The 288358-nt window shown below is 33.4% G+C and overlaps 13 protein-coding genes and 1 long non-coding RNA gene across 35 annotated transcripts in view; 5 read left to right on the top strand and 9 right to left on the bottom strand.

The window, feature by feature from the left end:
- LOC105319984 (low-density lipoprotein receptor-related protein 12) overlaps positions 1 to 838 on the top strand; it is a 2027-nt gene extending 1189 nt beyond the window's left edge. Inside the window, exons 4-5 of the mRNA XM_011417731.4 lie at positions 1 to 135; positions 465 to 838. The exon at positions 1 to 135 is cut by the window's left edge and continues 92 nt beyond it. Coding sequence (XP_011416033.2) covers positions 1 to 135; positions 465 to 566 — 237 coding nt within the window. The 3' untranslated portion in view covers positions 567 to 838. The remainder of the gene's footprint in view (positions 136 to 464) is intronic.
- Positions 839 to 3405: 2567 nt separating this feature from the next.
- Positions 3406 to 8539, bottom strand: LOC105319983 (uncharacterized). Its single transcript, XR_010711815.1, has 3 exons — positions 8179 to 8539; positions 7878 to 7932; positions 3406 to 5117 (listed from the first exon to the last, which is right to left on the bottom strand). It is a non-coding gene; the product is annotated as an uncharacterized lncRNA (long non-coding RNA).
- Positions 8540 to 16729: 8190 nt separating this feature from the next.
- On the top strand, positions 16730 to 32424 carry LOC105340610 (excitatory amino acid transporter). The gene is made up of 11 exons (XM_011446750.4): positions 16730 to 17020; positions 17965 to 18039; positions 18710 to 18832; positions 22974 to 23061; positions 23178 to 23220; positions 24621 to 24732; positions 24815 to 24941; positions 25566 to 25799; positions 26048 to 26242; positions 30849 to 30983; positions 31359 to 32424. The coding sequence occupies exons 1-11, from the start codon at positions 16876 to 16878 to the stop codon at positions 31540 to 31542; spliced, it is 1461 nt and encodes a 486-aa protein (XP_011445052.2). The 5' UTR covers positions 16730 to 16875; the 3' UTR covers positions 31543 to 32424.
- Positions 32425 to 41080: 8656 nt separating this feature from the next.
- On the bottom strand, positions 41081 to 58383 carry LOC105325382 (G-protein coupled receptor dmsr-1). 4 transcript variants are annotated; one of them, XM_066078547.1, is made up of 4 exons: positions 58270 to 58383; positions 49552 to 49614; positions 43773 to 43818; positions 41081 to 42410 (listed from the first exon to the last, which is right to left on the bottom strand). In XM_066078547.1, exons 2-4 carry the CDS (start codon positions 49597 to 49599, stop codon positions 41260 to 41262), a joined length of 1245 nt encoding a protein of 414 aa, XP_065934619.1. In that variant the 5' UTR covers positions 49600 to 49614; positions 58270 to 58383; the 3' UTR covers positions 41081 to 41259. The 4 variants fall into 4 exon arrangements, with proteins under 4 accessions (XP_065934619.1, XP_034338204.1, XP_065934618.1 ...); XM_034482313.2 differs by lacking the exon at positions 43773 to 43818 and having other exon boundaries at positions 58270 to 58379; XM_066078546.1 differs by lacking the exon at positions 58270 to 58383 and having other exon boundaries at positions 49552 to 50094.
- A 31432-nt stretch (positions 58384 to 89815) lies between these two features.
- LOC105342863 (agrin) lies at positions 89816 to 157212 on the bottom strand. 16 transcript variants are annotated; one of them, XM_034482305.2, is made up of 35 exons: positions 156723 to 157212; positions 143492 to 143527; positions 122864 to 123079; positions 117577 to 117792; positions 115817 to 115861; positions 113833 to 114045; positions 112027 to 112148; positions 109329 to 109434; positions 108862 to 108965; positions 108396 to 108510; positions 107912 to 108103; positions 107043 to 107267; positions 106121 to 106262; positions 105482 to 105597; positions 105229 to 105363; positions 104836 to 104928; positions 104152 to 104319; positions 103890 to 104039; positions 102910 to 103179; positions 102501 to 102626; positions 99621 to 99743; positions 98963 to 99112; positions 98433 to 98637; positions 98015 to 98227; positions 97473 to 97720; positions 96974 to 97108; positions 95946 to 96068; positions 95683 to 95800; positions 94527 to 94644; positions 94035 to 94148; positions 93483 to 93669; positions 93109 to 93190; positions 92523 to 92762; positions 91145 to 91248; positions 89816 to 90993 (listed from the first exon to the last, which is right to left on the bottom strand). In XM_034482305.2, exons 1-35 carry the CDS (start codon positions 157198 to 157200, stop codon positions 90830 to 90832), a joined length of 5592 nt encoding a protein of 1863 aa, XP_034338196.1. In that variant the 5' UTR covers positions 157201 to 157212; the 3' UTR covers positions 89816 to 90829. The 16 variants fall into 16 exon arrangements, with proteins under 16 accessions (XP_034338196.1, XP_034338197.1, XP_065934608.1 ...); XM_034482306.2 differs by having other exon boundaries at positions 107924 to 108103; XM_066078536.1 differs by having other exon boundaries at positions 115823 to 115861.
- Positions 157213 to 163538: 6326 nt separating this feature from the next.
- LOC105342864 (glutamic acid-rich protein) lies at positions 163539 to 243006 on the bottom strand. Of its 3 annotated transcripts, none has more exons than XM_066078544.1 (18): positions 243001 to 243006; positions 176467 to 176532; positions 175616 to 175689; positions 173324 to 173524; positions 172749 to 173030; positions 172518 to 172632; positions 171685 to 172177; positions 171074 to 171210; positions 170110 to 170175; positions 169247 to 169354; positions 168937 to 169051; positions 167906 to 167981; positions 167255 to 167365; positions 166846 to 166929; positions 166664 to 166742; positions 166207 to 166374; positions 165659 to 165733; positions 163539 to 164607 (listed from the first exon to the last, which is right to left on the bottom strand). In XM_066078544.1, exons 2-18 carry the CDS (start codon positions 176510 to 176512, stop codon positions 163721 to 163723), a joined length of 3117 nt encoding a protein of 1038 aa, XP_065934616.1. In that variant the 5' UTR covers positions 176513 to 176532; positions 243001 to 243006; the 3' UTR covers positions 163539 to 163720. The 3 variants fall into 3 exon arrangements, with proteins under 3 accessions (XP_065934616.1, XP_011448236.3, XP_011448235.3); XM_011449934.4 differs by lacking the exon at positions 243001 to 243006 and adding an exon at positions 176798 to 176892 and having other exon boundaries at positions 176467 to 176531; XM_011449933.4 differs by lacking the exon at positions 243001 to 243006 and adding an exon at positions 176798 to 176890 and having other exon boundaries at positions 173339 to 173524; positions 176467 to 176531.
- On the top strand, positions 176870 to 180520 carry LOC105342866 (7SK snRNA methylphosphate capping enzyme). Its single transcript, XM_011449935.4, has 4 exons — positions 176870 to 178509; positions 178750 to 178968; positions 179282 to 179408; positions 179868 to 180520. Exons 1-4 carry the CDS (start codon positions 177208 to 177210, stop codon positions 180170 to 180172), a joined length of 1953 nt encoding a protein of 650 aa, XP_011448237.2. The 5' UTR covers positions 176870 to 177207; the 3' UTR covers positions 180173 to 180520.
- LOC105342867 (C-type lectin mannose-binding isoform-like) lies at positions 183097 to 189445 on the bottom strand. The gene is made up of 5 exons (XM_034482304.2): positions 189288 to 189445; positions 188654 to 188929; positions 188364 to 188543; positions 187705 to 188025; positions 183097 to 183190 (listed from the first exon to the last, which is right to left on the bottom strand). The coding sequence occupies exons 1-5, from the start codon at positions 189331 to 189333 to the stop codon at positions 183159 to 183161; spliced, it is 855 nt and encodes a 284-aa protein (XP_034338195.1). The 5' UTR covers positions 189334 to 189445; the 3' UTR covers positions 183097 to 183158.
- LOC105342869 (uncharacterized) lies at positions 189806 to 194844 on the bottom strand. Its single transcript, XM_011449939.4, has 5 exons — positions 194690 to 194844; positions 191827 to 192108; positions 191574 to 191753; positions 191024 to 191449; positions 189806 to 189936 (listed from the first exon to the last, which is right to left on the bottom strand). Exons 1-5 carry the CDS (start codon positions 194733 to 194735, stop codon positions 189878 to 189880), a joined length of 993 nt encoding a protein of 330 aa, XP_011448241.2. The 5' UTR covers positions 194736 to 194844; the 3' UTR covers positions 189806 to 189877.
- LOC105342870 (ATP-dependent translocase ABCB1) lies at positions 198533 to 212338 on the top strand. Of its 2 annotated transcripts, none has more exons than XM_011449940.4 (28): positions 198533 to 198853; positions 199918 to 199951; positions 200258 to 200384; positions 200838 to 201013; positions 201587 to 201720; positions 202039 to 202210; positions 202481 to 202605; positions 202882 to 202998; positions 203393 to 203477; positions 203641 to 203754; positions 204066 to 204176; positions 204469 to 204594; positions 204874 to 205077; positions 205162 to 205332; positions 205548 to 205740; positions 206061 to 206197; positions 206392 to 206559; positions 206725 to 206817; positions 207132 to 207293; positions 207539 to 207671; positions 208401 to 208471; positions 208698 to 208798; positions 209024 to 209164; positions 209559 to 209715; positions 210404 to 210601; positions 211108 to 211311; positions 211528 to 211674; positions 211764 to 212338. In XM_011449940.4, exons 1-28 carry the CDS (start codon positions 198768 to 198770, stop codon positions 211962 to 211964), a joined length of 3888 nt encoding a protein of 1295 aa, XP_011448242.2. In that variant the 5' UTR covers positions 198533 to 198767; the 3' UTR covers positions 211965 to 212338. The 2 variants fall into 2 exon arrangements, with proteins under 2 accessions (XP_011448242.2, XP_011448243.2); XM_011449941.4 differs by lacking the exon at positions 198533 to 198853 and adding an exon at positions 199796 to 199827.
- LOC105342871 (uncharacterized) lies at positions 215998 to 219597 on the bottom strand. The gene is made up of 6 exons (XM_011449942.4): positions 219375 to 219597; positions 218579 to 218674; positions 218258 to 218333; positions 217385 to 217531; positions 216777 to 216865; positions 215998 to 216654 (listed from the first exon to the last, which is right to left on the bottom strand). The coding sequence occupies exons 1-6, from the start codon at positions 219519 to 219521 to the stop codon at positions 216571 to 216573; spliced, it is 639 nt and encodes a 212-aa protein (XP_011448244.2). The 5' UTR covers positions 219522 to 219597; the 3' UTR covers positions 215998 to 216570.
- LOC105342872 (uncharacterized) lies at positions 224663 to 230394 on the bottom strand. The gene is made up of 6 exons (XM_020073190.3): positions 230190 to 230394; positions 229408 to 229503; positions 229095 to 229170; positions 228177 to 228323; positions 227766 to 227854; positions 224663 to 227649 (listed from the first exon to the last, which is right to left on the bottom strand). Exons 1-6 carry the CDS (start codon positions 230385 to 230387, stop codon positions 227575 to 227577), a joined length of 681 nt encoding a protein of 226 aa, XP_019928749.2. The 5' UTR covers positions 230388 to 230394; the 3' UTR covers positions 224663 to 227574.
- LOC109619375 (uncharacterized) lies at positions 237118 to 278017 on the top strand. Its single transcript, XM_066078545.1, has 4 exons — positions 237118 to 237260; positions 275178 to 275393; positions 275699 to 275953; positions 276211 to 278017. The coding sequence occupies exons 1-4, from the start codon at positions 237140 to 237142 to the stop codon at positions 276426 to 276428; spliced, it is 810 nt and encodes a 269-aa protein (XP_065934617.1). The 5' UTR covers positions 237118 to 237139; the 3' UTR covers positions 276429 to 278017.
- LOC117693112 (uncharacterized) lies at positions 247136 to 261485 on the bottom strand. Its single transcript, XM_066078542.1, has 3 exons — positions 260427 to 261485; positions 258932 to 259090; positions 247136 to 250504 (listed from the first exon to the last, which is right to left on the bottom strand). The coding sequence occupies exons 1-3, from the start codon at positions 260505 to 260507 to the stop codon at positions 247460 to 247462; spliced, it is 3285 nt and encodes a 1094-aa protein (XP_065934614.1). The 5' UTR covers positions 260508 to 261485; the 3' UTR covers positions 247136 to 247459.
- Positions 278018 to 288358: the final 10341 nt, after the last annotated feature.

The following is a 288358-nucleotide window of genomic DNA, read 5'->3' as shown; positions in this document are numbered from 1 at the left end:
ACACGCCCCTGTCTGCTGACAGCCGAGGCCATGGCTGGTATCGCTGTGGGCGGGGCCCTCCTTCTCATCATTATCATCGCTGTCATCGTCTTCTGTGTGTGCCGCCATAAAAGGAAGACGAACTTTAGTGAGAAGGTTGTTGCTCGCTATTAATTCTTGATTTTTTTTTAGTTCGACCAATGTTCCAGTCGAGTTAAATATCAAAGAGAATTCACAAATCCAATAGGTTTTATAGTTTAAAAACTGTCTCCTAAATGATTGTAAGATCTCGCTTTCTTTGCTGTGGTATTTGTCGGGTTGTAAATTAAAATGAGGCTTAAAACAAAATATACATGTGCTGGGTTTTTTGTTTGTTTACTTAATCTTTTATAAGTCAATTTGTAATTTTGCTAATTCTGATGTTAAAAAAAAATAGATGATAAATGTGAATCCAAATTTTTAAAACCGTGCTCCATTGTATTTAGGCTCATGCCCATGACAACCGAAGAAACGGCTACGAACCAACAGTAGTTCAAGGGGAGTCGATCAAAATTAACGGGAACAATGTGAGGGGCGTGGTCTATTAGCCATGACCCCACGCCCAACGGGGGACAGACTCTTTATATAGTGAAATTAATCGCACTGTGATAAACGTGTATCGTCATTTTTTTGTTGGATTCACCATGTGTTTCTTAATATGTACGCGTTTTTTTTGTATATTTATACTTTAATGTCAAATTGTCATTCATTCATGTAATTATGTTTTTATTTTGTACTATACGTTTTTGTATTTCCTTCTTAGGTAAACAAACTTTGTATTATTTACATTTTACTTAATAAACTTGGTAACAATGCTCGAGATCTATTGTTGAAAGTTATTTTAATATTGAAAACTAATTCACGTTTTTTTATTTAATTTAAATGGTGATCCTGATATGATTCATTGTCTCAAACGTAAATCGGAGTTCAGTTTGCAAACCAGAAACAAAACCAACTTTGAATTATCTTGAAATAAACATAGCAATATGAATTGTTTACATTTCAAGTTTATTGATACAAAAAAAATACACACACAAACATTCACGCTTAACTTTACTCTCATACATGAGTTTAAAAAGTGGGGTTTTTTTCATAATCAATCCAATTTTTAATGAAATGCATCGATGAAAAATACCGGTATATAAGTGAAACAGTCAAGTACACCTGTATTGTAAGACTTCACGAAATTCAATCATTATTCTCCATTTTATGACTATCTAAGAAACCCATAAAAATATATTCCGGATTTCGGAGTTATCGAACCTTGTTGACATTAACTTTTTCCAACTCCCTGAGAACTGATATTGGGCTACACATATATTATAACTTAAGGAGCAGTAAATGTATATAAACTTATCCATATTACACCCTGTATCAGCCTGCTAAGAAAACAGTATCAGTCAGAGGGCCAAAAGCATGAGGCCTGATATTGGTCGAGTTTCGTCGAGGAATTTTTATCTACGAATCAAATGCAGAACTTTGTTTTTCGTTTGTGAACAAATTACAACAACAAGAAAAAATGCTGTACAATTTAAATACCAACTGAAAATGTGTCTACATCCACAGAAAACTAAGTCTAAGTGAAGCTTAAAGGCCCTCTCATAAGAGCTCTCACAGAATTTTAAAATCGATACGATGAAATATGCATGACAAATAGTCGAAAGGAATGGAATGTCATATTTAACGGTACTGTGAATTCAAATAACGATAATGTGGATTCACCTCCAAGTAAATATAAAGTAGTGAATCCAGGCTCGCTGACACGATGACATCAGATATTATGCTTCATTAATTAGAAACATTTTTTTATGAACAACAAAAAGTTAAAAGCAATTTACATCAAAATTAATACGTTTAAATATATTCATTTATAATTGATTTTATGATTCAATTAGAAAATAGTTTCAGATGCATATTTTTTTAAATATTAACCTCTTATCATATGCCCAACCCCACCCATCCCCAGCGAATCAACAACATATTTTATGTGAATTTTAGGAATTAGTCTTAAACAGTGTTAAACAAATGATAAAAATTCTATTTCAACACAGAGTTATCTTTCTTTGCTAGAGAACATCATGTCATATTTTTAAAAAAAAAAAAATTTCATTGTCTATGTAAATATTTTTATATGATAACTTAAAAAAAATTCTTTTGTACGATACTTGTCTATCTTTCGTGTCCTTAACCATTAAAGAATGTCAATAGTAAACAAATCTGTCTCGACCAGTCAATCCTTGATAGATAACGTAAGATCAATATTCTAATTATGACCAAAGAGTATTAACAGTTACATGTAATGCGTATATTGAGGTGTAAGTCATTAGCAATTTCCACATGCCACCGACCGCAAAATTTTTCTTAACATACTTTTTCGTCAAATATTGTGAAATTTTAAAATTCTAAAACGGTGAAAGTATTTTGATTATTTGATTCTTTTATCCACATTAATATAGACAGGTGTCTCATACCACCTTGATATATGTTTTTTTGAAATGTTGTTCTCTGACAAATACTACTGGTGCACATTTAATCACAGGTGCTGTTTGAACATGGAAGGGAAAAGAAAATTTTTGTTAAGCACACAAAGAACTTCCAAAATCGATTTGCAAAAGTTAATTTTGTTTGTATGTTTTTAAAGAAATTGTTAAAAGTTGACTACTTTTATTAAATTAGACTTAGTATCAATTTCAAAAGGCCATGCGAAAATATATGTAACAACTTAAAAACCATAAAACATTTATATCTCTGCATATAACTCATAATAAGCAATCAAGCAATTTTTCAAGGAAAAGGTACGACAAAACTATAAAAAAGTTGCTGTACCATTCATTGATTGGAATGCGGATCTAAAAATGGGAAACCTACATATAAATAAATAAATAAAAAAATCTACTACACACATGTAAATAAAGAAAACGTAGATGACTACAAACCGCGATGCAACAATCCTTTACAAATTACGTTTTGGTAGATCTGTGTGTGTCAAAATGTTTGTACACCTGATATACATGTCCACTGTCAGTCACATTAATTTAATAAATTTTGTTTGAAGGCTGATGAAAGATATTTCGGAGATTTGTTTTCAAATTTTAGATTTAAATATATATCACATATTCGTCCTTCATAGTTGCCAAAATAGCATTCTATAACTTATTGCGTTGTAAATATTTCATACCGATGCAAAAACATATAATGCCATATATTTTTCCGTTCCGGATTTACAGACACAAAATGCTTAAGCAATTATAACAAACAATTGGAACAGTCAGAGCCCGAACACACCTCAAACGTATTTCCTACATGTAACATCTCTGGAAAAAATGAAATTTTCTTTAAAAAATTAAATCAATCTCCATCAATTTAAAATATGAGATAAACAAACTGTTTCTTTAAAAAGTATTTTAATTTTGTCTTCTTTATAACATCAAAATATTTATTCTTCATACAACTCTTTCATTCAAACCTTCTTTTTGAGACTAGTGTTTATGAAATATACTTCCATACATCTTGAGCGTGTTCGAATCTTTTTATCATAAAGGCAATTAGGGTTAGGATGGAACCAAAAAATGCGGAACCCAGCATCATACAACATTTTCAACACCACTAGTTCATTTTCTTTGTCTCCTTGACCATGAAATTCCAAATACAACTGTGCAACATCTTCAAGCTGGCGTGTTTCAATCATGTTTGGTAAACTTGGCCACTCCGCACCTTCAACATCGATTTTGAGAATAGCAATTGGAGAAGATGTGTGGTTATGCATTTCTCGAAGTTCCTGCAGTGGTGCGACATAGCCAGCTCTGAACTTTTCATGTTTATTTCCTATTCCTATTCTATAGAACCAAACGTTTGGTCCGTGCTGGTGGGTCGGGAAGACAGTTGTTGGGTCAAATGAAAACACATCGCAATGGTATGTTTCTGAAACTTCGTCATCAAAGGTTAAGTCACCTGACACACCAAACGAGTATACTATACATGGTTGAGTGTATTTTACCATATGATCATGACATACATCCCATCCACCATCTACAATCTGTCCCATTCTAAATATATTCTGACAGAATATTTGGGTTGTTTGAAGATACTTGAAGTACAAATCTGAACTTTTTGTGCTCTTTATTCCTTTAATTTCTTCAACTGATGGCAAATTCACTACTTCCAAATTCTTTGTCTTATCTTTAAAACTTTCTTGCACAAAATATACCGCGTAACACTTATTAAATTTCGGAGTGGCACATTGGAAAATTCGGTCAAACCACACTATTCTGAATCCATATCTGTGTAGCTTCTTTAAGCGAAGTAAGATCTGGGCGTAGTCCTCGATACTCATCTGACCTGGGTTAAAGTGTAACTCCAACAGTAGTTGTCGTACTTGACTTGTGGATTTCTCATTTACAATATGATCGATAAGTGGTAAGTTTGATATGCCATTAATACTTAATGTAAGTATATCAATAACGTCATTTATAGGTATATTTGTTTCATTTTTCCACGACTTTAACGATGTTTTCAACCACAGTGGGGTCTTGTATATGTCACAACCGTATCTTAATTTTAAATCTTCAGAAAACATGTTTTCAGGAAAAATATTGTTAGACAAAAATGTTGTACATGGTTTGCGCGGAACATAAGTCGGGTCGGCGCAAATGTACCATCCCTTTCGCTGTATTTCACCTACACGGTCCATGGAGGCGCACTGAGTTTGAAGTGATGTAACGTAACGATGATAAATACAGGTAATGGCGTCAAGAGAAAGTGACTTCATTTCACTTTCCGGAGGAATTATTATTGGCATGTCCTCTTCCCCGACATATTTTCTGGGCAAAGTTAAAACACAATTTTTATCTAATCCAGGCGTGAACGGTCGCAAATATTTCTTGTATCTGTTAGCAACCTTTATATCAAAAGTATGTTGCTTCTTTGGAAGAATGCGTGGAGGAATAACATTTGAAAAAACCTTTGAATCAAAAGTATGCTGTTTCTTTGGAAGGATGCCTGGAGGAATAACATTTGAACCATTGTTGGTTGTAAAGACAAGGTATGCTAAAATCGTTAAAAAAGCGAGAACGAGAATCTTTGATGATTTTGTTGGAAAACTGAAATTGAAAATAAAGGAATGTTATAAATTGATATAAACCTGATTAATTTTATATCCATTTATCAGCGTACATGTATTTATCTACACGTTAGACACATCAAAAACACCTTATGATTTATAGCATTTGACCTATGTGCTGACCAGCATAAAAAGGACTCAGTAATTTGTGTGATATTAAATTGTGAATGACTGTGAATAGCTTTTATTTGTTCGGTTGGGGGTGTTTTCGTTTGTTTGTTTGTTTGTTTGTTTGTGTGATTGTTTGTTTTACGAGATTTTTCAATCTGCTCATTTAAATTCTCAAAATGTATTTATTTTCAGATCGGTAATTTTTATAGTTTCGTGACTGACGCATGTAAATTTTTCGTTTAAATATTTAAGTATATATACATGTAGGAGATAGAGATATAGTATTTTCGGTTAAAGTAATTTAAAGAAGGAACGTGATCACAATTCCTGTGGTGAGCCTGTTTGCACAAGTTTAAGACAATTGAACTGAAAATAGCACTCACAATTGGCCACTGTGTTGCAGATAATTAGGATGAAATAAGATGGTTTACGATGGCGTACATGAAGAATGTGAAGACTCATCGCCAAAGTAGACAACAGGGAAAAGTGACCTTTGTGTCCTTTGTTAAAATCTGGCAAAATGAGTGACTCGGGATTTTTTTCAATATATTTATTTTAAAATTTAAAAAAAAAACGAGTTTTCAAAGATTATTTTAGTTATTTTAATGTATAAAATTAATAAACATGCCCTCTATCTCCTCAGATTACAAAGAAAACTATCCCAGTTAATGGAGTTAATAGATGAGTCAGACTACGATGGAAGATCAAGCTTCTTACTGCGTGTTTGCAATACCCTTTGTGTGATGAATGCGGTTGACAAGTAAGAATACTAACATTAAAATGCATTCATCCGACATTGCAAATATGAGCCATCTTAAAAGAATAAAAAGAAATGTTGGACTACTAAGTCAACGCAACATTTAATTTGAAATCGCTTTTTTCTGAACTTCAATTTTAATTGTAAACGACAAAATATTTTTTGGTTTACATCAAATGAATAATTTCATGGTCAGATTTTGTCGAAAATTATTTCCATCAACTTACAATTATGTAACGTGTTCCAATATTTGCAAAAATGGAAACTTAACATCAAACTAGTCCTAATATTGATCTGAGGAGGCAAAAACTATAAATATTAGTTATATAATTATTACTATAATTAATTATTATTATTATCATTTACTTTGGACCGCTATCTCAAGAGAATTTAAACGTAATGCGTTTGTGTCTAATAGTAAAGCTAGGGGCAAAGAAGGTTTGGTCCAAAATCATTTGTTACACAACATAAGCGCTTAAATTGAGTGGCGAAAGTTCTTTTTCCGACTATCGTATCCGACTGAAATTAATTTCAATTAACTTTATAAGTATCTGCCTTTACAGTACTGTTTATTTATGGAGCTTTGGACAAACGCACAATTTAACGAAACATATTTTTGTATTTTATATTAAAAATTTACACTTTATAAAATTTCTTCGTTTGTTTTATTAATATTTTCAATATACGATAATATGTAACTTCATCTGATAATAATTCAAAAGTAAATTCAATAAAGATTGGAAATTGGGCGTAGGCTTTACACATTTATATTACACCCTCTCCTGCAAAACCCACTATTTATCTATATCTTATATATTTTCTCCCTTTTTCTTAACCTTTCCAGCGTAAGTCATACAAACACTTACAATTCTTCATTTAAAATTATAACCAGTTAATAAAAAAAAAATCTGTTTTCGTATGAGCATATGCATTTCTTTTACTATCAAATCTTGCATTTTATTAAAGTGTTTAGTATAGTGGCATATTTCTGTCTTGAAAAATTTAGATTTTAGATCTGGATAGGTATAAATACAAAAATTACAACATGACAACTGTCGAATTTGTATTTACACCCACCCAGCAAATTCAAAATTTACAACAAGACAGAAATATGACATCATACTAAACACTACATACAGGATAAGTTAAGTCGTGCAAGGAAAATATGTCAGCAGGCACGATAGGTGCAAAAAAATAAAACATTGTTGGTCTTTCTGTATTTATTTTGTTGTAAACCAAACGATATACTGATTCTATTCTTAACCTAACGATGAACTGATTTAAATGCGGCTTCACTCCGAACTGTTGTAAAAATCGTTTATAGGGTTTTTTTTAAAGTAAACAAAAACCTATCGATTTTTTGGAAAAGGTTATTCTTAACTGTGTTAATTCTTCAAAAAGAGCATTAACAAAAGAAACGCCGACAGAGGTTGTCAAGCTGATTTTGAGTCACGAAACTATCTTTAAACAACTCCCATGTTCTGTAGTATCACGACATTTAAATGCGATTCGTTATATGATGTGCTGATTTATAGATGGAAATAACATGCTTGGATGACAAATCATAATGAAATGGAAAACAAGAAGAGCTTATCAAATTGTGCTGCGTTTTCAGGAAGGATTTATTCGGAAATGTTTACATATAAATATCCCCAAACTCATTAGATTTGTCGTCTGTAGGGTTTTTTTTCACCTAAAGAAAGAAGAGAAATAGCGATCATCGAACCAACAATTGACCAAATTGTTATAACCAAAGTAAATAATCTGATATATAGTAGTTCAATGATTGTATTATGCATGTTTTGAAATGATTTGGCATTTCAAAAGCGTCCGATTGTTTAGAGCATTTTTTAGATTATACGAAAAACTTACCTTTTTGAGACGGACATGATATCCGCTAGAAATGAGGTCAGAGAGGAAGGTAAAACTGAAATTTAAGAATTCTTTTTTTTTTAAAATCATGGCTTACTCATCAAATTGTGTATGAATACAGCACGAACTTGTTCGTTAATTAATCGAAGGAATATAATAATAAAGTATTTCCAATGCTTTTGTGTTTTATTAAGTATTTTTATACGTCATCCTAGTAACCGGCACTGCTTAGATTGAATACAATACAAATTTAAACCGAAAGTTGAATAAAAGATGTAAAATGAACATGCAATCGCCTTACTAGCAAGGATGAAATGAAATCCTCCTTTAGGTGGTTAATGTGCTTAAATACATGTAGCAATCCCGCGTAATTTGACACAGCGCTGTAGATGCGTTGTAGATGACCACCGACAGGAAATAGATAATTCGTGCAGAATTCTCTCGGAAGCACTCGGGAATTTTCAATGTTTAAAAAAAAATTCCGTTCATCGAAAGAAAAAAATCTATTTAACCACAGCTTTTTTCTAATTTCTAAAGAATTTAAATCAATTTCCAAGCACAACTGTTTTTAATTACCTACAACTGGTTGAAGTTAACGTGATCGACCGAGTTGTCTTTTCATATAGTGCAGTGGTCATTATAACAAAGGTGGCACGATATTTCAAAACAAGTTCAATCGTGTATGCTTAAATACATGTGTATCACTTATTGCAAGTAACAGCCATCTGCTCCATTTATATTATACATTGAACACTGAGCCGGATGCTAGTGCCACGGGGGCATTGATACATTTTCGTAGAAATCTATATATATAAAATGAAACATTTCTCATACATATCTCACCTACCAATTGAGATATTTATCTTTATAAATTAATATCCCAAAGGGAAAATATGATCCCCATAACAGAAATAATTTTCCTACAGAAAAATATTAAAAATCGTATAAAAATTTTTAAAAACCCTGTGGGATATATATTTACTATTATAGGAGAAAAGCATTACCTGCAATAATTTGATTCTGACAGGTAGTTTTCCTATAGGAAATTTAGATCTCCTATGGGATTTTAAAATCTTTTTAGGGTTTTTTTCAAATCCTATCGGAATTTAAATTCCTATAAGAAGTTCCTCTAATTCGGTACGAAATTCCAAATATCCAATAGGAAAACCGTTTTGTTTTTTTATGGAAGAATTATTTTCCAGTAGGAATTTATTTTTTAAAGGTAAAAATCTCACCTGTCAGATAGCATATCATTAAAATAAGAAATTAACAAGAGGCCCATGGGCCACATCGCTCAACAGCAGTTCCTTGTAACATTTCGTAGCATATGCTATTTCTATTCTAAACTTTGAACCCCTTTCTGGGATCCAAGTATTGGTCCGAGGTTTATGGTTGGCTTTAACAATTTAGAATTTACACTATATTTGAGAATCCCTGCATAGTAATCTCACAAACTTTAGCATTATAGTTCTCGAGAAAACTTTTTTAAAACATTTTCCATATATGCTTCTATGTTAAACTTTAAACCCCTCTTGGAGCTCCAGTATTAGTCCAGTACCAAAGCTTTATGGAATCTACATTATTTAAGGATGCTTGCATAGTTATCTCACAAGTTGAAGTATTGTAGTTCTCTAGAAAAAGATAAACATTTCCCCTCTACATTTCATTGTTAACTTTGAACACCTCTTGGGGCTCCAGTATTAGATCGAGGGTCACGGCTTTTATGATTTAGAATCTACACTATTTAAGGATACTTACGTACTTATCTGACAGATTGAAGCATTGTAGTTCTCGAGAAGAGGATTTTAAACATTTTATACTTCTTCATAAAAATTTTAACCCATCTTGGGTCCCCAAGTATTAGTCCAGGGGTCACTATTTTAGAACTATCGAATCTACATAATCCAAGGTTGTATGCATAGTAATCTCACAAATTGTAGCATTGTAGTTCTCGAGAAGAAGATTTTTTTAACATGTAACCTACATGTATACATTTCTATATTAAACTTTGACCTCTAATGGGGCCCCAGCATTAGTCCGGGGGTCACGATTTTACCAATTAAGAATCTAAATAAGCCAGGGATGCATGCATAGTAATTCCACAAGCTGTAACATTGTAGTTCTCGAGAAGAACAATTTTAAACGTTTCCTATATATTTTTTTAAAATGTTTAATTTTGAACCCCTCTTGGTGCCTCAGTATTTGTCCGGGAGTCACGATTTTTACAAACTAGAATCAACATTAGTTTAGGATGTATGCATACTAATACATAGTTGTATCCCAAACTGTTGCATTATAGTTCTTGAGAAAAAGATTTGTAAACATTTTCCTATGTGTTAATTTTTGAACCCCTCCTGGGGCTACACTTTTTGTCCGGGGGTCACAATTTTAACAATTTAGAATCTTCACTATATATACAATCTTTTATATAAATATTGGCATTTCTGGTGCAGTTGTTCTTGAAAAGAAGATTTTTAAATAATGTTTCATATGCATTTCTATGTTAAACTTTGAACCCTGCCTGGGACCCCAGTTTTGGTCCGAGAGTCACGATTTTTACAATTTAGAATCTTCACTTTATATACATGTCCAAGCTTTTGTGTAAATTTTGGCATTTCTGGTGCAGTGGTTCTTGAGAAGATTTTTAAAGACACACGCCCTATACTCACTGTTTCGCATTTATCTCCCTTTTAAAAAGGGTTGTGCCCTTTATTTTAACAATTTGTCATCTTCTTTCCATAAGGATGCTTTGCACCAAATTGGTTAAATTTGGCCTAGTGGTTTTAGAAAAGAAATCGAAAATGTGTAAAGTTTACAGACGGACGGACAACGGGTGATCAGAAAAGCTCACTTGAACCTTCGGTTCAGGGGAGCTAGAAACCCTAGCATAGCATAAAATTGTAAAAGATATGAAATGACTATACGTGCAACTTAGACGAGTGCAAAAATGCCACCTTGACACTGGCAAAATTATCTGGCGCATTGCTTTTATTCCTGATATATATTTATTGTATGTTAATGAGTGTAACTTACTTAAAGCCGTCTTTATACACTGTAGTCTGTTTTATTTTATTTTATTTTTGTCACCTATTGTTGACATGTTAAAACAACGTGATAGAAATACACATAGAATTGATACATGAAAAAAGTCCAATACTTCCCTATGGAACGCCTCAACTGCCTCATGTAGGTAATCTTCATAATATGATGATACTTCAATATTACATGATGGTACTTTAACATTACGCGCTGATACTTCAACATTACATGATGGAACTTTAACATTATATGCTGATACTTCAACATTACGTGCTGATACTTTAACATTACGTGATGGTACTTTAACATTACGTGCTGATACTTCAACATTACGTGATAGTACTTTAACATTACGTGATGGTACTTTAACATTACGTGCTGATATTTCAACATTACATGATGGTACTTTAACATTACATGCTGATACTTCAACATTACATGATGGTACTTTAACATTACATGATGGTATTTTAACATTACGTGCTGATACTTTAACATTACATGCTGATACTTTAACATAACATGATGGTACTTTAACAATACGTGCTGATAGTTCAACATTACATGCTGATACTTCATTATATGTTGTTATAGTAGACGCAGTTCATAATCTGTTCTATTACCCTCAGCGTTAGCAACGCACTTAGCAACGGGTAACATTACGAATTGTTACATGCGCGAAAATCATGCGCGTACGGTTCGCATTAGAATTCACATTATTCCTATCTAAAAGCAGTGATGTTTTCTTTAAAATTAAGACATTCAGTATAACAAAATACATAGTATATATATATATATATATATATATATATATATATATATATATATATATATATATATATATATATATATATATATATATATATATATTTATTTATTTATTTATTTTTCTTTGCAAGAAAACACGTTTTCACACTACACGGATAATCTATTTCCTTTAGATTAATAAGATATTACAATATGTAGAATCTTGAAAAAATGTATGAAATATGTCTGAAATATGTGTGTATGTGGATTTATGTGTAAAAAAAAAAAGCTGGAACTGAAGATGTACACAATACACTACAGCTCATGAGAGAGGATCTCTACTGAATAAAAATATTGTCGAAACATACGATTTGTTTTGGTGCAATATATTTAGGCAAACGACAACCACACATGCAACTTATAAGATCATGCAAAGGATAAAGCATTGCATAGCTGTTGAATCTGATTTTAGCAGTAACTGTACTGTTGAACAAATCAGTGCTTTCATTGCCCACTTTTTCACGTGGATCTCCAGGGAGAACCCATTAATCCCCATAAGTCCAAACTACATGTAACATGAATGACAGCAGTATTTGTTTAGGTGCTTTTTATAAAAAAAAAAAAATAGCTGTTCGCTCTGACTAAGCGCCAAAAGATTGGGTTTTGAATGCACATTTTTAGACCAAAATTCCCTGAAGGACTTCTGGTACCCCCTGATTTTTATGCACTGAGCCCTAATGAATTCACAATGCAGCCATTCTTTAAAATTTAAAATGACCCATTTAAGACAACACTTAATCAAATAGTAGCATTTGTTGAGTATCTCGATCTAAAATAGTTTAAGTGGACCTTAGTTCAATCTGATCAATCTCTGAAACAGAATGTTAAAGTACCATCATGTAATGTTAAAGTATCAGCATATAATGTTGAAGTATCATCATATTATGAAGATTATCTACATAAGGCAATTGAGGCGTTCCTTACTTCCCCCAAAAAGTATGGTTCCCCGAACTCCTATTACAACTTTTAGAGTAGCTACGTCATATCTTGGGATATGATTGGGGCTGTCCTATAAATTTGCAATAAGGTTTTTAAAATTTAGATTTCATCCAGAGTCAAATATTAATATTAATTTTATATAATTTAAATATTTAATATAAAAAAAAACCTTGCATTTATTTTTGCTTAAAATAAAAAAAAACCTCTCATTTACACTTTTCTTAATTGTCGAACGATCTATCAAAATCAAAATATAAATTTGTAAACTGGTAAAAAATGTTTTTAAAAATCACATTACACCTTGCATAATTGACAAACGATCAAAAGTCATATTTTCTACCTGAGGATCAATAACTTATATTCAAGTTAAAAATAATAACAATAAATGATTAGTATGTTTTGCGACCGTTGGGGCGATCAAATAATGAATTATGATAAATCAATAAAAGTAGCAACGTAACGTAAATAAATTTGAATGCAAAATAAAATAAAACACCCCTTTTTCAGTAAATTTTCATTATTCATGATTTATAAGATTTTTTATTTATTTACAAGTAGAATTTATCTCAGATACAATGTTGTTGAATAATAAAGATTTTAACATATTGTTCATTGCAGTTTATTTCCTCTTTGTTTGCAGCAGACATTTTTCTTAAACTTACATATAAAAAAATGACTTTTTATAGAGTTGCCCCCCCCCCCTCCTCCTCCATCGTTTAAATTTTTTTTTTCTTAATTTACTTATAAGAAAATTGGCGATCATACAAGGAAAATAGATCGTAATTTTGAACAAGCTTGAATCTACACCTACCTGAGAATGCTTTCACACAAATTAAAGGTTTTCTGCCTAATCGTTTTTAGGAATTTGATTTTAAAAGGGGCCTAGACCCGATTTCAGATCAAAGTTTTATTTTCTATTTTTATGTAATAAATAGTTCAATTGTGCAATGTTAATAATTGACCAAAATTTGAAGGTTAGAAGTCAAGTTACAAGCGAGATACAGGTGTAAGAATTTATTGTTATGTAAACAAAGCTCGAGTCTTATAGTTGTTTACAAATAGTGTTCATAAGTTCATAAATAATATTATCAGCAAAAGAAAGCAACATGTCATTAAAACTTACACCAACACAACACATAGTTATGTTAATATTTAAAACAGTGACAATATTCAATGATTGTTTACGAAACGAAAAATTCAATCCCCGTATTTTGCTTGTAACTCGATATTTGACTTTCAAATTTTGATGTAGCATTAAGAATACCGATATAAATCATTCGTGAAATATAAATAAAAAATAAAATGTGATGATTTTTAGCTCAAATCGGGTCTATGTCTCTTAAGATATTTTGCTACATACTCCTATCTAAAAATTCTACCTCCCAAAGTGGCCCCACCCCACTCCTGGAGATCATGATTTGAACAATTTGAATCAATACTACCGGAGGATGCTTTTACATAATAGTACAGATTTTCTGTTTGATTGACTTTTGAGAAGAAGATATTCGTAAAGTTCATACAATTTTCAATAATTCTAAATCACATATGCGTAAAAATATTTACCGAAAGTAAAATTTGTCCACTAAAAGTAAAGCTTGTTTATGCCTTGCTATTTTGGAAATCAAGCGTAATGCTGTCGTATTATATTATATTACGTTAGCAGACCTGACCAATGATATTTATTTACATGTGCATGCCGATAATTCCTTTAAAAGGAATTCTTGTTTTATTTTATTTAGTGAGTGTGCGTAAATGCTCGATTTACCTTTTCATGCCATGGTCTTAAACATAACTTTCTTGAGCATCATGGTTTTTGTGGAGTTAAGGACTCTTGGTTGAGGGTTCGACTGTAGGGCGTGGTTTTATCAGCTGTTTATTTTTTAGGAAGTGGCTTATATAGGTAGATAACTAACCATGCATAACTTATTAATTTACTTTTAAGTTACTTATAGCACAGTCATGTAGTTTTTAAATATTACAAAAGTTCTTAGATCCTTCATTTTTTGAACTTCATAAACAATATTTTTAATAACATACCTTCTTCGATTAATAAACAATTTTACTCAAATTGTACAATGTTAACATCTACTGGCGAGTCACATTCTGTCATTTGTTCAATCAAAGAATTCTGGCAGAATTATAACATGGACCTTAAAGGAAACATCAAATCTTTAAGAAAATCATGTTAAATCACTTAGTAGACCATAGCGGCGTGCCATACTTATAAGAATATTTAATCTCTCAAATAAATTTCTTCTCTTCTGACAGGCACGTAGCATCAGGGGGGGGGCCGGGGGGGGCCTGGTCCCCCCACTTTTTCTCAAAGCAACACATTTTTTAAAATTCACATATAAAAAAATGAATTATAATGGAGTTGCCCCCCCCTTTTTTTTTGGAAGTAAGTAAAGAATTGATATGAAGATACGGAAATGAGGAGTCAAATTAAAGTTAAGTCCCCCCCCCCTCCACGGATTAAGAATTTCATGATTTGGAGGGGAAAAAATTTTGGTAGGGAAGAAATTTTTTTTTGGAAGTATAGTTTAGTTTATATAAACATCGGGTTACTTGATAAAATCATACTTATGTTTGATGCTTTTGGTGTGCAATACTATGCTTTTTTTTAAATGCATATGGGTGTCTGTTTCGTAAACACTTAATATATTGTGGCATTTTCAAGGAAAATTCTTTACAAACTAGTATACATTGTAGTCTGTTTCACTATTGATGCTACTAGGTCAGGTGCGGATCCAAAATTTTTAATCATTTTGAAAGCAATTTGTTCCGAGGATGTTACAAATCACAGATGTAATTTTGTCTTTGGGACCTTATTGAGATTGTCTTGTACATGAGATTACAAGTCCAGAAAATGTACGAGTAGGTATTAGGAAGATGGACAAACGATGTTCGTTCGTAAGTACATCATTACTTTTAGTAGCAGGATTGAGTGGAAGTTGCCTTGGAGTTGATTGAGGGCAAAACTGCGGGAGTTATCTTTCCTTCGTCTCCTTAGCCACATAAAAAATATGGGTGTATTCGTTTGGTCGATTGGAGAGCTGCAAGAGTCATCCTAATTTGCTCGTTCTCCGGTAGATCTCCATGCATTGTCTGCTTTCCAAATAGCAGGTAGACAATGAAGATCTGCTGGAGATATTCAGGTCCAACTGATAGCAAACAAATACACCCAGTCATTTTCATCATTGACTGCAATTAACTAAAATGAAATAATTATACTCTATCCCATGATATCCCCGCAGCATATTTTCTTAAATTATTCGGTTTTCATAATATACAATTATCGTTAAATCGATATAATTTATTTACAAGAATGAACAAAATCCAATGATTTTCATTTGATACGCCTACTATTCTGTCATGTTGAAAAAGGTTTTAAATAGAAAAATCTACGAAGATTTTGCATTTAAATTGACATGAATGACTGTGCTCTGATAATAACGTTCAAAATTTAAGGGAGATGATAATGTGTCAAGTTAATTTTCCTATTATAAATTTCTGTAAGAAATCGGTTTTGTTTCTCATGGTAAAAGAGATGATATGTCAATAAAGGCCGATTGTTTTCCCTATGTGGACTGTATTTGTATTTCTATGACAGTTATGCGTATTTTCGCCTAAAATCGTCCAAAACTGACATCTGAAACAGAATACATTCGGCATACTATTATAATGCATAAACTTCTGTATCCATATCTTTCCTTCTTTAATTTTTCTTCATGAGACTGAAATATTACTCGTTAGTAAATTTGGCGCAAAGTAAAACGTGTGCGGATCAAAATTAAAAAAAAGATTTAGGAGGTTCCGAGTCTATTTTTTTTCCTTTCTATTGTGGGAATTTAATAAATTTGCATTTTTTAGGGGGGGGGGGGGGGGGTCTGGACCCCCTCCTTTGACCCCACTGTTGATCCGCGCATGGACGATATAACTTTTTAAAAACGGCTCCACTGCAAAACTTCTGTTTACCAATACAGGAGAAAAATTCAATCCCTTCTCTTCGATTACTTATCTAAACCAAAGCGGTCTGACCTTCAAAGTTCCGAACCCCTGTCCCCTACAAATCGTGTTTACTTGGATGATAGCATTTGATTGATGGATAGTGCATATCTTAAACTATACATGTTTTGGTTGTGAAGGATATATAGCTATACATGTATAAGCTCATTTTATAATCTCTAATTTACGGAGGTCAAAGCGCAGTAAAATGACAGAAAAGAGCTCGACTTGCTACGATTTTTTGTCGCGGAATAGCCTAATTATCAGTGTGTTGATTGGTGTAGGGGTGGGGTTTGCTTTCGGCTTTGGACTGAGGGTGGTGGAACCATCAAGTGACGCCTTGACATGGATTGGTAAGTTGTCGTCGTTATCATCAACATCATCCTTGTCGCCACCATCATAAACTAAATACAGGTAACATGACATGTGGCTAGAGGTCTGTAGCTCCCGGTCTTAAAAGATTCGGATGGATGACCTAATGAGAGCTACAGTTCTAAACGTTAATAAAAAGTTGCAATTTATGAAGCACAAAAATTTGCTCTAGTTTTGGACTGATTAATTATATTTCCGAACAAGTTCTGTACAATTTAAATTTTAAATTCCAAACAAATTCCTCTGACATTTTTCTACTGATATCATCACTTTACTTTAATGTTTTAAACACAACACCAGCACTGTAAAGTGAAGTAATGTAGTTTTATTTGTTTGCATGTAAACATTACGACTCTCGATTCTCCGATGTCGGTTAGTATATGAGGCAAGTAGAGCAAGGACGTCAGTAATAAATTGTCTGAAGCACTTTATGGTACATGTACTAATTATCTTCACAGAATTTGTGTGGAAATAAAGTTTTTTGTGCGCCGTAAATTGAAACGTTTTCAATGTAAGGCAGTTTAGCGCCCTGGTCGTCCCTGCAGCTACATGATACATGTGATAGGTACAGTGACATTTCCATCCAAGTACATTTTTTATTAGAAAAGGGGGGGGGGGATTGAAGGTTATATATGATTTAAACGTGACAGCAAGATGTTGAATTCACAGGCATCTACCACCTTTTTTTAAGCCAAACAAATAATACTTATTCTGCAATCTTTAAAATCCTAATCCGTTGGTGCGGGATTGGGGGGGGGTAGCAAAGTATCTTAAACTTCTATTTTGATGTTAATTTTATTTTCTCGAAAGCATTTTGCATTCTCCAAAAAAAGATGCTTCGTTCCTGAATTTACCATACTTTTCCTTTACAGTTTCCTTACATTTTAAACATGTTTATATAGAATATATTAGTATATTTTTTTAGGACTACCTGGCGAGATCTACATGCGGATGCTGAAAATGACAATCCTTCCCCTTGTCGTCTCTACCATCATAACAGGTAAACTAGAAGTGTAACTATATATGTATAAAAGCATGCCCTTCTAAGGAGAATTCTTTGCAATCAGATATTTATAATCTTATGTTGAAAGCGGGCTCGTACTCAAGAAACTTGAAAAGTTCCACATATATGAATGTAATACATGTACCATGATATGATGTACAGTAACTTGAAAAAGTACACCTAAAAGATTACTACTCTTGAAGTTGAAGAACCAGATAGTTTAGGTGTATTCTATTGTCAAAAATTCTATTCATGAAGGAATTGTGCCGTCTAGATAAAAGTTTATTTTTATGCAATATAGTTTACGTCTCCATTGCACTACAATTTGTAAATATGTGTACACATGCGTAAATAAAGAATTTTTCCGGGGGAGGGGGTCTGAGGGATATTTAAGTTTTTGGGGGGTCCGAGGCATTTTGATCATATGAATTTAAGAAATTTGATTTTTCCTATGGAAAAATTACACCCCCCCCCCCCCCCCCCGATCCGCGCACTGTTCATTTATGTAGGTTTTCTATTAATCACCATATATTATACAATGGGATATTTCTCATGGATCCGAAATCGGACTCTTGTCAGTGATATATCATAGCTTGATGTAAGTATTAAATGTATTACATGTCAATCATTAATATCCCCTTACAACTTTGTTTATTGCGTTAATTAGGCACAGCTTCCATGGATCCTAAATCGAATGGACGCATCAGCGGCCTGTCGCTTGGTTATATCATAATTACTAACTCCATCGGTGCCATCATAGCAGTCGTTGTCTTCTTAATTATTCAGCCGGGTACGTACTGTGTATGTATGTGTCAATGATAAATGATAAAAATCCTTAAAATCGTTATAAATCACGCACAATCTTGTACTTCAGCAATTTGGCAAATGAAAATGTATTAATATTAAACATTAATTTCTTACCAATATTACTAACAATATATGTATACAAGGCGCAAGTGTCTCGACTTTTATGAAAAACAGGGGGTGTACAATAATCTACAGATAAGTTTGTGTGATAGTGTGGTTTCTAAAATGCGTTAAAATTATTCGTTAAAAATGTTCAAGTACATTTTTTTCATTTACAATAACTTTTTTATATTAGATTTAACGAATAACACATTTAAGTAACATGAAGTGGCATTTTTAGTAACATAAAAAAATATAAATGCGTCACAAAAAGACGTTATAATTTAAAAAATAAGTCTTCGTTATTCAAGTTTCATTGACAATTGTTAAATTCGTTGCGTTTCTGTAAGTGAAAGTTGCTTTACTGTGAGTTAACAGTTTTTAACGATGTATAGCCTAGAGGATGAAAGTTATATCGAATATCAAGGAAAACAGAATTATTATATCATTTTATTTCAATGAAATTATGCTTTGCCGGAATGAGAAAACGTCTTCTCACCAACATTATAGAATTACCATTCTCTTGAGAGAAAAATAGACAGTATCTACGAAAGCCGAGAAGGATCATTCGAGATTCGAGATTCGAAATACGAGATTCGAAATACGAGATTCGAGATTCGAAATTCGAGATTCAATATCTAAATTAACCAATCAAATCAAGGATCTAAAAATATGTATCCTAGCGACATCAAACTGTTCTAAATAAAAATCATACGTACATGCTCTTATATACAAATAAATGCTATGTTCACTTCTCCCTACCTTACTAAATAATTATTTGTATTTACTTTTACACAGAATATCTAAGTAGACTAGTAATAATGCAGTGTGCTTCGCGGATTTAAGTGATTTTGTTTGCCCTGGTGCATTTCCACCTGATGCGTTTGAACCCTAAGGTATTTCACCACCAGTAATAGTTTAAAACCCAGGTTTATTCACCCCTTTTGTGTAAAAATGCGGTTATGGTAGAGAACTTCATAAGCGTAGCTAATTTTTTCTGTAGGGGGTCCTAGGCCAATTTAAAAAAATTTTACTATGTAAATTTAATAAGCTCCAATTTTCCCGAGGAGGGGGTCCAGATCCCCTGACCCCCTCCTTTCTAGATCCCCACATGAAGATTAGTACATGTATCTAAATAATCTAAATATAAATAATCTGTCCTGTTTCACTAATAAATATAAGCATTACTTATCGTTTTATGTATGCATACAGTGATACACTAGTACTATGATTATAAACAAATCATTGAGATATTATCACATCATACGGAATTATTAATAAATACAATTTTTTCCCTTTTCCTCAGTAAACAACTTATTATGAGTCTTACTTTTGGAATTGTTTTCAATATAGAAGGATACCTACTCTCTACAATTAAAGGTAGGGATGATAGGGTGCCAATTTGTTCACATTGCCGATTTCTTGTGCAGAGAACAGTAAAACCTTTTATTTGATTGTGCATGAATATTTCAAAATTAATTGTTGTACATATATTTTGTTATAATTCATTCATTGATATATCAACAAGAAAGAATAAAAGCATATGTTTCACAGCCAAGTTAAGTTTCTCTGTAGTTTCCTACCCCCCCCCCCCCCCCCCCCCACCGCACCAAAATTGACAATAATTACATATAAGTCATACAAATGTTTACTTTTTTTGTAAGTAAATCTCTAAAGATGTACATAAGCACTGCAAACAAAGATGTGTGTATTTAATATACACTGTACTACTACATTACACTTAGCCAGATAAAAGGTAACCAGGATGAAGCTACAATGGGTGAGTGGTGCAAATTTACCAATTTGTCGCCATACACACAGAACACCAAATAAAGAAACTGTGAGTGGTGTGTGGAATGCATAAAAGATGGCGGCAAATTATCTCAAATAATCATTGCAAAAACCCACAAATAGGCTGTTATTTGTTACATATCCTGCAAAAACATTGATAAAAAATGTTATCGTCCCATAACATAGCCGATTAAGTTAATGTGTACATATGGTCAACGTACATGTAATTCTAATATACAAGAAGGCGGACGTATGAAGCGGGGATCCAGCAAATTAAATTTCAAAAATGATCGGTTGAATTACATTAAATGCTTTGAAAATTGTTTTAAACTATCGCACGGGTCAAAATGCGTGATAGAAGCTATGTACAGTGTAATTGGAAACTTTCATTTTATATCAATATGTACATGTAGTATTACCTATTTTAACAAATGAGAGTATAGCACAACTGCCACAAGCAATAGATGTCCTTTACCGGCACCACCTCCCTCCCCATAAAAATGAAACAATTGTCGTTTTATTTGCTAAAATGTGTGTAGCCTGGTTCCGGCCTACCCATAATGCTCCTACTGTGCGGAGCATTATGGGTAGGCCGGAACCAGGCTAAAATGTGTGTGGTTCAAGATTTTTCTAAAGGACATACCCGATTAGAATTGAAAAGGAGTCGGACGTTTAAAACTAATTTTGTCAAATTTTTTAGATTCATTTGGTTATATCTTGGTCCATTTGGGTAAATATATGCACCAGCGCAGCTCTAATTTATATATAATCAGGCAATAAATTCAAAATATTTTCAAAAATTAATAGCTTTAAATCCAGTGGATGAAAGAAAAGGAAAGCAAGTCGAACTCGATGAGTGCTAATACCTGTGTTGAATGAATGGTACAGTAGGATATGCGCAAAAAAGTCCCGTCTACTCTTTCCTACCCTATAATTATTGGAATATTAAATCCGATTATAAGAGTCAAATTAAAAATCAAGTACGGATATGTACCTGTTTATCAAAAGTAAAACTACTCATAATTTATCTACAGTGCATCGTTATGGAGCTACACAGAAAGTTTTAAATTAATTTGCCGAGCCAAATAAAAAAAATCTGGAAAACGAAGAGAAAACAAAGTGGGGACAGAATAACTGACAAATTAATTAGGACTATATAGCCCCCTCCCCCCCCCCCCCCCCCCCCTCTTGAAATGTATATACTGAAAACAGATTATTGGCGTACAACATCCGCACACAATTTAAAGAAAATTTCAAGTTTTTTTTATCATTTTCGCTAGCTAATATGTAAGACATCACAAATACCCCAAACCCCCTCACGGAAAAGGAAATGCTAGGTGATGAGAGAGAGAGAGAGAGAGAGAGAGAGAGAGAGAGAGAGAGAGAGAGAGTCGTTGTGTTGTAAATCACAGGTGCGCTAACACCGTTAAAATTAAAGCTTGCTACATGTAGTTGGTCTGCCCTACCCTAGCTACCTCCTCTCTCTTTTCTCGTTTTAGAGGCTTAATTATTGTCTATATATGCTTGTAACAAATCAAATCAATTTCAAATATTAAATTACAACTGAATTGGACACTACAAAACTCTCTGTCTGTCTGTCTGTCTCTCTCTCTCATATCGACAAATGCATTGTCATACCCTACAATACACTATTCTTATCTGGATTTTTGTCTTTGAGGTTGTAAATCATTATATCTTTTATGGTTTAAAACTTTATCATAACCTATATTTGACATGTCGATTATTTCATTGAGTTTCGTTTCATAGCTAAAACATTTAGATTAAACAGATCTTTCTTCGCGAGCCGATTTTTACACAGTTGGGGCGAATACACTTCGGGTTAAAATTATTCGGGGGGAAATACATACAGGGCAAACAAAACCACTTAGATTCGCAAAGCCAACAGTGTTATTTCTAATTTAATTGTTTATACTGTGTGGGGTTAATTCATCAATGTTAATTTAACCATTTTATAACCACTATATAAGAGCTATTAAGACATTTATTTGTAGGAAAGAGCATGTACGAATGATCTTTATTTAGAACAGTTTGATGTTGCTAGGATACAGGTTTCAGATCCATGATTTGATTGGTTAATTTAGATATTGAATCTCGAATTTCGAATCTCGAATCTCGTATTTCAAATCTCGTATTTCGAATATCGAATCTCGAATGATCCTTCTCGGCTTTCGTAAGTATCGGCATATTTTTCGACTACTTTGCTCTTCACATAGGAAAAGATATCGAGATTTCTAGTTCTGACAATGTTGACACCATTCACACGGACATAAAAACAAGCGACATGTTTGCAGACATGATCAGGTAAAGGATTTATTCACTAATCACAGGTACACACATAAAGGAATTCCATTTTTATCGAGACCGTTGTCATTTTTTAAATATTTATTTTTTATTATATCATTTATTTTTCCTTCTAGAAATCTTTTCCCTGATAACTTGATTACAGCATGTTTTCAAAAGGTAAGGACAAAAAAAACATACGAGGGTTGTCCCAAAATAGCGTAGACAAGTGGCGTTATTCAGTTAATCGAAGACAAAGGAAGATGAAATTTGTTCCACAAAGGGTTCAAGAAATTTGCATTCAAATAATAGATTAAAATCAAATATTGATTAAATTAGTAAAATGAAGCATATTAGATCAGAAATTGGACATGCGATGCAATGTCAAAAACAAAAATTTAAAATCAACATAATGAAATGAAAATTGCGAGGAAAAGTACCTTTCGAATGAAAAAATTCAAAAAATTCAGAAAAAACATACATTGATATTTGATAATAATTCTATTAGTTACTTAGAAAATATTTTGGCTATAACAAAACTTTTAAATATTTTATAGCGCGTTTTGTGACAAGTTGAAAAGTTTACTCGTAATAAAATGACGATGTCAGCGTTTAAGGCGGCGCAGCAGTAACTGATAAAATTTTGTAAAGACCATGAAATAAATCCTAAGCGGCTTTGGAAGTAAACGAAATTAACAAAATCGATTAATAGTGCGTTTTGTGAATAAGTAGTTAAACAACATTGAAAATATTTGAACAAGTATGATGACAATATGTGGAAAAAAGAAACACCGAACGATATCAATGGACGTCAAAATGTTTAACGACACATTTCGGTAAGACGGACGTTAGACAACAAGTAATACAGGGCAAGTTTGGAGCCGACAGATCGTTTGTACTAAAAAAAACCACAAAAAACTAGAAACCATGTTGAATTTGCACTCAGGTTACTTGTTCAAAGATTATATATATATATATATATATATATATATATATATATATATATATATATATATATATATATATATATATATATATATATGTATAAGTCTTTTTAAGGAAATAAAACGTAAATGTTATCGTAAACGATGTGGAGGGTTTGGCAAAAACGTAAAACTGATAATTTTCGACGTCGCACATTGCGCCGCCTGACAAAACTTGTTGTTACTACTTGTAATTATTCATTTTCTCGAGAAATAAATAAAGTACAGATTTGAATTTTTCTGTATTGTTTGTCAAAGAGTCATTGAAGAAAACATAGAAGTCTAATGAAATTGCAGTGAACAGATTATAAATTATGTGTCCTGTCTACGCTATTTTGGGACAACCCTTGTAATTTAAATTCATGCTCCGAATTTAACCTGAATTTAATTTTCATTATCTTTCCTGGTATGAAAATCAGAATGTTTTGTTTTAAATCTTTTTTGGGCAGTATTTATACAATGCTATAAAATAATGTCACAATGACTTGTCTTTGCAAAATTCCACAATGACTTTTCTTCGCAACAAGCTTCTATAAACTTTAAAGATAACTGCACCTGCAAACAGGCAGTTTGATACAGATACGTTCCTATTTTCAGACTCAGACAACTTACTCTCACTCTGCTCACATAGTACTGAAGAACGGGACTAACAGTACAGTCACGGTCACCGACAAATCTGTGTCCTCCACAGCCGGCCTCAACATTTTGGGTGAGTCCTCAGAGATACATGTAAATTAACTAGAAATTCTCCTAGCCGTTCATATGCTTAAATCGATGTTAATTTTCTTTAGGACTTATTATTGCCTGTACTCTGTTTGGTATATCTGCAAGCAAAATCGGGACACGTGCCAAACCTTTTACAGACTTTTTCGAGACGATATCAATTATTGTCATCCATCTTTTAAATTGGATTATTTGGTAAGTTATCAATATATTTAATTTCTGATTTTTGAAGGAGCAATAAATGATGTAGGGTTTAGCTTTGTTGAGGAACAATAAACATACTTGAATGATTAAAGTCCACTGACTCATCTATTGTTCTTTGCATTATTCCACCTACAAGCTTACAGTGAGACTTTTACAAGTGTTTTTGTTCAGCAGATAAAATTTTTCGTCGCAAAAGATTTTCCCAAAGGAATGGTTTTGAAACCCAAATAATTTGGAGCGAGATCTGAAACATTTTAATGGTTATCATAGGGAAAATCAGAAAATATTAATTGAGTTAATATGACCTCTAGAGTCTCATGTTATAACTTTATCTAATCTACAAGCATTACAAACATTTATAATAATAGCTCGAATGCAAAGGAAATGTCATCTGAATTCCCTGTGTGACTAAAAATATCAAATTTTGATTGGGTAAATTTTCTCATACAGGAACTAGGTACTATGACGTGAAAATTTGCCTTAAGTTTGTCTTTAGTTATTACCCTCTAGTGATACATCTTTTTAGTTTGCATTTAAGATTCTTGTGAAATTCTATACAATATAAAAACTGTAAAAGTACATGTTAGTCCAGTTCTCTCTTTCTATCCTTTAAAGGTTGACGCCCGTTGGAGTCGCCAGTCTGATTGCGGCCGCCATTTTGAAGGCGTCCGACATTGCCTCAGTGTTTAGCAGCCTTGGAATGTTCGTACTGGCGCATTCTGTCGGGATCGTCTTCCATCAGCTGGTCCTCATCCCTATAACATATTTCATTGCAACCAGGAAGAACCCTCTGTTCTTCCTTGCTGTCTGTCTCCGACCCTGGCTGACGGTATTTGGGCCCCCAAGCACGTGAGCGCCATCTTACTACAAAATGTGATTAGCCATGTCCAAATAATATATGGCACATGCATTTAAAGTTCACATTTTTAGCTGTTTTATCATATGCAAAGTTCTACACATATAAATCATAAATCTTTTTTCAAAAAATGAATTCGAAACATATTAAGTTGTTTATAACTAAGTCCAGCAATATGTTTTGATATTCTTCATAATAAGAGACCTCAAACCAACTTTAGTTATTTTCTCTTGCATGGTAGAGCCATTGGCATACCGGAAATGCTGAGGATTCTGGACGTAAAGCTACACGTGGACTCACGGATTTCTAATTTTCTGGTGCCAGTTGGAGCCACCCTTGAACGAATGGGAAGCTGTTTATTCATCTGTTTATCGGCCCTCTTTATGGTACAATTAGAGGGCATGCCACTAGGTGTCTCCAATACACTGCTGATAGGGTAGGCAGCTGGAAAGTGCATATCTCAACGAGGAAAATAATTATATGATAATTTGACTTACCAATCGATTATAACCAAGATGTTGTAATCAAAGATGAATATGAAGTTTAATTAATAATTAAGTACCAGTATAAATGTATATGGATCCTATCCCCATGGTTTCCCCTCAATAACCCAAAATATTAACAAAATCTGTTTTAGGTTTATTAGATGGATAGTTCTGACAGTTTATTGTCAACAGCTACTGTCTATAGCTATTTACATGTTCTTCTTTTTAACTGTACACCATCATATACCATGCAGTTTTTAGCTCACCTGAGCTGAAAGCTCAAGTGAGCTATTCTGATCACATTTTGTCTGTCGTCCGTCTGTCCGTCTGTCTGTCTGCCCGTTTTCAACATTTTCAACATCTTCTCAAGAACTACTGGGCCAATTTCAACCAAACTTGGCACAAATAATCCTTAGGTAAAGGGGATTCAAAGTTGTGAAAATTAAGGGTCACACTCGTTTTCAAGGGGAGATAATTAGAAATTAATGAAACATTTCGAGAAATTTTCAAAAATCTTCTTCTCAAGAACCAGAAAGCCAGGAAAGCTGAAACTTGTGTGGAAGCATTCTCTGGTAGTGTAGATTCAAAGTTGTGAAATTCATGACCCCCGGGGGTAGGGTGGGGCCACAATGGGGGGTCAAAGTTTTACATAGGAATATATAGAGTAAATCTTTAAAAATCTTCTTCTCAGAAACTAATCAGCCAGGAAAGTTGAAATGTGTGTGGCAGCATCCTCAGGTAGTTTAGATTCAAAGTTGTGAAATTCATGATCCCTAGGGGTAGGGTGGGGCCACATTGGGGGGTCAAAGTTTTACATAGGAATATATTGAGTAAATTTTTAAAAATCGTCTTCTCAGAAATTAATCAGCCAGGAAAGCTGAAACTTGTGTGGAAGCATCCTCAGGTAGTGTAGATTCAAAGTTGTGAAAATCATGACCCCTAGGGGTAGGGCGGGGCCACAATGGGGGGTCAAAGTTTTACATAGGAATATATTGAGTAAATCTTTAAAAATCGTCTTCTCAGAAATTAATCAGCCAGGAAAGCTGAAACTTGTGTGGAAGCATCCTCAGGTAGTGTAGATTCAAAGTTGTGAAAATCATGACCCCCAGGGGTAGGGCGGGGCCACAATGGAGGTCGAAGTTTTACATAGGAATATATTGAGTAAATCTTTAAAAATCGTCTTCTCAGAAATTAATCAGCCAGGAAAGCTGAAACTTGTGTGGAAGCATCCTCAGGTAGTGTAGATTCAAAGTTGTGAAAATCATGACCCCCAGGGGTAGGATGGGGCCACAATGGAGGTCGAAGTTTTACATAGGAATATATAGAGTAAATTTTTTAAAATCTTCTTCTCAGAAACTTATCAGCCAGGAAAGCTGAAACTTGTGTGGAAGCATTCTCAGGTAGTGTAAATTCAAAGTTGTGAAATTCATGACCCCTGGATTTAGGGTGGGGCCACAATGGGGGGGGGTCGAAGTTTTACATAGGAATATATAGAGTAAATCTTTAAAAATCGTCTCCTGAGAAACTAATCTGCCAGGAAAGCTGAAACCTGCGTGGAAGCATCCTCAGGTAGTGTAGATTTAAAGTTGTGAAAACCATGACCCTTGGGGGTAGGGTGGGGCCACAATGGGGGTCGAAGTTTTACATAGGAATATATAGAGTAAATCTTTAAAAATCTTCTTCTCAGAAACTAATCAGCAAGGAAAGCTGAAGAAACTTGTGTGGAAGTATTATCAGGTAGTGTAGATTCAAAGTTGTGAAATTCATGACCCCCAGGGGTTGGGTGGGGCCACAATGGGGTGGTCGAAGTTTTACATAGGAATATATAGAGTAAATCTTTAAAAATCGTCTTCTCAGAAACTAATCAGCCAAGAAAGCTGACACTTGTGTAGAAGCATTCTCAGGTAGTGTAGATTTAAAGTTGTGAAAATCATGACCCCCCAGGGGTAGGGTGGAGCCACAATGGGGGGTCGAAGTTAAACATAGGAATTTATATATAGAGTAAATCTTTAAAATCTTCTCAGAAACTAATCAGCCAGGAAAGCTGAAACTTATGTGGAAGCATCCTCAGGTAGTGCTGATTCAAAGTTGTGAAAATCATGATCCCTGGGGGTAGGGTGGGGCACAATGGAGGGTCGAAGTTTTACATAGGAATATATAGAGTAAATCTTTAAAATTCTTCTTCTCAGAAACTAATCAGCCAGGAAAGCTGAAACTTGTTTGGAAGCATCCTCAGGCAATGTAGATTCAAAGTAGTGAAAATCATGATCCCTGGGGGTAGGGTGAGGCCACATTGGGGGGGGTGTTAAAGTTTTACATTGGAATATATAGTAAATCTTTAAAAATCGTCTTCTCAGAAACTAATCAGCCAGGAAAGCTGAAACTTGTGTGGAAGCATCCTCAGGTAGTGCAAATTCAAAGTTGTGAAAATCATGACCCCCAGGGGTAGGGTGGGGCCACAATGGGGGGGGGGGTCGAAGTTTTACATAGGAATATATAGAGTAAATCTTTGAACATCTTCTTCTCAGAAACTAATCAGCCAGGAAAGCTGGAACTCGTGTGGAAGCATCCTCAGGCAGTGTAGATTCAAAGTTGTGAAAATCATGATCCCGGGGGGTAGGGTGCGGCACAATGGGGGGTCGAAGTTTTACATAGGAATTTATAGAGTAAATATTTAAACATCTTCTCAGAAACTAATCTGCCAGGAAAGCTGAAACTTGTGTGGAAGTATCCTCAGGTAGTGTAGATTCAAAGTTGTGAAAACATGATCCCTGGGGGTAGGGTGAGGCCACATAGGGGGGGGGGGGTGTTAAAGTTTTACATAGGAATATATAGAGTAAATCTTTTGAAATCTTCTTCTCAGAAACTAATCAGCCAGATGTTTCTTTATAATTGTTAAGACTTTGGCTCCAGGGCAATTCTTCGGCCTCACAAGAAGGTTCAGAGTTTGATGTAGCTTAATATCCCATATATAAACAATTGTAAAGGATCTTTTTGAGGACTGCAATACTCAACATGTGATATGACTATAAAATCATCCTGTTAGAAAAGGGACTAATGATTATAAACATAAGAATATCCAGCGGGAAAAATGGATTTTATTTATACAGGATCTACATGTATTATTGCACATTGTCCAGATTGTTTGTATTATGACTCCATTAAGCTGATTTTATCATACCTATTGTTCCTCAGGTGAGCGATGTGGCCCATGGGCCTCTTGTTAAGATTACTGTCAACTGGTTTTGTCAATACCTCTTTACCAGTTATACTGCCCAGCTTTTGAAGTTTGTTGTCAACTTTTGTCAACTATCACTATCATCTTTTTGTTGATGTATGTTGCTGTCAGTTCTCTGTCACTGTCAATTGTTTGTAGTTGTAGGTTGCTATCAGCTGTCAGCTCTCTAACATTGTCAATATTTTTTCGTTGAATATTGCTGTCAACTATTGGTTTTCTGTCACTTTCAGTTGTTTGTTGTTTTAGGTTCTGTCATCTGTTGTTTCTCTATCATTATCAACTGTATGTTGTTGTAGGTTGCTGTAATCTGTTGATTCCCTATCATTATCAACTGTTTGTTGCTGTAGGTTGCTGTCCTCTGTTGGTTACCTATATGTATCATTATCAATTGTTTGTTGCAAAAGGTTGCTGTCATCTGTTGGCTCCATATCATTATCAACTGTTTGTTGCTGTAAGTTGCTGTCTTCTGTTGGTTCCCTATCAATATCAACTGTTTGTTGCTGTAGGTTGTTGTCATCGTTTGGTTCCCTATCATTAACAACTGTTTGTTGCTGTAGGTTGCTGTCATCGGTTTGTTTCCTATCATCATCAACTGTTTGTTGCTGTAGGTTGCTGTCATCTGTTGGTTCCCTGTCAGTGTCAACTGTTTGTTGCTGTAGGTTGCTGTCATCTGTTCGTTCTCTATCATTATCAGTTGTTCGTTGGTGTAGGTTGCTGTCATCGGTTTGTTCCCTATCATTAACAACTGTTTGTTGCTGTAGGTTGCTGTCATCTGTTGGTTCCCTATCATTATCAACTGTTTGTTGCTGTAAGTTGCTGTCTTCTGTTGGTTCCCTATCAATACCAACTGTTTGCGCTGTAGGTTGCTGTCATTGTTTGGTTCCCTATCATTAACAACTGTTTGTTGCTGTAGGTTGCTGTCATCGGTTGGTTTCCTATCATCATCAACTGTTTGTTACTGTAGGTTGCTGTCATCTGTTGGTTCCCTGTCAGTGTCAACTGTTTGTTGCTGTAGGTTGCTGTCATCTGTTCGTTCTCTATCATTATCAGTTGTTCGTTGGTGTAGGTTGCTGTCATCGGTTTGTTCCCTATCATTAACAACTGTTTGTTGCTGTAGGTTGCTGTCATCTGTTGGTTCCCTATCATTATCAACTGTTTGTTGCTGTAGGTTGCTGTCCTCTGTTGGTTCCCTGTCAGTGTCAACTGTTTGTGCTGTAGGTTGCTGTCATCAGTTGGTTCTCTATCATTAAAAACTGTTTGTGCTGTAGGTTGCTGTCATCTGTTGGTTCCCTATAATTATCAACTGTTTGTTGCTGTAGGTTGCTGTCAGCTGTCGGCTCTCTAGCGGTTCCGTCTGTACCTAGCGCCAGCATCGTTTCCATACTTGTTGTTTTATCGTCTTTGGACGTTCAGGTTCACAACATCGGTTTACTTATGGCTTTGGAATGGTACAAGTGAGTCATGATAATTTTTACCTTTTCTATTAATTTTTACTTCATACATACATTTATGTAAAATATAAGATACTCTAGATAATTGGAGACTGTAGAGGCCTTGACAAAGTTACATGAGTGTTTTTTTAAGAGAGAGAGAGAGAGAGAGAGAGAGAGAGAGAGAGAGAGAGAGAGAGAAAAAATAAGCATAAAGAGAGGGGAATAGTGAGCGCATCAAGAAAAAAATTGTTTTCTATCAGTTCCACTGAGTATCAAGTTTCTCATGATCACTATTTTGATTGAAAAAATTGTGAGTTTTATAAAAAGAGGTTTAAGGAAAGCATTGTAACTCGGACAATCAACTGTTCCCAAATACACTTTTAGAATCTTTTGCAGTGATCGTATCCGGACAACAAGTAATACTATGACAATCATCGTTGGAGCGGTGGTTATTGACAAACTCTGTAAGGCAACACTGAGTGACTCCCAGGAGTCAGCCCTCGAAACAAAAACAATTGACACCGAGGCTAGCATTCAAGTCGTGAACGAGAACGGAGTTACTGAAAGCGAAAAACTTTAGATACGACCTTAAGAGAGAAGAATCAACACATGATAGTTTTGATTTTCTGTGTTTTGTAGATAGAAGTTATATTGTAATTAGGAAAGCCCAGAACAAGCAACTGATATTATTAGATTGCAAAGGATTATACATCTACCCAATCGCAGCTTCTCGGGCCTTTCCAGCAGGCTCGGAAAAACACCTCGAATGTATTAACATTACCGGGTGTTAGAATTTTATACAAAATGGAGTCGCTTCCCATTAAATAAGTATCGGCTAGACAGCCTTATAAGTCGCTTCTGTGTTATATTTTAGGGTATATCATTTACTTTATTGAAGTCTTGCTTACATCTCAACAGATCGTAAAATGTGTTGTATTTATATTAAGTTTTATAAAAAGGGGGGTTGTCATGGACGCCTAGATAATACATTCTAGGTGTTTTTCCGAGCCTGCCGGAAAGGCCCGAGAAGTTGCGATTGTACATCTACCTTGATTAAAAGAGTAATTCTAGTATATTTGATGACAGGAAGTTAACTGTACCTGGCGGAAGATGTTTTGTTATGGGTTTGGCCATTCAGTCGCTGGCTGAGCTGTTGATTGTACGTTGTCGCATTAAGTACAAGTCATTCACTTCCATGACGGAAACGGTGAAGAAAAACCTGCAGAGACTTACTATTATGATCAAGTGTATTTCTAGTTTGACGAGTTTTATTCCTTCAAAGTAATGATCAGCAACTTTTTTGAAATTGCAAGCTACTTGATTAAATAGGAGTTACATGTTGTTTTTCAAGCTTATTTTCATTTTGTTTTTTCTTTTCGCAAGTGTTTTGGAATACCATGTTTGTTTATATGTTTACTCAACGCTGTAATCACCCTGAAGAGAAAACAAAATGTCGTTGTCATTTTCGTTGTTATTGTCAATTCATTCCAATGAAATAATAACCTTTCGGTGATGTCAGTTGCAGTCTCGAAATGTCTCACCAAGTTCGTTATGTCACGACACAAAGCTGAGGGATTTGAAATCATTGGTTCCACATGATATTAACTTATGTCTCTTTTATATAGTTTTATCTCTACATTTGCTCAGAATTTTTTCAAGGGGTTTAAAGAAGTTTCATCTTCTGAAAACGGATTGTTTCATATTTGTACATGAATAACAAGTGGTTTGCAAGCAAAATTCACACATTCCTTAATATTTTTCGGATTTATCCTAAGCTACATGCAGTTATTACTAGCTCTCTTGAAAGCTTTCAGAGACAGACAGAACGGAATTTATAATACATGTATATGAATTAAGGACGTTGTTTACTCAGGGTTTGAGTTCTCAAATTCGAATTGTAATAAAGTTCAATGTCATGAGTAAAATTTGTTCTAAACAGTAAAAGTATTCATGAAATTAATTATTATTGACAAACCATTCGATTTTTTTACTATATTAAGGAATTAAGCTCAATCAAAGTTGGACTTTTAGCCAAACGGAGGAAATTCGGACATAAACTTTTCAGATTTGGTTTTTCACTGACAAATTCTTGGTAGTACTGTAATATTCAAAGTTAAGATTTAATTTTGTTAGTCAACATAATTTTGCATATTTTCTGTTAATTTTATCTCACTTTTTTCTTTTAGATATTCAAATGACACACATTACAAAAATATTGAAAATTCAAAATATCTAGTGCCAAAACGTGTTATCCTTAATTGACAAATATATAATGATGTTATACATCACCATATTTTACCAAAATACTGTTACTACCATTTTATCTCAAAATTTCAAAATCTCAAACGGAAATTCGGACTCGAACTCTTATTAATAGTTATCCCTTGAGGTCATAGAATTTATGACTGTTAAATTGTTGAAAGAATGGGGTGGGGCGAGGAAGGTATTTAATTTGACATAAAATTTCTTCTCAGAAAACGTAATTATGGTCTGTGATAATTCATGGGATATAGTTATAGGTCAGTTTGGATAATTTTCAAGATCAAACCATACTGTTGCCTCTATTATGTTGTGAATGTGTGGAGAGAGAGAGAGAGAGAGAGAGAGAGAGAGAGAGAGAGAGAGAGAGAGAGAGAGAGAGAGTTACTGTAGTAGCTGCTTCAGATAGAAATAGTTGTTAGGTGAGCAATATGGCTTTTATGCCTCTTGTATGTACCAAATGGTAATTGCTCGGCAAAAACAATAATTTTGCCATATTCGGTTTGATTAGATTAAGAACTTAACTAAATTTTAATGGTGTTGGCAATACAATGTGTACATGTATAGTCAGTCTATTGTCCTTCCACAAATTCATTTAAAAATTAAATTTGTTGTTATGACTATTTTAAAATAGTCATAACAACAAATTTAATTTTTAAATGAATTTGTGGAAGGACACTATCTATCATAGTGATATTCATAGAAACTTTCTTTAAACGTTATACAGTAAAGTGGAAAAAATAGGGGGGAAACTTGATATATCTAATAAAGAATTCTTGTGTTAATTATATGACATTTATAAATTAAAAATTGTGTTAAAAAATTCATAATATGCCAGCTATTGAATGATCGTTATTTGAAGTCTTCAAAACAAATTGAGATTTTTATCTGCCGGAAACAAATCATCTATTAATCATTTCGAATGAATTTTTAAATCGTTTTGGTTGAAAAGGGTAACGGGCGTCATTATACCCATTTTGCATGGTATGAATTCAAGCATCGAACTAAAGCAACCAAAATGCTGTGGATTGTTAACTAACTTGGTGGGAGACCAAGTAGGACTGGGGAAAAAAAAGATATCAAAAGATATCAAAACGCAACAAATGGCATGCTACATGCATTTACATCAACTTCCTTGCATTTGACCGAATCAGCACGCATTTAGAGAATGTTTGATGCAATTCATCAATAATTCTCTGCAATTATATTCGTGTCACCAGTACAAATAAAGAGTGTACACAGTGCGTCTCTTTTCACCTGGCTGTTCGACAGGTCGTGGGTCATCCGACAACACCCAGAGATCTCGTGTCATTTTCCCTAGGGCCCAATATCGACAATTCGCCTAATAACCGTATAATTGCACTTAACTAATTAACAATTTAAAAATGAGCAAAAAGCTATAATTGGACAAATATCCAATGACATTGGAAGTGTCAATAAAATGTTAGGGGTTTTTTTGCCAAGAATTGCATAAAGATTATTCATTTGAATTGCTTTGCTAGCCCTGTATGGAAACAAAAAATTCAGAAATAATCATACAGATTGACCTTACCACAAACAATGATATTGATAGGCATTTTATTATCTGACACGATCGATAAATAGTACTGAAATCATATGTGCTGTGCTGGTATAATTTTTTCTGCAGTTGGGGGATGGGGGTGTCAAAAAAATCCCAAAATATGAAGAGAAACAATAGAATTTTGTTTTACTAATACTCTATTGCAGAACGTGGACTGTGCTTTACATGAATAATTCAGTCATTGAAACACAGAACTGTGTGTTTATAATTAAGCTGAATTATTGTCAGAGAGTGAAGTTAATTATAGAAAATTAGTACTTAAAGCAAAGAGGGTCATAGAGATCAGTTGTAATCATATTGAGGAAAGTTGTGCATCTTAGTAGTTACTGTACATATTACACTCTATTTTGAAAACAGGACTACGGATTATAGTTACATGTATTAGGTTCTCGATTTCACCAATAGTCCGTCCAATGTTACCGTTTCCATTACATTTTGCTGATTTTATTCATAAACACACTTACATGTACTTGTCAGCGAAAAACTATTGAAATCAATATATGGCAAAAATTGTAAGATTTTTTCTATCGTACATTATCTCTCTATCATAGCTCTATATAAGGAATAAGGAATCATTCTTTGAGTATTATGAGGTGATAATTTTGGTCGGGGCGTGATCAAATCCAATAAAGCCCGAAGGGCTTTATGATAGATTTATATCATTTTAAACCATCGTACGATTAAATGTTTGAATATGAATAAGCAAACCCTGCTGGCGCCTCAATTTGGCTTTATGAGTTATATAGTACAAAATCGATACGTAGTGTTATCACAGGCATAGACACTGGAAAATGTACTGGAAAATGTAAATATATATAGAAATTGACAGGACTTAAATCTACACAATCCAGTTTTAACCAGTTTATCGATCGAAACCTTCGGCAACCTAAGAAAAATCCCGGACTGCACAAAATATAAATCATGATGATGCCAGACTTCCCATCTAAGACTTCATGTAGTTGGCTATCATCTAACTTCCTGATGTACATTAGCAATAAATTGTAAATTTTACCTTTTTTTACGATCAATTAATTTATTTGTTAAAAGAGAGCTGTAAATATAAACAACAAAAAAACATATTGACGCAGGCGTCAAATGGGCTGCAAAAAATATAATTGTTGTTGCATGGCTGTTTATACATTAAAAACACACCTCAAAGAAGAAAATAACGAGTTGGTTGCACTAATTTTGATGGTTAATTTTAATATATTTTCATCAACACGTTTTGTAGTTTAACATTTTATTATCATCATTAAGAATCGAGTTCGTTACTGTAAGACTTAGTATTTCTAACGGTAATTGTATGACTATTGCCATATTATGAAGTAATGGGGAACACATTGATTTGTACATTATTCAAATACAAAGTTCAACTCGTCATTATTCTCTTGGAGTTTGTGTATTTCAAATCATTTTTATTTTTTGTTGCATTGTATTGAATTAAAACTTAATGCATTAGTTTATATGATTTCAAGGGACCAGATAATAAAATGGAAGTGGATTATTTTAAAGGTACATGTAAGATCATGCTCATCCGGTAGAAACTGCACAATTCTAAAAGGTAAAAAAGCAGGACAATTTTTCTCCTAAATGGAATTATAAATCTTATCTACACTTCATTTTATGAAGATAAGCATAGTTATTTAATTGCATGAGGATCTCAAAAGAAAAAAAAATAAATCACGTCAGCTCTAATTTTTAAGTCATTCAAGTTTTTCAGGTCCTTCATATTTTTGCGTAAATGATGTGTATGGGTGTCATTTCAATATATTTTTCTACAACATTTCACATGGAAATATAATAAATACACGCACAAAGTCATTTTATTTGATGTAGAACATAGAAATTCAAATATATCATTTATATAAAATTTCATGTCATTCAGGTGTTTCAGGTCTTTAGTATGTCCCGTATACCGATCCCGATACATTGTTTTAAAAAGAATGAAAAACTCCGAAATTTTCCGAATAGATTATAGTCTCGATAAAACGCGCCTAACACGACAGTCTATGGCCTACTTTACATTTACGAGTAAAACAAAAAAAATGTAATAATTTTTTTTAAAGGCATAAAACATATTTCTACTTGCAAATTTACTTTTAATTCAGGAAAATAAGCATGAAATTAATTCTATTTAAAAAAAAACTACCCCGCAGAAACGCAGTTACAATATCTAAATGTATATCAAATAACGGACCGCCTTCTGGCGGCCCGTAATAAAATGCTTTCTTTGATGGTTCATACGGGTTATGAAGGTAGCGTTCATTACTGATAATATTTACATGACGTACAAAACCCGCTAACGAGGGTTATGTAGAGCATAGTTCGCATGAAGAGCGGGGCTCTTGAGATCAACGTTTTGCGAATCTAAAGGATTTCATTAAAGGAGACAACTTTCTTTTCGTGTTTAATCATAGGTCAAATCCCGTTTACAGATCTCATTAAAAAACTCGGCTTTGGACATAAAAAAAATTTCAAGAAAACATTTGATTTAAAATATATTATATTGTTTTTTGCTATTCCTATTTTTGAAACCTTCATTCGATCGTTTAACGATATAGCGCACAAGTGGTGCACCAATGATGACTCGAGTTAATTCGTCCCCTGGTCATTCGCTCCAAGTCATATCGTTTTTTTTAACACTAGCCGAGCGAACTTAAGTCGAATGAAGTATACCAATGATTTAAATCAGATATAAGATAATGAAAACGCAGTTCTGCAAATATGCATGAATAAAAACATTCCCCTATACCCTATGAAAAAAATATCCCGACATTTTACCGTCATGTACTTGTATTGTCTTATATATATTTCTTTATATGAATATTGACATAATGTAAAATAAACTACTATTTAGGCAATGTATGATGGCATTAAAAAAATTAGACAATTTAATCTACCAGTTACATGTCAGTTAGAACTCTTTGATAAAATGGTTGTACCTGTATTGCTATATGGTTGCAAAGTATGGGTTTTTGAAAAACTTGATAGTATTAAACGTGTTCACTTAAAGTTTTTAAAGCACATTTTATGTTTAAAAAGTAGTACTCCAAACTATATGGTTTACGTAGAAACAGGTCGTTTTCCTTTATCTGTAATTGTATTTACTAGAATGGTATCATGCTGGTGTAAATTAATTTCTAGTACTAATACAAGCATTACAAATATATTATACCGGTACGAGTTAACTCAGACTGAAAATACAACCAGTACTAACCCATATTTTTAACTCATGTGGTTTATCAAATGTTTGGCATAGTCAGTTTTTAAATAATATTAACCAAAAATGGGTTTCAACGGCAGTCAAACAGAGATTACAAGATCAATTTATTCAAAATTGGCATGTTGATATAAATAATTCACCAAAAGGAGTTGCATATAGAAATTTTAAAATAAATTTTGGATATGAAAAATATTTAGATATTTTACCCCTGAAATTCAGAAAAATTCCTTTAAAATGTGTACTTCAAATCACCATCTACTAGTTAAACTGGGAAGATGGGAAGGTATCGCATTAAATGAAAGAATTTGTCCTCTCTGTAACACAAAAGTATAGCCGATGAATTTCATTATACATTTTAGAATGTGATGCAATATCACAAGTTCGGAACAAGTTTATAGATAAAACATTTTCAGCTAGACCAAATGTGCTAAAATTTTCGTACCTTATGACAAAATGTAATATGAAATTTTTGAGAAAATTGTGTATGTTTATAACAAAGATATACGAGGTAGTCTGTCCTTCATGAGTTTCAACTTATACATGTACATGTATAACGTTTCTCAACTATATAAACCTTATAAATATACATGTATGTTTTTGTACTTTTGTATTTCTGACCCAATTTATATGTATATTTTAATGTTATATTTGTCCTCATGTACCATATGTTTGAAATGGTTTTGAGTGAATAAATGAACTGAACTGCCTTTTCAATCATCCCGCCGTAAAATAGATCTATAATTATATTTTTTTTTATATTCACTTTGACACAACTGATATTTCTGTAATCATCAGTTAGACCAATTTATCTGCACCGAAACTACAAATGTACTATTATATAAAATATGACCGTCTTTTGTGGAACTGATTTTATTAAATCAACTCCTCTGTTCGCTCATAGGCGCAAATTTTTCTTCTATTGTCGGCAATCAGTTTCCAACGCTTGCAGAAAATACTTGCAGAGGAAAATTAATGAGCTCACTTTATCAATCATTCATTGTAAAAGGCTTGATTTTTCTTTGTATTTCCAAGTTGTTAAAACAATGATGTAACATTTCGACGAGTATTTTTCCCAGTTTCACATTGTCAAAAGATTAAGATTAAAAAAAAAACGTTTAGAAGGAGTATTCACAATGCTGAACAAATAACAGTAAACGTACTCAATCGAAAAATCGAAAAAAAAAACCATTCCTCATGACATAAGATTATAAAAAAACAACTCAAGACGTCATCAGCGAAGTATATTCTCCTTCCAAGGGCACAAGAAAATGTTATTCATTGTGGGTACATGCATGTGCGGATCTTGACGGGGGTGGGGGGGGGGGGGGGTCGGGTCAAGGGGTCCGCAACCCCCTTCCCCTAGTTGAAAGTTCCAGTTTCTGAAATTTACGTATATCGTTAAATTTCAGAAAATATTTCTCAACTCCCCCCATCCAATATTTAATATAAATACCGGGTATTAATCGGCACATAGATGCATAATATGCGCACTTGATGAAAATATGACAGCCATGGAACTGACATTGGATTGGATAAACTTAAATTAACAAAACATTACGTACTGTACATGCTTTTTTTTCTATATATTTACATTCCACACATTTTTTGCTTGTAAAGTGTGTTGAAAGATACGGCAGTTATAACACTGTAATGCACACAGGGTACTCAAAGGTTAAAATGACGAGTTTTATTATGACGTCACAAACGTTGAACGCTGTTAATTACAATGTCACAAGCGAAAATCAAAGTTCATGCTTTCGTCTGTTACTGTGGCTCTTCCATAAATATGAACTTACCCTTAGGATAAGATAGGAATTTTAAGGTATAAATCACATTTTCAGACAAGGCATGAAGTTAAAATAATGTAAATATAAGCATTAAATCATGATTTTTTTAAGTATACAGTCTCATAACTGCAGCGATGCTTGCATACAAATTTTCATATCGCGCTAACGCGCGTTACTCAATTTGTATGCACACACTGCTGCAGTTATGAGACTGTATACTTCAAAAAATCATGATTCAATGCTATAGTATGTAGTAGTACATGTATTTGGGTATCTATCTTCGATTTTAACATATTTGATTTATTTCAATATATAGACTCATGTATGTCAAATAAGGACTATCTTTTTAAATATACTAGTAACATGCAATCCAATTAGTACTTTTAGATCATCAATGATCATTAATTAAAAGTACAAAAAGGGGGTGGGAGGATTTAACGGCCTTGCAATAACAAAATAATCCTGTATTAAGACGTAAATGTTCAAGCCGATTAAAATGTGAGAGAATTTATAAATGCGTGATATAATTTTTTATGACATAGGAGATATCGTCAGTAAATAGCGGGAAATCAACATTAACCAGTACATGTAGCGTATACGAGCTGAAAGAGAGACAGGAAATATATCTGCTTGCTTACAGTTTCACTGATTTACTGAAGAAACAAACAGCTGGATGAGACGTGGCTGTCGTAAGCTAACATTATTCATACACAATAACACCTTCATGCACTGCGCGAACATGACGTTTCACATACTATGATCACAGGGGCATTTGATGTAAGATTTTCAAAGATTAGTGCGAAGGTTTCTCGACTTGTTGCAATACTGCTGTTGTCAGAGGCAAAATCCCATCGTGAGCCCTGGACCGGTAAATGTCCGAGTAAAAATAAACTAACGACTTCGAGAAAATAATGACGTATATCTCCGCTATTTTAAGACCCATCAACTTGAAATTCGGCATGAGTGTATCTCAGACATTACTTTTCCGAAAAATACATGTATATTGCGAGTGTTTTAAAAATTAACTGATTTATTAGGCTTTTGAAGCGAGCTGGTGGTTTTTTATTTGGGTCAGAGTTCGACCCCTTTCTTTATTTATGGATACATTGAAACTAATGTTAAAACGGGCTTGGCCCCTGTGACTATGATACGACATTGTAAGCATTGTGCGAAATACCCGATGATGTAGCGCGAGTTCCATTGTTGTATTAACCTTTCATCCTCTGACACAGTACGAGCCAGATACAATGGACCCCGACTAATACAGTCCGATCAACATAGTTTTTATTTATTTCATCAGTAAAAAAATCAAAAGAGATCACTCATCTACAATTCCTTTAAATATAAGTAAACAAATGAATTAATCAAACGGTACAACGTATAACGAAGATGAGTTTATGATTTCAATGATTTCTTTGGCAATAACAACATTTTGAGTCTGATGGTTCATTTTTTCAGGGAATGGTCGATCACAGAGGTATTCTTTGTAAACGAAGACAAAGAATAAGTAAAACTGAACTTATTGGTGTATTTAAAGCCACGCCTTCTATTACAGTACATCTCCAAAAATCTAGACCGGAATTGATTGCTCATGCTACAGTACAAGACAAAATTAATGGCGTTGTTTACTAGGGCAAGGAAATCCATGAAATCTCCTAAAGGCACATAGACGGACTTGTAAAACTCGGGAACAATGGCACTCATGAAAATCACAATACCTTGCGGGAATTCCGTCACTAAAAATAGAATAATCACAACAAGTAACATTTTGGTCGTCTTTGAGTGCTTGGTGCCTCGTTTTGCTGGGGGTTGTCCTGCAGACAGCCTGGTCCTTCGATGTCTACCCTTGATTCCAAGACTGTATAACAAAGACCCTCCGAACACAATCATAAGAGCACAAGGAATGAACTTAGCTATAATTGCGTATGACAGTACGTTGGCGAGCACGATCGGCTCTGTCTCATTGGTCGCTAATTTTAGATCATTGAGGACATAAATGGTCATGTTGGTATCCAACGTCTGTTGTACAACCTTATTTGTCATGTAATTTGGAATTAAACAAAGTGTAGATAAAATATACACTAATATAGTAGTGCACTTCACCTGACGCATGCTTCTCTTACGAGCTAGGGGTCCTTTCGCAGTGTTCCGAAGCTGTGTAAACCGGAAAACGGCCAGAGAAACACCCAGCCATATTGAAATCGTGTGAGTAGTAGCGGCTAAATTGACAAGGACAAGCATGTAGGTTGTCCATCCTCGAGAAAACTTTTCCTCTGATATTTCATCAAAATTGTGAATACAGTAGAAATGGAGAGAAAATGGAATGTAGGGAATCATGGTCAGGATGTCGGAGACCGCTAGCCACGTCAGAAGGCAGTTAGTGGGATTCCACATATCCTTCCGCGTCAGGATTGAAATGTTAAAGAGATTGGTGAAAATCCCAAAAATACAAGTAAACAAGCTGGCATAGCCATGGATCTTAGTGAACCAATGTCCGAATACCATCAGTCCATTGGTCTGTTCTATTGCCATGTCAGTGGCGATACTAATATTTGATTCGTTGACGTGTAATAATTCCGAATATGGATCCAAATCTCCTGTAATTATAAAAGAAATATTTAGTATTTTCAAAATAAAACCATATCCGCTTGGCAATTCCAAAGTAACGTGTAAAATTCTAAAACACGACAGTCACTGCATAATGATTTCTTAAAGTTATCTTGAAATATTATTACGCTACAAAAATACTGAAATTCAATGTTCTTGTGAATGAATATTTATTCAACCTTGTAATTTTATGCATTTCACTTTATAAACAATACCTCTGCCAAGTAACATCCTTTGATCTTATCTATGAATCAGATTTGAACTGCACTGCAATTCGTAAATCACGAATATTTACTAGTTAGTTCATGAAAGTTAGTTATCACGTTTGAACAGTATAATATGTCCTAATTATTCAATTCACTGAATTTCGTCTCATCCGTGATCTTGGCAGGTGATGGATTAGAGAACAGAAGTACTTCTAGGTGTACCCGACCGACAACCCACGTGTTAATTATTCACGTGCTCGCGGTTGTATCGGGATTAAATCGTTGGAAATCGATTAATTATAGGAATGTGGGATGAAAAATTTATAGAACTGCAATGTACTCTTTGCAAAGGTTGCAGAAACGTAATGGGATTTTAAAAAGATTCCTGGTATAGATAAAATCATAAGTACATTTTTTAAGCCCAAGATTTGTCTTTTAATCTTCGTTATGTGATACTTGATTGTCCTTCCTTGTGTTCTATAAAAATAAAATTTGATGTTTTAATCAAAAGTGTTAAATCAAAGAAAGGAATTCGTAGTTCTTTAACAATGCTTTCCTCTACAAAGCATTTGACCAGAACCTCCCCCCCCCCCCCTTTCCCTTAACAAAAAACCAACCTTAAAGTAGATCCGAGTACAGTAAAACTAGGCTATAGCGAAATTTTAGGGACCAAAGAATTTACTTCGTTATATCCGTAATTCATTATAATATCCGTAATTCGTTATATCCGTATAACGAATTCGTAATAATAACTATTATAGCGAATTCACTATATACATGTTTTCTTTCACCAGACTATAACTTTCGCTGATTGAGGCTTAAAATAAGAATTACATTACTTTGATACCTTTGATAATCGGATTGTGAGTCGAAAAAATTTATATGAAAAAAAAATTCATTCGAACAATTATGCTAAATGGTAGTGCAAACTTTTTTAACTGTAAAGAAATTCGTTATAAAATTGTAAAAATGTTGTTATTATTTACCTCTACTGGACTCAAAATCAGTTCGCTATATCCGTAAATTCGTTATAACCGTAAAATTTTGCAAAGATTTGTTAAGAATTTGACCGGGGACTCAAAACACTTCGCTATATCCGAGAATTCGCTATATTCGTGTTCGTATACTAAACGAGTTTTACTGTACCTAATGAAAGCAACCATGATCTTGTTCTTGTGTCTGCATTCTGTGCCTATTAATTATATAACAGGTATTCGTTAAGTGGTATTCCCTTGATATCAACACTGAGAAGTACTTGTACACGTGTAAGCTTGCTGCCAGTATTTTACACTGCTCAGAATCACCCTGACTATCAGTGGAGCAAGGAATTCTTTCTCTCTCTCGGCCACTGTGGGGGTGTGACACTTAAATTAGGGCTCTTTATAACGGCTTTATGAAATGGTGAACTTTCCAAATGTGATGTTTATGGTTTTAACAATATTATTTGAGAAGGTCGGTCTCCTTTTTCATATCTAAGAGAATGATAACCCAGATTGCTGCCCGCCAACAAGAAAATCAACATAGAGGCTGTGGTTTGTTGCTGTTTGGACGGTTATGTTATAATATCATATCATCGCTGGTGTCCTTTACTTGATGTTTGTGCTTTGTTGGAATGTTTACACCGATAATGGCCTCTCAGAATCACGGATTAAATGTTATCCTCACGAATACTTGTCTGTTTTATTTGGTGCATTGTAGGCTTTTCTATCTATAAGAGATGTTTGAGGACCTTCCAGAAATTGCTCTTCTGTTCTTACATGAACATGTAGAATAACGAAGCAAAAATAGCTCCTGCAAATCAAAAGTTGCAACCATGCATCATGGAAAAATTAAAAAACCAGCATAGCAGTATTGCAGATTCTACTAAAATATATTCATTTATTTTAGAATCATTGATCTTTTAATTCTATTTTTTCTGACCAACATCTTTATCTTTAATTTTATTTGTTACAATGGTTCGAATTATTTACAATTTTTTTTAAAATTTTATTTTGATTTCTTAATGCAAATTCTGTTCTCTCTCCGTCATTAACAATTAACAATGTAGTTCTGTATATTGAAAAATAATTCAAAGCTTAAAGCATTGTTTAGCGTTGGGATCAATCCATTTATATTTGAAAGAATATATTAGGGATAGTTTGGCGCCGTAATTATTCATTGGTCTTTAAGCATTCAATATCAAAGGGTGTATTTGTACAAGATATACGGCGTCGCCATTTGTCAACAGCACATCGAAAGCATTTCAGATGATCAGAAAACCTGCACATATATGTATCTAGTTGTATTCTTTCATCCATTCAGGACAAAGACGTTCCAATAAACAAGCGCTTAAACATGCTTATTATTTATTCATTAATCTTACGTGTAACTCATAAAAATGGCATTTATTTGTTTTGAGAGAGAACTTTTCTGGATGCATATATACTAGTTTGTAGTGAAAAAAAATATATGGGCTGCGGAAAGGGCAAAATATACCGAAAAAAATGTAATTATGAAACGAATTTTAATGACTAGAGAAACGTAAAAAAAAATCTCAAGAGTGCCACCCGACGACTATTTGCGCCAAAGCGTTCGTTTGGATTTTATGTCTAACACTGTGCCGGATAATTATGCCAGTGCCAAGGTGGCATTGTTGCACCCGTTTTGGCTGCATATATCACAAATTCAAATATGCCATATGATAGACCATTGCTTAAAGAGTTAACAACCACCTTTGTTATCATTGTATCTCACCTGTCAGGTGTAATATTTACCTTCCAAAAATAAATTCCTATAGGAAAATAATATTTCCCATAGGAAAAAAAAATTCCTATAGGTAACTTAAAATTTCCTATCGGAGTACAAGAACTTCCTATAGGAATTACAATTCCGATCATAGGATTTGATAAAATCTGCTAGGAAAACTGAATATCCTATAGGAAATCTACATTGTCTGAATCAAATTCCTACAGGAAATACCATTCTCCTATAGGAAATATTATTCCTATAGGAATTTTAAAAAATCCTATAGGATTGTCAATATTTCCTGTAGGAGAATCAATTCTCCAATGGGAATTATCATTTTCCTATGGGATATTAATTCTTAAAGGTAAATATATCACCTGTCAGGTGAAACACACTAAAAACAAAAGTGGTTATATACTCTCTAGACAATGGTCTATCATTTGGTTTATACGGATTTTTCCGAAACTGCATCTTAAGCGGGTGCAAAAATGCCACCTTGGCACTGGCATAATTATCCGGCACAGGTTTGTCTGTTCATTCCGCGCCTAGGTATGTTGATTTCTGTTTGTGCTGTATTATGCGAAACCGCACGACCATTTTGATATACCAGTATTGTACTTCTCATTTATTTGACAATGAACTATGTTTGTAGTAAATTTCCGATCATTTAAAATTCTAGTGTTATTCGCTGTGTTTTGCTTTTATACATTTTCGTTTTGCAATAACTGCTGTTTATTATGTGGTTAATCTTATTTAATAAGTTTTAATTGGCATTAAAATTTAAAAAAAAAAAGGTATTTTATTTTTCCGGTATTTTTTGCCATTTCCACCGCCCATAAGTGTATGCAGGTTCATGTACATGTACATGTCTTGGTATGCATAACAATAATTCTCTGTTTTAGAAGGCTGTGTGGTAAACAAATTTCTCATGAGGTCTGCCTCAAAGAAAATTGGTACATGTAGATACATGTAAGGCGTGCAAAATGCCTATGTACGGACGGATAAGATTACGAAACATTAAAATATCAATAAATCTAATAACTTTTTTTAAATCATCCGAAACAATGAATATTTCATAAAAACATTGATGTGTAACCTTTAAATATGTTCAATACTTGTGTGTTGATTTAAATTCTGGTATGTGTATCAAAACCACCAATTAGTGTCATTTTTTTTAAAGACTTCACTGCCTTTTCTTTTATAGAGTGGGTCTGTGCTCAATATTTTTGTCATAGTCTAAATGAGGATTATTGGTCAACAAACCGATTTCAATGAACAAAAACGTGGAGAGATGACCTGCTTTACTTTAAAAATCTCATTTTGTATCCCAACAATTGAACGTTTTAGAAAAATAAGAAGTGAAATCAATGCCGTGGGTTGATTACTAAAATAACTGTTAAATATGCTATGCTTTAGGTACGAAACACACAGTCTGGCCCGTATCTTACCACAGCTGCGACGATATCAGTTGTAAAAACTAATTTAATTAATCTCAAAGGCTACCACATCAGATTTAATTAGATAGAATCAGATATCACACCAAAAAGTGTACAGTGTTCTAGTATTTCGCGCGTTTATTAATGAAGATAACATCCATAATCATGCTTTTACCTTAAAAAAATTACTTTCCTGGGCGGAGTCATTTATTAATCATAGGGAGTGGAGATATTCTTGCTATTTTGTCTACATCCTCGATCCTTTACAGTATAGAGTTTCGAATATATAATTTGAAAAATGTTGAAAATCTCCAAAGGACTTAATGGTCTTGATCATTTTAGTCTATACAAATAACCTTTTAAGATTTAAGAAAAGTTCTGCATAAAGATAAAAAAAAATCAAATTTAAATTCTAAATACATGCATACGAAATTAGTTTTTTAACTTAATGATAGTTATAGCTAAACAAATGTTGAAAATAAAATTTCTGATGGCTAATTAGTTGACTACCTAGCCTCCTTCATAAACTGGCTTAACATTAAAATTGTTGTGTTTTCATCATATGGTTTGTGATGCGAAAGTATAAGGCTAACCTTAAACCTTAAGTTGTTCACAAAACAATGTACTACAATGTAATCAATCAAGAAATGCTATTCTTTGAGAGAGAAAAAAATGATGGCAAAAGATGAGACAATGTCTTAAATTGGTGATCTTATTACAAAATTGTCCTTGCTGGGAAATAATACTCCTATCAAATGTTGATGACAAATGGAAAATGGCTGGGATTGGTAAAGGAATCTAATTCTAAACAGTTACTGGTGATTACAAGTCAAGACAAGCAGGGCTTATCTTATATAGTAGGAGTTGATTTCCAAGACAATACAAAACAATATTCAATTAGTCTAGTATGCTCGAGGATTGAAGTCAACAGATGGGTATTGACAGAGAATGTTTACAATATTTGCGGTGATGGTCGGAAAGATACACGGAACAAAAAACTTCTGACAAGATTTACTTTAGTATAATTACTAAAAACCAAATCATCTAACTAGATATTATATTGATATTAATTTTGTAACCAGATTCCTACCAATTAATAATAAATTTTTTTATTTAAGAAAAAAATGCAACACAGAAAAAATTCAATTTAGGATTTTGTCGGCTGCAAACAAATCGGATTATATCAAGAATAATCAGCTTCAATCATTCACACAGGACAATTTGAAAACAAGAAAGTGAATCTCTGGAGAAACTAAAATGGATGGCAACAGGCAGGCTTGGGGCGAATTACAGTGTAAAGTAATGCATTACTTTAGCATTTCTTTAAGAATTTGGGTATTGAAATACTTGTACCACTTGTATAATTTGTTTCAAACTCTTTAAAGCAAGTCTTCAAAATGTTATTAAATTGTGCTGTTATAGCTTGTAATTTTGATAAATTAAAAATGATTTTTTTAATGTTACAACTAAGATACTTATATCTCAAAAATTCTTCCTTTTTTTCTTTAAAAGAATTTTTCATCAAATAAAAATATTTTTTAAAAATGCATTACATTGCCATTACTTGTAATGTTAAATCTGTGGCATTAAACATTACAAGCACCACTTTGAAAACATGTAATGCATTGCAATGCATTTCCATTACATTTAGCATAACCTCAAGCCTGGCCGCAGGAAACGTTGACCCATGCAAGGTAAATGAATTCCTCCACGATATTGGCTACTATGGAATTTGCATTTGTTAAACTAACCAGAAAACAGCATTTCTTGTAAAAGCGGTATAATGTTTAACGTGAAAATTTACGGAACCACTAAATTTGACTCGGCAGCCTTTACGCAGCGATGCGCCGCGGAACTTGAGTGAATTAGTTGCGAGCAATTTGAGAGATGAGGTTAAAATAAGATGGCATTCGAGGAACGGTATATGGTACCAACTATATTGCATATTGATATTAGAATTGAAATGAGATACAACGATTATACTGAGATGCATTTAACTAAATGTGATGCAAGTATGAACATGAAAATGAGTAGTCTGAAGTAAAACGACATACATGTACATATGTTCGTGTACGCGGTGTAACATTCGGATTACTTGTTAGTTTGCACGAAACAAATATCCGCTGTGATTATTCAATTACATTTTCCGTAATCTAATTCCGCTACATCAATAATCGACCGTGATATATTTGCTCCTGGAAAATTGAAAACAAAATGCCAAACATCCCTTGCATCGTAAAACCTAATAAATGGGGATAAATTACCCAGCGTGATCCTATACACCTTTTGATACATGGGGCCGTCTGTCATCATGGCCTGATCACTTTGCCTGGTAGGTGGTGTAAATTTGTTAAAAGCCTGGTTCCCCGTATTGTTTATTATACAAGAGAAGTTAGGAAGAATGTATTTGAAGTGTTGACTGCTTTGGCGTACCATTTGATTTTATAGTCTAATGCCCTCGATTATTCTTGTTTGTTTTCTCCTAGATTTATCCTCTTTTATATAATACTGCACATGCATCGAACAAAATTAATGAAGGATTCCATTTGTTTCACGTGCTTTGATACTGTAATTTGTGTATCTTCGTAGCAAACAACCATCTCTTAAGTTTCGATACTACATTGAAATCCATAAAAAATTTAATTTTTTTTTAAAACCTGCAAAACATTTCTGACATATATGTACAGTTTGTGAAATTCTCTTTAGAATTTAACAACAACAACAAAACCTCCTTCAAAATTAGACTTTTGTTAAATTCGCATTACCTTTTGAATAGATATCCATCTTTTCCTTATTCCAGCACAGTTAAACATGGATGGTAAAGTCTCCTAAAATGTAGAATACATGGAGATACAATTCCAGAGATTTTACAACTAACGCTGAATAATTCAGTTTGAAAAGGAAGCCGTCCCGCGGGACCAATCTCCGGGATATGACTTAGGGATGTCGCACACTCTTGCTAATTAGCCTGAATGTTCTTCAATTTTTCCATTGTACTAGTTTTACCGTGTTCCTCGACTACTCACGCCGACATTCTGTTTCTGACAGAATCCCGACATCCTTTATATAACATCCGATAATCCCGGCTAGCGTTCGATGCTTTATGATGCCAATGTAATCGAAACTGTAGCATAGTGTCAAAGAAATCGTTTTAGTCATTCACAACTACCCAGGAGATGATCCGCACCAATCATTATAAATGTTACCGATTTATATTTCAAAAATAGTCATTTCTATTACCGTTGAAGGTTTCGGAGATGGGAAATCACGCCATCCGATTTAGCACAATCAACCATAGCTGATGCTTTAAATGGTGTTCAATCAATGGGTTTTAAAATTTGCCCACGCAGTTTACCTTTCCAATATTTTACTGCATATTAGCCAAATATCGATATTTTTTTCAAGTATCGATTCTCCAAGAAAGCAAGTTGTAGATAATGTCGTTTATGTGAGTGAATAAGACGCTGTTTTGGTGGGTAATTGGTCGTGCTAACTGAACGAACCACTTTAGGTCGCACTGAGTAGGAGAATTCCAAGAATTACTACCGCTCAGATACAAGGGAAAAGCGATTTTCTGTATAATCAAATTATCACAACGACCTAAAAGTAATATTAAATCAAGGTTGAAAGTATTGACAGTCGTAAAGAAAATCGGGAGGGGATGAGAGGAGAGGGGTCGAACGTATTTGGTGACAATGGCGGTTTTTGTTTGTTTGTTTGTTTTTTTGTTTGTGTTTTTTTTTTTGTTTTGTTTTTTTTTTTTTTGGGGGGGGTATTTTTTTTTGGCTTGAAATTATATTACATCAATAATATTCAACATTTGACTATAACCCACTCTCACCCTAGCGACGAGAAAAAACCATGGTGAATAAATAATATTTAATTCAACGACAAATAAAAAAAAAACCTGCAAAATAAATTCAATTTTTTTTATTTCTTCTATTAGTTTTGTCTTTTGATCTTAGAATAAAACGCTTTTAGGTAAAGGAACCGTCCTTATTAATTTTAAACTATTGACCGTCAGTCCACTTCACCCAAGGCTTGTTTCACCCTTCAGAAAATGTCAAACGCATACACATCTAGTCCTCTCCGGAAATAGAAAGGATGACCGGAAATCCTACGTTGACCAAGTTGATCTTTAGTCGTCGTTTTTGCCGACAAACATGTTTGTTTACGTTAAGCAAAGCCGTGTTTACATAAAACTGCTTATGTAAGGTATCCTAGGATCGCCCGCGAATTTGTCAACAAAGCAAACGAAATGAAAATATTTTATCATCAAAATGAAATATATTGTCAGGATATTTATGGAAGCTTGGCTTTGCAAATTAATGAACAGAATTAACTCTTGGAATACTGTAAAAAGTCTGCATATAGCTAAGATGTATAAACATGCAAAATATACATGTGATTTATGAATGAAAACTACTTGTGCTTGTTTTAAATCCTAATCTACAAGCAAATTAGAAGCCTCTTTAAGTCTTTTTGGACTTTGTATGAACTGCGTATGCTTGTCAATATGCAAGTGTCTAAATTTAGCAATGTTCATTAACGTTTCAAATATACCAGTTAGGGAAAGAAAGTTGCTGCGAAAGCAAATCAAGCTTTTCATAAAGCTTGCGGCAGAGAGCGGTGGTTCTAATGATCAGCATCGATATATATTAGTACATCGTTAATTTGTGAGGTTTGATCGTAGGTTTCAACTGTCATTACCAGTCTGCCACATAAGTGTCAACTTTATTGTACATTCGAATGAGTTACCAAGGATATATACACAGTTGCAGATAGACGAGCGCCTTGTTGTTACACAATATAGTGTTTGTTAGAGATGTATGCGGTACATTAGCACTTTTGGGCCACTTAAGCAAGAAAAAGACTAAAATTATGTAAAATGCTATCTGTACTTGAAACTGTGTAATATCAACAATTCATAGTTTCACTCATTGTTCGCCTTTTATTAAATCTTTATCGATCTATTCTATCTAGGTTCTGTGTTTGTCTCTTAATTCATACCACATACAAGAACGTTAAGTGGCCGTATTTGTCACAGAACATGAAATGATGCATTGTTGTTGAAACATTTTAACAAACAAACACGGACTTTTTTACGTGTAGATAGCCTGTAGTATTTTTTCTTAAAAATCTGGTGGGTTTTTTATTTTTCATATTTAACTAAATTGCAAATCAAAAATAACAAAATAAAATCATTTAAAAATAGATGGAAGTGGGCGAACGCTATCGTATTTTTTTCTATTGTTATCAAATTAAGGAAAACAAGTAAGGAATAAATCTTTTGTTGTACGATGGATAAGTTTCTTCAATACAAGAACCAATACCTTACTTCCAGCTGACGTTGGCATTAATTTTACTGAAACCTGAGATAAATTTAAGCAGATTACTGTAGAACACTCAATCACTCAGGTCTCAATATATATATATTCGCACCAAAGGTCGAAATAATGTACATGTAACTGTCTAAAAACTCATTTTCAATCACATCCAATTCACAGCTGTATTTATATGCAATGGACGAGACCAATTGATTGGTAATTATAGCTCTATTCCTCTGCAATATATTTCCGGCTCAGTAGCTTTAGTTGTACCGTCTCTAGTCTCTGCTCATGATCGAAGCTCGCGTCCTTGCAGTTTCAGCGCACTAAGGAAAGAGCTAGCCGTTATGATATCTTACATATCACAAATGGTTTTGTTTTGTTTTTGTTTATTTTTGGGGAGGGGAGTTCGGGAGGGAGTTGGGGGTTTTAGGCGTATCCCTGGCTAGGAGAGGGTGGTTTTTGTTTTTTTGTTGTTGTTTTTTTTTTTGGGGGGGGGGGGGGTTATAAAGAATTAATAAAGCGCCAATGAAACATCCCCATCATCGTAATGTCTACTCTAGAAATTATGGGAATTTTTGCCTTTTCTTAGAGGGAATATTGGTCTTTAGAAAACTTTAAGGTTTTGCCATAGGCGTTTTTATGATCAAATGTCCTTTGCAAATCGTTGGCTATAAGATATGCTGTTTAGAATAACTACAAGAATCTAGAAAATTAAAAACATCAAACTACTGAATAAAAGCCACGTAATTAGGTTTATGTATTTTATTGGTTGCAAATTGCAATAATTAATTAAATCGAATTTGATTTCAAAGAAATACATTAACAGTTACCGTTTGAACATAGACGACAATATTGCTGTTTCTCCTAGGACAGTTACGCGATTCGTGAATACTTAGTCATAGCATCACATATGGTGACTACATGTAAACATAGCAGTACTTGAAGAAAAGCAAGCTTGTCCGTAAACAAATCTCCAGTTAAGCCCAAAGCATTGACAGTGACTCATTTTAATTCATCTGTTTGCTTTTATTTACATGTACCATGTTTCGACTGTTTCCATAATGGTATTATTACGTTAGCTGCAAACAGTTAGATCAAAAAGCAAAGGTCAAGATTAAAATGTATTTCTATTATTTTGCAAATTAAATACTAAATAACAAAAATTCGACGACCATTTTTATTTCTCTGTTTTACAAAGCAATTAGAATTAATTATTAAGAACTATAGTCCGGTCTACTTCTTTTGTATAATAGGACACCTGCATGCAATGGATGTAAGAAGAAAATGGGATGTAAAATTGCGCAAGGAGATAAAAATCAAGAAACAAATTTACAAATCTAGGGCTCCGATTTGTCTTGAAGATACAAAACATATCGGACAACCTTAACTCCCGGTAATCGTATTACGTCGCGTGCTTCTGTTCAAATTTTGAAAACTGCGTCAGAGTAAAATGAATACTTTGCTGGTAATTAAGTTTTACTTTCTCCATGCGAAAAACATAATTATCAGAGATTGGAACAAACCATAGGGGAGAGTCGGTTGCTCACAGCGTCACGAAAGTAAGAAGTTTTTTAAGAAATGTGCATAACTTCATGGCGTACTAGTAAACCGCCACATGTTCAAATAAATCTAATTTCGATATATTAGAGAGGTTTAGCAGACCAACGTGTACGCGTACGTGTACGTGTAGAACGGAAAATATGTGCATTACGTCATCAGTTTGTGTAATGACGAATTTCTACACGTATGTACCCGAATGAACATACGTGTAAATTGCAAAGTACCCGTAAGGTCGAACTTGTAGCCTCTGTTTCCCTGTTGTCTATTAATTTTAAAAAATATGTTAACTTTTCTTAAGCGTTAATATTCAATGCGAATACTGATATCTACCAACATAAATTTTCATTAGCGTTTAATATGTTATTGGAGTTTTATTTCACGCATCTCTTCCTCCAAAACATGCAATGGCTCCGTTATCTTATTAATTTGCGATAAATAAAAATGTGCATATATAATAAATGATGTTTAATAAAATTAACACATGCAGAATTCCTACTTTTCATTTATAACCAACATTCTCAGCTAAGTAGGAGAGGATATCCATAATTACATTAAAAAATTTAAACGTACACGTACACGTTACTACTGCTAAACAAGAAAAGTAATTGAGCTGGTACGGGTAGTTCTAACTTGTAACCTACACGTACAAGTACACGTACACGTTGGTCTGCTAAACCTCTCTAGTATTGTATAAACAGTTTGTTTCTTTCTTGATTTTCTTCAGGTAGTTCGTGTGCGTGTGCGAGTTTTTTTTCCAATTTCTTTAGTCTTTCTATCTCTTTAATGTTGTATTCCAAGATATTGACATTTTATAGAGACAAAAGAGAAAAAGAAATTTAAAAAAAAAAAATGAAAAAAACCCCAAAAATTACCGCTGACTGATCCTATATCTAATCTAGCTTTTTCTGTTCAATTACAATATCATGATTGATATATTTAAACAAATACATTGAACTAAATTAAATTTATTGCCATCGTAAATGAAAAATGTGGTCAGCTTCTTGGGTTGGGGGAGGGCTCCCGTCCTCAGACCCCCTGCTTACAAATATTTTGTCCTTAGCTACATGTACGTCACTGCCATGTCAAGCTGGGTTTTTTTTTAAATTCATTTTATTAGTTTTTGGTCAATGTAGATCTAGACTGAGACCAACTGCAGAAAGCGTTGTTACGCTAATAAGTGTCAGTACAAGGAGTTCGTACACGGATGGGTTGTACAAGGATGTAAATGTACAAAAAAGAGTGCACGAGGTTTCAAAAGGAAGTTGTTCAATTTGATAAAATGGTGGCATTCTATAAATGAAGTGTCGATTGTTACTGGTATACAACCATTTTGATGCTCTTATTATAAAAACCAAGAACTTCGTGAATTCAGTGGAGAATATATATTTTTGATAAAAATAAACCATGTCATTCGCAGATAAAATAATTAACACTCTTATACCTTAACGCTGTCTCTACCTTTGCAAAGTTGAAAAAAATATCATTTGTTTATAGTTAAATTGTTGGAATTCGTGGTGTTTCAATTTTCGTGTATCTCGAAGGTATCCCTATCCTAAAAATTTATATCACCAATAATTTATGAAACAGAATCTGTTCATAATACGTTCAATAAGATAAAAAAAAAACCTATAATATTTCCCATAGATCTTAAACTAAAAATATTGACAATCCACGAAAAATGGCTTCCACGAACTTCAATGATTCCACAGTTTACCATCGTCATGAACTTAATGTAAGAGAAGATATTAGTCTAATGGTATCTCATTACAAACGAAACACATCAAACAATACTTTAAGGAGTGGTAAAATGTTGAATAGAATTCGTTCATGTAAGAAGTTTATGTAGAAGGTGGGGGTCAACAATTCAATGATCTAGATCTGCTGTGGTATTTTTTTTTTACAATAACACCCCCCTTCCTTAATTTTTCTGGCTTTCTAATCAAACTCCCCGCTTTACTGGACATTAGTCACCAAGACAGTATTGATTGCACTGTGGCAAACTCTAGTCTGTCCACAAACATTGACCAGGGCAACGTTCTATCAAAGAACTTACTTTATGGTTGTTAATATTCCTAATGTTATTGAGTGTTCTCCAAGACAAAATGCTATGAAATCAAATAATGTTTAATATCTTTAACAATGTGTTCTAATATTGAGTTCAAATTATTATGATTAAGGAAAAATAATTATTTATTTACAGGTGGAAAAATGTGAGTTGTTAGATAAAAGAATGTACCGGTCATTCGCAGTAATGTAGTGGACGTCGGTGACCTAACTGCCAATTTTTGACGACGCCATGTATTCGACTATGTACCTTCTGTAAACACACTTTATATTACCAAAGAAAAAAATCCATATTTCGCTGGAATTGTTTGTACAGCATGGTAATTCTCTGAAATTCTTAATGCCGTCCAAAAGTTCGTAGTATTAAATTTCCATTTAAATGGCTTTGAGATTTCCCCATCGCCAATCTTTACAGTATTCATCATCGCCAATTGTAAACAGACAGGAAATGAAAGCATATTTAAAGACCATAACCTACTTTAAAAAGACAATGGTTATGCAACATATCATATTAAATGGTACATTTTCTTTACTGATATATGTTTCACAGAACTTTTTTAATTTGTCATTTTCATTTAAACCCGTGAAACATCGATGGATGCAAATTTCGTACAAGATCAATCCTAGACGTTCAAACGTCTACTGAAATCAATGCGAATAGATATTATTGACAGTAAAAATATTTGCTTTATTATATTTTCTTTTAAATAGACATCAATGCATTAATATGCATAAGCTGACTGCCGTTTTATTGCATTCTCAGTATACTTTGTAAACACAGCTTGCATCGTCATTTTTTGGCTGCAATCTGTAAGTTGCACGCTACTTTGGTAAGGACCTCGTATGTATTCTCTCTGAACCAAACAGTGTTTGATGCTCTGATTATAAAAACAAGAATTTTGTGAATGATGGACGCCTTGAAAGCTCGTTACTTCAAGACATCAACGGTTATCAGGAATATTAATGAAATCACTTCCCCATCTGTCATTTTCTTATTGCTACTTTGTAAGCCCTAGGATCAAAACACAACTGGTTGCCTCTCTACAATTTCCAATCCTAGATTTTCCTTCAAATCACTTTGCAGGAGAATCCAGCAAGGGCAATAATTGTAATATTACATTATTTTCTTTTATATTAACGCAATAAATCGGTCTGCTGTACTTTAAATCGGGATTTTTCGTTAATTACCTTCACCTGATCTTGTTTATCGTGGGCGACTAAGTTGATATTTCTAAGAATTCAACCTACATCGATCTTTCGGTCATTTTTTTCCCAATGTAAATATCAATTACTGATTAAAGAGAACCGTACGAATAAAATGGTGAGCTGATAGATTTGTTGATGATTGATTAAAGAACAAATCTATTTCGATATGTCTGATGAATTTATTACAGCACTATATTTAAGAGTGTAGACATGCATGCAATTCGGTAAAATTCAGCGGATATTGGAATCTTTAAATCTCCTGATATAGTTTTTCTCCAGTAATTTTCTGATTTTGCACAAATCTGATTGACAATTTAAGCTTGTATCTAATATGAATTCGCCAGACAGACTAGAACTTTGAATATTGTAATACATATGTATGACATGTATTACAAGTCATGTTTCCCTAAAATAAATCATATTTTGTAAGATTGAATTGCCGTTTGAATTGATCCACAATTTATCATGTATCCCATTAATCTGACATGCATTAAAATAGTAAGTACATGTATACGGTATGTGCATTGCATAACGGTATATAATTATACGCATTAACAACTTCATTATTTGCTTATTTAACTTTTTATGCCATTTGAACCTTAAAGATTCGGTCTTTTATGCTTTTGCTTTTGGGGGGGGGGGGGTTACCGCATTATTACGCATTTAGTAAGGGAAGCAATACGCCTTTTTATGATACGACTCCGCGTAATACATTTTTGCGCTATTTCGCCGTTTATGTCGGGGTTTTTTTTTCTTCAGAAACATAAATGATACTGATTGGCTTTTGTATGGAAATACAGAACATAGGAGATGACATTTAATAATTGTCCTTCTCTGTTATGCCCAGGAAAATCAATTTAGGAAACCTAATATTCCAAGAGATGGTCACAGCAAGGAGTTTGATTCCTGGTACATGCGTTTTGTGCTGTTTCTTTTTATTATTACCCGAATTATCTTAAAATCTGCTAGTGTTGACACTACATAATCAATGACTAAAATATTGATTCCGGGAGTTGGCCCCTGCAATTAGAGTATTTGATGAAGAGCTACATGTGCGTAATAATGTATTCATAATACTTTGATAGCTTTTAAAAATCTGTGCAGTATTCTCCGTTTCGTGTCCTCAAATTTTCATTTAAATGAATTTTGCATCGAATAAATCATAACTACATGTATATTACGTTTAAGTGTCAAGGAACATTATTATAAATTGCTATCACAAATTAGGGTTGTGTAGGGATCAATTTTTATTAGAATTATGTACCTGCAGTATACCTGCCCTTTTTTAATCAAATAAATATTACAGTTTCTGATATAACTTACCCCAAACTCGCATAACTTTCCACGGTTAGAACGTATTGATTAACAGAATCAAAGTGATAATATTCACTTTGTAGAGAATTCCAACAATAAGGCAAGGTATACGTACCGGTGATTAATCCGTGATGTTGTTGCGATGAATGGGTTTTTCCTTGTAGCTGATGGCAGTACAAAGCAAAGCCGTATAGTACGAGAGCACTGAACAAAACTCTTATGGCGCATTTTGTGTTTACTAGTAATCATCGAAAGAATGAAGATTAGAAGATAAGTATAATCAAAGCATGTCGTGCCGTACGTATATTTTATGAAAGTTAACATGTTTTGATTGCATTCGTTGATCCTGCAGATATCGATGTATACAATCGATGTATTTTGCCGAAATGATAAAAAAAAACATTCAGGCTAAAAATAGTCTTATAAAAATTAAATATATATAGTATTCGTAGAAATATACATGTACATGTATCTCTAGTTTATATACAGTATCATGTTAATGTTACATTTTTGTATATTCCAGGGTGTTTCAGGTACATGTATCTTTAAAAGATTGCAGTCATATTTTAATGACCCCTATCGTTTCCTGGTGTGGAGAAAAAGCATCGAAACTTCTCAGATATTTCAGGCAGAGCTCGGAAAAACACGTATTTCCGAGCGCTAACAGAAACGCCCGAGAGGTTGTGATTGGTTGGATATATCATTTAACTTGGCAATTTTTTTGCATTTAGCATATTTTCGTCTATAAGTATACCTTATTTCTTTAAAATCTTCTAAATATCTCATTATAATGAACGGACGGTTAATACTGTTTTTATTTGAAGACGGTATAGAGAGTTTAAATGTTTTAATGTATTCGGGTTGTGCACTTCCTCTCCTTTGTGATTGGTAGAAAATACCTGATGTTATCATTTTAATTCATTTTAAAGATTTAATTGCTGCCAAACGCACAGGAAAGGCATATTTTCGTAAAAATTAAGGAGGTTGGATTCTGCAATCAAAAGTCTAAAGTATATTTTTATTAATCTACAGTCACAGATTAACCAAAATTCAAATCATAAATGGGAGTCTATATGCCTCTTTCGGATCTACACTGCATCCTTCTTGAATTTTCTACCCTGAAAGGGCAGCTTACAGATACATCGTTTTTCCTCCACTATTTTTATTGGAATGAACCATGGCGCCAAATACAAGATCATTCTATTCAAAATAAATTGAACTACATGTAATTCCATCACCTAATCAAATATTTTGAATTAATATTTTGAACCTGTTTGCACTTTTAGTAATAAAACGTAGATTTCACACATTTAAAAACCAACATGGCAAAAGTTGGAATGAATTTTTTATTGACCTTTGATAAATATTTGATAAATATGCGAAAATGTATCGATAAAAATATTTTTAAAAATGTTAAAATACATGTATGTTTTTTCAGAACAAAATATATCAGATTAGATATTCCAATGTACAAAATATCTGGAAGTTTAGTCTGCACCGAAAATTAGGAAGCTAAATTTACACTACTCTGAAAATATTGAGATAAGAAAAATGTTCATTTTTTTTTCTTGAAAACTTTCCGCCAGAAAATACCATTTCTTTTTAAACTCTTTTAAGCATGTAACTTTCCCAACTATTTTATTAGAAATAGATTGATTGGAATTGTATGATATGAATATATGAGATCGTCTTCGGGAGTAAAGTGTTTATTTTGTTCATGACATCACCATCATTATTGAAAAAAAAACCCAAAAAACCAAGGACTTTATTTGTATAATATATGATATTATGTTTCTTAACATATTTTTTAAAACATGTAAAGTATGCGTCACGTGGTGCCTGTGGGACTTAATGTTGGAATTAGGCATAATCTAAAACAAAGATTGTCTTGAACACGATTTTTTATATTTTCCCATAAGGATTTATTCTTATTGTCATGAAATACTAAATATGCATTCTGTTATACGGTTATCTTTTCAAAATTATGGTTAATTATAAGGGTGTGGGTTTTTTAGAGATGCGAAATATTAGGAGATTTTCTACTGAAATGACAATTTATATACGTGTTCTATAATATGTTTCAAGATACTCATGCAGCATTTTTGGTCGATTTTTAAATAAGAATACATACACGTGAAAGAACTGCAATTGAATTCGATGAAAGGGACAATTTCCAAGATATATCCTCATTGATACATAATCATTATTCACTCGGATAAAATCACGAAAACAGATTTTTTACAGATCGAGATTTATAATGGGGAATGTTAACATCTTTTCTCTCGGAATACCTCGCGCAATTGTTTAACGTTACCATCCGGGTCTGTTGCAGTACAAAATACCGTAAACATAACTGTGTATTACAACCTGAGAAGCTAAAGGGGGCGTTTCAAGGGAGAAACTGTGTTATTTATAAATATCGAGCAATTGAGAAAAATGTGAATCAGGGATATCTTGAGACAAAGTATAACTATTGATATATTAATTTTCATTTTTCAACCAGGAAAAATTCATTTTGTACTAAAAGTATCTCCAAGACCGATTATCTATCAATTTCTTAAAACTGAGTGCATCCAGTGTCTATCATAGATCAAAATTGCCTTCGACATGTATTTTTGTTATTATTTATTTCAACATCCGGAAGGCTGTCGGCCATTACAAGACAATGAGGACATACAAGTGCACGAATCCTTGGAGTTCAAAGATAAATTCAGAAAACACGACGCCAAAGCCTACTTAATATCAATAAATATCACAGGTATTTTAACAATGAACATTAAAACAGGTGATAACGCCAAAATTAACTGCTATACGCGCGTTAATGCTGCAATTTTGACGACGTGCAGAATTCTCCTTGCTTCGCCCTTTTACCGAGCGTATAGAGATTTTAAGTGCAAAAGATGCTTGCATTGTGTTATATAATTAATGTCCTATTACGATACTTTGCTCCACACTTCCTTTCCTCCATTTTATTCAATCAAAGCTCAACAGGAGCTACTTTGCCGCACAAGATAACGGTTTTGTCTATATGGTGGCATGGAATTGCTCTTCAAACACTAACTATAAATAGTAAACTTCTGGCTTAAATCTTGATTAAGTTATTGGTTTAAACATCATAATAAGGTTTTTTCTACGCATTGTATTGTGGCAAAGGGGAAATGCTTACCTATAAATATATGAGTGTTGTAAACTTCTTGATACAGTGATGTACAAATGTATTATAGACCATACCAGTATCACAACTTTATTGATACTTTTGATAAATGATGACTGTTCATGAAACACCTTTTGGAATGGTTCTACGACCATAATCAAAATGATAATGGCTAAAATGAAGTCTTTGTGCTATAGTACATGTACGTGGGCACACATACAATGGTCATAATGAAACAGCATAACAAATAACAAACGATCTGATCACACATCTTGTCATAAAATACCAACATGACTAATTAACGTTATGGTTAACGTGTATGTTAATGGTTTCCATGACCTAAAATTTAGTTTTTGCAGAGATATTTGGATAAGTCACTCCAATCTTTACATCCTGTTCACATCTTATTGGCCATGGGTTAAAGTACACGAAAACGACCAATTATGCCTCGTTCCTTCTTTAAACTAAAGAACATGACCAATGACAATCAAAGTTGGTCTTAAATTTATAAATTAGATAAGTTTTATCGCGGATGTTCGAACACGAACCGCTAAATTAGATGGTTTATTTTGAGGTTAATGAAACTTTACCGTAGCAACTAATGAACACTGGGCGTGATTGCTGTTTGATTCCCGGTCTTTCCTTTTTATGACCTTGTTTGCAAAGATAAAAGTTTGATCAAAATGTCGCGGTCTGCAAGTTTGTTATTAAGCGATCCTCGAACATAAAATAATAGTAAATGTTTGAAATACCAATTTATGTACACATTTTGGAAGAATCAACACAAGTATTCAAAGCTCATAAAATTAAGGCAAAAAACCCTGACAGCAATTAAACAAACATGAAAAGAAGTAACTTACAATTTAAAAAAACCCAAGAACTCATAAACTGGTTATGCTAAATTCAGTTTTATCTCACCATGAACGGTAATGTTTCAATCCTTGAAAATAATTACTTTTTTCAAATATCACCACTGATGTCATAAAGGATTTCTTTTATTTGTAATAGAAAATCCCTCTATTTGATTTATATATTGTTGATGATAAAACACGTTTATATAAAGGCATAATTTTTTTTCATCCCTTTCCAACAGGCTAACAATCAAAGTCTTTGATTGTATTTTCAATGAAATGCTCTAATTTCAACATATCATCAAACCATCCCAAAAAAAATCTTACTAGGCTTAAAACCCCAACTAAAATGTCATACATGAATGCGCAAAATCCTACCTGTTTTTCCCTAATGGGTATTTAGTGAGGATATAGGAGGGTTCGAAAATCTAACCATTCTGCTGGTTGGTTTTCACACTCTTAAAAAGGTTTGTTTTAAATAATAAAGCGTTAAATTCATTTTGCAGTCAGATTGTTATACCGGTATCCTGTATGATATTTACTATCATAAACAGAAAACTGTAAAATTTCTATATACCTGTAGTTGAGGTTTTTAACAATAAATAAGCTGATAAATTTAAATGCCGTAGTGCATATTCCACCAAGAAAAAAAGATCCTTTATTCCAATTACACAACAGAAACTGGATTTCATGGAATACAAACTATATCAAAGCTGAACATCTCTAATGTTGAAATAGCTGCAGGTCTGTAGCTCCCGGTCTGAAAAAATTCGGATGGACGACCTGGGAGCTAGAGTGCCTCCCATAATAAAAATCTGCAATTTACGGCGCACAAAAAAGTGCGCTAGCTTTGGACTGATTAACCTTATTTCCAAACACATTCTGTACAAATATTTGATTCCAAAAAATTCCTCGGACATTTTACTACAGATATTGTCACTTCACTTGCCTCTGATATTCTTTTAACACCATCACCAGTCTCGTAAAGTGAAGTGGAGCAGTTTGTTTACACGTGAAAATGGCGACTCTCGATCTCGACGTAAATTAATATACTTCGTTTTCCGAGGTCGGTTAGCATGTTTAATAGAAAGTCTGAGGCAAGTAAAGTGATGATATCAGTAGTAAATTTCCTGAAAAAATGAATGGTACTAACTGTTTTCACAGAATTTGTGTGCAAATAAGGTTAATCAGTCCAAATATAGCGCAATTTTTTGTGCGCCGTAAATTGCAGATTTTTACTATGGGAGGCACTGTAGCTCCGAGGTCGTCCATCCGAATTTTTTCAGACCGGGAGCTACAGACCTGCAGCTAGGTGTGCTCTAGAACCGGGTAACCCGAATTTTCCGTAAAACTATTCAACATTAGCTGCAGGTCTGTAGCTCCCGGTCTGAAAAAATTCGGATGGACGACCTCGGAGCTACAGTGCCTCCCATAGTAAAAATCTGCAATTTACGGCGCACAAAAAATTGCGCTATATTTGGACTGATTAACCTTATTTGCACACAAATTCTGTGAAAACAGTTAGTACCATTCATTTTTTCAGGAAATTTACTACTGATATCATCACTTTACTTGCCTCAGACTTTCTATGAAACATGCTAACCGACCTCGGAAAACGAAGTATATTAATTTACGTCGAGATCGAGAGTCGCCATTTTCACGTGTAAACAAACTGCTCCACTTCACTTTACGAGACTGGTGATGGTGTTAAAAGAATATCAGAGGCAAGTGAAGTGACAATATCTGTAGTAAAATGTCCGAGGAATTTTTTGGAATCAATTATTTGTACAGAATGTGTTTGGAAATAAGGTTAATCAGTCCAAAGCTAGCGCACTTTTTTGTGCGCCGTAAATTGCAGATTTTTATTATGGGAGGCACTGTAGCTCCCAGGTCGTCCATCCGAATTTTTTCAGACCGGGAGCTACAGACCTGCAGCTAGAGCACACCATGAAAATCTTGCAATTCAGATGCAATAGTTTTTAACAAGTTTAACTATTTTCCTACCTCTTTCTTTGTCATAGTTGATATCCGAATCAAAATAAATACTTAATGTATTTCTTGACTTGCTTTACATTCCTCGGAAACCGAGTTTAAAATTCGCGCGTAGAACTAACATCGTCGTTTTGTCATGTAAATTGCAAATATTTTTTTTCTGTAAGGAATCGTAGCTGTATCTCCTGGACTGAAATATCGGGATGGTCGACCTGGGAGATACAGTTCCTTATGTTTTAAAAGGTTAAATTTATGGCGCACAAAAACTTACTAATCTTTCTGTCCACATATTCGATTTCAAAAGGTTCTTTCGGACATTCTTTTACAGATATCGTCACCTTTCTTGCCCCTGATATTCTTTTAAACATGTACACCATCACCAGGTTATTAATCCATGGTTTTTTTTCAGACCGGAGGCTATAGAACTGCAGTTAACATTACCACACAAATGATTTTATTTGTTAATGAACAGTTAAGGAGGAAATTTCAGTGTACGTCATCGTTGGAAACCCATTGTCAATCTGAAATACACTTCATCACCTTTGGCTAACTCAACGAATCTTCGTCGTTTTCGTTTTTATTATTCCTAATCGCAACGAGAAAGCAAAACTATTTAGTATTTCATTTTAAAAATAAAAACTTTGACCATGTATTGATACGTGCGTTAGTATTACTGCGATTGATGAGATTTATTCACAAAATGGCGAAGGAGCTAATCGGATTAGGGAATTGATGACTTATGAGAAGGAACAATAAAATTTAAAGATTTCTTCTATGGTCACTAAGAGTATGCGACACTGCAAAATGCAAAGCGATACTGCCTCGTTGAAATATAACAAGGCATGCGCATGACCTCAGTTGCACGCTAATGAAAATCGTTTTGACTCCGAAATACATTTCGCTGTATGTATACATGTACATCAGCAATGATTGGACTTCATCGTTGACAGGGATGTGATAACATTCTTCTTTGTTCAGCCAGTCTAAACCTGAAAAGATCTTATAATTTGTTTACATTTAATGGTAATTCATCTTCTATCGAGTTATTTTTCTAAGCGGGGACAAAGCTGTTTTCAAAATCCGATTGATTTTAAGACAGATAACTAGAGTATGGCTTCCTTCCCTGGTGACTCCCTTCCAGGAATTTAATCTGGTTCATCCTTAATCTATCTGAGAATCCGTTTAAAAGAGATCCTTAAGTACAAAATAGACTCTTTAAACGCAGAATTCTTGTGTTTTTGGCGATGAAGACCATAAAAAAATCATTACAATCGAAGCACAAATCATCCCAAGAAACCCTCGAATATCTGGAATATCTGCCAGCCTTATTTTTCTGTTGTTGTTGTTGTTGTCGTTTTTTAAATTAAAGAATATCTTTATTAAAGCATTTCCATATCATTTGAATGTTGCAGGCAATCGCTATACATTATGTTCAACTCGGTGTATTGATATAAGTATACAGACACAATTTTATGTGCCGTATTAAACAAAAGGGTTTTTTTTTTTTTGGGGGGGGGGGGTGAATTATTATTTATTTGCATTAATGGACCGTCTACACAAGAAAGATGGAACTGCAATTAACACACCGCCAACATATGGAGGGTAATCGTGTTCAAAAATCCAGACATGTAAACTTGTTAATCCGAATATGTAATCGTGTTGATGTGTGAGCCTGAGCATGAATATGTGTAACTCTGATCGTGTAACCTATAAAACTCGGGCATAAACACGTGTAAGATTTGACTCAGTTCCTTCGCATGATGCACATTTTGCAACTTTATTGTTTACATTATTAATTCAACCTTCAACTTTGCACACTTTCAATCCGTAGTTTCTGCATTTGTAACTTCAGGCTCGGCAATAGCACATCTGACATGATACAAATTGACAAATGTAAAGTCTACAAGTTTGTCGAATTTTGACATGACCTTATATGGCAAATGCCTTGCTGCGGGAAAAGGCATGCCGAAACCGCCGGACCGGAATGAACGAAAAATAAACATAATATTCAGCTAAACTGTTGCAATAAGCTTTTAATGAACGACACCTTTTCTATCGAAAACACCGGTATTATTTTTAGAAAAAAAATGGAGGTATGATTGAAACTGGACCTATGGAGGGTAATCGTGTTCAAAAATCCAGACATGTAAACTTGTAAATCCGAATATGCAATCGTGTTGATGTGTGAGCCTGAGCATGAATATGTGTAATTCTGATCGTGTAACCTATAAAACTCGGGCATAAACACGTGTAAGATTTGACTCAGTTCCTTCGCATGTTGCACATTTTGCAACTTTATTGTTTACATTAGTTAATTAAACCCTCAACTTTGCACACTTTCAATCCGTAGTTTCTGCGTTTGTAACTTCAGGCTCGGCAATAGCACATCTGACATGATACAAATTGACAAATGTAAAGTCTACAAGTTTGTCGAATTTTGACATGACCTTATATGGCAACTGCCTTGCTGCGGGAAAAGGCATGCCGTAACCGCCGGACCGGAATGAACAAAAAATAAACATAATATTCAGCTAAACTGTTGCAATAAGCTTTTAACAGCTGTTTAATGAACAACACCTTTTCTATCGAAAACACCGGTATTATTTTTAGAAAAAAATTGAGGTATGATTGAAACTGGACCAAACAGGAAGAGGTTCATGTAGAAAAAAAATCGTTGCCGAATTGACGAATGCGCTAATTTTCGTAATATAATTCTCATGGTATTATAAAGGGAAAAGCCTAATATCTTATATCTTTAAAAAAATATGACATGTAATTTAAACTGGAATATATGTAAATGCGTACTCTTTTCTAGAAATGAGACGGATTTATGTTACTTTACATGTATTTATACTTTTTGTTGTTGTGTAAGTGAAAGATAAATAATAACACAATCTTCAATAATAATAAAAACAAGAGGCCCATGGGCCACATCGCTCACCTGAGGAACAATAGGTATGATAAAATCAGCTTAATGGAGTCATAATACAAACAATCTGGACAATGTACAATTAATACATGTAGATCCTGTATAAATAAAATCCATTTTTTCCACCTGGATATTCTTATGTTTATAATCATTAGTCCCTTTTCTAACATGATGATTTTATAGTCATATCACATGTTGAGTATTGCAGTCCTCAAAAAGATCCCTTACAATTGTTTATATATGGGATATTAAGCTACATCAAACTCTGAACCTTCTTGTGAGGCCAAAGAATTGTCCTGGAGCCAAAGTCTTAACAATTATAAAGAATCATCTGGCTGATTAGTTTCTGAGAAGAAGATTTTAAAAGATTTACTCTATATATTCCTATGTAAAACTTTAACACCCCCCCCCCCCCAATGTGGGCTCACTCTACCCCCGGGGATCATGTTTTCACAACTTTGAATCTACACTGCCTGAGGATGCTTCCACACGAGTTTCAGCTTTCCTGGCTGATTAGTTTCTGAGAAGATTTTTAAATATTTACTCTATATATTCCTATGTAAAACTTCGACCCCCCATTGTGGCCCCACCCTACCCCCAGGGATCATGATTTTCACAACTTTGAATCTACACTACCTGAGGATGTTTCCACAAAAGTTTCAGCTTTCCTGACTGATTAGTTTCTGAGAAGAAGATTTTTAAAGATTTACTCTATATATTCCTATGTAAAACTTTGACCCCCCATTGTGGCCCCACCCTACCCCCGGGGGTCATGATTTTCACAACTTTGAATCTACACTACCTGAGGATGCTTCCACACAAGTTTCAGCTTTTCTGGCTGATTAGTTTCTGAGAAGATTTTTTAAGATTTACTCTATATATTCCTAGGTAAAACTTCGACCCCCCATTGTGGCCCCACCCTACCCCCAGGGATCATGAATTTCACAATTTTGAATCTACACTACCTGAGGATGCTTCCACACAAATTTCAGCTTTCCTGGCTGATTAGTTTCTGAGAAGAAGATTTTTAAAGATTTACTCTATATATTCCTATGTAAAACTTTGACCCCCCATTGTGGCCCCACCCTACCCCCGGGGGTCATGAATTTCACAACTTTGAATCTACACTACCTGAGAATGCTTCCACACAAGTTTCAGCTTTCCTGGCTTTCTGGTTCTTGAGAAGAAGATTTTTGAAAATTTCTCGAAATTTTTCATTAATTTTTAATTATCTCCCCTTAAAAACAAGTGTGGCCCTTAATTTTCACAACGTTGAATCCCCTCTGCCTAAGGATGATTTGTGCCAAGTTTGGTTGAAATTGGCCAAGTAGTTCTTGAGAAGATGTTGAAAATGTGAAAAGTTTACGGACAGACGGACAGACAGACGGACAGACGGACAGACGGACGACAGACAAAATGTGATCAGAATAGCTCACTTGAGCTTTCAGCTCAGGTGAGCTAAAAACTAGCGCATATTTTTTGTGCGCCGTAAATTGAAGTTTTACTATGGGAGGCACTGTAGCTCAAAGATCGTCCATCTGTATTTTTAGACAGGGAGCTACAGACCTGCAGCTAGTTCACAAGTGGCTGTAAAGCTGTATTATACTAGCTCTCCAGAAAATTTTTATCAGCCAACTTCACAAAGTGAGTCTGTATTGAACCGACATTCAGGACGTCATATTCAATCCCGTAATAATTGCATAAAATAATTTTTAAAAAATGTCAAATTTTTACCAGCATGATAGGCTTTTTCCCCTATATATTGCCGACAATGCAAAGAACCATTTCTTAGAATAATTTATACACATTTTAATTTCACGACAGTTAACCTTACCTTTGGAATTTTTAATCATTCTTATTAAAGAGGGTGTCGCTTCTTATGTCTCATATTACCGGGTAATCACAATCTCAAAACCAATAGTTTGTTTTTCTTATTGATAACTTTGCAACTCAGCTGACGGACCCCGTGTAATTTTTCGCGTGGGGGGGGGGGGGTCTTGTCACAACTTTGTGGTAGCGATAAGGATGCATTTGGAGATATTTTCTTAATTCAGTCGAGGCTTATACATTAACAATTTGTTGCATATACTCTAATAACAGTGGCGTCGGAAGCAAATTGAAAGGGGGGGGGGGCTAAACTAATCATGAAAAATATTGACAAGAATTCCCATAATCATGAAAATTATAATCCGTGGGGGAGGGTATACCAATAACTCCAATCTTACCTGCCCAATCCCCCCCCCCCAAATCAGGAAATTCCTAATCCGTGGTGGTGGTGGGGGGGGGGGGGTGCTAGTATACCTATTATGACTCTAATTTTCAATATCACTATTAATATTTCATTCTCTTTAAGGTCTTTTAAAGAAAAATTTTGTTTGTTGCGAGGAAAAAGTAGGGGGGGATGAATCCTCCCTGTTGCTATGTTCCTAATGGTAAGGTCTAACTTGGCAAAAAAGTGTGTGTGGGGGGGGGGGGGGTAATTCCCCCCCCCCCCTAGCCCCCCCCCTCCCGGTTCAGACGCTTATGAATAAAAATGCGTATATATCTTTATACACGTGTATTCAAACAAAGTCATTAAATGTAATTTTTTTCAGTTCTAAGAGGATATCTGAAGCCGATCGAATTCTTTACTTGCATCTTTTATACATTCTCTTGATAAAATGTACACCAATCTCACAATTTAATTTTCCGAATAATAATACTCTATGAAATGTTGTTATCCACAGATAATATGATTATAGGCTTACCTAATATTTTTTTTTTTATTTATTCCGTCCCTATTCCGGCGATTACGGCATGCCTTTACATGCAGCTAGCATTTTTCTATCAGTGACGTCACTGTTTCCATATAAGGTCATGTCAAAATTCGACAAACTTGTAGACTTTACATTTGTCAATTTGTATCATGTCAGACGTGCTATTGCCGAGCCTGAAGTTACAAATGCAGAAACTACGGATTGAAAGTGTGCAAAGTTGAAGGTTTAATTAACTAATGTAAACAATAAAGTTGCAAAATGTGCATCATGCGAAGGAACTGAGTCAAATCTTACACGTGTTTATGCCCGAGTTTTATAGGTTACACGATCAGAATTACACATATTCATGCTCAGGCTCACACATCAACACGATTGCATATTCGGATTTACAAGTTTACATGTCTGGATTTTTGAACACGATTACCCTCCATATGGACCAAACAGGAAGAGGTTCATGTAGAAAAAAAATCGTTGCCGATGTAACGAATGCGCTAATTTCCGTAATATAATTCTTATAGTATTATAAAAGGAAATGCCTAATATCTTATATATCTAAAAAAAATTGACATGTAATTTAAACTGGAATATAAGTAAATGCGTACTCTTTTCTAGAAATGAGACGGATCAAGAAATTTCCTAAGGGGGTAAATATATTTTGAGCGGCATGGGGTTCGAAGACCGCCGTGAGGTCCCATGTAACTCCATTGCTTCTGACTTCTAAGAATTTCGAGAGTGAAATTTTAACCGGGTTTCCGATTATTGAAATAGTAAAAATTGCAGACGGGCGAGTGGCTGTCAAAAAGGTACCCTTATTGTACTGAGAACTCCTCGAACAGTTTTTAAGATAGGAAGATGTTCTTTTGCAGATCATTTATACGTATATATCAGAAGTATGCAAATTGCTACGATTTTGATTTCTGATAATCGATAAAAATATCAGCTGTTGAACTTAGTCATTTTGGGCAAAAACATAGCATATAGAGTACCCCATTTTTACTCTTGTTATTTTTCTGAATTAGTTAGAACAAACGACCTGCAAGGATTTGGGAATTTTTCGCGGAAATATTTATGTTACTTAACGTGTATTAATACTTTTTGTTGTTGTGTAAGTGAAAGATAAATAATAACACAATCTTCAATAATAATAAAAAAAAAACTAGCGCATAATTTTTGTGCGCCGTAAATTGAAGTTTTACTATGGGAGGCACTGTAGCTCAAAGATCGTCCATCTGTATTTTTAAACAGGGAGCTACAGACCTGCAGCTAGTTCACAAGTGGCTGTAAAGCTGTATCATACTAGCTCTCCAGAAAATTTTTATCAGCCAACTTCACAAAGTGAGTCTGTATTGAACCGACATTCAGGACGTCATACTCAATCCCGTAATAATTGCTTAAAATAATTTTTTTAAAATGTCAATTTTTACCTTCATGATAGGCTTTTTTTCCTATATATTGCCGACAATGCAAAGAAACAATTCTTAAAATAATTTATACACATTTTAATTTCACGATAACTTTGCAACTCAGCTGACGGACCCCGTGTAATTTTTCGCGTGGGGGGGGGGGGGGGGTCTTGTCACAACTTTTTGGTAGCGATAAGGATGCATTTGGAGATATTTTCTTAATTCAGCCGAGGCCTATTCTTTAACAATTTGTTGCATGTACTCTAATAACAGTGGCATCGGAAGCAAATTGAAGGGGGGGGGGGGCTAAACTAATCATGAAAAATATTGACAAGAATTCCCATAATCATGAAAATTCTAATTCCCGGGTGGAGGGTATACCAATAACTCCAATCTTACCTGTCCAATCCCCCCCCCCCCCCCAAATCATGAAATTCCTAATCCGTGGTGGTGGTGGTGGTGGGGGGGGGGGGGGGAGCTAGTATACCTACTATGACTCTAATTTTAAATAAACTATTAATAATTCATTCTCTTTAAGGTCTTTTAAGGAACAATTTTGTTTGTTGCGAGGAAAAAGTAGGGTGGGGGGGGGGGGGGGGTTGTTGAATCCTCCCTGTTGCTATGTTCCTATGGTCTAACTTGGCAAAAAAGTGGGGGGGGGGGGGGGGCTAAGTCCCCCCCCCCTAGCCCCCCCCCCTCCCGGTTCAGAAGCCAATGAATAAAAATGCGTATATATCTTTATACACGTGTATTCAAACAAAGTCATTAAATGTAATTTTTTCAGTTCTAAGAGGATATCTGAAGCCGATCGAATTCTTTACTCGCATCTTTTATACATACTCTTGATTAAATGTACACCAATCTCATAATTTAATTTTCCGCAAAATAATACTCTATGAAATGTTGTTATCCAGAGATAATATGATTATAGGCTTACCTAATATTTTTTATTTTATTTATTCCGTCCCTATTCCGGCGATTACGGCATGCCTTTACCTGCAGCTACCATTTTTCTATCAGTGACGTCACTGTTTCCATATAAGGTCATGTCAAAATTCGACAAACTTGTAGACTTTACATTTGTCAATTTGTATCATGTCAGATGTGCTATTGCCGAGCCTGAAGTTACAAATGCAGAAACTACGGATTGAAAGTGTGCAAAGTTGAAGGTTGAATTAATAATGTAAACAATAAAGTTGCAAAATGTGCATCATGTGAAGGAACTGAGTCAAACCTTACACGTGTTTATGCCCGAGTTTTATAGGTTACACGATCAGAATTACACATATTCATGCTCAGGCTCACACATCAACACGATTGCATATTCCGATTTACAAGTTTACATGTCTGGATTTTTGAACACGATTACCCTCCATACCAACAAGCATCTTGTAACACGACGTCGTACTGATCGAAGCTTCCGGTATCACGTGACTATGAAAGTTTCAAAAGGGACCCTAAGTATACAATATCCGACTCCAAGAAATGATTACTTTTACATGTGAATGTGAATGATTTTAGAAGAGTTTATAACTTCTTATCTTGGTAATAAACAACACATACATTTCATCTATCATAATATCCATTTTTTTCGGCATGTATACATAATAGCTTCATCATTTTGCTGAACATGTCACGTGTCTCTACAATAATGTCGGTCGACCATGCGACAAGCAGGGCATTCACTAATAGTATCAGACTAAGATAGCCATTCAATTACGTGAAGTTGGCTTATGGATCCCGGAAACCATTTACATGTAGAAATCTATTAAGACTTGCTTGAATGCGGCCGCCTTATTGCTATCACTCACTGATGTGACCGATAAAAAGCGTGCATTCAATATGCAAATATCTCCTTGTCATCAACGATTGCTATACAATACTTGTACGTAAAAATAACACTGGAACTTTTAACCTTTATATTGTTAGATAAAAAATTAATTAATTGCAATATGATCCAAAGATTATGCTCATCCTTTTCAAGAATGATGAGCTGACTAAATGTTTTGCAGGCATATCTAGATAATCTTGTTTGGGTATCAAAACCATGTAGACCCTAAGAGTATTTCGATCTCTACTTCTCTACTTGGTGCTTCATCACGAAGTACAAATATTTAATTGCGGTAATTGGAGCATGATGTCAAAGACCGATAAGGGGGAGTAGCGTTCACCCGGGAGTCTCTGTGGAATACAGGCCGATCCTACAGGAAAGAAGCAGCTTTATCAAATCTCGGCAACAAGTAGGCGCACAGTTCTACTCTCTAATACATTTTGTACAAACTGGTGAAGGAAAACGCATGCTGAGATAATAAGTTTGCTGTGAACAAATTTCATTGAATGAGAATGATCTGTAACCCCCTCCCCCCTCCCCAACCGTGGGTCGATCACATGGTGTAAAGAAATGATTTACGTATTAAATTTTAATAAGAAATAGATTTTCTACATTGCTTATATGTATAATCTTACAAAGGTCCGACTCAGTTATTCAATTTTCAGTCATTTCATTTTATAATCATTGTCTTTTTTCTAACGGACAGTTATAAAATCTATATTATGTCACATGCATATAGTATCTTGGCCAACAAATGCATAAATTATTATATATTGATGATGGGGTCCAGATAGTTAATTGAAATACATGTATGCCTGGGAAACACTGAAATATAACAGACAAAATTTAATTGAAGGAATGTTCTTCCAAACGGTTAGATTTCTATCTTTGTTAATTAATCTTACAGGCACGTAGCATCGTTTTTGAAAGTGGGGGGGCCAGACTCATCCAAAAAAATTTGACAAGCAAAAAAAAAAAAAAAAAAAAGGAAAATTTTCAGATTTCCAAAATCTTCAAAATCCTAATCCGTGGGGGGGGGGGGGGGGGGGGGTTGTAGTGCATTAACAACCCGTTTGCACTGTCGTTACATGTATGTTTCTTTAAAAATTTAAGCTTGTGCATGTTGCTTTTACTCAAATTGTCCTAATTGTTGACCATGAACTTTAATTTCACTTCTCCCCCCCCCTGGCCCCCCCTGATGCTACGTGCCTGTCTTAGATCTTTTGAGTTGAAATTCTGTGGTTGAATATTGTACCCTTTGGCCAAATGTGCTGAGTTCAGTATTCATGTGGAGTTGTAATAAGTAATGGAAATAAAATGTTCTCTTACAAAGCAACACCAAAAGAGCATTAACAGAGTTCAGTTCACTCCAAAATGGTGATAGCATTTTCAGCTTCATAACAGTCAAACCAAATGTCGGATGTTCTTCACACGATAGAGGGAAAAAACTGGCGTGGATACATCGATTTCTTGCTAGATTTATTTTAAAACAATTAGAGAAAGATTTTTTACCATATGTTTTCATTTAAAGGTTCATTAAACTTTCTGCCCATGTATATATAAAATATTTATCAGTAGTTGCAAAAAAGTAGCAATCGTGGTCGTGAAAAGTGCAAGTTGTATGAATATAAAACGAATCGCGTAAAATCGCGTTTAATGCGTAAAAATTTTACTTGTTCGTTATAAATTAAATTAATTGTTTCGTGCATCAGTATAAATTGCTCAAGCCATTTTGAATTCTCATCTTGACCCTTGCATGGATTTTCGCCCGCGACAGGGGGTGTTATTTTTGGAATTGAAACAAAAAATATAGATGATCCCCATTTTGTTATATTACGAGACCATATAAAATTTGATATACTTCATGTAATATTGGCATGTTGTCTCTAGAACGTATAAACGTTGATGTGACTTAACTCTTTTGCTTCTGGATTTATACCCTGTAGTTTTTTGGGTTTTTTTGGCAAGTAAAATGTATAGGAAGTTTTATCTCAGAAAATGATAGCAGGAAATGATAGCAGTGACTTGTTATGGATGGATGAGCAATGTACAAACGTATAAACGTTGATGTGACTTAACTCTTTTGCTTCTTGATTTATACCCTGTAGTTTTTTGGGTTTTTTTGGCAAGTAAAATGTATAGGAAGTTTTATCTCAGAAAATGATAGCAGGAAATGATAGCAGTGACTTGTTATGGATGGATGAGCAATGTACCCCACATGCCCGTTTGATTTCTACAGTACGTTCCATAATTCAGTGTTAACATTTGAGTTTATTTCTTGGTTACGAGTGATTGCGGTGATCAGTGGCCGGGATACAGCTGTGACTGTCTGGCATTCACCACGTAATGAACGCTGGCTCCCCTGGGGACCCTTTGTACTCTAGATCTACAGACAATCGGAATAGTCAAACTACACTCTCCTGTTGTATATGAAATTAAAGGTCATAGTTTTCTAATATGGTTGGATAATATGTCTCAATATTACTTTGTCTCTGTTAGAAGACAGAGTAAAATGATATAAAAACCGAATTCATTGGTTTTGTTGGCGATGAAATGACAATATCTAATCAGTCTTCAGAAAAAATGAAAATTACAAGATCATATTACGAAGTCAGCTGGATGAGACCAGTATTTTGGAGCAGGCAAAATTAGAATTCACCGTGTGTGTACACGTATACATACAATAGGTGGTAATTAGAACACAGAGAAAGCTTTGGTTAACCCTCATTCAGCGCCCTAATTTAAGTTTGTTGTCAGAGCACGGGTAAGAAGACCTTCATTATGGCGACATCCTAATGAGCTGGTTCCTTTGTAATTAGTTCAGACTCAATAAAACACACCGCACCCTACAAACGCAGTGGTGCTTCTCCAATATTGTCCACTTCTAACAGTGTTTTATACGTATTCTAAGAGATTTAAGGTTGTTACTTCTAAAGTTAAGTGCACATAGTTCCGAATTGCGTTGTTTCCCTCAAAGAGAGAGAGAGAGAGAGAGAGAGAGAGAGAGAGAGAGAGAGAGAGAGAGAGAGAGAGAGAGAGAGAACTATTGATATGTCAATGTCTGATAAGTTATTTTGGGAAAATCGGGATACGCTTCTTTGAAGAAATGAAATATGTGGCTTGATTTTCTAGAATACAGTTGATATTTTAAGGAAAACACGTATATATATCTTTCTGCATTCGGTCAATATTCGGTGTAGTGCATTAACAACCCGTTTGCACTGTCGTTACATGTATGTTTCTTTAAAAATTTAAGCTTGTGCATGTTGCTTTTACTCGAATTGTCCTAATTGTTGACCATGAACTAAAAAAAAATATATCACTTGGACAATAATTCTGTCACATAGTCATAGTTTTAATGATCAATGCTAAAGAAACCACAAGAAACCTCTGCACAATCTTCTCGAAATCACATTACAATTATTGTATGTTCTTCTAATATCCCCCAACAAATTAAATTCCAATACAATTGTCTAACAGACACAAGGCTTCCGAATGAAATTTCGAAGACGAAAAAAAAGAATGAGAGAGGAAATCTTAGTTCAGATTTTTTGTTAAAGCTAAAGCTTTAATCAAATCTAGAGGAATCTTACTGAGGATGAACAAAGCACATTAATTAAATTTCAAGAACCCTTGAAGTTCACTCCTTAATGCGTAGTTTCCGGATAAAGTGACACAAAGAAACTAACTGAACTTATAGGGAAACGAGACCGTTCATGTATGTAATACCCAGGCGGGTAATTTTACCTCAGGTTGCAGTGTATGCGGTTGGCATTGACGAATTCACCAGTCGGTTGAAACCGGCTCGTTCCGTGGTGTTGTATTTGTGGCTTGGTGGTGGTTTGACAAATAGTAGCTGTACCAGAGATATAAACCTTAGTATATCGATATCGTTATTAGTATCAATAAAGTTTTTGGTCAAATTAGGAATAAACATATTTTCCCTAACTCTTTAGAAAACTTACTTTAGAACTTTCACTTCGATTCGAGTTTAACAAGGTATTTTATTGAACTAATGATGTCGTAATACAAGTGATCACTATCATAGAATGCATGATCGAAGATTCGAAGGTATAGTCACAGAACTGATAAATAGAAAATGGTGCACAGTTCTAAACCTAATTCAAGCTGCATATTTAACAACATTCCGTCAAATTGTTTTAAAACGCACAAACAGGTTCAAATGTTATACACACGAGACATCGCCGCGTCATTTCAAGTTCTGACACCACATGGTGTTCCTCTAGATAACAAACAACCAAAAAGCCAGAGGAGCAAAAGGTGATGTGATTCAATTTTGCTTATATCTTTTATTGATATTGTAGACTTATTAAAATGAGTGAAAATAGATTTTTTTTACCAGGAGTTCCAATGTTTTAATGAAAATATAGTCTTTCTTTAAAATGAACAAAGGACCGGAAACAGACAGTCTGACAAAAACCAAACATCGTGACGAATAAGGATAGGGTGTTATTGTAAAAATCCTTTTGTAGAACCCTTAATTTCATTTGTAGCATAGGCACAGATTTGATAAGCAACTAAAATAGACATGTAATGTGCATGTATGTTTTTTAACGATTAGTTCCAAGACTTATTTCAGTGAAATCAATGTTAGCATAATTTCTAAAACTTCTCAGTAAAAAAGATTATCTTAGAGTTAAATGTCAAATATTCACCATAGTCGCCAGCGTGCAGCTATAACCCCCACCTCAAGTTTTAAATAATATATGTCTACAAAGTCATTAAATTTTTTCATAGAAATATTCAGATTAAAAATTATTTATAATAGACATTTCAGGATGAAATTTTGTTGCTTTACGCCAACATTTCGTGATTCTGTGTAATATTTTTTTTTGGTTAGATCAACCCTCGCATAACATCTTCAAAAAATATATGAGATTTTTAATAAATTATACGATATCATTTTGATCATATGAAAAGGAAAACCTAGCTAATGGTTATAGTAGTTTCATTGTGATGAAGGTATAGTGAATGGAAAGAGAATTAAAAACTTAAAAAAAGAAAACATGTCAGGGTACATTATGTGGAAAATAAATTCCTATCTGTACGATTCGTGAAGCACGAATATTGTTTTTATTATACAAATTAGCAATTCTTATTCTTCACCGATTCTCTCATAAATATTCAAATGGACAGGGTGAAAAGGGTAAAGGGAGCGGGGGAAGGGGTGGGGGGGGGGGGGTGTTAATCCCCTCATTAGGTGCTACACGAAACGTGGTACTTAGATAACAGGCCGTTGGTTAAATCCGGCCACTGTCGATTAGTTGTAAATCATTTTCAAATGAAACTTAATTGTTAGAATAAATAAAAAGCAATCCAAATTTCATCATTTAATCAACTTTTGATTACTAGAAAACCCCACAAAATTTATCATTTAGTGAATACTACTTGTAGCACCATTTTGGAGATCGTTGCGCATTAGTTAAATCTATTCTGATCCTCTATTGCACGACGAATTAACGGATTGACGTCAAAAGTGCACGACTACTATATCTTTGAACGTTTTGATTCTTTATTTTGATCCACCAGATTTAGAGAATACTAACAGACACGAGGTCCAACTAAAGATACATGTTACAGTGCAAAGTTACGTCAACGCAAACTACAAACGCCGGATATGTGGATAAATAGGGCTTACTTAGACAGGGATGCTTTGGATGTTATATCCCGTTGATATATTTATCATCACATAATCAGCGAAAAACGAACAATCACGAAATCATGAAAAACCCCAACAGCTGTTGGCTGCCGCGTAAAGACACTTACCACAAACATATATATCAATTCGTTTATATAGATATATATCTATGTGTGGATCATTTTAATAAGGCAATTATAGGTCCAGAGAGAAACAGTTTTATCTGTGAAGTTCAGAAATGTGATTCCATATTTCATAAAATATAGAATAACATGAGTATCTCGACTCCCCTTTAATTACACATTCCCATAGTAGAAGTTACAGGCGCCGGAAGTTATGGATGTTCTTTTTATAGCAAGATAAATTCTTGCACTATATATAACAAGTTAATTATAAGATACGGGAATAATAATCTTATTAATTTTAAGGAGAAATATTTTTAACATCAGGCGCATGTGGAGTGTACAATATACATAATAACTGTATTTTCTTTGAGTTATTTCGTCATAGTAACCATCTTCGAAAATTACGATAATTGAAGTTAATTTGTTTGTTCATGTATATACGTATATAGTTTCCTGACTGATTTTTCACGACCAGCGAACAAATGTAGAGTAACATGATTACTATGTATAAAGAATGAAGAAAATTACAAACATCATTCAGTAATTCTAAGAGAATGCGTTGCTTCGCCAGACAAAGTGGATTCATTTACTTAATCATAACAATTATGTCCAGCCAGAAATGTCTTCTTCTGGTCGGGCGCAATCCATCGAACAACCTTACCCTATCATCTAAAGATGGTCCATCTGTCATCTGCAAAAATAAATTTATTGCCAATCGTCTATACTTGTTATTCACCCTATTTCATTAAAGCGTCATTCACGACAGAAGGAAATAATTTTGTCTTCTTCAGAAAGTAGATTGGGGATTAGAGTAATGCAGGATTTTGAATAATTGGAAACCATTTTGACAGATAGAAAACAGTGAGCAAGCGATCATGTTCTTAACGCTAGACAAGAGAATCGGACGAAACGGTGGTGCACAAAGATCTAAAACAATTCGTCATCGACAGAGATCCGCGAGCTTTGGGAACAGATCAATCACTGGCAGGCCTCTTCACCGCGAGTCAACGTTAACCCGCCGCCATTGCTGTCACTTGCAGTCACCATAGCAACAAATCAGACGCTGTATTGGGAGAACATATATCAGTACTTTGATTTTTTTTTTTGATTACCTTGTCTCATTGACAATTACAGTGTTGTTTATTTTTCGTATAAATCGGTGTGCAGTATAAAACTTAATTAACAGTGTGATATGATTTAAATTAGAATTACAGTTAATAGTTTATTCTTTGTTTATAACCGTTTAAATTCAAATATATTAAAATGAAGGAAAACAAATTCTGGAAAATGAGGATTTTTCTATTTCAATGATTATTGTAACACACAGCACATTAGGTTTCATCTGTATCTTTTTTTATATTAACTTTTTTTTGCACTTAAGATTGATGTTAATCCAGTGAGAAAAAATTAGATTGAATGCTGAATAACAAATTGAAAATAGTTTAAAGTCGATCTATTCAATCTTTAAACCTTGGTTACTATAGTCTGTCCCAAGTTATAAATAATTGCTTCCATCACTTTTTGATGATTTTTAATAAAAAAAAATACACATACCTGTGAAAGAAATACAATTGAAATCGATAGAAGGGAATACATCCAAGATATCATCATTGCACAATTATCAAGTTTCACTCATGAAAGTTCATAGGAACGAAAACAAATTTCTTACGGAGATTTATAATGGGAAATGTTTACATCTTTTCTCCATTCGGAAGTACTCGGGATACCTCGCGCAATATTTCAACGTTATCATCCGGGCTTATTAATGGCTGATGCAATGCAAAATCCCCGTAGACTTTCTATTCTTGGATGTGTATTGAAGCATGAAGCAGTAGAGGGGGCTTTTCAAAACAGATAATCTGGACATTTTTCATATTAGTGGATGAACGTAGTTTGAGCACAAAGGTATTTATGATTATCGAAACATCAAGCAAAAAGTGGTGGAAGCAAACACTCGGGACAGAGAATAAAGTTTCATATTAATACAATGTTTAAATTGTTTCTTGGAGAAACCGATACACTGCCTTGTCGTATAGATTGAAGACATATTAATACTATATATTTACATTATCCAGTGCCTTTGTCTGTGATAACACTACGTATCGATTTTGTACTATATAACCCATAATACAAATGACGCGAAGTTGAGGCGCCGGCGGGGTTTGCTTATTTATATTTAAAGATTTAATCGTACGATGGCCTAAAATTATATAAATATAAGTAATAAGTAATCATTCTTTGAATATTATGAGGTGAAAATTATCACCTCATAATACTCAAAGAATGATTCCTTATTCCTTATGAAAGATCCCGAAACTAGCATTCTCAAAATAACAAGAAACTAATATTTTATGACGAGTTATTATTACGATATAATTTCTTGTTATTCTAAAATAATAATCACATGGTCTTAAGTTTCATTGTAATTACGTGATCTCTTGACGTAATAATTATTGCTGTTGTATATTACTTTTTAGAGGATTTGAAAATCTGGATAATTTTACAGATGTTACGTATACAAATTAACTCCATAAATATCAACCATAGGACCGTTCGATAATGATTATTTATCATATTGTATATGATTTTTGATACGGTTCATTTAACGATATTGATAATTTATCTTAATACATTAAATTTTGATATTTTTTGTTAGTTTAGTGGATACATAAATATCCAAATTTCGGAGAGAGAGAGAGAGAGAGAGAGAGAGAGAGAGAGAGAGAGAGAGAGAGAGAGAGAGAGAGAGCATTCTTTGATTAATAAATATAAAAATATTACGTTCTTTGGTTGATGACTAATTGCTTGCATAAAATTTCATCATCTCAAATTATAAAAAAAAAATCAATAAGCTTCAAGTAATATCCATAAAATTTAAACATAACTCATTCGATAAAAGCAATATTCTTTCTCACTGTCTTATAAAAGAGGCCTTAAATGACTGGTGTATATTCACGCATTCACTGCATGAAACGAATTTCTTCCATGTAAAAAAGGGAGAGAAAAGCTGTTTCTCCCTCATGTACAATCTACATATATTTCTTTGCTGCTGTATTGTCCACTAATTAGGTATTTTGAGGAAACATATAAGGAAAAAGAATAAAATGTGGTTAAATTATTCCAAAGACAGTATTTTTGCACTCGCCCAATGTGCATGCAGTTAATGAAAAATTCAGTTGTCGGGAAATTGGTTTTCTCGTATGTCTAGAAAGAAAACGACAGAAAAATCTTTTCAGAAGATTGGTATTCCACTAGAATATTTAGAATTGTCCTTAAACTTTTTATAGTTCTAATAGAATTAAATACTAGTAAATATCTCAGAAAAACTAAAATGTCAAATGTTGATTTTTGATTCCATAAAAAATAAACTCTTCTACTATATATACCATCATATATACATGTACCATGATTTGTAAATGTAATAAGTTGTAAATATGCTCTTTAAGATGCATTTCACTGATTGATTAATAATACCGAAAAAACAATTAAAAAATGTAAAACCTATATCAGCCAACTTTTAAAAAGAATCGCCATCAGGAAATATTGTCTCTTCAAAATTATACAAAAATCTCAAATCTTCTATACAATTAGAAATCTTCAATTCCTCAGAGAGCAATACGCCATGTAACGTAATAGCTGAATGTTTATAATCAATAAATGACACTGCAACATTGCAATGGAGAAATCCTCCAGGTAATTTCAACGCCAATTTATAATCCCATTAAAATCAATTTTCTGGATATGATATATACTGATGTGAAAACAATGGAAGGATCGGCATGTTGTTTTCACGTTAAAAGTAATTTGGGCCTTAATTTGCGATTTTTTTTTTCAGGGAATGAAAGCGTTGGATATTTTATGAATGTTCTTTGACATGTTTTCAAATGATATATAACTGATAATGTCATTTTTTCACCATTCCCTCCTCCAACCCGCGCCGAGAGAGAGAGATAGAGATCGTACACACAAACATAGACGAACGTTTTCTCAAATATCTTTGAAAGATAGATAACTCGGATAAAAATACACACGTAACGCCATCGTTTCATCGGCATCCACCGATATCACAAAATAAATTCATTTTTAAAAATTTTGATGGAAGTCAGGAGAAATATGCATTATTGTCGCTTGTAATTTTGATGACATCAAAAACAATCATTGCAAAGTCATGGTTATTTAATAAGAAACACAGGTTTTGACGATCACTGAGTACCATAGCCTGTAGGTAGGCCTAGCTATCAGGAAGTTTCAGCTTTGCATTTTAAAGCTTCATTTTGGAGTGTAAACCCCAATCCAAGACTCCTCCGACTGTTACTCCCATTTTTATTTATTTGAGCCCGTGCACGTGCCCCGTGGGCAGTTTAAAAAGAGGACATTATGGAAATCATAGCATATTTGGTTTGAAGCATCTCTAGGATAAGAGGAACCTAAATGAAGAAATTTATGATTTTACCACCCGAGATTTCATGGGCGGTGCCAGATATTAAACAAAAAAGCCAACTTAAAAAAAAACAATTTTCTCTATTCTCATGCAAAAATTCATGGTTATGATGTCCACGAAGTCGTCTACCTTTATTGTAAAATTCGTTGCCATTGGGTTATGGGCTAGACCCTAGGGTGTGGCCAATATGGCCATGCAAGTGGACATGCGTTAAAACTTTTCTACTTCCATATAAATTGGAGAAAAACTAAATGCATGATTAAGATGCTCATAGAACCCTCTACCAAAATTGTGAAATTCATGGTCCCTAGGTTTGGGGTTCAGGCTGTAGGGCGGGGTTAATATGGCCTTATAGTAAAAATGTATCAAATCTTGAGAAAATCTCTTCTCCACTACTATCGATACATGTATTTTATATATTTGAAAAAAACTAAATGCATTATTTTGATTTTCATGAAGCGTTCTTCTTTTATGAAATTCCAAGACCACTTTCTCAGAGGTTCAGGCCCCCGGGTAGGACCAATATGGCCATAAAGTAAAAATGTAAACCTGAAAAAAATTCCCTCGGTTAACTAGTACTACAAACCTAATTTGGTCAAGATTGACCGAATAATATAGTAAAAAGTTTAAAATGTTCGCATGTATACGGAAGATGAAGACTGCATGATTAAAACCTGATAAGGCATTTCATATGTGGTCAACATAGAAGGCTATAGCATGCATTGCATCGTATAATTTTTTGCAGTGAAAAGGTCTGGCCATGATATCCTTGGCCTCATTTGTCAAATGCTGATGCATTGAACTCATCTATAGTTTTCGACGTATCGCCAGAAATACGAGATCTGAGAGTATCTAGACGCGATTTCCTACCACCTATATTGCATCCGTGTTTTTTAGTATACATCGACTTGTTCTCTACATTTTTTTCCGTGTTCTTGTGTTTCTATGCCCCTCCTGTTATGCTAGTATACATGTATACAGAAGCACTGTTGAAAAATTTAATTTAATTTCCAAAGTGGTGCACGAATAAGATGCATTAGTTATAAAATACTAATATAACTGGTTAGCAAATGCAACAATTAAAGAGTTTTAGAATAATATCAGTTTAATGAGTCGTTGGTCAAGGGTATTTTATCAATTACAATAATGTATCCTCAACCTTGACCGAAATCAACAAAGTCAGATTAATGATAAACTTGAAGCAAACCAACGTGTAAAAATAAGTATATTAATTACTAATTAAATTAAGTAAACTCACTCCACTGTCTTTGGCAAGACTCTACAGGAGGTAGATAATACATACAAGTCTCTGTGCGTTAGACAAGTTTTTGTCCGATCTCATGCTAGTGACCTTGAAATTGATGAAAGATAGAGCGTCAACCTAATCCCCTTTCAAAAGTCGCATTTTATTCAATTACAACATACTTACCAGACCAACATGCATGTAAGATGTTCCCCAAAAATGTTACATGCAATTACAAATATGTATTACAACATTTCTTCAACAAGTGAAAAGTTGGCAATGTGATAGCAAATCGGGTTTTCTTTTATAAACGTGAACTGTATTCATAGTCCATTTTTCAACCCTGAATTGATAGACAATACCTATCCAGAAAAATAGTGTAACCTATATGCAATATTCTGCGAGAAAATGATTAAGTTCAACAGTTAGTATTTTTTTCATAAAAATATCAAAAATCAAAATCCAAGTAATATGCACATCTCTGATATATGTACAATTGATCCGCAAAACATCAACTTCATATCTTGTGGTACCACTTATCAATATTCCCATCTTTTCAAGGTAAATTTAGGAACAATATGGGGGGGGTGAACCCTCTATGCTGCTATGTGTCTAATGGTTAGGTCTTACTTTGCTAAGCCCCCCTAAAAAAATTCCTTTTTTTAAAAATCAGACCCTCTACATATATTTTTAAAAATGTTTGTTATAGGTAATTTTGGACAATGAATAAATAAATTAGATAAGAAATATGTCATAAAATGGGGTGCGTCTTTTTACCCCAATGAACCCCAATGATACCCCAATGAACCCCAATGAACCCCAATGATACCCCAATGAACCCCAATGATACCCCAATGATACCCCAATGAACCCCAATGATACCCCAATGAACTTTGAAATACCCAAATGACACTAAGTATGTTCATAATTGATACACTTAATGAATTTTATGTAACAACATGTTACACAAATGAAATTTCAACTACGTGCCGTTTTTTCACCGATTGGGCCATATCTTGTGATGGGAAATTATTAGAATTCTTTAAGCTAAATATTGACTCAAAGATTGACCTGTAATTATGTCTTGATGGGAGCTTTGGTCATTTGTGCTAGTTCAACATAACTTTAAGAAAAAGAGACATATCGATTCTTTTCCATTAGAGAAAGACTTCAGTTTTTACTTCTACGTCTTTACGAATAAATGATGAATGCAGAAAAATGAAGGTTGAATGAGATAACCCCCTCTCTCCCCAACTGCTTTTTAATTTTGCTCCCCAATTGCTTTAAATTCTTATTTGGGACAGTAATAAAAAATTATAGAGAAATATGACATTGGAACAAATTGAATATATCATCCATTTCAGTGTGGATTTTTTAAAACCCTGCCAGCTCCTCTAAATATTCAGCCATGGTTTGGATTTTTTATTTTAATTTTAAAGAATAGTTTGTAAAAAAAGAATTAAGAAAACGTTCGGTCAAAAATGAACAAAAACAAAAAGGAAAAAAAACACTTGATATTAATTATATACATGTACGGTTTTTATTCACACGCTTGCGCGGAAGATCTTTTAACTATGCACACATTTAGTTTCATTGGGGTATTAATATTTCAAAGTTCATTAGGGTATCATTGGGATATCATTTGGTATCATAGGGGTATCATTAGGTGTATTTGGGTATCATTGGGGTAACATTGGGGTTCATTTGGGTATCATTGGGGTTCATTGGGGTATCATTGGGGTTCATTGGGGTATCATTGGGGTTCATTGGGGTATCATTGGGGTTCATTGGGGTTCATTGGGGTAAAAAGACGCACCGCATAAAATGATAATTTAATTTTTAAAAAAGAGTAAAGTCCCGGGGGTCTTTATACTTGGGGGTTGAGGTGGAAAGGGGGGGGGGGGGTTCAACCCTGTCCTCAAGCACCTGTGACTGAAGCTACACTTTCTAATTCTTTTCAGCTATCAAAGTATTGTAAAGGCAAAGGAATTAAATGCATTTCTAATTACTGTATAAACAAACACATGGACATAATAACAATGCATTTAGTTTATCTCCCGTGAATGTGAAAATACAAATAAAACAAAATATAAAATTGTGTACATTTTCACTATATGGCCCCACCTTAGAGCCAAAAGCCCTGACCCAGGCTCCCATGAATTTCACAATTCAAATAAGGAGCTTCATGGACAAATAATCATGGATTTAGTTTTTTCCCCACACTTGTGGCAGTAGAGAGTTACAGATTTGAAAATTCTGCCTTTTAGGTACATGTACATAATTATATATTTAGCTCTACCCATGAGGCCCCTTAGGTTGTCAGGTCATAAATGTCACAATCTTATCCAAGAGATGCTTCAATATAAACAAGAGGCCCATGGGCCACATCGCTCACCTGAACAGCAGTTCCCTGTAACATTACATTTCGTAGCATATGCTTTTTCTATTTTAAACATTGAACCCCTTTCTGGGGACCCAGTTATGGTCCGAGGTTTATGGTTGGCTTGAACAACATAAATAGTAACATAGGAATTAAAATGTGTAGCACTGCGGTGGGACCGCACGTACACAACCTGAAAAAGAAGAGAAGAGTTCCACTTCAAGAGGAATAACTCTCAGACTATACAGAACATCAAGAAAGATAACTCTTGGTTCCACTACATTAGAGTTTACACAATTTGAGGATCCTTGCAAAGTAATCTCACAAACTGTAGCATTATAGTTCTCGAGAAAAACTTTTTAAAAACATTTTCAATATATCTTTCTATGTTAAACTTTGAACCCCTCTTTGGGCCACAGTATTAGTCCAGTGCTAAAGTTTTAATTATTTGGAATCTACATTATTTAAGGATGCTTGCATAGTTATCTCACAAGCTGAAGCATTATAGTTCCCTAGAAAAAGATTTTTCAACATTTTCCCTCTATATTTCTATGCTAATTTAAACTTTGAACACCTCTTGGGGCCCCAGTATTAGATTGAGGTCACGGCTTTTTTAATTTCGAATCTACACTATTTGAGGGTGCTTACGTAGTTATCTGACAAATTGATGCATTGTAGTTCTCGAAAAGAAGATTTTTAAACATTTTCCATATATACCGGTACTTCTACATTTAACTTTAAACCCATCTTGGGTCCCTAGTATTAGTCCAAGGGTCACTATTTTAAAACTGTCGAACCTTCATTATCCAAGGTTGTATGCATGATAGTAATCTCACAAATTGAAGCATTGTAGTTCTCGAGAAGAAGATTTTTTAACATGTTACCTTTATATTTCTATAATAAACTTTGACCCCATCTTGGGGCCCCAGGATTGGTCTGGGGTCACGATTTTACCAATTAGGAATCTACATAAGCGAAGGATGCATGCATAGAAATTCCACAAACTAAAACATTGTAGTTCTTGAGAAGAAAATTTTGAAACTTTTCCTTTATGTTTTTTAAAATGTTTAATTTTTGAACCCCTCTTGGTGCCCATCAATTGTCCGGGAGTTACAATTTTTTGAATCTACATTATTTAAGGATGTACATGTATGCATAGTAATATCCAAAACAGTTGCACTATAGTTCTTGAGAAGAAGATTTTAAAACATTTTCCTATATATGTTAAAATCTAAACCCCTACTGGGGCCCCAATTTTTGTTCGGGGGTCACGATTTTTACAATCTTCACTATATATACAACCTTTTGTGTATATATTGGCATTTTTGGTGAAGTGGTTCTTGAGAAGAAAATTTTTAAACATTTTTCATATGTAGTTCTATGTTAAACTTTGAACCCCGCCTGGGGCCCCAGTTTTGGTCTGAGGGTCACGATTTTTACAATTTAGAATCTTCATTATACATTCAAGCTTTTGTGTAAATATTGGCATTTCTGGTGAAGTGGTTCTTGAGAAGAAGATTTTTTAAACATTTTCCTATGTATTTCTATGTTAAACTTTGAACCCCGCCTGGGGCCCCAGTTTTGGTCCGAGGGTCACGATTTTTACAATTTAGAATCTTCACTATATATACAAGCTTTTGTGTAAATATTGGCATTTCTGGTGCAGTGGTTCTTGAGAAGAAGATTTTTTAAACATTTTCCTATGTATTTCTATGTTAAACTTTGAACCCCGCCTGGGGCCCCAGTTTTGGTCCAAGGGTCACGATTTTTACAATTTAGAATCTTCACTATATATACAAGTTTTTTGTGTAAATATTGGCATTTCTGGTGCAGTGGTTCTTGAGAAGAAGATTTTTTAAACATTTTCCTATGTATTTCTATGTTAAACTTTGAACCCCGCCTGGGGCCCCAGTTTTGGTCCGAGGGTCACGATTTTTACAATTTAGAATCTTCACTATATATACAAGTTTTTTGTGTAAATATTGGCATTTCTGGTGAAGTGGTTCTTGAGAAGAAGATTTTTTAAACATTTTCCATATGTAGTTCTATGTTAAACTTTGAACCCCGCCTGGGGCCCCAGTTTTGGTCCGAGGGTCACGATTTTTACAATTTAGAATCTTCACTATATATACAAGCTTTTGTGTAAATATTGGCATTTCTGGTGCAGTGGTTCTTGAGAAGAAGATTTTTTAAACATTTTCCATATGTAGTTCTATGTTAAACTTTGAACCCCGCCTGGGGCCCCAGTTTTGGTCCGAGGGTCACGATTTTTACAATTTAGAATCTTCACTATATATACAAGCTTTTGTGTAAATATTGGCATTTCTGGTGCAGTGGTTCTTGAGAAGAAGATTTTTAAAGACATGCACCCTATACTTACTGTTTCGCAATTATCTCCCTTTTGAAAAGGGCTGTGCCCTTTATTTTAACAATTTATAATCCCCTTTCCATAAGGATGCTTTGTACCAAATTTGGTTAAATTTGGCCCAGTGGTTTTTGAGAAGAAGTTGAAAATGTGAAAAGTTTACAGACGGACGGACAGACAGACAGACGGACGGACGGACGACGGACAACAGGTGATCAGAAAAGCTCACTTGAACCTTCGGTTCAGGTGAGCTAAAAATGGTAACAAATAGCAGTAGGTCACTTGGTGACTTTAAAATGTTTCTTTTCCACTCAGATTTAATTTGTTTTTATACTTTGTAGACAGAGATACAAATATAAGTGTATGTTTCGGCTCTGGCGAGCTTAAAAGGATATAATGTTAATCTGCATTACAACAAGTACATGCAACAGTTATACAAATTTATTTCAACAAATATCATACTCATTTCAAGGGTGTTTAAAACCCATGAGATAATCTGGAATATTTACACTGGAAATGACAAGATCATGTCTCAACACCTGAGATATAATGAGACAAACTTGTTAAACATATTAACATTAATAAAAGCTCTTACATGAACTAGTCTTAATCAAAAAAGGTACATACACCATTGGCACATAAAATCAATTCTACCAATAATAAGACCTCATGTACATAAAATAGCACAATCTACACATAGGCTAAAAACGATTGAATCCTATATTACAACACTGTGTCAAAATGTAGCATGCACACATGGTAGTCACGCAATAGGCAAATGCGGAAAAATGAGTCAACTTAACAAATGGTGTAACACTCTATATTAACTTATGTCCACAGTACAATAATGCTTCTCATTCACCAAATTATCTTCCTTTGTGGCATTGTATGATGTGATTTTTTTTCTTATGATAACACATTTTTGCTTTCAGTTTCTCCTGAGGTATTGTGGCCAGTAGTTAGATCAAGTTCTGTTGATAGGTTAAAACAAGTCATCACTCATACATAGATCCTTTTTAACTTATCAGCTGATCATGCTGGCAAACGAATACTCTATCAACTATCGAAATTTGAAGACCCATCACAAATTTACTGAATTCTTCCCAGGTGGAGAGAATTTGTTACACAACAGTCTTCTACTGTTGCTATTAACACGTCAGCAATTCTATACATTGCCAGAGTGTTACATTGGTGTTGTTTTGCAAATTGTCTAGGGTTTAAAATAGACAATTTCAACGCACAAAAGCATATATAAATGTGTATATCTTAGTTATCACTAAAACAAGTACATGGTCAGAGATTGGAATAAGAGCAAAAACAAGCCATACTGAATGCTTGAATGGCAGACCACAATACTAAATTTATAATGTATCTTCCCCAGTAAATAATAAATACATGTTAATTGAAGATAACAATTAGATGACTGGTCCCCCTTGTCTGCTATGATTCTCCACAATATCTGATTACACTGGTACTCTGCCCGTTTCTGTTCTCCAGCAGATTGAGCGGCTTGTAGTCTACCAGAATGTCTCTCATACAGCCAACGAATCCTGTGTAGTAGTCCTTGGGGAGACCCAGGGGGAGCTCACTCTCCCTTTTCCCACCTTAAACACAATGAGGGTACATTTATAGTTTAGCTTAATTTGACATAAAATAGTGAGTTCAATGTTACTAAAAAAATGATTGCAAAATGGAAGAAACTACAAGATTTAAAAGAGAAAATGAAATAATATAAGTTGCACTAAAAACTCCCACCAATCCAAAGTCTGCCATTAGTGTCTAGTTGATCTGCTCCAAGAGTGGAGTGATCCACAACAGGCACTTCTTCATCCACCTGTAAACTTCCTTCTCTTTCATTTCTGAAGAAAAAAAACAATATATTAAATAACAAGAGACCCATGGGCCACATCGCTCACCTGAGGAACAATAGGTATGATAAAATCAGCTTAATGGAGTCATAATTCAAACTATCTGGACAATGTACAATAATACATGTAGATCCTGTATAAATAAAATCCATTTTACCCCCTGGATATCCTTATGTTTATAATCATTAGTCCCTTTTCTAACAGGATGATTTTATAGTCATATCACATGTTGAGTATTGCATTTATAAAAAGATCCTTAACAATAGTTTATATATTGGATATAAACCTACATCAAACTCTGAACCTTCTTGTGAGGCCAAAGAATTGTCCTGGGGACAAAGTCTTAACAATTATAAAGAATCATCAGGCTGATTAGTTTCTGAGAAAAAGATTTTTAAAGATTTACTCTATATATTCCTATGTAAAAATCCATTCCCCCATTGTGGCCCTACCATACCACAAGGGACTATGATTTGAACAAACTTGTATCTACACTACCTGAGGATGCTTACACTTTAATTTGAGCTTTTCTGGCCTAATAGTTTTTGAGAAGAAGATTTTTAAAGATTTACTTTATATATTCCTATGTTAAACTTCGACCCCCCATTGTGGCCCCACCCTGCCCCCTGGGGTCATGATTTTCACAACTTTGAATCTACACTACCTGAGGATGCTTCCACACAAGTTTCAGCTTTCCTGGCTGATTAGTTTCTGAGAAGAAGATTTTTAAAGATTTACTCTATATATTCCTATGTTTAACTTCGACCCCCATTGTGGTCCCACCCTACCCCCGGGGGTCATGATTTTCACAACTTTGAATCTACACTACCTGAGGATGCTTTCACACAAGTTTCAGCTTTCCTGGTCTTATGGTTCATGAGAAGATTTTTGAAAATTTCTCAAAAATTTTCATAAATTCCTAATTATCTCCCTATGCAAAAGGGCCTGGTCCTTAATTTTCACAACTTTGAATCCCCTTAGGCTAAGGATGCTTTGTGCAAAGTTTGGTTGAAATTAGCCCAGTGGTTCTTGAGAGGATGTTGAAAAATGTGAAAAGTTTACAGACAGACAGACGGACAGACAGATGGACGACAGACAAAATGTGATCAGAATAGCTCACTTGAGCTTTCAGCTCAGGTGAGCTAAAAACCAAATCCAAATATAAAATGTGTTGGACCATCACCCTAAACCCTCTAAAACAACATGTTGACCATTTGATGTAAGAAAACATAGTTACAGTACCTTTGAAGTTTGACTCTCCTTACCTTAGAGCTATGATGCGATGCCATTCTCCGTCATCCACCCGCATAGAGGAGCGGATGATGTGGAGATCTTCCTCGGTCTGTTTGCCCAGGTTATAGCTGAGTTCCACCTTTCCCCCCACCACTGCTAGGGCCAGGTAGTCACCCAGGATGCTGCTCCGCCCGTTCTGGAACAAGATGAGGCCCCCTGGGGACCGGGTCCTGAACCTTATGCTGTATCTGTTCACCCTCTGGGCTGTTCGTCTGAGAAATGTCAAAGTATTGGAGTTTTAATCAACCGTTTAAAAATCATATGTACATTTTCCAAAAATTTCAGTAAAATGCTGACTTATGGATAATTATGATGAGATTACAATGGGAACTGACTAATCATAATTTGCTTAGAAGGGTAACTTAATATACTGATTTCATCATGTGAGTAACTGTGTTTTAGTCATTTTATAATAGGCTGAATGTACATGTCCTGAAACTAGATGCTACTCTGAAAACCAGATGACAGTTCTTGGTGTCCTGTGATTAAGTTACATTGGTGACTGATTATAATGTGACTTAATATATCTGTTCAATCGATCATGCGTATGTAACTTACGGCACTGTGATTTCATTGGGGTACTGTAAGAAAGTCTGGCCATCAAATTCCACAGGTAACTCTCTGTTCTTGGGATCAGCCACTAAAATCAAAGAAACACTCTTTAGTAAATTAAGCAAGAAAAACGATTTAATCTTCAGCATCAAGTTGTCTTATTTTCAATCTAGGTCTGTTGTAGAGAATTTTATCAAGAAATACCTCATGGCACTTAGATTGTGTTCACATACATATATTATCTTCCAAATTTTTCCCAAAGTAATTTTTTGTAACATTCAATGACATATGCATTTTAATCTTTGTCAATTTACTATGATTTTAATTGCAAAATGACATTATTAATTAATGTAGCTGAAAAAAAATTGGTCTATTCTCACTTTTTTCACATCTAGTCCCAATGTATTTAGTAGGGCATTTACAGTCGGCTTGGTCTAGTCGAGGGACACACACGCCCCAGTTCAGACAGGGGTTAATGTTACAAGGGGGCCCATCATCCTCCATTATGTTGACACTGGAAGAGGCCGAGGGGATCAGGTTGTCGTACAAATGTCCATTAATGTAAATCTGTTAATGTCAAACGGCATGTAATTAAAATGTATCTCATCACAACATCACCTACTATATAGCTACTTCAGCTATTACGTTGATAACAGCTTTCATATTACATGTACATGTATTACATATTACATTCCATGTAGTTCAAGTGAAAGTTTAAATTTTTCTTGCGTTGTACCCGTCTTTGAATACCTCTCTATTTGTAATACAATGCTAGACATGCTTGTTTGCAATAAAAAGTCACTGCCAACCAATTACTGCCTTTAAAATTGCTAAATTAAGAAACTATGAAACAGAGATGGAAAACCAGGTAATTTTCAGATGGTAAGATTTGCAAAATGGGTGATTGCAAGTCCTATGTTTATTGATCTTACCCTTTGCATGATACCAGTAAAGTTGGCCACAATCTTTGAGTCACTGGGGACTGCTGTGTTGACACCACCCAAAAAGAGTTTACTGCCAGATATATTCAGCTCGGTAAGACCTCCCTTAAGAAAATATTCTTACATTATATGGCTGGCTTGATATGCACTTTTGTCATAAGTAATGTTCAACTATAATTTTCTTCATGACTTTTCTTTGTTAACTCTATATTTAGAGCTTTTATAGGATTTTATATAATTAGTTCCTGCCATCATTTTCCAACAGTATGAAACACAAAGTTCATCATTGTTTGGTTCATACTGTACAGATAATTTGTAAAAATCACAAAAAAGACTTAAGCAAATAATAAATGATAGAGTGCAAAATTTACAGATTTACTTTTTTATTGCAAAATTTACAAAATACCCACCAAAAATTGGGTAAACATTATCTGTTCCATATCCGACAGGTTCTGTCGTTAGTACAGATGACGTTTAGCCTACCTCTGATGTCCCGCTGTATAACCAGTTATCGTTGTTGTCTATCTGTAGGGTCCCAGTGCGGTCCACTTTCTGGATCAGTACATCATGCCACTTGTTCAGTTCTATTGTCTTTGTGCTCCTGGAATAAAAGCAGCAATAATCGTGGACACTGACAACAACGGCCTATAAACAATGTCAGCTTTTCAGTCAGGTAGACAACTCTTAAATCTGAGAACTATATGTTTAAATCTGAAAATTAAACTTCAATTTGTGAAAAACAATGTGTAGCAGTTTAACTGTTTCTATTAGATGATAGTATAAATCATCAATGACTTTCTGTCGTACATCCCAGGAAGAATACTGGAAACAGGTTATTTTTGCCAAGTGTAATTTTCACCCTTCTAATTTTGCAGTTTTGCTCCTTCTTGAATTTGCTCTGGCACAGTTGTGTTTAAACTTAAGATAGATATTATGGGACATTAAAACTCGCCCCAGACAGCGAGGGCAAATATAAAACGGGGGCAAATATTCCCCTGCATACTGTAAGATAAATGAACACAAAAATCAAGCTTTCAAGTTTAGAGTTTTTCTAAAATTTAACATAAATTTATGCACACCTTATTTATGGTTTTTCAATTGAACTCAGCTTGTCTTCAATACTTTTACAATCAGTTTTGTAAAACAACTGGATACCATAGTAAAATTTCTTTTTTGATCTAACTGATATACAAAATATGAAGAGCTGACCAACATCTTTAGAAAATTTCACAGACTAATGATCTGACAAACAAAATTCATTAACTTGTCAAGTACTATTGAATCATCATCGTTTGTGGAGGACCAACGTTCGTGGCTTTTGTGGGTAACCCTTGCCCACGAATTTACATTCCCATGAATGAATATACAAGCATTTGTTTAATATTCATTAAAATTGTCCTGATTACACTACCAGCAAAATTACATCCCCACGAACCAAGAAAATTTTGGCCACTCACGAACATTGACCCCCACAAATAAAATGCTTCCACATGTACATGTACATGCAATAGTATTACATTAGGGACTGTATTTACAGAATGATACAAATTGCTTAATATTCTGCTTTTTATAGAAAAATGTATAGAGATTGAGATATTTCTGTGGGTTTTATACACAACGAGAGCCCTGAATTCTTTACCTGATCACCACAGTCCCCGTCCCCTCATTGAACCTGAACTCCAGATGTCTGTTTATGAGGTTGAGAGAGATGTAGTCTCCATACCCCTGTGGATACTGACTCGCTAATAGCAGCATCCCTAAACAAAAGCAAGAAATTTGCATTTAATATACAAATTTGTGTACAGTGATAATTACCAAAACAATTCCACTACCAAAATATCACCCATTACAACAGCATAAGCTAACACAATATGACTAGTCAATGTAGACTTCTAGCTTTACCATCCGATTTTGTTGATTTGAACCAGATTCTGAAGGACATTGAGTGACCTATGACCTCCTCCAGCGGGAGAATGATCAGGGACGAGCCGTTAAACTTGGGCACCATTATCTTCTCCAGTTTCTCTGTAATATGAAAATGTTTATGAAGAATCTAATCAACAGCTAACCATTTCCTATGAAATTACATTAAAAAAAAAAACAAACGGCTTTTAATACACATTGGGAATTTTCGATAAACCTGTAAGGAATGCCTGTTTACAAATAATAAAGCATGCTACATTGGCGTTTTAGTCTTTATCTATGGAACAGGGTTTGAAATTAACAGTCGCCCACTCGCCATTTGCCACTAAGTTTTCGTGGGGGCGATTTTAAAATGCAATTCCAGGGGCCCTCATGGCGATTAAACAATTCATGATGCCAACACATCTTTTTTTCCAAATTTGTTCAAACGTTTCGTGATTTCATTTAGGTTGATCACTCAGACACTTATCTTTATATTTCTTCACTGTAAAGTCTAAAGGTCTTGATGATCAAGACTACTGAAGGCTATTATCAGTCAAGCGTTTCGTAGTGTATTAAGAAACATTACTTTCAAAGCGTCTAACCGATTTCTACAATTGTTATAATATTTCGCTAATCAGCCAGCCAAAAGAAAAGGATTTTTATTTGTAATAGGAGATAGATTAACCAATACAGATGTAAATGAACAACAAGACATGTGGTTGATTCAGAAGACTTGAGTTATGAATTTTAGAAAATGAAGTGTTTGAAAATTTTAACAAAAATCGAAATTCAATATGAATGTATATATATGTACAAAGGCATGTTATTAAATGAGATAAAAAATATAAACTCTTTTTTTACCTGTTTTAAATTAAAAGTGTGGACAACTAAATTTTGATGTGGGCCCCTGGAATGACAAAGTTTAGTAGCCCAAATGGCTAGCAAAAAATTCAAGTTAGTTTAATCCCTGTGGAACCTTCTAAGACTAAACAATATATCTTAAGATTTAGGTTATTTAGGTTTACCGTGTTCACAGAACTCGCCCTCCGTGTTCTCCGGACACTGACAGACAAATCCCCCATCATCTGTCCTCACACATGTGGATCCCTCCTTACACAGAGACTTCCGGCATGGGTCCAACACCACCTCACAGTGAGTGCCTGAAACAAAACCCAACACACTTCATCACTTTGTCATAATAATGATCTGAATCACTGAACTCTCTTTCTTGTTGATAATTCGTGCACAAAGAATAATGCTAAATTTACATGCAATATCATTAGAAGTAATGCTGTAAAATTTTCATTATCAAAACTTGAGGAATAATCATCCTGCAATAGTCCCAAGAAGCATTTCTTGTGGATTTTAAAATCCCACTTTCATTATTCCGTAAGTTGTTAACTTATTTCAACAGTGTTTCTGTGCTCATGCCATATACTAGTATACTCTTGTTATCCAATACAAAAAGGACCAAATCACAATGAATTACTAATGATAAATGTATAATGCAGTGTCAACATTTACCTGTAAACCCGTCCTCACAGACACAGTGGTACACCTCTCCGTCTGACATAAAGCAGTCCCCTCCGTTCTGACAGGGGATGGAGGAGCAAGGGTTAGTACCACACTCCCAGATATCCAGCCCCCCTACCAGGTCCATGTTCTGGGGGGAGTACGCCAGGCTGTATTCATCTGGAGACACCGTGCTCCCAGCGGCAAACGAGTTGATGCACCCTGCCAGGCCTACCTCTAGACCAAGTCTTTTCTTTGCCCTTAAGACAAAAAAAAAATGAATTGAACTTATTACCATAGACTAATTACCATAGACTTCATTCTGCTAAGCAAACTTGTAAATATAATTCCAAATATTGGTTTATTGTATCATTTGCTCAAGATTGCATATCAAAAGCTAAAAATTTTAAAATAGTTTTGGAATTCTTCCTATTCATAGAAATTTTTAAATAATATTTGAAAATAAAAAAAAAACACTTCTGGTCTTATTTTAAGCCCTTCTTAATGTTTGGACACTGCTGTTTTAAAGGGCTCCATTCAGATTCACCACTCACTCTTTAGCCTCCTCTGGGACGTTCCCCAGATACAGGAACTCCTCTAAGTCCAGGGAGGTGAGTGTCCCCTGACTCTCCCCTGACCACACCGGGCTGTTGTCCACCTGTAACTGACCGGAGCGCCCCATTCTGTTCACCAGCACTTTGTGGTAAGTGTTCTTCTTGAGCTGGTCCTTGCTTCGAATAAGAGCCATTCCGCTCCCCAAATCATACCTAGAAACCACATGGAGGGACTATATAAAATATCTTTAACAAATGTAAATGTCTATCATCAATGATTTTACCTTGAAATAAACATACACATGCTTTAGGTTTTAATAAAATATATATCAACATATTATGCAAGCATAACCAGAAAAATTGTGAATGAATATTGCTTTAGCTTAGATTTCTGTCTTGATGCAGCAAGCTAGTTTACCTGAATTCCAAGTATCCATTAACAACAGTGACTGCTATGAAGTCCCCTGTTCCATTAGGATACTGACTGGCAAAGGTGACAATTCCATCATCATTTAGAATCTTTAATTGAATTGCAAACATCAGGTCATCATTTGGTTTGGTTTTCTGCCTTAACTGCAGATAGGATTTGTCCCCGGTAAATGACGGCACAGTGAACTTTGCAGCTGAAATACATGTATACAAGATGTCATATATAGTTAAATACCTATACATGTAAAAAATAGAATAAATCTTTTAAAAAAAAATTACAAAAAGATTAACAAATCAAAGATGAAAAATAAGTCAAAAACATGAAAAGTTTACAGACAGATGGGCGGGCAGTCAGGACAGTTTACTTGAACTTTTGGTTTAAGGGAGCTAAAAACTTGATTATAATTTGACAAGCTAAACAAGCATGATTAGAAATTACTGGTAAACTGACAAAATCATACTTTTTAATGTTCTTGTCTTACAGTAAGATTTGATAGCAGAATTTTAAAATGGACCCACCTTGATGGCAGATGGAGCCAGCTTTCTGTAGGGGACAGAGACAGCGGTAGCCCAGGGACTTGTCCAGCTCACAGACACCATTGTTTAGACAGGGGCTGTCAGAGCAAGGATTGCTGTAAATCTTGCTGTCTGGGGTCACCACTGTCACCTCTGAGAACATTGAATAAGGCATTTACCATCAAAGTATCAGATCTTCAAATTACATTTCATTCTTGGTTAAAAAATAACCAGCAACTTGGTTGGTCACATGATCAGATCCTGTGAAGCCTCCTTCTCAGAAGATTTGATCTCATCACAAGCAAGTTCATATCCCTGGGAACTTTTTTTACATTCAATTGGTATTATTTGAGCCTGACTTAGTCAAATTGAAATTGTTTTTTAAATTATAAACATGAAAGGTTTTTCAAATTCATAATAAAGCATCATTCAAAAAATAAGCTCATGTAATGATCATTGCGATGTCACAAATATGATCTCTTAACCTGTTAACTATAAATAAGTTAACACACTCAGAAAAGAACATCTTTTTGTCTTTAGTAGGTTTATATAAGATAATATAGTGGCAAATATAAGCATTAAATTTGATGTCTCCTTGAAAATCTTGCCTCTAACTATAATATTTTTTGTTTGTGTATATACTTTGTGTTTATGGCCTTACTTCTACAGTCTGTGTTGTCCAGTGTGGTGATGAAGCCCTCTTTACATCGACACACCCCACGGTAGCACTCACTGTTGTTGGCCATACAGTAATAGTTGTCATAACAGATCTCTTTGATTTTACCTGAAGCAAAGTCCTTCTATTTCAAATATACCCAGAGTGAGAGAGAGAGAGAGAGAGAGAGAGAAAGACACTGAGTGCTTCAAATACATAGCGAGAAAGACAGAGAGAAGGAGACTGAGAGATACTATATATTCCTAATTAAACAAGAGGAATTAATATCCGCATAACATCACAAGAAGCTCCTCTTGCATATTTTAAAATCTCGCTGTTATTTATCTGGGTGTTGAAATTTTAAAAAGGATAAAAATTCAGCGATTTAATATTTTCACGATTTGATCCAAAGTGACAGGATCGTGGAATTAAAAACTCATGTAAAAAAAGGAATTTACAGTATCTCATAAAACAAAACATAGGTAATCACAGATTACAAAGCTCACCAAGACGAGGCATCACCTTTATGAGACCACCTTTATCATATTATACGAAAATCATAGTTAATGATCTTGGATATTCATGGATACTGTTTTGACACAATATCGTATATTAAAAAACTGTTAGTATGATAATCATATGTTCATTTCATACATTATCATAAGAAACAATGTTTATCAATACAATAATACAGTAAAACACGGTTATAGTGAACACGCTTATAATGAATTGAGACTTATAGCGAAGTGATTCTTATTCCCCATGACTTTATTACATATTGTAAACTTGATGGATATAACGAACTAGAACTGTCCTAATGGGACTAATACCCCCGCTAGGCTAATTTCAAATGGGACAAATAATTGAATTGAATAATAATTAAGGTTTGGAACACATACCAAAAAAAATTCTAGATTGTAGAATTGTAAAAAAAAACAAAAAAAAAGTTAACAAAGAAAAATTAAAATCAAAATTGTCAGAATTTCACTGTAAATACATATCTATAACAGTAATACATTTACAAATGTATGTATTTGATGATATATTTTTTTAATTTAATTGATTTAAAGAAAAACCAACAAAATGACAATAACCCCTCCCTTTGCAGTGAATAGAAATACCGGTAGCCAAGCAATGCTCTTCTGTTGATAAAACTTTCAATACCTTTCTAATAAGAGTCTTGACAGATGCAATTAGTTGTTTCAAATTTTCCTCACTTTCTCCTATGGCACAATGGAACTCCATATCAGAAAATTGATCCCATAGGACTATGATTTTCTTTGATGAACTTGTTAAATTTAATAAACTCCCAAAACATTACCATAATTACCATACTATGTAAAAATATGTAAAAAAGAAAATTTAATATTACAAACAATTTTAAAATTGCCAAAACACTACAATCATATCAGTAATTTTGAATTTCATTTGAATTAATGCCCAATAGGGTCACTTCATCAATTTACTTGACAAATAAATTTAAACAACCTCTAAAAATAGTTTAACTTCTTTATTAATAATTATATTATTTATTTCCTTATAATGATAGACCTTTTGGTTTACATGAAACAGTTTTAAAATAGCCCCAAAACCATCACCCATTTTACAGATTATCAATTTCCCCTAAACACATGCTCCATCTGAACCATGGCTCAGATAATGGCTCCCTTGGGACAAATGAATTCAGCCACACTTGTCTTTGATGTTCTTATTAGCTCCTAAGAATTTATCATTGACAAACAAAAACTTTGCATTGTCAGTTGATAGAATACTTATAAAAAATATTTTTTTTTTATTAATTATGACATAAAGACAAAAAACTCCATCTGGATGTATTTATATAAATATATTTTAGAGTGTTTTCTATTAATTAATTAATAAAATCTGTAAGGATTACCTCCCTTACTTTTCAACATTAGTGTGCAATATATAGAATATGGAAAATGAAAACTGTCATAAAATCATTAAATCTTGTTTGATCTTAAAAAAAATTGCAGGTGCACATCTTCAGATGGTGTTCAACATATGTACAAATTTTCAAACTGTTCCATGCAGTAATAAAAAATTCTATAGGGGGGACAAAGTTGCGTCTACAGACAGACGGACGGACAGACAGACGGACAGGGTGAAACCAATATACCCCCCTAAACTTCGTTTGCGGGGGTATAACTAAGATATATTTTTTAACATCCTTGATAATGGAGATCAGGCTCTGCATCTGAAGCTACCTCTGCAATTCATTTATATTATAATTAAATCAACTTTGCATGTTTAAAATAGTATTTTTATCTATAAAACATGTGACATGTTCCAAAAAACAAAACCTCATCCAGCATTCGAAACCTATGGCTCAGATTAAGCATCAAGCCTGTCAGGTGCATCAGTTTCATAAGACGCATCATCCATGCAAGTTTTGTGAAGTTAGGACCAGTAATAACTAAGATATAATCATCAGAGGGCACCTGCTCAAAAAACTTTAAGCAGCTATTAAAACCTTAACCTCCTCCAGCATCTGAAACTTATGGCTCAGATTCAGCATTCAAGCCTGTCTGGTGCATCAGTATCATAAGATGCATCATCCATGCAGGATTGGTAAAATTAGGACAAGTAGTAACTTAGAAATTACTATCAAAGGGCACCTGCACCAAAAACTTTAACCTCCTCCAGCATCTAAAATTCATAGCCCAGATTCGGCATCCAAGTCTTTCAAGTCCATAAGTTTCTCCAGATGCATCATCTATGCAAGTTTGGTGAAGATAGGACAAGTAAAAATTTAGATACAGGACCTGCAACGAAAACTTTAACCAGGTCTGAACGCAGACGGTATAGCATAAGCTCCCCTTGACTTTGTCACGGTGAGGTTATAAAGGATGCAATAGTAAATACCTCCTCTGACCAGCGGTCGCTTCGTTGTTCTGGTAGTAGTTCGCTGTGTATAATCACCACCAGTAAGCCTTTTCCATGTTGTCTTTCGAGTTCGAGTATAAGAGGAAGGATGACTCGTGGCTCTGCCTACAAAATTAACATAACTTACAAATTTTACAATCTAAATAAAGCTTATACCTCAATCTTTCTGATTTAAATCTAAGCAGAATTTCATTTAAAAGCAAGAACCATGAAGAATGGCCTTGTCAAAATATCATAAACTTGATGTTGCTAAAGTTTTTTCTCCCTACACAAAAATAAACTTTCAATGATCGAGGCCTTAATTCTTTACGATGTTTGGACTTCTCTGAATTTTGATTTGCATTCAAGAAAATAAAAAAAAAAGACAACAACAAGCCAACACTCTTACTTGTGCATGGCCCATTGTAATAGAGGGTGATCTTCTTCTGCTGAATACAGCTCTCAAAGTCCATGTGGCATTGACTGATGTAGGTTTTTTCATCCGATCCACAGATGGAATATCCGGAATATTTGTCCCTTTGATCGAGGAGGCAGCTCAGTCTGTCACAGTGACACTCAGCTCCTCTCGAAGTGTGTGTGTCCACACAGTACGCCCCAAACCTACACTGATGGCCCGAACTTCTGTCACAACGCGGTCCTACATTGTGCTGACTTTTCACTGCAAAACATAAAGGCAAGGATAATATACTCTGTCACATCAAACCTCATGTACCCGTATGAGCTGAAATTTTCATGTTATCTTAAATTTAATAAAATAACCAACAAAAGATCTACAGGCCTTATCGGTCACCTTAGTATCATAGTTCATACACAGACCTGTCAAAGATTCTAATATATGTACCATATTTTTGGGGCATATGTCTATGTGGGGCATATGCCGAATTGCTCATTTTCAGACAAAATTCAGGAAAAATCCTTAGACTTGCCGAATTCGGGGATAAGCCGATTTTCAATCGATGATTACTATAGTGAAAGTATGACTGCTGATTAAGGAAGTCGTCGTATTAAGTATATATTTTTAAAATATCAATGTAGAAAGTCAAAAGAGTAATTATAGGCCTCTATGGGTCAAGAGTCATGAAATTCACAATTTATGTTTCCCTTACCCCAAAGTAATTTGGGAAGAATTGGCCATGTAGTTTTAAGAAGAAGTTAAAAATGTTCAATTGTTAACACAAGACACATGGTGCAAAGCACTGGACACCGCCAGACAAAAACTTATTGCATTAGGTCACCTCAGTGACTCAGGTGACTTAAAAAAGCATGTTTTGGCATCAGGTATTACAGTTCTGTCAGTTGCATGTCATAAACTTTTAGTTCAATTAATATACCAATTCTGATCTATTCAATTTCTATTTTTGTTCACACCTTTTGTTCCACACACATCAAAGGACACAGGAGAATCGTCTGCTTCACACACCTCACAATGGTGACCTTTGACCCCATTGTTACACAGACATTTGCCGTTATCTTGGTGACAATCTGTGCGATTTGCACCAAACTGATCACAGTTGCAACCTGTAAAGGAAAATTAGGGAAAATCACTCATAAACTTCAGATTTTATCATGCAAATACAAGGCTATAGGGATATGTGATAAGAATAAAAAAAAAATGAAATCTTGATCATACTGGCACATCCTGGGGTGTAGTTACTGCGAGTCTCAGGGTTCAGGCCCCAGTAGCCAGGCTTACATTTGTCACACTTTTGACCACCCACCCCGGAGAGACAGTCACACGCCTTGGTTTTGGGATCACAGGTCATTTGCCGGGAGCCAGCCCTGTAGCAGCCACAGTTCACTGTCAATAGAACGTAGCCAAATAGAATAATAAATATGTTATTAGAGTCAAAAATACCTAAAAAACTAAAAAACATCTACCATAAATAAGTCCAAAATACCATAGTAAAAGTTATATTCAACATGTTTAAATTATCTTTAGACATTTTTTTACAATTTTGCATCATGTGTAAATTATTTGAAGTTCATGCCATCAAAATCATAAAGTTATTAGTTAGTTAAAGAAAAGAACAAGATAATAATTTGAAGTGACAACATCAATCATGCTATGGGTACACATTAAAAATCAAATCAAATTTTTTTAAAGCCAAAAAAACAAAGATGTTCAGTCGATACGATTGGTCCTGACTGGCTGACTGAAAGTTAGAACAGAACATTCACAGTTTACAATGACAGTTTAACTCATATGAACTTTTTTTAAAAATTAGTAATGAGATAAGTGTTACAATCCTAATTGAATTTCTTATAAACACCAAAATGTTTAAACTGAGAATAAAACATCTTGATGCATTCTTACATGAACATCCTTCATTGTTAGGACCTGTTGCTATGGTAACTTGGTCTGGACAACAGCCATAGATTGAATCTGAGCAACCAGTGTTGGATTTTTCTAAAGAGGACACATTAATTTTGTTTCATATAACATATAAACAACATCTTCAAAACACACTAGTCAACCTGAGGCTCCAAGAAGGGGAATCAAATGATGATGATTTAACTTTAAAAGCGTTAAAAACCAATGAAATTACAATTTATTATTGGCAATTCTGTGTCATTTTACATGGGCTTGGGACAAAAAGTCATAGTTGAAGCCTTTCCTTTTGAAAGGCAAAAAAAGCATGCGAGTAGATCATTAGTGAAACTTCCTTCACCTCTTCCTTCAGCTCTCTCCGAGCCTAGAGTTACGTACCTTCCCTACAACACTTCCCATATGGTAGGTGGCAGTAGCTGTTGGGGGGACAGGTTTCCTGGGAACAGTTATAGTCTTGACCGGTTCCTGGATTCAGCAAAGCTTTATTCCCATCACAAGCTTCATCCACCAGATCTAGAGAAAGTTAGAAAAAATCAACAAACTTTGGTATATTTTTTTGTTTTTAAGCAGTTTCACTTTTAAAAGATTCCAAGTGAATACTAAGTGATATCCTTGGATAAACCAAACCTACCACTGTCACAGTTTTCAGCATCCACTTCAACTATGGACTTGTTGGCTTTACAAGCTGCTTCCTGCATTTCACAATGGTTTCCATAGTTACGGCCATCAGAACCACACACTGGGTCACTGCAAGGTCATTTATCAATAATATGTACAAAGATATTGAGATAAACCCCATGATTTATTGAAAATAACAGATATGACAGTTCTGTTGATTCCTATTTTACAAAAGTACATAGTTCTGTGATCTGAATTTTGCATCAAATCACGAGAATATAAAATCAAGAACACCAACTTCTTGAATTATAATTTCATGAAGTTCACATTGTCAAATTTTAAAATCAGCAAGGTGTAATTCTCACAATTTCACGCGTATATTAATTTCTTACGATTATAAGGAATCTACAGTTTGTTATAACTTTTATGAAAAATATATGATAGACAACCAAATTGTCTTTGAATTTTTGGATTGACTCTAGTAATGTACTACACTTTGTTTTCCATTTTCATGAAGTTTACATTGTCAGATTTTAAAATCAGAGAGGTGTACTTCTCACAATTTCACACAAATATTAATTTCTTAAGATTATTAGGAATCTGCAGTATACATGAATTAATTGCAGTAGCACTAAATGCTGTCAATACTCACAGTACAGCAATACAGCCAAAGTCACATGAGCAGAAATGAGATCCATCAGGACTAGGAATACACAATCCTCCGAATGGACAGAGACTGTCATCACACAGTAACAGTCGGGAAAACTGTTCCTCTCCTGACCCCTCAAAGCCATCTGACCAATCATAGAGTGTCTTACAATACCAGCACAACATCAATTTCTTACACAAACAGCTTACATACAACATAAGTCACATCAATTTCAAAGAAAATTTAAAATGAAATGTCATGCATTTAACTTAAGCAAGAAATAAGCATTCATCGCTACGCTGACTTTTCTTCAAATAAAATTATCTATTCACAGGCAGAGTATCATGCATGGAGAAAAGGCAGTGAAATGTACATACTAGATGAAGTAGAACTATTGTTATCGTCTAAACAATTATAAACCAGAGTGTCATGAATGTGCAAACATATAAATGAGACATTTCAACATGACTGATACTATTTCACACTCTAAATACTCCTATGTAACTCACATGGAATGGAAGGACTCCCCCCTCCCCTCAAACAAAAAAAAGAGTAAAATAAAAAGATATTTCATCTTCCTGTCTAGGTGGAAATATTCATTAGAGATTGAATTTTGTATTTTGTTTATAAATGCTTTTGAACATTCAAACTTCTGCACTGTTTTTTTGTTTAAAATTCAAATACCTCTTTTGAATTTAATTGTATCTCAAAAAATCCATTTAAGATCTCAAATAATGTTTCAAATTTGTATTTAATAATTCAGTGAGTTCCAAGAGTCAGTCACATCTACTTTAGACAAATTCAAGTTACGATTATCCCTAAATGATATGATGTATTGCTTGTGGTCATTACAATGACAAACTAAAGTTTTAACCAGTCAGTGCCCCTCCATGTGAGTTTCTGTGCTCTATGACAACATCAATACCCCCAGAGGCCCCTGATCCAGAACCTTCTCTGAGGCACTCTCCGGTCATGAAGGGAATCCATTCCTTAGTCTCACACATGTGTTTCTTCACTTCACATTCACTGTCAAACTCCTTCCCATTAGAGGTACAAACTTTCCTATTCTCAGCTGGGCAGTAGAAGTCACAACTACAAACACCAGATCGGCATTGTCCATGGTGAGTGCAGTCATAGTCAGAGCTACAACCTGTTGTAAAAAAAAACCAAAAACTTAAACTTTACACAAAAAGTATTGGAGAAAAAACAAATACAGCTTCACCTCATCTCTCATCTCGATTGGACCATCTTGAATGAAGGACATGATGATGAAGAGCATTAGAGAAGACAATGTTTGATCTTGACCTATTATTTAGAAATTTAATGATCATTGCACATACATTATCAGACAACTTCACAAGCACTGTATTGGTCAAGTTTTATGCAGAGAGATCGAGTCAATTGGGAAAATTGGCATAAAGAAGCATTTTACACATCAGAGTTTGCTATGATCCAGATCTAGAAACCTGATTTAAAGTCACTGCACAAATCCTATCTACAGGGAATCTTGTAGTAAAGTCTGAGCAAAATTGACCCAATGAGAGTGAAAATAATGTTTGTACAAGGATTTTAACAAAGATCTGCTATGGACTTAACCTTGGACCAAGAAATTTGGTTCAAAGTCACTGAGCACCCCTTACCTATAACCACCAATGTGTTAAGATTTACTCAAAATGGGGCGACATATTTCACAATGAAATGTACTGGACAAATATAACACGTGGTGATACTAATCCTCTGTACAGTATTATTAGTTAGAATGCCTCTCTCACAATTTTCTACATAATATTTTACCAATCTGCTCACATGGTACGACAGTCAAGTCCCGTTTCTTCTCGCAGACATTTTTCTTCCTCTCGCAGTCGTTGTTGAATCTCTGTCCATCACTGGTGCAGACAGGGGGGCCCCCAGAGGGGCACACAGCATCACACTCACAACGGCCGTACGAACACGTTGAGTAAAACAGACAGGGCTCTTTACATGTTACTATAAATAGAGCCCACAAATAGCATTGAAGCAGGTACTGCATGTAACAATATGTACCCAAGAGAAGGCGCGTCTTATTTTAAGCATGGCAATAATTAAAAATCTTGCAGAATGAAATTTATAGCTAAGCTTAAACATATTTTTTTTAATGAAATTATTCTAATTTTTGCAATTGCAGGCCAACTACACTTCATGCAAACCACATAAGGCAAACATTAAAGTAATGGGTACTTTTGGAGCAAGTATAATGGAGCCGATACTGCCATGCTTTGTTATACTGAGTAGGACATACCGCATTCTCCGACCGATGTAACAGAAATAGTCCTCCTCTCCTGACAGGACTTTATCTTCATCTCGCACTCGTCCCTATAAGTCACACTGTCACTACCGCAAATCCTAATATTTGTCTAAATAATATACAAGCATTGATTGCTTATAATCAAGAGTTGAACTACAGTAGGATATTTTGCATTGGAAAGGCTTTATAAAAAGGATTTTGCATCAGAAAGCTGGCTATATACAAAAAGGATTTATCAATACAAAAGGAGTTAAAACAGTGTGATGAAAGAATTTCTCATTGTTATTGTTTTGGTATTTCATTTTTATGCAGCTTGTGAGTTTTCTACCCATTTTCAAAGATTGGAATGGAAAACATATTATTATAGCTCTTGGAATAAATATCCTAAACATCAAAACAAAACATTTGTTTGAGGTCTTTAAAATATATCTCACTCACATTGATTGCACTGAAAGCTTACCCTCCTGCAGTCTGTAGGGCACACACACTGATGGTTGGGGCGACTCCTGTCACAGACTCCATAATACTCACAGTCCCCCTTGGTTTTTCCACACCCATCATCAGCTGTAACAGAATTCAGATGTAGAAGAATCCAGATACAGGTACAAACAAACATGACAGAACAAGGTTATATGACTTCTTCAGATTATTGGCTATACACAGTCAATCATGTCTTTAAATATACACAACCCACAAAAAACAGAGACATTCAATGGTTAATTTGTTGAATCCATGCTGTTTATAGCTAGAATACAAAGAGTTTCAACAAAATTTGTGTTAAATTTGTTGACTTCAAATCACAAGATATTTGCTATCACAATGATCATTATATTCAAATTTTACTGTACTTAATATTACAGTACAGTTGAATCAACTAAATATCTTAACTTTCATTTAGTTTACAGTCAACCACTGAATTTGGCTTACCACAGAATCCATACATCTGTAACTTGATTGCAGTCTGTCCTGATGTACAGTTGGCTTTCTCTAACTCACACAGGTTATCATATGACATATCATTGCTGCCACAGACCTGTCGTTAGAGGTAAACAATTTCAACCATTGAGAAAAGACTCAACAGCCTACAAGAATACTACTTTTGACTGTTAAATTTTTTTTTACAGTTTGAGTCATATAAAAATTGTCTCTTCAACCACATTTACCGTAATGTCGCGTGTATAACACGCACTTTTTTTCAGCCAAAATTTGATCAAAAGTGGGGGGTGCGTGTTATACATAGGACAAAAATTGTACCCCATTTTTTCAAGCCATGATTCTTAATACCACGGGAGTAGTGACTGCCGATATAGCGTGTTATGCAAATTGAATGAGTGTATACTAAATTTACTGCATCAGAAATACCTTATTCTTAGTTTTTTCCCCCATGTATTGAAATATTTATCCTCTCTTAACACTATTTCTTGCATCAAACAAGTTTAAATATCGCCAGTTTATTCGCCATTACGTAAGCAGCCACCTGTTGACTCGGCGCGTGGTCAATGTTTGTTTAACAATTTCCGGTGTCAGAAGCATGCACCTCTCTCGTGTCGAACTTCACAGGGTGTTTTCAAGTGCATGTAGATAAGCAATTATTCTGATTTTATTAAACTTAATTACTTTGTGTCCCGTTATGCAGTTAAACGTTATTGCTTTATATAGTCTACACTGCTAAAATTACATCGATCATTTGTACGACTTGATAATGACGATATACGACATACGTACGTTTCTTCACAATGTTTATTTATATAAACAACAAAGGGTTTGACTATAATTAATCAATAAAATCATTTCTGGTTTATGTTTGCAAACATTATTACTTTTAAGCACTAAGCTCGGTTGCCGTTCTTCTCTACGTATGATGATCTTCTACTTCTCCGATGTTGCAAGAAACTCTTTATGAAGTGTCAAATGATATTTGATACCGCCCATGTAAATCATGCCGTCCTTTTTAATTAAAATTGTTAGAACTTTGACTCTAATATCGCTTAGGCCATGTTCCGATCACGAAATTAAAGTAATTATGCTTGGGTTAAAAAATTATCATTAAACAGTTATTTGGGAAAATGGCGGCCGTCGATTTTCATCGTCTGTGCTATGTTCCGATCTCAAAATTAAAGAAAATGCGCATGGATTATAAAATTAACATGAAACATCGATATTTTGGGGGAAAATGGCGGCCGTTGATTTCGCCATTTTTTGGGTGCGTGTTACAGTGCTGCTATCGTGAAAGTTGACAAAACTATCCTATCCTATCCTATATCCTGTATCCTGCATCCTATCCTGCAAATAAGCTCTATCCTATCCTATCCTATCCCATACATTCAAAATAAAGGAATGCAAGTTAAATGAAACGAAATTTAAGAATTAAATGATTTTATCAATTAGTGTAGTACTCAAAATGAATAATTTAATCTTAAAACCGAATATTCTTCGAGCGGGATAACTTACTTACCTGTGCTACCGTAAAATTAAATCGTACGCGGGATGGACACAATAACATAAACAAACAGGTAAGCGAATCAATTTTTGATTTTATTATATTTATGCATAAAAAATAGATAAATAACTTCGATGCCCTTATTGAGGAACTGTTAAGTTACATATTTTTATCAAATTATTTTCTTATCACATATAACTGAGCGTAATTATCATTATTTGAGCGTTCGTTCGACGATAAATGTAAACATGATCTGGAAAGGAATACTTCCTTTAGGAAGTTTCTATCGTTTATAGTTAAATCACTTTGAATATGTTTTAAATTAATGTATAAATTCTTAAGCATTTATAGCTAGCTAACATTTATTAAATCGATATCTTCAGGTTAATATCGGACAGAAATATGCGTCCCTGTTATTGGGCATTGACGAAATTATATGGCACGTGAAGCAATGTCTGTTTCTTGTATACATGTTTATCTTTTAAAATGCCGAATTGGTCGTTTATAAATTAAAGCTTTTATTACTTTGCTGACTTTGAATGAAGTAAATACAGAAATCTTTTTCTGACGTTGTCAAATGTTGCATCAAATTCTCACAGTAACTCCGTACTTGCGTACGAATTGACAAAGATGTAGCGCCGATATTTTAGCGCGCATCAATGTTATGCACCGCGTTCTTGATATAATAATTATTCTTAAATGGTTTAACTTGTGAAATTTATTAAATTGACATAGAAAATACATTGTTACGCCAATTTTCGTTTCGCAAAATAACTCTGAAATTTATACTCAATCTGATTGGCTACAGGATGCAGGATAGGATAGGATAGGATAGGATAGAATAGAACTTAACTTTTATATTTCTATCATGTATCGTGCATCCTGCATCCTATCCTATCCTATCCTTGTCAACTTTCAGGATAGCAGCACTGTATACATAGGACCTGCTGTTTTTTCGCCATTTTTTGGTTAACTTTGGGGGTGCGTATTATACACGAGTGCGTATTATACACGAGACATTACGTTAATTTTTTTTCCTACTCAATAAACAAGAGAATAAACTTTATAAGGAACATGTGTTAACAGTGTACTTCAAGTACTTTCAGTACTTTGTTTCTAAGCATAATCTTGCTCTACTTACAGGATTATAAAAATAATCTTGTAATATTAATAAATTCTACTTACAGGATTGAACCTCTCTCCTTGGCAATCTTTACAAGGGTTCCTAATACACTGGGGAATGCCATTTTCTTCCACACACCTCTCATTTGGTGCACATTGCTTGGTTCTACATGATGAACTTGTGGCTTGTGATGAACAAAGAACAAATTTATCATCAACTTCCCTAATGAAGACTCTTCCATTTAACACAAATATATTTTAACTTGATCAAATACTCCTTATTTTCTATTTAAGTAAACTGATGCAAAGAGAGTGGGATGATTTCCTTAATCAACCGTTATTTAACATAAAAGCTCACCATATATTCATGATGTCACATAATACAAGCTAGGGCAAGAATTTAATTGGGAGTTTTGTTACTGACATATTCAACAAATAACAAGGAAATCAAACACTAATTGAAAATAAGGCAAACTAAAATATAAAACAGTTGCTACAGTCACTTTTACTTTCAAGAAATGTGCATGGTATTTTTTTTTACTTTCAATTCTTCAGTTTTTATCCGATTAGTTTCAGTAGTAATTTAATGAAAACAATGTGTGTAGGCCAAGTATAATGCACAAACAGTCATGGCAGGACTAAAATCAATAGTATGGCATATCCACAAATAAAACTCTCACTCAAATAAAAAGGTCAAGAGGACTCCCATCCTTAGAGGCTGCATGTGGAATTACAGGGGCTTCAGTACAACTATCTTTTTTTAAATTGCCAATCTTTAAGATTGTTGGGAGCAGTTAATGAAGGATGAATCCTATGGTAGTACGTACGCTACTCAGTGTTAAAATAGAGAAGAATAAAACAAAAAGTTATCATTTGATACATGTCATATATTCCTATATTAGTTATATATATTGCAACTTTTTGTACGCAAAAAAATTTTTTTTTTGGCGTAATGATGGAACTACAGCTCCACAGTCCTTCAACCTGAATTTCCAGTGGAGCTACAGTTCTGCAGCTACTTAAAAACACATATAATCAGGCCATCCTTAAAAAAATGTTTGTTTGGAATTTTGTTGGTGATTTTTTAAGCAATTTTTTTAATAAATATTTAACCAATTTACTTGAAAATTGATATGGTTTGTCATTTACCATTCTAAAGAAGAGTACGAAGTTTGAAAAACACTGGTGGAAGGGTATTCGTTGAGTCTTGCTCATAAGGCCTAACAAAAAAATAGGTTTGTTTCCGCTTTCTGGCTGAAAAAAATAGGGTCGGTAGGTAGGTATTTTATTTTTTTTATCTGATGAACTTTTCCCCCGGCTGGTGGGAACATTTCTCGTGTTCAACTGGCACGACATGTGCTGCCATTTTGTAAATAACAAACATCTTTACAACACTGATAACACTAAATAAGTTCTATAAGCGTTTTTACGACTTAAATTTTGAGGACACAATAAATTTTTAAATCGCATAAAAACGAAATTTTAACAAAAAACGGATAAAAAACGGAAATGTACGGAAAAACCCGGAATTTTTTTTGGGGGTCGGCGGGTTTAAGTGGGGTCGGTCGGGAAAGCGGAAACAAACCTTTTTTTTTTTTAGGCTTGAGCTGAGGGAGACGCACATACACACACAAACAACAGCAATGCTAAATCCACTTTAAATAAGTTGCGCTAGTTTGGGGATAAAAAAAAATTACACTTTATTTTTGGCTAATAAATTCTATAAGAAGGGGTATTTCAATGAGGCGGGGGGCAACTCCAAACAAACCATAATTTATTTTGGCCTCAGCTCTCCTTCCTATCCATGGAGGACAATTATACGCAATTCACATTCTCCTAAATTAAATCTATTAGAAAATCAACACATACCACATGCTCCTTCATTTTGCTTTATGATGAACAGTCCCTGTTCGCAGGAGGCCTTCCTTAGGTGACATTCACTGTTATAGGTCACTCCGTCAGTCCCACAAACCCGTATGGTACCAGTGCTGGGACACTCTGGTTCACAGTCACAGACCGCCTGGTTCCGGTTGTCAATCCGGCACGATCCATAATAACAGGTCTTAGAGGCACAAGGACCTTCTACCAATACAAAATGATTCAGAATCCATATACACTCAAAAATATTTAGTGTGGTTGATAAAATTAGACACAACAATATACATTTACTATATATAACCATCTGGTTATTTCCCTTTTTTCGCAATCACTTTCAGATCTCAATAAAAACAACAAAGTTAAAGTGGCTGCATTTTTGCAAGGAGAAAAATTAAGATTGTAATTGCATGACTACTTCATTTTAACATTTTTATTCTTTTACAGCTGCACTAAATTGCAAGTATATGTACAAGGTATTTTGCCTTATATATGTACATGCAGCTGTATTCATATTCTAATCAAAATAAATTTAAGTCTTAAAATACTTGAATTTGTCAATCTCCATGCATGCAAGGGTATTTTTTATTTCATTTTAGTTTTTTTTCACAGAAAAAAGCCTTAAATAAATATACCAAGTATATAACCTAGATCAACCATGGAAGTATTACATGTTAAAAATCTATATCAACTGAGGTTTTATATCTATATGTGAATATATAAAATTACAGTAATAATAAGGGCTGTTTAATAATGCAAATCAGTATTGACCATTTTTTTAATGCTTTGATATAATTTATCCATATTTAGCTGTCAAAAATTTTACCGTACCATCAAATTCATATTTTCACCATTGATTGGTTATACCTATTTTTATTCATTTAATATATACTTAGCTATTCTGCTAAATGTTTATTTTTTTTAACAAATCAACAGAAAATATTAAATCTCGATCAACATACTCTATATAAATTATGTATATAATTTATCTGTGCAGATTTTTTATGCATCCTGGTAAAAATTAAAGTACACTTTCAACACTGTCTAAAAAGTTTTTTTTAAATCATTCTTTGCACATTAAAGGTAAGTAAATCACACATTACACTGAATTCCTTTAAGAAACAACATACAAAGTGAAAATGAACAATCATTCACATATTATAAAACAACGCAACAGAGATGTACAAAGAAATCAAATACATGTATAGTGCATCCGGCAACATTTTGAAAAAAAAAATCAAAACATCAATAAATCACTTTATATTTCTCATATTGTATCTTTTTTCTTCTGTATTAAAGATTCTTGATTTCATTATCAAGCACATATTTCAAAAATAAAATAAAACAACATACTGACACAAAGCATGGTGCATGCAATGATTCAAAACTACACAAGTATGGATTTTTCAATCATTCTGCAAGAATTTTCATTAACAGAGTTCTTCCACTGATGCATTGGATGCATAATCTAGGGAAATGATCTATTAATTCTTACTGTAAGTGGACATTCTGAGTTACAGTGCTGTTCAAAGTTAAGAGGGCAGGAAAAGGGGCGGAGCTTCATTTCTAAAGTGACAGGTGCTCTACTCTAGTTGTGCTGGCATCGTGCTGACATATGCCCCTCTCAACAACGTTTATGGCAAAATATGTGCACTACCTTGAATTGACAGAATCCAAAAATTCTTAACCAAAATAAAGTCATTTCGATCTTTAAAAAAAAAATGTCTACAGTAAGTACTTTACTTTAAAGATGCAAAGTTTGTTATCATACTTATTTTATCATAGAGCTAAGATTTTATATTATTGCATTGTATGCAACTCCTGTAAAAAAAAAAGGAAAATATCCAGAAATTGTTCATATCATGCCAATTTTTGAACCTGAGATGTGTAATATATATGTGCTAAAAAAATCACAAATAAAAATGTGTTGAGATTCTGTCAATTATCACACATACAGAAAACGACAATGCAGTCTCACCCTCACGTTTAAATTCACTGCTATCACCAGTTGGCTTTCTATAATCTAAAATCAGGTCAAAGTAATCTGAAAGTTTTTTTTAAGATGGAGACAATTTTTAGTTCAATAAGGGAAGGTTTTGAGGGTCTCAAATTCAAAGACTTTTTTCATATTTAAGTTTTTTCTTCAATCCTTTTTTTTTGAGGAGGGGGGGGGGGGGGATATAGCAATGGGTCTAAAATTCCATTATCATAAACATGATTACTCCCTTAATTAAAAGCATTACATAGATATGTTTTACATGTATTATTATTTATTTAGGTTTAGGTATGGAAATCAAAGTACTGAAGAACTGTCGGGAGTTGATTTTGTCGATGTTTATTTATTTGAAAATCAATGATATGTTACTTTGCATGACAGTTACATGTAGTTTCTAATTTGAATTACGCACATTTTTATAATATGAATTTTGGACTTTTTCGACAAGAATGTCAAGAAACCCCCATATGAATCATGTTAAATAATATTTAAAGATAAAATTAATTCAATCAAACTATGTATCAGTAATAGAAATATTTCTCGAAAATTGTATGGATCCAAGCAATATTGAACTCTATTCTCGTTCAACCAAACGCTCTGCTGACACCGTTAATCTCCGACAAGGATTTAGGAGACAGCCGAGCGTCGAGTTGAACGAAACTATATTGAACTCTGGCGTAGGAATACATACGACTACAAAAAGTATTTAAATTGTTCGTACCATTTAAAACCTGACTATTTTCAAGGCATTTATAAATACGTTTCATTGAAAAACAATGCTTTAGCATACATTACATCGAATTCATCCATTATTTTCAAGAACTAAGTCTTGTCAGCAGCAATGATTTGTGCTGAGGTCCAAACACTGTTTCACTTTCGGTTTGTCTGAGTAACTGCATAGGAGAGTTGATTAAAATCAACTCCCAAGAATAACTCAAAATTTTGGCAATTTTAGTATGCTCAAGGAAGGTGTAAAATATATATATATTTTTTTTAAATTCTGTCACAAATTATTTGTACATATATTGTGCACTTTTATTATTTTTTGCTTTTGTTGGCCATTTAACTCTCATAAATTTTCCATTTGTCTGGACTTTTTAAAAGTTTTTGGAGTCTTGCAATTAACTGATATGTACAGTATAAAATTAATGTTCTTCTATATACCCTGTTAATTTATTTATTTATTGATTAAAAAAGAACAAAGTTTTGAGAAAACATTGATATATAAGGGATGCAGACTCCATGCAAAAGGTAATATATTAAGACAGAATTTGTGACACTACTTTATCACATGACCAAGTAGACATGATTATAGTATCATCAACAATTAACAACAATAATGTATACTCTCAGCAAAAGAGATATATCAATATGTACAAAATAAACCAGAAGAATACAAATTGTCGATTTGATAGCATGCCAAGAAAATATATTGAACAATATGAACAAGAAAAGCATCATTGCTGACTCCAAGTGCAGTTGATAACTTATTAGAGTAACTATTGAATCATGTATAATTATAATTCCTTGTCGTTATTGGTGTATTTAATGCAACAAAAGCATTATGACATCTGGTACATATGCTCTATAGGTTTGATTAATTTCATTCAGTGAATCAGATCTTAAAATAGGAAAATGAGTACTAACTGACTTCTCAGAGATAAAACTTGACTCTGACAGATAATTGGTGATGGTTGCTTGGTTTTATTGAGAGTACCCTGTGTCCAGATATGGGTCAGTACCTTGGCAGGGTCCCTCATTCTGGACATTGATGTTCCGTCCACTGTGGCAGGCGTGGAGGTCCAGCTTGCACCGGTTGCTGTACAGGTTTCCGTCCGTGCCACAAACCTGCTCCATCCTGTCCTCACAGGACTGGACACACCCACAGGTCGGCCGCTGGGTGCTGGGGTCAATCACACACACCTGGGGCGGGGTACAGGGGAGATCCTTACACAGATCTGAAGGGGAAGTCACTCACTCCATCAAACTCCTTACGTGAAAGAACATTCGAAATACTTATCCTTACACAGATCTGAAGGGGAAGTCACTCACTCCATCAAACTCGATCCTTACATGAAAGAACATTCGAAATACTTATAAACTGACTCGCATACACAACCTAACTCCGATTCAAAAGACTCGATTCAAAACAGTGTCTGACTGATGTACATCATCTAATATGAGGGAGAAGTCATACCTACTCACACCACTATAATCTATATGTGTAGATTGTCACGTTCCATGAGACCCAGCCAATACACTGATTAACATCAATCCAACTCAAAAGGTAACATTATAAAAGTTTCCCTACTTGAAAGGGTTCTCAACATCTAATTCAAAGTGTAGACATCAAACGAACAGGATAAACAGACCACTCCTATGAGGGCACACAATTCAAACTTATGTAGTACCATTTTAACAAGAGCTTAGACTTTGGGTAGTTATGTTCAACAGCAATGTGACATAGGCCTGTCTATTCGTTGTAGGCCATTCTGCCATGGCTCTTTGAAATTAACAAAATGTGTCTGTTTTTGAGCTAAGACTAAGCCATCTAGCTGTGTATATTTCATGTGAAACCAGCATCATTTTTAATTTGTTTAAAATGATGCAAAAAAAGATCTACGGTTTCATCTTACCGAAAGTCCAAGGTCTTGTTTAAATGGTTCTAATGGGCACCCAATATGAATTTACTAAACCCAATGGACAAGAACAATAACACTTAATATAAAAGAATACACATCAGAGTCACTGTGACCCTGACAGTACTTCATTTAAGGCTCTGTCAAGAATCAGCAATTATCTAAAATTTTAGACTTATTCTTTGCATCCCCCCCTTTAGCTAAGCCCTTTCCACTTACAGACGATTAATTAGTCTAGAACTTTACATGTAGAAAGTGATCTTTTAATGCCATTGCAAATATGAAAGTTGATTACATTTATGATTATCAGAATTTTATAATTATAGAGGTTATATACTCTGGTTCTCTTTTTCTTTTCAAACATATAAAGGAAACTATGCAAAATATCCTGAAACGTTCTCACCATTGTGGGCTTTGTGTTAGCTTGCTGATCTTGTTAAACCTTAATGATCTCCGATCCCCAGCCATGTTCAATCACTCTCAATGATCCAGATTTTTTTTATTCGTACTATAAATCTGCCTTTTCTATAGGCAAATCTAAATAGTCTTCTGGTGTTAACATTACAAACAGTATAAAAATGTTTCATCTTAACTTGTATATTTATTCCTAATAATCCATCGTGGGCAAATTTGCAATAACTTTGTAAAATGCATGGATACCATCAATAATTTTTTTTTCCCATTTCATTTAAAACGTTTAGAGGACAAATAACATTTTTCTGATGAAAAGAATTCTTAGGGGCTGAGGGTCGGAGCACCTTTAAGAAAAATTGATATTACTGCCTCTAAGGGAAAACAAAAAATGAGGAAAGTTGGGCCCTGCATGAAGGAGTTCAGTTTCAAATTTCCGATATGCATTTTTCTATACACTATTATAGTGCAGTTTTTTCTTAACAGCGACATCTGCAAAATTTTCTTGTCAAAAGTAGGAAAGAAAATTCAATAAGCACAAAAACACAGACTCTCCCGAGACTCTCTCAGAGCCTCACCAAATCAATACAACTTCAGTTTTGTCCCTAAACTCCTATTACTTCCATTTCTCTTGTAAATTACACTGAGATTGAGGCAGCTATCAAATTTTGAACAAATTATAAAAAGACATCACCATGGCAACTCATCTCCACAGCAAAAATCATTGATCAACCTATAATCTGTGATCTGAAGAAGTTGGAAGTTGAATTTTTGCAAAACCGTGAAAAAGAAATAAGAAAATCATAAGGTTAACATGGGAAATTGGAAAAGACTTTGGATTATATTCTTCTTCTTTTTTTTCAATGAAAAATCATTTTAAAATACTATATTGACTGTCTCATCTTTATAATTCCTTCAATACATTAACATTCACAATCTTTACAGTATATGCCCATTTTGATTATAAGTTAATTGTGAATGCTTTAAACAAAAATTTCAATGTTTTGTTATCTTTAAACCTTACCACACTTTCCATAAGTATACGTCATATTTCTCTGATTCTCACACGCTGCCTTTTGAAATGAGCAGAGATTGGGGTACTCCACGTTATTGCTTCCACAAACTGGCTTATTATCCACATTATCTCCATAGTCATAGCAATACTGAGGACATATGCACTGCCAACTTTTTCCATTATCTGATGGAATACATCTACCATAAAAATGGCATGTCTTATTCTGGCAGGGGTCTGTCTTACCCTCAGGATAAACATAGCACCCCTTAGCCCCAACACAGAATGTCAATAAAAGTACAACTAAAACCTTCCTTCTGCAAATCATTTTTAAAACTGCACACTGTCAATGTTTAACTTCCATCAACGGAACTATACAGCTAAATACACATCAGCTGTATCTGGACATCTACCAATGCTAGGGAAACAAATTTGTTATGTATATTATTTATCATTGGTGTCTCCTTCAAATCCTTGTGAAAAACATCCCACTTCTCTCATCCAACAGATAAAAGCAAGACCAGCCAGTTCCAACACTGCAGTCTGCACGATATTTGACTATTTTCCCTTGTAAGAGACAGTCCCCATGAAATATTAATCGTTCAATCATTAAGAATCACAGAGCATCACTTTCTGTGTTTTACTGAGGTTTTGCAGCCAACAGAGAGATGTATCATTTGCTTATTTTATTTCCCTACCCATTTTCGGCCTCCATAAAAAAGCTGATGTTATTTTCCATCAGCGTCTGACACACAGTGCCCCGACACCATCAATACTTTTCCAAGTTTCAGTATTATTGCATTTAGAACTAGATTAAGCAATCGTAGAGAGAATGCTCCCAGTGGAACTCAATTCAATGGAAACTCTGTCCTCTGGTAATGCGCTTCTTCACCTTTGACTGTAGACTTGCTCAACTTGTCATCTCCCAAAGTGAGAAATATCGCTCGAGTATTCAGATCTAATATTACATACCAAAACACTCCATATTTAGCAATGCAGCAGATATGATTCCATTATATTAAATTAGCACAGAGAAGTATGAATTGCTAAAAATTCTATTAGTCTAGAACTTTTGTTCAGCATCAACCAATAAACTACATGTTCTATCTATTCTCCATCTACATCTTTTGGTACAGTCCTATTAAATTCTTTCACATAAATTTCTTTGCACTACAGACTTTTATCATAATTGAGTTCCTAGAACAAATGCCTTTTGTTTGGTATTCAGCGAGCAGAAAGATCCCAAAACTTTTGTCAATAATCCAATCAATTACAACACCAGAAATCACTCTTCACCACTGACCGACAGCAGCAGAGATTTGAGCTCATAAACACAGAAAACATGAAGTGTCTGATTAGTTTTTCATCCTTAATGATGCTTCTAGAGCCTTTGAGATCCAAAGCATATCTTCATATTTGTCCATTACAATCAGACTATCAAGTTCATCATTATCAAAGGAGGCACCGATAAGCAAAATATTCTGTCAACGCATTTTCCCCTGGCATTTCTTTTTGTTCTTAATGGTAACTATCCATCTTTGAAAAAAAAAATGTCTTTTTCTCCTCCTTCTAAATAAATTAGACTTTAAGAGAGTTCAAATCAATAAATGGAATAGAAGCTGGGGAAAAAGCATGCTTCATTCTATAATGGCATTCAGTGAGAATTCTCAGGAGAACTGACTAGCACATAGCAACTTCCCACTGATTTTAAATACCACAGAATTACAAAAGATTTAGTGCAATTTTTAACAGCATCCTTCAAGAATTAAATGCAACACCACGACAAATAATGATCAGATTTCAAGGACCAAGAGACAAATTAAAGTATTGGCACCAATTTTGGTTACAAAAAGTTCAAGTTTTATGGAGCCAATATAGAACTTGGGAGACTGAGTCAGATAATAAAGTTAGCTAAAACATTGTGATTGTATTGTTGGAGCCACAAATCATGCTTCTGTTAAAAGCTTAAACATACATACAACAATAACTGTTCAGTAACATTAATTACTCTGTGACAACTCAAAATGTCAACCTCAATTATCATGATCCTCTAGATATCCATATCTAAGTTTCTTAAAATGCCCTATAGATCAATGAAATTATCACTAGACAAAGATTTTTTTCAATATTAAAAGCTAATCTGCAAATTACCATCTTGGGAGGTTTTGCTTTTCTGAATCTAAGTTAACATCTGTATTTTAAAGGTATAGGAAAGAGAATTCAATGCTGAATGTCTTCATAGAGACTGGATACTCTCCCTTTCACTGCTTGTCAATAGATTTTTAGTTGATTTGTAACTCATTTGAACTTTAACCATGTAGGCATAGGGATCATCTTATTTTATGAATGTAAAGAGAAGGCAAACTTACATAAAATTTCCTGCTCATATATGTAAAGAGACTTTTAATGCTATCAAATCAACCTTTTGCATGCAGTTAATATTAATTAAAGCTGCTTGGTCCGAATTTTTCGCTGTAACAGTATCAAATTTTTCTATACAAACCAATTACAGGGTATCTTAAAAAAATGTATGTTATACACATATTACGCAAAACCATCATTTAATTAAAAGCATACATAAAATTTGATATAAAATTGGACCAAGCAGATTTAAATAAATGTCATTTGTTAACTATTTTAAACCAAATTTGATGCCTTTACAGATACCAAGTACAACATTATACCTAAAATAAACTGGGAAGATGATGGGCAAACCAATACAATTGTTTAAAGATGCTGCTCAAGATAAGCTTGGCTGATCTTTCCAATTTCGAGAAATTCATAGACGACCTACTACGTACATGTCAGAGTTATCTCTGATACTTACTAGTACTGTAGTTTTTGTAACGAGATCTGCCAAGGGTTCATGGGGAGTAGAGTGGACACCAAACCCTTGGCTAGCAAGATTTTTTTGAGTTTAAGACCTGTAAAAAAAACTTCCCTTGAAACAGGACCTCACATACTCACCAGATTTGAGGCACTTCCCAGGGTACGCCTGGTTGATTCGTCGTCTCTCCTCACAGCTGGCCTTCTTGAGCTGACACAGATTCCTGTAGGTGGCGTCGTCTGTTCCACAGACAGGCTGGACGTCGGACGGACAGCTCTGGACACACTCACAGTACGCTTTATCATCCCTCACAATGCAATGGCCATGGAATGGACAAAAGTTGATATCACATGGAGCTGTTGAAATATGAAAATATAGTATATTCAATTAACATAAGTCATACACACACCTGAGCAAATTTCTTCCAGTCTCAGTTTTTTTCTAATGCTATAATTAGGTTTACTGATCCTCATTAATGATTACTGTATACAGAAAAAATATGCCCTAGTTTTATTTTCATCCCTTTCGCCGTTGTTGTCAGTGGGCAAATTTGAGACAGGACGAATTCAAATATCTCAACTTATCTCTTTTAAAACACAGTTGTGTCTGGGTGAACTTAAAAAAGGGCAAAACTGTTTGCAAGTGTAGAAGGGCAAAAATTAAATGGGGCGAAAATAACAGTGTACAGTAATATGGATTTGAGTCCTTTGTTGTTCAGAAATATATTTACATTGTATCTTCAAATGTGTTCCCCTCTTATTATACTAGAAAAAAATTCTATTATTTTCTATTTACACTTCCTATTTTCTATTCCTATACTTAATTCTTACACAGTGAAAATGATTCACGAAAAGCTTGTAAAAACACTCAGACTTCACAAACCTCTTTGTCAGCTGAAAGGTATTTTCTGGCATAAAGAACTTGTTCTACTTGCACATTTTTGCAGTTTGCTCACCAGTAAAAACTTGAAACTTGAATTCTTTGAATTAGATTGCTTTTAAATTCGCAATATTATCTTTAGTTATTATAAGCCTCCATATTTTTTTTTTATAAGATGATTTTTAATTCAGTTTCTCATTCTATGTATTCCATGATGATTTTTGAACTTGCATTTGTGCATCTTCCTCATCCCCTAGAATCAGGTTTGTACAAACTTTAAAATATTTACACAGCTATCTAAGCTTAAAAGCTTATTAATTAAGGTGGCTCACTATACTTTGAAATAGTTTCTGAAATCAATAGAATATTACTTTATTATGATAGACAAGTCAAAGAGGCAAAAAAATATGAAATTTTGTATAAAAATTACGATTTTCAAAAAAATGATTCAGTAAATATGAACAAAAGCCCCAGGCAGATTTGAACTCATGATCTGTGGTACACAAGCCCGATACTTTAACCACTAAGCCATGATAAAACATGTATATGTGTACAATCAAATGGATTGATACAAACAATTGAACAAAACATTTAAATCGCCATCTTGTGACATAGTGTCCTAAAAAGTCTTGATGTTAAAGTCAGCTGAGGTATCTGAAGTCAAAGTTTTGGTACAATTGATTAAGTATTGGTTCTTGACAAAAAGCTCCAATACTGGTAGATATTATGTTTCATAGTTCATCTATAATATGGTTTATTCCTGGTTCATAAATTCCATATGAGGTTTTGCCTTAAATATGGAGTTAACTGATCACATATAAACCATATCAGATCAATTACAAACCATGTAATAATTGTATCTTACCAACTGCCTTTGTTCAAATGGCATATAATAAATAAAACTACACAGCTTTGACATTGAATGAATAATTTTATGGTTTTCTAAAAATGTAATGTACAGTCCTGGTTCAAGACCTGATGTGATAATTCTCAAAGGGAGATAAATCTTGTACTGTGTATGGGATGGGTAAGTATACATGATATCAAAAGGAATGCAGTTAACTAATTAATTTCTTACAAATAAGGTAAGACTACATACATACAGATAAATAGCTAGACAAGATGACATGACCCTTATAAAAGAGATGGACCATGATTCCTATAATAGCGCTCCCAATTATCACATGCTTAGCCCCCATAAGTTAACAAAGTCAGTTGCATCAAATTTTTTTCCTCAAACCTGGGACGACCTCATCAAATATTTTACCATAAAAATCTAATATAATTAAGTAAACAAAAAAGACAGCTAATCAATGGCTTACCACTAACGAGAAATAATTGCTATACAATGCACCAGAACATTAAATTCACTTCAAAGACTACACTCCACCCACCTGATAATGGCAGAAAGTGATTTGCACTCATTGATTTCATAAAATAAATTCTGAAGGTCGTCACCATTGTAATTTTCACGCCTTGTATCAAGATAAATTCATATAACACGCTGATGACAGTGCAATTTTTCCAGGGAAGGGACTACTTTGTCAACACCAAAGGTTTAATAAATAGAGAAGATGAAAGTGAAATATTTACTACAGAGCAGCTAGCTATAACGCTAGTCTAAATGTATTCATCAAGCAGAAAGTGCTATCGTTGATTATTCTGCCATTAATGGATATTCTTTGTAAAATACAATCTATCTGTAAAGCAGCGCATCACAATAGAAATCAAAAGTTACTCTTGCAAATTTGAGACAAAACAGGAAATGAGGAGGCACAAAAAAAAACAACGGCAACTTGGGAGAATGCTAACGAGATGAACCAGTTTTAACAGGGTTAGACTATTACGAAATGATTCCTTGCAGCTATGGCCATTTATACTAAAACACTAAAACAAAAAGGCTATCAAATGATAAACAACATAAATCATTTTTACAAGTCCTACATTTGACTTGGGTCATGGTTTTGATGAGGTGTCTACAATGCACGACTCTTTGTATACAGATCAAAAGTTGATGCTTTCGCTTTGGTGATTGGCAATCAGCAAAACTTAATTCCCTAATATAACTGTCTCCCTGTCTGGCATAATACAATATTACTCTCAGTCAAGTCTCCATCAGTTCCTCTCTCCGAGCTTCTTTTACGTCTCCAACACAAGTCATTAGCAAAACCCAGGACTTCCATTAACATATTAGCCTCTTAATAATGAAACACAAAATGCAAATCTGAATGCAAATTACCAAAAGCATTGGTTTCATGTTTTAATTGGAAAAAAACAAAACACCCGAGTTGCTAAAGTGAATAATTGCCGTTTGAAATTTAACATTACTATCGAATATTTAAGTTCTATGAAGAAGTATTTATCAAAGCCCTTTGGGCTTTAATTGTTTGATTCGGTCACGCCCTGACCAAAATTATCACCTCATAATAATCAAGAAATGATTCCTTAATTAAATTCATGATTCATATGTGGTAAAATTTCTATAGACAAGATTTTGAAATAAATCCAAGAATATGAATTTCATCACTTAGTATATATCCTAGAAGAAAAAGATGAACAATTTTTTTGGACAAATACGCCTATTCCGGAACAAGTTGTGATATAACATTCAAAGTGATCAATTTCTTGGTAAGATGTTACACTTTGGAGCTAATACAATCTCAATTCAATCTTCTTGATCAGAGTTTATGCAAGAAGTTGGAAGAAAGCAATCATGCTGAAACTCTCATTTCACTGTGGACAGATCTGGCATTATGTTTTGATCCCAAAGATTGCAAAGACCAACCAAAACCTGGCAAGCAATAATGGTCAGAACAGAAAAGTTCTAAGTACAGAAAGTGGAAGGTCTTAATATCAAACAAGTTTTGGAGCAATAATATGTTGTATAAAATATACAATCAATAAAATAATTTACCTTACTGTAAATGACAATTCAATATTACATGTGAAATATACATATTGCAAATTCCCATTTAATTTTTACTTATATACTTATACTTAAACTTATATCCTGTGTTTCTCTTATGTTCAGACTTTGAACGAAATGCCAATATGTTGCAATTCTTATACTGAAATTCATATCTTCATCAATTTGTTAAAGTTTTGGAGAACAAATACTGCAGTCAGATGATGGGTTAATCACCTTTGCTTAACATACTGTTCAGTAGCTGAAAGTAATATCTGATTCAGTTTATAAAATCAAAGAACTGAAAATACACAAAGTATATGGAGGTTCATATTTTCTTACTGGTCACATATAATTGTAATGAAATAACCACACTTTTAAGGCCGAAATTTTCAACCAGCAAGTTTTTATAACTATCTTATAGATCCAGGTGAGAAGCATACAAGGGTTAAGCAAAGAAGGAACACTTCCTTTCGTTATTAATATGAGAGGTTAATGCACAGAATGTTTGAAAACTCTTCCATTGTATTTTTTTCAATGTAATGATGTTAGAAATATGTGCAGGAACACAATGCTGATGAATTAAAGCACGTTTAAATTAGATACCATTATGCTGGAATTTGGCAAAAAGCGTAGCAGGCTTCACATGGACTAGCTCCTTGCTTTTAAACAGATATACAGTACATGTTATCTATATACAAATTATTGTCCCACAAGTAATATAATTCAACATGGCAAAAAACACATTTTGTTTCCCTTTTGTTAAAAATTTAAGGGTGAGTTTTTAAAGACCAAAGTTAAACACATCACTGTCATGAGCGCCAAATATTTTTTTTAGGAATCTGTAAAAGAGTTAAGTTAACAAGTGCCACATCAGCTTCTAACATCCCAATCACTGGGATTTCAACTCGTTTAATAAACTGGGGTGTACAGACCAGGTAAGTTTGAATGCAGAGCCCAGTCTAATACTTGTCCTAATACTAGTTCATTGATTTACCATTGGTCGAATAGATTGAAATCGGATGAAAAATTAGACAAAGCAAGTAAAAGCTAAGTGCTATGCTTCCTTTTGAAAAAAAAGCATATAAAAAAGTTGCGATCTTCCTTACTTAACATTCCTGTGCCACAACAAGAGGATATACAGTAAATGGCTGTTCCATTAATCACAAACTAATCTCTGAAAGACTTCTCATTAAGAAGATTACACTTTTTTTAAAGCATAATACTTTACATCACTGCAATCGAGGGTGAGCGTTATCTGAGAAGTGACAGATCTGAGTCAGGGATTGAGCTAGCACTCATCCGAGCCTAGGTGTTTGCCAATTCCTTCCATTTGACAGTCCCTTCATCACAATGAAGATTGAAGATGGCTAAAAACTGTCAAAATCAAGAGTTAACTTATTTCTTTCCTTCTTTGATAGTTTTAACAGAGTTCCAACTGTCATGCAGTACTGTTTCATAGATTAATGGTTTTCAGTTTCACTTGTAAAAATTGACATATGAGAGACACAGAATCCAGGGATGGTCAAAAGTGACAATTAAGCCTCATGGTTTACAAATAACTACCCATATTATTTCAAAGCCAGAACTACTCGAAATCATGCAAGTTACACATCATAGTAATACATATATATCATTTACACATACAAAAGCCACATTGCTTATTTACCCACACCCAGGAACCCCAAAAAATGTTGTTCTGCTGTTGGTGGAGGATAAAAGAATCAACCGAATACATTCATGAATATTTAGATAAATTTTTCCATGATAGCTAAAGATTTACTTGGGACAGGTTTTCAATAAATCATTTATATAACCGATCGAAAGTAATTAAAAATGTTTTAACCATATGATCTTTTTAACATGTGAATGAACATTCAGGAACTTCCACTGGTAATTAAAAGTCTGGCATATAGTTACATAGTTATTTGTCATCATTTATAAGCATTTTCCAGACTCTTTTGTACAATGTACCTTATCAACTTTTAAAACATAAATAAGGCATAGTATATATCATATGACTCACTGTCATCATCTGGCAAACAGAGCTTTATTTTGCAAATCTAACTAAGGCAACTTTGAAGTTCAAATTCAAATTAATTACTGGTAAATCAATAACTTTTGGGTAATTAGAGCATCCTGCTATTTGATGTAAAACAGAAAAGACCAAAAAAATATCATATTTTGGAATAAAACATTTTGAAAATAACATAAGATCAAGACTATATATAAGTAATTGAAAACTTGATTCAAATTCATTCTCCCCACATACAGCCTACTCCACTTATATTGATATCGCTTATTTTGAAATTCCGCTTATTTTGAAATAGAAATTAAAATCCCCAGTTTTTGCCTCTCATTTTCTTTGCATTGATATAACGGATATAATGAAATCGGTTATTTTAAAATATCGCTTATATTGAAGCCATTGATCAGTCCCCATAGGTGATAATTAGTTGTTTTTATAATGGTTATATTGAAGTACTCCCTGGCGGCTGTCGTCACGCTTGGTGACAGTTATTATGCCAGACTGACCGGTTGATATACAAAGGTGTGTTTTTATACTTCTTTTAAAAAGTAAACTTTATTCAGTGTTGAATTTTTTGTTTTTACGTAAACGGATGTATTGAGGCCAGACGCAATATGGAAACCCCACGGAAAAGAAAAACCTTATCTTCAGACACTAAATACGAACTAGTTATGGCTATTGATAAAAGGACAAAGCCTAAATTCGAAATAGCTACGGGTGTTGAGATTATCGCGAGTACACTTACGATGATATACAAGCAGCGTTTAGCAGTACTGATTTGAATCGTTTGAGTCTGGTGATTTTTCTCTAAAACGTAAAAGAATGCTATCGGAGATTATGATGATGTTCAAGATAGTAAACAAAATGAAACTTACAAAACTTACGGATATAATTTTAATCAAACTTTCAAGGCCTGTAATCTGTTCACTGTATGATAGATACATGATGATCAAATAATGTGTTCGGGTTTGGTTTTCTATGCTTACATCAGGATTGTACTTTCAAAAATGGCGGCTTCACGTCAGTCAATTTCGCTTATATTGAAATACGGATATATTGAAATAATTTGCATGGTCTCCTGAATTTCAATATATCCGGAGTAGGCTGTATTAAGTAAACACAATTTTTAATCATCAATAATTATTTCAATTAAACATGTTAAAGATTTTTTGTGATTGACTTAAATGACACTTTCACTTAAATTATGTTGAAAACAAAACTGACTAGACATGGATAGTGCAAATACGATTTTTCATAGATCTGCTATGTCCTTGACCATGATCTAGAAACTTAGTTCAAGGTCACAACACACCCCTTACCAGCAATAATTCTTTTGGTATATTCTGACAAAAATTAGGTAAAGGAAAGAGAAATCATGGTCCAAAACTGGATTTCAATAAAAATTTGCTATGACCTTGACCTAACCTAAAAACTTGGTTAAAGATAAATGCACACCCTTTATTAAAATGCCCTCTTTTGGTTAAGCATTAGCAAGATTGAAAGGGAAGAGAGAATGATATACACATGGTCTGGATAATGATTTTAACTAAAGACTGCTTGGACCTTGACCTTTGACCTAGAAACTTGGTATACAAGTCACTACACAAAAGCACTCTCACAATGAGTGTGTAGTATGTGAACCAGACTTGGGGAAGGAGAAAGAATATTTGTTCCAAGCGAGTGATGTACAACAGATGAATAGGTGGACAGGGGGACAGACTGATCACTATAGGGTACAATAATTTATTTCACCTATCTATGTGAAATAATTTTCAAAACATTTTTTCATTAGTGCATAATTTAGGGCCCTTTAAACAGCTTTGAATGTAGTTATTCTATATAACTCAATTAATCAAATGGTCTTTTCACACAATTAAATTAAATCAATAGAAAAATTATGCTGGTATACTGCATAATTTATATTTGAGTTAAGATGGTTTACATGCAGCTTTAAAAGACAGACTTTATCAGGTTTAAGGTATCTATAAATTGATGTTTTGAATCCTGTTCTAATGAAGTAATTCAACAGATAATTGCAAGTTGTGTTCTTAATGAAAAAAATATCCCCACCTAGAGGAATGGATGGTTTTAAATTCATGTGTATACATATAAGGCTTTACATTTTCTAAAATATGAAAAAGTTGTTAGAAGTTACATCTCATTATTACATAATTGTGGAAATAAAATAAGATTATTCAAATCATTATCCATTTGATGATCACACTGCATCAAATTGATGGAAATAAAGCTTGAAAACATGCGGTTTGCCTTTTAATGTTGGGGTTTGATAAGAATTAAATTGGACCAAGTGTCAGTTGAGTGATCATTAACACATTTTTGGCTTAACAATATGATCGAGGATTTTTCAGATCAGAGTACAGATGATTTTTTTTTTTTTTGCAAACATCGCAAGAATCAAATACCGAAAAACATCGCAAACATCAAATATGATGAACATTTTGATTATCCAGGCAAAAATATTATGCCTCATGTTTAGAAAATTGTCATATTTAGTAATCAAAAAAAGGTCATTTATTCTTCAAGGTGATCTAATAAATCAATACTTTGATTGTCCTAGCCGATAAATTGTATATGTTCTGTGGATAATTGCACAATGTCTGATAAACATTACCAAGATGCAAATGAATTCCATAACCAATCAATTATTAATGTTTGTTATCAATTCTCTTGTAGGTCACACTTACACTTTTGGAGAGAAAAATAATGAAATTAAATGTACTTAATTAATATGCAATATTCAGTCATGGGACCTAAAATTTACATGGAATCAATAAAAGACAAGAAGATGACTCTGAGAGCAAGATGTGAAGAAATTCCTTAATTTAGGAGGATACCCAACCCTTTCATTAAATTTTCATGCTATGGCTCCATGAAGTAGTTAATTATTCTTACTTATCACTGAGATGAGATACATGGGGATGCATGATCATCAAGGAGTGCCTCCATGTTTCATGTACCTGAACACCCTGCAGAAGGTCTGGAGAAGGGAGTTGTGGGAATGTGCTCTCAGTTTCAATTCATTGATGTACATCTAACAAAGTGCTTATGGTCACAAAAAAATATTATCTCAAAATTCTTTAATCCAAAAGTAAAATACAAATATTGTCGAGTAGACTTTGAGAATATCTTGAAGTTTTCTCTTTTTTCTGCACAGCATTTATGGTATTAAATTCAGTTCAAAGCAATGGCAATTTTTAGTACAATAAAACTACTTGTATAACTGATCTAAAATTTTAAAAAAAAAAAGAACACATGCATGCAAAGGTAAATTGAGGATTTTGTATTAGAATGAAGCCAATTTTTCATATCATCCTTGATTCCAAAAAATCCCATCAAAATTGTTTTCAACAGATTGATAATTGTGCCATATACTGTGGAATTCTTAAAGTAAAATTTGTGAGGAACAATCTTTGTTGACTGAAAGTTTTTCATTTGTTGCAGGGAAATAATTTCATGGACCTACTTACCTGAATACATTAAAAAAGATCTAGTTTAGAATGTTTAGAATTTGGCATCAAAATCAACAAATTAAGCTACCATGAATTCTAATGATCCTAGAATAATTAGATTTTTTAATCTTAGTATAAAATATATTTACCCTTATTTGCAAAAACAAGGCATTCTTTGCAAAAATGTTTGTTTTCTTTCAAGTGATTACAGACACACATCTTAATTTTTATTATCATTAGCATGATTGGAACGACCCTCAATTGATCATCTTACTTTAATCAATATTGCTTATGCAAAATTTTCTCTAATGTCTATGTGTTTTTATCTCATAATCTAGCAACCGCAATAATTTTTCAATTGTTTCTAAATTGTAGTCAATTACTATAAACTTGAATGGTAATGAAAATGTTTGTAGCAATGTTGAAAATTTTCAATCCATCATTTATGTTTTATTAAATAGTTCATTAACTTCTAATGGACTAAAGTTGATATTTGTATTTGTGATGTTCAAATACTGTACTTGCGACTATATTAATTAGTGCATGATTCTCTAACTTGGGAATTAGCATATACTGTAATATTGTTGATTCTGGGGCATCTCTCCATTAGTCCCTGAATATTAAAAACTTTCGTAAGAATGATATAAACATAGCCAGTTCTATTAAGTATGTTAATTAGAAAGGTTTGAATTATTAAAAAGAATCAATTTCACTCCATTCCAACTCAAAGTTTAAACACCTGTGTGAATACGTGATCAACAGTCAAGAGAGCTAGGATAAAACAATGATTAAACTCATTCGACCAGCCCTAAAATATATATGCGACAAATGGTTGTTCAAAATTTCAATGTTCATGTGTATTTCAAAAAATACTTAAATAGTTGTAATGAATCATTTTTATCACCAGAATGAAGAAAGAAAATTGAAATATCAAATGAAGTTTCATTAAACCACAACCAAAAAGAAGTACTGTGACTTCAACAGTGAAATGTGAGTACAATTATCATAAGAAGACTAATTTCTTCCTAAAACTAGTGCCTGGGGCCTTTGTATATTTCCCCATGCTTACATACAAGGACACATTTGATACCCCCTCTTACCTGTCTGACTGAGAAGGTTAGTGTACAACAGAATCATAACAATGGCCAGCGTACACCAGAATAGTCCAAACAAACAGCACAGGATGGCCAGCGAATGTTTCTGCCAGCATAGGCGACACCATGGTCCTAAGGACACAAACGACATGTCTGCCTGTGAGTCTTCCTCCTCTGGGTCGGTGCTGGCTTCAGAGTACGCGATCTGTGAGCGGGGGTCCTTTGCTCGTCTACTTTCTGGCATTAGACAATGTTTAACGTCCGATATGAAATTCTAATTACTCTTGGTATTCATTTATTCACAATGATCATATTTTTGTGCGTAATTGCTGAATGTGAGGTTCCAACTATCATAAAATCCAATAGCTTGTATCTATTGCTTTCGATTAGAAAGTAGATAATTGCTCTAGACCTTCAGGGTATAAAATTGCATCAATTCCGAATAACAAAAAGCAAACATCAGCTAAATAATCTCCAGTCTGAGTTCCAATGTTATTACATGTAATTTCTCCCCCATTTTCTACAAAGGTCTTCACACATGGCCAAATGGACCAATGACAAAAAGAAACCATGTAGGTTTAGTTTCTTTTATCCAGGAATCAGAAACTGCACTTTCTTTAATCAATTTTTCCTTTAGTAATTGAATCACAATGCAATCTACATGAAAAGGAAAATCCACAATCCATTATAAAGGTTCCATGCCAGTGCACTCTGGGATATATACAGGCAACAAGTTCATGTTCCGTTAAGCAATGCCCATGAAAAACCACTCTCACTTAATTCATTGATTAACCCAATCATTTTCTCACATCTGCAATTAGCTTAAAAAATAATAATAACAAATTTCCTTACTGAAAGCTGGCAATGGCAAAAACCAATAACTCATCCAACAAATGGCAAATTGTATGTTTCCTCCAATTTCTGCATTAATGTGCTGTAATCCGTGACTCTAATGGTAAGATTTCTCGTTCCATCCTTTTTCACTGTCTTGTGCTCGCTCAATTGTATTACCTACTACTCATCCACAGGAAAAAACGCAATGAAACCACAAATACTATAACACTTAACTTGATGGTACTCACTAGCCGACTGTTGCTAAATATCATATTGTCTTTTTATTTGGCGTAACACTATCCCCCTGATGATCGGCGGAAATGCCATGGAATGCACAATATATAGTGTGATAGACAACTAATTCAATACACCAAACCTACTCAACAATGAGCTTTTCCTGACATCCACTGTTCAACTCACTCATAAAAAGTTTAAATTTACATTCAACCAAGGTCCGATCAAATATTAATAAGCAGTCTCAATTTATACTTCTAGCAAATGCTGACCTGCATTGTTTAACATTTCCTTTTCATTGTTTTTTTTTGCAGTGGAATCCCCAGACAATCCTTACTGCAATGTTAACCAGGCCCGTAAAGCTGCACCCGAAGAATCCCAAGGCTTAGCTGTTTAAAGACTGTGTCAACAAATATTGATATGCCACTTAGGACAATGCATGATAGGCCTCATCTTCTCTCTCTCTCCCCAAAGATGATTGATTGGAGCAATAAATAATTAAATTATGAATAACTTGCTGGGAAGGACTGCTACATTTGATAGTTAGCAACTACTGCCAGTATACGCAGTAGCCAACGATGAGTAGTTTTACAATCATAGTTGTTACGGTTCGTACTTTGTTTTATTGATTAGGTCGGATTGATTGATTCACAAACCAATGACAGCTCAGAATTACAAGAGGCAGGGTCCTTATCAATATCTTATTTTCTGTGTAATAAATGAATATCTAACACAAGATATGGCATTTGCATATGACTAGAGTTCTTTCAATAACTAGCTTTATTACAGTAAAGAAGTTTTAAGACTGAGGAGAATGAAATTAACATAAAAGTTTCAGGTTTTAAAATTATGTTCATAAGTCCAAGAAATTCAAATCATAATTCTGATTTCATTAACCACAAATCTTCAGAAGCCTATTTAACCTTTTCACTTTTGATCTGTTATAAAAGGATGAAGAATTCAATATAAGATGTAAATCAAATTACTTGAAACACAAAATCCCATTTCCTTTGCCTACAATACATCAAAATCAATTGTAACATACGATTATCAGAAGAACAATTCTCTGGTGACAACACCTGCTGATTCTTGCAATAAAACCTAAGCTGAAAATATGATTTTTCTTCACTTTTTTTTTCAAATATCATTATGAAAATCATTTTGCTGGGGCTTCTTTGACAATATGTTATATATAAGATTTAGTGCTGCTCAAGGGTTGTGCTTGGACACATGGCCATGTTTGTTCAAGAACAACGGATTGAATTTGCCAGGTTTCCCCAATATGAATCAGCGATCATGATGAGCTTTTTGTCTCCCAAACAGATTGGGTTTTCACCAGATCAATCTACCCTTGGTCCTCTACCGATCTGATAAATCACCACAAGTCCAATCCATGAAAGATTAACGGCAGATGAGCCGTGGAATCTGTAGATGGAATCCAATTTATGGAGCGACATCAGTAAAGACGTACATGTACTCAAGCTGAAGTTCTGCAGACTCAGAACCTACAGTAAAAGGTGGAAAGGAGCGCGTTCCCATCAAAATTTGATGGTTTAACCTCAAAAGGTACTCAGAAGCTTATTCAGTCTAAGTTCAAAGGAAACATCTGATGGTTCAAAGACCAGCATTTCCATTACTTTAAGATCTAATGACATCACTACTTTAATATTTCATTAACTTTTCTTTATGCTCTTTCACCTATATCCAAGAGAATCCTCCTGGAATAAAATTCAGCAACCCATAGACAAGGTTTCTAGGTACAAACATTTCATACAGGTGCATGCAGACCAGAATTTTGGGTCTTTGTAAGGCCTAAAACAAAGAATCAAGCATCATCAGATGGCCTGCATAAACTTGTCAGTTTAATTTGTAAAATTGCAATTAGGTAAATTAAAGTTTAAACTGCTTAAGTATGCATTGGTAAACTAAAAGCGTGCATATATAGTAATGCATTTTAAAGAAAACAATGTGTTGAGTAGTCTTAATCAGTAAAAATGTTCATCTCAATGCATATCATTATAAATAAACTACATATTTTGTGATGTTGTATAGTGTCAGCAGCATTTAATACAGAATCAATAAATCAAATTGAACATCATGATACATAATTATTCTTGTTTTAAATTAACTAAGTCAAGTCCCTACATAATTAGCTAAATATATAACATCCATAATTAATTCAAATTTGTACAAAAAATGCAAATTCCAGAACATTTCAGATTTTTTGTGTAGTTAGGCACCTTCACTATGAAACATTAATCATAATATAATGCACAAAATAAAATAATGACACACCATTTTTAGACTAATGGACTATAAGAGAATTGATCAGAGAAGATTCTGTGCATATCATGAGGTGTGCATTATAGAAAAATAACTAATGGCATTCTTTGATTTTGGCAATCAGAGACTTTTACCCTTGTGATTAAAGTCTAAATAAGCTTGTCTGATACTGAGAAATCATGCTTTACAAACACAGAGCAGAGAGTGATGCTTCTTTACAACACAGGGAGATGTGCTGTCAAAACATAAATTGGGAGTCAAAAGAATATTTACAGATCTGCAGGGGTTGGAGACCTTGATATGTTGGGATTCGGGGAAGAAGAGTAATCACAGCTTTGGCTGTGACAATCTAGCCGTGAACGTGACATCCTGCGTGGGGTCCCAAAGGATTATTGCAAAAGATTCCTCTTACTATCTCCAACCGGTGGCACGACAACGCGAAAATAATGTAACGCAACTATCAAATTTAATCCATTAATACGTGTCAACTCCACAAAAATAGGATCATCTAGATTTTCAGCATGCAATCATATTTTATCCATTTTTCCCCCAAATGTATATTCCTTCTTTGATTACAACTAATTTTTTTTCTCTCTGAATTTTTCATCTTTATAATGCTTACAATTTATTTTTATATTAATGGGTTTTCGCTTTGATAAGCTCAAACAAACATTTTTTTAAAGCAATATCATGGCATCTGTAGGCAAATATAATGTATCACAAATGCAACTTATTTTTTATTTTATTTTATCAATCTTAAAATTATACTACAGTGTAATTAGTGACAATGTTAAAACATGTAATGGTTATTTTGAACTACATAACTAAGTATTATGCACAGTATTAAATTGATTTAGCTAATGGATGGCTGTTTTTCTTTGAAATCTTCTGAGTTAAAAAAATGGAATTGACTTGTTCTCTCTGTAATAGCTAAATCACTGTAAAATAAGCAAATTGTGACCAATTGAGTCTGTGTAACTTAGATAATGCACATTATTGTGGAATATTTTGGAATTTACACTTGATTACATGAATGAATAATGCAGTTGCAGTAAAACTGCATGGGAAAAGGATTTTGATTTTATCTAGAAACAGGGATTTTTACCGTATATTTTATCATTATGGGAAAGAGAAACAAAACTGAAATTTTAAATGACTGCCCTCTATACATTTCTAAAGTTCCTTTTTTAATCTTTTGTGAATAAAGGTTGTCGAATTTTCACCAAATATAGGATTTTTCTAAAACAATGCTACAGAGGTTCTTTTAATATAAAATAATATGATGATATAGAAGAGCAAAGCAATTAAGATACTGGGGATTAACATGGGAGAAAATACTGATTCCTCATTACTGAACTTCAGTAGATGCATATTCATTACAAAGGTTCCTTGAAAGTTAGTACATGTATAATCAATGCAATTCAATTAGCTAAAACAAAAAATAATTTGCTTTAAAATAGACATACAGCTGTAAAATAAATTGTTTTGATAAATGTCATGTAAAGGTGCCAAAAAAGATATGCTCTCAGGTCATGAGCAACATTTTTGCCAACTTAAAATTAAAAAAAAAAAAATATTAACTAATACTGTATCAGTTCACTTATTAGTGATAACACGTTTCAAAGAAGATACTTTATAAACCCATCGAACAATATATTGGTGTATCGAGCCACCTTAATAAGACTCAAGGAACAGATGCACAAGGCCAGTCAGTCAATACCGCATCAAAGTGTTCATCAGGAACTTGATTCAGCGTGGACACAGTGCCATATATAACGTCATGGGACAATAGCGTGACATCCGTCCATATATCTCCAGAACGATGAGAGAAGCTTGACAGCTTTAACAAAAGGCTTATGACCAAGGCATCAATTCAACTGCATTTAATGCAAATTCTGCATCACTTCACACAATCCATTAGCATTCAATAAATTATACAGAAAAGCAGGACTTAACAGCGTTTTAAATGTTACAGGACAATATTGTATCATGTCACTTATCTTTCTAGTATGAACAAGCTTTTTTTCTTTCTTGAAAAATGCAGAGTTCAAACAGTTTTACTGTGTACAGTTCTCCAATTTTTTTCTTCTTTTTTGAAAAATGCAGAATTCAAATAGTTTAACTGTAATACTGTACACAGTTCTCCATTTTTTTTTTTTTTATGCAGAGTTCAAATAGTTAAACTGAGTACAGTTCTTTTTTGTTTTCTTTGTGCATTTTCTCTTAAAGATCAAATGTTTCTGAGCTTTATTATCTTAATGCAACCCTAGAGAATAATAATCATGGCTGTCCATGGATTCTCCATCCATGCAGATTTCTAAGAGATCTAAAACCATTTGAAGTAAAATTCAATATCCTTTACTTTCACTATTTAAACAGCTAATCTGGTTTGATGCATTTCCTGAGATTTCCTGTAAATTGTCTTCAAGTACATCTGAGCCTTATTCATCTCTTTGTTAAGTTGATAATTTTAGACTTTAATTCCTTTTTTCAAATTGCTTCAAAAAGTTCCCAAGGGGAAGCTCAAAGAAATTTAAATTGATTACCTGAATTCAATTGGTTTATCAACCAAACTCATCAAAGGTTATAATACATTCTACCTCTGTAGTAAACCTTTTACAGGATATCCAATTTACATGAATTTTTTCACCTGACAATGTAAATAATACTGTACTCAGTAAATTTAATTCTCCAGAGCAAGACAAGCAGTAAAGGTGCATTAATGACTGAATCTTAATATCTTTTATATAAGCCTTGTTAAATTATTCTAAAATCAAAGAAAATTCAAAAATTTTGCATTACTTTTGTATACCCAAGAATACACATGTAGAATTTCCAGTAACAATTTGTTTTAGGCAAAAAATCAGCCAAATTTTCAATAAATCAATTGTTTTATCAGCAAATTATTCATTCTTTTAAGTGAAATAAGCTGCATTTCATCAAGACTCCAACATAAACAACATTTCTGTTACATGTATTAATATATATACCATTTCTTAACAATATAATACTGAATCCTCAACTTTTAGCATTTGAAATATTTAAATTTAAAACATATTTTATTGAGTAATCAAATGGATTAGGCAACAGGCAAAGCCTGTATAAACCCTCTCCAGCATTTGAAATATCATGAATCCAAGGGGGGGAAAGTATTTATAATCTAAAGATTTACTAGAGATTGGATGTGCTCAATGATTAATGGCAGGCAGTTGCAAACCAGCAGAAATTACAGTGAATTTTGTGATGCTAGATTGAATGCAAATTGGTCCATTAGTTAACTTTGAAAATTTCTCCTTTACTTTGATAACAATTTTTTGCATTAGGTGTCATGTATTTTCAATCTGCAGTCATGCCAAGCTGTATTGAGCAGAATGAAAATTTAGGTTGATGTAATAAATTGGCCAGTTTCACTTGGCCGAAACATTTCACCTATGAGCATCGTGGGAATTAGGGTAACAACATCCATCTTGTCACTTCCATATGTGCACAAAATGAGATCATCAAATAAACAACACAAATTGATAAAATTATCATCCGTCACAACACTTCAACACTTAAGAATTGCATTAAGTATTGATCATGGTCTTAAGAAAAGAGTTTTCAATGGCCATCACCCTATATGTCATCTAATTACTGTTTCCCTCGTGACCTGACAACCTTTATGATAAGGTATAATGAAACGTTATTTATAATCTGTGACATTCTTGAAATTTTCTCATTTCATCACTATTTTTTTACAATGACCTTGCTACAAGCTTTACTTGATAGAGTGACACAAGCATATTACATAAACACATGAAATTGCAACAATATTTTTACAATGACTATGATGTAAAGGGACAATATAATATGATCCAGACAAAAATATTATTATATATTAGGTCTGACATGTCATGATGACCTTGATATTTGACCTAGAATCTTTATCCAAGGTCAGTTCAATTCCTTATTAACAGGAAGTTTTTTTGGGAAAGTCAAAACAAGATGTGGTACACAGAAGTTTTTTTTTGCAATCTAGACTGCAACAACCTTGAACTTCGATGAAGGTCAGTTCAAAATCTGTGCCTAAAGTCACTATTTGGGTAAAAGGAGGAACCATATTGGACATATTGAAGTAGAAAATATATTTGGCAGACAGCAACTTCAAAAATGAATTTGTTATAATCTCAACAAATGGGGAAAAGTCCCGAACCCTCTTTACCACCATTTGGGTGAAGTATGTCTCAGACAAATATGGTAACAAGTGAAAAGCTGTCAATGTGACAGCAAACCAGGTTTTCTTTTATATGAACTGCATCCATAATCCATGTCAACCCATATCCAGTGAAATGGTGTACCCTATATGCAATATTTTGCCAAAAACTGACTAAGTTCAAAAGCTGGTATTTTTTTCATAAATTATCGGAAATCAAAATCCTAGCAATATGCACACCTCTGATATATGTACAATTGATCTGCAAAAGAACCACTTCCTATCTTGAAAACTGTAGGAGGAGTTATCCGTACAATGAGGGTACCCTATATCAAATATTTTGCCAAAAAATGACTAAGTTCAAAAGCTGGTATTTTTTTCATTAATTATCAGAAATCAAAATCCTAGCAATATGCACACCTCTGATATATGTACAATTGATCTGCAAAAGAACCACTTCCTATCTTGAAAACTGTAGGAGGAGTTATCCGTACAATTAGGGTACCCTATATCCAATATTTTGCCAAAAACTGACTAAGTTCAAAAGCTGGTATTTTTTTCATTAATTATCAGAAATCAAAATCCTAGCAATACATTATACAATTATACACCTCTGATATATGTATAATTGATCTGCAAAAGAACTACTTCCTATCTTGAAAACTGTAGGAGGAGTTATCCGTACAATTAGGGTACCCTTTTGACAGCTGCCCACCCACCCTCCCGCCCGCCATTTTCACCATTTTAATAACTGGATTTTTCCTTTGGAAAACCCGGTTAAAAACAAAAAAAAATTCAGATATATAAGCTCTAACCTTGACCTTTGACTTTTGCTGAAGGTCACTGCACACTCTTTACCCTCCACTGTCTTTATGCAAGTCTTTACGAAAGCCCATTGAGCTAATTTTGTAGGTAGAAAAAATATTTTTTTCGCAAATAAACATGAAACTTTCGAGATATAACGCGTTAGTTTCGCAAATAAACACGAAACTTTTGCGAATAAACGCGAAACTTTCGCGATATAACGCGTTAGTTTTGCGAATAAATGCGAAACTTTCGCGATATAACGCGAAACTATTATATAAATATTGTCATTTCAAACAGAACCCTTATGAAGAAATACGATAGAAAACAAACACATTTTAAGTTTTATAGCATAAAATACTTATTATTCATTATTATTATATTATCCGTGTTAGGTTGATTTATGAAGACAAAATTATCTTTTTTGCATATAGATATTAATAAATCTGATAAAACTTTATAACATTTTTATATGTTATATGTCCAAAGTAGATAATAAGTTTCGGCATCATATTACGATTTTCAGTTGTTCGCCGACCTTGTGTTCGAACAGGCATTCATTGATGATCTTTTTCTTATAAAATTGATATAAATTCAACCGTCGGAAACCTTTAAAATCTTAGTATTAATTTTCAAATGACATGTGTGATATATTTGGAGGACGAATTTACGTCATCTAGATTTGAACAAAAGCTTGAAAATTTCAATTCACAGCTTGACTTATCTTTCTGATATTAAACTAGACGTTAAGTTATGTCGCAGTGATATAACATATATTATAACGTTTTAAACAATGATATCCTTTAAATTCTAAAATGTTACTTAATAAAACGTTTAATTCGAATTAAAATTGTTATAATTAAAATATGTTGCTGCCTCATTTTCAATAATAAAGCGCCCATTAGAATGTGAGAAGCCCGATGCATTATGTCCTTTGAAAATCAGTACTAAGATTTCCTCGTTTGAATTTATGTTAATTTGTATAAGGTTAAATCTAATTCATTTACATCTTTATATAATATTAATTTGTTTTATTTAAGTTGATATACATTTATTTGTTTTCGGTAATTATTCTTCATAGGGGTTCTTCTATGAAATAACAATATTTATATTTAAGTTTCATGTTTAATCGCGAAAGTTTTGTGTTTAATCGCAAAAGTTTCGCGTTTAATCGCGAAAATTACACATTATATCGCGAAAGTAACGCATTATATCACGATTGTTACGCATTCATTCGCAAAACTTTTGCGTTTATTTGCAAAACTAACGCGTTTATAATTATTCGCGAAAGTTACTCGTTATATCGCAAAAGTTTCGCGTTAATTCGCTTAAATGTTTTTTTTTTAAACCTACAAAAATGAGCTCAATGGGCTTTCGTAAGTCTTAGCAATATTGACAGGGAAAAAAAATTATGTGAAGAACTTGTCAGATAGGTCTAGAGGAATAGAAAAAATAAGGTTGAGACATTTTTTTTAAAAAGAGATCTTCTATGAACTTGTTTTAAAAACTTGGTACAATTTAACCTGGAACACTCAGTGGATGAAGTATGGACTAGTATTGGGGCAAGGGGAGAAAGAATATGTAAAGGAAATTAGACACTTGACAAGTAAACTGATCAGGATCTATTAGTTGCCCACACAGAGTTGGACACTAAAAAGACCCACACTCCATGACTTTAAATATACAAGCTCAATGTATATATATAGAGAGAGAGAGATAGATCCCGGCTGATTGTATATTATTAAATTCTAGGGTTGATAACCTCAAAGACCCAAGCTCAGTTTATTTGACATGGACTATGCTATACTGTGGTTTCATCAATATTCTTTTGAACACCAATTTTCGTGGATTTCGTTGTTAAGTTGATCCACGAAATTAAATGTTCATTGAAGTTCAATTTCAACTAACATTTTGTATTGATAGGATCATTGGCCACGAAATTACGTATCCTTGAAACTGTGGTTTTCAGAAAATCCACGAAAATTGATACCCACGAAAATTAATGAAACCACAGTATGTTAGAAACAATAGTTTATATACTCACATTTTGTCTTTTTGGGAGGTGCTTCATAAGGTTCATCTGTAAATATATAAAAAACAAACCATTATTTTTACATCTCAAATTAATGAATAATCAACAGTGGGAAAAATAAACTCCTTCATTCAGTGAAGAAGCATGGTGAAGAGCAGTTAATGATACAAATAATACAAAAATAGTGCATCTAAATCACACTGGACTACTGGTTGTTCAATTTCAAGTCAACAGAATTTTTTTTTCTCAAAAATCAGTTTAGCATCCAGGCAATTATACATAAATACAGGTGAACAATTCATATAACAAGATTACATTTTCATCAGCTTTTTGCTATAGTTTCGCATGAATGAGCATCATGGCAATGTACGTCGCTCTTCAGTACTTCATAAATGTAGATTTTGTTTCAAGCTTTTTTTTTTTTAAAAGATGTCTGGATTAGTTTGGCTGCTGATAGCAATACTGTACACATTACATGTATTATACACCTTGACAAGTAGTTATTCTTCATGGAGATAGCTTTAACAGTCCAGTTAATATAATCATAATCTTTAAACATACCTGTATGTATGTCAACATACATATGTTCAGATTAACATAATTTTTGAAATCTAATTAGATTCTAATTAGTGCCAAATATAGGACTACCTTAACTATCCTTAAGTGAAATTGTAGTAGTTGGAGTTATATGGACTCTTTATAGATGCTGGCCTAGATTATAAGCTCTGGCTCCAAAACTTTCGAATCACTCAACTTAGTTCAATTTAACAAATATTTTATCATGTAAATAGGTACACAATAGGATTGGACATCAGGCTATGTCTATATTAGTCCTCTCCCCAAGGATCAAAGTTAGAACTGATATTTCAGTTACATTTGAATTATATAAGAAAATAGTTACAGAATATAGTAAGTTCATAATGTAATATGAAACATGTCATTGCAGCATTTAAGAAGTTGGAGATCATGTAGGATGAAGAACAGGGAAAGAAAAATAAGAAACAAAAAAAAACAAAAATAAAAAAAACAAAAAAATAATACAAAAAATTATAAATGATTGAAAATAAGAAAAAATGTAATGATAGTGAATATTTTATATTAATTAAGTATATAATAAAAATAAGAGGTATTAGATATTGAGTGCATGTATAGATATACTGAGGTAAAGTTCAGGATGATATTATGCAAGATTATTAATAACAGGTATTATTTAGAATCTTTTTGTTGACTTGATATATTGTTGTACTGCTTGAAAAATTGAGCAAAAAGTAAAACATGTAATACTTGCTCATGATTGAGATTGTTAAGGTTTATATTATTGTGAATACTGTTAATGAGCAATGCCACTGTGATTTATGTTAGCTGGACAAGCAAGAAAAAAATGAAGATTGTCTCAACATGTGTGACCACAATTATTACAAGTTGAAGTGTCACTTAATTAAAAGTTGATTAAAAAGGTGAACTTGTAGTAAATCACTGGATTTATTTCCAAGTTGACAGTGAGCAATATTTTCTTTGCGTTTTCCATAATTGTAAAATTTGGCATTTTTTGCTAATTCTACTGTTTTTTAGTACATTTTTGAAAGACGAAAAGGACTCAATACATTTTGCTTCCAACTTATTCTTCAACTCAAATCCCTTTAAATAACTTAAATGCATAAATTTGAGATTAATACTCAGACTTGGGGTCGAGTATTGACTTGAGGAAAAGTTGAGGCCCATGGTAGACCTTCTGAGTAAAAATTCATGGGTCCTGGGTTCAACTCCTGGTCAAGCCACTATAATTGGCCTAGCTGTCTATTCGATAAGAGTTTTAGTATGAAAAACTGTCAAAGAATGCCTCATTTCTGGCCAACATTGGAAGGCAAATAGAGCATGTTTTCATGTTTCAAATATTAAATTTGGTGAAATTTTTTATATTATGGTGGTATGAGACACCTCCTTGTTTTGACATTCTATTTATATTGAAATAAACAATAAAATCAAGTTTAATTTTATAAATAGTTTCTTTCCAATTACTGTCACCTAACAGTGTGGCGCAGTGGTTAAGTGTTTTCTCTACAAATCTGTTTGTCATTAGTTCAAATCTCGCTGTGGATTTTAAAATATTCACCTTTCCAAAAAAATTTTAAACGTATTTTTGGGTTAAATAGCTTAATGTAAAATTCGAAAATTCTAACCCGGTGGAAGTATTTCATTTATAATGTACTTTAATCCACATTAATATCAAAAGATGTCCAATACCTGCATAAATTTAAGGCAGACAATATAATTACTTCTTGGTTTCAGCATTTCATGCCAGCCCCTAATTAAAGTTTGACCTTCCATTGAAACCAAGAACACTTCTACAAATTGGTCTCTGTATAGAGGACCTATCTATATGGTAATGTGTAGCTGAAATATTGCAAAAATACAGCTAACTTGGAGTCATACAATGTATACAACAAAGCGCAATTAATCAATGAATTTAGTGACTTCTAACACAAGTAAGCTCATAGATATTTTGGCATTTATCCTTGCTCTTTCCTCCTATGACATTGCAAAACTTCAAGAGTCAAACCTGTTACACACATCATTGGTAATTAACACACAGACTTCAGCCAAAAGCCATATTCTTCCCTTGTACTTAACTTGCACAACATGTGCGTTATGACTTAACCCAATAAGGTGAGTTATTATGAGAGTTGTATTATACAATGGAATCCCATGTGTAGAATTTCACATTGCAGTTATTCAAGTTCACGTAATTACTTATTGATTTCGCAAGAGGCCAGTCTCTTACCGTTCAACCGCTGGCAAAACACAGTCCAATCATTAAAATTCATATTTGATGCAATTCTTTTTTACCATTTTCTGCTAAGTGGACTAGATTTATGAGAAATTTATTGTATTTCTCGACCATTTCCTTCAAAGGGAAATATAAAATCATCACATCTGGTTCCTATTACTCAAAGCAAAAAAAAAAATGATAATAAAAAATACAGCACCTAGTTGGCCATAAATCAGTGTTCACTCTGCATGGTCAAAATCTTGGTTAAAACAAGATATCTGTGAGCCAATGCTCACTAGTGATACCCCCGCTCTGATGTGAATATGCATAATAAACAAAGTCAACATTTAACAGACAGTTGGCATCCGATTGATACAAAAATATATCCCACAATATGGCATGCCAAAACAAATGATGTGTTAAAATTTCAAGCATCTGCGATAAATAGTTGCTGAGAAATCATTGACGGAAATTTGTTAGAAAAAATAGGCTAAAAATAAACAAAGTCATCATTTAACAAGAAGCTGATGTCCGATTGATAAAAAAATATATCTTCTGATATGGCATGCCTAACCAAATAGTGTCTTAAAATTTAAGCATCTGCGATAAATAGTTCCTGAGAAATCTTTGACGAAAATTTGTTTGAAAATATAGGCTAAAAATAAACAGTCGTAAATTAACAGGAAGTTGATGTCCGATTGGTACAAAAATATATCTCACTATATGGCATGCCTAAACAAATAATGTGTTAAAATTTCAAGCATCTGCAATAAATGGTTGCTGAGAAATCATTGACGAAAATTTGTTGTTAATTATGCCTAAAAATAAACAAAGTTTTCATTTAACAGGAAGTTGGCGTCCCATTGGTACAAAAAAAATGTGACAGAAATTTTTGTTACAGACGGACAGACAGACACACAAGGGTAAAACAGTATACCCCATCTCCTTCGGGCAGGGGTATAAAAAGATGAAATAATTCTTGTAATTTAAGAGATTCAATTTGTAAAAATAGACCCATTTAATAATCTACAACCTAGTAAATCATTATTCTACCAGAATAGGTTGATTCTCTGAAAACTGCAGTGTTCTATTAAACATGTGTGCTACAGATGCCTACAAACTTTAACCCCTTAAAAAAAAACTACATCAACATGCTGTAACATTCTTTGGGTAGATAAATTATCATCTATACAATGTTTCATTCAGTTAGTTAGTATAAGACTAGTAGGCTAATTGTTCTCGAACAATTAGAGGTCTTTCCACCTTATTTTTTAAATGAATTGCTTGATTGCTCAATAAGGTATACAAAAAATTATTATGCCTATGATACATGTTGTACTATAAAATGGGAAAACCACGAAGCTATTAATTGATAAATGGTTTTTAAAGAGATTTTTTATTATTATCAAGCCAATACTATAGAAATAGATTTAACTAACAATAGAAGAGAGTGCTCTAGAGGCTAGCTGTCTTTGAACAAAATGACTGGCAAGTTCCACTTGAGTAACCACAGGACTTGATGTGATACCTGGCTGACCCAATTGAATACCTTATTGCGCAATCCAGCAAGCTATTGAAACCCTTGCTATAATTCTGTAATTTAAATGATATGAAAATTCATTAATTAACGGACTTCCAAATGACGTTGACCTTTGACCTTTATGTCATTTTGTTCGGCCAAGGTAGATGCTTCTATTCCAACTGGTTCGAGGTCTGTACGACAAATAATAAAAAAGTTGGAAATGATTTTATAGAAATTTAAAAACTTTCAGGGGCAATAACTACTAGAAGGGGGCCTTAGATCTTTTCGGTATGAATAGATCGAAGAACCCTCCAAGTGTACTGAATACATTGGTAAAAGTTCCAAGTCTCTATTTTTTATGGTTTCAGAGGAGTAGCGATAACAAGCATTTCGTACAATAGGGGCTATAACTCTGTAATTATTCAAAAGTATGAGCCAAGGGGCTATATTTTAAATTGTCTTAAGATGTCCTACTAAATCCATCAAAAAGTTTTTCTCTACCACCCTTAACAAAAGAAATATAAAAACTTATTAATTAACAGCTTCTCAAATGACCTTGACCTTTGACCTTTATGTCATTTTGTTCGGCCAAGGTAGACGCTTCTATCCCAAGTGGTCCGAAGTCTCTATGATAAATAATAAAGAAGTTGGAAGTGATTTTATGAAAATTGAAATACTTTCAGGGGTAATAACTACTACAAGGGGGCCTCAGATCTTTTTGGTATGAATAGATTGAAGAAACCTCTAACTGTAATGAAGACATTGGTAAAAGTTCCAAATCTCTATCTCTTATGGTTTCAGAGGAGTAGCGATAACAAGCATTTTCTTCTCAAAGGGCAATAACTCTGTAAGTTCTGGGAGTTCTTTGACACAGGGTCAATTGGTACCATAACTTTTAATGAGCAATTACATAAAGTTTAAATTGTTTGGATAACCCTAATAATAAAAAAGTCACCCAGAGCTAAATAGAAAAAAAGAAGAAGAATAAACTAGTAGGCTAATTGTTCGAGAACAATTAGAGGTCTTTCCACCTAATATTTTAATGAATTGCTAGATTGCTCAATAAGATATACAAAACATTACTATACCTATGATATATGTTGTACTATAAAATGGGAAAACCACAAGGCCATTAATTGATAAATGGTTTTACAAATGTAAAAGAGATTTTTTAGTTTTATTATTATCAAGCCATTTCTTTAAAAATTCCGTGTGGTATATATCGGTAAAGATTTATCTAATTACTTTTCTGAATTTTTTTCCACTTACTATGAACAAAACTGAGCCAAGTGAATATTCTTTACACAATCGTATAAACAGGAAAGCTAACAATAGAAGAGAGTGTTCTACAGGCTAGCTGTCTTTGTACAAAATGAATAACAAGTTCCACTTGAGTAACCACAGGACTTGATGTGATACCTGGCTGACACAATTGAATACCATATTGCGCAATCCAGCAAGCTATTGAAACCCTTACTATAATTCTGTATTTCAAATGATATGAAAATTCATTAATTAAAAGACATCTAAATGACGTTGACCTTTGACCTTTATGTCATTTTGTTTGGCCAAGGTAGAGGCTTCTATTCCAAGTGGTCCAAAGTCTGTACGACAAATAATAAAAAAGTTGGAAATGATTTTATAGAAAATTAAAAACTTTCAGGGGGAATAACTACTAGAAGAGGGCCTCAGATCCTTTCGGTATGAATAGATTGAAGAATCCTCCAAGTGTACTGAATACATTGGTAAAAGTTCCAAGTCTTTATCTTTTATGGTTTCAGAGGAGTAGCGATAACAAGCATTTCGTACAATAGGGGCTATAACTCTGTAATTATTCAAAAGTATAAGCCAAAGGGCTATATTTTAAATTGTCTTAAGATGTCCTACTAAATCCACAAAAAAGTTTTTCTCTACCACCCTTAACAAAAGAGATATGAAAACTCATTAATTAACGGCTTCTCAAATGACCTTGACCTTTGACCTTTTTGTAATTTTGTTCGGCCAAGGTAGACGCTTCAATCCCAAGTGGTCCGAAGTCTCTATGATAAGTAATAAAAAAGTTGGAAGTGATTTTATGGAAATTTAAATACTTTCAGGGGCAATAACTACTACAAGGGGGCCTCAGATCTTTTTGGTATGAATAGATTGAAGAACCCTCTAAGTGTAATGAAGACATTGGTAAAAGTTCCAAATCTCTATCTCTTATGGTTTCAGAGGAGTAGCGATAACAAGCATTTCCTTCTCAAAGGGCAATAACTCTGTAAGTTCTGGGAGTTCTTTGACACAGGGTCAATTGGTACCATAACTTTTAATGAGCAATTACATAAAGTTTAAATTGTTTGGATAACTCTAATAATAAAAAAGTCACTCCGAGCTAAATAGAAAAAAAGAAGAAGAAGAAGAAAAAACATAAAGAAAACAAGAGGTCTTTCACCTGAAAGGTGGAAAGACCTAAAAACATAAAGAAATCAAGAGGTCTTTCACCTGAAAGGTGGAAAGACCTAATAATACCTTCAATCTAACTCTTGAAGCGAGCATGAAATAACTAATGTACAGTTCATGCAGGTGAGCAATATTTCAGATAACATCGCTGGTTGAATAATGCTTATAAAGGCATTTCATGTTGGTGGCATAGGGAAATTATATAATCCTTAGAATTTTCATTAGGCAAATAATCAGATTTCTAATAAATATTGCAAAATTAGCTGTATAACATAAAATAAAATGTTCCCTATTCTCCAATTCATCTTTTATGGGGAGAGAAAAATATTCTATAAACAGATATAAATGTCATTTTTCTGGCATGTACTAGCTGATATAAAACAGAGTTTATGAAACATGTATTATTTTCCAATACACACTAAGTCACTCCAACTTCATGATCCCCTTTATATTCTGCAATCCATTCCCATCTGGATTGGCCTGTACTAAAAATCCTTAATGTTTGGATTCAATGGTTTTAAATGAATATAAAATGTCTCCAGAATACACCTGGGAAATTGCACGATGAAAATTTGAATTTATGTCAGTCATTGCGGCAGCCTAAAGCATGGGAGATAACCCTGTCTATTTGAGGCAGCCCTCCAGTGAAACACTGTTTCAATCTGCAAACTGAAGTCTATAACTGTTATATACACAGTGGAAATCTTTTCAAGATATGATAAATCATAATTTATATCTGTAAGCATTATTCCTTTTCCTCCTTATTAAATTGACAATCAATATTTGTATTATTCTGGGGGGGGGGGGGGGGGGGTTACCTATTTTTGATGATTAGATGAGTCATTGACCTACTGCCTTGATTCTTATTTGCTCATAACTTTGGTGGAGAAGACAAAAAACCTATAATGACTAAAAATAATTTACAATGTAAAGGCCAATAGCCATTAACAAGATTAAATAATGTCATCACAAACTGTACAGATAACGAATGTACATCAATGTTCATCATGTTAATTTTCTTCCTTTGATATGTAGGATAAAGCCAGCAATCTAAAATCTTTTCTGCTCTTTCATAAGCAAAAGCATTTTTGTGAAAGTTTTTGTAGATTATTTGCATTATTTTTTATGTCTAAACATTGTATATTACATTTAAATTAGTTCAAGATAGATCAACTTTTATAGAAATTGAACATTTTTAATTAATACATGTACATGTATTAACAAATAAAAAATTTAGATTCATTTCAATTGCTGCATGATCTAATTATGGATTCCATGATGAGCAAATCGCAGTTCTTACAACCCCACTGATAAGTTCAAATTGCCTATTTTATTTTTCAATCTGTCATTTTTCCCATGAGTTTGTACAATAACTTACTCAATAATCTTTCTGGGTCTTCTAAGAATCTGAGGAGGGAATAAAACACAGATGTCTCGCAACTTGTGAATAAAAATCTAACAATAGCCAGACTTTGAGCAGTATTGGGGTGAGCAGAGGTGTTCTTAAGATCTCATCACTCAGGGAATCATACAGAATCATTAATACTTAAGGTGAAGACCCTCATCTATATTTATCTAATCAAATTCCCCAATATAGATTCCTACACTATGACACGCATCTTTGCACTATACCATTATATATAGACTTTTCACTGGGTTCTGTTGACTTGTTAAAACTAGCCCATGATATAATTGTAGCTAATAATGCCTCTGTGTGTTGGCTAGTATGGCTCATATTCAATAATTTATATAAAAGCAGTATACATAAACTGTTAAATAGATTTGCATAGGCTTCAAATGAAATTGATGAGTTTTTTGGATCAAGTTACCAAAATGAACAGTTCACAACTGGACATAGGAAAGATAACTCTTACATATAGAAGACCTGTTCGACTTTATCTTCCACTTTTGGAAGGCGTTCATCAAATTAAGACATGCACCTATGTCATGGGCATTTATTCAGATTTTCTTAACATCAATCTAATCAAAATGTGAAATCATATTGTGTCTTGCTGAATGAAACATAGTGCAGTAAATTGCAACCTTTTAACAAGTAAGCTCCAAGGTTGTCTATCTGACATTTTTTTCAGACCAGGAGCTAGACTTGCAGCTAAGTAAGGCAGCTGTGATTAGTGCCCAATGGGTTATAGTACGAATTGGAATATACAAGTACCCTTAAAATTAGTGGATCAATATAAATGGGGGTAGTTTACAGAGCATAAACTGGAAAAATAATATTTCATGGCGATGTACACATAGAACCTCTGAGTTGGGGCCGGGGTGATCCAGACTCAAATACCTTGAAGATTAAAATTTAAATAATTATAAATCCACAATTGGTACAGTTGTAAAGATATCAGAATTAACGTTAGGCCTCCCCCACCCCCTTAGTATCCTTAGAACCCTCCTTAAAAAATACAAGATGCAAATGCGGTTTTTTTCTGCAATGCTAGCTATCTTCATACCCGCATAATAGGGGCTCGAGTCGAAAAAAAGTATAGTGTAGTTAAACAAGTTATCCGCATTTTCCTCAAAGAAAAAATATTTTTCCTCCGAGCAGAGACATAAATAACATGTTATTTATGTCTCTGCTCCGAGCTAACGTTACCAACATTTTCAACGTTTGGACCCGTTGTTTCTAACCTATGCAAATGGTCATTTAGATCCATGACTACTCGACGATAAACATGATAATCACTAAAACATCATTGTTATTCAGCAGGGATGTCGAATCTGTCCCTGCATGGGGATGACAGGCCTCCATCATTTGACGATCTGTTCTTCTCCCGCCATTCTATGGTAGTTTTGAAAACCGTTCTGTGAGGCTGCAATTTTCCCGGTCATTATCATTATCAGCTGATCATTTGAAGCGATTCGTCGAATTACAATATTAAAATATTTATAATATTAATACATTATTATATATAAAAATATATTATTTATTTATTTGTTAATTTATCACCATATTATGATAATTTGTCGATTTACGACGGAATCAAATGACTTCGAAGCTGCAGCCCGGCGCAGAGCTCTAAATATTTTAAAAGAGATTTACAGAAAAAATGTTGACAACAGAGTCATCATATGGTAGAGGCTGTGACAACTCGTGGAAATACATGTACCTCACAATTACATCAGTCTTCATCTTCTCATGGGAATTTCTACTATATGTAGTACTTTTAAAATTTCATAAAACTATCGGGCACAAATGCCGCACAATGAATAAAGACGATATCACGAACTCGGTGAATGATGGTATCAATGAAATCAAAATGCAATTTTGCCATTTGTTTAATAAAAACTTGCATCAAAGATGGGATAGTAAATTATGTAACGCGTAATACCGTGCATTCTATTTCAATGTATGTATACATAAATTAGACAATACCAAGTAAGGTCTTGAAGATATAATACTTTTAAAATTAGGGTGACTAACTTAAACAACAATCAAAACGTTATATGAAAGGTTTGTTTGTTTTTTTTCTGTGTTTCAATAATTAATGTTTTAAAGAGACAAAATGTGATAAAAAAGCAAATATGCATACATGTATATTTCAACCGTTTGATGAAGTAAAAACCTCTCATTTAACTAATTTGTCCCATAAATGTGTATTAACATCAAAAGCTTGCAAAAGATAGCGACTGGTTTTTTGTTTTGTTTTTTTTTTGTTTTTGTTTTTGTGTTGTTGTTTTTTTGTTTTTTTTTTTTTCTTTTTTTTTGGTAAAAATCATATATTTTATGTAACACCATTAAAATTAAAGGTAATCCTGCAAGATTTTTTTTTGGTGTGTACAAATGTGAACTTAATTCATTAGTCTGCATCAATTTGGCAAAAATTAATAATACCTTTCTACGCTTAATTTCAAAAAAAAGGTTCTAATTTTAAGTCAGCTCATTATTTACCACGATGGAAAATTGTATGAAATTTCGGCTTTGGGAAGAATATCAATATTTTATCTTTAAAGCTATGATTTCGATACTTGCGTACATCAAACCATCGTTTGCTAGTACATGTAGATACATGCAGATGGAACGGTACCCCGCTCAATGAGAGACCATGTTTTACTTTATTATGTTAAAAGAATCTCATCAGTGATGAATTTCATGAAATGTTTATAAGTTTTAAGAACCCATGTCAAACAATGATGCCAATTAAATGTCTGAAGAAAAAAATATTCATATTCATTACATTTCAATTTCTTTCGATGCTGAATGTTCCACTGTATACGCGCAGAACTTTATTTTTCTGGTCTGATCCTTTATATCAAATCATTACCCATTCAATGTCTCTGGTGTTGTCATCTTCGCTAGCCAAGGGTTTTCGCTCCGCTTCCCATTATGGGGAAAGCTTGGCTAGCGAAGATGTGGTATTATTTGGCTCATTAGGCTGTCCAAAGTTAATTCTAGAATGTACGTTTAACCAAACCCGCGCTCGTAGGTTTAGGAGAAATTGGGTTTTGAAACAAACAAACCAACCAACCACTATTTTAACTTGATATTTTCCAGTTTGATTGTTCTAAAATACCACAATCTATTGAAATTCGAAACATTTTGAGCACACCATGGACTATAAATCAGATACTAAGTACTCGATGAGCTTATCGGGAAAGATCAAGTGTGCTATCAAAGAGGTAACCTATAAGTAGTATGAATACTTGCAGTATTTGCTTTAATTAATGTAAATGAATAATTAAAGATCGTTTAAAATTGTTTGAAAATTTTGTTTAGTTTTAGTTTAATCGCATTTCCTCGTAGGTTTGGTAGGTCGCAGTGACGTTAAGCGTAGAATTAACTTTGGGCGGCCTTATATAGTTTTGCAACACAGATCAAATTAATTATTCTTAAACTTCTTTTTCCTCTATTTATGAAATACACATATATTTATTTCATGGTATCTGTAATTTCTTCCACACTAGAATTTAAAATATTACTTTAGACTAGGATTTTCTCAAAATTAAGCCAAAATTACCAACCAAGAAATTCCAGTGGGGATCGCTCCCTCCATAACTATTTAGCTACCCTTGGAGGAGGGAAGGATGGACTATTCCAACACCCACGCTCTCGATATATGTCTTTACGACCCCGATGTTTCCACACGAGATCATTTTGCATTACTCATCTCTTGTTCGCCTTTCCCTATCCCCTTCGGGAAAATTTAATGAAATTTTTTCCACACACGTTATTTTTTTCTGTCCGAATCCTTTTGTAGAACACCATGTAAATAAATTCAACTCTTTAATTTTCAACTTCTTCAGAAAAATGGAATATTAATAAAACGCACTTTAAGATCTGAAGATGAAACAATCGGCGAGTGTACTAGTACACATTAGATCTAATTAATGTACATATTAATGACTTCTGAAAACTCATATACAATACTCTTTATAAAACACAATGGAAAACACTTCTAAAAACTCATATACAATACTCTTAATAAGACACTATAGATATTCAAAAATGTTTATTGATGCGCAAGAATGTTTGTTTTAGTAGTTTTCTCTTCACATGGAGGGATTGTTTTCAGGAGCGGAGGGTCTACAGCAGAATGACCGGAATTTAATATCATATATCTGTGATTGACAAGCAATTTTATTACGAACAAACAAGGACGCTTTATCTGTCGGCCGTATCACTGTGCAAAGTACTTTAAAATTAAATCTCAGGTGAGCATGTCAATACCAATGTGCAACATGTCTTATTATCATTTTGTAAAGAATGCACTTAACATACTTCACAAGAAAATGTGCCAGTTCTCATACTGAAGCAAATACCCATTTTATTCACTCTGTATAGAACGTCTAGCAAGCTATGAATGAAGTCTGCATACAGAATTATGTTCCACTTGTATCCGTGTGCCGACCACATTACATCATACATATTGGGACAATAAACCACATGCAGACTTATTTGAATAAACAACTGTCAGACACGTACATGTACGGAGTACCTGCACCAGTGTAACTTGTATTTCCACTCGTATCATTGTCCTGGGCCAAGACATATTTTTGATTTGCATTATGATTATAATAAACATCGTATAAGACTACATGAACAGTACTGTATATATATGAAATGTCATGCACAGTGAAAATCGTTAAATTAATTCAGATACATTTCCCTCTTTATACATGCATTTATACCCTGTATTCCATGACACACGGCTACTATATTTACATGTACGAGTACATATATAAATTACATGTATAATCTACGTTGGTATTTCATTTTACATTTGGCCTTGTTGTACAGTTGACCAAAGGCCGTGATTTACATGTATACCTAGATACACCGACCAGATGAAAACTGTCATATCGTAACTAAAGTTTTTACTGTAACATCCACCCCATCATAAAGACCCACGTGGTTCTTCTCCGTTATACACTGATGAACGCAATGCATCGATTTCCGACTAAGCGCGTTTACATCTAATAATTTAGAAGTCTTGAATTACAATATCAATATAACTGTTGGGCCGTCTATTAATAGTGTACCCCTTTCATTTTCTTACCGTTAACAGCGTGTTCCACTCGATCGAGATTCCGCAGCGAGATTCTGACAACACTGGAGTTGAGTCTGAGTATCCCTCCGTCATCCAGGCCCAACATCAAGATGCGCGTGTCGAACACCCTCACCGTGTTCTCACAAAACCTGGGGTCCCCGAATCCCTGGACAACAACCTCCTGTCCAGCATTGCTGACAGAGGATTCTCCTAACAGGTCTTCACCTTTCATCACCCTCTTGATCTCAACTACTGCCGAGTACAGTTTGGAGCCTCTCTGCAATGCAGATACACTCTTTACCGTTCCTGTGACGACCACATCCGCCATTTCTTCTCGAGTTTCCATCGGCGGATCCGAACAATCGTTTTTGAAAATATCTCCTTGAATGGAATCTATTCCGAAAATGATGGCGTTATTCACAAATCTAGCATGAACACATAAATAAAAATACAGGAATACGTATATCCTGTATTTATGAAAGAGCATGGTGCTGATTCCGGTGACAAACTCGGACTATGTTAACAGATACGCTCGAAGAAACCGTTAAAAAGGGTGCTCGGGCTATAACAGGGTACCCCGACCAGACGTACGCATTCTGGAACACTCATTGACTACAGGGTTATCAATGCAATGACCTTACACCGGGTAAACTATGGCTTTACCTATGTGTATATTTAACACCTGATCCAAACCTTAAACGGGAAAAATTTCAAGGTATAACCTTAACATGCATGCAAAGCGTTTTGTGATTCAATGTACACGTGCAAACATTTTCATTCATGAAGAAAAGAAAAAAAATAACTCTCATTGAAGTTGTCTACATAGGGGTGTAGATTTTTATCTCAATTTTTAACAAGGGTGTTTTAAAGGGAGATATGAATGGACTACTGCCACACACGAGTATATATCGATATTAGACCTGAATAACTGTTACTCACGAGAATGGGGGTACAAAATCTGGTGGATTAGGTAAAAGACGAAAATTGATCGGGGGAAGACGTGTTGTCAAACTAATATTTCATTAATTGGTTTAAAGTTAGTCCAGGCTTGAGTCCCGCTGGGGAGGGTTTAAATAACCCCGCGAGGGTCATCCCAGGTGACTATCTGTTGGCCGTGACAAGTTGGGTAGATAGATCTGTTTGGATGGTATGAACTTTGATCTATAGAATAAGATTTTTTTTGGAATTATTATATATGGGCCAATGAATGAAAATAATAACCATACTACACTTACATGAACAACATGGTATACCGGAGTTTCAATTTTGACCATTTAATAGCAAATTCCAAAGATATATTATAAATGTTTTACATGTAGACTCATTTAACGTTATCTTCACAAAGTCCTTGTATTATCGTAAAGATTCTCGCAACGACCTCCAATTGGTATTCAAATATTTTCGACAGGTAAAAAAAATAACTTTGTTGCGGGTTGTTTTCTTCATTATCGGTGGAACTATATGTATATGTACACAGATGCGAAATTCGAAAACAGAGAGAAAGAAAGAAAGGGAAAGAGAGACTTAGAGAAAGACGTCGACGGATAGATAGACAGAAAGGAAAGAAAGAAATAGATAAGGGTAAAAGAGACCTGGAGAAAGACGCCGACAGAGATAGACAGAAAGAAAGGAAATTAAGAAGGGAAAGAGAGACTTGTTCAACAAAAGTTTGTAGGTGATAATATGATAATGTCCCCGATGATCAGCCTGCCACCCATAAGAATTTCCGTCTTTTCAACCGAACAAAATAGATTCTGCAAATTAGGACAGCATGCATACGAGTGTTCGCACATACTGAATGCAGCGAGATCTGACAAAATCCTGCTGACTGGACTGAGGTAACAGGTATGTCTGGATTTGACAGTTTCTTTGTTTAACACGACACCCCGTCATTCGCTTCAGTGGTGCAAACTCACAAGGACCCGAGCTACACTTTCACCCGAAGGAAACCGATACCAGTTTTTAGTCGGAGTGTTTGAACAGCCCTTGAACAATTTGCTCGACAAGTGTTTGATTTACTCCACGTAAATGATATTTGTTCATAAATTCCAAAATCTTATCTTGGTGTCCAAGTTTAAGCCAAGCATTCCAACGGACGAGACGTAGTTTTAGGTGACATGCCAAACAAGTGTCCTTATACTGTTAAAAGGTTTTGAAAACAGCATGACTTAAAACTACATAATGCGACAAGGTCCCTAATAATTTACAAAAATCACCTCTACATAACATAAAAATATTAACCCTAAAATTTAATATCCCTCCTTTGGTTACAACAGAAATAAATGATGCATTTGAAAAGTAGATTGGGAACTGTCGCCTTTGAGGAGATGATTGTAACGTCTGGGGCTGATCATTTAGATTGGGGATATCCAATATAACGGTTTACGGGTCAATGGTAGAAAACCCAAAGCGAAATGAACGATCTCAATTTATATTGATTTCAAGGTTTAGCTACAATATCGAGGTAGATGAAAGGCTTTATTGGAACACTATTGCTCTTATCAGCGGGAGAAGGGATACACTTCTGTCTGGGTAAACAAATACCCCATCACAAGTTTTTTGGAAGGTATTTTAAATGTAATTGGCGGTTCTTTTTCCTGTTGAAATCAGCTGTAGTTGACTCCCCCTCTCCCTCTATCCCAATTATGAGAGAGAGAGAGAGAGAGAGAGAGAGAGAGAGAGAGAGAGAGAGAGAGAGAGAGATATTTCTTGTTTTATATCACACAGTATATTTAAAAGCATTGGATAAAAAAGTTGAATTCGTTCCATTGAAAATTCTGCCACATCAAGTATTGTACATTAATTCGCGGTGTTCAAATGGTTTTTATTGTAAATGTAACATTTTTGAATCGGTCATCAAGTGAGAGAAATTTTTAAAGTTTAAAGGCACAAAAGCCAATCTTGAAATGATATGTAAGGAATTCTAGTTGATATCGTTTATAAATTTATGAATTAGACTAAAAAAAAAAGATTTTTTTTTTCATTTTCTATCTATAAACAATTTGATTCCTTCTATCATTAAGGTGTACATATCCAAAATATCTTCTGCAGCGTCTGACCCATGATGTGGGCGAAAGGATACATAAATTGTATGACTGTACATATAAACATGCATGTTCCCACACCATCATTAATTTTGTTCCCTTGTTATAAGTCGCATCGTGAAATAAATTAGAGTAAATACACATAGATTGTAAAGATGGTCCTTCTGAAAAGGTGCGTGGGTGAAAGAATTTCAATCGATCTTATTATTGCCAATTGTTTTTGACGCCCTTTTACTTAGCATCCACATTTAATATAAATGCAGAGTACAGGTATCTCCTCATCCGAATACAAAACAAGAGGCCCATGGGGCCACATCGCTCACCTGAGCAACAATGGGCGTTCAAAAGATATTGTGTCATATGGTCCCTCGGTAGAATAACAAAAAATAAATATTGTCAAGTGTTCGAATTTAACACTTATTTTTGCATACACGTAATCTTTGACATTGTACCTTCATGAAATACTATTTTTTACCAGAATAAAAAAATCCTACGCAAGATATAAAACTAAACATTTGGTAGGGGTACACTGTTAAGTTGTTAACTTCCAATTCCCTATATTTTCGTTCTGCCCCCCCCCCCACTTTGTAAAGCGATCAAAATATATGAGAGCATATAGGTACATTTTTTCATCAACTACTTACTAGTTATTGTATTTAAAAAAAAAATATAATAGTTATTGTATTTTATTTAAAAAATCCTACATGTATAGATGTGAAGAAGAAAATTGTACCTGAATGTGCTCAATTCCTCAAATTAAAAACATTCAAAAATTTAATTTGTCTTCTCCATTATAATTAAATGACTGTTATTTACCTCGCGTACAAATCAGGATAATTTTCTGCTGTGATATTTTCTTAGGAATAGCGATAATTACTTTATCCCCGCAACAGAAATGTGTCAGAACTATGGAAACTGTTTTAAAGATGTCGTTTTTATTTACTCGTGTCTGAAAAACTATCAAAATTGATGTAGATTTCACATTATTTATTGTATAAAGATGGGGCCCCAGAGAGTAGGTATATACAGAATATTATTCTTTTATTTTGTTTGTACAAGTACATACTCTAATTCATATAGAATTTCTAATGTTCAACCAAAATTTCAGCGTCAATCGTAGAATTATAAGCAAGATACAGAGCTCACATTTCCCCTAGATTTGAGTCATATTTTGTTCACATGAGTTTATTACATTCAGCTTAAGATTTTTAACTTGGTATTTCCTATTCAGCATTTAAAATGGGAAAAAAGAATGGCCTAAGATTTTCAATTCTTTTATTCACTCAAGACCAGTTCACTGGTATTTGAGGTTCAAAATCAGTTTATACAAATATACACAAACACAGTCAAGGATCACATGTACAGTAGGAGTATTAATGACGAAAAAAGGTTAAGTTTACAATACAATAAGTTGTTAAAGTTGGTTTCTGGAAGAACAGACTTTGAAAATTTTCTTAATAAATATTGAAATTTTTTTTACTTTTTTAATCTTTAGTTTTTAAGATCTGTGTACAACCATAAAATTGTGAGCAAATATCTGTATCTTGCTTTTAATTCGAAGCTTAACACTCAAATATTGTTAATAAATAGAAATTGTAAACAATTAAACACAAGAAACATGCACTGTAACAAATAAAGAACACAATTTATTTTTTCGAAATGAATCATATATATACATGTTTATACCTACATATTTCCGTCAGCGATATCAAACTCTATTTAAACTGAATAAACTCGAGAAAATGCCGAGCATCTCAACATAACCTATTGCATTAATCTACCATTACGCAAAAGATAATGCCGAATTACCGATAGAATGAATTGTACTTCAGTACTTTTTTGATACATCTGATTTTGCTTCATTTGCGCAGGTAAACAGTTATCTGTTTGATTTGATACGTAAAAATCACGAAATACAGACGAGAGTTCCCAGGTTACAAAGCATAAATAATGAAAACGGAACGAAAATCAGAACAAGCTAACACCAACGTCATGTGTGAAAACTGTCAACGCATTGAAATATTTAGCCTCAATTTACTTCTCAAAATCGGCACCAACATATTTTGCATGTTTCAAAAATTTCCCTTCATACGCGAACTGTTGCATAACAAGCAAATTCATCATAGTCAGATCGACCCTTTTTCGTATAATGTCATGGCTGCTTTAAACAAAGAACCTCGTTTTAGAAGTATGGAATACGAATCTTGGTAAAATGGGTATGCAAACCCGGGCCGTGGCAAAATAAAAGCCGGGGCAGATCGGAAATCGTCAATTCCAAATACGCATTATTTTGCAGCAATATTTACAGCGAATACAAATATTACTGGTCCATCAAATATCCTGAAATTTTAAAGAGATTGGCAGATTAATAACTGCCTATCTTTTGTTTTGCCCGGGCCAAGTCTTGCCTACCCATTTTACCGGATGCCGAACTCGAAGCTGAAACACGCCTTTCCTTTATTATTATTTTCGTCATAACTCAGATTTGAAACAGAATTAGACCTTAATTTTTGCAATTTATATTTTCCTTCCCATAAGGATAATTTATACTAAACTACGTTGAATTGTACTCAGTAGTTCTTGAGAAGAAGATTTTTAAAAATGCACCCCCCTTTTTCTACAGTTTCAATGTTTTCTCCGCTTTGAATACAGATCGGACTTTTATTTCTGCAATTTATATTCGCCCTCCCATAAGGATGCTTTGTGCCAAATTTGGTTGAAATTGGATAAGCGGTTTTAGAGAAGAAGTTCAAAATGTAAAAAGCTTACAGACGGACGGACAGACAGACGGACGACGGACAAAATGTGATCAGAATAGCTCACTTGAGCTTTCAGCTCAGGTGAGCTAAAAATTAAATCTGATTGTAACGTAGCATTTGATTGGATAGAAAAAAAATCAATATTTGTATAACCTGGTTTCCATTCACAATACACCGTCAAAAACTTACTAATCCACTTGACGTTTTATGTACGTTTGAATTTTGAACTAATTAATATCATTTTCTAAAAGTAAAACGCGTCCAATTTGTACATTTTACCAGATTTTACAGAAAAGAATGAAAAGGAATGAACTCAATATCTGTCCAAGTTATTCTCGTACATAACCTAGGTTGGGGTATTTTACGTTTTTTTTTAATCCGCGGATTATACTCGTATAACCAAGGTTGTATATCGAGTTCACTCCTGAAATATTTACATTCACTAAGTATGGTTCCCTCTTTTCCTTACGGAGATGATCGATTATTAATTCATAGCTCTGTAGAAACTGTCATGACTGAAAATTGGAGGTTAATAACGGTTTTTTGGTTGTAACTGTTTTGCAGTTGAGGTGCCCCAATTAACAGTATCCCTAGCCTTGGATATAGAGAATGGGTGCAATTTGAATGTATCCAATTAGAAATAGAGCATCCCCCAGTACCAGAACCCCTAGCTATGGAGGTTTGAATCTCAGTATGCTTGTAGATGCTTTGATGTTCATCATATTAACCTGTTCTTAGCTTGTCTGCTAAATACTACGGAATCGAAAAGGATTTTTTTTTTTAAAAACAAAAATTAATTAAATAGGTTGGATATTCTAAATTCAACAATTTATGTCCCCCTACATAGAATGCTTGTCAAATTTGATGAAAATTTTCTGCAAATCTCATAGTTTGTGAGAAAACAGAAATGTCTAAACTTTACGTCTAGTCCCAGAAGCAAATTATTACGAACCCATATGCACGACAAACGGTGTCAGCCTGAGTGATTCAGGTGTTTAAAACAACAAAGTAGCATGCACACCTTTGAAATTGCAAAATATTTAATCAACAACAAATAAATGACAACACTGAATTAACATGAGCAACTATCACAGATTTTTGCTTAAGACCAGTTCTAATATATAACTTAGAGTTAAATAGAACCTGAAAGTATAAAACAACATAGCTCAACATCATAACAATACTTCTTTCATGTCCAAATAAATCATTCTTCAATTAATTCAAAAGGATCCGAGTCCTCATCGGCTTCATTCACAGCCTGAATCCCAGCAGAGACTGATATCACTGGCTCATGTTTGGGGATGGTGTCAAAGTCAAGAATTAGTTCAAGATCTAGGTCCTCTGCTTGTTTGAAGTCGCTTTCAGCATTTGGCACAGCTTGCTCCTGGGGATCACTCTCCGGATTGAAGAACAACTCTTCCTCTTTAATATCTGTCTCCTGCTTTATTCCTTGATCTGGTAAATCATCAGTATCTAGATCAACTGACTTAGCTGAATCACTTTTTGGAGAACAAACAATTTCTCTTGCAAGATCAATGTTGATGGGACTTTTCTTTAGCTTGGCACTGAATTTATTCTTTGGTCTCTGTTCTTTCTGCAGGACTGATTTTGATGCTACCTGTGAAGTTTCATCTTTTGGTTCCTGTGTTTCAATCTCCTCACTGACCACATTCCGTGACGAATCAATACACTTTTCCTCCTGGCTCTCCTCCTTAGAATACATTTCCATTGTAAACACATCTGGATCCAGTTTGAGCTGTCTGTTGGCTCCAGTGCTAATACTGAAGTTACCAGAAGTCTCCTTTTCTACATCCTGTTCATTTTGAAAGTCTGATTCACTGTCTGTCTCACTTAATTCAGAAAGCTCTGTGTTGTCTTCACTGTTCAATGCTGTGCTTGATTTAGTGACTTTATTCAGTGGAGACTTTGTTACATTGCATGAAGCATGTTGTGTGTCACTATTTTTTATGTCAGGCTCCAGCTCAGAACCCCCTTGGTCTTGCTTCTCTGCCTTTATAGCGCTTCTACTCCTCAATTTTTTATTGGTAATGGTGTGTTCCTTGTGTCTGGTTATCTCCTTTTGCAAAGTTCCTGAAAACAATTTAAATGATCAAAAAAGTTAATATACATTTAAAATCTTTTCCAATCATTTTCGAAACTTTAACTATAACTGCATTGATTGAGTCATATATTAAAAATAAAATATTCTTGTAAGTTGTAAATGTATACACTTTAATAATCTATACAAAAACATATGGCATTATAAGTTTTTTTCTGAATTGTTAAAATGTATAACAATGAGACATGCACTGTACATACATGTAATGGGCATATAAAAACCCACTTGTCAGATGGGACAATCACTATTTAGAAGTTATTCATGCATGAATCTAAATTAGATTACTCTAGAAACATTCATTTTTACTATCTTAATCAACAATCTCTTGCTTTTTCTGAACTCTCTACCCATTTATAATTTTGAGACGGATACATAGTCAAGAAAACAACAGATTAGGCCACCTCTACAAAAATGTGTTTGCCCTTCCTTGACTCAGTGTTTCAACTTTTTTTCCTAAGCTGCAGAAAAAAATATTGAAACTACTCTGATTAAACATAAAAGATATGTAAATGACTGTATTTAGAAAATTTTGATGCTCATAATAATGAAACAGTCTGAGTCGTAAGGGAAATCAGTCAATCAAACGATTTTTCAAAGATAATCTTGTAATTACCCAATTTTATATTAGGTAAATTTGCCTTGTTACACAATCAACTTTAAGCTTGACTTGCAAACAAATAAGTGGCTGTATAATGCAACATTTAAACTCTGACTATGTAATTCACAGTGATAAATTTCTGCTTGTAACTGCTAATTAGTGAAATGTCTGGATACAGATATCTAAATCGAACAAATACATGTATTAAATAACCAAGACCAACCTCTGATTGAAAATATTAAGAACCAGTTATGAATAAAGGCATTTTATATACAAGTTTATTAATTGTTTAATTAACACCAATAAAATTTTTCAGTGATAGTGATTTGGTGAATAAATTTTGCTCATTATTTTTCCTTGTCAATAAACTTTCTGCTTCTTGTAATTTAATATAAGGTCTTTGAAGAATGTGTTGAAAGTTTTACCCATGTTTTCCTCCTCCTCCTCCTTCCCATCATCTTCCTTTATCTCTTCATCTCCTGACAGTACAAAGTCTGAGTCTGTAAAAGAAGTGTAAAATTATACACTCATATGAAAAGAATCAAAAAGTTTTTGGGCACCTATATACCAGTCCATTATGAGTATCACTGGATCTAATATTAATTTTTTTACTCAAGTAGCTAGTACGCATTTATGGAGCAAGTCTTGATTAAAATAAACAACAATCTAATATGTGACGTAATTGTTTTATCTTTCAGTTCATCAACTACTGAAAAGGTGACCCCCCCCCCCCCCAAAAAAAAAACCACTTTTAAAAAACTCTTTCATGTACCATTCTTCATAAACATGATATAAGACAAGAGAATCATGGTCTACATCACGCATCCTAGTAACAGTACTCAAGTGAATTTTCTTAAATAAAATGCTTAACTCCAACTACATTGTAGTTAAAAAGATATTGAAAATTTTTAAGTTTCTAAACTTTCAATGATGATGAAGGAATACTATTTTCTTTGATCTTTTTCATTCTTACCATCAGTGAAACTCTCCAGACTGTCCAACACATCATCAAGACTACTGAGGAGAGAGCTAGGGTTGTTCAGAAGGTCATCCACAGTAGTATCATCCACCACTTCCACTTTTGTTTGGCTGGCTACTTTCCGAGATCTCTTTGCATGCTTCGGTTTTGAAGGTTTGTTCTCTACAATGTACAAGCAAGTTTATCTTTATCATATTTGTTCCTAATTTGTTATTGTCATTATTATAGAAATAAACATAGATTTAAAACTCAACAGTATTGAGCTCAAAATATCTATTGCTTTTCTCCAAATTGATATTTATCCAGTGTAAATGGATTCGTTTGTTGAAAACATTTTGTAATGTACATTGTAACACTTACTTGTAATATCAAAAATTCTTGTTATTCATTATTAGCTTCTTAATGTCTTACAAGCTTCCAAGAAACACTAAAGTTCAATATACAAACATACCATGGTCTTTTGAAACAGATTCATCTTTTCCCCATTTGCCTTTATATCTTTGACAGAAACTGAAGGATTTGAGCCTCTCCTGAAAATGAATAAAGCATAATTAGATTGTATAAAGATTTATCAGAATACATCATGTTGGATAAACATTTTAACGATGAAATTGAAATTTAACTCTACTAAACCTGAAGATCTAGTTGTAAAGCACTGCAAGCTTTGGCTTTGGCAGCAGCTATCTCTGACTTGTAGCTTGGAATCTTGCTCTTCTTCTATAAATTAGTGTTTATTTTTAGCAATTAATGTGGGATACAAGCATTATTCTGACATTAAATGCAAGTTTTGTCAAATGAATTATGGTGCAACATTTTTTAAAATTGTTCTACTTTACTTTATATAGTCAATATGTTTTCTATGAAAATAAAACATAATATTCTATCAAAATCAATCAATTATATGTATCAACAAAATCTCATTATTTGCTTTATGGTTAACATTTATAGAGTTGAAATTTTTGTTTACTGGTGTCAATTTTCTCAATCTGCAGCAACCAAAGTTGACATTGTCAAATACTTGCGATGAATAAAAGATACTTACAGGTGCTGTTAAACAGTTCAGATTTTCTTTTCCAATAAATGGCTGGATGCATGAAGATCTAACCCACGCTCTAGACACTCTCTCATCAAAGAATACCACATGATAATGACTCTGTAACAATTCACACATTCAAAACAAAGGACACTATACCGACATGTACCATATACATACATGTATATGTTACATATTGGCACAAATAAAGAAAAACACCTAACCGGTAATATCCTTCACAGATTTTTTTAATCTCCTGAGGTTTAATAAAACTTGATAAATCTAGTGCACATGCAGGCACATGATATACCGGTAATTTATATTATTCTAATAATGAAAAATATATACTTTCTACCCAATAATACTCCCTTGTGTATCATTAGATTTGGGGGTTACTTGTTTTACATTAAGAGAAAAATATATACTGTAAGGTGCCTGTGATCTAATGCATTAAAAATTTTCATATAGTGAAAAATCGTTAAAATTTTTCTGGGGTTCAGAATAAAATTTTGTGCCTGTATGCGGTACAACTACTAAACATTAAGAGTATATATTTCAAATTTTGCAGCAAAATTTCAAAGAAACAACTTGAATTATACCTGGCAGGAAATATATACAATTGAGCTATTAACCAAAATATAATGTACAATTTATACTTACAGGGAACATTGTCTCTGGATTCGCTAGCTCAAAAAAGTACTCAGTGTCTGGATCCATCTCAATCATGGCTGGCCACCTATTCCAATTTTAGGATCAAAACATATTTAAATGATCACAACAATTGCATTCTAAATTAATATCTTTAAACCACACATAAGTATTATTCAATATTTTAGATTTTCAGGTTTTTTTTTTTATAAAACAGTTTACCAGAAAAGATTCTTTTGAACAATATGCAAACCCAATTAAATATATATTTCAATCACATCAAGATCAAAGATTACCGGTAATATTCAATAGTGAATATATAAGCATTCATTGAATAATCTGAAAAGTTATACAATTCTATACTCATTAAATATTCAAGAGGACACAGGTCTTATGGGTATCCACAGTACCTTAGCCCATACAGAGACCCATCAGGTATTATTATATAAGCATGCAAGGCTCATTCTGGAATGGCCAAGTAACACAGGTGATCTATATTGCAGTCTTTACAAAAATCTATTACATGGATAATGAGGAACGTTTGGTATCACAAAGCCAAGAAAGACAACTCTGCCCTTTAACAGGCCTATATGTTGAGCTGGGCTAGGTATACATTTGTCAAAGGCCATAAAAATTGTGTGTTTCCCCTCTCCCAATTAACTGACAAAAAAGATAATTTTTTATTACATGTAATACCGGTAATACATATAGATATACAGTTGAACTTCGGTATCTCAAACACTGGTATCTCAAATACAATGGATATGTCGAAGTGATTTGTAAGTCCCAACCACTTAAACTATAAGTATTCTACCCTTGATATCTCAAATTCTGGGATATCTCGAAGTTTTTAACCAGTCCCATCTAGTATGAGCTCTGACTATTTTCTTTTAAAATCATCACTTTTGCAAAAATTCTGAACAGTAATTATAATTTAATTCCCTATACCAGCATGACTTTTTAATCAAAAGTTTAAATACTGAGCAAGGAGAGGGCAAACTATTTTTTTTAAAATTGGTCCTTTATATACACATAGCACTTGCCATGGGAATCCTGACATTCTGGCCCACACCACAGTTCCCTCGGTGTAGTTGGTGTAAATGTGCTCTTCTTCATTGTACTCTTGCTCAGCTTTGTCACACTCATTGTAATCTTGGTCTGCAAACACAAAATATAAGAGTTTAGACATCCAGTAAGTTCATATACAAGACTAAAAGTGCTGTCAAAATAAATTTTGAGTTTCAAATGTAAAACTTGCTGGGGTCTGTACATGTAGGTTATTTTTTGTTTTATTTTTTTTTTTTAAATGATAGCCTTATAAATCTCATGTAGTTTATATTATTTTATAGAAACCTTTGTTCATGGTACAGAACCAGTCATCAGGAAGCTCTGACGGATCATTGACATCAGACAGGTACCTCCACTTCTTACATGAACTGTTACAACATTGCACCCAAGTTCCTATCAAACAATATGTCAATGAAGATAATTCATCCTTTCTTAATTACCGGGTATGGTATCATTTTTCAACAATAATACAGCACAAATCTTGTTTGCTTGGAAATATCTTCATGACCTGTGTCATCCAAATGCAATGAAGAAACACGTCATTTAAACTATACACAATATATTTAATAATACTTTAAGGTTTGCAAATTAAAATTATTTTAATTTCCTTTAACAATGTAATAGTTAGATACCTATTTTGTATAAGTCACATGTCATTTTTCTAAGACTTGCCATACTTTCAAACTTTTTACTTCAATAAAAATTTATTACTGTTGGTTTGAACATAATTTTTTTTTTTGTATAAACACAGTGGGATTGGGCACAAGTTCCAAAACTTTATAATCATGCCCTCTCCCTTTTATCCATATTACTATTACTGTAATCTGATTCATCTTGGCATATGTACCTGTATATGATGTATGTAAAAGCAGCAAATTTTATAAAGCTCTAAGTCATTTTTAAATGGAAACAATTTTAACACTCTCTTAAAAAAATACAACAATTTATACAATCATGTTATCAATTTAATTACGATCATATACAATGTATAATTATGTATACAAGTCTTCGAAATTGTGAAATCATATTTCTCAAGATACTAAATCATATGGATCCAAAAACTGAAATTTTGGTGTTTTGTGCCACCTTTTTATGACCTTAATATCTTTTATTTAGGATGATGTTACAAATATTTACAAAGTACTTACCATACTGGAGCAAGTCTCGATCCATCATTTTTCTTTTACGATCAATTTTGTCTTCCGATTTCTTTTCTGATTAAGAAATTTTAAGATTTGCATTAAAGTCCAGATAATGGCAAGTAAACTAAAACATTAGCTAAGTTAATTTAAGGAACATGATCAAAACATCAAATTTTAACAGCAAAAGTATAAAATCTGTCAAGTCCTAATAGTATTACTGTTTTGCATGACATTGTAAGCCAATGTTGGTTGCATGAATCTTAACATGCGTAAAAGAAAATTAAATTGTCTACAAATTGTGTTACTTACATGTATGTATTTTCATATTCACATACATGTACAATAATGAAATGAAAATTTTACTTCCAATGATAAACAAGTATATTTTCAAGTATATTGAGGTTTTTGACTTTTTAAAAAGTCATGCCATTTTGTCCATCATTCTTTCTTTTTAATTTTTCTTCACTGTTTTTGTGGACATTATTTCTTCAAGTAAATAAACAAGAGTGAATAACCGTGTCATTGAGCATTATACTGTGTTTGTGTGAAATACTTCAATCACTTGAATTACAGAACAAAAGTGCAAAGTAAAGTAATAGTCTAGAAAAATTAAATTAAACTTTAATGAAACGACAAGCAGAAATATTCGTTGAGGATTTAATTTCATTATTTTCATTGGCGGTATAAACCAACGAAATTAAATCCATGACGAATTTTCAACCCTAGTATTAATAAATACAGAGTAAATATATGTCAAATTTTAGAGATTACAAAATGACGAAATTTAATGCCAACGAAATTTTAATTGGTTTCAAAACAAAATTTTAACCCAACGAAAATATATATGTACTTCTACAGTAATTGCAAATTAAATGTTTGGACTCCATTCATTAATAATCTGTTATTTTTATCTTCTTGGGTAACATAATTGTGAGAGTTTAGGATTATAGCTTCAGGTGTATAGACATACTGTGAACATTATCATTCTGTTGTTTTAGCCAACTTTTTTGCTTCTTCTCCTTCTTTGTCTGAAGATGTGGTGATCCTATTTTCACTTTGTATGGAGTTACAGCAGTTTTACTTTGTTTTTTGGCCCCAGTAAAACCTCTGAAAAGAAATTTATTTTTATCATGAAAATCCAAAGTTTCTAAATCAAAACAGAAACAGCAAGATATCTGTGAGCCAATGCTCACTATAGTGATACTTGGCCCTCTAGGATGTGAATATGAATATACATAATAAGCAAAGTTGTCATTTAACAGGAAGTTGACGTCAAATTATTACAAAAATGAATCCAATCATATGGCCTGCCTATAAACGAATAGAGTTTGTTAGAATTTCTAGCAGCTGCCATTAATAGTTGCTGAGAAATCTTCGACAAAAATTTGTTAAAGAAATTAAAATTTGGGCTAATAATAAACAGTCGTCATTTAAGAGGATGTTGAGGTCTTTGACGAAAATTTGCTATGGACAGACTGACAGACACACAAGGTAAAACAGTATACCTCCCTCTCCATTCGAGCAGGATATAAAAATGAATTGATTGAATGATTGGATGATAAATTCACAAAAAAATATTACTTTTTAGTGTTTGGTATTTTGAATTTCTTTTCCTTCATTGAATTTTTCTTCGTCACTTTATTTGCTACATTTTCCTTATTTTCGTCTGGTTCCAATGTGCCTGTAACATTTTTCTTAATTTTCTCTGGTTCAAGTGCAACTTTAGCATTTTCCTTATTTTCCTCTGGTTCAAGTGTGTCTTTCGTTATATCAAAAGCAGTTATAGTTTTTAATGAACATTTACTATCAGATTCTGTATTATTCTTCGTACTATCTTGTAAGATTCTAGCAGTCTCATTTGGCATTGGTTTCTCCACATTGGGCTCCATTTCTTGAACATCTGTTGAACTACTACTACCTGACGTACTCTTCACTGGCTTCATTTTGGGCAGCTCCTTAGGCTTTTGAATTTTCTTCTGATTTGACGACTGTTCACAACCTTTTATCTGATTATCAGAAAGTAAGGTACATGCATGTTCCTTATTACCATCTTTTCTTTGGAGAGATACCTTCACTACAGAAAAATAAAATAAAATGAATTTTTCATAACAGCTTAAATTAGGGCTTATTAAAATCCCTAATTTAAACCAATCAAATACAGAATCTTATTGAACAAAGTTTAAGCAATAACAGTAATGTGCATGTGGCTCATAGTTAATTAATATGTATTTTATAGCTTTTACCAAAACAGTTGCTGGTTCAAAACCCAGCCCCTTTGGGTACTAGATATCTGTGTTGTTCAGTTCTTATAACCTTATTAGTTATACAATTAGTTTGCAAACACTTAGTGAATACTCACTTAGTGAGTTTTAAAAAAATACATTATGTACAGCATTTGTAATCAAAAGTCATACATTCATCAATGGGTGCATCCATAACTCTTCTAATAGCATTCTTGAAGATCTCTTCATACTCTTCATCACTAAGAGAGCGGACAGGTAGGGGAGGTCTCTTAGTCTTACTTTTTGTCTACAAACAAGGCATTCATTTAATATACATACATGTATCACTCTATTCATCTTTCAATTTTCCTACTGTTTTTTTAAAGAACAGTATATATATATGACCCAGTTCAGGAAGCCTACCTGAGCTGAAGCATTCTTTGAATCATCCACTGTCCTTTTTGGAGAAGTTTCAACCTCTTGAACATGCTTTTGTTCTGAAACGGTAGTGCTTCTGTCGTTTTCCTCATGTTCTGTATGTAGGGAACTTTGGTTCTCTTGTTCACTTGGCTCTGTGTTTGCTTCTTCTTTCCTGAGATCTAAATCTTGAACTTGTTCATTTTCTTCTTTCTGTTCCACAGAATTGTCACAGTTTTTCTGTGATTCTTCTGTGATTTTGTTCTCAGTTGTGATGATGGCAGATGTCTACATGATTAATCAAAATATACTGCTAATATACACTTCATTCTTTCCCCCTATTCTGAATGCATGTGCAGATGTGGCTCATATACATCCAATTATTTAAATACTTAAAACTTGCTTAAAATAATTTATTTTATTACTTTAGCATTTATTTTCAAATAAATTCATACTGGCTGGAGCTTAAGTCGTTAATTATATATAATTGTCTTTAAAAACAATTACGTGATATAAACAATTTTTTCTATCGTTTTTGAATATTTATACTAAATTAAGATGTAAAATGTATATACATATACACTGGTACTACGTACTTCTTCCTTATTTTGGTGCTCATGAACTTTTAGCACCTTTTTCTTTTTTCCCTTCTTCTCCAAAGACCTGTCAGGTTTACTTTTTTCATTCTTCTTTACACCAACTGTTTGATTGTTCTCTTTGTGAGGTTTTTTCTTTGTTGTTTCATCAGAATTTTTCAGGTTATCATTCGTTGATACTTCTTGCTATGAATACATTACATCGTCTATATATATATATGTACTAGAACAGTAACTTCTCATAATTAGTCTACGATAGTATTTCATGGCTATATCATTAAAATGAGTACTTGGTACTATACAATTTAACTTTCATCAAGTTACATCACAATATTTAGTTATGAAGTAATTGGACTAAGATTTTGTTTTTGCTTCTGTATAACCTTTTCCTTAACTTATTTCTTATCGAGTCTCTTTGGGATAAAACATTGCTCCATAATAAATGGAAATTAATAATTAAACAAGGGCACCGCAAAGCGGGGCATCCCCTCGCGACATTACTTGTTGTAGGGGGAAATGCATTATTTAGGAGAATATATACGGCTGTTCAGTGTAACCCCATCGGTTATGTTAGTAATATCTACATGTGTAATGATCAAAGATTCAATCACATGCAGACGACAGAATTTTTTCTTGGGAATTTTAATACTCGATCTTCACTTATTTATAAAATATCTTTTGAGTTTTATTCCTAATATTTTAAGGGCAATTTAATAAGATTATTACTACTACACATTATATATATTTTATGTAAACACAGGCAGTGAAAATGTGCTAGGGAGGTCCTAGGAACAGCCGCATTGATCTCTTAAAAATAAACATTTGAGGCAATACACATCGTTTTGACTGGAACTAACACGTGAAATTGACATGGTTTTAAAAATTGTTACGATTTGAAGTTGTATTTTCATGATCAGTGTGAGACAAATAGGTATTTCTGATCTGATAATTTACAGACGACGTTCGTGGTATATTGGAGAATAATGTCCGCTGCATCTCTTTGATCTCGGCAATAACTGTAGAAGAATATGAAAATACACCAAAAGTTTAAATTTATATCATGAAAAAGTGTATGAAAATTTGAGAAAAAAAAAAGACCCTTGTTTAGAATTTTCATTCTTTTCTGACTAATATCATCAGGTGATTCAAGTTTAACAATAATTTTAAGGAACTTGCATACATCTTATTACACCCAGGTATATATGTGTATTATTATGATAAACTAAGAAATTAGAGTGGTTTACCAAATGAATGCATCAACATGATAAAAAATAATTGAATAAAAATTAAGTACCAGTACATTTTTCATCTGGGTTTTTTTTTTATAATATTTATGATTTCCACACTCCTGTATATTTTAAATTGATTGATTGATTGAACTCTGTCCCTGGTTTCTGCTTCCACCAGTTTTTGTGTAAGATCTCGATAATCGTAAATACATTTGTGTCTAAACTACAACCATTCTCTAGAAGGAAAAAAGTCCATATTTTCTGCTTCAATAAACAGCCAAAAATAGAAAGTCTTCAAGGATTTTGCATTGCAAACAATATTAAGCACCCTGGATGATGACGTTAAAAAATGTGAGAGGTGTCTAAAGTACTTTCGAATAGAAAAAAGATGTAAACATTTTCCATTTTGAATCTCCGTATGATGTTTGTTTTAATTGTTCATGTGAAATTGTTTGGTATAGACAGATGATGTTTCAATGAAGAAATCTTGGATTTTTTTCCCTTTTATCAATTTGAATTGTATTTCATTGACAGGTATGTTCATTTTAGTTAAAACTTAACAAAAAGGATGGAAGCAATAACTTGGGACAGCTAGACTATTAGGAAAAATTTGTTAATCATTAGTTGCATCTACAGACACTAAATGTCCTGCTAGATACAGTAACCTTATAGGCTTCTTTATTGTAGTCTACTGTATGAAACAAGCATCTATGGTTAATATACTCTACTGACTGAGCTAAAGGGTAAACCCACTAGCTAGTGATAGTAGGAGTGTGACAGTACTGACCCTACATGTATATATAATACACACTATCCCATTTCATTTACCTTTTTTATGCATGAAGGTTTGAAAATATATATGTTTACTTGTTCTCACAAGAATGTAATATTTCATTGGTAGCAATCGTGCAATTTACATATATTTATTCAGTACATCAAAAGGAGCAATAGTTTTGGATCATCTCTTCACCTGGGCAGGCATTGTCATTAGAGCTTAATTGAAGTGCTTACCGATATTATATTTCTTAGAATCAAACAGTGTACGAACCTCTGTAATGATTTTTGTTTTCTTTGCCTTTGGTGGCTCCAAAGATGGATCTGCAGTCGCACATTTTACTGGAGCTACCAAAGAATCACATACATGTAATAATAAATATTTACTCCTTAACCATTTGATTATTAATTGAAAATAATAAGCTTGAACGGAGACATAAATAACAGAGATTCGCAACTCTGCCATTAGCATGTTTTGTTGTTGAAAAATGGTACGGGACCAACCTTACTTTGAGAACTGCATTTTAGTAAACTCACTAAACTGAGATAATGATCTTCAACCAAAAGCATATTGTTTTAATGTGTGCATAGGTTTTAGACATTTTTCAAACAAAAAATTGAAAAATAAGATTAATATTTAGAAAATATATTGGCCAGCTACAAAATCGGTAAAATCTCAGACACCGGGTAGCCAACTGCCTCCTAAAATTCCTCTTTTAATATTGTTTATATGACATAAACTCATGAAAATAAATAATATTTTGAATGTTCTGGCAATAGGTTATATATATATATTTTGTTATTATAGAAAGATATACTGATTTAAACTGGGAACACTTTATAATAGGGACCGCGAGATTTCGATCGGTTGCCAATTTCTGTTATTTATGTCTCTGACTTGAAATAGTAATGATTTCAATCAATATTAAAAACGTCCGTGAGAAATCACTATTAATTCAGGCATCAACAATATATAGGGAAAAATAATTTCATTTCAACTTAATTGGGTAATCTCATTTGTGACATTTACTGAAATAGTGTAAATCTTGTCCTTGTATATATATATATATTCAAGTTAGAAAATAATGTTCTACAACTTTAAAATCATGAACATAATTTAAAAACCTGAAAATCCTTTCTTGCTCGTTTTCTTCTTTTTCAGTTCTTCCATTGAAAGGTTCTCTTTGATCCTAAAAAAGTAATTTTTCTCTTTATTTCAGTTGATGGACTTCAAGGCACTAACGATACCCCAAGTCTACCCCCCCCCCCCCCCCCCTTCCCCTGAGCTAAAAGTTAAGAAGAGTACTATCTTTCTTCTTCCGAAGATTCTTAAAATAAATGTAGCAGTCCAAAAATTTTTTTAATGCACTCAATATTGATACAATCAAGATGGGTATTTCAACAGATTGCAATGACAATCCACAAATTGTATAAGCCTGATGATTCTCTTTCTCACCACCAAACTTCAAAGCAGCCGTCGTCTAAAATTCGTCAGACGATTGGAGCGCTTCCGTTTTACCCACAAGTCGCCACGCACTAACATGCGCACTGACATAATCACAATCGATGGACGCCTGAAGTGTGGGAGAAGGAAATTTTGTTCGGCTGCAATTTTACGCGCATTTATTGAGATATTTTCACATTAATAGGTACTTGAGGTGACATTTTGCACTACCCGACCTGTACATGGTGACAACAGTTTTGGAAAGTTACGTCGTCAGTTGATAACATACGTACAGAAGTCGTAGCGGGAATTGTCCGGTAGGTGGCGATATGATCGTTTAGTTTACATGTAACACGTGCGCCATGTAAACAAATGTTGTATTTTAATGTTGTGTATTCAGTGAAACTGCTACTTATCAAACCATGAGTGTTGAAGTAAAAACGCCAACTAGAACACAGTTTGAGCATGCTGAGTTTCAGTGCGGCGAGAAAACTAATTCAGAATTGGACTTTGTTTCGGAGGGTCAAGAACAAGGTGGCAAATATGATAATAAGAGAGAGCAAGATAGCCAGTCCAGACCCCAATACATTGGATATCGCAAGAGAAAGCCCAGTTATGCTAGCAGGAATGATTTAGCTATTCAGCATGGAGGACATCGCAAGAAAAGGTTCCGCTCAGAAAGTAACATAGTGCTTCCAACAAAGTTTTTACTGGGAGGGAATATCAATGACCCATTGAACTTAAATAGTCTGAATGATGAAAGGATAGATAAACTTCTTAATCAAAAAACGCCACAATCTTCACCACTTCCAACTCCCAACCACAGGAAAGACATAGAAGTAACAATCCCAATTAACATTAACGACCCTCTAAATTTAGACAGCAATGAGGATTCCTTATCTAGCAAGAAAAAGAAAAGAAACAAACACAAAAGAAAAAGCGAGGATACATCTCTAAACCCAACACCACAGAAGGAATCGGAAAAAAGAAGAGGTCTTATGGAAGCTCTTAAGATAGAAATTGATGAAACATTTCCCACAGTGTCCACCCAACAAGATGACTCTCCACAGAACGAATCTTGCAAATTGAAGTTCAAAAAACCAGATACAATTGTATCCCCTGTGATACCTCAGATTTCTCCACGTAATCGACGTTTTCGTCGAAGGACATTGAGTATGAGTGATGCAAGGCCAGACCATCAGCCGTCCCAAAGTGTGTCAAGGTCAATCCTAAGGACTTCCTTAAGTCCACCCAGACAGTCGGATATTGAGGACATTTTACCATTAAAAAAGCATAGAAAACAACAAAATCAGAAACATGAAAAAGCTCATAAGAAAAATCGCAGAAATACAAAATTTATTTACGGAAATTACAACAGATATTATGGATATCGAAATCCTGAAACTGAAGAAGACCATAGACTTGGATGCATGAGACAGGAATGGTTTGAGGGAAAAGATGTGTTAGACATAGGATGTAATGTAGGGCATATTACGTTGACAATTGGTCAGAGATTTTATCCACGAAAGGCGGTAGGAATAGACATAGATCACACTCTCATTGCTGCTGCCAGGAAAAATATCCGGAACTACATGTCCAATAAATCCACTGATGTTCAGAAGTACCCAGTATCCAATCCAGTGAATTATGGTCCTATATCCGCCCCAGCTGTGTCCAACAATTCACAGAGTCCAGCATTCCCTGCAAATGTGGCATTTATGCAGGTAAAGTTTCCATGTTAAAATGCATGGTTTTATCTGTTCAAGTTCTAACTTCACTAAATCCTATGAATATCTATCAATAGTGTTTATTATACATATTAAAATATATCATGTAATCACAGTTTCACTTCAAGACAATCAGCTACAGACAATCAGCTTTGCCATTCATATCCACATGATCTTTTTACAAATCGTTCATTACAAGGTGCTCAATTTATTGATTTTAACGTTCTACTTTAACAGGAAAACTATGTTTTGGAGAGTGATGAGCTAGTGGATTTGCAGCACGAGGAATACGATGTCATTATGGCTCTCAGCCTGACAAAATGGATTCATCTGAATTTTGGAGACAATGGATTGAAGCGCTTTTTTAGACGAATCTTCAAGCACCTGCGTCCAGGAGGCAGACTAATACTGGAGCCACAGCCCTGGTCTTCCTACAAAAAGAAAAAGAAAGTTTCTGTAAGTTCTTCTTCTTTGTACCTCTCTTTTCTAACTGCAGGCAAATTTTCATCTTGATTTATGTATAATGTGTTAGATAAAAAAATTGTATTGTTTTCTTATGTTTAAGAATGATTTTTTCCTTTAAATTATAATAAACTGTATTAATAAGTCGAGGTTAACATACCATCTATGAAAAAAATGTATTGATTTGTTATAGTTAATGATCTTCTCATAAAAGTAGAAAAAAGATTAGTGAACTGTATAATTATATGTATGTCAGTATTATTGGTAAGAAGGATTGTATTACCGTGCTAATTGAACTGTTTAACAGGAGGATATTCACAAGACATTTCAAGGCATCCAGATGAAGCCCGCCCAGTTCTCTGATTACCTTCTGTCGAGGGAAGTTGGGTTCACAACTTGTGAAGTCATTGACATCCCTTACAACAAATCTAAAGGTTTGTTACTTGTGTATTTGCTAGAGTTATTCCTCTTAGAGCAAGTTGAAATGTGTATCAAGTTACACTTTTTAAGAAATTGGTGATGATGGGTTGAATTGTGTTTGTTATGTGTAGCTTCTCCCTAAATCACTATTTGTGAGGTGTTTTTATTATTTTATATAAGTGTACATTTTTTATATTTTAAAAAAAATATGTTGAGGTATTGTTGGGATAATGGGATATTAAAATTATGTAAGCTAGATCATGAAATGAGCAAGGTCATAGATAGACCATTTCTGCTTCAGTTAGCATAATAAAGGTCTTTTTACATGAATAATGTAGATTGATTTGTCCAAAAACAAAGAAACACTTCAGGAAAAAATATTTAATGATGCCTTATGAGTTAAAATTAAAAAAATTGATTCTTTCTGGAAAGAAAGTGAATATTAAAATTGATAAAATTTTGCTTTATGTCAGGTTTCCGACGACCAATCCAAATGTACAGAAAACAGGAAACTGCTCACAGCAGCCCCAAACCAGAGCAGCCAACACACACAACAACCATGCAGACACAAAGTAGTCCCAGCCAGGAAACCTGCCAACCCAACACAGCTACTCCTGATGGAGAGGACCAGACCCATGCAGATAAAAGTCACCATCAGGAATCCATGAACCAAACCATGGAAATAAACACCCAATCAGAAAACAGCTTCCTTCCAGAGCACGGCACTTTGCCATCCAATGCAACCAAACCAGATACTGCTGAGACTGAGAAAAATTGAGAACGTTGAAAGTTATGCGAAATCTGATAGAGAGGAAATTGTGTAACAGTTAGTGCTTGTTCTGAAACAAAATTATGTACATCAATGGTGTTTTGTGCAATACAGCTTAGTTTTGTAAGTCAGGGAGTTCAAAGTGACTTGAAAGGATAGATGAGATAATTTGTTCTTTTGATACTGAAGATTTATGAAAAATTATGACTCTACATGTTACGTGGCAACTAAAGACAAAATCCTGTTCATGAAAAGAATGTGACTATTGGAATGTGTAAGACATTTGCATGTCATAATTCATTTTGTTCTATTTACTGTATCGAATACATTTTGCTATAAATATGAAATGCAGGAAAACTACTGGTATTGTTTTATTATTTTCAATATATTTTCGGCAAATGCACAAATGGATCATATTGGTCTTTGGACCAAACCTTGGAGCAGCTTATATGTATTAATAAGAAAAATTCTACATATTGATTATTACCTTATATTATGATCTTATTAACAGTTTTCGTGGGAAATTTGAGTATTTTGAGGCTTTCGCAGGATTGCAGAATTGCCAGTTGAATAAAAAAAAATAATTTAAAAAAAAGCAAAGAAGCATTAAAAAATTTAAGAGTGTATCTATATGATCATGACACTATTTCATAATCAGTTTTTATTCTTTTCTGTTGACCTTATGCTCCTTTTATGTACTATAAAACCACAAAACAATGAGATTAACTTAGAACTTTCACTTCCTGTCTGGTATCTCTTCAATGTTTTATGTCTTGAGAGATTTTATTTTTACTAGGCTATTACCTTTTGATCGATATGAAATTGATTCTTGTAACAATGAATAAGAAGATGGGTAGACAAAGCGTGTAAATCCCTATATATAAAGACAGACTAGGTACTACTCATTAAAAAAAATAAATATCAACGTATCTGATAATATTTTTTAAAATATCATTTAAAACAATGTATTTTTTTAAACATACATTGACATCGATTTGTAACACTTAATTTGTTCAATACTTGAGATATGTTGATTTAAACTGGCGTATGCATACCAAAATCCCCAAATAGTACCATTATTTTTAGAACTTCAATGTGTTTTCTTTATAGAGTGGTCGTATGCTCTTTATTTTTGTCATAGTCTAAATAAGGTCAAATGGAAAACATGAAACCGATTTCAATAAACAAACACATGGAAAAATGACCCGCTTTACGTCAGAAATATAATTTTGTATCTCACCAATTGAACGTTTTAGAAAAATAATACAAGTCCATAAATTCGTGGTCAAATTCGCATGTACATGTAGCATTTAAACAGCGTTTTGACTGAAATGTATAAAAAGAACAAACTTTATCAAAGAGTTCAATAAAAATATCCCTTAATGCTTGAGAACAAATCTTTTGATTTTGCATGTGTGATGAATGTTATTTTTACTGTGCAGATTATTATTATAGAACTCGCAAAGAAATGCCCATGGCCACATTACTCACCTGAGTGACAATGCTCAGACTACTTTTCTCATCCCTTTTTAAATTTCCCATTCTAAAATTAGGTACTCCCAACAAGGCCACATTCCCCCTTTTTTTTTTTTTTTTAACAATTCTGATTTGTAATCAAATATAAATAATTTTAATGTATTACTGAGTCTTATTTTTTTGATCCACTAGTATATAACTTGTGTGTAGAACTGGAACTAACTGTTCTTTTAGACTGTGTACATAAATAAATGTCTTTTTTTTTAATAATAAAAAGATAGTTAGCTGTCTCTCATTTACGTATAGGATTACTGACGGAGAGGATCAAGTCAATTAGCTCAACTCGTGTGGTGTATTTATGCTTAAACAGTCACACAAATCTGAAGAGTTTCAAAAACAATTGATCCAAATCTAATCAAAGTAAGACCTTTTAAAACTCTTCGTGATTTTTGCTTAATCATAATGTCTCAAGTCGCTGAGAAAGTCCTGTTAAAAGTCACATTTTGCAAAACTTCGTTGTTTCTTTGCATTTTTTTTTGTGATATTACATTTTCAGTCTCTTTGTCAGTGATAAAACTACGAATCAGTTTTGTAAAATACAGTCCAATAAATTCAAATAACGTGTTGTTGGGGCGCAAGAGGGTTTGCATGATTTAAAGAAATGAAAATCACATAAATATGTCAATTTTCTATAATATCAAATCGTATAATTGTTCGAATTTATAATAAAGTCCTTATTGGATTTGACCCCGCCCCGACCAAAATTATCACCCCATAATACTCAAAGAAGGATTCCTTCTTCCTTAAATCAGATGAATTCGGCAAGAATATGATCAAAATTTTGCTTGCCATTTTCCAATCCTAACCTCATGCATTCATGTACAATTTTTGTACATGTAGCTTATATACTAGTACTTTAGTAGACTGGAACCAGAGCTTGTTCTTATTTTTTTAATCAGGTTGACTTACCGCGGATTTATCCTTTTTTACTCATTGCAATTCATACAATATTCCCCTGTTTTATATCCACTCTCTTCGTCTCATCCTTATAATAGTATACCATGTTGTCTTAAAAAAAACCAACAATTATTTGATGGTTCGTGCGGATATGAAATTAGTGAGCAATTCAAAAAGTATGCGTAATCTGCGAAAGGAATTAATAATAAGTTGTTCCCTCTGAGTAACGTATACTAATTGAAAATTAGGATAAATTTCGAACTCTCATTTTAAACAAAATCAACATGTTTTGTTCCTTTTTTTACGATACTCATACCCACATGAAACAAAGAAAGCATTATTTTCAGTATACACTTTTCGAGACTTTGTTGTAACGGATCAATTTTGACTTAAAATAAATTCATTTAGCTCTAATAGATTTTTTAATTACTAAAAGCCTCCCTTATCCAGCCCGTCCCCCCCCCCCCAAAAAAAAAAAACAAAAAACAATAAACAAATACAACACGACGTAACATTTATTGGCGTCAATAACAGAAGATAGTCGGCACACATCTACAGGTTGTTATCCGATGATTAAAACTCCAGCACTGTCCCCTATTGAAGAAAAACAATACAACCATTTACCTTTATAATAGCTGTCCTGTATTTAATTAATAACGATTAGGATTTTTTTGGCCTTACACGGATATAGATTGAACAATTTCAATACAGTTGTCCGGAAAAAGAGCCAATCAAAAGTTGAACTAATATCATTTGCTGGGTAAGTCAAGCAAAAGATTTAGATTTTAAAAAGTCTGGACAGTCAGCAAATTATCCATGATATCTGCCTTTGAATTTTAGATATCACACCATGATATATTTCTAAAGCCTTAAACTATTGCCCAAAATCGGCGTGTCTTTTAACCACAATGAACCGCAATGAATCACAATGAACCGCAATGAACCACAATGAAACCACAATGAACCACAATCAAACCACAATGAACTTTATTAAGGTGATAAATGTTTTTTAAAAGGTATAAAATTTCATTAAAGATTAATTTAAGGTCAGATGCGACCTATTATCAATCATTTTCAATTTTTTCCTATCTCCGCAATGTGAAGATTCCCATTTCTGTTATTCCAAATTTACATTGGATGCTATTTGATATTTTTTCTATATGAACATATAGTTTCTGTTGAAAATGTATACTACTACATTATCAATAAGCATTCAATTGCATTTTGCATGCTATTAAAAGACAAAATCAAAAAATCTTACTCCAAAAATGGCCTGGTATAATGCACTCTGAATTTTTAGCATTAACAGCTGGTTTAAATGCGAATAAGGAAGAAATGTTATATCAAGGAAAATTATCTTAAAATGAGGAACGTCGCGTGTATCCATAATATACCTCAAAAATTTCTGACGGCATGTTATGTTACAGAATTAATGCATTCCGTGAATGATTTATATGTATGTTCAGGTACACACGTCTTATTTCATTCATTCATAATTCAATTATTTTAGTGCATGTAACGCTAAGATGGTGGTTTATTATAAATGTGTAAAGCATGAATAAAAAAAATATCTATATGCATGTACATGTATAAGGTAAATTTTGATTTAATTACAAATATATAATGTTATTATTTAATTAGCTATAGCTTAATATAATTAGCTAAGTTATCGTATTGGTTTTTTGAAATCAGTCACTTTACATGACATTTGAAAACGTCTGATTAACTATTTTTAAGATGTGCAGTGCAATGATACTAATAAACGCATTCTAATTTATCGAGAAAAAAACCCCAAACGAACAGAAGGGATCAACTCTCAATATTACCAATGTCCATAGAATCTAGATCAGAAAAGGGAACAAAAGTATGTACGAAATTCCCAAAAAATTGTCATCTAGATTTGTTTGATAACTAAAGATTGTACCATCCATTTTTTTATAGTTGTATAAACTATAGGGACTTTCAAATAACGCTTTCATAGCGAGAGTTCTACTGGAATTTGTAAACTTTTTTTTTTCATATAAAACAATCCACTACAGATTTTTTAGTATATGGTTAACTTCATGTACGTAGCATGGGGTGGGGTGGGGGGGGGGGATTGGGCGCCTCCCCCCCCCCCTCCTACTTATACTCGCATCAAACATTTTTCTTTAATATTCATATAAAAAAATGAATTTTCATGGCGTTGGCCTACCCCCCCCCCTTCACTTTTTGGGGGAACTTGTAAAAAATTGAGGAAATGAAGTTAAAGGAATATACGATACACCTTGTTGTTAATTGGGGATCTCTCTCTCTCTCTCTCTCTCTCTCTCTCTCTCTCTCTCTCTCTCTCTCTCTCTCTCTCTCTCTCTCTCTCTCTCTCTCTCTCTTAAATTACAGTTTATATACACACATATAGACACACATTGCTGACATTTGAAACTTGAAAAATACAGCAAATATATTTTTTTTTCATTTCCGTATTTAGATGGTGATATCTGTGAGGTATTCCTATAGCTTGAATGTGTTGTCTTTATATTAAAGAAACTTAAAAATACTCGTCATCTCTATATAAGGAAACACTAAATAGTTTGTTAGTCAGATATCTACTGAGTTTTGTCATCCACTGCGTTCTTTAATGTAACCATCCGACCCACCTCCTTCCTCTCAAGAATAAACATCGCATTATATATGGCTTGTGAGAGAGTTAACTGCTTTTTGGTGAACATTATGGGCGAATACAGAAGGAACTTCAGAAAACTCGCCCCTTTGCCAACTATAGCCCCCATCCCAAACAACATCGCCTTCTCTACATTTTTAAATACATGCATCAAGTACCGGAAAATAATGTCGATTGGTCACAATCAAAATGTACCTATTTATCGGTCATTATCAAACTTTATTTCTAGAAATATTTGTTCGATTATAACCCGAATATCAAGATTTAAAGTTACATTTTCAAAAATACTAACCTGTATTCAAGGATTTCATGTATAAACGAGTTGATAGAAAAATATTTACAGAGAGGTGCTGGACTACTGCAATTTTTGTGTGATAAATAGCATCACATCATAGAGTGTAGATTTCTTTTTAAAACTGAAGAAACATGTTCCTATTCAAAACCTCTATCATTCATGAAATAAATGAGATGATCATAAGTACCGGCAGCGAAGATCATAATATACTTCAGCAAAAATAATTAGAAATGGGTAGATATTTGTCTGTATTCGGATTTTTGCACGTTTACAACTATTTTGAATGTAATATTTGCGGAATTTTCATGCTATGATATTTGCGGAATAGTTAAAATATTTGCGAAACAGCACCACATTTCTTTTCAAAAACGTTTAAATTTTATGCTGGTGTACGTGGTGCGCTGGTTAATGTAGAAATGCTAAAACGTTTTAATTCAAGAACGTCTGCTTTTCCTGAGCCATTGACAACTAATGCACGAGCGTTTATCTATAAATACGAATTCTCTACATTTAGCTATAATTTCTGTAACTCACAATTAGAAAATCAGTTCAATAATCAGACGATCATAAAAAACGACAATTGCACATGTTAGATTGAAGATAACCAAAACTATATAGAGAGTTTTTATATACATATAAGATCTCTAATGATATTTGTGATAGAATACAAATTCAGTTTAGTAAAAAAAATAGGAATAAAATTGTATTTATTTAATATGTTTGCTATTTCCCAATGTAAAACGCATAGTGATCGTTCGTTTTACTTCCAATTTTTCTATTGCGAAAAATACATGCTATATATTCATTACAGCGCAAAATTTTACATGATATGTATGTATAAGGTAATTTTATTTGCGGTAATTGTCGTTTTCATAATTAAAATGCATTTAGTTTTTTTTTTCTTTGAGTGTCCTTAACATGCCGAGGAAAGAAATGTTTGATTTCATTGTATATTTTACTTGGACGTACAAAATCCAACATAACTCTAGACCTATTAAGATCAATTCTATGTAAGAATCAAAATTCGGTGGCCACGCATAGTCACGGATTTTCTTCATACTTGACTATTTGATTGACTTTGGTGAGTAAAAAAGCCTAACATCATTCGTTTGTTGCTATGTGGTCCCGTTGCCATGGTAACCGAGGGTAAAGATGTAAAAATGGCATTTTAATGCTTATTTGAGAACATATTGTGAGTAATGTGCAGAACTGGGGGTTTCCAGGGTAGAATATATTATTAAAAATAGTTGTCATTTTTCAAAAGAAAGAAAACAATTGGAAATAAATTCTAAAATCAGGAATGAAAGCATATCAAAATAATCTTCAATTTCTCAGTTTTTCGTAATTTAAATATTAAGCGCATTTTTATACAGAAGCGGTCATAGTATTCACACGTAATGCGAAATTCCCCATTCTGAAGGAGGGAGGGGGGGGGGGGGGTTACAAAATGCAGCCATATTGTCCACATTTTATATATGCTGTAAAATTTACCTTGTATATATTTAAATTTTTTCATCAGGTGATCAAATAATCTAGAGTTTATTGGAAACGACTGATTACATTAAAATTATACAGATAATCCATTACGAGAGCCGATCTAATCATATATAAACTCGTTTTACAATACAATTGAATGAGATAAATAAAATATTGAGGTATAAGGTTTGAGCATGTGCCAAATAAAGAATACAATTTTTACAGCATTTTAAAATTCTTTGACATATAATCTGCCGTCAAATAGGTAGAATCAAAATTGAAAGGAATTATTTACCTTTTAAAGACTAATTCTCACCCCAATTAAGTTAATTTAGGTTCATTGTGGTTTCATTGTGGTTCATTGTGGTTCATTGCGGTTCATTGTGGTTAAAAGACGCGCCCAAAAAAATTAAACTTTTAAATTCTAATACTTTCCTATAATATTATCTTTATGTTGAGTTCCTATTCTTTAAGAGATCAATATTATACAGGCACGTAGCATCGGGGGGGGGGGGGGGGGGGGCTGCCTCCCCCCTCCCCATTTTTTATCGCAACAACTAATTTTCTTAAATTTTATACATATAAAAAATTGAATTACATGGAGTTGCCCCCCCCCCCCCATTTTTTGGGAGTAAGTAAAAGGCAACGACCATCAAATGCAGTTCTTTAAATTGTTACCTGTTGTTGAGATCTGTGCCTGTGTATCAGGAGGCGTGGTGGGTACAGGTGCATCTGTTTGGGGCGGGGTTGTGGGAACTGGTGCATCTGTGATAGGCTGGGTTGTAGGTATAGGGGCGTCTGTTTGGGGCTGAGTTGTAGGAACGGGTGCATCTGTGATTGGCTGGGTTGTAGGTATAGGGGCGTCTGTGTCAGGGGGCGTGGTCGGGATTGGGGCGTCTGTTGATAGGGGCGTGGTGTCGGGAAAAGTCTGAGGTATGAACACTGTGGTGGATCCATGTTGCCCGTTCGTATGATGTGTGTGTGAGTGTACTAATTTGTCTAAAAGTTAAAAAATAAACCCTTTTGTTAGACTATTGATTATAGTATTTAATTGGTAAAAAGATTTTATTTCAAAGGAAGTAAATGTTTCCACGTCAGACAAAACAGTTTAATATATAAAATGCTATTAAACCATTCATTTATGTATAGTAATGAATTAATAAAGTGAAAAATATATAATGCACGATTTTCACGAATTTTGAAACTTAAAACAGATACAACAATGAATTCTGAATCAATATAGAATTCTTTGATTCAATTACTTTAGTATTAAGTAAAGTTCGATATGCAATTCAATATCACATAGACAAATGCATATAGATAACTACTTTAATTACCATGCTGGCAAATGAATGAGTAATGGTACAAAAAGAGGCTGCACTCATAGTCGTGCCATCGGAAACCATCGTGTATTTTCATTAAAGCGCAGTCTTCATGCCCTCCATCGGAGAATAAGAATCCACTCTGAGACGGTCCCTGTCCCGAACTCCAATGACTGTAGGTCATCTTGGGGTCACCTAAAAATTTGTATAAAATTTTCAAGAATCGAATAGTTTTATAAACCCTTCAGTCATACCTGTAATCATGACCACACACCCACGCCTTAAAATACTAAGAAATACTTTACCCGCCACCCATTTCCAGTGGGACTCTGATTCGCTGTCGCTGGCCCCGATCCAGAATCCGGTGTCCTCTGACCTTTGACCTGATAACACTCTTTGGAGGAACTGCTGCATCCCAGAATCCCTGATCTGAATGAGGTCACCGCCCTCTTTTTGACATCGATGTCTGGCGTCAACCCAGTCATAATTCCCATAATGCACCTTCAGGCAGAAATTCCCATATGAATATAAGTCACTTTTACCTAGATTGTGAGGACATTCGTCAGCCGGGGCACCATATGCTGAAAAATATGTATGCGAGTAATCTGTTTGTATATCACCTGATCTGGTTGTGGTTTGATTACCAAAATTTTTAAACACGAACACTCGTGTTTTGCCGTGATAATGGCATTAACGATAAGTTTATGTTACTGTATAGTAAGGTTGTATGGGAGCTTAAGAAACGTATGTGAATGAAAGTAAATCATATTCAACCTTTACCGTATTAAAGTGTAGAATACTAGTTGACTGTAAGATACATTTTTAAGAGTTCTTTGAAATGTATATATAAGTAATGAAGGTTCCAATTAACGGGTTTCGAACTGATAATTTACAGGTCAGTAGTTACATGAAGCTTTACTGTGAAAACAAAAGTCTTACCAGCGTGAATTAAAAAAGAAAGCAAGCACAATTTTAATGTGTCCATGTCTGGCCTGCTACTATTTCGTGAGTGAACTGTACTGTTCTTATCTATATCCTTCCTTTTTATCAATTGCACTCTGGTGTTCCATATCTATACACTTAATAGAGGATAGTCACTTTCGTTTTTGGAAAATGATCACCAGTTAATGAAAACAAATATTTTGTTCGGTATTATTATTTGGTTTAAAACGGTTTGTCCACTGAATTCTAATTTTTTGGTTGGACTTTGGAATACAATGTTTTGGTATACTATAATGTACAATGCAAGGCACTGTGCATGGTCCATTTGGGTAATGTGATGCCAATAAAAGCAGAAATCACAAAATCAATATGGAACCAAATCACCGTAAAGTGTGTATATACTATTACATTATTGCTCTGGATCATTATTTTGACTAAATGTAAGTTAACATTTCTGTAGGTATCCCCGTTCATTTGACATCTCTGTAAACTTTAAAGAATTAAGATAAGAAAAATAATTCTAAAAAACCATTTATTTCTAGAAGTGTAAAAAACAAAGAACACTTGTAATTGAAGATGATATTCCCTCAACCAATGATGATAACCCCTGTATCGTCTTCGGTTGTGGTGGAAGGAGGTTTTCTTGCTGCAAAAAGTAAGAATCAGTTATTAAGCTATAAATTATTACATGTTCATATACCAATAGCAAAAATACAATATAAAATAAAAATCGCATGGGTTTCTTCAGGTGGATCAAATTAAAACATTACAAAAATATTATTTAAAACTATTATAAAGGTAAAAATCAATCAGTTCTCCATTTTTTGAATTTTTTCATATATTTGACAGTCATTGCATCCCAAACGCTGACTGTCATTTTGTTTTGCTAGCAAAGTAATGGTGGATATTCAGATATATTTCATACGTATTAACAAACCACATTTCACGCGTTCGTATCATTGCTTTTCAAGATTGGAAATACAGTTAAGTATATGTAGGTATTCCTTTTCAAGAACGGAACTACGGTAATATATATGTACATGTAAGTGTTCCTTATTCAAGAAGGAAATACTGGAAACTTCTAAAACATTTTCCGAACTGTATATAGAGAATAAGGAATACCTACATATAGTTTCCAGTATTTCAATCTCAATACGTATCTTCAATACTTAAAAGTTGAAACACTGCATGTTTGCATTTAGGTGTCCAAAACAATTCGATTAATAATAAAGATAATGGAAAATAGAAATTGATAATAATAAGGACCGGTCTTGAAATGTAAAGAGTTAAGTTGATTTTTTTGAAACGATCTTCAAATAGGTTGCCGCCGAACAGATAAATATTTGGATTTGAATTTATAAAATGTTAATTTCATTCATCCGTGTTTTTTTTTTTATTTGGAGATTATCTTAAAATTAATTTGGATGTACGTAAAACGAATACGACGGAGAAACATTACCTCTCCAGACCGTAATACCACGGATAAGATGTCGCAAAAAAAAAAAACCATGGAAAAGATGTCGCAAAAAAAGTCCCCAAAAAACATGGATAAGATGTCATAAAAGAACAACTGAAGTTTTGCAAAAATGTCTACATTTTTATGTTTCCACCATGCAGAAATGGGTGTGGTGATACATCAATCTGAGTAAAATAACGCCCAAACCGTGTTAACAGACTACAGATACCTTGAAATGGGCTAACCTTTAACCTTGTAATTAAAGCAATGTACTTACAAGATGCGAATCCTCCGCTAAATGGGTCTCCGCCACCCCCGCCAGATATCGGGGGTGTTTCTGGGGCAGGTTCTGGTGTTGAGGTAGGGAGCTTGGTTTCTTCAGGAGGCACAAACGCTGTGGACGATCGTGTTTTCTGACTAAGCATTGTTGTTTTCTCCGTCCACGGTACAAACCTGGTTGTTGAATAGGTTTCTGGTTCGAACTTTGTTGTTGTTTGTGGAACATACTTGGTTGTTGTCGGTGGGATATATTTTGTAGTTGTTGGTGGGATATATTTGGTTGTTGTCGGGGGGATATATTTTGTAGTTGTTGGTGGAACATATTTGGTTGTTGTCGGTGGAACGTATTTAGTTGTTGTCGGAGGAACGTATTTAGTCGTCAACTTAGTTGGATGTACGTGGTGAGTGGAGCGTGGAAGCTTCTCTTTTAAAAAAGATAAAAACACGTACAAAACAATTTACATATATCTTGATGTACAACGTATCTTTTATGTTCATTCATACTCTGTGTTCAGATAAATTTAATTGTTAAGTGACTCATTACTTACTATGTTGACAAATAAAGGAATAGTGGTAAAAGAAGTTAGAGCAAGGGTAGTCATGCCATCTGAATCCATCTTGGATACGCATGATGGCACAATCTTCTAAATCTCCAGCAGCAAAGAGAAACCCGGATTGAGATGGTCCCTGTCCTGGCTCCCAGTTTGAATAAGGCATGCTTGGGTCGCCTTTAATGCAAAACGAGATAAGTTGTTGGCATTCTGCGTTAACAAATCTTCATCCATTTTGTAAATTTCTAACCTGAAACCCATCTCCAGTGAGATTCCGAATTTAGATCCGTTGCTCCAATCCAAAACCCATCTTCTTCTGACTTCTGCACCTGGGGAAGTAAGTTGACCCGGATGTACTCTTGCATGCCGGGAGATCTAGGTTGTACAAGGTCACCTCCTTCGTTAAGACAGATCTGTCTCGCAGTTTCCCAGTCCCAGTTTCCATAGTGAACTTTGAGACATAAATCTCCATACTCATACAGATCGCTTTTGCTCAAATGGTGAGGGCAGTAGGTTGTGTCAGTTCCAAAAGCTTAAAAGACATATTAAAAATGATAATAAACAACATTGCTGTTTTCCTATTGGACAACCTAGGCTATTTAGCCCATAAGTCGCTATAGCCGGCCAATGCCGAATATTATTATAATTGTACTGTTCGACCATGGCTATAAACTATAAAATTTGATTTTGAAGATAAAATGTACATTCATGCAAGTATCTCTTTCTCAAGAATTTACAATTTCAAGGAGATGTGATTTTACATATAAAAAGTTAAACATACCTTATTTGAAAGGAAAATTAAAAATCGGGAAAAACAAATATTTGAACGATTTTTTTTGTCGTTGTTTTTATATTTTGTTAAAATGATAGTATTGGACTCTTACACCGAGGTCCAAAAGTACAGATATTAAAACCATAAGAGTGCTTAGTATACCATTTGAGAGGGGTTAACGTTTGGGTTTAAACAGTTTACTGAATGTTAAATAGAAAACGACGAGGTTTTTCAGTGTATATGAGATAATTCTGAATTCTGAATACACTTTGTTGGTCGTTATCTTCTTTCAGATAAAAGTTCCAGTATTGAGTCAGATTCGTCTATAAGAACAAATACAAGGAACTGATTTTATTGGCTGGGAGAGTCGTTACGTAAAAGTAACAAGGTAGGCCATTAACTTTGAACAGTCAAGGCAAAGAAAAAATGTTAGGGTCGTTACACTTAGTACATGTAATGTTAGAATGCAATTTTGGATTTCGATACATCTTGGTAGTTATACTTCGATGTTGTAAGGACCCCGTTGGACCATAATTGTCTTAATATATCTCAGTATTTATAATTTTATGCTATATATATTTACATATAGCCTACTACAATACCTTTTTAAAAATATAATTTATTCAATATATGTACATGTATATTTCCACTGTTTGAAAAAAAAGTTATATTCGACAAGCTATTTATATATTCATCGACAAATAGATTTATGCTTTCCTATTCTTATTCATGCATTGTTTATGTATTATTGTTATCTGTAAAAAAAGAACTGAATAATAATAATAATTTAAAAAAAAATTATTTTGATGTTGAAATGGAAGTACACTATATAAACAGTTCTTTCACAGGTACCACAAAGAACAAATGCAGAAAATATAAAAATAGATTCATAGAAAGAAAATGCTTCAAACAAATAAAGTGATTGATAGATTTATTGAATTTTTTGGTGGTTATTACGGGCCGCCAGAAGGCGGTCCGTTATTTGATATACATTTAAATATTGTAACTGCGTTTCTGCGGGATAGTTCTTTTCTAATAGAATTAATAAAATGCTTATTTTTATGTATTAAAAGTAAATTTGCATCTAGAAATATGTTTTATGCCTTTTAAAAAATATCACATATTTTTATTTTACTCGTAAATGTAAATTAGGTCATACTTAGTAGATTGTCATGTTTGGCGCGTTTTTATCGAGACTATAATCTATTCGGAAAATTTCGGTGTTATTCATTCTTTTCAAAGATCGGTATACGTGACATACTAAGAGACCTGAAATACTAAAGACCTGAATGACATTAAATTTTATATAAATGATATATTTGAATTTCTCTATGCTGGTTTTGTGTGTGTATTTATTACATTGTAAAATGTGGTAGAAAATTATCATGAAATGACATCCATATCAATTATTTACGCAAAAATATGAAAGAACTGAAAATTTGAACTAACCTTTAGTACAACCAACTCGTTATTTTCTTCTTTGTGTTGTGTTATTTATGTAAACAACCAATGATGATTCATACAATAATTATATTTTTTGCGGCCCATTTGACGCTTGCGTCAATACATGATTTCTTGTGAATACATGTAAAAAATTTGTGCAGAATTTCTTAGATGCTAAGAATTGCAAAATATGTGCCGTTCTTCTGTCTATATATTATTTTTCCTGACCATTATCAATTGGGAATTTTGCAGTATTTCCATATACTTATCATTAATTTGTCTATTTGCAGCAAGTTATTTATGACAAGATGACATTTTAACAAAAATATTCTGCATTACGTGTTCAAACAATGGATGATGAGGTCATAATGATAAGTAAGCACCAAAGCCACGGGTTTTTGACACGTTTGTTACAATCGATGATGAGTTCATTTTTATTTAAGGAATTAGGAATCATTCCATGAATATTATGAGGTAATAATTTTGGTCAGCGTGTTATCAAATCCAAAAACTTATGATAGATTTGACCACGCCCTGGCCGAAATTATTACCTCATAATATTCAAATAATGATTCCGTATTATTTATATCTATATAATTTTCAGCAATTGCGCGATTAAATATTTGAATTTATTGGACTTTATAGTAAAAAATTGTTACGTAGAGTTATCACAGGCAAAGACACTGAAAATGAAAAATGTAAATATATAATAATAGAAGGCAGTATACCACTGATTTGTTTACTGACATCAATATAAACAATCAGAGGTACTTACTTAACGTGAATACAGCACCACTGACCTAAAGCGAAATCTTGAATGCTTTATAAAAATATATCTATTGCAAAAACATTTAATAACATGATTTTTTTCATTCAATTTTTCAAAAAAGAATCTCACCTCCTCCCAAAAGGAGAAAAATCACAGTAGATTGCCAGAGTTCCATGCTGTCTCGATGAAAGTCAATGCGCTAGGTCTGAGGTCAGTGTTTGGCTATCTATGGGGTCTGGGTATAATGGGTGTAAGGTCTACCATCAGGTGATAGGGAATGAATAGATAAACTGATAACTTAAAACGAGCCCACTAACTTGACAAGGGCCAACAACAAACAAATAGTTGGTATCTGAAACAAAGAAACAAACCAACACAAATAATACAAATATACCAACAATATGAAACAAAGAAACAAACCAACAAAAATAATACAAATAGACCAACAATATATCATTCACTTGAAGAAAAAAACCCATATCACCTTACAAAGTTGGTACATGTGTATCTATTTTCAAAGAATGCAACTTTTTTTCGTTACAACACAGTCATCGTTTCAAGTTTTTGAATTGGATGTAATCATTTTACTATCTGATTTTTACTACTCTTAACATCTTTTTTAATAATGTGTATTTTGATCTGCTACAACAGTGTTTTCTGAACATATTAAAATAAAACAAATTTGGTCGTTTATATGAGTATTAAGGCAGCAAATATTGCAGAAAAAAGAACCCAGGTCAAAATGTATTTTTTCTATTATAATAATGTCTTATGAAACAACAAAGACAGCATTTTTATTTCCACTTTTACATTTTACCTAAAATCATTTTTATATTAAATATGTATACTAGCATTAAGAGAGTAAAAGTATTTGATTCATTCTTATTCTTAATCAGTACATTACAGGAAAAGACTAACCATTATTCCCTTTATCGAAGTACTACAATTAAGTATTTGGATTTGTCCATTCATCACGGACAATTCAAGCAAGCATGCGCGGATCCAGAACATTTTTCCAGGGGTGGTGGTGGTGGGGGGGGGGGTGTGGTCAGAGGGATATCTATGTTTGTCGGGGGAGAGAGGAGGACCCGAGGCTAATTTTCAGTTATTTTACTATGTACATTTATAAAAAAAAAATCTGGGAGGGGGGTCGAGACCCCCCGACCTCGTCTTGATCCACGCATGCGCAGATACTTCATTTAACAAATTTTTTTTAGGAATAAGACATCATTCTTTGCCGTTTAAAGTGATATATTTACATCTACCGAGTATTATTTCCTCTATTTCTTACGGAAACTTATAGTTAATTCATAGCTCTATAGAAACAGCCAGACAGAAACCTACACGCCCCGTTTATCGATTGGTCGAAATCTACAGCGGCTGAAACTGACAAGAAAATGACAGGACAGATATCGACACGCCCTGTTTATCGATTGGTCCAAACCTATAGCGACCTAGGAAAATCACGGACTGCACGAAATAACCATGACGATGTCAGACTCAAAGTCTCACAGGAGACGATTTGGCTGTTTCTTTTAGCTAACTTACTTACGTACATTAACAGTAATTTAGTGAATTTTACTTACTTTTCCTAATCAATTTATCAATTAGCTTAAAGAAAGATGTTAATATAAACAATGAAATGCTTTCTTTGATGATTCATTCGGGTTATGAATTCGAAGGTAGTGATCATTGCAGAAAAAATTTACATAACCCGCTAACGCGGGTTATGTATTTTTTCTGCAATGTCACTACCTTCATATCCCGAATGAATCACCAAAGAAAGCATTTCATTGTTTAAATAATCACATCCGAACACGTGATCAAATCCAACAAAGACAATATTTTTTCACTTACCTGTATCAATTTCATAATGCAAAGCAACCACGTGATGCTGTTGAACACGCCCATTTTAAGGAAAGAGTCATGATGGAATTACATGCACCGAAAAAAACCCAAATGTGATATGTGTTTTTATCACAACAAAGACACTGGCAATGTAAATGAATATTAATATTTTTTTGTTGTAGGAACTTGTGTTAACTTTCTCACCAAATGCACTGAACTTTGCTGAATGATATATTTAAAGGCAATTCTAACGAGAGAACAGCCGAGTGGAATGTTCCATGGCGATAGGAACCATTTTCCAAATGCGTTGATCAATGTAAATTGTACCGTAAAATTGATAATTCTCGATAATGTATAAATAAAATAATGCAAAGTGTAATATTTTTTAATTTTTTTTCCTTTCACTCCAACATACAAGCTTTAGTACATGTATACCGAGAAACTAGCACACAAAAAAAAACTAACACACATTCACACTTACACACAAACACACACACAAGGTTTTTATGAAATTAAGACACATATACTGTTCACGTATGATAAGATTAACATGTATCCTTAATGCAAATAACTCGAAAAAGTAAGCAATTTTAAAAAATAGATATCTTTACAAAGGAAGTAATAATGTGCTGCATGCGTTGAAAATTGCAGCTCATATTGCTTTAAGAAGCATACCTGAGTTACACTGATTCAGTCTAATGAAATATACAATCAAAGCCTTTGAATATTTTTTTCTTCATTTTTTAGTTTATTTTTCATGCAGAAATATACGAATACATGTATATACTACGTTGTTGGCTTTTGAAAAAAACTCCACAACAAGCGTTGACCAGCTTCTCAATAACTACGTGCCTGAAAAATCACCATTTCATTGCTTTTAATGTTATTTTTATATCTTATATAAAATGTTATATATGATATATTTTATCAAATATTATATGAGAGAAATATTGTATTTTCACATCACCACACGTTAAATACCGGTATATTATTTAATAAAAAGGTAAAGGATAGGAGCGGACTCAGCATTCGGTAATTGATTCTTTCATTGGTTTTATCAATTTTTAAAGGATCTATCATTGAAAGAATTTATCCTAAGTTCATATTAATGACTATACTAGGATTTTACATGGCGTATTTATGACCACAAAATTTTCAAAATGATTTGTTTAATTTAATTATATGTCTGCAAATAAAACATTTGAAGTCAATCGCGCAAGAACGATATTGTAAATTCAACTATTTTCTCATGATTCGGAATCGATACACGCTTTGAATAACGCCTAAAATTTACCAAGTGTGTCTTATTTTGGATTGTTATAATAAAACGATTTTAAAAAAAATCTAAAAAATCCAAAATACATCTATATCGCTATACTGTAAATTGGCAAATAATCACGATGGGTTTAATTTCACTATGTTCGCGATTTAATATTTTCTTGCGAAATTAAACCCATCGTGAATACTATCATTAGTTTTAAAAACGTTTAAATGCTTATATTCTGACCAATTGAATTTTTAAGCAGCGTGAAATTAAAACCATCGCAATTGGTACTTTATTAGAAATCGTGAAATTTTAACACTGTGGAATTAAAACGACTTACAGTATATTGTTGGATTGTTTTCACGTAAAATGAATCACATATGACACATCGGGTTGTGTTGTTTTTTTATTAAGTTTATAAAGGTCTGTATCTTAAATTAGACATTATACAGAGAGAGAGAGAGAGAGAGAGAGAGAGAGAGAGAGAGAGAGAGAGAGAGAGAGAGAGAGAGAGAGAGAGAAGAGAGAGAGAGAGTTGATTGGATTGTTGTCATGTAAAATGAATCACATATGACAAATCAGGTTGTGGTTTTTTTTTATTAAGTTTATAGGTTACTGTGACTCACAGTTTGCATTAATATTACCTGTATCTTGAATTAGACATTATACAATCGAGAGAGAGAGAGAGAGAGAGAGAGAGAGAGAGAGAGAGTGAGAGAGAGAGAATAACTACCAAAGATTAATCCTCATTTGGTTTGTAAATATCTGATGGTTAATATTCAGCACTGTGACTCATTGTTTGCACTATCTGCAGCTTTAAATAGATATTATACACATACATAAAGCTATGAATGTCTACTCAATGGAGAGTTATCTTTCTTCGGTCCAAAGGACTTTAACATGTCTATGTAAATATTGCAAAGCAAAAGTACTTTTCTGCAACTTGTTTGATAATTACAACATTTGAGTATATAAATTGGATACAGGGAGAGACTTTTATTCGACAAAACTTTAATCGCTAGAAACTAGAGAAGCAAACATCCAGTTTGATGAGAGAGACAGGGTATTTGATGTATTAGAACAACACGCTTCACAATGAGTGATACGGATGAGAGAGCACCATTGTTATCTTCGGAAAAAGGAGAAAAATATTCCGAGGAGAAAACCAACGAAAAGAAACAGTAAGTAGTCTTAGAGCTATATATCTACATGTGCACGGAGCAAGTTCAAGGAAAGGGGGCGGGTTTCTTGGTTTCGGAGGATTTTATTACTTCTAAAAGTTAAGAAAAAATGTGAATACGAAATTACAAACCAAATTTTAAAATTTCTGTTCATTAAATAAATCATTTCTTCTTTCATTTAACGTTTGCAAGACAAAGTCCTTGAATGACGACACCACTCGTTATCGTTACGTCATACCGCTCTCTGACTGTACATATATTGTCAATATACAACAACATGATAATGTATAAGATCTATACATATTACTCATACAATGCATATATAATGGGTTGAATAAATCAATGGAGTATTTGATTAGTTCAGCCCTGAGAAAGGTGTATATAGCTTAATCATGCCCCCTTCCCCCGGTGGTTTTTTTTTTTTTTTTTTTTTTTTTTTATAAAACTCTGGGTAAGACTAAATAATAGTAATGCATGTATACAGTTGTTTGTGTAAGAACTGGATAATTCTATAAAATGTTGTTTAATTTGAATACTTTTTGTAAATTTATTATTTATTATATATTATCTCACTTAATTATTTTTAACCCCCACCCCCACAACAACAACAGCAAAAATAATGATGGTATACCCCCTCCACCCCCCTCCCCAACCATATTACATGTATATCCTTGAATACATGTAAATAAGAAGAATGCAGTATCATTGTTGAGAAAGGAACCATATCTGGAAATAAATCAGTTATTTATCAGTTATTGACTTTTGGGGAATTCGGTAGGAGACCATATCTGGAAATGGTCCAGATATTGACCTTTTAGAATACACATCACAGAAACACAGTGAGCTTTAGGAGTACGTTGGTAGTTCTTATCAGCTATTCAATGATTCATTGCGGGTATTTATAAACAGAGGGAACAGGTGCCCCCGACCTCTCATTTACTCGCCAACAGCGCCAACATGGACCCGATCTCGAGGTACTTGTCAACATCGTAAGAACTATTTGTCCTCATATTCATAAAATTTGTTGGAATATTGATTTTTTTCTCCATTTTTTGTTATTTTAGGAAATCGGCGAAATCAGCAACTTTCGGACAGCTGGTAAGACAGTATACTGCTAGCTAGCTACTACATGTGTACCATAATGTGGTGTTTATAAGTTCAATATTACAATTTTAAAATGAAATCAGTACAACGTGTGTTGAATGCTTGTTTTGGATATTGATATATTCTTGGTCATGCTTACAAGCAACACTGATATCGCATCGCCTGTTCAGATAAGAGTATTTAACTTGGCCGATGCAGGAAATCTTATTAAATGTAATACATGTTAGGTTAAATACACATACATACTCTGTATACACTGCTTAAATGAAAGACTACATAACTATAGTTTCTGCACTGTAGTTCCGATATGCCACTGCCTTGGACAAGTTCCTGATCTTCATAGGGAGTGTGTTCGCTATAGCTGTGGGGGGAGGATGGCCAGCCCTGTCCGTTATCTTTGGGGAGCTGACCGACACATTCGTCTCAGGTCTGTATATATAAACACTGGCCGGGTCCCTCGGAGTGTAATTTCAGCTATACAAATATAGTACTACAATGTATAGAATCACTGAATTTCATATAGGGCCAAATTTTAGTGAATTGTCATGGATGGATGTTATTTCGTGTATAGTTTTGTATCATAATATTAACGAGTTAATACTATTTCGTAATTCGCTGTGGATGTAAGGAGGTTGGGGGTAGGGATATCAAATCTTCGAAAATTGAGTCACCTTGAATTTCATTATTTGTCCATTGTATATTGAAGCTTTATAAACCAGTGATCTTTTTAAAAAAAATTCGCTGTGGATGTAAGGAGGTTGGGGGTAGGGATATCAAATCTTCGAAAATTGAGTCACCTTGAATTTCATTATTTGTCCATTGTATATTGAAGCTTTATAAACCAGTAATCTTTTTAAGATATTTTTATTGTTTAATTAAGGGCCGGGAGGTTTTACCTTTATCTGCGTCAATGGAAGCCTCGTTTTAAACGGAACCGGAAACACGACCGGAAACGACTCGTCTTCTGCTGCAGACGAATTTGAAGACAAGATGAGCACCTATGCCTTCTACTATCTGTACATAGCTGCCGTGGTTCTGGTGGCAGGGTACTTGCAGGTGCGGTGTAAACCTCATTTAGTTATTCAAAGAGCACTGTGTTTCAAATTAAGTCAGATATTAATGATAGATATACAATTTATTGCATTTTCAGGGTATAGAATATAAAACACAACAAAAATACGAAAAGTCAAATCTTGCATTTGATTTGCAGTTACATTTTTTGTACAATTTGAAGTTACTGGAAAATCTTCCTTTAGCTGAAAGTTTCATGTTTTATCAGGGAATCGATTTGAAATGATAAAAGGGAGATCAGGTTGAATGCAAGTTTAAACTCATTTTGGTTAGTTCAATCTGGAAAGCTTAAATTATTGCCAATGTGGTTCTTAAATGCTTCAATATCAACGACAAACATGCATACATTCAAAACTCTTTAAATGATCTACATTTACACTTTAAGTATATCTCTATTTATGCATATTTTTATTTATGAGTTTTAATTATGCATGTAACAAAATATCATACGTATATTATCAAACAATGTTTATGCCCAACTTTCAGATATGTTCAGTTTTTCTTACATAGAGATTTATCATCGAACAATGAATTAACGGCAAATTTTTCGACCATTAGATAATGTGTTGGACAACGGCGTGTGAGCGACAGATTCATACGATCCGGAAAGTCTACTTCCGGTCCATAGTCAGACAACAAATTGGATGGTTCGACAAAAATCAAAGCGGGGAGCTGACAACACGCCTAGCAGAGTAAGGGTCCACTTTCAGAATCGAAGTCAATTGACTATAACTTGATACTCAATATTCACCTCACAAACATCCAGAATTGTCGGAGTTCATGAATAAAATGTGTAATTCATTTAAGTCTACTGAATGAAGATTTCTCTTGACTTTCATGAATAAAAAAAAATCCGTACTGGTAAAACATTTAACAGTATATTATAGTTTTACATATACTGATAAGTTGTAAATTTTAAAGAAATCAAGAATTGAGTTGAAATTTACAGTATGTGTGCCATTACCCTTATACTATCCCTTTGATAATTAACACGCTCCCTGTGATTATAGTGATATTAATAAAATCAAGGATGGGCTCGGCGACAAGTTCAGCTTTACCTTCCAATACACAGCGCAGTTCTTCTCGGGATTCGCCATCGGCTTCTGGAAGAGCTGGAAGATGACCTTGGTAATGATGTCCGTGACCCCTATCCTAGCGGTCAGCGCCGCAATCATGTCTGTGGTGAGTGTTTTCTACCTATATACTCTATAAATAACGATTTATACTTTCTGATCGATGCTCCTTTTGTTTATAAATACCAATACAGATATGGTGCAATTGTATTCAGATGACTTATAACTATTCTTTGTTTTTGTTCATATTAATAATGTTGTACAATGTATATCATGGCATATAACAGAAATACACGTAACTATGATAAGTGAAACAAATACAAAAGATAAAATGTAAAGACAACGTTAATTAAATTTTTTATGGCGTTATAAAATCCAGTTTATCAGGAACTACACGAAAAAAGAGCAGGAGTCCTACGCAGGCGCCGGAAGTGTAGCAGAGGAAGTTTTGTCTTGTATCCGAACCGTCATCTCATTCAACGGACAGCGTCAGGAACAAATTAGGTTAATATTTAGGAGATTTAATTAATCAGAAATATAGCAAAAAATTATGCATAATTGACATAGATCTGTTTTGTTGAGTATGTTAGAAGGAATTATGCATGGAATTTTTTTTCCAAAGGTAAGGAAATTAAATTCAGCCTAAAAAACGGAAACACTACTGCTTTTTTAACCAATGTTGCACGAACACATCCCGGTGAGGCTGGAATCTTAATGTTTCGAGCGCGACCGCATTATTTTGATCCTTCGTATAGAATGAAGGCCAAATTTCTGTTCTAGATATGAGAGCGCACTGAAGGAAACCCGCAGGATCGGGATCCGAAAGTCTTTCGTCCAGGGAATGATGATAGGCCTCATCATGTTCTTTATGTTCGGAACCTACGCTTTAGCTTTCTGGTGAGTACGTCCAAACACAGGAAATTCCGTCAGCCAATCACACTCTGTAGCATATATTGTTTACCTATTCCGATGACATCAAATGTCACACCACTCTAGATACGATTACTTTATTAACAGTCTTAATTTTTATTCATCTTATTTTTATTGGATGAAAAATCCAGTTGTTCGCAGTTCTGTCTACCATTATATTTTCCGGTAACTTTGAAAAGAAATTCAATTTTCTTGCATTCCAATCCAAAGTTGAAAATCTAAATCACCGAAAGAAACCGAACCTTTTTTTTTTAAAAGAAAGCCTTTTGTCTCATTTGTAAATAAGTATTTTTAGGTAGAATGATTAAAAAGAATCTTTATTCATAAAAGACACGTTGTAGTTGTTTTGATTGGCTTTCAGGTATGGGTCAGATCAGGTCAAGGATTGGTACCATTCCTACTGTGCCCCCGAGAGAGAAGGAATCAGCCCTGGGGAAGTTCTTACGGTAAGGAAAATTACTACACCATATTTCTTTTAACGGCGTTGCAGCAAAAAAGGAGGTTTGGGGAAACTACCTGCTAAAATATATCTTTAGAAACTTACTTTAGAAGAAGTAATAATTAAGTAGGTTGTACAGTAAAAATATTTTATTTTTAAATATTTTGCAGGTGTTTTTCTGTGTGATGATTGGCTCTTTTTCTATCGGAAACGCCGCGCCCCACTTGGGCTCAATATTCGGCGCCAAAGGAGCCGCAGCCGAAGTCTTTGAGACCATTGACAATGTGAGACATTTACCGCTATCCTGAATTTTGATTGAATTTTACAAATCATTTATAGTTCGATTTCTAATAGTGTTTATATTGTTATAGGATTTCCAGGACATACGTGTTTTAAGAAACTTAGTCTTTTATAAACAATGTTGATGTCTTTTTGATATAGCTTATTAAAAAATTATCAAATATTTCCAAAAATATATAAGTATATTATACGATAATATCCTGACCCCCAGTAATATTTATTTTTATTCTAAAAAATGGGAATACATGCAAGATATTATTTTTTGTGCCTTATATGTTATTTTGGTACTAAACAGGTGCCCGAAATTGATGGCACATCGGACAAAGGGGAGGTGCCTGTCTCTCTGGATGGTGACATTGACTTTGTGGGGGTGGAGTTTAGCTATCCAACTCGTGAAGAGGTCAAGGTAAAGGCCACACGTTTATGTGCATAGAACATTACTGTCATTCTTAGTTAATTTCCCAAATTTGAGAAATTGATTAAATTTATCTCATTCATGAATTGTTAAATTTTCAATTAAAAAAAATTAAATATTATAAGTTATTTAATTTCTTCATTTGTTTTAAATACAAAAACAAAACATCGTTAAAGTTGTTAAATATGAACTTTATTTAACTGTCACAATAATCCCATGTATTTGTATACTACACAAATACTAATGTTTTTTCTTGTATATAATAAATATTTTTCCATAACAGGTATTGAAGAATTTCAATCTGAATATTGGTCGGGGACAGACTGTTGCATTAGTGGGCTCTAGTGGGTGCGGAAAATCTACCGTGGTCAACCTCATCCAGAGGATGTATGACCCAGACAGCGGAAGGGTGGGTCTCTCTCTCTCTCTCTCTCTCTCTCTCTCTACCGGCAGAGCTATAAATGATAATTATAAGTGATAAATTATTAATTTAATGATTGTACTGTTTTCATGTTGTTGTCCCAAACTCTGGGAAAATGACCCAGATCTGTTCTTGTTAATACAATGACTTTAAAAATATTCATGATAATTTAAGACACTGGCAATCAAAGACATTAATCTGTCAATTTAAATGTTTTATTCTAATATCTTTTAAATAAGCAATACATGTATATGACTTTGATTTTAGGTTTTGCTTGACGGTAAAAATATAAAAGAACTCAATACATGCTGGCTTCGAAACAACATTGGGGTCGTATCGCAGGAGCCTATTCTGTTCGGAATGACGATCGCAGAAAACATCAAATTAGGAAACACTGACGCTACCATACAAGAAATAGAAGATGCTGCCAAGGCCGCTAATGCTCACGATTTCATAACAAGGCTACCCAATGTAAGCTTGATGGCATATCTAGAAAAGTCGATCTTTATATTCGACAGTATTATACACTAAATAAAATTTATATGCTTTTTACAGGGATATCGAACACTGGTGGGTGAAAGAGGAGCCCAACTCTCCGGGGGTCAGAAACAGAGAGTAGCCATCGCCAGAGCTCTAGTCAGAAACCCGCGAATTCTCCTCTTGGACGAGGCAACATCAGCCCTGGACTCAGAGAGCGAGAAAATAGTCCAGACAGCTCTAGATCAGGTCAGTAATAAGACTGAATGATGGTACAGTGATTCGGTCATATTTATTCGCGTCTAGTACAGTTAAACTTTGATATCTCAAATACAGTGGATATGTTGAAGAAATTTATAAGTCCCAACCACTTATTTTTTAAGTGATTTGGTCATATTTTATTCGCGTCTAGTACATATATATTTTATGCTTAGTAAGCTCTTTTATATTTATTCAACTATTAGGCTCGTCTTGGTAGGACAACAGTGATGATAGCTCATCGACTGACAACGGTACAGAACGCCGACATGATTTACGTGGTGGACCAAGGGGAGATAATCGAGTCTGGTACTCACTCGGATCTAATGGAGAAGAAAGAATTTTATTATCAGCTGGTGCAGGCTCAGTCCCTGGAGCCCGACGACAACGGTGCTAACGGTAAAGTTGCTAAAGATCCCAGCAAATGAAATAAAACTACATGTATCATAATTTATGTTGGTAATGTATTTTGCGGACTTTACAGAACTGTATACAAATGCAATAGCCGAACTCAGTCTTCAATTTTTTTTGACCTTTGAAATATTTGAGCCTAATAAAATACAAAATTCGATAAACAATCTTGCTCCTCTGCTGCTGCAGTGCTTCTCAAGGATTTTACATCCTTATTTATATATATATATGATTAAGATTGTTCTTAAAGGAAGACACAGCTTCTCGAAAAAAGCTATGTGTTTAAACTATTATTGTTTTGAATGTAGGAGACGATAATAAAGCTCATATATATAAACGACAAAGGTCCCGTGTGTCGTCTTCAGACAAGAGTGACAATCTAGTGAAAAGGCAAACTTCTCGTCAAGTATCTACCACTGAAAAGGGAATATCGAAAGAGAAAGAGGTGAAATTGCAAAAATCTATAAATCAGTCAAAGTAACAATTGATTTACACTATTTAATTAAAACATGTATCTTTGAAATTTTCGCGATAAAATATAACACCATTTGCTTTTCATTTAAAAAAACCCAAGAGGTACAATAACTATATATGCACTGAAGCTGTACAAATGTTGTCTCATCGTATTTTCTGATGTAGGCGGAAGAGAAGGAGGAAGAGGAGGAGGAAGTAGAAAAACCCAAATACTTTCGGATTTTACGAGAAAATTTTCCGGAATGCCCGTTTCTAATTTTTGGCACATTTTTTGCTGCTATTCAGGGAACCACGATGCCGCTTTTTGCCGTGTTTTTTGGAGAAATGATCAAAGTAATTAAAGCTGTATCATCTGAAAAAGCGTAATATACATGTATTAAATGTGTCAAAAGAGCAGGACTGATATTTTTTTATGAAAAAAAATCCTCTGTTACCAGTTTAGACTGTACTAATGTCATTGAATAATAGTTTACTATCAAAGCATTGATTATTTTGCAGGTATTTATTGATATTTACAATACAGATAATGTGCTTTGGAGTATGATGTTCTTGGCCTTAGGTGGACTCAATTTTGTTTCCCACTTGTTTATGGTGAGATACGGAATATACATGATTAGACCTATAGAACATTTTTTATTTAAACATGTATTTTATCTGAATGGCGTGGTTATTAAAAATAATTCTGGCAAATGATATGCAAACATGCAAAATTTTTCATTCATGTTTTCGTCATTATTAAGTTTTAAAAGTTTTAAACTTGAAAATTGTTCCGTCAACTTTGGATAATGTAGGGAGAGGGCTAAATCAGACTCTGCCTGCTGCCTTAACCCATTCTATAAATCATATTGAATATAATAATTGTTGAAATAAAAAAAATGAGGTCATTTTATTTCGACTCTTTCCAGCACACAAACTTCGGCATTGCCGGTGAAAGGATGACGTTCAGGCTGAGACTGAAGATGTTCCGGGCTTACCTCAGACAGGACGCCGCCTACTTTGACGACCCCAAACACGGGACGGGCTCCCTGACCACACGGCTCGCCACGGACGCTTCTCTCATCAAAACGGTAAATAAAGAAAGCAGACGACAAATTTTACTGCGAGAGTGTCAAGGGTAATGAACGTAATTATTCATTGAAAAGAAAATAAACCAACAAAAAATCTCCCCTATACAATACTGTTTGTTTTTGCAAGTTCAAGCAAAGGGAAAAAACTTGCAAATGAAGTACTCTACTTTGAAATAAAGCAAAATTAACGAAATACTCCAAGTTGCTAAATATCTTTTATATCAATTTGATGATGTTGATTGCAGGCGACTGGTTTTCGGATAGGCACGATTCTGTCCTCCATCGTTAGCTTGGTTGCGGCCCTGGCGATAGCATTTTACTATGGGTGGAAGCTGGCGCTGGTTGTTCTGGGCGGGGTCCCTATACTGATGTTGTCTAGTGAGTAGAACATGGTCACGCCAAAGAACATGTTAAAGAGAATGAGAGTTTTCTTTCGTTTGAAGACATTTCGTGGTGTAAAAAACGAGTGTTTTTTGCAAATCCAAGGTTCAGGTGCCCCCCCCCCCCCAAATGCAAATTAGACGTGAAACTACAATTTTTACTGTCAATATTTTTACCAGTTTTATCTATACGTGTACATGTATGTAACATCACATATTGAACTTGATAAACATGTTGCAGTGAAAAAATATGATTGAAAATTTCGGACATTATTTATGATAGGATTTGGTATCATACAATTTGTTTGAATTTTCATTCTTGAAAGACTATTTTAGTTGCTCTTTAACAGTTCTGGTCAAGTATCTTCAGTAAGTTATTTTCCGAATGAATGAAATTAATTAAAATAAGACAAAGACACATTAGGGATGGAAATGGTACATTGAATATTTTTCTGGCGATATGTTTAAGACTTCGTGATATTTTATTGCATCGCCAGTTATAAATAAAGCTGAATATAACGATTTTTTAGATCAATTATTTGTAATATGATGGTTCTATGAATTATTCAGTAAGGTTTGATTCGTATTAACCACATCGGAAGAAAGGCGATTTTATTGTTTAAATCATTTAAACGTTCGATTAACATTTAATGAGGTGGATTTTAGAATCAATTTGAAGCAGATATTTAATTGTCAGTGACTTATTGTGAAATATTTATATTCATAGGTAGCTTGCAGATCAAAGTTGTAATGGGTAAACACAAAGACGACCAGAATAAATTAGAAGATGCTGGAAAGGTAACATCCAAACCATTTATAGAATTCTCATCAGAGGGTCACACTCTATAAAGTAATTATACCATTATACCCAAATCTTACTTTACAAGTATCAGATAATTGTAAAGCCAGAGTTCCATTTCCATAAAGAGTCAAAGCGGAAGTAAATAAGTAGAAAGAAAGTGTACATTGATCGCTATTTTATCTGGTATACAAATGATAAATACATAGATTTACTCACTTCTAGATTGCCAGCGAGACCATTGAAAACATCCGTACTGTGCAGTCTCTCGCCAGGGAAAAATATTTCTATGATCTATACTCAGAACATCTAGAGAGCCCTCTAAGGCAAGTCTAAATTATTTAAATGGAACCATTATATTAAACACAATGTCATGCTTGTTTGCCACAACTGAAAATTCTTTAGAAATAACATGCAATGTTACACAAAAGGACTTCAGAGATACATGTGCTAGTATGATTAGTTATGAATCGCACATTTATATATTAGTTAAAATAGGTTTATCTTAAAGTACTTGAGGTTGAAAAAATATGTCTATTTATTTATTCCAGATCTAACCTGAAACAAGCTCAGTTATATGGATTTGCCTATGGCTTTTCTCAGTGTGTTGTCTTTGCAATGTATGGTGGTGCTTTCCGTTTTGGGGCGTGGCAAGTTAGTGTTGGAGATATGGCACCAGAAAATGTGTACAAGTGAGACAATCTTTACAAAATGAGGCTTTAAAAAAGATTTGTAGTTTTTTGTGCCCAGTAACGATGTTCCATCACAAAATTATAACAAAAAGAAACAGATGAAGGTTTCGAACATTGGAACTACTTCATAACGAAGTGCTGACCAATTGTGATACAAACTTCCCTCATCATTGGATGTTCTATTATTCATGCACTAGATAGAGTTTTGTTAATATACCAGAAATAACTTCTAAGAACAATTATATGAAATTCCTGACAATTAACAGCATATAATGAATAATGAATATTGATTTAAACATATGTTTGCCTATGACGATCAACAAATTTTATAATTTTTATGGTTATATATTAGATGCCCTTATTATTTTAAACATTCTACTCTAACACATTGTAGGGTGTTTTTCGCCATTGCTTTCACCGGAATGACAATTGGACAGGCCAGTTCTTTCTTGCCAGATTATTCCAAAGCTCAGCATGCTGCCGGGATACTATTCAAAGTTCTGGAAACTATTCCTGGAATAGACATATACTCCTCCAGAGGAACATACATGGTTTGTTTATATATGCCTAGAATTTTTGAAAACAATACACTGTTTTTACACACATACAAATATTTCTACGTGAAATGACTCGGATTCCAAACCGTTTTCAGAGATTTTGAAATTACTAGGAAAATATGGTATCAAACTTCTCATTCGTTTTATAACAAATTAAACTAATACATTTAGCCAGTTAAACATAGCAATCTTATGATTAAAAATCTAACTAGAGACCAAAATGTAATTTCTAAAGAAAACATCACTGCTTTTAGATAGGAATAACGTGAATTCTAAGGCGAACCGTACGCGCATGATTTTCGCCCATGTAACAAATCGTAATGTTACCCGTTGCTAAGTGCGTTGCTAACGCTGAGGGTAATAGAACAGATTATGAACTGCGTCTAAACCAATCAGATTTCAGTATTTAACATGAAAGAATAACAATATATATTATTTCATTCTTTCGTGAACGGTCAAACCTTAATTCCATCATAATATTGACATAATAAAAAAGTGATTTTATTTGATGAGCTTGATAAACTCAATATCTTTAATTGAGAACATTGTAGTATTTATATGTAGATCTCATACACTAAATGTAAGTAGTATCCCGTTGATTTATGCTGAAAATACACCATCATCTCGAAAAATCCTGCTTAACATTCATATCATTATAATTTTCTGAGCGGATTCTTTTCAGACCACTGTGGATGGGAGAGTTGTCTTCAAAAACGTGTCGTTTAGCTATCCCATGAGGCCCGAGGTGAGAGTCCTGAAGTCCCTAAGTTTCACAGTGGAGCCCGGGCAAACGGTAGCCCTGGTGGGGCCCAGTGGGTGTGGCAAGTCCACCGCCATCTCACTGCTCCAACGAATGTACGATGTAGAGGACGGAGAAATAGTAAGATTTATGTTGAAACAGCCTTTACAGAAATAGTAAGATTTGTATTGGGACAACCTTTACAGAAATAGTAAGATTTAGATTGGGACAACCTTAACAGAATTGCTATATAAATGATGTTTTATGTTTTTCAAAATTATTAAAAGCTCTCTGTAAACCCGGGGAGAGTAACAGTAAACTAGAGAAGAAGGGTATTAATGAATACTGTGTAAAGGGAAATATTCGTCATCGTTTAATTTTTGCCCCTTTTGCCCTCGTTGTCGACGTCAGCAGGCGAATTTAAGACTGGGCGAATTTCAATATCTCAAGTTATATCCCTCTTAAACTGTGGGTGAATTCAAACTGTTTGCAAGTGTAGAAAGGCAAAAACTACACGGGGCGAAAAATAACCCTGTATACAGTATTCAGAAAATAAAAATTACGTGTTAAGTTTTATACACTACGAATATGTGAAGTGTAGTTCTAGCATAAGATGAAGTGGTAGAGCCGGTTGTTTTATATTCCAGAATTTAGATGGGAAAGATATCCGGGATCTGAACTTGAACCGTCTCCGTTCGTTCATTAGTGTTGTCAGCCAGGAACCCATTCTGTTTGATTGTAGTATTCGGGAGAATATATCATATGGCTTGGACACAGATGTAGGAATGGATGACGTAATAGAAGCAGCAAGGAAAGCCAACATTCATGACTTTATCACAAGTCTTCCCGCGGTTAGTACTTCAAGACCTTGTTGAAAATAATTCATTTGTTTGAAAATTAAAATGATTCACCTTACGCAAAGAAGATTATTAAAATAATTTACAAGTGAAGAAGGAAAATAGAGTAAGGGAACGTTTTAACTAGAATAAAATGAATGTTTCATAACAAGGATAGGATAAAAAGATGTTGTGTGAAATTGTTTATGATGTCGTTAATAATTTTCAAAGGGGTATGAGACAGTTGTTGGAGAAAAGGGCACACAGCTGTCTGGGGGACAAAAACAGAGAGTAGCGATAGCGCGTGCCATCGTGCGCAACCCTAAGATACTGCTTCTGGATGAAGCAACGTCTGCTTTAGATAGCGAATCAGAAAAGGTAAAATACTTGTTTGATGTTTGTTTGTGCCCTTCTAACCCTTTTTGTTGAGTGAATCAATAAAACTTCTTTTTTAATTGTTAAAACAGCAAGTTCAGGCAGCTTTGGACGCCGCCCAAAAAGGTCGGACGTGTATCGTGATAGCTCATCGCCTGTCAACGATACAGAACTGTGATGTAATTTTTGTGATTGACGATGGACAGGTTGTGGAGAGTGGCTCTCACCAGGCGCTGTTGTCGTTAAAGGGAGTGTATTCCGCTCTCGTCAGCGCTCAGCAATTTACAAAATAACTAAAATAGTTTTAAGATGATCAGTTTACATGTTGTGATTTGTATGTCTTATTGATTGAACGTCTTTTTCTGATTTGTTGTTGCTGTTTAATGAATTTGGTTTAATTTTGTTCTTTGTGTGAACAAAAGAATCAAAGACGCACATTTTATCTATATTAGTTTATCAATCAAAAGCTAAAAAATGAAAGACGTATTTTAATAGATGAAAATTTTATACACAGGGACACAAATGCTCTGTTGAAGTTTCCTATTGACTTAAATATTTTTTTTTAGAATAGATAAAAACCAGTGCGTATATAAAACCATTTTTGATATGTGTTTAAATAATTGACTTTTGTAAATGAAATCTATGTAATCATGAATTTATTCGATTAGAAATACAAATACACGTCAACAGTACAAGGGAGGCGCATTGCAAGACTAGTCCACACTCGACAAAACCGTTGTGATGTATCATTCTCTGTGAGAACAAATCATTCTTTGTTTTTATAAAAATATGATTTGAAATAAAATATTTATTACAAAAATAACTCTCTTTTCATTAGTTTAATCCAAAAAGGATCCGAGATTCATATTAAGTTTTGACAACAAATTCGATAATAAATCGCTTATGGTCAAATTTTAAGGCACTATATATTGTTAAACAAATGGTGACAAGTATCTTCTCGCATGAAAGAAGATGTTAATATTAAACAAAACTTTGTCCTTTAACTTCATATGTATGCATATTATATAATATTGTTTTGTGAAGATGGTAAGATGAAGTTATGTCTGATATATATCTAGATATAAAGTTTAACATAATATTGTATACTACATACTAATGTACAAACCAACGCCAATAGTGCTATCACAAACGAAGAGTATTAACTAATTATACAATTTTCACAACTATTAAGATTAACTTTGTTTACTGTGACTGCATTAAATTGAATTTTGCGAGAAAGCTTTCATGATCAAGTGGCTTCCAAGTTAAAAAAAATTGATAGCCCAAATTCAGTGACATTCGCTTTAGATGGACTGTAATTACGTTTATTGAAATTTTGCATCAGTTTTGAATGTCAAGTGTCCTATAAATTTAGTATTTATAAACATACAAACGATGGATTAAACTTATACTAGTAAATGGTTTCTCTCTTTAGCTCTATGGCATTTCAACACGAATTTTAGAGGTACAGATCTGCAGCTACAGAAACACAAACAACATTTGATTAAATTGGACTTGGCAAAGTGTATTTCTAGTTTATTAGCAGGGGACACCATCACCAGGACTCAAATAAAAAAAAAATTGTGTCGATAACAAAGAGTGACAACTAAGCTTGTGCAGCAAATCAATACTGATATCATATCTGTCTGAAAAAAAGTTTGATTACAATCACGTATACTCTTTTGAAAGGTTCAAATAAGCCAAATATGAAAAATTTACTGACACCTCAACTTGAAATCTGAAAATGGTCAACTGTATGCCCTGTCGTTGCAAAACATTTAAAAATTTTAAAATTCCAATTTATTTTCTGGATTACAATGCAACGATCTTTAAAACTTATTCAAACATCTTCTGATCAAGCCACACAATTATATATTGACCGCTCATTCATAATAAATTATATTTATTTATTTAACCTTGACAGTATAAACTGTACTTTTCTTTTATTCTCTCCTCTTTTTCAGGGAAAGTGTCTTTAACTCATAATCTTAAATAAGAAAACGCGAACATGTATGAACAACTTGCATAGATATTTTTTATCAGTATTTTTTAAATAAAGAAACTTGGAATACAATGTGGAAAGTCAGAGACGTCAGTTAGTGATCCAATGAAGAATCATGAGTTTTCATGAGCGTTGATGTAGAAATTTTTACCAAAAGAAATAGAAAAATGCCAATGCTATCTTAAAACATCTTTGGCAGAGTGACAACCGAACAGATCTATCTATGATAGTGATAGTGTGCTATAGTAATTTCCCATTACTAGTATGTATTCATTTAAGGAAGAAAAAAGTGTTTTTGGATTATCCAAATAGTTTTGAGTTTCATGACAAAAATTAGAACATTCAGGAAAAGATCAGAATATACTATACCAAAGATATATCAAGGATAAAGCTATTGTCTGTTTTCCTTCGAACTGGTATACTAAACATGTTATTTTCACTAATCTTGGAAGTGTTTGTATAAAAAGAATAATATTGTTGTTTATCTAATAACTTGACGTTCAAAAAAAAATTGTTTGCTTCTTTTTCTGTAAGAGGAAAGAAACTGAAATAAGCAACGAATATTGCTTTTAAAGTTATTTATCAGAAAAACACCTGTCTTTGCCAGTCTCAAATGATCTGTATTGTCTACTTGACTGTACGATATCCGACCTGATTATTTTGTTGAGTGCAGTTTCGTTCCATTTAGAGTTGTTAACTATGTAATAGTATACATCAGTTACTATTGAAAGAATAAATTGTTTTGTGTACAAATTAATAATTTGTGTGTTTGTACATTTTGAGCTTTGTTGTTTTGTTCTTTATACCATTCATATAGCAAAATTTGATGAAGTTTTTAAATACTATAATTTATTTAAAACATTCCGGTTATACCTTAACACTTAATAATATTTTGAATACCTTTGCACCAATTACGATAAAATACTTTGAAACTACATGTCAATGACATTACTCTAAAGATTTTAAAGGAGGAGGTCCTAGCAATGGTGACTAAAACTCTTACTATATTCTTAACTAGCTAATGCTCATTTAAGACAGCTGGTTTGAAAATGAGTTCATTTTTCTTTTTTCTTTTTTTCTTTGCTTGTCAAGAATATTCTCCAAACGTTAGAGTGTACAGGCACAGAGGTGTATTAACAGAATAAAGAAAGAACTATATATGATAAGAGTTCAATTTGGCCCCCATAATTCGCCATTTCTTAAGTGTTTCGGGTACAATAAAATGTTAACTAATTTCTTAGAAGAGTTGATATAAAGTATATTTTTCATCCATTTATTTGATTTATTTGCACTCACTGGCAGTATATGACGTCAGAAGTGACGCCATTTCTATAATTCAATCAATATCAGCCAAAAATTGACATTTTTCTTATCTATTTACGAATGGGAAATATAGAGCGCATGCTTGAACAAGGAATTTTTTTTTTGTCACTTATCAGTCATCTCTGATTAAAATATTTTATTTGTTCAAGAATGCGGTCTGTGTTTTCGGAAGGAAAGACTGCTTGAAAACAAGCTGTTTTACGCTAAAAATGCAAAAATGGCGGGAAAAGATTGTCTTTACAATGTCATATTTCTAAATTGTGGGCACTTGAACCAAAATGAATATTATGTAAACTCATCACATACATATCTGTACTAAGAAAACAAAGAATGATAGTAAAATGATGATGTTCATTTTAGGGGGCCATTTTAGGCCCTTATCATATATAGTCCTTTGAAATTTGAAATCATTTGAAAAGAAAAATAAAAGATAACCCCTAGCTACCTAAATGATATATTATTAACAATACCTTTGGAAGAACCATACATATTATCCGTGTATGATACACACATGCATAAGAAACTTTGGTGTGACTTTTTATAACTCACTTTTAAACTTTTTATTTTTACTATTGAAATTTATTTCATTGGCAGAGTTCAAAGCTTTATCAAAGTCAAATCTATTTTGACAAATTGTTTGATTCGTGTGACGTTGGCCAATTGCAAACCCATCTGAGAGCATATGCCTTTGGTCATTATACAGCATGCAATGAAAGCACCAAAGCAATACTCCATGCATTCATTTAAAACACACAATTAGCCTGTTTATTTTAGGTGCAAAATTTGTAATGCTGAGATGTCGGTAATATTTCCCGTAAAAACAACCAAAAATTGTCTTTTTACTAATTTCAAAGGATTAAATTTAAAAAGGCTCTAATTTTAAATTGGTAAAATGATGTGATGAAAACCAAATTAAATTGACAGGAAGAATTTTCAGGAAGGATAAAAAGAAAAAGCAGAATATTTCCTTAAAATGAACTTTATTTTATGAATTAAAAGTGGAATATTTTCCCTTTAAGTTACGGGAAGATATCTCTAGAATTTTTTGACGCATGTTGAAAGCAACACGGATGTATTTATGAAACCTTTGACCAAAAATTAAATACGAATTGTATTGCAATTGATTTTATCTTTATATAACTGTTAACATTAAAACAAAAAATCAATCGATCTGGTTTTCAAGTTAGTAGAAGAATAAACTTTGAAAAATGTATATTAAAAGGAAAAGGTCTGGTGATGTAAACAACATGAAAATACACGAATGGTGACTAGATATAAGTTGAAAGATTTCCCCAAATAAGCTTTAATTTATGTCAATATTTCCGAGTGAAAATAGGGGAAACGCAATATCATTATCATGATAATGGCATTTTTACCTTTTAAACGATTCCAACTCTTCATTGGTTCGTGTTTTGATAAACAAAATCAACAAAATATAAATTGGAAACTCTGTATTAAACAGTCCTTTTTAAAAAATGGATATACCTGTACTTTTAATTGATTAAGCCGGAAAAAAAATAATATTAATATTAAAAAAGAAAAACCATCAACAAGTTGGCTCAAAGCTTAAAACGTTAAGGAAACTCAAGTGGTGTGCCAAACATCGCTGCAGTTCGAAAAAACAAAGGGGTTTGGTGGGCTATTATTCTTCGTGATTCCTATTATGGAAAAAATAGTATATACCATAAATCTTACAAGACTAGCGGACAAAGTTTATACAAATTAGAAAAAAACACACTCTATATATAAATAAAAAAGAAAAAAAATACATTAAACTTGCCTTCTTGAAACATATTTTGGGTGGTGTGAAAACTGATTCATTCTTAATTCCCAAAGTCATGTTGTAGAAACGGGTCAAAGTAAGTGAATCTACAATAAGAATGAGAATTACATGAATGTGATGAATTAATTTAGTGACAGCATTTTCAATAAAAAAAAATTCAAGAAACAATATGCCATTTTTTTCAAATGGTTTAAGGAGCAAAAACACAAAGAGATTAGAGACGCAACCCGTCAAGACCTAGATTAAAATTTTGACCTATGCTCAGGTAATCAAATTTTTATACATGTGTATTTGGCTTTTTCCCAACAGTGATCACACAGCTCTTTGGCCATCTAAGAAAGTAAAAAAAATTATAATCCTTATCAATGAAAAACGAAATCTCTCATACACCAGAATATTGATACAAAGTTTGTATTTCCATTAGTTAAGAGTGCTGTAGTGATTAAAAATGCTACATAAATATTATTTATCACAAACATTACAATGACGCTGAGTGGACACGGTTGAGATTTCAACCCAAGGATATGGTGGTTACGGAAGCTTTGCATATACCTTTTCTACATTAACTCTTGTTTACTTAATAATTATCATATAAGATTCAGTACCGTTGCAGTTCATTTCCAGTTCAACAGGAGAGCAGCTTTTGCCAACAGTGTAAGAAGCATGGCAACGCTTGCCCGCAACCATATAAGTGTTCAGCTTAGTGATCTCAGGAAAAACTCCCATGAAAGATTTCCGTACCAACTTTCCTTCTACACATATATGTAAAAAAGAAACGTTATCACAAATGTGCATAGACTAAATGTCTGATAGGTTTTTCAATGTTCTAATCTTAAAAATCAGTTTGCTTTAAATACGTGAAAATATGTATGATATATAATTTTAAGAGTGGTTGCTTGTGGTCATATTTAGACTATATTGATAACCTGAAGAAAAATGTTAGCTCTCTTTAAAGATATGGTAAAATATGTAAACTTTAAAGCTAAAACATGTGAATTGTTTTTCACTGAATATTAGTTTACAAATTCAAAAATAAAGAATTGATAGCAAATCTTATGGCTAATTCAACATTGTTATTACTAAACCTCTTCAAGGGTTCATACGAGTACTGTAATTATGAAAGTGTAATAATTATTAACACTCAGTGGAATGACCTAAATTCTTTCTATGAAAGTGATTTCAGTACGTTTTACATAAGACATGTACGTTTTACATAAGATTGCGTTTTTGATTTTAAACCAAATCTGTACAAACACGTGTCATGTTTGTGAACCGTTTCAAAATATTTTTCCTTTCAATATATCATATAGCATAGAAAAAAGGAGAGAATACCTGTCTTGTAAATATTAAACGATTTTATAAATCATGCAAACATGTGCTTTGTTTTTATTTGCCTTCAATATATTATGAAGCGTACTTTAAAAGTCGACAAATCAATTGAAAGTTTTACATATATTGACCAAAAAAATTAGTCAAACCTGCAAAGCAAAATTCATGAAAAGGACCTGCGTACGACACGTTACACACCCCTCTAGACCACATATATGACATATTCTGAAATTACGAAAAAATCCAGGCATATATCGTTCAATAATTGTTTTCTCTTTTGTTTGATGTCTTTTTTAAATTTTAGATTATGAAATTATTTTTTATTTATAATTCAAACTTTTGTTTATTCATAACCATAGAAATAAAGAAAAAGCTTTTAACAACATTCTATTTTTTTATTACATACAAAATAAATTTCAAAGTTTCAAAAGGCATCTCTACTTGTGACTTTAAAACTTAAATTCACTTACGGCTCGGTAGTCGTAAATGACGTCATATCCATTGTTTATTGTATTATCAAAAACATGGAAAGCTTCTCGTTTGGTCACAGCATCGTAAGACGTATTCTGGAAATACATTTTTTATATTGTATTGCTTAATTTTATGATGTTGGAATGGGCTTATAATTATCTCAATACATTATATGATATCCCAATCCCTCCAGAAGTAATAGAATGCGATAACAATAATTTGGGTTTTTTTCCTGTTCATACAACGTCGGCTAATTCACATACCCGCTTATTACATTATATAAATAAAATACAAATATGTGCTACTTTTAATCAACGTTTACGCCCAATGCAGTGTTACAATTACTTAACTTCTATTATGTCTAATTGTAAAAATAAAGTAATTTTTTGTAGATTTCAACTTTCCTACACAATACATATGTGGGCCAATTATATACCTCACAGTGTTGTTGTAAGCTTTGTCAATTGTTATTAATGTTCAAATAACATGAACAAATCAGTTTTCATAACTCATAAATATTCATTTTTAAACTGAAAACAATAGATTGAAGAATATACCGGTATATCCTGCATTGTTATTTGATATTAAATCATTCATTAAAAAGTGAATATTGATTGTGTAATCGAGATCAGAGAAAGATTCAATATATTACAATAGCTGGGAAAGTGTCTAAAATTTGTATCGTAAAAAGCATAAATTTAGAAGGAAAATAAGGAACAAATGTTGACAGGTAAAACATTGTTAAAGTTGTTAAAACCTCAGAAATAATAACTTTAAAAACACAGATATACCTACTTGTACAACATTCCTTCCTCGAGCCCCAGGGACAAAAGATAGTTCATCAATATAAGTTTCTAGCTGAGAAGGAATACAACACTGAAACTGAACTGTCTCCAGAAATGATGAGGCAACCAATGCGACTAGTAAGAAAATTGTATACATTTTGTCAACTTACTAAATGCAAGGACGAGACTGACCGAGCTTTTAGTTTATCTAAATTTAAATATGACGCTTTCAGTCTTACAGACAGACATAATGTTATTTCCTTGTATTTTATTTGGGAAAATTGATTGGAAGGGCATTAAATGAATGGTTCACATTTCCTGTTAATTTTTGTTCTAAAAAATTGAAATCATTTAAAGGGGCCTAGACACAATTTGAGACCAATTTTTATGTATAAAAACATGATAGCGTCGATATCAGTTCTTAAATTGCCATTAAAGTTACTATAATGTACGTCTCCTTTTGAGCAGGTGTAACGAAGAATTTTGACCCGGGTTGAAAATTGACCCGGGGGTCATTTTTCCACGTTGAATATTGAGACCAAAGGTGTTGAATAAAGACCCTAATCCGTTGAAAATTGACCCGCATCGTTGAATTTTGATCATGAAACCGGTTCAAAATTCAACAGCAAAGAAGCACAAATTAACGAATCAATATTATAACTTGAGTTTATTTAATTAAAAAAAATTTTTATTTATTTATTCTTTAGATTTACATCTTTCAACGTGGGGGGGGGGGGGTTAAAATGAGACTTAAATAATTATGAATTTACATAGTATCATAACTATTTTATTCATAATAAACTTATCGCGTATAATTGATGTTTTATGTGATATCTATATATTTTTAAAGAAGTATATGTTTTTTAATAATATTAGTATACATGGTTACACGTTAAAATATTCAATTCCGTAAAACTCTTTTTTTTTTAAATTACAATACGTCATATTATTTAATTTTGGTTTTACATTCACCCAGTAAATTGAAACTTTGATATTGTTCGTTGTAAATTTTCTGAGTGGGTGTAAATAAAAAAAAGTTACAGTTTGTCATATTGAGATTTTTGTGTTTGCACCCACTCAGTTTGTTAAAACTGTGACTATCTGAATTTTGTATTCACACCCATCCAGCCAATAACAGTTTACAAAATGATGATATGCTAACATGATTGTACTCTTTCATGAACAATGCTGTAGTAACTATATCTTGAAGCCGATTTTTGGTGTTTTATTTGTTCCGTTAGAATTACTTCTGATGTAACTAAATATCATCAAATCGCAAATTCTTCTAGGCATTAACAATTCTGCTTCATGGAATCTGTAGCAAGTTAGCAACCTAATTTTTGTACAGGATGACAATAGAATTTTGCTTTAACGTTTCTAAATTGCTTTGATCACAAAAATTTATCATAAATTTACTAACAGTAATTGTTTTCGTCAATAAATTGGTAAATTGCATTTTTTGAATAGAAATGAGTAGTAGAAGATCATACAGCAGCGTTGGAGTAGATGAGTGACCTTCCTTTCACTGCCACCTACATTATTAATTTTATTCAAACGTGTTAAATGTGTACATATATATAAGACATGAGGTACTTGAATATTAAATAATTATCTGAATATTTATCATATATGATTGTATGACATATTGTTGGTAGAATTGTTCACTCACACCTATATTAACAAACATATCACCTTCATTTATACCTGCAGAGATACAAACATAAGAATGAGATTTTCATGATCCAGCCCATTTGAAAAGAACAGTAAATAAAAGGGAACTGTATATAAAGTAAAAATACAGGTATAATACTTAAATAGGTTTAAACAGTGTACCTTAAGAGAATCAAAAACGCTTTGGAGATCTAATATAAGTATAAACATGGGAAACAATTATATGAAAAATCAGAACTACCATAAAGTATATAGTTCATATAAAATGGTACACTAATGTCAATAAGTTGTTTAAAAAGTTCGTCTCTTTGTTGAGTGTATCTTGGATTCCAGGGGAAAAATCACATTTCCTTCAGATTCAGACCCACAGTATAAACATCGACTCACATCAGATAAAAAAAAAATCCTTAAATAAGTAAGCTTTACTAGCTTTATTCCGTAATTGACGTAAAATACTATTTCCTATTGTCTTATCTGAAAGGTTTGTAGGCTCTAGGTATATTTTGTTTTTGAAGTTTTGACTTAAAAGAAAGATAAAGTTGATGAAATTTTCTTTTCTGCATGAAGATTATTCCATAATTTACATGTAGACGCGCGAAACAAAGCTATTGTAATAAGTATATAGTGGTAGATAGTAAAAAAACTAATTTGATCTATGATTATATGCATGTTCAGTAAGAAAATATGATTGAATTCAATTTAACATATCTTGTGGTGCTAAACCATTTATATTCTTGTAGAATATAATTAGTTTATGGTTATCCCTTCGAGAGCAAGGTTTCCAAATTAAGCTCACTATATAAATTATTTTAGAAGAATTAACTATTATCCCTGTCACTGTCCTGGTTGCTTCAATTTGTACATGTTTAAGCAATTCGGATTTTTCCTTGATACAGCTGCTCCAAACAACATATCTATCAGTTTTATACTTTTCGCATACCTTTTCATGTATATACCATTAATATAATTAGATCAACAATCCTCCGACTGTATATTTATATGCAAACCTACTTGTTTTTAAATTGATAACATTTTTGCTGTAGAGGGTATATGTTTTTAATTTTGAGAAAATATATTACGTCAGTTGCCTGTGTTTCTAATTTACAGGTAAATAATAGAATTGAAAACTCAAAATAATAGAAATAAATTGCATTTTTAAGAAGAACTATTACTGTATATGCAGAAAATTGTATGGTGCTTCAATAAAGTTAATCAGACAAGTTTATGAAAAATTATTTTTAAGTCGTAAAAAATTAAAAACATGTGTAAATATGTATATGCTGTATATATACGTATAAAAACCCCCCAGAATATATGAAAAAGGATAAAAATATGACAACCATTCATTTATTATTTTGTCAGTGAAATATTCTGACTTCTTCAAATTAAGCATAGGTATCTGACATTATATCCTTTTGTCTTGATATAAATACATGTATATATATACCCTTTACCCAATAAAGCAGTATAGAGATTATATATTTTCAGTTATTAGAAAAATATACAACGTCAGGTGCCTGTCGAATAGAGCTCTGTTGAATTGCCTTAAAAGTGACGATAACGGGCAATATGTTTGTTAGATATATTTATCAGAGATTGTGACAAGTTTAAACTTGAAATTCTGTCACATGAGGGAATGAAAACCATGTCATCTATGTCAAAAAGTATTCTAGCCCTACTCGCCTGCTCCATTCCGAATCAAACGGTCATCTTCTTAGCTTTATTTACATACATGTAGTATTGTAATAATAAATGGATATCATTGCATATTTTCAATCTAAACATTAAATGATTAATTGGACATATCAGCCTAAAAGAAATTAGCCACGTCCGCATAAGTATCGGACAGTATGTACATTTTAAAACTGAAACTTTCAAATATGTGCATGATTGTACATTTAAACCGTGTAGAGTAAGTTCCAGTTCAGATCAAAACTCTGAGGTTTGGGTCAATTCTCAACAGGATCAATTTTCAACGGGTCGAGGTCATCAGAGTTTAGAAAAATCTTTCTCATACCGTTGAAAAATGACCCCGGGTATGAATTTCACAATTTTGGTCTCAATTTTCAACGTTGAAAAATGACCCCCCGGGTCAATATTCAACGTTGAAAAATGACCCCCGGGTCAATTTTCAACCCGGGTCAATATTCTTCGTTACACAGGCAGTCACACCAAAATATAAAGTTAGGCATTTTTCCTTTATTTGTTACATGCAATTTCGATACATTTAGACAATTGGTCTACTTCAGTCTACCGAAGGCTCAAGAATATGTATACTGACCTATGGCGTCGTGGATCCATCGTGTATTTTCACTGAACCCATGCCATGTTTTTGTCTGTGTATATAGTTTATTTTGCAGTTGTTGAAAGGTCTATAAATATTTTCATCACAAAAGCAATATTTAATACTTATATTGAACATCTGGGCTTTTATATATGTCTAAAAATATCAATTGCATGTGCAGTAAAACACGCTTGTAACAAAAAATCTATCTCTCTACTCCACATCTTTTCTCAATTAAATTGCTTAAATGATTAATTATTGAACCAACGATTGCAGTAGTTCGATGTAACGGAAGTTTTGCATGTTTCCTTTTACTTGTGACTCTTATAAAATATCAAACAAGGAATAACAAAAATCAAAAATTGTCATTTAAAAAAAAACAATCGTTAAGAACTTTTCAAACGTGATAATTCGATTTAAAACTATCACTTTTTTTTATTCTCAAAGTCTGAGACGTGTAAAGATTTTGATTCTGTATATACACATTAAGGTAAGGAACAATATTTCAAACCAATGTATGGACCCATTAAATAAATTCAACAACTTGAACAATAGAAATAAAGTCAGATAGAAATAAAGCTGAATATCCATAATTTTTTTACGGCATTATTATTGTATTATGATGACCTATGTATATATACAGGTTCTGTGAATCATTTAGTAAGGTTTCATGGGTTTGATTGGCTGAAACTTTGTGTTGTGTATGTATAGTAGGTAGATCTCATGATGTAATTTAAATGGTTGCTCTCTGTTTAATGCTACAAATACCAGTTACTATCATCTCGGAAAATTCTGCTTAACAGAGATATTATAATTTTAATTGCTTATGTATGTATTAATATTTAAAATAAGTTCTTTGTAAATCTGGGTAAAAGTAATTGTAAACCAAAGAGGAAAGTTTTTTATTAATATTCCGAAAACAAAAAAAATTACATAAATGAATGTTTCATAACAGGGATAGGATAAAAAAAATTAACAACAATTCAACAAAACATCCAATTGCAGGCAACTTTAGATGCCGGTATATAAAAGAATAACGAACCCCGTAGAATAATGACCGTGGGTCATCACCAGCTGTTGAATAATTGGATATTTTAACGAAAAAGACATTTTTCGTTAAGGGGTCATTTTTCTTCATGTAAAACGTGATCAAAAATGACCGAAAAATGATCCCCGTCGTAAGAATAGATATGGGTTACCCAATATCCCAGATATCTGACTTTGAATACTCAGCCGATTTTAAAGTAAAAAAACACCGAACTTGTTAAGAAATCGCTTTATATAGTTTTTCATATCCATAGCAAACACAGTTATTTTCACGCAAAATGATTGTTAACAGTTAGATTGCTTCTCTAGTCGACATATGGCAGGAAAATGACGTTGCACTAACATAGAAATCTGCAGAACTGTACTTGTTACTTTACCATGAATAATACTAAACAACATTTTATATAGCTTTATTATTTTAATACAATATTTCAATTACAAAAGTTTTGCACAGCTTGCTGAACTTTATTTTATAGAGACTTTACAACTGCATCCGCAACAAATAGTCCAGGTTTACACGGGTGAGATCAGAAATCTGTGCAGGTGTTGCATAATCATTACGTAATCAAAAAAAGAAAGAAAAAGCATTCATACACAATGACTAATCAACATTTCCTTTCATAGGGGATTGTGTGATTATTAACGAACAATAATCATTAAAGTTATAGTTATGTTGTAACACTATACGCAATATTCATCGGCTAATACATTGTCAATCAACGAATGACGATATTTTCGTAAAGAAGACTAAGGAGATAGGTAGGGTAGGAATACGAGTACTTCTTATTTACATTTCTGGGAGAAAGGGATTTTAAAAAATCATTTTACGGTAATTTTGTTTTCTTCTGCGTATTACATATATATATTTATATTCTAAACATTTGTTGTTATGTTGAACATGTATTTGCTGATGATGAATAAAACTTTTTTTCAGAGCAATGGTACATGTATGTAGAGTAGCTGACTATAGTAAAAGATCTTGATAGATAAAAAACACTGATCAAATACATGTATATTAAAAAAATTTCTGAAAGCGTTGATAAAGAAAAAAACATTTAAATTTAGTTTACATTAACAATTTTATTCTCTACGCAAACAGTTTCAATCACAATTTTAATTGAAAGTAAATACAGCGCATCTATGACAACCGTGTAGGAACGGACTGAAGTATAATGTGTTATCTTAGAGTTCTGAAGGAGGCTATGTGGTCAACTAATTGATCATCAGATCTGTTTTAGACTTAAATTTCAGCTTTAAAATTCATCAATTTCCCACATCCTTGTACAGAGCTCGTCGACGCGGTTTACCTAAACCACGTTGCAATTTGGACCGTGGGTGCGGAAAATACGGGATCTGCGATGCATGTATTGTATGAATAACCTTCAACACTATTTGGTGGCCAATTAAATCGACAAATAAGAGCTTATGTGGGGATTTTAAAATCTTCATGAAAATCTTCATAAATACCAAAATTAGGGCAAAATTATATCCCCGCCACTCCCCTCTCTCACAAAAAAAAAGAAACAAAGTATACCCCATTCAACTAAACGGTAATTCATTTTTTATAAAGTTTATTGTCAGTGTAGTTTCGCTTTACTTTAATATTTTATCTTGTAGACAACATGCTAATGTCATTACCTGCTTAACAGTTTAACTAGTTTAATAGTATGGTACATTCACATGGCACAAAATTGATTGGATACAGGGGTTTTCAGGGACGAATGCATATTATTAAAAAGTAACATATTTATTGAATTGAGTAAGGAAAATAATGGAAACTTGGTTGTACAATTATATATCATGTAATTTTAATCAAAGCGGCCTTACAAAGATAAAACACAGTATAAGGCAACGCTGTTTACTTTTATTTGACACAAAAGAAGCATAAAGTAAACAGATACACTCTCATCAATCTTTCTGGTCACAAGATATTAATTTTAGATTACTTTATTAACAAGGCGTTAGCATTTTTAATTGATGAAATGATTTAATAAAAAGTCAAACCAACGTGAAATGAAGATACATACAACAGGAAAAAAACAGGAAAAGCAGAACTTTTCCTTGAGATTAATTTCACTTTTTTGATAGAAAAATGGAATATTTCCCCTTATAGTTACTAGAAGATATCTCTAAAATTTATTTGACACGTGTTATTATCAACAAGTTAATGTTGATAGCTTGTCTAACCAACATCAAAATACATTTAGCATCGCAATTTATTTTATCTTTATCTAAATAATAATTTGCAAACATGAGAAAACTCTAAAAAAAAAAAAAAAATGAATAAAATCTGTTTTTAGAACCAATCTGGTTTTTCAGTTAGTAAAGGAAAGCATTGAAAAAAGTTAATACGTTTTATAACGGTTAATGATTTTTGATTTAATTGATTTAAACAAAACACACCGGGTAAAAATTATGAGTACATCTATTTAATCAAATTAAAAGCAAATAATTGATCAATTTATTTAATACCTCTAATACAGAACTAAATTAATAAATCAAAATTTAATCTTCATTTTTTGTTGTTGAGATTATAGTACGAAAAGAGTGATATCCAAAACGAGACAGACATAAACTAGAAATAGTTTACTAAAGTCATTTCAAGGAAAGTTAAACAAAATTTATTGTTGGCTAATATTTTTCATATTTGATTCTTGTTCTTACTGGGTTCCTAATGTTATTTTTACTATCATTTTCAACCCCAAAATATTCCTGTCAGATTAAAATATTTTTAAATCTCCAAACTTCAATTGTTTACTTGAACGAACACAGTCCAACAGTTTGGTTGTGAAACATTCGATGTATCTCTTCAAGTTTCAATGCAAGTTAAAAAATAGATGCTTTGCTAACAAAAATTACCGGAATGGTAATTTTGAATTTTTTAAGTGTTTGGAGGAATGTTTTCATGTTTTCATATTTTATTTATCCACAATAAATATTTGTTTTCATTAGTGTCAATATCATGGGTAAAAATGTATTATTTATGAGATATAAAACCATGAAATATATGCTTTATAACGATTTGAACCTTTCTTTGATGATAGGTTTGTGGTTTATAAAGAAAATGAACAAAATGTAATAAAAACGGAAACATGAGACAGTTATTTTTTTTAACGAACAGTATATACACCTTATTTATATTGCCAGAAAAAATCTAAAATCATAACCATAAAAAAGAACCATCAACTATTGGTCCTAAACAGAAGATTTAAGGGAACTGTCCACGCATCGCTGTAGATCGATAAAACAGAGGGGTTTGGAACGTTTTTGGTACTCGTGATTCCTATTAAAAACAATTATAATATTAAGTATAAATCCAAGAGGACTATGTGTAACAGTTTATACAAATAAGATACTATCTCTATGCCAGTATAATAACACAAAAACAATATTTCTTGCCTTTTTAGAACATATTTTTGGTGGTGTGAAAACTGATTCATCTCTTATTCCTACAGTCATATTGTAGAAACGCATCAGATTCAGAAAATCTGCAATAAGAATTGTGATGAATTAATTAAATGATTGAAATTTCAACTTAAAAAATCAATAAACAACATACAACTATTTTCATTAGTTAAGAGTATTTTAGTGATTTACTTTGTATACATGTATATTTCTTACAAAGCAGAAAATTTGCAAACACTGAAAGTGGGCTGAGACAGCTAAGAGTTCAAACCCAAGACATGGCAGTTACGGAAGCTTCAATATTTGTAAAAATTTTCGTGCTTTGTATATCACTTTTCTAAATTTTGGACAACTCTTGTTTATTTGAGAGTTCTCGAATATTTTCAGGAACTTTATTCACAGTACCGTCGTTTTGTCTTCTCAATTCAACAGGAGTGCAGGTTTTGCCAACAGTGATGGACCAACGGAAACGCTCGCTCGAAATCAAATATGTGTTTAGTTTAATGATGTCTGGATAAACTCCCATGAAAGATTTTCGTACCAACTTTCCCCCTATATAAACATGTAAAACAGAATTAATAGAAATAAAATTTGTAAATATAATTCATGTTAGTACATGTACATGCACATGCATTTTATTGTTCTATTTTAGGAATAAAGAATCATGTTTTGAATATTATCATATGATGATTTTGATCGAGACGTGATCAAGTCCAATAAAGCCCGAAGGGCTTTTTGATAGATTTAATCACACCCCGACCAAAATTATAACCTCATAATATTCAAAGAATGATTCCTTATTACTTACATTTATATAATTTTCAGCACTTGAACAAATAAAAATTTAATATATAATAGGAAAACCCTACTTGCGCCCAAATTAAACGTCATTTGAATTTATTGGACTGCATAGTACAAAATCGATACGTAGTGTTAGCACCTGCAAAGACACTGTTTACCCTGCCTCCTCAAGGGTTTATGCAAGTTTATGATTATTTCCACCTAGAAGAAAGGTCTAAATCCTTTCTACAAAAGTGATTTTCATGAACGTTTTGCATAAATTTGAGTTCTGATTACAAACCAAAGTCAGCGAAATTGTTTAAATTCGAGTATTTTTTTTTGTGTGAACTGTTTTAGAATTTTTCCTTTTAACATATCATATAGGACGGATAATAACCCTAATGTAAGAGAAAAACAATTTAATAAATTATGCAAGCATAAACTTTGACATTTTATTCCTTAAGGATCAGAGATAGTACTGTAAAATTTAATTTATTAAATTAAAATGTTCTCCTATATTTATAACAACAAAAAATATCTGACCTGTAAAGCAAATTTCATGAAAAGGACCTGCGTACGTTACGTTACACACCCCCTTGGCCCACGAATATGACATATTCTGAAATGAAGAAAAAGTCAGGTATGTAACATTCAATATTTTTTCTCTCCTTTGTTTGTTGTCTTTTTTATTTTGGATTTTTTGAAATATAGAATTATTTTTGTCTTTTAAATCAAGCTTTTGTTTATCAATTACAAGATAAATCAAATTTTTAAAATTATTTTTATTACTTACAAAATAATTTTTATGCATCAAAATGCAAATCTGCTTGTATTTTTAAAACTAAAATTCACTTACGGCCCGGTAGTCGATAATGGCGTCATATTCATCGTGTATTGAATCACCAAAAACATGGAAAGCGTTTCGTTTAGTCACGGCATCGTAAGACATGTTCTGAAGAAACAATTTTTAAGATTGGCTCGCTTAATTTCATGACATTGAAGTCTGACTATAATAAAATCACTACATTATAGGATTCCAAGTCCTGTCAGAAGTAGAGATTTGCAATAACACTATTTTGGGTTATTTTCCTGTCTGTGCAATGTAAGCTTATTTCACATACCTGCTTCTTTAAATATAGATAAAATACCAATATGTTCTACTTTTAACCAACGTTCGCGGCCATTGCAGTGTTACAGTAACTTATTTATACGATCATTTCTAACTGTAAAAATAGATGAATAATTTGTAAAGTACAATTATCCTACTCAATATATCTGTGGGACAATTATATGCATAACAGTATATTGTTGTTGTAAGCTCATGTAAGCAACGCCTGTTGTTATTTATTTTCAAATACCATCATTACAAAGATTTTCATAGTATGAATTTTCTATGCTGAAAACAATAGATGAACATTTATCCTATATTGTTATTTGATCTTAAAGCATTAATAAATAATTGCACGTTGATTGTATAATTGAGAGCAAAGAAAAATTCAGTACATTATTGATAACTGGGAAAAAGTCTATAAGCAAATGCAAATGCAAAAAAAAAAAATAAATTTAGATAACGAACGAATGTTGACGGGTAAAAAATGTTAAAGGTGTAAATAAATTTGAAAATACACATGTACTTACTTGTACGACAGTGCTTCCTCGACCCCCAGGAACAAAAGACAGCTCATCAATATAAGTTTCTAGCTGAGAAGGAATGCAACAATGAAGCTGAACTGTCCCTGGAAATAATGAAGCAGTTATTGCGACTAGTAAGAAAACTTTAAACATCTTGTCAACTGACCAAATGCAAGGACAAGACTGACTGAGCTTTAAGTTCATTGTCCACTTTAAATATGATGCTTATAGTCTTATAGACAGGCAAAGTGTTATATCCTTGTATCTTATTTGGAAAAAATGATTAGAAAGGCCATAAAAGGAATGGTTTACATTTCCTGTTTGATTTTTATCATAAAAACTTGAAATCATTAAAAGGGGCCTAGACACAATTTGATTACAGATGAAGTTTGTATATGTATAAAAGAGTGTACATGATAGCACCGATATCAGTTCTTATATTGCCTCTACAGTTATTAGTTCTCCTTTTGAGCAGATGTTCATACAAAAATACAAAGACTTTTTTGTATTTGTTTCGGGACATTATAAAAGCATCTTTTAATAATGATATTGATGAGTTGACTTTATTCATGTCTAGAATATCAATTGCATGTACAGTAAAGCACGCTTTTAACGAAAATGATATATTTCTACTGATGAGTTCCTTCTCACATCTTAACCTAATTAATCTGTCCAAATGTTAAACCAACGAAGGCAGTAGTTAAATATATGTGAAAATTTACACGTTCATTTCTACTTATATTCACATTCACTTCCTTTCACCCTATGAAATTGCATTGATTGATTTGAGTGATATTTACATGTACGCATTACATAGAAGACCCAATTACCATATCTGGTGGGTATGAATACAATCAATCTCTCTTCAGTATTTCTCGAAGAGAATGACTGACCTTTCTCGCGACTTTTAACTTGATCACGACCTTATATTATACTTACACTGATTTATATATCATTGATGTAATTTTTTAAAATAATTAAATGAATTCAATTGATTAGTTTTATAGTATACTGAAATTAAATTCATCAAATTACAGCTAGAATAAAAATAAAATTGTTACTAGAATTTAAAGGATGGTGCATAATTTTTGTCAGCATAATTCGGCTGTTCTAAAGGCTCTTCTTTTAATTGCACATCACATGTGCAATAAGATAAACATTAAAAAAAATTATTGCGGAAAGGGAATACGTGTTAAAAATTTTATCATTCTTATCAGAAATATAACCCGTTGTAGATTTTTGTTTTAAAATTTACAAAGAATAACATTTTTTAAAAATACTCATATAGAAAAAGACAACTGTTGAAAGATGATTAACCGTATATTGTAATACATAAGTAACTTGGAAATCAAAGTTGTAATGGGTTAATACAAGGATGACCAAAATAAATTAGAAGATGCTGGAAAAGTAACAGCCAAATCATTTATATAATTCTCATGAGAGGCTCACACTTCATAAAATTATTATATTATTATACCCTGTGTTTGAAATATTTTTTTAACAATTTTATAGATTGTATAGTCAATCGTCATTTTGTTATTAAATTACCAATTTAGATCCATGCATCTATGTGTTTGAATTGATCAGTTTAAAATCAAACAAAGCAGAAACATTCAGAGTGAAAAGTTGACAAAAATACTATGAAATCCATATCTTACATTATAAGTACAGTAGCTGGTTAGCGAAAGTTCTACACGTATTTCCATCAAGAGTCAAAGAGGAAGTAAATGAGTAGAGGGAGAGTTGGAAGAATCGATCTTTAAGTTATTTCTGAGAATATTGATATGAATTTAATGACAATTAATGGCTAATATTAAATGATAGGTACCTGTGTTTATTTAAAGATATATTTGGCGATTACAAATAAATAAATGTTATACTTTACAAGGTTATTCATATAAACACGTTATCCTGATTATTTGTAACACATTCTAGGGTGAAACTGTTTAAAGCTCTAGAAACTATTCTAGGAATAGACATTTACTTCTCCTAAGTTACAAACATGGCTTTTTAATAATTGTTTAGAAGTTTTAAAAACATTACATTGTTTACCACCCATACAGGATCATATTTATTACGTGAAATGCCTCCGATTCTAAAGACTCTGAGATTGTCAGAAAAATATGATATTAAACTCTTAATTTTTTATATCAATTTTAGCAAAGGAATGCTATGTTTTTGAGAACGTATTCACTATTTCAAATAATAGCTCTCTGTCTAAAACTAAAACTACTCATTGACTATCATCTCAAAGAATCATGCTAAACAGACGCATCACTACATATAATTTTGAGTAATCATGATTCCTTTTAGAACAATGTGGCTGGGAGTGGAAGAATTGTTTTAAAAAGGTGTCGTTTAGCTATTCCAAGAGACTGAAGGTGAGAGTCCTGAAATCCTAAAGTTTCACAGTGGAGCCCGAGCAAACGGAAGCCCTGGTGAGGCCAAGAGGGTGTACAGGACTGAGAAATAGTAAGATTTGTGTTGGAACATCCTTTACAGAAATAGATTGATATCGGGACAACCTTTACAGAAATAACAAGCTTTATAATAGGACAACCTTTGCAAAATTGCTTATGTATGCATGAATATTTTAAAAAAACCCGGTATTTCTGAACATTTTTTTTTTAAATTTTGGGTAAATTAAAAAAAATTGCATCTCAAAAACTTGTACGTGAAAAAAATAAATCACTCGTTTTGGCTTTCAACTCAACATTCAGGTATATTGACGACGTATTATAAATTACAATTGTTATTTCCACGTCGACCTGATATATCCCTTTGAACTTGAAATAAAAGATACCACTAAGTCTGCGTCATCTATTTCAGATATGGATATTTTACTGGAAATGGACACTGATGGTAACCTAACAACAAACCTTTATGATAAACGCGCGCGACGACTTCAATTTTTCAATAGTCATCTTTCCTTACTTATGTAGCAATATACCTTCATCACCTGCATATGGTGTTTTTGTCTCTCAGTTAATTCGATACACAAGGGCATGTTCTTCGTATGAACAGTTTCTAAGGCGAGGCAAGCTACTGACAAACAAGTTGATAACACAGGACTATCAACAGTCTTATTTGAAGTAATCTTTTTTGTGAGTTCTATGGTCGATACAACGACCTTGTCTCAGCAAATACAATCTTCCACTGGGTCGCATGCTGACTGACGTTTTTCATACTAATTATTAGACCATAATTAATCACCTAATTGTCTACGGACTTTTCCGTTTTCTCCCCAATTACGACAAAGAGCACACGGCGGGTGTGACCGGTCAGCAGAGGATGCTCACTTCTCCATGGTACCTGATTTTTAGAGGTCCGTGTTGCTCTGATTTGAATTTGTATTTCGTTTTATGGATTTTTGAGATGATTGACAGTTTGTTATTGTCATTTCTTTTTCATCTACCATTAAAAACCGGTATGTTCGGAAATAATGATAATCAGTCTAAAATTGCGCAGTTTTATGCACCGCAACTTGCAAGTCCATTTGTATTGCAGGTACTATAGCTCTAGGACACGTCAACCCAAATTTTCCAGTAATGCTACAGATTTCTGCAGCTACAAAAATATGTACATGTAGTGTTCTTGTTAAGAAAATGTTAAAATTGGATTTGGCTTTAATTTTGTCTGGCTTATTACATGGAGGCTACATCACCGTTTCCCTAAAACTAGTCTTTGGATCGATGACAAAAAGCGAGAATACAAACTTACATTAATATGTCTACCGTACATTTATACCTTCTCAGGAATTGTATGATACCCTATTTAAAATTGAACACACAACACAACACACACACACACACACACACACACACACGCACACACACACACACACACACACACACACACACAAATAACAGATAAAACTATTTTGATTTTCCAGATTGTTTTTTAGCAAGTTTCCGTAGGCGGGCGGTGCTATTGTGTTTTTATGACGTTGTAATGATACGGAATTTATCCGCCCGGGTTTTGAATTTTACGTTGTCCTTGTTCTGTTTGTTGTGTTCATCCGGGAAGACCCCCGCATTTGTTTATAGGCATAATTGCCATCTCTGTGCTGTATACAGGCCCAGAGTAAGTTTTTTCTTATGCAAAATGTCAATCGCTGTCTAAATATTGTATATGCAAAGTGTCATTATTTTTGCATAATTGTTGTAAATCATATAAAAGTGCACAAACGCACATGGCGTTGACATCATGTAAAATCTGGATAGGATATTTTATGAAACATTATTTTGGTAACAATTTTGATTATATCAAGTCAAAAGGTCAAGCGATATAGTACAGTATAAATATTAAATGTAATTTGATTAAAGGTCATAAAACTCCTTTTTCGTGTATTTTCATTATTTGGCATAATGTATATCATGGATTGGCCATTGTATAATTTGTGAACTGTTTATGAATTGTCTGTTTTATGTAATTATTTGTAAGACGGCTTATTTTCTTTTTGTAGCCTCTTACCCTCATGACAGAGGAGGCCAATAAACTTCTTTAGCAAAGAATTGTTGAAGCTTGTTTGTGCACAGACGTTATGATAAAATAAACCTTTATATACGTATTGTATTGTATTGTTTATTTGCTAAAATTCATATGAATCATAAGCAGTTGTAACATATGTACATACATGTAATTATAAACATATCAATACACTCTATCTCAGCAAAAGCTCACGTTACTACTAGTAATAACGTTACGCAATATTCTACAGAAAATAGTATTCATAAATACACATTCATAGGAGGAGAGACCCTATAAATCAATCAATCAAAAAGTTATGTAAATGATAATAATGGTAATACATTAATTGGATATACGAATAGTCTGACATTCCCGTTTTTACTAGCCTCACGCAGATACATTTCGAGATGGCACAATTGTTTGCGATTATGAATGGCAAGGAGTTGAACTAACTTAAACATTGAAGGACGAGTCCAGTAATATTTTTTAAATACACGTAGACATTTATAAAAAGGACAGATAAGTATAAAATGGAATTCATCATCGACTTCACCTAAATTACAATATTTGCAGATGCGCATCGATCTGACAGTTCCATTATAACGGCCTTGCTCTACCAAAAGCATATGCGATGACAGTCTATATTTTGTTAAAAGGACAACAAGGTTTTCCGGAATATTTTTACGCAAATAAAGTGTCCGGCAGATACTTGTACAATAAACATTTAGAGGATGACAATCTGTGGAAGCCATACTTCATGCATACCCAATGATACTAATAATTCTCTGACATTAAAACACCATGTATTTGGTATCAATGGTGAAGCCAATTCTTCATAAATATTGCGTAATATCCAACTTTCTGTTTGAATCAATTTCAACCAATACTTAATAATGCGCAATGTACGCATAATACTCATAGGTAGACGACCTAACTCTGAATAAAACATAAAGTTTGACGTACATTTTTAACTTTCAAAACGTAAGTATTCAAATTTGATTTACGAACAAACGTACAAAGCGTAATTTAAGTAATTATACAAACAGAGAAATTGTTTTTATTATTTATCAATTTTAGCAACCTACCAACAGAGAGTGCATTTCAATACACTGGATATTAGATTGCTGAATTTATGCGATTTTTAGTCATATAATCTAGTTAAAGATGTTGCTAAGCACATTTTACAATTTGAAGAAATATATCTATTGTGTTTCTTTGTTATACAAACTTACATGTTGCTAGTTAGTTTAAGCGTTTAAGTGTTTTGATGATCCAGACTATCAATTACAGTTACTATTTACACAAAACAAAAGTCCCAGTTTGCAGTCACACTGACAGATTTCCAATTAGGAACAATTATTAACAAGTGCGGAAGTTTGCAATTTCCTATATATTCCCGAAATAAATATACTTATATCTTAAGATGGCCTCTTACATGAGTGTGTTAGAGAAAGTCACGCATTAATTCTGTACCAACATCGTCCATTGGCATACATGTCAGATTTTTTAAAACTTGTTAAAGACGAAAAAACACTTCCAACAAAAAAAACCCAAAAAACAGATGACAGTTTTCATAAAACTGTGCAGTTTATCTACTTAATATATGGTTAAAAAATAAAGAGGTTCTCTTTTGCAATTAACGCGCAAAATTTATATGTATGTGCATGCTACTTTGAAAAATTACAATTTACAATGTATATCCTACATTACAGCAAAACAAAATCAGAAGAAAAACTCAAACAACATCCACTGATCAAACCACACCAAGACATAACTGATCGCTCACACCCCCCCCCCCCCCCCAAATACATTTAAAACATATTGCTTCCATTCTGATATTACTATCGGTCATGTTTAATAAAGAGCTGTCAAATACTGTGTGTAATGTCGAAGACTCTATTTGGTGTTTCAAATATGGCTGCAGCCCGATAAAATGAAATGTGTGTGTTTTTCCTCTAGTTTGTGTGATTTCTGATATGATATCATTTTTTGTTACAATTTTAAAAGAACCATGAGATTTACAAAATTGTAGAAAATTACCCCAAAACAAAAAATAATAGCATATTTTTGCTAGATTGACAACCGAATTTATTCATCTTTGAGAACGATAGTGTAGTTACATTAATTTAACATTCTGCGTTAAAATAGATTTCGGATTTTGGATGTTTTACTAAGATTTTTGGAAAAGATATAAACAAAAATATTTTTTTATAAAAAGGTCAAAAATGCATACCAAGATGGCGGAACCCAATAAAAAGTCATACAATTGTTTAATTTCTTCGTAATTGTAACGAAAACATGTTATATTTCCTAAACCTAAAATTATTTGCATGAAAATAAAAGAATTATTCATTCATCATTTATTTCTTTTTTTCTGTTTCTTCCTTTAAAAAACCAAACATAACGAGGAAGTAAACTTTACATTGCTTTTTTTCTTATAAGGAAAACACTTTTCCTTGCTAATCTTAAGTGTCTTGTCTTCTTGTATGTACCATCTCCAACCTGTTCTTAATGTTGGGTGCAGCTTCGTTCCATGGGTTAGAGTTATAACTAATATGTACATCATATGCTTATGCGTCGGATTGTTTGCGATTTCAAGCGCTTATGGTAAGTACAGTATGTGAATCCATATATCATATAAAACAAAATGTTTTAAAAATGTGTTAGAGACTATCTACAACTTTCATTTTCCTTATCTCAATATATTGATATGCGGGTATTTCTTATTGTAAAAATCCTTTTAAAAGTTTTATCAATAATTATTCCGAAAGAAGTTCCTAATTTTGGTGAATTTACTAGTGAAAAAATTAATTGTTTTGAGAAACATTAATAATTTGATTGTGTGATGGGCATTTCTATCTTTGTGGAGTCGTTTTTTATGCCATTTATTAAGCGAATGCATTTTATAGATATTGTTATTGGGACGTATTTCTGTAGAAGATACTTTGTGTAAATTGATCATGATTCTTATGTAAAGCAGCTTTACGTTTCAAATCATTATTTGTCATGTTGTTAATTTTGAATTTATTGGGTGGCAGTGAACACAAAATTTACATGACACCGAAATTTCGTATTTAAGGTGGCAGGCTACATCGTCACAATATGTCTGACATCCGTTTGAAACGCCATTTTGTTCCGGATTGATAGCATTATGTCGTGGTACAAAATAGCTATACACCGATCAATTGAACTCTTCTCACGAGGGAGATGAGATTAGAATGAAACCACCAAAACGCTTAGAAAATATGTCAATTCCCTTCGTGAATAAAGCTTTCAATTAACATTGATTATCAGCTGTTATGTAGACAAAACGTGAAATCGAAATAATATACTGTTTCCCTGCTATTGGCAATACATATTTGTCATGTCATCTGCAACAGACGATCATAAATATGTGACGGATTATCGATAAAGGTGAGCAGATAATTTTCACTTGAACCCTATATGCATGATTAATATAAAAACACTGTGCCGGATAATTATGCCAGTGCCAAGGTGGCATTTTTGCACCCGTCTAAGCTACATATATTGAAAAATTCAAATATGCCATATGATAGACCATTGCTTAAAGAGTTTGAAACCACCTTTGTTATCATTGTATCTCACCTGTCAGGTGAGATATTTACCTTTCAAAACTAAATTCCTACAGGAAAATAATTTTTCCCATAAGAAAATCAATACTCCTATAGGAAATTTGAAAATTACTATCGGAATACAAGAACTTCCTACAAGAATTTCAATTCCGATTGGATTTGATAAAATACCTGTCTGAGTCAAATTCCTACAGGAAATAGCTTTCTCCCATAGGAAATATAATTCCTATAGGATACTTGAAAATCCTATAGGATTGTCAATATTTCCTGTAGGAGAATCGTTTCTCCTATGGGAATTATCATTTTCCTATGGGATATTAATTTTTAAAGGTAAATATCTCACCTGTCAGGTGTAATACACTAAAAATAAAAGTGGTTATATACTCTCTAGACAATGGTCTATCATTTGGTATATATATATTTTAACGAAACTGCATCTTAAGCGGGTGCAAAAATGCCACCTTGGCACTGGCATAATTATCCGGCACAGCGTTAAAACTAAAGTTCCGTAGTACCATCTCTTGTATTAATTGAATCCAACTTCCCAAATTTAAAGCATTTGTAGTACATTGTATAAGACTTGCATTGAAAGTTTGAAACTTAACTAATGTATTTTAATTAAAATAGATATAGCTAGGTAGGTTAGCAATAGCAGTGGAAGCCGGATTTGCAAGCCAAATGAGGGAACGACAGAATCTTGAAAAAAGAGGATGTTTTTAAATACCACACGTACATGTGTATCACTATGGACATCTAATGTATGTATAAATATGCATATGGTTGTTTATAATTTGTATTGTATATAAAAAGTAAAGGACAATGTAACTACTAACATTTTGTTTTAAAGAGTTAAATATAAATTAACGCTGATACTAAAACAAGTCCCACGTAAGTCTGCATAATGGATGAAAAATCGTGTTTCAAAAAACAGAAACAGAAAGTAACTTTCTATTTTTCTTAATTAATCGATTTTTTCATAATACTAGTAACTGCTAGAATCATACAGGCGTAGATGTATACAAATACCACCGGTATGTATATCTATAAACATTCATCTCTAATTAAATTTCTCTTTCCCTCTTTCTTTGTCTTCCCTCCTTCTTTCACTTCATCTCTTTCTCCGTCTTCTCCATCCATCTCTCTCTCTTTCTTTCTCTCTTCATGAACGGAAAAAAAAATACAAACATCGAGAGAAAAAAATACTTATATGTGGTTGAACCTGCGTTTAACTGTTCTAGAACATGTATTTTTTCAATAAAATTAAAATATAGAGAAAACTATCAAGCAAACGGGATTGAATGTTTAGGAAAATAAATAAATATCTATAGGACATACACAACAAATCTGTGCCAATATTTCATTCATTTTCAAACTGATAGGCATATTCAGAGACATAAATAACATTTATGTCTCTGACATATTTTGTTACATGTATTTTTGTCGCGAGTCGGTAAGTGAGTCACTGCAACATACACATTCTAAATGTTTGGGAGAAAATGTCATTCCGACAGTTTTAATGAATCACACTGAACAGAATGAATCGAAGGTCGAGAAATGGTTTACATTAGATAAATAAAAAGTCAAGAATATATAATGCTCGCATTAATAAACATTTTTGATTCTTCAAAGTATATTTGACATGTGCAGATGTTTTTCTTAAAATCATTTACTTCACTTTCCCTCAAACAGTTAAACGCAGAGTTTTGTAATAAAAAAAAAGGCGGGAGCATTGTCATAATCTGAACACGGACATGTAGATTAATGTATTTTTATTTCTACAAATCATGTACTAATTACAAAATAACTTGCTCATTATTTCCTTGACTATAATATTTGGGGGCTAGTTGGGGGGGGGGGGTAACATGTCCAAAGATGATTGGTGACAGTTGATAGCTCTACCTATACACCTGTATACTCGTGTAAGTTTCTTGTATATTCTGTGTGCATTGTACGGTTTTTTGTCCCTGAAGAAGCAAAAAAAAAACCTTTAGCTACCTGTATATTGGAAGACGACCGTGTACACAACAGCCTCTCTCTCTCTATCTCTATCTCTCTCTCTCTCTCTCTCTCTCTCTCTCTCTCTCTCTCTCTCTCTCTCTCTCTCTCTCTCTCTCTCTCTCTCTCCTCTCAGTTATGAACGAGTAGATCTACGAAACACAAAAAAGTTATGTTTTAAGATACTATGCATAGCGTATGAACTTACACCTAGCTAATATTTAACTCGAGCTCAAAAGGACTATTAAAACCTTGCAGTCCACTTTTATTATTCCCGTTGATAGGGCAAGGTCGCTACATGCAACAGAATTATCAGAGTTTCTGTCACTCAATTAAAACTTATATGTACATGTAATCCATATGAAATTGAAGACGAACAACACTTTATCCTTATGTATCTCATGTACTCTAAGTCTTACACTGAACACTTAATCAAACACTATTATAAGCCATCAGTGTTTTAACTAGTCAGACTTACGTCTCTTCTTAATAATTTATATAGTCCATTCATAACCGTAAACATTTAAACATTTGTGTTACTATCTTCGAGAAGCTTGTATAAAATGCAGAAAAACAAAATTGATTTTGTAAGTGAAAGTATAATTCATTATCTATACTACTATATTAAAATAATAGACTCGAATTTTTTAGCTTTAATGCCGATAAATCGGAAGAGTACTGTCTTTTGTTTTATATATTTTAAATATCATTGGTACTTGAAGATTACCAATTTGTTTTTATTTTTTCTCAATCAAGCTTCATTAATTAATAATCAACGAAAATTCCTCAAAAAATTCCGGAAATCATCTGAATTTTTTGGATTTTACAATCTTGCGCATGCGCATTAAATTCACGCTTAATCACGGAAGGCTCTTTATTTTATGTTTCCACAATATCACATTTGCATGGATAAACTTGGAAACGATAAAACAAATGCGTGTTAATTTTCTTTGGAAATTTCTGTTCATCAAAGAAAATACGGGAGATAACTCTAACACAGTGCATTTACTATAAAAAAAAAATCCCGAGAGTTTCGAATGTCAACATAGTGTGTAAAAAACGTTGTTAAAATATGTTGAATTCTTCAATTATAAAATTAAACTTTTGGTTTGTTGTGAACAATTTGACTGTTCTTTTCAATGAAACTTTATCAATTTTCTATAAAATCGTTTTGGAGCGATTCTGCAATTTTCTGCTACATTACGGGGGCATTTTAACTGTGGTGAGGGCCTTTCCAGAGACACAATTTTTTCAACTCAGCAGAGTGTAGTAGAATTAATAGCATTATTGTAGGCTTGAAGTTTGGTTATGCAAATATCAACAATATATGGTGTTTCGATATCTCTATTTTGTAAATGTTCGATATCATATGCAATATGTCAACCCATGCACGCACGGGTCAAAGTCTAGTTATTTACAAAACAGACCAGACGTATAAGCAAAAATATTGCCACGTCCTTGAGTTGAATCATTTAACAACGTTAATCATTGAACCGGGTGCTTTTTTCTCCATTGAAAATTGAAGCCAAAATATACCCGGTTACATCCGTTGCATTGATATCATGCAATGTAGAATTTTGCTATAGACTTGTGTAATATTTGTTTTTTTGGCTTTGATCAGCCCCGGGCTTAATGTGGCCGTTTTTAGTTGTCCTTTGTGATAGGTCCCGGAAGGTAATCTTTAATGCTTATCCCATCGATATTCACTTCATTACTTGGGATAGAATTAAGCTTAACAATTTTTATATATTATAAGTGTTGTAAAGAAAGGTGTAATAGCTCTTAAGACGACCGATCATTAGATATGTATGTTGTGTACATACAATTTATTGTATTGATGTATCATATGTTGTTGATTGATGTCTTGTTTCGTAAACACTTAGTTGAATTCTAAACTGCACTTTTGATTTTCAATGTTTATTAAGACGTGTATCAAAAGAAGTTCTGCTTTCTTATTGATAAATTAAAACCATATGAACTACATACTTTCTGACAAATATGTTTTGTTGTTTATAAAACAACTATCCTTTTTTTCATAAGTCCTATTATAAAGGTATTATAACATGAATTCAGCTTTGTTTTCTGAAACGAAGGAAATCTGGTAATGGCTGCGTTTGTAAACACTGTCTCAGTTGAAAATGTTGAAAAGATCATCACCCTCTCAAAATAATAACTGCCTAATATCAACATTTTAACACTGAATTTTGTTTATCCTGTTTACTTGGATCGATATAATCTGACATAATACAATCTCTATTTGTCAGAAGACTTGCTTTTTGTTCTGCATACCGGTTGTATCAGTCTGATTTAACGATACGACCTCTACGTAATGGTTGATTAATGCAACATGTTTCATTACGATGCTCAGCAATTTCAGTTAAAAACAGTTAAAATGCCTTTCGTATACCCGTAATGCAGCAAAAAATTGCAGAATCGCTCCGAAACGATTTTGGAGAAAATTAATGAAGCTGCATTGAAAATGACAGTCATATTATTCATAACAAACCATTTTGAGGCTGTAAATACCTTTCATCTAAAAATTTAATTCATGTTAATGAAGAATTAAACACTTTTTAAATTTTGTTACCCTAAAACATATTCCGAGATGCATGATTTGTCTACTGTTGAAAATGTAGGAGGAGTTCGAGGAAGAATGTTTTCTGTTAAAAAAAAAACACGTCATTTTTTACCAATTATTTGACCCCCAGGACTACCAGATAATTTTTTAAACCTTTTTGCAAAACAACATGACACCCCCAACCAAACTCCAAGAGTTCAGTTTGCTGGTTTATAAGATGTAAGAGCAGTTTGAGAAAGTAAAACGTGACAGACGGACGGACTGACGGAACAGGGTAACAACAATATACCCGAACTTTCTTTAGAAAGTGCGGGTATAATTAATAAAAATTAGCCATCAGGTAATCGGCAGGAGTTTAAAATGATCATTTTTAAAGTTAGAAAATATAAAGTAAATAAGACAAACATTAAAATCATCCATCAGGTAAGCGGCAGGTGTGAACTTTTCTCGGCGGGCGTATGCATTCTGCGTAGGAGTTGTCTACTAACCAGATTTTTGCTAATTTTGTGTTGATCAATGAACGTAAAGTCAACTTTTTATTGCTATTAGAATTTATTTTTTTAGAGAAAATTTAAAGTATTCATCAATTAAACGGCGGACATACATAGATTTCTTCTGCTGGCATATGAATTATACGTACGAGTTATCTATCTTTGATTTTTCGCCAATGAATCCGTAATTAATGCTTTTAAAATATTTTGTTTTGTGATTTATCATTATTTTATCATATTTAATCATAATCATTATTTATTGTATTAATATATAGCCCTGTATGCCGTGGGACTTACGTGGGACTTACGTGGGACTTGTTTTCTCCGTGGGACTTGTTTTAGTATCACCCCTGCTACCCATAAATTAATGTATTCATCAAAAATATAATTTTTTCAGATTCAAACATTATCATAAGCACTTCTAACCTTATTCCTACATTTTAGCATATACTTTTACCTTTTTAAATTTTTCTTCGTGATTTTTTTTTAAATTAGAAAATTGGTCCTAATATATTTGAGACCAAGTAAAATGAAGAAAGACAACTCTTAAACAGGATCTTTCAAACCAAGATTTTTTAAATAATTCAGTATTTCTTTTAATTTTTCGGGTGCGTCTTTTTACCCCAATGAACCCCAATGAACCCCAATGATACCCCAATGAACCCCAATGAACCCCAATGATACCCCAATGAACCCCAATGATACCCCAATGATACCCCAATGAACCCCAATGATACCCCAATGAACTCGTAAATACTCAAATGATACTAAGTATGTTCATAATTAATACACTTAGTGAATTTTTTGTAACAACATGTTACACAAATGAAATTTCAACTATGTGCCGTTTTTTCACCGATTGGGCCATATCTTGTAATGGGTAATGATTAGAATTTTTTAAGCTAAAATTTGACTCAAAGATTAAATTGTTTGTGACCTGTAATTATGTCCTGATTTGAGTTTGTGCTAGTTCAACATAACTTTAAGAAAAAGAGACATATCGATTCTTTTCCATTAGAGAAAGACTTCAGTTTCGATATTTTCATTTGTGAGCTTGCTCGCAATACCTCTAGTTTCGTAAAAAAAAAAAAAAACCAAACATTATCAAAGTGCATTGTATACATGTATTAAAATATACAAAACATATCCCCAATATTAATAACACAAGGCACCTTTAACGTATCGGGTCTATGTATAGATACTAAACCAGTAAATTGAATATACAGAGCACTGAAAATGGCTAACAACGCGAATTTTCACAATTTCAATTTTTCGTGTCGCTAGCCATTTTTAGTGCTTTATATACGAGGGTTTTTCAGTATTTATTGAGACATTTTCTCTTATTCGTTTAGGAACAAAGAATAACCCTTGCAATTTCACAAATATCTAAATAAGGATATAGTTTATTGAAGTAAAAAGTTTTCTGTCTACGGCATGATTAGATCATCCCTAGTTAGCTGTTCAACGTGCCTTCTACCAGTGACCCGGCGCAAGTTCTGCAAATTTTTCACAACGTCATTTTAACGCTTCTCATTGCTCCTGTGTTTTAAACACCTTACAGACGATCAAAAATAAGACTTGCTCTTTATTTCTCATCTTTTGTTTTCATTTCAAGATGTCATCATTTATATTTTCTCTCATTCTTGAGTTTTTGTGGAAAAAATTTCGGGTTATTTTTACACGAAAGTCAAATTACTGTTAATGTCTCCTTCAGTCATTTTGTATTTCAGAACTGTTGATAAAAGTTATCATGTAAAAAGAGCTTGATATTTAGTCCCTTTGTTTTAATTTTAGTAAAACCATCAGTAAAAAAAATATGACGAACTGAAGCTCTTTATCCTTGTCATCGTATAGTTTTTGTTTAAGCAATTGCGTGGCCTTAAGGTAGCTCGCGGGTTTACCTGCTTGTGAGAAAACCTACCTTGAAAATTTGTCCACGTGATCCATAGGTTTTATAGTTTTATTTCTAAAATTTATTTAAGATTCGTCTGCGCGGTAATAATGTTATCGTGTTTCAAATACAGTGTCATTAATAAAATCAAGCAACGCCATTTCAATGAAATATATAGTAAAATGCACATTTTAACCGAGAAACGCATTACAAAACTATGCTCCAAACTTTTAAACGAATCAGACGAAATTAATCATACTCAACACAAAAACAGAGGAGATAATTATGAATCAATTCATAAAAAAACATTAGTATGTGTTCTCGGCCAATTTTTGGCAAAAAAACTTTAAAGATTTAAAAGATTTCTCAAAACCTTATATTTTCATTACGACGTTAGCCTGACGTCATCATTTCCTTACTTCTTAGAACACCAAAATTGAAATGCATTTATTGACAAGACTAGCTGTTTAACACATTTTATAACATGTTAATGCTTATTAGACATTACTGTGAATGTTATGAAATGCAATTAATGTAAGGCTGTAAAGATACAGGAAATTGCTTTTTTGTTTTTATGAAACTCTGAGTCAATCAATGCAAAAATAAAATAACAGGCAACTACTGACATTATAAGTAAGTAATCGAATAAAACAGTTATCTCAAGCCAAATAAAATTTAAGATATTTTAACCAGTTTGAAGTATATTCGCTGCACCGCCATGACGTCAAAATTCAATGTAAAGTCGTTGTCAGATTTGAATTTTCTATTGCTTGGTAAATATATTTGTACCATATTCGTATTTCAACTCAAACATCAGTGAAACTTGGTCAAAATGTAGTCGCAAAAATTGTAAAACGAACATATATTATTTCATTTCTTATAACATTAACTGTAGGTATACGGGCACTTAGAAATTGGATGTTCAAGTTTTTAATCTCAGAGTTTATGCCTGTGCCAGGTAACCCGACCACCGACTTGTTTATCTACCGCCGTAAACGAAACATTTGATGTTCTTTTAATATTACGTTCTTTAGTTACTTGTTGGGGTTTCTTCGATTTTTATTCCAACTTTAACACTAATTCTTCATTTAAAAAGGGAAATATTTGAATTGTCTCAATAATTTCCGAACAACCCTTGTATAAATCTACACTACCTGAATGATTGGTAGAAATCCGCAGCGGCTGAAACTGACAAGAAACTGATAACGGGGTTATGTATTTTTTCTGCAATGTCGCTACCTTCATATCCCGAATGAATCACCAAATAAAGCATTTTATTGTTCAAATAAACATACACACATCCTCAATCACACAAACACATATTCTTTGCTTTCTGGTATGTGTTAATTGATGAACATCCCAAATGAATGATCACAATAAATTTGAATTGAAAATTAAAATCCTATGAATGCCTTTATCACGGTAGATTAATCCAATAACACATGGTTACTGCAATATTGTCCCGATGGAAGTTATCAATATTCATTAGCCAATTAAAAGTGGCTTATACAGTTAGGTTATTAATCACCGGTGGTGATTTTATGATAGCTGAACCTTGAACTTTTAATGATATATTCAAATGATGGTGTGTACTTGCAAACATTTTGCCAAATATTTTTTTTTATCCTTTACCACATTGACACTGATTTTGAACCACAGTAATCTTCAGTTTACAGACCAGTTTAATTTTGTATCAAAATTATAGGAGGATATTTATACTCCATCTTTCAATGTTATTAAAAAACACTTGACTTCATGAGGACCAATTTTGGTGAACTGCTACTGGGTTTTTTTAGGTTCATGGATCAAATTTCTTAAATGTTTGTCAAGGTAAATGGATATATCCAGAAAAGCAACCAAAATTGAGCCATCATGAATACAAATGATTCCATTTTACACTGGAATATAATTGAATAATAACAAAACATCAATAATAATCATTTATGCAATTTTATATAGCAGTCTCATGATATTTTCACATATTCAACAATGACATAAATTCAACAATGACATGGGTATACTATGGTTTCTGCTAATCAGTCCAAGTCAAGCATTACACTTCACAGCGCACATTAGTGATGCAAAAAGTTCAATATATTTGCTGATGGTATAGACATATAATATATTGCATGCAAAGATATTAGTCCACAGAACTATTCATAATTATTTTAATCTCGTACAATATGTCACTTCCAAGAGTCTTACAATAAATATCAACTAAGTTTGTCTTGTATGCCGAGGTAATGCTCATTTGAGAATTAATCTTCATCTGTTGAACATGCAGATTTCCTTTTGGACTTTTTTAATTTAAAAAATGACCTAGTTCTCTCAGCACGGGGTCTGCTTCTTTGGTTTGGTTTCTTGGCTAATGTCTTTGTTTTTGGTATGGTAAATTTAGAATCAAATTTTGAAGACTCTAATTCTTCAGAGATGTTCACCTTCCTGGTTGTTAAAAACTTGTTAAATAGAACTTGTTTTTCCCTTGTAGATTTTCCTGCCCATGTTGATTGACTTAATCGAAATTTGGAAAAATGGGTGGTCAACTTAAAATTTCCATAACCATACAAAGATCTCCTCAAGTTCTGCATCTGACTGTTGGTAATCTTCTCAAGGCATTCAATAAGGGCTGGTAGTTTTTTCGCTTTCCAATCGCATTCCATCTTCATCCTGTTGTTTATTGATTCTGTGTTGTTATTTGTCCAGAGCTCTTGTATAATTCCATCGTTGATAGGCCTAATGACATGGTTGATGAGGTTGTCACGTAAGTGTTTGTCAAAGTAAGTTTGAAAAGATGGATATTTTTGGAAATATGGTTTCAACTTATAGAAGGTGGTTTCATGAGACGTCGAGTCATCACAGTTTTTAACAACGCCTTGTGGTCCAAAAATTTCTTTAATAATTTTTTCACGATCTTCTTTTGAACACCCAATTTTGTCTTGTAAATTACGACGAATGTTATCTTTCAAATGTTTTGTGCAAAGCAAATGGGTTACTGCAGGAAACACCTGGTGAATTGCTTTAGTTAAAGCCTTTTCCTCATCACTTCCAAGGATAACTGAATTGTCTCCTATTTTTTGATGAATATGTTGAAGGAAGGTAGTGTATGTTTCAAAATCGCTTTCATAATGCAACATTATTGGGCCAAGCATTATTGGGTTTCCCTTGGTCTCTCGCTGAACAACTGCTTGGTGTTTAAAAGTCATGGCCGTGACATAGCAGGATCCTAAGTTAAAGGTTCGGTCAATGCCAATCACGCTGCCATGCTTTCCTAGGCAGTTTGCTCTCAGATCCTTAATTTGGTTGTCCGAGTAAAGGAGGATAATAGGTCTCTTCTTCTTGGTAAAAACTAACTGTTGAATAAAGTCAGAAGTTTGTAGGGAACACAACACTTGGTATACTTCGTCTGCTACATTTGTCGGTTTAAGGGGTTCCTCTTTAATCGTTTCCCTGTACTTTTTGTTTCTAATCTGTTTGGAATTCTTCGGTGCCATAAATGAATTGTCTTCTCCCATCATGTTCATTATTTCTGTAGGTTTTTTGTCTTTGGTTAGCTGATTGGCCTGGTGCAATATCAAAGGATCTGTTCTAGTATAATGCTCATCTTTGTCCTGTGAATTTCCATGAGGTCTGCTGATTTTTTCTTGCTGCCCACAATATTCAATAAATGCAAAGTTTGTCTTTGATTCAAATTTAGATGGTAGTTTTTCAAATGTAGTCACCCGTTTCTTGAACGTGTGGTTTCCCTTTTGTTTTGTATAGTATCTATGGATTTTCACTAAATTTTGTTCGGTTGGTTGTGGATGAATTGGATTCCAAAGTTGTGTTGTTTTGTTGCCGTACTTTGATCGTTTTTCAGTGCAGAATATTCCATCTTTCAGAAATATGGTCCTTAACCTGCAATGTTTTTCATCGGTTATCATAAAGTGAATGTTGACGGTATTTCCTGTACTTGAATCCCAAACTCCACAGTCATCAACAAAATCTGATCGAATGTTGTTACTGCGTTTCTCTCTATTCACACTATCGTCCACAATCACATAGGAGTTGGATTTATTTCCTGAGGGAACCTTTGTTGCCACATTTTCTGTTGATCTTAGAATCTCAAGTTGTTCCTCAGGTGAAAGGAATCTTCCAGGGTTTGGAAGGGGCATCATACTGGAAGTAATCTTACTAAACTTGGGCTCAACTCTACTGCTATCTTCCCCAGAATTCCATGCACAAGACACAGATGTGTCTTTCTGCACAAAGGTATCATGATGACTCTGTCTTGGGCTAGGAAGGCTATTATCTGGCTCATCTTGAATACTGGTGTCCATGAGTTCTTCTCCAACTGAACGTGGTGGGCATTGTGGTTTCGTTCTTTTTTTCTTATTGGTTTTCCTTCTTTTGGATGGTTGCTGCTGTCCTGCTGATCCACTATCACTGTCAGTGCTGGAACTTGTACTTGAACATTGAAAATCAGGGTCATTACAGTCCTCACTATCACTGAGATTTTCAAAACGGTTGAAGCAATGGATGTCACTCTCCACAGTACGTATTGGTGATAGTGGTTTGGACCTCTTTCTTTGTGTTCTCCATGGCCTATCTCCTTGGGTTGGATGCTTTGGAATGAAGATTACAGATGCAGCTTTATCTGCTGGTGTTGATGTCTTTGCTGATATGCCTTTATGAAGAATCTTTGGGTCATCTATGAGAGGAACAAAGTGGTTTGGAGTCCAGGATTTCTTTGCCGACGGGGTCTTAGACAAGGTGTGTGTCCACATGATTTTCATTGGCTTATCCTCTGTCAATCCTGAAGATGGAGTAATCATGGTATTCATTGTCCTTGCTGCCAGATCTTTAGGTCCATTTATCAGGGGATACAATGTCTCAATGTTATGTTTTGTGACGTTACTCAGGGCGATGATTGTCCACACACAGGAATATCCTCCACTTCTGACACACTTGAGAACAGCATCTTCATAGTCCGGTGAAAGGAGAACTATGGCTGCCCTGTCTCTGTGGTTTTGTATCTCCTTCCCATTCAATACCATCTCAATGCAACACTTGTACTTGAGCTCGGTTCCCATACTTTCATCACCACAGAGTATAATGGATGCAGCATTGAACAGGCAGTCTCCATCACCAGTTGCTCTAAGGGTTGTTCCTGATTTGAAATGGTATCTGTCAAGATAATGTTGTGCCACACTGTCTTCATCAAATGGAATAGAATCAGAGCAGGTTTTGTTTACATATCTGTCCTCTAGAAGTAAAGCCTCTCGCTGTACTGCGTCCTGTAGATGTTGGCGACCTCTTTTGGCAGCCTGAAATGAAAACAAATATAATTATTATTAATTAATTACATAATATATGCATTTACTTTAATTGTTTTGAAACCAAACAAAGCCTACTTTTCATATACAAGAGGCCCACAGGCCTTTACCAAAGTCTTATGTAAAATTGCTAACAGTTATGCAATTCATTGTATAAAAAGAGGCCCATAAGCTATATATATCACTCAACTGAGCAACAATAGCCATAATATAATCAGCTTTTTGGGGTCAAATACAAAAATCTGGACAATGTAGAAGAATGGATGCTTGTATAAATTGGTTTTATGAATTTTGTTTCAGATATTTTTATGTTAAACATACATCCCCTTTTGTGACAGGGTGATTTTATAGACATATCCTATTGTTTTTTTAGAAGAGGATTTTGAAAGATTTGCCTTATTCCATTTTCTTCTATATATTCCTCTGTAAAGAGCTAAAGCCACGAAGGGTCAAAATTGGCCAATATCCAAATTTAACAATATTACCAGGAAACAGTCTCAGGCCAAATTGAATGTACTTTACAAAAATATAAGCATCGGCTTGGTTTGGTCCCTATCAATGGTGTAGGACTCATGGAAAGAGCCCGTGTTTAACGTAGGTTTACCAACGCTTTATGACGTCATATTAAATGCGACACAAGTTTTTTATGAACAAATTCAAACTACTGAAATTATATAAAATCAGTGCACAATTACACTGTAAAATTCCTTAAACATAAACACCAGAGTAAAACATTTTACATTCATTTACATTTCATGGATTATTTAAGCTTGAAAAATGTTTTTGTTTTATTTTAAGGAGGCCGACTTTTGTTTTCATTGTGCATGTTTTTGCGTAAAAAACATGTATCGATAAATCAATACATGTTCGAGTTATCGCCCTTTTTGTAAACAGTGACCATGGCGACACGGAGATGAGTGTTATATAATAATGGAATTTATGCAGTTATCATAGCACAAAAAAAACGGTAGGAGTTTACATATTATCAACTTATCTTTTAATATCAAGAATCATCATATTGATAAGTTAGCTTTGTCTTTTACTACAAATACACGGTCATAGCCGAGCTATATCTGAATTATTAAGACGACATAGCTGCATACGCCCAGTATTAAAACGAGTGTTTTTCTTTTTCAGTTTAAACTAACGAAAGGAAAATTAATCAAACAAAATAAAATTAATATTTTTGCATTTCAAAACATTTCTGTAATCAGATAAGCAATGTAGAGACATTATTTTTCATATATTTGAGGGGTATTCCCCGTGATTCTACTGTTCCAGTGAGTGTGAAACTGATAGTAAAGTTCGATTTTAGACGTGGCCACACCTCTTGAACAAAATAAAAGTATGCAATATTTTTGCATTTTCTATTCTCTTCCAAATGACATATATTTAATTTTGTTCAACGGGTGTGACCATCACGAAAATTTTGAATAAATGAGATAAAATTGATAATTTCAGCGGAAAACACTAGAGAGCGTGTGTTTAAACGTCTACAGTATAGTTATGACGTCATGACAGAATTTTTTTTGCAGACATATTTTACGCTCAATACCTATAAGTTTTATTTTCATAACTATTTTCCTCTCCGCTTTTTTTTTATTTTCCATGAAAAAATAGGCCGATATTGGCCCTTCGTGGCTTTAGCTCTTTGAACCTAACTCCCCACTTTGTAACCCCACCCTGCCTCAAAGATCATGATTTGAATGAACTTGAATCTTTAATTATAATCACAAATCTAACGTGTAGGAATACACTTCCGCCAAAAAACGATGCGTTGAGTGATGACACTTTTGAATTGCTGTGAATTTCAACTGTGATTCGCAACAAAGATTCTGACTGGCACATTTTTGTACACCCGTCCACTTATCAAATGCATGTCAAAAACATGTGGAAACAAATGTCCATGAAAGAAAACTTTTAGTAAAGCTGTGCTCACAAGTTAAAAATTACAGAGTTAATTGGAGAACAAACATGTGATATCAATGAAGTAGTATGCTGAAAAGTGAAATGGGAATCTTGTTTAAAATACTTGTATCTATGAACAACAGTGTGTTTTTGTAAACACCTTAAAAACAAGAGGCATATTGGCCACATTGCTCACCTGAGAAACAATAGGCATGATAAAATCAGCTTAATGGAGTCATAATACGAAGTATCTGAACAATGTACAGTAATACATGTAGATCCTGTATAAATAAAATTATTAGTCCCCTTTCTAAGAGGATGATTTTATAGTCATATCACACGATGAGTACTGCAGTTCTGAAAAAGACCCTAAACAATTGTTTATATATGGGATATAAACCTACATCAATCTCTGAACTCCTTGTGAGGCTTAAAATCGTCCAGGGGCAAAAGTCTAATCAATTTTAAAGAATCACCTGGCTGATAAGTTTCTTACACGATGATTTTTTAAAGATTTACTCTATATATTCCTAGTAAACCTTTAAAAAATTTCCACATTCATATGTTAAAAATCCTCTCCCATTTTTGCCCCTCCAATCCCTGGGATTATGATGTGAACAGACTTGAATCCACACTACCTGGGGATGCTTCCACAGAAATTTCAGCTTTTTTATTCATGTGTTTTTTGAGAAGGAGATTTTTGAAAAAATTACCAACAACTTTTATCCATTCCTAATTATATCCCCTCGAAAAAAGGTGTGGTTCTTCATTTAAAACAAAATTGAATCCCCCTTCCCTAATGATTCTGTGTACCAGTACTAGTTCTGTTGAAACTGCCCTGTGGTTCTGTTGAAGAAGTCGAAAATGTAAAAAGTTTACAGACAGACGGATCGATGGATGGAAGTACAGACAGACAGAAAGACGTTAATTTGACAAAAAGTGATCAGAAAGCTCACTTAAGCTTTCATCTCCAATGAACAAATGAACTCAAAAACTCACGACAAATCATCACATCAAAACTTCTTGCACATATGCCTATCTATACTTATGATTTTCACAAAAAATATGAAGGAATAAGATAGCACAAATCCCCATTGGTTTATTGTAAAGTTACAATTTCATTTTTTTTCAATTGAATCTATTTGATAATTTTATATAACAAGTTTGCAAATTAAAGCACAATGTTTAACTATCATTATATTCAGTTTCCCAATTGGTTATTTTAACAAATGATAAAAAAGAAATTTTTAGTGGTATCAAACCCACCATAAAGCCTAGTTTTATAAGGTTACCCAAAAAGTTTGTGCTCTAACCACTAAGCCATTTCAGTCTTCAGGCTAATGTTTGCCTGTATTACCCTTCCCATAATTATTCTGTATTTGGTTCTGTCTATCTTACATGTGCTTCTATTACTTTACCAATAGCATGCCTAGCTTTGGGTTAAGAATTAACAGTGCCTGTAAATGCAGTTTTTAGGTACAATGGTTAAGGTTTTAGTGGATACCTAAAGTATCCAAAATTACACACGGATACAGTCAGTGTTAATCCCCAAAAAGAGTCCTGAAAAAGACGTTAATCAAGCGATTGTGATAAATGAATCACAAAATCAGGTAAGGTAGAGCCATCTTTTTAAATATTTTAGCAAATAAATCTTTTTCCTATTTCAAATATCAAACCTCTTATAAGCTGACTGTAAAATATTACTCCTCAAGACTTGTTTGAAAATTATCAAAATCATTGAAGAATTGCTTCTAATTCATTGTACAATATGTGTGGTATATAAAAAGCAGCTGCTGACATGTAAGTGGTATGGGATGTCATCCTTTTCTGTAACAATTCTTGTTTTTTCTTTTTAAAATATTAGGAGAGCACAGTGCTCACCTGAGCAACATTGCCTTGAAAGGAGATTAAAGGGAATTGTGCCATATGGCCCCTTGGTAGTAAAACAAAAAATAAATACCTGTACCCGAATTTTACACATATTTGCATACACTTAGTTTTTGACATATCTTTCTAGAGGACTGTGTTGCTCTGCTTTGAATTTGTATATTGTTTTATGGATTTTTGAAATGGTTGACAGTTTTTAATTGTCATTTTTCATTGCTTTAACACAACTATTCATGGAATCAACAGATTATCTGATGTATAAATTTTTTTGTTATTTTTGATCGTTGTTGAGTGGAAAAGCACTTCGCATTATCTCAGGAATTAGTTTAACCAATAGAAACAACATGTACAGACAGGCAACAAATGTCTTATTTGAAAGATATGGCCAAAATCACAAAATCGTTAGTGCGCACATACGGGCTCTTATTAACATATAACTATCAAAATCCAATCCAGACTGTTTAAGAATTTTCTATGACAAAATGGAGTGCTGCATTTATAGAGGTTTGGAGTCTTTAGGAACTAACAAAACCACGTATTGAACGATTCTGAGACCAATGATTTACAACAAGCTCCCAGCAGACATTCGGAAGAACATTATTGGGACAAAGGAGATGACAACTGGGATTTAAACTCATTGAGGAGAGCAATTACGGATTTTGCATTAAGGATGCTGGAAATGCTAGCAGTACAAGATCTAACCAAGAACCACAGGAGTTCATACCAACTGCTAACTTTGTTGCAGTAGCAAACCATAAGAAAACTATCAAGCAAGGAACTACAATAAACTATGGTGGGAGAGACTCTTTGGATTGACAAAGACTTTGTTATTGAAAGTTCTTGGATGTTCAAAGATAAATAAGGAGACTCTTCACACCGTAGTAACAGAAATAGAAGCAATGCTGAATGAGAGACCGCTGACTTACATTTCAACAGATCTGGAGGATTTGCAGCCTCTTACACCATCTCCGTTGCTGTATGGAAGAAGATTAACATCTCTACCTTATTCTGGTGAAGTGGATACCAAAAATCACTCTTTATTAAATCACAAGAAAGCTAATGAATTTATGAAACAACAAATTCAGCTCCTACAGAACTTCTGGAACAGATGGAAGACGGAATATCTTACTTCTCTGAGACAATACCATCACAGAACAGGAACATCATGTTATAAGATCAAAACTGGAGATGTCGTCCAAGTCCATGATGATTTCACAAAACATATCAACTGGAAAATTGCTCTAGTGGTAGACCTCACAACTGGCACAGATGGAATCACAAGATCCATGCTTTTACATCTTAGCAACGGAACCATAACAAACCGTCCCATTACAAAGTTAAATCTCTTGGAAGTTTGCTAATCAGAGCCAGAGTTAAATTAAATGCATATATGGGACTCCCCAACAAGTTTGTGTATGGGCTATGGTACCAGGTGACAATTATTATAATACAAGTGAAAAGCTGTCAATGTGACAGCACACCGCGTTTTCTTTTATTTAAACTGTATCCATAATCCATGTCAATCCGTATCCAGTGAAATGGAGTACCCTATATACAATATTTTGCCAAAAAATGACTAAGTGCTTTGACGAAAGCTGGTATTTTTTTCATAAATTATCAGAAATCAAAATCTTAGCAATGTGCACACCTCTGATGTATGTACATTTGATCTGCAAAAGAACAACTTCCTATCTTGGAAACTATAGGAGGAGTTATTCGTACAATGAGGGTACCCTATATGCAATATTTTGCCAAAAAATGACTAAGTTCAAAAGCTGGTATTTATTTCGGAAATTATCGGAAATCAAAATCCTAGCAATATGCACACCTCTGATATATGTACAATTGATCTGCAAAAGAACAACTTCCTATCTTAAGAACTGTAGGAGGAGTTATCCGTACAATGAGGGTACCCTTTTGGCAGCCGCCCACCCATCCGCCGTTTTCACCATTTTAATAACTGGATTTTTCCGTTGGAAAACCCGGTTGAAAATACAATAATTTAATGCATTTAATGTTTCATTCTGGAGTAGAAAAATCAAAATATTGTAATGACGACCACCTTCCTGCCTGAAATCTTTCAAAAAGGACCATGAAACCTATAATTTTAGTGAAAAACTTAAAGATCATAATAAAGTGCATGACCTCTTATTGAAAGGTACAAGGCTCTGATAGATATTAATTTTCCCTATTCAACTTTCAAGATAGGTTTATTTTTTATGTGTATATGTTTTCATAGATAAACTAAAAGAAGGTGGCTAAAATACATATTTTATTTAAAACAACCTCCAATTCCCCATCCCCAGGGGCAGACAGAAACTCATGATTTCCCTCACAGTGGGCATTGCAACAAAAAACAAAAAAAAAGCTTTAGAAACTATATTGTGTTATTCACTATTGTTCCAGCTTTTGAATATTCAACCATCATTAACATTTAATCATCATCTGTAGCCCTTTTTACAAAATATTTTTATGTTAATTTTGCCTAAGATTTTAACATAAGAATATCTTACTAGATATCTTAAGTGCTTTTCACGAACACATTTGTAACAGGTTTTACTTAAGAATTTACTTATGAGTTATTCTTTCCCTAGCAACAATTTGAAATCACTTTATAATTCTTATAAAACAGGAGAAACATATAAAAAAACCAACATTCTCATGAAAAGGATGCAAAACTGAAACAAGGGTGCCGCAAAGCGGAGCATCCCCTCGCGATATGACTTGTTGTAAGGGGAAATGCATTATTTAGGAAAATACATGTTAATTTTTCAGATCAAAATTATCAGATCAAAATAAATACGTATGACACAAGTATTTCTTAAAACCACTTTGAATTCATAATATCTATTTTATCCTTATCCCCAAGCTTTGGGGTATATAAATTAGGGGAGGGGGTTAATTACATGTACATGTACGTGGTTGCAGTTTTCATATTCCTAACAGAAACTCAACACATGTACACATATGTTATAAAGTTAAATAATTTAGATTCATTAAGTGACATTCATTTTTATATAGCATACATAAACGATCCGTATATATTATGAAGCGTAGCTGAAGATCTAACGATCTGTTATAGTCTGCTCTGATGGACAATTCTAGTTACTTGTGGTATGTCAACCCATAGAAGTAGATATGCAGCTTTTAATAATATGTAAAAAATCTTCGTGTGATAAATGTGGGATATCTGTCAAAGTCTCCTCTGAATTTTGGTCTAGTTCATTAACTAGTTTGATAAGTATTACCGGAAAATTGGTACCAGAGTCAGCTGCTTGTTTCGATGTCAATCGGATGACTTTAATTTCTTGTCTGCCTCATCTTTTACTTATGGGCAATCTTCTAACCCTCCAAAATTACAAACATTTATTTTTTTTTTTTACCTTAACTAGATTAAAATCCCAAAAATATCAAGTTGTTCATTTGAATTGCATATGGTAGCGATTTACTTAAAGTCGTACAAAAAATTACCGAAATGTGTATTGTCAACGTTGTGTTATCAGAGTCTGATAAAGCGTCACGTAAATGTTTGTGACCTCAAAACGAGGCTTACCAAAATACTGGTATTAAATTTGATTGGTTGAAAAAATCACACGTCCAATAACATATTTGTGCAAAGGTTGAGGAAATTCTATTGGAAGGTTTTTTTTAATTTACTAGAAAATTGAAATGGAGTGCACACACACACACATACATGTATACATACATACATACATGTATACATACATACATTCATACATACATACATACACACATATAAACACACACATGCATGGTAGCGATGCTGTTAGCTGCAGGTCTGTAGCTCCCTGTCTGAAAAAATTCGGATGGACGACCTGGAAGCTACAGTGCCTCCCATAGTAAAAAACTGCAATTTACGGCGCACAAAAATTGCGCAAGTTTTGGACGGATTAACCTTATTTTCACACTAATTCTGTGAAAACAATTGGTACCATTAAATTCTTCAGACAATTTACTACTGATATTGTTACTTTACTTGCCTCAGACTGAACTTTGATAGACAGCTTTATTCTTTCTTTTTTCTGCTTATTTATTTCATTGAAATTCCTGAGCAGAATAAAAAAATAAGACAAATATATACCCCCCTCTCCCAGACATAACCCTTGCCTTACATGTAGCAGTCAGTTTTTATTTTTTGTCTGTAGACGATTATTAAACATTTTATACACATTAACATTTTGGCCACAACCTGCATTAAGAACCCTACCCTATACACTATAAGAGTGTTTTGGTCCCGCCCTAGTTTCTAATCCCTACAATGGGAGACAAGAAATTTAAAAATCTTGATAGATGGCTTTATTTTTTTTTCATTCTTTATATGCAATCATTTTTTATTCAGCATCAGCAGAAGTAAAGAAGACAATTCTTTAAAACATTAATTGCAATAACACTATATGGCTATTTTGGCCCCGCCCTAGGGTCAAAACCTATGTGAAAAGTTTACAGACGGACGACATCAACAGGTAATCAGAAAATCTCACTTGAACCTTCATTTCGGGTGAGCTTATAAAAGTTTTTAGCAGATTTTGAAATCTATAGATATATGTTTAAGAAATGGCTCTACCTTATTAAAATTAAGCATCAAATGATGCTCATGATTACCTCTTGAAGTCTGGATAATCCCAACAAGTAGTCAAATCCAGTTCCATCTGAGAAGCAGCAGCAACTTCTGCAAATGTATGCATCCTTCAGGGAACTCCACTTTTTCAGGTCACCAATTCCTATCTTCTGGCATACAGCATGAAACCATGTGTTACACACCTAAAATTAAAAGTAACTAAATTATAATATGAAATGGGGACTAGCTAGCATAATTCAAACATCATTGTACAAGTAATACATCCACAAAATTTCAAGGAACAAATTCTCTTTTGAACAATGCACATACTGGTACATGTACTACTTAATTATGATGGAATAGAAATTTTTGATCAACATTTAGAAGTTGGGTTTTCAAAAACTGTTGTTTGATATAAGACAACATTCAAATGGTGACCTCATCTCAAAGGGCCTAAGTTAAATTATGGACAATAGGATGAAAAGCATTTCAGAGAATTTTGCTTATATCTTAATTAACCTAAAACTTTTGGCAAATGGGAATTAATCTACAGTCTAAAACTGATCATAAAGAGATATGTGGCCTTCACATTTTCTTGGTTCAAGGTCACTGCATACCATTGACCCAAAAGCTCTGTTTATGTGAAGTATGAGCCAAATAGGGCTATTAGGTGAAGAGTGTGTATGCTCTGAAATTTTTTGGGCAAGGTCTGATATGACCTTGACCTACAAACATCATTTAAGGTCACTGCATACCCTTTGACCACAGCACTGTGAGTGAAGTATGAGCCAGATTAGAATAAGTGTAGAGAATATATGCTCCTGACAAGAGATATTGGACAGATGTAGAGACTGATCACAATATGGCACTCGCAGAGCAAAATAATTGAGGTGTATATTTTTTATTTTTCATCATTTTTGGGAGTTGCTTTTTAAATTGATTTCTTTTTACTCCTCTATATAATCACTTGCATTGGAAGTGTACATGTATTTTACAAATAGGCTGACTTATCGGCACTAATTGGATTAATGCATTTTCTAAATAAAATAGTTCTTTGGGAAAAGAAAATTATGATTATTCATGTTATTCACTGAAGGTAAAACCATCTTCCCAAGTGAAGGGTTTCTGATCCACTCTGCCACTGACAAGAGCGGATCAGAAACCGTTGACAAATGAGAAGAAGAGGCAAAACAATGCCACCCCTCATACTCAAATTACCGGTAAAGGTTTAAGACGAAAATGGTAATACATGTACATGTAATATATTTACAGCCTTTCGCATAATCTGCAATTGACTCATCAGCCATTAAGGAAATTAAAAATCAAAACTATAAATTATATATTATAATAAATAATTTAAATACCGGTCTTAAAAATTAAGACATTTGACATTCATACAAAAAATTCTTTAATAATCTAGGGATAAGGGGAAGAATACTAAAGAGCATATTATAATCTTAAATTTTGTATTAATTTTGTATTTGTCACTACCGGTATAATACTGATGTGCAACTCATTGTAGAACAAAAAGTACTACACCTGTAAATGTTTTCTTCTCTTTTTTCCTTCTACTTTTTCTATTTCACTTGTATTATACATAATAATTTTATGAAGCTTCATAACTATAGTGGAAATACATTGTACAAATGACTATGTTCAAATAAATAAGAGTATATATTCACTTTCAACTTGTGTATTGTGTGCGTTAAGGCAGAAAGAGATTTCCTTTCAACATGGATAGTACATTTCACTCCTATGTCTACATGTTGCATGGATTATAAATACACGGATACATGGATATGGGTACCATGAGGTATACCTGTAAATCAGGCCAGAATTCGTCTAAAAATAAGATCTCACATGATTGCTTTACAATGTAAAGTTTACATAAAAGAAAATTTCATATTTTAGCAAAAATAATGACACTGTATATACAATATTGTGCTTACTTGGGCTTATGAGCATTTTTTCCCAATAAGTAATTTAAAAACATCAATTTATACAAAGGGTGGCGCCCTGTCTCACCATAAATTATAGAATTTAGTGTTTTTGTAGTTTTTCAATTGAGAACTGTTTTCAAAAATGCATAAAAGGTGTAAATACATTGTATTTCACTAGAATGCGCAAAAACATGCACAATGAAAACTAAAGTCGGCTTCCTTAAAACATATTTTTTGGTCAAATATTTTCAAAATTGATCATTTTAAAATAGTGAAAGTATTTTGATTTTATGTACTATTATCCACAATAATATCGACAGGTGACCCATACCACCGTCCGTGTACAAGTAATATTAACACAACCCCCAACCCAAAGATAAGGATTTTCAAGATTTTAAATCCTTTTTTTTTTGTAATATGAGAAATAAAGAGCCCCCCTTCCTTATTTTCGAAAACAATGCTTAGTGCTTATATATCACCATATTAAAATTTAAATACAAATTATCCGTGGTTATTTGTCAAAGCTATGAACTGCATGAAGAAGACCCTTAATTTATACTTTTCAGACAACTACTATACTCTGTCCCGAGTTCTTTTAGCTTGATATTTCTATAACAGCGAGCGAAGCGAGCTCTAAGAACCAGTGTGCGCGGGAAAAAGACTACCACCAAACAAAATTTTTTGTCTACGTCGCGTCCCATAATGCTCTCTAATGTTTTCACCCGTGGTGCTATACCAAAATGGCCGACTTTTAACTCGTAAATTACGGTGTCTTAAAGTTTAAATACACGTTTTGAGTACCGCATATACTTGGCGGGACTCAAAAGATTTGTTACATGCTACCATACCTTCGTATATTGAGTAAACATGAACAAAGTCAGGGATGACGTCACAGTGCTCTCGCGCTATATTTCCCGCGATAAATTTAGAGGTGGATCAAACATCTGTAATGACTAATGAGTGTACTTCAGTTAGCTATTTCCAGGCACGTAGCATCGTTTTTGAAAGTGGGGGGGGGGGGGGCAGACTCATCCAAGAAATGTTGACAAGCAAAAAAAAAAAAAAAAAAAAGGGAATTTTTTTAAGTTTTCCAAAATCCTCAAAATCCTAATCCGTGGGGGGGGGGGGGGGGGGGGGGGGTGTTATTTTCATAACATTTTTTAATTTGTTGCTGCGAGAAAAAGTGCCCCCCCCCCCCCGATGCTACGTGCCTGATTTCAGTATAGATCATTGACGTATGATTTGTTTTTTCATTTTTTTTTAAATATAGAGATTATATGAATATACACTAGCAAGAGCCATACTTTACTGTCATATCGATCCATTTTTAAGCTAATTGTGCATGCGTGTACAGTAAGTTTATGAGTAGGGAGGAAATAAACAATAGGACATTTTGAACTAAATAAAAAGGGAAAAAATGAAAAAATAAACAGTTAAAAAATTTATGTAGATATTGCATATAGTCAGACCATTCAATTTAAAACTAAGTGGGAAATTACACACCTATAAACAGGGACCGGGCTCTCTCTCTCTCTCTTTCTCTCTCTCTTTCTCTCTCTCTCTCTCTCTCTCTCTCTCTCTCTCTCTCTCTCTCTCTCTCTCTCTCTCTCTCTCTCTCTCTCTCTCTCTCTCTCTCTCTCTCTCTCTCTCTCTCTCTCTCTCTCTCTCTCTCTCTCTCTCGGGATAGGGGGTTGCGCTGTATGTATCATAACCATTAAAATTAGTACTTTTGGCATACATATTGTAGAGCAATACTGTCACAAAAATTCACACTAGGTTGACAATGATGCAAGGTATGTGTAATTCTTGCTGCGCTCGCCAGAACGGTAGCACCGTAAAACATAATAATAAATACCTTTGTGCTAAAACTACGTTCATCCACTAATATGAAAAATATCCAGATCATCTGTTTTGAAACACCCCCTCTACTGCTTCAGGTTTCAGTACACATCCCAAATTTAAATAGAAAGTCTACAGAGATTTTGCATTACATCAGCCATTATTAAGCCCAGATGATAATGTTGAAAAACTCTGCGATGTGTCCCTAGTACTTCCGAATGGAGAAAAGATGTAAACATTACCCATTATTAATCTCCGTATAAATCTCCGTAAGAAATTTGTTTTTGTTCATGTACCGGTAAACTTGGTTTTATGAGTGAAAAGGGTCAATTTGTCAATGAAAATATCTTGGATATTTTCTATTTCAACAATTTCAACTGTACTTCTTTCACAGGTATGTGTATTTTTATTAAAATCATCAAAAAGTGACGGAAGCAATAACTTGGGACAGACTATATAGCTATCCGGATTTTGCCTGAATGCCCTAGTGAATGGCCTGCCTGGGCAAAGCGCTCCCTATTCTCTTTTGAGAAGTGGACAGGCATAGCCTACATGTAGGCTATGCCTGTCCACTTCTCAAAAGAGAATAAGCACTCCCTAAATAACAAGTTGAGAACAATTCTGTGAATTCTGTTTGTTTGACGTGTTCGTTATAATACAATTTTACGATATGTTTTTTGTCATCAAATTCATGTTATTTTATACAATGCTATACCACTAGAAATCAGCATTATTTTTTCTCGAGAGTATTGGGGAGAGGGAAGCACATGCAGCTGGATGATGTTAAACATATTTTTTGTGATGAGATTCTCTGTACTATAATAACTATTATTGTAATACAGAAAATTATCATATTTCTAAAATAAATATTACAACGTCAGACATCCACGCGATGAAATCGTACCCTGATCATGTACAATAAGGTATGGGTTCAACGATGAGATGGAAACATACTATTATTTGGTTATGTATATAGTAGTACCTTGTACCATTATTCAAATTGGAAAGAAGTTCTCACTTGATAAATAACAATATATCGGGAATATGTGCGGGAGAAAATTTGAAGTTATAGAAAATGTCTGTACAAGCCAGGGGCCTTCTTGTCATTAACCTTACGATATTATTGCTCAGACGACGATTAGCCGTGTGTAAACATATAAATTGATATAATGTACACTAAAGACAGTTTGGACAGATCTTGCGATTAAATCACTTAGCTTTACATGTAGATTTACATACTGGACGGCCCTCTACCCCGGTTTATAATGCAGTTGAAGTAACATTAGTTCCATTTATTTATTGAAACGACAGAAGGATACAATATGCCGGGGGAGAGGGGGCATCTCGTGTGAAAACAGAAATATGTACATTCATATTCTATTTTCATCACATGAGAGTTGTACATGCACACTTTTTTTGGTTTACTTGAAAAAAAAATTAAATGCAAGTAGAGGTGTGAAGCTGAACTCTCGTTCTTGTGTGCAGCTCCAAACCGGACACGTGGATATGAAATCCATATAAAAAATAGTTTTACTAAATATGAATTATCAAAATAAAAAAATATAATAGCGTGAACAGAACATATAATTTGTCAACATTTAATCTGTATGTATGCACGAATGAAGGTCTTATTTCTTTTTGAATTCAATATGCCAATTATATATGATGCAGACATTACCGATGATTTTTCAAGCTCGAATGGCGTGCATTGAGAGAAGAATGGAAGGGGAGGGGTGTCTTAAAATTTCAGAAACTGCTCATTCATTTTCTTTAAATGCAGATGTAAAGTTTACTATTTGGGATAAATATAATCTAAATTACTAATATTTATTAATTTTAAGAAAAGTTTTGTCACACTTAGGAATACATCTGTGAAATATAAAAGCAATTGCCCCAAAAGTTAAGACAAAGGTTTAAATTTTTGCGGACAAACAGATGGACGAATAGGGCAAAAACTATAAACTTCCGAATCTTCGATTAGGACGGGGGCATAAAAAAGTTTAAACATAAAAACTTAAAATGTCTCTGCGCTAACTAACGAATCGTGTACCTTTGGCAAGCGAACATGTACACGGGAAGGCACAACAATGAATATTGTATTAAGTATTCAGGAACAGATCGAATATTCATTTCCACCCCAACCTCTTTTCCAAAACCAAGAAGAAAGAATTCCTTTAACGCTAAATGGGTATTTCTAAGAGAATATTTTAAAATTTTGGCAAGGTCCTAGAAATATGGAAAACTTAACTTTAAATTTTGAATTGTGATTTGTGTAGTATTGAAATTATTTTTTTAGACTTATCAGGTAAAAAAATCTTAAATAGACAATGTGTCTCATCAAGTATTTTAAGAATGTTTAACCAGGCCTAGACAAATAGCATTGCCCGGCAATGGGTACATCCATCTATAAATTGAGCCATTTTAAGGTCCCGTAAAATATCATCCATTTTTTTCATAGAACGACTTACGAAAAAATTCTTCCGAAAGATCATCATCATAAAGATGAAAGCACAGCATATATAATACTGTGACTACATCACAACGAAATGAAAAATCTACCGCACGAAATGCAGACAGGACCGGAAATAATATTAAACGCTCATCCTAATCATCATCATAATAACAGAATTATTACATAAAATAATGAATATACTGTATGTAATTGAGAAGTACATAATATAATGTTGTGTTCACCGCATATAATGTTAGAACGACCGCATATAATGTTAGAAGCACCCCATATAATGTTGGAAGCACCTCATATAATGATAAATGTACATAATATAGTGAAATAACTACATGATATAATGAAAGAAGTACTGTATATAATGGAAAATGCACACGATATAATGTAAAAAAAAAATAAAAAAAAACCCTCACATAATGAATATACTACCAAATATAATGAGGAGAACACTGCGTATAATAATGTTTAATCCCCATATAAGACAGTCCCGGTGTTCCATATCTATTTGTAAGCGTTGATGAAGGCGCAAAGGTTCTACTCTGTGTTGTCTTTAATAATTAAGATTTTCTCAAAAAATTTAAACTGGACACTGAGAAATATTTTCGGTTTGATGAAGTTTACTTGTATATACCAAATTAATTGTGTTATCGTCGGTCTTGTGAGATGTATAATTTAAAACATGCATTGCTATAATTATGTACTGTACACGATGTTACAAGTATATTTTTCATACTTCATAGAAACGACTTAGTTTTATTTCATTATTTTATTTAATAAAAATATTCTTATCTCCCCAAACTAAAGACTATCCCTAATTACATAATTATTTTCCATTATATATGATCTCTTTCTGTTTGAATGTATAGTGAGAATATATAGATCTATAATTCCATATAACTTTATTGGTAACGGTCGGGTGGTTTCGCTCAGATCACATGTGTGCACCGAGAGGCTTCGCGTCCAATTTAGTAAGAATTAATCTTTCATGGAAAATACAGGTTCACCTAACATTTCTCCATAAATTGTAGGCATCAAACACATCATATATACACTGACAAAATCTAATTTTTGCTGAAATAGAGTTGCAATTATATCAAAATCCCGAAGATTGATATTTAGGGTCTAACTCTGATACACAAATGAAATTAAACTAATGTTTGCAGCCTTTCAGTTTGTGCTAAAAATACTTCTTTTAATATGTTTCGGTTCTTTAATTTTATTTATTATCCAATTATCAACTTATCATTGGACCAATTAACAGGTAAACAGGTGTGTTTGTAAGGCATGTTAACTTTATAAATTGTTTATATTTCAACATAAATTATTAAAGAGCTTCTTAAGTTTACGCGATCATTGTTCAAATTAAACATGTCATGCAATTACAGTACTTTACCTCACAGTGAACACGGTGAGTCTTGCAATCTTCTTTACAGTTGCCACAACTAAACTTCTTCATCTTCTGTTGCACCATTGCCACAGGATTCTCAAAAACTGCTGATTTTGAACAAGTTGCGTCTTCGGTGAAAATTTCAATCGAAGTGAAGAAATGATGTTGCAAAACTAACTCTCTTATGGGGTGGAGTAGTATGAATGCATGTATATGACACCCTCCCCTCCCAGGAGAATGGACCCATCCATACGTTGTAGGAGCATATCAATACATTTTGACACCTGTTTATTGGGGGTATACACATATAGTAACCTCCAGGTTCTTTGACGGGGGGGGGGGGGGGGGGCTTCCCCACAGTATATTGTTGGTAGCGTAAAGGGGGTAAAAGTGGTAGAAAGTTGCCACTGTCGATTGGGGTGTAGATGACCTTTTGTTTGTTTTATGTATGATGATCTTGTAATAGTGATGGAGATTGGTTATAACAAACCTCATTCTTGTGTTAGATATGTTGGGTTTTATTTATCAGATATATTAATTCATTGATATTGATACCAAAATCATCTTTTTGTTTCAAACACATAATTTGTGCATTTTTAAAACGCATTAATAGTTAGGTAAACATGTTGGATGTTTTATTGTTTAAAAAACTCTTTAGCCTAGCTACAATTATAGTCTTTTCGAATGATGTATAAAATAATTGCTTTTCAAGAGTAATTTTCAGTTTTCAGAGAGAGAGAGAGAGAGAGAGAGAGAGAGAGAGAGAGAGAGAGAGAGAGAGAGAGAGAGAGAGAGAGAGAGAGAGAGAGAGAGAGAGAGAGAGAGAGAGAGAGAGAGAGAGAGAGAGTGTGTGTGTGTGTGTGAGTGAGTGAGTTAACAGTGTACAATATTATTAACATGTAACATATACCGTATGTAAATCTACGTACGATATTAACAAAAATATTTTAATAATATGAAATTCTCCCTCAGGCTCAAAACTTTCAATAAATATTGAATCTGAATAGATTTGAAGTTATCATGTAACTTACCAACGGTATAAATTTGAAATAGGAAGGTTTCTTAAAGTAGTAAGTTTTATGTATTTTTCTCGAATATTCGAAAAAGCAGGGCAAACCGGAACAAAAGTGAATGAAAGGATTAATGTTTGATAAATATTTTGATAATTACTGATTTTTCCAGTTTTTAATCATCTTCAATTACGTGTAGTTTTATATGCAGTATCCTTGTTGAAGGTGTATATTGTTATCAAAGCATCAGGGTTGTCACGCCTCATTAACAGCTCCTGATCTCACCCAATTAACGAAAAACACAATTAGTGACCTTTTTCTGGCCGCCTCTCTCTCTCTCTCTCTCTCTCTCTCTCTCTCTAATTTATACATGTGCATTCATTGCACAATTACCTAAAAGAAACATTTTTAAAAAATTAGAAGAAGTCCAGGGGATCTATATACTTGGGGATGGGGGTTGAAAGGGGGGGGGGCGATCCTGTCCTTAAGCACCTGTGTCATTTTTACCTAGTATATTTTTGTATTGTTCACCATTATATGTGCTATAAGACGTATGTCTTTTGCAATAAAGAAATTGAATTGAACTAGGAAAATTTCACAAGATGCAAAGAAAATTAATATTTACCATAAAAATGTACAACACGATCACATTGGATAAAGTAATTGACCGACAATTAGTAATCGAGAACACAATATTCATTGGACGATTAACTACATTTTAACATATTTCTGTCCATTGCTAATATAGGGTTGATTGGGGTACATATCGGGATTTATTGTAGCATCAGTGGGGTTCATTATGTACAGTGGGATACATTTGGATATCAATTACTATAACACTTTTTTATTTACATTCATTCAATATTTTCTCATGATAACCTTTTTATCGAACATCCGATTTTGTTTTATATTATATAACTCATTAACGAACAAACAAGTTAATTCAATTTGCCCATATTTGAATACACGCATAAGCATTCTCTGCCATAACTGCCCATTTTAGTTACGCTCTTTTAAATCTGAACAGTCACACATGCACCTTTAAGTAATTGGTTATTCTAGATAGTGTTTTTAAAGACTCTTCCATGTTTATTATGGTTATCTTTTTTAAAAACTTCATTTACACCGTACCATTAAACTTGATTCTTTAAAACAGATTAATTTACAGCCATTCGTAAGAATATTTCTAATATTTCTGCACGGCAGAGGGTTTTGGTCAACATATTTATCTTGCATGTCGACATATTTGATAGAAAAATAACTTGCACACAAGGGGCAGAGAAATGCCACCATACACAAATGTCAAAATTTGAAAACTTCATTTCCGCCCTACGAATCTCTAGAATCCACGAGCTTCCAAGGGCGAATCTACAAATCTTTAAAAATTCTAAATACTTTTAATAAAGACATTTAAAAAAAGTGAAAAATTCGAAGACTTTTCCGTACAAAATTTCTATAATCCAGGAGCTTCCAGCGTCAATGCAGCCCTAAACCCCCTGCCAAAAACTGACACCCCCCCCCCCAACTTCAAATCGTGGATCCGCCCTGCAATGGAAGTTGACGTCGACTTCTAAGGTCAAGATCTAGTAAATGATTCCCGAGTATCTTTTTGGTGCTAGAACCATTATGACGTCATAATTGATTTGATGAATCTTTTCCCGTATTTTACGGCTTTAAAGTAATTATGTAGAAAATAATATTCTGACATTCGATATTTAATCACGGGAAAAGTAATCCCGGTACCTATATTCAATTTGACATCATTTTAAAGAGGAGGTCAAGAGCTTGTTTAATGCCGTTTTTGGAGAGACTGTAGGCATTCTAGATACATTTCAATTGTAAAAAATGGACAAAACTCCGAAATATGTTGCTTTTATCCTTCATAGAAAATGGTTGTTTAAAACAAGATTTTTTATTGCGCTTACCAAAAATTTAAGCCCCGGTACACCCTATGAAACAAAGATATTGTTATGAAGCATCATTAAAAGAATTTATATTTTGAATTTCATAAACCTGTAGGCACCTTTCATTTACTAGATCTTGACCTTAAAATAACTTGACGACATATACAGTCGGAGATCGGAGTTGAACGTCGCATACCGAACTGTACGTCGTAATAGCCAATGCTTAGTGGAAAGGGGTGCGTAATAACAATTGAAGATTGTCGGTGGGGTGTGTTTAAATTTTCATGAACGCGGATGTTTAAGGCGAGTTAACAATTGGACTGATACTTTTGATCAAGCAAATCTGATGCAAATAAACACGCATACGCTAGCGTTTTATAATTTCATTTTTATACCATGACAGACATCTTCCCAGTTCAAGATTTTCTGATACGCTCCGCTATATATAAACCGATTTTTGAGAAGCGTTGCGGATCAGAAACCCTTGAATTGGGAAGATGCACAGCGGATTGGTAGTTATAATACTTATACTTTATTTGTAAACAATGAACGGATTGTGTTATACGTCTTAACGAATAAATGATGAATGCAGAAAACGGGAAAGTTGAATGGGATAACCCCTCTCTCCCCAATTGCTTTTTAATTTTGCTCCCCAATTGCTTTATATTCTTATTTGGGACAGTAATAAAAAATTATAGAGAAATTTGACCTTGGAACAAATTTTATATTTCATCCATTTCAGTGTGGATTTTTTAAAACCCTGCCAGCTCCACTAAATATTCAGCCATGGTTTGGATTTTTTATTTTAATTTTAAAGAATAGTTTTTAAAAAAGAATTAAGAAAAACTTTAGGTCAAAAATGAACAAAAACAAAAAGGAAAAATAACCCCTTGATATTAATTATATACATGCACGGTGTTTATTCACACGCTTGCGCGGAAGATCTTTTAACTATGCACACATTTAGTTTCATTGGGGTATTAATGTTTCAAAGTTCATAAGGGTATCATTGGGGTTTATTGGGATATCATTTGGTATCATAGGGGTATCATTAGGTGTATTTGGGTATCATTGGGGTAACATTGGGGTTCATTGGGGTATCATTGGGGTATCATTGGGGTATCATTGGGGTTCATTGGGGTATCATTGGGGTTCATTGGGGTTCATTGGGGTATCATTGGGGTTCATTGGGGTATCATTGGGGTTCATTGGGGTTCAATGGGGTAAAAAGACGCACCGAATTTTTCAATTTCATTCAATTTTTGTTTTCATTTCATTAACCAACTAATTTTGCTTCTATTAATTTTTCAGATTTTTGTGGGATTCCATCCAGCAGTTTGCCTTAAAAGAATTTTTAAATATTTTAGTTTCATATTTATGTGGATTCCAATAAAAATCATACAAACTTCATTCATGATTATTTTGTTTTTCATTTTCAAACTTTATAACATTTCACTGTCATTAGAGTTTTAAAACAGAAATGTTTAAAAATTTGACATATAAGGGGTTATCTGGACTGATATTTTAAAAATCTCTTAAAATTAGAGTATTGTACTTTGAGGTATATTATTGTTGAATACTTTGCCTATTATTAGTAACAAATGCATGCAACAAAAATCTCCTACACTTATTTGGTGTAGACATCCCCCTTAACGATGTACTTGATTTAGCGGAGGGCCGCACTTCGCCAAAAGCGCTAAATAGAATACACCGCCAAATGTAGTACGTTTACAGTAGTCTTTAACATAGAAGATATGCATGTTGTCAACATCTTCCTGAATTGTGGACGGATTAACCCTGGAACCCACTTTCAATATTATCCATCATTGTTCTTAAGTTTTTCGTGTCATATATTTTAAACAAGATTTTAAAAAATATATTATGCGAAGTGAATTCTAATTGGATCGGGATTTACTAAATTTTTAAAGATCAGTTGCTTTTAAATAAACCATTTTTTAATCGATTTGATACATATCTGTTCTCGCCTGTAGAATTCGTTTAACGCATCTCATAGAGTTGCCAAGTAGCAATACGTCAATTTGTAGGCATAACTCAATAATTCTGCAAAATGTAACATTGTAATGTTATGTAACATTAGGTAAGATGTATATTTTGATTGTATTTGCTTCAAATATTTACTATTTTAAAGTTTGTTAGTGAATTTACTTCATTTGCTAAGCCCATATTTTTTTGTAGTGAAATGACCTCTTTTTGACTGTGATCATGGGGTGTTCGATTTTATTTGATTTTGTAACAAAAGAAAAAAAAATAGATAGATAGATAGATAAATAGATAAATAGATAGATATAGTAATTTTGGGTATTTCGAATCCCTATTTATAACTTGGGTTGTAAAATATGTAAAATATGTTTACAGTAAGCTGTTTGGTATTAACAGAAAGAAGATATTACAGGAAACCTGATAGGGTTTTTAGCTCACCTGAGCTGAAAGCTCAAGTGAGCTATTCTGATCACATTTTGTCTGTCGTCCGTCTGTCCGTCTGTCTGTCCGTCTGTCCGTCTGTCTGTAAACTTTTCACATTTTCAACATCTTCTCAAGAACCACTGGGCCAATTTCAACCAAACTTGGCACAAAGCATTCTTTGCCTAAGGGGATTCAAAGTTGTGAAAATTAAGAATCACGCCCTTTTGCAAAGGGAGATAATTAGGAATTTATGAAAATTTTCGAGAAATTTTCAAAAATCTTCTTCCCATGAACCATAAGACCAGGAACGCTGAAACTTGTGTGAAAGCATCCTCAGGTAGTGTAGATACTTAATTGTGAAAATCATGACCCCCAGGGGTAGGGTTGGGCAACAATGGGGGGGTCGAAATTTTAACATATGAATATATAGAGTATATCTTAAAAAATCTTCCTCTCAGAAACTAATAGGCCAGGAAAGCTGACACTTGTGTGGAAGCATCCTCAGGTAGTGTAGATTCAAAATTGTGAAAATCATGATCCCCGGGGGTAGGGTGGGGCCACAATGGGGGGGGGGGTCGAAGTTTTACAAAGGAATATATAGAGTAAATCTTTAAAAATCTTCTTCTCAGAAACTTGTCAGCCACGAAAGCTAAACCTTGTGTGAAAGCATCATCAGGTGGTGTAGATTCATAGTTGTGAAAATCATGACCCCCAGGTGTAGGGTGGGGCCACATTGGGGGGTCGAAGTTTTACATAGGAATATATAGAGTAAATCTTTAAAAATCTTCTTCTCAGAAACTAATCTGCCAGGAAAGCTGAAACTTGTGTGGAAGCATCCTCAGGTAGTGTAGATTCAAAGTTGTGAAAATCATGATCCCCGGGGTTAGGGTGGGGTCACAATGGGGGGTCGAAGTTTTACAAAGGAATATATCGAGTAAATCTTTAAAAATCTTTTTCTCAGAAACTAATCAGCCAGGACAGCTGAAATTTGTGTGGAGGCATCCTCAGGTAGTGTAAATTCAAAGTTGTAAAAATCATGATCCCTGGGGGTAGGGTGGGGTCACAATGGGGGGTCGAAGTTTTACAAAGGAATATATAGAGTAAATCTTTAAAAATCTTTTTCTCAGAAACTAATCAGCCAGGACAGCTGAAATTTGTGTGAAGGCATCCTCAGGTAGTGTAAATTCAAAGTTGTAAAAATCATGATCCCTGGGGGTAGGGTGAGGCCACAATTGGGGGGGGGGGGTGTTAAAGTTTTACATAGGAATATATAGAGTAAATCTTTAAGAATCTTCTTCTCAGAAACTAATCAGCAAGATGATTCTTTGTAATTGTTAAGACTTTGGCCCCAGGACAATTCTTTGGCTTCACAAGAAGGTTCAGAGTTTGATGTAGCTAAATATCCCATATATAAACAATTGTAAAGGGTCTTTTTGAGAACTGCAATACTCAACATGTGATATGACTATAAAATTGAAGCAGGCAGCTATTTTTTCATTAGAATCTTTTTGCATTACTGTATTGAGTTATTGCCCATGATTTATTGATTTTTGATTGTTTTAATTAATACATCCACTGTTATCCAATTATTGTGATGATTATTTTTATTCAATAATAAATATTCAATGTATATAAGTTGTTCTGCATAAGTATTTTTGGGTTAGGACGGATTAGTTTGTTTATTTTTGATTTCCAATTTTTAAATATTATGAATTATTGTAGGCCGGCACATATAAAGGGACAATGTCTATTGAGTTACATTGAGCGACTGTTTGGGGTGAAAATTGAACAGATTGGGGTTAAACTTGAACAGATTGGGATAGATTGAGTGTAAGTATATCCCTGCTCTATATAATTTCGTGTTTTCTAACCTACGATGCAGAGTATGCGGTCATCCCTGCCCTGTATCGCATTAATACAAGAGTGGGGTCATCCCTGCTTGTATTGGTGGTGGTTGCAGCGGAGCACTAGTGTGTGGTCATCCCTGCTGGTGTTCTGGCTTTTCTAGCGCAGTGTGCGGCACTCCCTGCTTGCGTAAACGTTGGTACCTGTTTAGTTGCGTAGGTGTGCAGTCATCCCTGCATGCGTAACGTTGAGTCCCTATATATGTGCAGGAGCGGTGATTAAGGTCTGCTCTTGTAAATATTGGCAATCATCCTGTTAGAAAAGGGACTAATGATTATAAAGATAAGAATATCGAGGGGGGAAAATGGATTTTATTTATACAGGATCTACATGTATTATTGTACATTGTCCAGATTGTTTGTATAATGACTCCATTAAGCTGACTTTATCATACCTATTGTTTCTCAGGTGAGCGATGTGGCACATGGGCCTCTTGTTTTCCGACACCACCTTTTAGTGTATTGCGTGTCATTTCCGGGTATTTCGAACCAGTAGCTAATCTGGCAAACAAAAAAGGCAGACAAAGATGATATTATAATAACTATATTAACGAATTATTACATATTTATTAGACTAACGCGTTAATTCATCAAGTTTTCAAAAAAAGAGCAAATTTTGTTAATACACCTTTATTCTGACTTTAAATCATCGTACAACAAAATTAAAATCGTCAAGAAGAACTCTATTATGTATTGTCTGCAAAAATTGAAGATTTAGTAATGTAAACCAAGTAATGTTATGAAAGCAGATTTATCTGACAATGCAATTTAGTTAGTTAAAAAGTCAAAATTAGGACTGTCACATTGTAATTTTGTCAATGAACTTATACTTTGTCAATGGAAATAAAAAAAAATCAGCTAACTTTTTTTAAAAGGACAAGCTATGATCTTTATTTCTGATAAACCTTTTTGATTTTAAAATTATAAAAATTGCTCATTAAATTTATAATAAAGACCCTTAGATTGACTCTGTCGAAATATTAAGAAAAATAGGATGTAAATTTTGCGATTCGGGGAGGTCCCGCGGACTGTCTGTCCCTAAAATACAGTGTTCACATGTACATTTTGAAGCACCTGTTCGTCATCAAACAGCATATACACCAACTAGTCTTATTGAGATAATGACGCTAAAACGTAGATTTACGCCACTTCCGAGGTGACGTAGATTTACGACGTTACATACGACGCTGCGTAATTTACGTCTCTTTCGTGAAACACCCAAAATTAACCTACGTCCCACTTACGTACTACGTAGGATTTACGATGCTTTTGTGAAACCATGTCCTGTATTGAGGATTCCAGTTGCTTCTTGTAAGCAACGGATAAAAGTTTTCTAAATGAACTACTAGTATATATGTGATTGAAATCGTTTCTAATTGCCTTCAAGAAAGGTAAATTTGATTTTGTGCTTACAGTTAATGTTGCCCTAAACAAACCAGCATACCAACAGAACCAATGGAAGCCAGGTGACGAAACGTACGACGCCAGTAACGCTGTAGACGGACGTAAATCTGACTTGACATGGAATGGAGGTCAATGTGCTGTATCAGCTGCCAGAGAATTAGCCATTTGGTGGGTGAACCTAACCAGCGTCCACAACATCAATCACATCACCATATACTTCCTGACTGGTAATGCTCCATATCATTTTAAAATTCATAGGGAAAGTCTTCGGTAAATTTAATATGAAACACCTAGTAGTAAAGTTATTATAAATAGTTAAACATTTTATTTGATTATTTATTTTGATACCTAAGTTGGAGCAAGTATTATTTTTCAGTAAAACGGGGACACTGCTAGGTTATCATTATTTCATTGTGCACTTTTTGCATGCATAACAACATTGTTTGACTCACAGTTGCAAAGGAAGAGCTATTTGTTGCTTTGCAATTACCTTTGTTCTAGTTTTTTTTAATTATTTCATTGTTTATACTAGGTCGTATTAGTGGGCATATTTTGACATACCTGGGATTCTCACTGTACATCTCCAATACAACAGACAGATTACAAGGAATACAGTGTTTCAAGGACGCCAACTTTACACCAGACACGATGCCATCCGTCTTTAACATCACCTGTCCAGTGCATGGACAGTACGTCATATACTACAATGAGAGAGTACCAGGATTTGTTTACCCTTACGGATATCAAAGATCTGTGGAAGCTGACCTTTGTGAAGTTGAGGTGTATGGTACGTGTTCTTTATGTTCATGTAACAGGGGAAAAATAGTGGAGAAGAAACAAAGTAATGACAATAAGATCTTCCGATGGAAAGGGACATTTTAAAAAATCTATCTATGGAACAGAAGGAAATAAAGGCATCGTAAATTATAATGTTTAAATTGTACTTGCGTATAATCAATCCAAGAACACGTTTAGAATGTCGAATTGACAAAGTGTACATTTCATTAGCTGCTCACACGCACAGTAATCAAACGTATTTTTCAGGATGCTCAATTGTCGGCAAATTCTATGGAGCTGACTGCTGTCCAGATGTTAATTGCTTAAAGTGTCACATGGAAAATGGCACATGTGTAGAGTGTGATCCTGGATTTCAAGGCGATAGGTGTGAACAAGGTATGTCCGATGTTAACGTAATGATAAGTATTTTTGAAAAAGGTAATCATTCATTTATTACCAAGTATTACTCCACTTGTATTTTTTAACATTATGTCAATTCTTTGCGTCGACAAATTTTGAACTTAGCTAACTCTTAGTCTTAGAATATCGATCATATCAATGAAAAAAGGTGTAGCGAAGTGCAGCAAATTCTTTATGATGAAGATTTCCCTATCTCTTTATGTAATCTTAATTACATGTAACAAATACATGAATAAATTTGTAACTGAATGTAGTATGGAACACTTCCATGTTGCGACGTGTAATATATCAACATAGACTATAAATAAAATGCAGTTTTATAAACAGCCTCTTTTTCGTAGCACAATGGTTCAGAGGGTTCACTAAAAATCTGTTAGTCATGATTTCTAATTCCGTAGAGATTTTAAAATTTTATTTTTACGAAGATTTTTATTAGTTATAACCTATATTGTGGTTAAATATTTTAAAATTTGAAGATTCTAAACCGGTAAAAGTATTTTTATAAAAATGTCATTAATCCATATTAATATCGGCAGGGTACCCATACCACCTGAAAGTATACGATACATTTATGTTTTGGCAAAACTGTGAAAACCAAATATCGAGTGTACATGTAATAACTGCATACAGTGCATTTCCATAGGGGTAGAACATATTCTAGATGTGTTAAATACGATGTTGATATGAATATTATTACATACATATATGATACACCTTTAATGTTAGATTTATTAAGATATTAAACGATTGATCTTATATATACAATGCATTCAATTCAATACAATCGTTGCTGAAATATAATTGGAACTGTATCTATTCGCGTTCATTTTACTAAAAGAGGATAATGCAAACAATCGTAATGGTTTTAAAGATTGAACGTTGGGTCATTACAACGATGGATATCACAATGATTGATGAGTTAACGTTGAATCATTACAATTATACATCATGATGATTTTGGTAAGTAACTGGTGTGTCAACACACAGTGCTATGGATGTTTTGGTGAGCAAATGATATGCTAATACAATGATTGTGTACTTCGATAAAGGGTATGACATTATGATATACACTGTTTATTGATTATGGGTTGTTCTTCTACAGTTATTGCCGAGATCAAAGAGATGCCGCGGACATTATTTTCCAATATACCACGAACGTCATCATTAAAATACCTATTTGTCTCGCACTGATAATGAAAGTACAACTTCAAACTGTAGATTTTTTTAAAACCATGTCAATTTCACGTGTTAGTTCCAGTCAAAACGATGTGTATTGCCTCAAATGTTTATTTTTAAGAGATCAATGCAACTGTTCCGAGGACATCCCTAGCACATTTGTACTGCGTGTTTTTACATAAAATACATCACGTGTATAGTAATCGTATTAAATTGCTCTTAAAATATTAGGAACATGATTCATAGATATTTTATAAATGAGTGAAGAGTATTAAAAGTCCAAAGAAAAATTATGTCGTCTGCATGTGATTCCTTTGATCGATACACATCTAAACATTACTAACAAAACTGTTGGGGTTACCCGGAACAGCCGTCAAAATGACCTTGATCGTCTTTCTATAGGGGAAACGATCTGTAGAAATACTTGGCTGTTAGTAGAATAGAAATAAAGTTCTTGTTATCGTGAATGTTGCAGGATAACCTCCTCGGTCTCGAAACGTTGATTGAAATATAAAAGCCTCGACTAAAGCCTCGGCTTTTATATTTCAAAACAACATTTCTCGACCTCGGAGGTTATTCTGCAACATTCACGAAAACTCGTACTTTATTTCTTAAATATACATCATGCCTATTGCTACGTTTTTCGACGCTTTATGCAATAACAGGATGTACCAACATTTCTTCTTTCTGTACAATTACTTCTGAAGATTGAACACCTTACACAATGGTCACCTTGAATTCAAAGTTCTTATTTTAAGTGGTGTTGAACATACCTTATTAATCAGTATAGTACCTTTTAAAAGTGACATTCGAAAACTGTTATATATGTATTTTCGTTCTGAATACTGCGTACAGGTCATGAAATAGAAAGATCATGTGTCGATATAATGTGATTTAACTCTACATGGTAAGTAAAAGTTTATCCTTACAAAATAAAAAAAAGTTTAAAAAAAACCCTTCCGTCTTGGTATCTGAACTGTTTTTCTTAATTCTGCATTTAGTTTTCCTTTCCAAACTCTAAAGACTTTTATCAAATCCTAAATTTATATAAACACGTGGGGAAAAAGCAAATTGTTTCCTATGTACATCATTGAAAACCCTCCATATTTATACCCTTGTGTTCATTCAATTTTGATAAAATAAGGTATATAGAAGGTAAAGTAAACGTATCTGTGACAGTGTAGAAACTGTTGACACTTTAAGAAAAAAAAAACAGGAAATAAATTATTAAGAATCCTACTACCAAGCATATTTTTTAATAAACTACGTCAATTTGAATGCATTTTAAATATACACCGTCAAGTAACAAAATGAAATAGCATTGATGAACGTTTTAAACCCTACGCTTTGAATTTAACAATTAAAACAAATAGGATGTTTTTGTAGATAAGATCGTTAATTAATTAAATGATATATAATTATGTGCAGCTTTCAATTATTTTCCTTAGTCGACGTAAATAACTCGCGTTTCAGTTTAATAATTTTGTTCACCCGTAATCGATTGTCCAGGCTGCGGCGGTGTTGACTTGATGGAGGACCCTACCGCTGGCATATACCTGTTACCTGTTCACCTGTGATACCTGTCTTAAAACGCGTTGCAATTTGGAACGCGGGGAAAATACGAGATCCGCCTTGCCCGTACTGTATGTAGTAACAAATATCATCAATCATGTTCAAAACCTTTAAAAATAAGCTTCAACAACACTGGGTCAATTTCAATCAAACTTGGCACAAAGCACCTTTTGGCAAAGGTGATTCAAAGATTTTTTCAAAGGGAGTTAATCAGGAATTATTGAAAAATTTTGAGAAATTTAAAAATCTTCTCATGGAGAACCATGTGGCTAGAAGAGCTGGAACTTGTGTGGAAGCATCCTCAGGTACTGTAGATTCAAGTTGAATGAAATCCTGATCCCCGGGGGAGAGTGGGGCCACAATTTGGGGTTGAATTTTTACTTAGGAATAAATAGAGTAAATCTTTAAAAATCTTTTCTTAGAAACCAATCAGCTAGGAGATCTGAAACTTGTGTGGAAGCATCCTCGGGTAAAGTAGACTAAAGTTTGCTCAAACCATGATTATACCCAAGGGTGGGTGAGGTCACAATGGGGGTTTAATTTTTACATGGAAATATATTGAGTAAATCTTTAAAACATTTCATCCCGGGAACAAATCAGGAAAGCTGAAACTTGTGTGGAAGTCATCTGATGAAGGGTAGATTCAAGCGTGTTCAAATCATGATTACTGGAGGAAATGGCTACAATTGGATGTCAAAGTTTTACAGTTTACACTTTAAACTCGTCTTCGTAGAAACTACCATGTCAGGGAAGTTGAAACTTGTGTGAAAGCATTCTCAGGTAAGGTAGATTCAAGTTTGTTCAAATTATGATCCCAGTTGGTAGAGTGAGGTTGCAGTGGGATTCAATTTTTACATAGGAACGTAGAGAGAAAAATATTTAAAAATATTCTTCTCAAAAACCGATTAGCCAGAAACGCTGAATGTAATAGGAAGACATCATCAGGTAGGGACTTTGTAGATTCAAGTTTGCTCAAACCATGATCCCCGGGGAGTATGATGGGGTTACAACGGTTTGAGGGAACACATTTTTACATAGGAATATATAGAGAAAAAAATCTTTTAAAATATTCTTCTCAAAAACCAGTTGCCTAGAAAAGCTGTAACCTTAGTACAAGCAACCTTAGACAGTGTAAATTCAAATTTGTTTAAATAAAAATCTTTAGAAGTACGGTGGAGTTACATTGGGGATCCAATTTTACAATGAAAAACATTTTATTTCACAAAAACTGAAATGTTATTATGTATGGTTTTAGTTAAATGCAAGCATTTTGATAAATTGCTGATTCTTTAGAATTGTTTTGACCTTGTCCCCTGGACTATTTTCAGAGTTTGGTGTTTGTTTATATCTCGTAATTAGCTAATTTTACAATGCCTATTGTTGTTCAGATGAGCGATGTGGCCAAGGGTCTCTTGTTATATTATGCAATTTTAAAGCGGTTTTACCAAGATGAGGCACCACTGTTTGCATTTATTTGACACAAAATTAGAATAAAGTAAACTGCATGTTAGACTGTCATCAATGCCTACAAGACAAAAAGGATATAAATTCTTATAGTTTATTTCTGACAATTTAATTAACAATGCGTTAGGACTTTTAATTAATGAAATTATTTGATAAAAAGGTCAAATCAAATTGTTAATAAGATATATACAACAGGAAAAGCAGTACATTTCATTGATATAAACTGATAATGAATGGAATATCTTCCCTAATAGTTACTACAATATGTCTCTAGTTTTCATTCGACACGTGTAATAATCGACAAGGACATTTTTATAACATGTTTAACTAACAATAATATAATTTGGTATCGCAATTGTTTTATCTTTATCTTGATAATAGATAACAAATATAGTAAAACTCTAAACACATGCACCAATGAAAAAAATCGTTTTTCAAATCAATTTGGTTTTAGAGATAGTAAAAGCATTTATCGTTTCAAGTTTCAAATTAAGTGAAAAAAGAGAAAGAAAAATGTTAATGGTAATGCTTTCCAAACAACATGAAAATACACTGATGATTTAAAAAGAATTGCAGTGTATGGAGAACGTCCGAATGGATAAATGTGTTGATATTTTCATATTTTTTACCCACAATAAATATTTGTCAATATCCCGGCTAAAGAGAAGATAAATGTAAAAGAAGAAACCATGAAGTTGTTGCTATATAACGATCTGATATGGTATTTGATGATATGTTTGCATTTTTATTACGGAAATGAACAAAATGTTATGAAAACGAAAAAAAAACCCAAAACAAAACAGGACAATTATTTTTGTAACCACTTGAAAAGCATTTCATTGAAATGGCCCCAAAAAACTTAATTCATTGCATCTAAAGAAGAAGAACCATCTACTATTTCGTTTCAGTTTGAATACCCAAAAAAAACTGTCCACGTGGTATCCCAAACATCGATGTAGTTCGATAAAGCAGAGGGGTTTGGTGAGTTTTTTGTGATTTGTGATTCCTTTATAATACAATAATAATATAAAGTACTAATCTTTTAGGACTCTCTGAAACAGGAAATGCAAATAAGAAAACAAATCTATATTCTGGTATAATAAACAAGAAAAAAGTAAAAAAAAATTACTTGCCTTTAATTTTAAAACATATTTTTGGTGGTGTGAAAACCGATTCATTTTTTATTTCCAAAGTCATGCTGTATAAACGCATCAGATTCAGGGAATCTAAAATAAGAAATGCAATGAATGAATTAAGTGATTGCATTTTCAATTTTAAAATTCAAGAATCAGTATGCTTTTTTCATTAGCTGGGACTTGGCGGTTACGGATGTTCCAATTTGTAAACATTTTCGTGCTTTGTATATCACTTTTCTTAATTATGGACAACACTTGTTTATTTGAGAGTTATCAAATGATTTTAGGAAGTTTTCCATAGTACGTACCGTCGTTTTGTCTTTTCAGTCAACAGGAGTGCAGATTTGTCCAACAGTGATGGACCAACGGAAACGTTCGCTTTGAATCAAATAAGTGTTCAGTTTAATGATGTCTGGAAAAACTCCCATGGAAGATTTTCGTACCAACTTTTTTTCTATACATATATGTAAAACAGATTGGTAATTAAATTGTAAATATAATATATGCAAATATGTTTTAAATGTTCTATTTTAGGAATAGTGAATCATGTTTTTAGTATGATAATGTGATAATTTTTATTGGAACGTGATAAAATCCAATCCCGAAGGGCTTTAAGATAGATTTAAGCACGTTCCGACCAAAATTATCACCTTGTTATATTCAAAGAATGATTCTTTGTAACTCATATTTATATAATTTTCAGGAAAACCCCACTTGCGCCCAAATTACAAATCATTGGAATTTATTGAAATGCATAGAGCAAAATCAATACGTTGTGTTAACACATGCATATACAATGAAATATGTTAATATATATTTAATAAGTTTGCTTTGAAAATTATGAAAATATGTATGATAATCATTTTAAAATATGATTGCTTGTAGTTATTTTTGGACTACAAAAATGTATTTTGATGGCATTAATAGATATAACTACCTCGAGGGATACAGAGAATTATTCAAATTTTCATGCTAAAATATATGAGTTCTAGTTCACTAAATAAAAGTTTACAAATCAAAAAATGATTTGTAAGAATTTAAAGAAATCTGATGGCTAACTGGTTACGGTGTTATATAGTGCCTTTTCCCCCTAGCCATCTTTCCCTCCGGAAAAATGGCTATATAGCAGTTCTTCCCCTCGGAAAAATGGCTATATAGCAGTTTTCCCCCCACGGAAAGCTGACTATATAGTGGGCTTTCCCCCTTTTTATAGCCAGATTACCCCCACGGAAAACCTACTATATAGTGGATTTTCCCCCATTTTTACTTTCCGGCCATGTTTATTGCGGACCATTCGTGACAATAATTTGCAATAACTGATATGATATTAATTTCTCACAAAAAAGGATAATTATGGCATTTATTAATAAATAGAATAAAATACATGGTTTTTCAACCCCAAATATGAACTAAGACATGCGCCTTCATAACATTCATGTGTCATCATCGTTTATTTCACATGTTCTCACATGTTTTTGGAACACCTTTTACACGGATTTCGGAATACCTCGAAACTTCTTCATCTAATCGATGCTTATAATCTACAGTTTTCACGTCGACGTTATGAACACGTGAGAACACATTTGAGTGAAAATACGCCAGTTTAGAACTTTAATTTTCCAATGTATTAACATCAATGTATAAGCTTCTCCCAGGGAACTAACTGACCAATCTTGACTTAATTTTGTAGAGGAAGGGAATAAGAAGTGGAAATGTATTACTCCCTCCGTCCAAAAGGCTATCAATTTTAAATTAATACCGTTAGAATTGACGATCTTAAAAACAATTATATATTTCTTCTTCTAAACATCAAACGGGAGATATGATGCAATGACATGATAAAAAACTGAAATGTTTTAGTATAACTTTGATTGATGGGGTTCTAACTCATAGACAAGGGGTATTTTAATTATGTATTAAAAGCATGATTGTGTAAAGTTAGTGTGTACCATTTCGTTTTAAAGTTACGCATATTCATATTTTTAAGCACATTTCTACAAAACGCGAGATATTATGATGTAAACATTTTAAAAAACAATGAAATGTCTTCACAACCAGAACAATGTTGGTATCTTTGCATGTTACTTTGGAAAATGTGAAATGGAGCCTGAACTATAACTTTATGTTTATATTGTCACTCACTATTTGCTAATTTTTCCACTTTCAAGTTTGCAACGTGATTTATAAATAAACAATTTTGAAAACGATGCCATATAAATCAAGACGATTCAATTGCCTAAAAATTTATACTATTTGTTTCATATTTTTGCAATAAAGATTTACTTGTGTACCATATTATTTCTTCGAACAATTAAACAAGAGTAATAAAAAAAACAACATAAAAACCCCAAAAAACAACAAACACATATATTGTGATGAGCTGACTTTTTTTTTTTTGCTTCTAATCAACTAACAAGTAAAAAAGTCGCATATGCGCTTAGGTTGGTTATTTATTTTTTATTTTCGGTTTCTCCTTTTATGAATAAAACTTCATTGATTTATTTATCTAATTATTTATTATATCATTAGTCATCTCATGAATTGATTAAATGTTTTGAAGAATAATGAATTTTACCCGCGTACCTTTTTAAAAAAAATTGTTAGAAAATTAAAAAAAAAAAGCAGCAGAATTAAACGTAATTTTCAATCATTTTGATAAAGAAATATATGAGTGATTGTGTATTTTAAATGATTTTTTTTTACTTTTAAATGACCGTAAAAATATGTTCATATGGTCATCTATAGTTTTTGAGATATGGGGCCCTAAAAAATACATATTCTTTATAATTGGATTTCAAACATCGGGCTCGAAAACAGCAAAGGCTCCTACCCTGCATGGGGGCTTAAATTTTCGGTGTCATCTACTAGTGGTATATCGCTATCACTGTGAAAATATGGTTAATTGGTCATCTCTACAATTTGAGATTCGGGTCCCCACTTATAGAACACTATTCAATCATTATAATGGGGTTTAAACATCGGGCCCTGAAACATCAAGGGCCCCTACCCTGAGTGCTGAAATTTTCAGAGTCATCTTCAAGTGGTAAACCACTGCCACTATAAAAATATGGTGATATGGTTATCTCTAGTTTATGAGACATTGGACCCTAAAGAATATGCACTATAATTATTATAATAGGATTTTAAAAATCGGGCTCTGAAACATCGGAAACAAAATTTCTCTAAAACAGGGGTTTAGCCTGGATGAAATTTTCACAAACAGGCAGTCTGATAGAATTATCAAAAAATTCCTAAAACATTCTCGCTTAATGCAATTTCAGAACACAGAATTATGCATATAAGTGTATAACTTGTAAAACTTTTTTCAATAAAGTACCTAAATTAAGTTCTATGTGTAATTCCATTACACACATGTTCAACTTTCAGCATTGTCTATAAAAATAATAAATCGGCAAAACGAAACTTAACCTGTACAGATGAATGCAACCTGGGAGTGTAGAACCATTGATTTTAATCCTTACTGGATTTCCATAAATATTTTTTATAAAATCTGAACCAAAAACGTGAGGGAGAAACCCTACTATGGGGGAAAAGCTACTATATAGTAGCTTTTCCCCCCGGGGGGAAAGTCTACTATATAGTAGGTTTTCCGGAGGGAAAAGCTACTATGGGGGAAAAACTGCTATACAACAACGGCTCTGGCTTCTCATTGAGTTTGCAAGTATTTTATTATATTCATCCAGAAGAATGGCCTAATATACCTTTCTACAAAGGTGTTTTCATAAACTTTTTGCATAAATTTGAGTTCTGATTACAAACCAAAATCTGCAAATTTGTTTATAATCGAATTTTTTGTTCGTTTTACAATTTTTCTTTTCAACATATCATAAAGGATATAGAAAACCGAGAGAATAACCCTATTGTCTTTTACTTATTAACAATTTTTAATTGTCAATGAATCCATGTCTAATATAATTAGTCATGGACTCATTGACAATTAAAAATTGTAATTAGTAAAGGACACCATTGAAAGAGGAAAACAATTTTATAAATCATGCAAGTATAAGCTTTGACACTGTATTCCTTCAGGATCATCAAGAGTACTGTAAAATTTCATTTATCAATAATAATGTTCACCTATATTTAAAAAAAAGTCTAACCTGGAAAGCAAATTTCATGAAAATGACCTGCGTACGTTACGTTACACACCCCCTTGGCCCACGAATATGACATGTTCCGAAATGAAGAAAAACTCAGGTATGTAACGTACAATTGTCTTTTTTATTTTGGATTTTTTTGAATGTAGAATTATTTTTGGCTTTCAACTCAATTGCAAACTTTTTTAATTTCAAGTTAAATAAAATATCTATAAATTATTTGTATTCCTAACAACATATTTTTCTATGCATCTAAATGCAAATCTGCTTGTTTCCTTAAAAGTAAAATTCACTTACGGTAGACAATGATGGCGTCATATTCATCTTGTATTTAAGCACCAAAAACATGGAAAGCTTTTCGTTTGGTCACGGCATCATAAGACACGTTCTGAGGATACAATTGTAAGATTCACTCGCTTAATTTCATGACGTTTGAGTGTGATTACAATAAAAACACTACACTATAGGATTTTAAGTCCTGTCAGAAGTAGGAATTTGCAATAACATTATTAATCCTACATTGTTATTTGATCGTAAATCATTAATAAATAATAGCACGTTGATTGTATAATCGAGAGCAAAGAAAAAATTATTACATTATCAAAAAGTAGGAAAAAGTCTACAAGCAAATGCAAAAAAAGAAGAAAAAGATTGCAATGTTTACAGGTAAAAAATGTTAAAGTTGTGAATAACTTTGAAAATACACAAGTACTTACTTGTAAAACAGTGCTTCCTCGACCCCCAGGAACAAAAGACAGTTCATCAACATAAGTTTCTAGCTGAGAAGGAATACAACAATGAAGCTGAACTGTCCCCGGAAATAATGAGGCAGTTATTGCTACTAGTAAGAAAATTGTATACATCTTGTCAACTGACCAAATGCAAGGACGAGACTGACCGAGCTTTAAGTTCATTGTCCACTTTAAATTTAATGCTTATAGTCTTATAGACATGCAAAATTTTATTTCCTTGTATCTTATTTGGAAAAATTGATTGAAAATGTCATGATAGAAATGGTTTACACTTCCGGTTTGATTTTTATCATTAAAAATTGAAATAATTTAAAAGGACCTAGACACAATTTGAGATCAAGCTTTTATATGTATAAAATAGTGTACATGATAGCGTCGATATCAGTTCTTAATTGCCTTTACAGTTATTATTTCTCCTTTTGAGCAGATAGTCATACCAAAATACCAAGACTTTTTCTGTATCTGTTAAGTACACTTTCGGGAGATTATGAAAGCAACTTTTAATAATTAAATTGATGAGTATGACTTTATTCATGTTTAAAATATCAATTGCATCTACAGTAAAACACGGTAATAACGAACATAATATAATATCTTTACTAAAGAGTTCCATGTCACATCTTTACTTAATTAAACTGTCCAAATGATAACCAACGAAGGCAGCAGTTCAATGTAACGAAAGATCTGCATGTTTCATTTTACTTAAATTTGCATTCACTTTCTTTCCCTCTGTTAAATTGCACTGATTGATTTGAGTTATAATTACGCAAAACAAAGAAGACCCAATCATAGCCCTCTGTCTAATTCTAAAAACACTCATCTCGAAATTCTGCTAAACAGACGAATCATCATAATTTTGAGAGAATTCTTTTAGAACAATTTGGGTGGAAAAGTGTGTTGTTTAGCTAATCCATGAAGCCCAAGGTGAGATTCTTGAAATCCTTAAGTTTCACAGTAGATCCCCGGCAAACGCTAGCCTTGGTGAGGCCCAGAGGGTGTGGCAAATCCACCGCCATTTCACTCCTCTAGCGATTTTACGGTGAACAGGTGGAGAAATAGTAAGATTTGTGATGGTACAGCCTTTAAAGAAATAAATTATTTGTCCTTTACAGAAATGGTAAGATTTATGATAGGACAACCTCTCTAACAGAATTTCTTATGTATGCATAAATATTTTTTAAAAAGGGTACTTCTGAATTTCTTTTTTTAGATTATCGTTTAAGTTAAAAAAAGGAATCTACCATTAAAAAAACCCAGACCTGTGTTTGTTCGGAAATAATACGCAATAGTCTAAAACTTAGCGCAGTTTTTGCACCGCAACTTGCAAGTCTTTTGTATTGCAGTCAATGTAGCTCTAGGGCACGACACCTGAATTTCCCAGTAAAGCAACAGATCTGCAGCTTCAAAAAAAATGTTAAAGAAGATGCGAGGAAAGGGGGGGGGGGGTAAGATAGCGCAAATGCCAATTCAGTTTAGTCGTAAAATACAATTTTTCTATTCAAATCTATTCAAATATATTTTAATTCATTTTGGCAAAAGCACAATTTCTAACTATATTCAGTTTTTAATATATTTAAAAAAAGATAAGAAAAAAAATATTGTCTAAAATTTCTGTGGTATCGAAACCATAACGTAAGTTTATGTCGGGTGCTACAACCACTGAGCCGTTTCAGGCACAAGAAAGTATGCTGTTTAAATATTACGTATCACTTTGGCCTCGAATTTACGGACGTGTGTTATTTTTTTTCAAATCGTTCAATTGTTGGGATACAAAATG

Source organism: Magallana gigas, chromosome 3 (assembly GCF_963853765.1).
Source record: "Magallana gigas chromosome 3, xbMagGiga1.1, whole genome shotgun sequence".
NCBI classification, from domain to species: Eukaryota; Metazoa; Mollusca; class Bivalvia; order Ostreida; family Ostreidae; genus Magallana; species Magallana gigas.
This window is presented reverse-complemented; position numbering and strand designations above follow the sequence as displayed.

Excerpts from the sequence above, each read along its gene's own strand:
- LOC105340610 (XM_011446750.4), top strand. The coding sequence starts at position 16,876 with ATGACAGAAAAGAGCTCGACTTGCTACGATTTTTTGTCGCGGAATAGC. Across the intron at positions 23,221-24,620 it reads TTACAGCATGTTTTCAAAAG|ACTCAGACAACTTACTCTCA; the intron begins GTAAGGACAAAA and ends TCCTATTTTCAG. Across the intron at positions 30,984-31,358 it reads ATGGCTTTGGAATGGTACAA|TGATCGTATCCGGACAACAA; the intron begins GTGAGTCATGAT and ends AATCTTTTGCAG.
- LOC105325382 (XM_066078547.1), bottom strand. The coding sequence starts at position 49,599 with ATGTTTAACTGTGCTGGAATAAGGAAAAGATGGATATCTATTCAAAAG. Across the intron at positions 43,819-49,551 it reads GATGGATATCTATTCAAAAG|GCACAGAATGCAGACACAAG; the intron begins GTAATGCGAATT and ends TATAATTAATAG. Across the intron at positions 42,411-43,772 it reads ATCATGGTTGCTTTCATTAG|GAGATTTGGATCCATATTCG; the intron begins GTACAGTAAAAC and ends TTATAATTACAG.
- LOC105342863 (XM_034482305.2), bottom strand. The coding sequence starts at position 157,200 with ATGCTCTTTCATAAATACAGGATATACGTATTCCTGTATTTTTATTTA. Across the intron at positions 108,104-108,395 it reads TACATCGGTCGGAGAATGCG|TAACATGTAAAGAGCCCTGT; the intron begins GTATGTCCTACT and ends CTCTATTTATAG. Across the intron at positions 103,180-103,889 it reads TGATGTGTGTGGAACAAAAG|TGAAAAGTCAGCACAATGTA; the intron begins GTGTGAACAAAA and ends TATGTTTTGCAG.
- LOC105342864 (XM_066078544.1), bottom strand. The coding sequence starts at position 176,512 with ATGGAAGAACTGAAAAAGAAGAAAACGAGCAAGAAAGGATTTTCAG. Across the intron at positions 173,031-173,323 it reads AAGAAGTACGTAGTACCAGT|ACATCTGCCATCATCACAAC; the intron begins GTATATGTATAT and ends TTAATCATGTAG. Across the intron at positions 172,633-172,748 it reads CAAAGAATGCTTCAGCTCAG|ACAAAAAGTAAGACTAAGAG; the intron begins GTAGGCTTCCTG and ends CCTTGTTTGTAG.
- LOC105342866 (XM_011449935.4), top strand. The coding sequence starts at position 177,208 with ATGAGTGTTGAAGTAAAAACGCCAACTAGAACACAGTTTGAGCATGCT. Across the intron at positions 178,510-178,749 it reads CAAATGTGGCATTTATGCAG|GAAAACTATGTTTTGGAGAG; the intron begins GTAAAGTTTCCA and ends CTACTTTAACAG. Across the intron at positions 179,409-179,867 it reads CCCTTACAACAAATCTAAAG|GTTTCCGACGACCAATCCAA; the intron begins GTTTGTTACTTG and ends GCTTTATGTCAG.
- LOC105342867 (XM_034482304.2), bottom strand. The coding sequence starts at position 189,333 with ATGGACACATTAAAATTGTGCTTGCTTTCTTTTTTAATTCACGCTG. Across the intron at positions 188,544-188,653 it reads CCACTGGAAATGGGTGGCGG|GTGACCCCAAGATGACCTAC; the intron begins GTAAAGTATTTC and ends ACAAATTTTTAG. Across the intron at positions 183,191-187,704 it reads GGCACAGATCTCAACAACAG|GGGACAGTGCTGGAGTTTTA; the intron begins GTAACAATTTAA and ends TTTCTTCAATAG.
- LOC105342869 (XM_011449939.4), bottom strand. The coding sequence starts at position 194,735 with ATGGAACTCTGGCAATCTACTGTGATTTTTCTCCTTTTGGGAGGAG. Across the intron at positions 191,754-191,826 it reads TCACTGGAGATGGGTTTCAG|GCGACCCAAGCATGCCTTAT; the intron begins GTTAGAAATTTA and ends TTTGCATTAAAG. Across the intron at positions 189,937-191,023 it reads TAGCGGAGGATTCGCATCTT|CAAGAAAACCTCCTTCCACC; the intron begins GTAAGTACATTG and ends TACTTTTTGCAG.
- LOC105342870 (XM_011449940.4), top strand. The coding sequence starts at position 198,768 with ATGAGTGATACGGATGAGAGAGCACCATTGTTATCTTCGGAAAAAGGA. Across the intron at positions 201,014-201,586 it reads TGGTGGCAGGGTACTTGCAG|ATAATGTGTTGGACAACGGC; the intron begins GTGCGGTGTAAA and ends TTCGACCATTAG. Across the intron at positions 208,799-209,023 it reads CATCTAGAGAGCCCTCTAAG|ATCTAACCTGAAACAAGCTC; the intron begins GCAAGTCTAAAT and ends TATTTATTCCAG.
- LOC105342871 (XM_011449942.4), bottom strand. The coding sequence starts at position 219,521 with ATGTATACAATTTTCTTACTAGTCGCATTGGTTGCCTCATCATTTCTG. Across the intron at positions 218,334-218,578 it reads TCATTTACGACTACCGAGCC|AATATGTCATATATGTGGTC; the intron begins GTAAGTGAATTT and ends TCGTAATTTCAG. Across the intron at positions 217,532-218,257 it reads TCATGAATTTTGCTTTGCAG|AAGGAAAGTTGGTACGGAAA; the intron begins GTTTGACTAATT and ends ATATATGTGTAG.
- LOC105342872 (XM_020073190.3), bottom strand. The coding sequence starts at position 230,387 with ATGAACTTAAAGCTCAGTCAGTCTTGTCCTTGCATTTGGTCAGTTGAC. Across the intron at positions 228,324-229,094 it reads TCATGAAATTTGCTTTACAG|GGGGAAAGTTGGTACGAAAA; the intron begins GTCAGATATTTT and ends ATGTTTATATAG. Across the intron at positions 227,650-227,765 it reads CAAAAATATGTTCTAAAAAG|GAATCACGAGTACCAAAAAC; the intron begins GCAAGAAATATT and ends TGTTTTTAATAG.
- LOC109619375 (XM_066078545.1), top strand. The coding sequence starts at position 237,140 with ATGTACCATCTCCAACCTGTTCTTAATGTTGGGTGCAGCTTCGTTCCA. Across the intron at positions 237,261-275,177 it reads TGCGATTTCAAGCGCTTATG|TTAATGTTGCCCTAAACAAA; the intron begins GTAAGTACAGTA and ends TTGTGCTTACAG. Across the intron at positions 275,394-275,698 it reads CACCATATACTTCCTGACTG|GTCGTATTAGTGGGCATATT; the intron begins GTAATGCTCCAT and ends TGTTTATACTAG.
- LOC117693112 (XM_066078542.1), bottom strand. The coding sequence starts at position 260,507 with ATGAAGCTTCATAAAATTATTATGTATAATACAAGTGAAATAGAAAAA. Across the intron at positions 259,091-260,426 it reads AGAGAAGAAAACATTTACAG|GTGTGTAACACATGGTTTCA; the intron begins GTGTAGTACTTT and ends TTTTAATTTTAG. Across the intron at positions 250,505-258,931 it reads GATTATCCAGACTTCAAGAG|GCTGCCAAAAGAGGTCGCCA; the intron begins GTAATCATGAGC and ends TTTTCATTTCAG.